Raw genomic sequence first — 227,942 nt, forward strand, 5'->3', positions numbered from 1 at the left:
GATAGATGATTTTGTTGACAATGGGTAGCTCACTGATTCAGCTAGTCTGTAAATTCTTTGAGTGTAGAGACCATATCAGTATTGCCAATCATGGAAGAGAAGTTTGGGGCATGTAGGAGAAGCTCACACAAGAATAAATGATCACCGCTACTTGTAGGATTTCAGGGAGGAGATGGACTGCTAGTAGATCATCCAAATAGGGTATGGAATGAAATTGGAAAAGCAACTTAAGTGAATTTGTGAAGGCATAGAATGGGGGAAAAAAGTAGAAGAAATGACAAAGAAATGTCAGTATGTGTGTAGTTAAGAGTAACAAGGAAAGGAATCAATGGAGAAACTAGCAGGAATCATGCCACTCCTGGCTAGTGTAGCAAAATACTGTGTCTGCCGAATCCCAGACTCCATCGTGTTCTCTTTCGAGGTATTATAGACTTACACCTAGGAATAAGAATGCCTCTTTAGTGAGATTGCACCTTTTCCCTTCCTATTTTAACCCTTAGTGTTTAAAATGCATAAAATGTGCCCAGGAAGTATGTATTTGGCTTGGCCAGAAGTTAGTGCTACAGGAGGCTTTTTGCCCCTGACCACACAGAATGGTAAACCACACTAGTTCCAGCCCCAGCTGTCAGGCCAGGATTTCTCCCTAGCCCTTCTCCAATCAATACCTAGAGCTGCCTGGTGCCATCGGGAGGGAGCTGTATTTTTAAAAAAATGAATGAAGTAGAACAGCCAAAATCTTTCCGTTCTTTCTGGTCTTCTCTGCAGCTTTCTGCCCACGGAGAGGGACCACTATGAGAGCTGCAGAGGAGCAGCATGAGGGTGCCGCCCTCCCCTGCCTGGAGAAAGGGCCAGGGTTGCAGAAGTAGCCAGCCCTACATTACGGGCTTCTGAAATGCACTGTCGGAGTTAGTGACAGGGGAGCTGCTCTACCTCTGGGGCTACAGCAGTGCAGTGAGCTTTAGTGGATCAATACTTTAGTCTTGTCATGCTAATTGCTCATTGGTTGACATTCATGATCCTTCCTTGCTCCCTCCCTATGTAAACTCTTTACAGCTGGAACAGCGAGATGCAAAAATCCTGAACCTTCAAAGCCAGCTCCTGCAGAAGAGAGAGGGCCTGGCAGCTGAGGTATGGTGCTCCCTCATTTTTTTGCCCCCCTTTAAAAAGCTTCGTGTGTGTCTGCATGTGATCGTATGATAGGGAGACGCACGAAGAAATGCCTGGGGTAACTCTTTGCAACACATAAATGATACTACCTTTTCAGAACAAAACAATATCTCCTCCCCTTTCACTCTTCCCCCTCCCCCCAAAAAACCCCAGAAAACAGAAAAATACACGCCCCTTCTATGAGTCTGGTTGCAACCGTTCTTCTGCTTTGGTGAATGTGACACCCTCCACCAGCTCACAATGAACGTGTACCTGCACAGCCCTCTTTGCTCCCAGACTAGGGCATGTCAGACTGAGCTGCCATGTGTGTGTGCTTGTGCATGTGTGTGTGTTTGTATGTGTGATCACGCCTACCATATTGGCTTCCTGTCCCTGGGACATCAGCTTTTCCAGCTAGCTGAGCCTGTCCCCACAACCAGTTGCCACTGAGACCACCCCAATTCCTACCCGGTGAGCTTCAGGCCTGTGCTATGCAGGATTTTGTTAAGCCGTTTAGTATTAATTGATTTTTTTCCCCATTTTTTTCTTTCTTTCCCTGGGCGGGTCAATAGCTGGATGCTTCAGGAGCAGAGGATCTATCAACGGCAGACCAAGCCTAGGGAGACGCGGGCAGACCTGGAACGAAACCCAGCCAGCTCCAGCCGCTCCGACAGTACTTGGTGGCCAGAGAGTCGGCAGCAGGAAGCATGAGGCAGGAAATTACCCAATCCTTGAGGTCTGGTAAGTTTCCTCACTTTTGGGAAGTGAGGCAAATGATAACCAAGTCTTTCTTTCCTTACTCAAAAGAGTCAGCAGCATTTTTGCTGATTTCGGTTAATGAGCTAAACATAAAATTGGGACTTCCCCAGCAGAACTGGGAGGCTGGAGGGGTTGTGAGGGAGTTTGCAGGGTAGATGAGGGCTCACCAAACTCCGGTCCTAAGGTGAGCCACTGTGGCCAAGCAGACGTCCTGGGTATTGATCCCTGCCTCCTGATATTGATTTCCTCTTGGGGCCAAGAATGGGGTGGACCTACAGAGGACGAGAGGAGAACTGACACCCTCCCAGAGGCCCAGGCAGCCCTAATCGGTGATAACAGTGTTAAGTGGTCAGCCTGGAGATGAGGTTTGCTCAGATCTATTGATCTGCACTCCCCTGGGACATAAATCCTTCTGAATTTGCTTCCATGATATAAATATTTATAATTAAAATAGCTTAGGAGCCTCTTCCAGGCCCAGGGAGAGTGGCCTATCCCAGGGTGGGTGTGATATCAGTCTCTGCCATCTCTGTACTTCGTACGCTCTTCCCACTCTCATATCTGTTTACTTATCTCTGCTTTCTCTTCTGAACCCTATTTCGCTCATACTCTGAGTGACAGGCACAATGTCTCAGACTATCAGAAGCCAGGAAAAATCTATTCTTTCTGAATGCTGCCTCCAGCTGAGGGAGTGCTGCTCCCCCCAGCCAACGCTACACAGTTTCATGTGCATTCAGGAGCCTGGACTCGGAAAGGAATGGGCTGTTTTGGGGGGAGAAAGAGGAAGACTTCTTTAGTTGTCGCTTTGTTCTTGCTTTCCTTGGGGCAACAGATCGGATCCAGTAACAAACAGCTTTTAACCAATGCCAAGACCCTGTGTTGGCTCACTTGCAGTTAAATCTAGAAGAAAAATTTGAAGGGCCTCATGCTCCTATTTCTCAGCACCTCATAAATCTAAGCTCACATGAAGTGACCAGAGCATCCCTTACCCATGATAATGGGGGAAAAAAGGATACTGAGGACTTATTTGGAGGCAGAGCCAGCTGGAGAGACCAAGACCATTGACCAAAGCTTTGTCCACTGCAAGGACAACCTTATGTAGGGTGGAAACCATTTGACTTTAATTTTTTTTAAATTTGAGTAGTACAGAAAATGGTTTTCAACGTCATTTGCTGTGCTTCCTAAACCTATTATCACTTCAGTGTCCAGGATACAAATCTGTTCACCCTGAATCCATCATTTGTTTGATATCCAGGGTATAATCTTTTCAGTTCTGGAACTTCTGACTTTCTATGAGATGTCTGTCTTGCTTCAGTGCTTATATTTTGAACTGTGTATCTTTGCGTGTCTGCCCTCAGCAGGTTTCATTAATTTGTAATTGATGCCTATAAAACTGTTTAAGGACTTCTGGATCTTATTCGTGTTGAGGAGGTGTGTTGGTGGGTGTGTACGCACTGTGTAGGATGTGGGGAGAATGTATTGGGTTTTATTTCTCTTCATTTCTGAATGTTTAGTCACTCCAGTCCATTTGTGTTGAGTTAATAAGTATATGTCTGTGTATCTCTGCTCAGGTGTCTGTACTTGGAGGGCAATGAGTATAAGCAGGTTAGAGTGGTGTCCCACGCTTCTCTTGCATTTGCATTAACTATATCTTTCCCAAATGCATATTAACCTTTACTCTTTTTTTTTCCTTTTTATTCAGAGATGGTAGTTTCAGAACTCAGATATAGCTCATTTGTCTCTTTTAGCAAATGATTGAGGGTTAGGGACTATTCCAATTGGCAGGCAGGGTCTGTATTTTGGACTCCATTTGGCTTAGATAATTTATACAAAATAAAAGTCTAACAGGTATAATCACAACAGGCTTGACTTGAGAATGTTTCCAAGCATACTTGAGGTTGAAAAATACTTCAAGCTAAAAATGGAAGAATGTTCTGGTTTGTAACTTGTATGCCTCTGTGGTAATGGAGAGAATTGGAATGCAGTTCTCTTTGTTTGATTTATATGGCGACACTCAGAATGTGAAAGGTGTATTTTACTGTAGAAATAAACTTTCAACCTTGACCTAAAGAATAGAAGACTCAGGCCAGTACTTAAATCCTTCCCTGCTAGGTTATAATGAAAAGCATAATTAATAAGAGTAGATTTATTTTTAGGCAGAAAAATGCTGAGATTCATGTCTTTCTCCCATTGTTTGCAATATTTGTCAACATGTGCTTGCTTGATTCCTCTGAAGCACAAGCTTATTTGGAGAAAGTGATCTAAATTTTAGAACTGAATGCACTCCACTAATTAAATGTGTTTCCATGTGATCTTAGTGCCACTAAATCTAAATAGCACATACATAAATTCATTGCTGTCTTGTGCTACTGTTCCTACAGGTCATATTTGAAAGCTTGTTACCAGCCATAGGGAAATAATTATTATTATGGAATAATCCAATGGCTTAGGATAGCAAGCTTCAGTGTCTTCAGTCTTATAAGAATCCAACTCGTATGTTACAGATATATGTCATATGGTACATCTGCCTTTTATATTTCATATATATAGATATGTTTTTCAATCCCATTTGTCTTGAAGGTTGTATATTCAAATATTTTTAATGCAAGGATAGAAACATTTCACTGTTATTTCTACATTCATAACATAAAATATCATGATATTAATATTTCACCTTTTTTTCTTTTCAAAAATGTATGTATTATGTTTCAAGCCTTTCTGAGCATCTTGATGTACTCATTTGACCCTTAGAGCAAACTTATGAAATAAGTTAGAGCAGAGCCATTACCACCATTTTACCAATAATAAAATGCACAAGATGACACAGATATGAGTATCAGACTGGGGTCAATTACCTGAGGATATGGACCACTGGTCAAGTGCTCTTTCCTAAGTTACCAGCTGCCTCCACTAATATTCGATAAAATTTTAGCTTATTCTGTATTCCCAGAACTTACCACAAGCATTGAAATGTATATAAGGCAAACATTGGTTGATATTAAATGATTGCTAACATTCTGCTTAGGCAAGAAAAAGTAATAAATAAGTATTTCAGGCATCTTTCTTTGGCCTTTATCAATCCACAGCTGGCTACAGAGTCTGACGCCATGACAGACCTTTCTTGTTAGACTCAGAATTTCTGCGAGTTATTAATATGTCTAATCAATAGTTTTGCTCCCCAGGAACATGTCCCTATGAAAACACAGTGAGTATTTATTACTCAGTTCACAGAACTGACATGCACATATTTAGTCTTCATACTACCAGTACTTGCTTTTAAAGAAACATAATGTAAAATTTGAAATATCAAGATTAAGTACTTAAAATCAACCATAAACTTTTGATCTTACCGAAATAACCACTGTCCCTTTCCCCAACCTTCTTACTTATTCAGGGGTTCTTAATCTTTTCTGTGTCATGGACCCTATTTCCAGACTGCCATAGCCTTTGAAGACTATGGACCTCTCCTCAGAATAATACTTTTGAATGTATGAAATAAAATGTATAGAATTACAAGGAAACCAATTTATACTGAGATTAAGTTATCAAAAGATTAAAATCATTTAATTGATTTCCAATATCACCATATGTGTACTTTTTATTAAAATGTTGATATGGTCTAGTTGTAGATCTATTACTGTAATTTTGGGGTGAATAAGATCCAGTGGTGGAACTACTGCTGTAATTTTAAGGTAGCAATGAATATTAGGGATATTTTGAAATTACCTAAAATATGTAATATGGATATGATATGAAAATAGCTGTGATTTCTGTTGGTGACATTGTCACTGGTATTTTTAATACTACTTTAGTGTTTCCTACAGTTATAACTGAAGGAAATGCTAAATATGGTTCAATATTAGTGAAAATAAAGATGTGATTTTTTTTTTTTTTTGGTCTTATCTAAGTTTATAGACCTACTGAACTCTATCCACGGATTTATTAGGAATCAGAGGATGTCAGGTCAAGAACCCCTACTTTAGGGGCGCCTGGGTGGCTCAGTGGGTTAAGCCTCTGCCTTCAGCTCAGGTAATGATCTCAGGGTCCTGGAATTAAGCCCTGCATCGGCTCTCTGCTCAGCAGAAAGCCCAATTCCTCCTCTCTCTCTGCTGCCTCTCTGCCTACTTGTGATCTCTCTCTCTCTGTCAAATGAATAAAAAAAAAAAAAAAAAAGAAAAGAAAAGAACCCCTACTTTAGCTACTTTCTACTTGTTTTTCAAAACTCAACTGAAGCATCATCTCTTCTAAACAATTTCACCAGCCTTCCCCCAGGAAGAATAAACTGCCACTTTTCTATGCCTTAAGAGCACCCACAACCTCTCTAACTAACACTTAGCACACCACAGGATTCACATCAATTTACTTCTCTGTCCCTCCTAAAGAGGCCACATTCCTGAGGGCATGGCCCCTGGCTTATTACCACCACCTACCACGAAGTATAGAACATAGCAGGGGTGCACTAGATAGTAAAAAGGAGGAGGAAGGAAAATTCAAAGACAAGGGAGCCATATATCACAGAAAATTAAAATTAATAGAAAATTAAAGTCAGTAGGTTGAATGTTTGCTTGAGCCAGATTTTCCATCAGTGACACCTTTATATCCCAAGCAGTAAAGATGGCCATAGGGACCCTGTTCTACTTCCCTTTTAGTGCAACTCTCGATTTATAGCTTCCTAAAAAATAGTAATCCTATATTAAGAATATAATAATGATAACATCCTAGTTTCAGACCCATTTTTTAGCATTTTGTTAGTACAGACAAGGGAAAGTCAGGATGGGCATGAAGATAGAGGGCTTTCTTCACATCCTGAGATTTTAGGGCTTTCTCAGTCAAATGTAAAAAGCCAGGGAAAATGTTTTTTATTTTAAGGCACAGATACAAATGTATAAATTCCCCTAAAACTCTATGTATTTGAAAATGATTATGAAAATTTCCTTGAAACCTAGAGCATTAGTAATAAAAGCCTCTTAAGTCCTCAACACAAATGCTTTGTGTAGAATAAGCATAGATGTTTATACATAGAAAGGTACACTTTCAGACATGCACTCAACTTCTTAATATTAATGTCACATAAAAATCAGAATTTATTCATGCATATTGACACAATTTTGTATGCACCTCTTGCTTTCCCATAATAAATACTTGCTATTTCTACCCAAATGAATGGGTATTCACATATCACTGTGAGGCTGCATATTTCTTGGGTCCAAGTTGATTTTTATCGACAATGGACTTGTTTATTACAGGAGGAAGAAGATAGAGATCAAAATGAAGATAAAATTGGAAGACAATTTATAGCCATTTTTATTATCTAGTCCTCCATTCAATATTCTTGTGCATGAGCACGTGTTGTACCTGAGTCATTGGTTAACAGTTCAATGGCTTTCAATACCCCTCTACAGAATATCTTGTTGAAATATACTAGCCAACCACAAATTTAGATTACAAAATTTAATCTGATTTAATATAAAGTACTAAGATCTTATCTTGGGTAAAGCTTATTTCACCCCATCATTTAATAAGACACTGATCCATGTGCATTCCACGTATCCTACAAGTGGTATCTTATCAGGGTCAGCAGTGAGTGTCTATGGAACAGACACCTAAATATCCTGTGGACCTGACCCTTGTTTCAGTATTCACTTACCTTCACCCACTGAAGCAGAAAGTTGAAAAAGCAGTATTGAGTCCTCCATTCTTAAAGAGAGTGTTGGTAGAGCAAAGAAGAAAGACTGGCCAATGACTATGATGATAGATAGGGAGAAGTAGCTTGCATTGGAACTGTGGGTCAAAGAACTGATCTCAAAGCATCAATCCCTATTTGAGCCTCCTCACCTTTTGAAAGGAATTCCCCACAAAGCCATTGATATTCTTGTCACTAACTTTCCAAAGGTCCATTGCTTATAGCATGCTTTTTTACCTGTTACATACTAGCTTCTCCCTGATTTTATCATTCTTCTCTTTTGTTATTATTATTGTGCTCTCCTGCTTTCCTTACTTTTTTGAAACATCTTATATTTTTAGTTCACTGTTGCTCCAAATTTATTGATTTGGCATATAACCCTTAAGTTCTTCAGAAGGGAAGTCTACATAAATCTAAAAGGTGAGGAATATTTTTAGCAGACAGACAAATGAATCCAGATACACATAAAAAAAACTTAGGCCAGGGGCACCTGGGTGGCTCAGTGGGTTAAAGCCTCTGCCTTCGGCTCAGGTCATGATTCCAGGGTCTGGGATCGAGCCCCCGCATTGGGCTCTCTGCTCGGCAGGGAGCCTGCTTCCCCCCCCCACCTGCCTGCCTCTCTGCCTACTTGTAATCTCTGTCTGTCAAATAAATAAATAAAGATCTTAAAAAAAAAATAGGCTAGACTTACTTTGCAAATAAATATAGGCATTCATAGTTGATATGATTACGTTAGAATTACAGCAAGAATTTAATATTTATAATCACCCTTAGTTTATGCAGCACAGTAGATATCTTTCCTAGGCAGAAATGAAAGTATGGTTCTGGAAACACAATTCAAACAAGCAGAACAGGAAAGACAGCTTAAATGCTATACCATATAACAAAAAAAACTTCCATTAAAAAAAAAAAAAGGACCTAGGCCAAGAGATTGTTAACAGAATCGTATCTTGAGATAAAGAGATTGCATAAAGCAATTTGCTTAGGAATTTGACAATCAATAGAGATTATTTTCAGTAATCCTCACTTTAAAGATTTGAATATTTCAAGTATTTTCAAAACAGAGAAAAACGTGTTCTTAGTAATTATCAACTATTAAAATGTAACCTCTGTGCCTAATAATATAATGACTCAAATGCAAAGAGAGAAGAACTGACAGGATGTAGGGGATGATGGAGCCAAGAGCAGGAGGCAGCTTTAGGGATGGATAAAGGACAAATCATTCCAGACAAATGTGATCACTCTTTTAAATCGCATTACGAGATTAATGGATGAAAGGAATGCACTAGAGGTAATATATATGGATTTTACTAAAGCATTTGATACACTGCTCCATGAATTTCCACTTGCAAAATTAATTCAAATTGGGTAGAATATGTGCATGGTCACATAGATTGAAAATTGGCTGAAGGACCATAAACAAGGAGTAATGACAAATGGTGGGCCCTCACATTTAGGTGGGAGACAGTGTCCAGTGCATCTCTGAGGACTGATGCCCACTTTGGCATAATATAACCACCTCACTAATGGTCCTGAGAAGGGGAAGGAAATGACAGAATTCACAGATTTTGACATAGGAAGTATCATAAACCAAGACACAATTAGAGCACGAAAATAAATAAATAAATAAAAATAAAGAGTAAAGTCAAATAGGGGTGATACTTAACCTCTTTTCCTGACTTAATAAAGGATTGCTAAGAAAATAGTTATATACAATTTTCATTTTCATTGTTAAAATGCTGATTGGGGAAAGTGTATTTCCTGTCATTAAATAGGATAGTCCTTTATTCAGTGAGAATCTGAAATCCATTCTCCTGTGTTCTCCAAATTTTAATTCATCTAAAGAATTCTTAGAAATGTTGAAGGAGCAGGGAGCCTCAGTGGTGCTGGTAAATTCCAACATTGCAGTAAGCAAGGCTTAGGTCATTATCTCAGGGTTGTGGGATCAACGGGGGAGCTCTGTGCTCAGTGCCTGGTCTGCTTGAAATTTTCTGCCTCTGCCCCTCCCCCCACTCACGCACACAAAGGCACATGCACTCTCTCCTACTCACAAATAAATAAATAAAATCTTTTAAAAAAAAAAGAAAGAAAGAAATGATGAAGGGATAAAAGAGGTAGATTTCTAAAGAAAGAACTTAGTTATGTTGACTTATGTGCCTAAACATTGGAACATTAGTAATTTTCCCAAATATGTGATAAGTACAGGGAAAATAATCACCTTGAAAAAAACTTCAACTTATTATAAGATTCTTTCTGACACAAATGTTCCCAAGTACCTCCTTGATAACCGTCAGGACAATCTTTTTTTTTTTTTTTAATATTTTATTTATTTATTTGACAGACAAGAGATCACAAGTAGGCAGAGAGGCAGGCCGAGAGAGAGGAGGAAGCAGGCTCCCTGCTGAGCAGAGAGCCCGATGCGGGCCTCGATCCCAGGACCCTGAGATCATGACCTGAGCCGAAGGCAGAGGCTTAACCCACTGAGCCACCCAGGTGCCCCAACCGTCAGGACAATCTTATTGTTGTTTCTGATGTTGTTGTTGGAATTAAAACCATATAAAATGTCATCGTTTAGTAGCAGAATAAAATCGTACAAAGTGAACTGAATAAAATTTGATTTTCCTTTTATGGAGAGCAGGGTCTTAATTATAATTAAAACCCTTTTATGTTTACCATTTCATCAAATCCTCTTGGCCACCCCAGAAGGGAGGTATTATAATCTTCAATTTACTGATGTGGAAACTGAGGCCCAGAGAGGATAAATGACTTGTCTAAGGCTATGCCATTAACAAATAACAGAGTCACTACCAAAGCCTCAGTTTTATGGACAGCTAATCTTGCAGTCTTTCTACCAAAAAGCAGTTTCCCATGTTTATGCCATGGAAGAGACTATCTCAGAAATCATATACCAGGGTATATGGTGACTTTAACTATTCATCCTGTGAAAAATCACATCATATGATGAAAATGACCAAGCATGGAATCTGGGACATGAAAGTCACTTAATAATGTGTAGCTCCTTTTCTTTGCTTTTTACCCTACTTACAGTGTCTTCATCCAGCAAGCAGTTATCAAACACCTAGTGAGGGTGGGCACTGTCGGGCTGTGCATATCTTAATTCTTCTTCTTAGCCAACTTAATTCTTCCTCTGAAGCTCAGGTCTCCCAAGTGAGACCAAAAGTTCCATGAGAGAAGACGTCTGTCTGTCCATTCACTGCAGTGTCCCCAATATCTGGCCCATAATGAGGGAGACTTCCTGAGCTAGAGAGAAAACATCCTGCCTCACCTTTCTGAAGCTCCCTTGAACTTTGGTCAGGCTCACATGTCTGCATAGCTTCATCATGTACCATGAAGTAAAATGGCCCATGACCCCCAGCCCACACTGAAAGACAAGTCTTGGGTAGGAGATTGAGGAAGCTGGACTACGAATGTACCTGTGAAGTTGTTTTTATTTCTCTTCTGCCATATCATCTCTGTGGCCTTTATCGCCAAGTCTGACAAGTTAATCACCAGCAGTTGGCTACTGGAACACCCTTTGCTGAAGGGTGGAGACAGACATTCCGCTTCTGTACCCATTGTTCAGCCTCTCCACAGAAACCTCTGTTGAGGAGTAACAACAGTCCACTTTGCAGCTTCTGGACAGTCTGCTTTCCTGCAAATTTGGAAGGAGAATAGAGTATTATAGAAAGCTTGGCGTTCATTTGATGAATAGGCCAGTTGTAAGGACGGGTCAAGGGGTATGTAGCTTAGGTAGTAATGCACAACATGGATGTCCCCATGCTTAAAAGACTGTGGCCAGGATAAGGGCCTAACCAGGGCCACTCTGTCTAGCTGTGTACATGACTGTCACATCCCCACATCCACTCAGTTACTGCCCTTAACCCAACCCTGCCTGAAAATGTATTACATCACAGATATTTCCACATACAATTGAATTAGTTATATTATATTCAAAAAGAATACCTTTGTCATTCCCAACTCTCTTCTTTCACATTAGGCTTATTGCAGTTGGGGGAGTGCACCTGAAGTCTTCATTGAGGTGTCAGGCATAATTTAGCACTAGGAAATGAATTATGGGATTGCCCTTTAGGAAAAGGCTGGAAGCTCAGCCCTGCCTGTCAAATAGGTCCCTGCCTTATAGCGAACTCTGCAGGTGAATGAATCAGTATTTGGCATATCAGCATTTCATAGAGCCTCCATGCTAATGTCTTTTTGAAATGAAACCGAGAAAGCTGTTAACCTCAGTTAGCCGAGTGTCCCCTCTGTGACCGGGATAAATCATCAATGTAGAGGCTGAGAACTCTGTTCTCACTGCTTTGGGGAATGAGAGCCAGGGCTGTGGAGAAGCTGATGAAAGGAGCCTCTGGATCTCAGAAAACTAAGTAAAAAGTCTTTCTCCCTTAAAATGAGAAAGAAATATTACTTCTCCTTACCTCCTGATTTAGTTATTCTAAAAGGATTTTTTAATACTTTGATTCAATTAGATAGCATATCCTTACTTATCTTTTTTCCAAACCTTTGATCTCTTCTTCAGTGAAGTCCCCCCAAAATATTGATATTTCATTATAGTATATATGCATATCTATATAGATAAATATATATAAAAAATATAACACAAAATAATATATAATTTTATAATAGCATAATAATATATTGATATATTATATATATTTAATTATATTATATTATATTTATATATATATTTAATTATATATATATATAATATATATTAAGTATGTATATTAACTCCTGGACTCTCTCACAACTGAAAATCTAGTCTTAACTGCCAGAGTTGCTATGGTCAGCTGCCTATTCCCTCCTATTTTGACTATTCTATACTACTTCTTGAATATTTTCCCAGAGTTCAGATTCAAACATCCATACACAATCCTCCCATCAATCCTGTGAAGCCATTAGTTCTGCTTTTACATTTGAAAAAACTGGGGTGCAGAGAAGTTAACAGATCAAACCCAGAACTTCTGTTATTAACTGCTTTGCAACCAACAGTGGCCAGATGAATTGCCAGAATTCTCTTTAACAAGCCAGTGCAAACAAAAGGTTCATGACATAGGCTTTCAGGCCCCTTTTTGCCCTGAGGCCTCCTGACTGCTTTCTCCTCCAGATGTCCCAAAGGGAAGGCTGTTTGATTACTACATGCATCTTCAACCCTTAATATTTACAGTCAACTGTACAATTGCTTTTATTAGTTGCAGGGTGCATGTTATTCTCATTTTCACTTTTCCTCCCTGACTTGTATCTGAATTAGAAGAAGGAAAGATGCCTAAAATTAAGTAAGGTCTGTGACGTTGAGTGTGCAAGAGGAGCATGGGGTAAGATGCTAGAAGGATTCTCAATCAGCAAGAAAACAACATCGGTTAAGTGGACTGCAAGATTTTCAGAACACTGATGATTCATGATAAATTACACTCTAAAATTTCTTACATCCTAGGAAAAAAAGTTAAAAACATAAATTGTAACCATGGCAATAGAATGCCCGCAGTATTTAATGTTAGGGTTGGAAAGGAAGCTTGCTTCTTTGCTCCTACCAGTCTTTGGCAGGAGGGGGAAAGGATCAGAGTGGGAAGGAAACTGGCTTGTATTGACAAGTTCAATAATTGATGGGATATGAGATACAAAAGTTTGAGGGGCACCGTAAGATACAACTTTGCCATTTTACTTCCAGAAGTTCATTAAAAAAAAAAAGAAGAAGAAGAAGAAGTAAAACCAATGAATCACTTAAGAAGCAGTTAGTAAAAGTTTATTGTGCACACATCAAAAAGACTGTTTGTAAACCAGGAGCACTCAAACTAAAACATGGAATGAGGCTCAGAGGTATATTGTTATAGAGCAACTTGTATAGTAGAAAGGCAGGGAGTGTTTATTCTTTACGTGATTGGTTACAATATTAGAATTTTCTTAAATGAAAGGGAATTGGTCAATGATTACCTCATATCAATTTGGGGGAACTTTTTAAGTTTCACTTATGTTTTTTAGAGGCATAAGTAAGAAGTGATGCTGGTTAAGTTAACCTCACTTTTCTTTGCCAAATAAACTAAATTGAGCTTTTCTTGTAAAGCTCACTGGTTTTGTCTGCTCAGGGTATTTTCAAATTTGGTTGGTCTTTGTGTTTGATTTTGACAGTTCCCCTTTTCTGGTCATGGTCTCTGAGGGCAGTAGCATTACTTCCGGTTGCCACTGTTGATGTAGTCAGCTCAGGTCTAGGAATCACTTACTTATCCATCAGAATAGTTGCCAGGCTGGAGGGACTTGCAGTCTTAATTGTTTAAGCAATTATTGTTGATTTCATGCAGTTGCCTGATCCTTATGCATACCACTTAGTATGCAAGTGGCTGCCAAAAGATACTTAAAACCCTAGAAAGTATACAACTCACTAGCAAGAATAATATGATGGCAATAACCAAGGACTGGAAAGTTCCTCAGAGAAGAGATTCCCGAGAGCCAAGTTTTAACCAACAAAACAGGTCCATGAAGGTGTCACTTACTTGGAAAAAAAATTTTTTTTCTAAGAGATTTTATTTATTTATTTGACAGAGAGAGATCACAAGTAGGCATACAGACCGGCAGAGGCGGTGGGGGGAAGCAGGCTCCCTGCTGAGCGGAGAGCATGATGTGGGGCTTGATCCCAGGACCCTGAGATCATGACCTGAGCTGAAGGCAGAGGCTTAACACTCGTAGCCACCCAGGCGCCCTGATGAAAAATTTTTATCTGGTCTTTCAGATCCTTTAGATTTGGGGTAATAATGCATAATATGTCAACATAAAAATAACATTTTTTTCTCCAATTATAGAACATGTACCTCCTTGTTGAGCAATCAGGGCATCTGGGACCCTCCTATTTTTTTTTAATTTTTTATTTTTTATTAACATATAATGTATTATTAGCCCCAGGGGTACAGGTGTGAATTGCCAGGTTTACACACTTCACAGCACTCACCATAGCACATACCTTCCCCAATGTCCATAACCCAACCACCCTCTCCCTACCCTCCTCCCCGCCACCCCCGGCAACCCTAAGTTTGTTTTGTGAGGTTAAGAGTCTCTTCTGGTTTGTGGGGACTCTCCTATTTTAGCGTGCCACTGAAAATAAACTACTTATTTCAATTTGTACTGTTTGAAGAACATTCAGGGCATCATTAAAGCTTTTCTCAATGGTTGCAGAAATATTAACAGGTGATCTTTCTAACTCATTAACTCCCAATTGAGGAAAAAACATTCCAACAAACATAAGAAAACCAGAGCTTTTTTGAACAGTAGGATTTGGAAACTCACAGGAAGCTTGTTACTTCATATATATATCATTTTAAATTTAAAATCTGGCTAGCATTCAAGGAGTCATATTTAGTCCTTTGGGTACGAGATTATCCTAAACCACAGTATCCATAACATTTCAGTGGGAAAGCTTTGTATATCTTATTACCACAGAGGATGAATAACCCAATAATATTAAGAGAGTTATGGTGGATCCCTTGACCCACCAATTAGGTGGGCATCATGATTATTCCTTGCCATGCATGAAGCAGGAGCACATTCCCATCTTGAATGGCTGTGGTTTACATTTAGATAGGAACAAAAAACTTTCCTATGAATTTCATTTAGCAGTCCATGTATCATATCATGGATGATAAATGATTGATTTCTTTTTCCATTGGTGCCCTGAATATTGGTCTATCCAATAAGTGAAACCGTTATTTGCTTTACATTATGAGATTATGGAGGCATTGCATTTCCCTACTTATTTTTCACTGAACCAACGTACAAGTTCAGTCATTTCCTTGATGATATAATTAAGGGTATTGTTATCATTATCTAATTTTAATTCTGTATTAATATATGTAGAAGTCCACTCTTCCTCATCTAAATCAAATACAGAGTGAGTCTGAACAATCCCGCAGATGAGGTCTAGTACAATTTTCTATGCATAGTGACAGGTTGCCAGCAATTAAGTTTACAGTGGTCATGAGCCAGGGCTTGGCTCTCAGGCTTCTTCCCAATGCCATATTAATTGGCCATAAGTATTAGTTGAGTGGCCAAGGGAAGAATACCAGACCTTTGCATAAAGCCATTTTCCTTAATCAATCTAGGAATGTATAGCAGCTGGATCTAATATTAACTGGGTGTCTTCCTGAGCATTTAAATGGCTAAGTAACTTGGATGCCTGGGTGGCTGTGTTGGTTAAGTGTCCAACTCTTGACTTTGGCTCAGGTAGTGATCTCAGAGTGTGAGATCCAGCCCCAACTCAGCTCCACATTGGGCATGGAACCTGCTTGGGACTCTCTCTCTCTCTCTCCCTCTCCCTCTACCTCACCCAGCTCCCCCCCCACCACCACTCATGTGCACTCTCTCTTAAAAAATGGCTAGACAACCAAAAATAATTTTGGTTAGTAAAAGAAGTTATTTGTTGGATGTTGGACTTTAGTGAGTGTTCAGTCTAGGTGAGGAAAATTCCCAGCATAAAGAGAACCATAAGTTTAAACATTTTTTAAATTGACATATAATGTATTATTTACCCCAGAGGTACAGGTCTGTGAATCATCAGGCCTACACATTTCACAGCACTCACCATAGCACATACCCTCCCCAATGTCCATAAGCCCACCACCCTCTCCCTACTGCCCCACCCCCCAGCAACCCTCAGTTTGCTTCATGAGATTAAGAGTCTCTTATGGTTTGTCCCTCTCCCAATCCCATTTTGTTTCATTTTTTCCCTACCTAGCTCCCATGACCTCCTGCCCTGCCTCTCAAATCCCTCATATCAGAGAGATCATATGATAATTGTCCTTCTCTGATTGGACAGATTGACTGATTGACTTATTTCACTTAGCATAATACCCTCCAGTTCCATCCACATCTTTGCAAAGGGCAATATTTCTTTTCTTTTGATGGCTGCATAATATTCCATTGTGTATATATACCACATCTTCTTTATCCATTCATCTGTTGATGGACATCTAAGTTCTTTCCATAGTTTGGCTATTATGGACATTGCTGCTATAAACATTCAGGTGCACATGTCCCTTTGGATCACTACATTTATATCTTCAGGGTAAATACCCAGTACTGTGATTGCTGGGTCATAGGGTAGCTTTATTTTCAACTTTTTGAGGAACCTCCATGCTGTTTTCCAGAGTGGCTGCACCAGCTTGCATTCCCACCAACAGTATAGGAAGGTTCCCCTTAAGTTTAAACATTTTGAGTTAGTTTGCAAGACACTAATCACAAAACAATTGTTCTAAAATTAAGTCTTGAAAATACATAGTAATTCTGCATATGTTGTTTCATGATGTTGGACAGAAGTTGTCTATATCATGCTATCATCTACTTCAGGGAAAGACTTCTCCCTGGAAATCTTTAATTTTAAGTCAGCTACAGGTTGGCAAGCCAAAAAGTTTGGGGAGCTCCCTTTTTTTTTTTAAATTTAATTTCTTTTCAGTGTAACAGAATTCATTGTTTATGCACCACACCCAGTGCTCCATGTAATATGTGCCCTCCATAATACCCACCACCAGGCTTGGGGAGCTCTCTTTAAATGAGAAACATGGATCCAAGTTTCAATACCCTATAATTTAGTTGCTGTGTAAAAAATGAAAAGAACTTATGATAGCCCTTTCCATCAAGTTTCAAGTGCCATTTTTCTCTGATGTTCCTTCCAGAATACCCAGTCTCCATGTTCCAATATATGGGATACATCAAGCTATTGCAAATAAGTTTTTGAATATTGTGTTAGTGTTTTAGAGCATTTAGTCAGGTCAGAATTTATAAAGGCAAAATATGCATGGGGTTCTATCTTAAATGCCATAGGCTACCCAGTGATGATTTCATAAGGTGTCAATTTATGTTTCCCAAAAGGTGTTGATCTTAAAATCCTAAGAGGATAGTGAAGGATAACACTGTAAGCCTCGCTAATCGTGTGATTTCGGTCAGTTTTGCCATTTTCAACTTCTGAGTACCATTGGTATGTTCAACCTTCCCTGAAGACTGAGGATGATAGGAACAATGATAGTGCCACAATATTTGAATAACCTTGTTTAATTGCTTTATAACCTGTTCAGTAAGTTGATCCTTTAATCACTTGAAACTTCATCTGGAACTCCTCATACTAGGAAAATGTGTTCTAATAATTTCTTTGCCACAGTAGCTACAACAGCTTTCCAACAGGGGCAAGCTTCTACCCATCTAGAAAACAAATATACCGTTACAAATACATATTGATAACTCATAGAAAGAGGCAATTGAATGAAGTCCAATTGTAAATGTGCCAATGGCCTGATGGTAGGGGAGCAACGCCTCAAGCTACTTTAATAATTTTAGCTGGGTTATATGATTGACAGGTTAAACATTGACTATAAATCTGTTGTGACAATTTAGGACAATCACTCCACCAAAATTTTTTCATAATTTGTGCCATTTTATCAATTCCATCATGGGTAGTTGTGTGAAGTACTCATAAGAGTGGCAATTTGAGAGATTCAGGAAGTGTCAGAAGACCATTTGGACTTTCTCACAATCTGTTGTTGTTGTTAAATTTACATCCTTCTTGGTGCCGTTTTTGTTTTTCAGTGTTTGACACAATTTTTATATGTTACACAAGTTGTCTTAAGTAACCATATTTGGATCTATCTCACAAAACTCATTTAAAGTACAGAATTTGGTTAGATTAGGAATTTCTTGAATAACAGCCTTAGCGTGAACATCAGCCATGGCATTTCCTTGATACTCAGAGTCTGATCAGCAGGTATGAACTTCGATTTTGCTTATAGCTATTTGTGAAAATAATAACAGCAGAGAGATCAGCAATCTGAGGTCTATTTCTTATGGGCATACCATTTGATATTAAAAATCTCATTTCTAGAGCATGCCAAATGCAGAGACCACTCCAAAAAACATGCCTGCTCTCTGTGTAAATATTTGCAGTTTTTCCTTTTGCTAGTTCGCATGCTTGAATGAGGAGAAATAATTCTGCTGGTTAGGCTGAGTTAAACTGAGAAAAGACTCTTCTTTATAATAATACATATTGCGTAGTTACAGCATACCCACCTTGATATTTCCCTTCAGAATTTTTACTTAAGAACCATTAACATACCATACTAAGTCCAGATTTGGAGTTTCTTGTACATCTAATCTAGGAGTCAGATCTTGAAAGACCAATTCAGTATAGTTGTGAGCTTCTCCTTTGTTTGGTAAGGGTAAAGGGTAGTAGGGTTTAAGAATTTGCAGCAAAGAATATGCAGATCTGAAGGAGACAGGAGTAGAATGTCATGCTACTCGAGTAACAGAATTGCTGAGTATATTCGCTGTTTAGCAAACTCTATAGCATGAAGAACTTTCAGATAGAATACACTTCCTTGAATAAGTTCTAAATAGGATTCTACAATTTTAGCAGCTATAATAACTACCCTTAAACCATTTGGTTATGCCCTGCCTACCATGTCCAATTATAAACCATAATAAGTTATAGGACGTTTTCCCCCCCATGTTCTTGTGTAAGGATTCCCAGTGCCTGCCTATTACATTCATAAACAAAGAGTGTCAAAAGTATAATCAAGAAGCCTCAAAGCAGGAGGATTTTGTAAGGCTTGTTTGGTTTCAGTAAAGGCTTCCTCATATTTTGTTTCCCAAGGAACAGTTTCCTAAATGTTACTTTTAGTCAGTTCATAGAGTGGAGAAACCATAAGGAAAAATTAGGGACCCTAAATTGGCAATGTCCTGCAAACCCAAAGAATCTTCTAAGTTATCTCTTAGTCCTAGGTCTAGGGTAACTTTGGATGGTACTTATTCTTTCTGGAAGCAGAATGATTCCTTTTGCTGTTAAATCGTGATAAAGGTAATGTACTTTTTCTTGTGAAAACTGAAGTTTATCTCAAGGGGCCTTATGATGTTTATAAGGTAGCTGTTGCAATACATATTTTGAGTCAATTTCTGAGTTCTCTCTGGATGAGGAACAAAGAAGTAGGTCATCTATGTATTGAATCAAGGTAGAATTTCTGGAAAGTTGTGGTGTACTTAAACTCCAATGTTGAACTTGCGATAAATATGAAGGGGCTTCAGTAAATCCTTCAGTGAATATACTATCCAAGTATACTGTTGATTTTTCCAGTGAAAGCTAACAAACACTAACTTTCCTTATCTACTGGGATGCTAAAGAAGGCAAAACAGAGCTACAACTGTAAACCATTTACATTCAGTTGGAATATTTGACAACAGAGTGTTTGGGTTGGGTGCCACAGGAAACTTTGGAATACAGTTTTATTTATAGCCCTAGCATCTTGTACAAATCCCCACTCTCAACCATGGGGCTATTTTTATGGGTAGATAGGAGTGTTGCAAGGACTACTGCAGGGAATAATTATTTCCTGACTTATTAAATCTTCTGTTATAGGGATGAACTCTTGTATGGCTGCAGGTTTTAAAGGGTCTTGGGGCAATTTTGGAAGCAGTTTAGAAGGATGAATTTTGTTTAAGTTTGTACCAAAATATATTCAAATAATCTCTCATTTGTTTTTGGTTTATCATCATTTCTTTTTCTTTTCTTTCTTTTTTTTTCCTTAATAAATTGAAGAGCAGTTGAGACACAGTGTTACATTGGTTTCATGTATCCAGTGAGGTGATCTGAAACTCTATATGTTATGCTATGCTTACCACAAGCGTAGCTACCATCTGTCACCATACAACACTGTTACAATACCATTGACTATATTCTCTATGCTGTATCTTTAATCCCTGGGACATATTCATTCCAAAACTAAAAATCTGTATCTCTCAGTCCCCTTCACCCATTTTGCCCGTCCCTCTAGCTACCTCACATCTGGCAATCATCAATTAATTTGTTCTCTATATTTATGAGTCAGTTTCTACTTTTTGTTTATTTGTTTGTTCATTAGCTTTTTTCTTTCGACTCTATATGCAAGTTGAATGAATCATATGGTATTTGGCTTTCTCTATTTCATTTAACATAAAACTCTCTAGGTCTATCTATATTGTCACAAATGGCAAAACCTCTTTATTTTTTATGCCTGAGTAATATTCCAGTGTGTGCGTGTGTGTGTGTGTGTGTGTGTGTGTGTGTGTGTACACACCCCATCTTTTCTAACCCATTCATCTATTGATGGACACTTGCTTCCATATCTTGGCTATTGTAAATAGTGGACTAACATAGGATGCATGTATGCTACAATAAACATAGGGGTGCTTGTATCTTTTTAAGTTAGTGTTTTCAATTTATTTTGGGAAAATACCCAGTTGTAGAATTAAAAGATTTCTCTTTTTAGTTTTTTTTATTTTTTTAAAGGTTTTATTTATTTATTTGACAGAGAGAGATCACAAGTAGGCAGAGAGGCAGGCAGAGAGAGGGGGGGAAGCAGGCTTCCTGCTGAGCAGAAAGCCCAATGCAGAGCTCAATCCCACGACTCTGAGATCATGACCTGAGCTGAAGTCAGAGGCTTAACCCACTGAGCCACCCAGGCGCCCTCTTTTTAGTTTTTTGAGGTATCTCCACACTGTCTTCCTGATCTGAATTTTAATAGTTCAGCGCTCTTAATTTTTCCCATATCTGTGAAAGAAGAGGCCCATGAGAATGTTAGGGAATTTGGAGAGGGATACAATATTTATGTTATTAAGGGGTTTGTTATCCTCTTCAGAATAATCAGTTTGGACTTGTAGAGCACATAATGTTTCAGGATCTATTGAGTCTGGAAATTCCAAGGTTATTTCTCCTGGGGCAAAAATTTATTTGGCCTCCGAATTTGGAAAATAAGTTCTTCTTAGGAGATTTATAGGAGCTGTGTCACATAACAGAAAGACAAGGCTTGCAGAGGAGAAGCCAAGAGTAACAGTTGGGCTCTGCTAAAAGAACCCTTTGATTTTGATTGGACACACCCATCACTGAAACATTTTTATTAATCCAGGGAAGTTCTTGATGTATCATGCTAGGGTTTAAAGTCACTCTGGTATCTACTAGCACAGTACCGATTTCTCCATTTATTTTACGTTCTATTTCACCCTGATGATTTGTAGGCATTACTAGGATAGCTTACTGAGAAATTCCTCCAAGTCCTGTCAGTACTGATAACCATCTTGGAGATCTGATGGTATGTTCCCGCTAGTTGGATAATTATGTTGTTTGAAGGTACAATCCCTTTTCTATTGTCCCTTCTGTCTGCAGTATCTACAGGTAGCTTTGTCAACAAGGGCAAAATTAGTTATAAAATTTTATTGAGGCTCCTATAGTTGCTATAATTGTAGGATCATGAGTTTATTTGCTTGATGACCTCCACTGTCTAAAAATTCTTTCAAAATACTCAGCAAGATGTTGGAGCTTAGAAAGGGGAGTGATCTCCTGTTCTAATTTATGCTTCTTTAATAAATCATTAAGCTCAGGGTGAAGCCCATTAACAAAATGAGCAGACGAGACAATATTAGCTTTAGAGTCCCTGAGACCAGAATGCTGTCTAAATATTTTTTCTAAGCAAATTTGAAAGTCTGCAACTGATTCATCCCTTTTGTGTTTATAGGATTGTATTATAGCCCAATCAATTCTCTCACAGGAAAAACTCTCATATAACTTCATGCAGCAATTAATCTAACTTTCTTTCTCTTTTTATTCCATCATTCGAGGCATACCTTGTGGGGTCCTCAAGGCATGTCTCTAGAGGAGTCTCTAGAGGAGTCCTAATCTGCTGCATGAAGCCATCTTTGGGCATCTCTTGGACTTACCACCATGTGAACAAATTGGTACAAATCAGGAAGCCCAGGGTCATAAGCTCCAAAAAGAATCCTAAATTCTTCTATAAATTTAGTTTGAGCCTTCTTTGGGTCTTGAAAATCCTTTATAATGGATTGGAGCTCAACTCAATATCATAGCTTAAGTTCTGCTATAGCTGGGACTCCCAGTTCATGGGAAACTCTTACATTCAGGGCCATCAAATAGTTAAATTGATTATTTCCTTTCCTCCATATCAAAGACCTTATGTCCAGACAAGAACTTCAAAGCCTTATCTAAAGAAATTCCCAAGAATCCCTCAACATGGCATAGTTGAGAAAAGAGTTGGGGACAGGGCAGGTTGATGCTACGGGTGAATGGCTGAACAAGAATGCCTCAAACACAAATGACATCTATCCTATTTGATCACCACATGGTTCTAATTAGATTGGTACAGAGTGAATTTATGACTCATCTTAGAGGCAAGTTTTACCTTGGACATTTGTGTTGAGTTTAAAAGTGTTTGTTCCATTTCTTTCTACATTACATAGCAATGTAAAAACACCTACAGGCTAATAAGCATTAAATATTAAACAAATCCCCTTAAATATACCAATAAAAAATATGATATAGTTGTAACATTCAGGTTGAGCTAATTTCATTTACCTGTGAAATCATAAATAAATCTTTAATTTTTCTTACTTTACTACGTATAAAGCTATGTATTTGTGATGTATGTTCAAGATTTACTTGTAATGGAGAACATCAAGAATGGAAGAGTTGTAATTTTAAAACACATTGCATCAGTACTATCTTAGAGACTTAATGCTATTGTTACAACCACACCACTTTCATCTTGTCCTCCATTAACTTACTAGATGTAGCCAGTTATCACCTCCTAAACAACCAGAAGATAGCTCTACAAGGATTTAAGATTACCAGAAGAGGGATGCCTGGGTGGCTCAGTTGGTTAAGCTCTGGCTTTGGCTCAGGTCATGATCCCAGGGTCCTGGGATCCAGCCCCACATCTAGCTCCCTGCTCAGCGGGGAGCCTGCTTCTCCCTCTCTCTCTACCCCTCTCCCCACTCCCTCCCTCTCTGCCCCTCCCATTAGTGTTCTCTCTCACTTGCTCTGCTCTCTCTCTCTCTCAAAAAAAAAAAAAAAAAAAAAATAGAGATTACCAGGAAAATTTTTCCGTGATTCTATTAGGATTTTAAAAAAAAAAAAAAAAAAAAAAAAAAAAAGAGGTTGCTTCCTTTTTCAATGTCTAACCAGGAAAACGAAGTACTTCAAGTATTTACAAGAGGGAATTTAATGCAAGGATTTACATGGGGGAGCTGAGACACCAGTGGCAGTAGGGCAGTTAACAACAGCAGGAAGCCACTACCCTACTACAGAGATAAGAGTAGGAGGTGGTACTATCAGTGTTCAGGGACTGGAATTGTGTCAGGCCTATGGAGTAGAGCTGGAGCTACAGAGGAGACACAGTTGCTGCTGGAGATCCATCCCAAAGCAGATAGGAAAGGGAAATGTGCTTGGTTCCTCCCTCCCACACTACGTTCTCCTTCCGGCTCCTCTCATTGGCCAAACCTAGCTGGTAACCAATTGACTTTAGAACCTAGAAATACATTCTGCAGGGGGTTCACCTCCCAGCTACACAGAGCAGAACAAGGGAAGAATGAGAAATGGAAGTGAACACAGATAGGAAACAGCCTAGAAGGAAAAGAGAAGACTCTCTATAGATGAAGACCTGCACTTCGGTCTTTAGTAATTCTTAAGTTGTGTCTCTCAGCTATCAGGCTTGAGTTCCTTCCAGTGTTGGTTAGGATGGTTAGGTCTATACATTAGCCATCTTTACTGCATATCAATGCATGATAAACATTACTAGACTCTGCAGGACAAATAAAGAAAGAGAACACAGCATCCCTGATCAGATGTAATTTACTCTTATATCTTCCTCCCTGAAAGAGGTAAATCCTCAAAGAGGAGGTAAAATGTTTCCCAGAGAGGAGATAAAAAAGAGTGTTTTAGGTAGAAGGAATAGCCTAAAGAAGTGGTAAAAATATTTTGCATGGCACGCAAATCTCCTTAGGTGGAATCAATTCTGAATGGGCTTAGGTGACAGAGAAGTGAGTAGAAAACTTTGGAGGACTTTAAATTTGATCAATAGAGAACACACTAAACTTTCCATATGAAAAATGTATTGAGTTTTGCTGATATCAGAAAGAATACTAGGAAGCTCTTGGCGTATCTAGTCACAAGGCAGAGAACCAAATGGTTGACTGTGAAGAGGCACCCTACTGTGGTATTTAAGAGCATAGGTGCTGAAGCAAGAATTCCTGGGTTCAAATCTCAGTTTTAGCACTTACTAACTCCTTCTCTGAGAGACAAAGATATAATCGTACTTACCTTGCAGGGTTCCAAGCATCAATTTTGTACTTGACATATGATAAATGTTAGCTATTATTGAAATCATATTAGAGGATGAGCTTACCAAGGAAGGAAGGGAGAAAGAGTAAAATGCCCTTCAGGCAGCTCCAATGTATATTTGAAACCTTTTGTAATCTAAATTGTGGTTGAAATCACTATGAATGCATAAACTTACTGCACGAGTGAGTCCAGAGAAAGGAAAAACAGAGGGCCCAGGACAGACAGAGAAAACAATAGAAAACTCAGTCAGAGAAATAATAAGAGAATTCTGTGGACCAGCATTTTAAAACCTCAGAGAATAATAAAGCCTCACAAAACAATGGACGCTCAGCAGGATATTGAAAACCCTGGATGGATGTCTTCTCTTGAGTTTGCTGAATTGCTTCTCTGCTTGCTCTGTCCTAGGCATTACCATCATTTTTGCACATTGCAGCATTTTAAACAGGATTACTGGACTAAGAGCCAATCACAATATTGTATAAGTGTCTATCATCAGTGAGCATTAGAAAACTGAAACATTTTTTTGTCCACAGAGAGTTGAGTGGTACGTCTCTAAATCTTCCAAGGGGATTAATTTGGCAATGACAAGAGGACACTTTTCATGGGGTACGAGATTCACCTTGACTGGTACCAGTTTTCCTGCTTCCCACTGGAGGCTGAAGACAGTAAGGAGAGATAGCTCACAATGTGAAACCATTTCCAAGAGCTACAAGGCAGCCAACATTATTGCACATGGCCTGGCATCAGCCTGATAGCAGCTCTAGCTGAGGCTGCATATCCATACGGCACATGGTCATTATGCCTGATTTGGAAGAAATAATGGAGTGCTCACTTGGGGGTGGAGGTAAGGAAAGGAGATAAGAAAGAGAGAGATGGGAGGGCAAATTCACTGTAGAGTTTTGTGGTTCAGTGTCCATTACTGCTTAAAGAACGGGTGTGTATAAATCCAATTGGTAGGAACTTGGAGAATGCAAGAAACACAAGACCTCATTGTTTCTTTTTGTGTTTTTCTTTTAATTCCTTCAGCAGTAGTGTTAAAGTGCTTAGAGGAACAGAGGCCACTAGGAACAGGAGAGGGGCTATGATCTTACCAAGGGGATCAAAGAAGCTGAGTTTTGCAGGCTATGAGGCTGGCATCATAGCAAGAGATAGCCATTTCATTTATTTTCCTTAAATGACTTTCAGTCATTTGTCTATATTCATCACATAAGCCAATAATTAATTGTTTGAAGAAAAGCCCAGCAATTGTTTAATTTCTCTTATAATTGGGGGAACTATGTACTTTATCCTTCAAACCTCTATTGAAAGGGGTTACAATGGATACTTTCACTGGGACAGTAACCATCAAGTGGGTCTTCCCAAACTGATTGGAATATGTGATCCTTCTACTTAAAACCCATTTCAAAATCTTTTTAGTTCGCATAGCATAGTCATTAAGGGCACAGACTGGAGCCAGACTCACTAAGTTCAAATCCTGGCTCTGCTGGCAGCTAACTAACCGTGTGACCTTGACAAGTCACTTAACTCCTTTACAGTTCACTACCCTCAACAATGAAATTAGACAAATAATTGGGTCTAAGTACCAACTGGTTAATATGTGGATAGACCCTTAAGGTAATGACTCCTGATGGACAATGTGAGTTGAGTGTTTATTCCTCTTGTTGATTTTGGTTTTGGGGTTTTTTGGTTGGGGTTTGTTGTTGTTGTTATTTTAGACTCTTAAGGATAAGGAACCTAATTTACAGACCTGATACCTGCCTTCTTTCTCCATGGCTTGACGTGGACAGACATTCGGCAAGTATGTTGAATGAATAAAGGAGAGAAAAGAAGGAATGTGTAACGGAAGAAAGGAACATAATTTTTATCCTTTACTTTCCTTTTGTCTTGATTCTTTGTCAGTATTTTTAGGTTACTTTGAAGCACAAGGACACTGATACCCACTCAAAAATTCTTTCAAATACCTATTCTAGCCTTTACTATATCCTTGGGTTTGAGCTTACCTGTCATTATCTCCCTCATAACCAGCACTGGTCTCACCCTACCATCCGCTTTTCCACCTGCCTATCTCTCCCATGCTGTTAAAACTTAAAGGAAGAAGTTATATCTGATATTAATTAATTAAAATTAATTTTTTCAATTAATACTATTGCTACCACCTCAAGTAGGCTTATTAGCAGTCCTTTTATTCACTCTCTATCATATTCCCCAAAGATATCATCTTTCCTATCCCTCAAACTTGCAACCCTCTCAGCCACAACTCTCTCTCAGGAGCTGACCTGCTTTCCGCTTTATGGAGATGAGACTCATGAACTCCTTCAAATTCCCTCATTCCACATCCAAATGATTTATAATCCTTCCCATTATCATTTTGCCTACCTCAGAGGGGAAATTATCCCAACTCCTTTCCAAGGCTAATTCTTCTCTCTCTCTATCTGGATCCCAATCCATCTCTCTTCCTTGCAAGGCTCTGATCTATCAGTTACCCTGCTCTGTTTTATTTTTTACAATTCTCCCAAATTCTCAATTCCTTCCCCTTTGGATATTAACATGCTCATTTATTTTTCTACCTTAAAACAGAAAGGACAACACAAATCCTCTTATCTTTCTCCTTCTATTCATTACCAAACCTGTCAAATTTATCTGTCAAAAGAATTTTAGCTTCTTTCACCCATTCATCATTCCTAAACCCTTCCAAAAGGACCTATCATACCACTAGCTTGAAATTGCCCTCTCTTGAGTTGCCCTTGACTTTTTAATCCCTATAACCAATTACTCTTTCTGGGTCCTTGTCCTACTCAGTCACCCTATGGCATCTTATATTGCTGATCACCCTCCCCTTCATGCATTACATTCTCTGGATTCTCTGACTTGGGTTGATCTTGGTTACACTCTGTCTCTCTAACTTCTTTGCCTCTTCCATTTCCTACCCCTCAATACAGATGCTCCCCCAATACTCAGCTCTTCCCTTTATGCTCATCCATCTTCTTTGGTCTTGTCAACCATTTCCAGGCCTTTGACTATCTCCTCAGTGCAGATGGCCCCAGACCTTATTTCCAGCCCAACACACCTCTCAGGCTGCAAGTCCACAATTCCAGCATTCTGCTGGACTTCTCTGTTTGCTAAAACCCAGAATCTTCTTCTCAACATAGTCTCCCAAACCAATTTTACCTCCTGGGTTTCTTGCCTCTGATATTAGCATCTCTATCCCCCCATCTCATCCTCTAGACTTCAAAGTTCAAATTATTTTCATGCCTCCTGCGCTTAAATAGTCTCCAGATTCCATCAATTCTACCTCAGCCTCTCAAATCCATAGCTTTCTTTTCATAACCACTGCCACCATCCAGATGTCACTTCTCATCTCAAATACCGCAACAGCCTGTTAGCTGTTCACTTCTTCCCTGGTCTATTCTTCCAGCTCATCCTGAATCTTCTATCACTCCCTTTCCCAATAATGCATTATAGACTACAGATAGTGGCCTAAACTCCACAATCTGGGCCTTCTTATTTTCCAAAGTGTAACTCCTACTGTTGATCTTTATACACACTGCTCTCCAGCCAATCCAAACTTCACCTTTCAGAATAAGTCCCACACTTCCCACTGCTAAGCCACATCTTCTTTCTTCTTGTATTAGTTTCCTTAGGTTGCCATAACAAAGCACCATACAATAGATGGTTTAAAATAATAGAAATGTATTCTCTTACAGTTTTGGAGGCTCAAAGTCTGAAATCAAGTTGGCAGCAGGGCTATGTTCTCTCTGAAGGCTTTAGGGGAAGAATCCTTCCTTGCCTCTCCTAACCTCTGGCAGTTGCTGGCAATCCTTGGTGTTCCTTCAGCTTATAAATGCATCACTCCAGTCTCTTTCTGCCTCCATCTTTATGTGGCCTTCTTCCTTACCCAGGAGAGGGTCCAAATATTCCTCTTCTTATATCGACACTGATCATTGAATTAGGACCAACCCTCATCCAATTAGACTTCATCTTAACTCGGTTATATTAACAAACTCTATTTCCAAATAAGATCATTTTCACAACTTCTGGTGAATAGAACTTCAACAATATCTTTTTGGGGGACACAGTTCAACTCATAACACTTCTCTGCAGAGATGGATTTCTCCCTTCATCCAATTCCGTCTGTCAAATCCTATTGCTTCAGAGTCTGGTTGATTTTCATCTCTGCCATGTGGTTGCTCATAATTCCCCATCACCCCCTCCCTATAAGTAACATAGTATTTTCTCCCCCTTTAATAGCATAGCTATTTATGCACATTTTCTCTCTGCTGCTTAATTCTAAAGCTCTCAAGACATAGGACACATACGTCATTCATCTCTGTAGCCCTCAAAATGCCTAGCAGAGTGCCTTTTGTTTATGAACTCACCCAGTTAAATAAAATAAATTTCCTTATACAAATGAAGTTGTGACCGTTCTGTATTTTTTGCCACTTAAAGTAGTTTTTCACTTTCATCGTTAAATCTAAATGTTGGCCAGGCCCAAAGAATTTCAATTTAGACTTACTTTTGCATTGAAATATTTCAACATTAGTAACATATCTCTCTCTTATTTAACTTGATGCATCTTTATTTTTTCTATGCATCAATCTATTCCTTGGACTGTTTTGAAGTTAATATTGCAGGTGCCATGAATTCTGTTGGAATCTAATCATCTAGCATTCAGAAGATATATTGGGGAGCGGTCTGGGGAGCCTAGCTTGTACATTCAACTTCAGCCTTATAGGCAATATGTTGAGAATTGAATCAGCATGGTGAAACACAGGTTCCTTCTGGCCCAATTTATATGTTTAAATATATAAATAACTCTTTACTGTAAGTTTGTTATAACCAGTATGCTATTCCTAATCCCATAATACTTTATTTTTGCTTCCTTCAGATTTAACTTGGAGAGTTAACTCATGAATGCTCTTATATCTTAATCAGAGCATATATATATCCTAGTTTTTCTTCTGGAGTTGCTGCATAATATATATGGCTTCCTCTCTGTGTGTGGATATGTGTGTGTGTGTATCTGTGTTTCTGTGTACTTATGTGTCTGTGTATATTTGTATATATATTCACAGAATGGCTGGAATCTGATTAATCTTCTAAATTAGCTGAGCACAAATGCAGTGAGAGCATTCAGATTCAGCTTCATTCGAGGAGGACATGGTTCTCTTTTTAATGCATATTTGGGACTGACAGACAGAATTACTAAGTATCAGCAGTCATGGGGAGAAAGGGAGAAACTAGTGAAATGGTAGATTGAAATGGTGTTTAAGGGCCAGTTTCTCTGCATGTGCTCACTCTACAGAAAGGGTCCTAGGGGCTGTGGGGAAATAGGCGGCCTCTGGGCTGCGAGCTAATGTGGCACTGTTGCTGTTTGCATAGCTGCGGAGCCCTAGGAAGACCTGGGAAAGCTAGCTCAAATTCCAATGAATATTTACAATTACACTGCTCCAGAGCCGAATGCAATCACAGCGCTCCAGTCTACAGGTTTTATGCATCAAAAGAAAATGAGAGGAGAGCTGCAAAAATGGAGTTGCCTTTGGAGAGACTTACAAACACAGATCTCACTGCTTGTGGCAGAACTAAAATGCTTTATTTCTGATAGGAGCAATTTATTCTTCGGGCACCTTCCTTGATAGTAGAAAGCGCCTGACTGGGTTTTGAAGTGAGAAAGTCTTCAGTAGATGATTTTTAATTCCAAGCAAGAGAAAGGGATGGAAGGAATCATATTACATAATTTTGATTTTGTTTTCTAACAGAAGACCCTAGAGAGGAGTGAGAAAATCCCTACGCTGGTCACAAATTCCATCTTCTTTCAGTTTGTGTTTTTATTCTATTCTCATAGCTTGTCCTTTCTTCATAGAGCAGCCCTGGGAAAAGCTGCCACCATTTTGTGTCCCCAGTATAAAGCCTTGAGTAATTGATTGCCAGTAATGCATGCAGCCCCTTGCTCATTTTTTCTCATAAGCTTTTGATCCACACCAAAGATCTGGAGAGAACTGAGTGGGAAAAATTAGTCAGAACCATTTGGATCCAGTGAGGCAATTTTTAACTTTCAGAGGCACTGGGGTAGATGAAATTGAATGTTTTAAAAGGACTCCATCAGAACCTGGTTTTGTGGTTCAGCTGACTAATCTTTTAGACTATTAAGATTTATATTGGTTTACTATTTGCTAGCAGCCAGGGTTGTTGCACTAAACAGAAGTCTTCTCTACTACCCATCCATACTTTTACCCACTTATCAGTACATTTTCTCCCATCAAGATGCTACTGTCTCTCATCCATTTACTGGCTTGCTTACTCCTCCTCCTACTAATCCACATAGCCTTTCACATATCTATCCATCAGTTTACTTGTATATATATCCATGCTTGGAGCAAAGGGAGGGAAGAGTGGTATGCCTATACTAGTGTGATTACCATTGGTAAATCTGAGAAAGCATGTTTCCTTCTCCAATTATAGTTCCTTAGATTCTCAGTTGGTTATAGACACTGGAGGAAAGGAGAAGCTTTAGATTCCCATGACCCTCACTAGCCTTCCCTATTCTTTGTTGTAAATTAATAATATTTTGATAGTCATATGTAACTGTTAAGCAAATACAGCCTCAGGATACTCCATCTTCCAGGTAGACTGCTGCCTCTAAACCTTTCCTTCAAGGAAATTCTGTAGCCATTAGAGTTATTTAGTAAGTCCCTACTATATGCAAAGCAGTATACGGTCTACAAACGTGCAACAGGTGTAAAAATATTTGTTGTAAAAACCCATGGATGTTGAACTACTGAGTGTAGGATGAAGAATCACCTTAAAGTGATGTAATTGATTGGGTCATTACTCCTATGATCAAAGTTGTATTACAAGTTTGTTTAGTGACCCCAAGATTTGTTCCAACAGTGCTACTATTGCCCAAAATATTTGGGTCTTCTCTTCTGGAAGAGTCCATTACAAATTTTAAAGTAGGCAATAAAACTGAATAGGCTTTTTTTTCCAAAGAAAGCCCACAAATAGCCAAGAAGCACATGAAAGAAATGCTCAACATTATTAGCCTTTAGAGAAAGACCTATTAAAACCACAATGAAACAGTCTCAGAGTGGAGAAGGGAGTTGGGGGAAATTGGAAGGGGAGGTGAACCATGAGAGACTATGGACTCTGAAAAACAATCTGAGGGTTTTGAAGGGACGGGGGGTGGGAGGTTGGGGTACCAGGTGGTGGGTATTATAGAGGGCACGGATTGCATGGAGCACGGGGTGTGGTGCAAAAATAATGAATACTGTTATGCTGGAAATAAAAAAAAAAATTAAAATAAAATAAAAATAAAAAAATAAAAAAAAAAAAACCACAATGAGATGCTACTTCAGACCCACAAGGATGGTCATAGTTTTTCAAAAAAGGGGAAAATAATAAGTTTTGGCAAAGTTATCAGGAAATTGGAACCCTCAGACACCACTAGAGGGAATGTAAACTTGTGTAGATTTTATGGAAAAAGTTGATGGTTCTTCAAAAAGTTAAAGATAGAATTGCCATATGGCCCAGCAATTCTACTTCTAGGTGTATGCACAAAAGAATGTGAAACAGGTATTCAGGTGCACCTGGGTGGCTCAGTCAGTTAAGCATCTGTCTTCAGCTGGTGTCTGATCCCAGGGTCCTGGGATCAAGCCCGCATTGGGCTCCCCAATCAGCGAGGAGTCTCCTTCTCCCTCTGCCCCTCCCCCAGCTCGTCTTCACTCTCTCAAATAAGTAAAATCTTTAAATAAATAAATAAATAAATAAGACAAATATTTGAACAAAAAGTTGTATATAAATAGTGATACCATCTCCATTCACAATAGCCAAAAGCTGGAAACAACCCAAATGCCCATCAAGAGATGAAAGAATGGGTAGGAGAAGAATCAATGAAACAAGATGGGATTGGGAGGGAGACAAACCATAAGTGACTCTTAATCTCACAAAACAAACTGAGGGTTGCTCGGGGGAGGGGGGTTGGGAGAAGGGGGGGTGGCGTTATGGACATTGGGGGAGGGTATGTGCTTTGGTGAGTGCTGTGAAGTGTGTAAACCTGGCGATTCACAGACCTGTACCCCTGGGGATAAAAATACATGTTTATAAAAAAAAATTTTTTTAATTAATTAATTAATTTTAAAAAAAGAGATGAAAGAATGACAAAATGTGGTATATCCATATACTGAAATATTATCCATTCATAACAAGGAATGCTGCAATATTAATGAAACTTAACATATTATGTTAAGAAGACAGTCACCAAGACAACACATTATTCCATTTATATTAAGTTTCCAGAGTAGACAAATCTATAGAAATAGAAATGACAGCATTTTTTCTAACCTTGAAATAGACACTCAATGGAAATAGGAAATAATGAGATTTGCCTGTACATATCTGCTAATATACCAGTACTCACTAGTGGCATACAGAATAGAAATCTATAGAAATGGTTGCTTAGGGCTAGGGAGAATGGAAAAGGAGGGATAGGAAAATAGAGAGGTGATGGCTAAAACGTAGAGGATTTTTCTTTGCAGACATGAAAATATTTCAAAATTATATGTGATGTTTGCAAATATTTGTGCATACACTAAAAAATAATTGAATTTTACACTTTAAATGAGTGAATTATATGGTATGTGAATTATTTCCCAATAAAGCCAGTTTGTTTGTCTTTTTAAGGAATCTCGATCCTCAACATGCCTCTCAAACTCACAACCCCAAAATCAAGAGTTGCATGTTCTACCAACTAAACCAGCCAGGTGCCCCAAATATGCTTTAATTTTAAAAAGCAATTTATAAGCCATATGAAAAAAAGTATTAAACCATTACTTTATGGTAATATTGGTCCTGCCCAATATTTTTGGATAAAGAATAGTATTATCCGTCTTGTTCACTTACGTATTTCAGATGTTTGTTTCAAACTGACTTTTAGCTATTTTTAGACATCCAAACTACTATCAAGTGGTGCACATTTGCTAACAATGATAATATCCAAATTAATGAGCAGAGGTCAGGAAAGAACTGCCCAGAGGGAAGTTCCTAAAGTTTCCACTTTCATCTGAGAAATAAATGGATTATCTCTTTAAATGACTTCAGAAAGAGCAACTGTCATTCGGAGCTATAAATTCTGGTGTGTGTGCTTTTTAAAAAAGTTCAGACTTCACATATGTATGTGTATGTTAGTATACCCATATTCTTTGCAATAGGTAAAATATATAGTATGTGTGTTCAAGCTTCGGTTTGTATCAGAGCAAGGAAAAGGAAAAAGTAGGGTTTTTTTTTTCTGACTTATTCATTCAATAGACATTTATTGGACTCCATTTATTTGGTACAAAAATCGTAAGACAAATTTTTCAGGAAAAGCCCTTAGCTGATTAGGTGGGGATAGTCCAGACTTTTTTATAAACTCCAGAATTCAGACCAAAGGATAGAGACCAAATAATACATTAGTGCTTAAGAGCAAACTTTGTAGGATAGTCAACAGAGGCTAATGTTCCCCTGGAGAAGTTCTTTGGCAAATATTTTTTAAAGCTCCCAGAAATGCCTTTGACTAGCAGAATATCCAAAGGTGGTATAACTAATTGTCTCAGCAATAACTTCTGCATAGTTGCTGTTGACCTACAAAGAAGATTCCATCTTTAGCTCTTCCCCTAGTTTTAGGCCCTCCAACACTAGTACCCTGTAACTTTTATGAAAATGGTTCCTGTTGACCCTATTAACTGATGACAACTGCATAATAATACAACAGGAGAGATGTTATAGGTGTTGGTAGACTCTTTGAAATCCTCTCCACTGTGCTAATGATCTATGGGTAAAAAAGTCACTTGTATATTTCTATAGAATTATTTTAGGTTTTTGTCATTTTTCTTTCTGCTAAAAATATACTAAGGAAGTCATAATAACTAGCTAACTAATTGCCTCCCCTACTGATGTTAAAACTTCTATAGCAACTGGGTTTGAGTGGAAACTTAGCCAGAAAATGATTTCTGTGAACTCAGGTGAAACTCTAATGATACCACCACATGAGAGAAAAACTGCCACCATCATACAAAAAAAGTTAGCGCAGAGCAAATTGATATCTAAGAGAGGCCCTTTCAACCTTGCAGGGAACGGTGTTTTCAAAAGTTTGGAAGCGACTATTTTATCTGGTATTGTTTGAATGTTCAGATGCCCCCCAGAAGGACTGACAGCATTTTTTCTAACCTTGAAATAGACACTCAATGAAAATAGGAAATAATGAGATTTGCCTGTACATTTCTGCTAATGTACCAGTACTCACTAGTGGCTAATACATCCAAGATTTAGTTCCTTGGTTGACTTGAATCCTCAACCCACCTATTAGTTTGTATTGGTGATACAGATTATATTAGGGGATAGTGTGAATTTTATTGTTTTGGGGAAAAATTGTTATTTATTTATAAATTTAAAACCTACTTGGATTCCCACCTCTTGAAAACTATTGGTCAGCTACCTCACCCTGTTATGTTTATGTGTACATTTATAAAATAGATATAAAAGACATAAAATGATACCCAGAGGAATAAAGGAAGCAACATTTGTCACAAACATACCACATGCCAGACACTATGCTTGTTATTTCATTTTAATCCTCAAACTAATGGTATAGTCAATAAGATTCCCATTTTTACCGACAAGCAAATGGAAGTTCAGAGTCATTCAATCTGTGACCTTTGAGAAATGTGGTACAAAGATTCATACCAGAGTGGAAAGCCAAAATCCTTTTGAGTTTCAAGATCCTACATGCCTACCCCCTTCCCACTCCTTACGTTTTGGATCTCATTAGCTCTACTCTTTCACCCTCCTCCAGCCCTGCAAGCCTGCTCCTATGTCAGGGCCTTTGCAATAACTGTTCCTCTAGAAGGCCCTGCCCCATGTCTAAATGGCTTATCCCCTCACCTTCTCATGTCTTGACCCAAATGCCACCTTCTCAGTAAGGTTTCTCCTGATCATCCCACTCACTCTCTACTCCCTATTCCCAATCTTTCTTACCCTGCTGTTTTCTTTTCCTGTAATCTTTTCCTATAATGCTATCTTCATTGTCCGTTCCCTTCGCTACAATGGGTCCACTCAGACATAGATTTTTTTTTTTATAACAGTTGACACACAGTGTTGTATTAGCTTCAGGTGTACAACAGAGTTATTCAACAAGTTTATACAGTGTGCTATGTTCACCACATCTATATCATTGCCATCTGTACTGATACATTGCTGTTGGAATATCATTGACTATATCCCCTATGTGTCTTTTATTCTCGTGACTTATTTATTCTACAACTCAAAGCCTGTATCTCCCAGTTCCCTTCACCCATTTTGCCCTTCACCTCCATCCCCTCTGGCAACCATTTGTTTGTTCTCTGTATTTATAGGTCTGATATGCTTTTTGTTTGTTTATTCGTTCACCATTTTGTTTTGTTTTTTAGATTCCACTTAATGAAATCACATGGTATCTATCTTTCTCAATCTAACTTATTTCACTTAGCAAAACCCTTCTAAGTCCTCCGTCCATATTGTCTCAAATGACATGACTTCATCCCTTTTTTATGACTGTGTTATATTCCTGTGGGGTATGTGTGTGTGTGTGTGTGTGTGTGTGTGTATGAGAGAGAGAGAGAGAGAGAAGGGAAATGATAACCCTTTTTGCTAGTCACCCACAGGCTTGGTGAGTGATCTGTGGTACTGGGCAAGCATGGAAACAGAAGGCCCAGGGGGAAGGAGAAGAGCTCTTACCTCCTCTGTGCACTTGCGACTTTGTAGGCCCAAAGAAGAGGCTCATGCTCTATTTGGAATTTACAGTCTTGAGGGATGAAAAATAAATCTAAGCTTCGCTTACATTTCTAGATGGTTAAAATTCAGAATTTCATAATGAATAGTCACAAGGCTTAATGGATTTTGTGCTATGCTCCTACTGTTGGATATTTGTTGAAATTCAGTGTGGAACTAATTCATCTCTGAAACCCATCTTAAACTTTCTAATAACCCATAAGCCTGTTGGAAGAAGGCAATGACAGAAAACAGGTTCTTATCATTTCATTGGTATAGTTCTTCATAGGCCTGAAATGAACTCACTTTTTTCACTTTATTAAAAATCTTTTTTTGGCTGACTCAGTATATAGTAAAGAAAAGTAGCTAGATACAAAACCTTGCAAATAGTTAAACAAACAAATGTTTTAGTGCACAAGCTATCTAACTGCTTCTAGACTTTTTTCAATGTGTGTATGTGTGTGTGCATGTTTGTATGATTATATACTAGAAGGAAAATCAGTTAAGCTGTTATTTCTAAATTGTAAAATCCAGGGTGATTTTTATTTTTTTAAGGTCTGGATATTTTTCAAATTCTCTACTGCAAATGTGTATTGTTTTTATAACCACAAGGACAATTAATTTTATCAGTAATTTTTAGAAATTTTACATCATTTTCTTTGAAGATCCATACAAAGTATTCCCTATATTCATTATATTTCTTTGAATCTATTTCCTTTTTCTTAAACCCTGCCATGATTCTAGCAGCTGAAGTGTTTTACTAATTGTAAAGATTTTTCCACATCAAAAAAAAAAAAAATTTAAACCACAAAACCATTTATTCAGTGATTTTTTTTTCCTCCAAGAACTAATGAAAATGCATATCCACACACCCAGTATATTTTGTTAAGCTTTGGAGAATTGATCCATAACAAATACTCCCTCCCTCTATCTCCCTCCTCCCCATATATTTATCTACTCTACGACTTTTTAAAATTTCTTCAAGTATTTACCAAAGGTTTCGAAGTAACATCTAAACTACTTGTCTTCTTAACTTACAGTAGAAACAAAGAAAACAAAGACCAGCTGGGAGAGAATGAAATGGATGCACCTACTTTCAAGCCCAGGTCTTCAGAGAGGTAAAACACATACTCAGTCCTTCCAGTAGATTCCAGAAAGAATGTGGATAACACTTCTCTTGATCTTTTTTTTTTTTCTTACACAAATTTAATACTTTGATCGCTTATAACCAAAAAGCAGTATTTAAAGAAATAGCACAGGTCACCTTTATTATAGATAGCACAGTTAGCAAGATACTACCTTGAGTAGCTGTTTAAAGAGATCACACTTCAAAAGATAATTGACCTAAATTCTCCTTCCTGATCTGCACTCTGGTGAGTTTTGCCCATGTGCAGCCCTCCCAAGCATCTCACACAAGGAAGAGATACAGTAGGTTCCTAGGAGGCATGAGAATATAGGCCACTGTGATTAAAACTAATTCAAACATTATTTTAATCCCTGTGTTTAGTTTTCTAAAAATTCTCAACCTCAGTGGGTGTGTAAGGGCTGACAGCTCCACTATGGAAGGTATCAGAAGTTGGTTTATAGAGAAGAACGCTTTAAAGTGATTACACCTGTTCGGGTCCCATTTGGTTGGGGTGTGATGAAACGGAATTCTCGGTCTCTACTTTCAGAGTATTTGTTATGATGTGAATTATGGGCAACATTATAAAATACACATATCTAAAAGAAGAAATTTTGCCAAGAGAAGCCTAATGTTACCTAATTTCTTTTGTGAATCTCATAAAGATCACCAGCCTAAAAACTTTCTTTTGGCAGATGTTCACTAATTCAGTCATGTTATCTAGCAATGTTGGCATTCCAAGCGAATTTTGTTGCTTTGCCCCCTTGGTGTATTTTAACTTCTAAATTTAAAGGATATCTGCTAGGAATATTCTTAGGATAGTTATGCAGTTGGTTCTTTACAATCTATAAGAACACCAATTTAAAGTTTCATTAAACATTCAGCATATTTACTGGTTGTAGAAATCCTATCAGCATCAACTACCCAATGTTCCAAACATCTCTGGAACAAATTGGAATCAACAAACATCAAGGGTACATGATCTTCCTGGAGTGTTTTTGTGGCTTTCTCCCATTATTTTGGGAAATAATCTTGTTGTTATCATTTAATACTTCCAGAAACAGACTTGGCATTGAAGTTTTGATTCATTTATAAAGTTCTGACCATATGTCATGAATCATAACTTTCTGCGTCATACATGGAGGACCAACACAGATGTTAATTTAGAAGATGTTTGTATTCCCTAAGGCTGTGTGTTATCAAAGAAAGGCATGAGAACCAGATTCCTAACACGTATTCATATTTCTGACAGGTGTCCTTGTATTTGCAAGTGTTCCCATTGTGTCTTTCTCAAACAAAACCTTAGCCATTCTCCTTAAATTTATAAAAATTAAACAGAATAAAAAATAGAAAGAGATAGATACTAAACCCCTGATACCAAAAGAGTGGAGAAGCCAAAAATAAGGTGAAATGGGGAAAAGGCTGGGGAGAGAAAACAAAATCAAGCTCCTGGAGCCTAATATTATATGAATATGAGCAAAAACCTATATGAAGTCTTAATAATGAGGTCAAGAATGCTGAATAATTTAACATACCCTTGGATCTTGATTTGTGATTGTCCAAAACGAATATTTCACAGGCCACATTGCACCTTGTCACAGACTCCTATTTCTCCTTCAAGATAATGCCCAACTATTAATAGACCCAATCTGGTAGAAATTACCTAATTGGCCACGGTCACTTCAACGTGAACGTGACACTTCGGACATTCTGTAGTCACAAGGATAAGTTAGGAGCGTGGGCAGCAGACTTGCTCTTTGTGGTAATTGTAGCTGAATCTTGTGCTATCACCGAAGCTTATTATTTTGCAAGTTGTACACTCAGCTCTTTGTAAAAATTGTACTGTAAGGAAAAATCCCTGAGGAGGCTTCTTTTCTCTGCTGGTTCTTCTAACATCGCAGATGAGGATGACCAAACAAAATGCTATGTGATTGTGTTTAAGTGCACAGAACCACATGCCACCTGATCTAATATCTTAGTACTATGGATTAAACAGTTCCTTAAGTCTCTGTATTCTTTCAGTTTTGTGCTTATTCAGCTAACCAAATTATTGCTAGTGAATGACATTATTTAAGAGAATTCATCCTGTGTCTTGGGAAAAATTTGTGTACCTTCTCCTTCATCAAGCAGGTAAATGAGGAATGAGAGGTCTGCTTCTTTTTTTTTTTTTTTTTTTTTTAAATTTACTTGACAGACAGAGATCACAAGTAAGCAGAGAGGCAGGCAGAGAGAGAGGAGGAAGCAGGCTCCCCACTGAGCAGAGAGCCTGATGCAGGGCTCGATGCAGGGCTCGATTCGGGGCTCGATGCAGGGCTCAATCCCAGGACCTTGAGATCATGACCTAAGCTGAAGGCAGAGGCTTTTACCCACTGAGCCACCTAGGCGTCCCAAGAGGTCTGCTTCTAACTAGCATTATCATTGGCCTCCATTCTTTGCCTAAGCATTGTGCCTATGAAGACAATAAGCTCATTCCTACACAGTATGAGTGCATCAAACAGTAGACATCTTTCTCTGGTTAGTAATTCTTTGTATTTTCATAACGTTTTACAATTTCAGAAGGCTACATCTTCCCTCTCTCCTTCTCTTCCTTGCCCCCTTCCTTCCGTGTTCATTGAGTGAATAAGATGGTCTAAGTCCTATGCTGGGCACTGAAGATACACAAATAAATGAAATATAGTCTCTGTCTTCAAGGAACTCCCTCCTTAGGAAGAGGAAAAGTAAGAATAACCAATTAATTATAATCTTATGCAATGAGTGCTCTAACCATGTGTACTACAGAAAATGCCAAGAAGTCAGGAAGCTGCACAGAAAAAGTAACTTTGGGACAAGATCTTGAAGGATGAACAGATGTTTACAACTGAAGAAGGGGCGATGTTGAAAGGGAATTGGGGAGGTTTTGCCTGAAGCAGAAGGGACACTAGCTGTGAGGACATCAAGGTGTGAAATACATGGCTAAAATGGCAAGTGAGGCCAGATCAGAGTGAATTTTATGAGGCTTTTTGAAATAACAGAAAAAATACGTACACCAGTCTCTGCTCCTGGTTCCTGGAACAGAGTTCCTAAATCCCTTGAGATTTCCTAGATAGGAGGCATGTCTTTTGTTCTAATGAGGTGACTCTTGGTGGGCTCATGGATAACTTCAGATTGGGAGCTGTTCACTAGAGAGACCAAGCCTTGATTAGGAGTTTGGGACTCTCAGCCCCACTTCCAATCCTCCAGGAAATGGAGTTAATGATTGATAAAGCATATGTGATGAAACCACCATTAAAAGTCCCAAAAGTATGGGGTTCACAGAGGTTCCAGATTGGAGACCACATATCAATTTCATGGGAACAGAAGCTCCTGTACTCAAGACATTTCCAGACCTCACCCTGTATATTTCTTCATCTGCCTGTCCATCTGTATTCTTCATCATGTTCCCTATAATATAATAAAAGAGTAGAGGTAAGTAAGTGTTTATCAAAGTTCTGTGAGGTGTTCTAGCAAATTATTGGACCTGCGGAAGGGGTATAGGAACCTTCAACTTGAAGCCATGTTGGACAGAAATTGTAAGTAACCTAGGGACTCACTACTTGCAGTTGGTGTCAGAAAGGGGAACAGTCTTATGGGAATGAGCCCTTAACCTGTGGAGCCTGTGCTAACTTTGGCTAGTGTCAGAATTGAATTGAATTATAGGGCAGTCATCTAGTGTTGGGGAATTGTTTGGTGTGAAAACCCCACATATCTAGTGTCAGAAGTGTTTGAGAAGTGTTGTAAGTGTGAAAAAAGGAAAACACAGAAGAGTTCTCCTAGACACACTTATCCAGGTGTTCGAACAAGTCAACAAGCTCCTTTGGGTACAGAGGATGCGTAGTCTATTTAACAGTTCTATATGCAGCAATAATTTTATATTAATGCTATTCTCCTTTTAGCAAGAATAGTCCATTACCACATACTGTTAATATATTTTTCCCAGTCACTGGGTGCTATTAGCCAATGAAAGCTAATATGACAAACTGTAGTCTCCTCTCTCAACCAATGAGCAGCAGTGTAACACTCTGCAGCTGGTCTTACCCAATGTATGCTCTACCATACTATCCTCAGGTGAGTGTTTTTCCCACAGGTGGTTTTTTGTCTGCCATGATTTCTCTTTCTGTGATTTATTTCTGCTCTGAGAAGCAATTTTGATCTATGTGGCTAATAGGAGATGTGCAAGTGCTAGTGCTAGAGCTAAGAAACAGAGTATCATGCTAGGTGTTCAAATACAAGTGCAATAACAGCTCAAGTGAATTTCAAGGAAATGGAGAGAGAGTAAGAATCAGCAGACAGTTGCAGACTGGTGACCAATTTTGAGATGGGCAGCATGGAGGGCAGGGCATCTTGGGAGGACTACAGGACACCTGCACAAAACCTGGCTGGCAGGACCATGTGACCTCAAGGAATTTGAAGGGAACAAAGTGGCTCTTATCAGCCTTTGCCTTGATACTGGGAACACCTCTTTAGGGTCTATGTTTTCAGGACCATGTGCAGCACTAATTCAGGTAGTGCACCCCCACCCCCAACCCAGTGCAAATGAAAATCAATGAGGAGTTCATAGCTTACTAGGGTATTCCTCTGGAGCCAGGCTATCTGGTTTTGAAACAGCTCTACCATTTTTATCAGCTATATCACCTTGGATATTTAACCTTGCTGACTTCAGTTTCCCTCTCTGTAAAATGGGAGTAAAAATACTACCTACTAAATGAGGCTCTTCTGAAAGTGGAATAATATTTATAAAGCACTAAGAATAGTGCCTGGCACATAGTAAATGCTTGAAAATATTTGTTATTATTATTATTACCACTGTTTATTTTCTGTCTATAAAATGAGGAAAAATGACTAAATGATCCCTGAAGTCCCTCCCAATTCTAACATTGCCTGAATTTGCCAATCTCTTTTATCCTAGGAGAAAATTGTAACTCAGAGAGTTTGACCACCCACCCCTGTGCCCACCAAGGTTACATTGGGAATAAGGAGTAAGATTCAAAACCAGAATTTGAACCCAAGTCTTACAGCCCCTAATGCTATGCCTTGTGTGCCCTTCCCTGTACCAAAAACTGAATAAAGCATCACCCAGCTGGGTGTCTCACTCCTTAATCCCTCCCTCTCTTGGAGTTGCACCACCTCAAGCTACTCTGTTTTGTTGTAGTGTTCTTGTGTTTTTTTTTTCCCCCAACCCCTTCCATCCCTCTGCAGATAGGAAGAGAAGTGACAAGCTTGGGAAACAAAAAGGGATTTGTTGCATTAGAGGAAATAAAACTTAGCACGATGTTTGAATGTTCCTCTCAGCATTTACAGCTCAAGCACCTGCTGTTGGTCTCCACCATTAGGAGACTTATCATGCTTGCAAGGCAAGTGGTCCATTTTCCATTCACCACTGCACTCAGTTTTTAGAAAAGCCAAGTCCCTGGATGTGGCCCTTTGTCTTACTACCTATTGTTCTTGTTCTATATGGATGGAATTCTAGCCATATTTTTTTCCATTTCTGGTACAATTTTGGCAATGCTGCAAGGACTGAGTCGAGAAGGGAGAGAGAGGGAAGAAGGGGGAGGTGGAAAGAGAGACGATGACAGGACATGTTCCCAGCAAACTGACCTATCTAGTGCTAATCTTGTTAATTTGTGCTTCTGTATTTTGTCCTACAGTTTTGAAACCCATTTACAATGTACCCAGGACTCTGGTCTCTCATTCCTAGGAATGAAGTGTTCTTTTGTTTATCATCTTTTTTTTCCCCTTGTCTCTGTCCACTCAAATATTAGAGTAGTCGTTATTTCTTTTAACAGCTAAAATATCTGTGCAGGTTTTTAAAAAATAAGTATTTTTCATTTGACTGAACTGATTTAATCAGAAAAGATTAATGTGATCATTTTGATTTGCAAAATTTCCCCCTCTTTTTATTTCTTCCACAATTGATTTTGAGCACCCATTTAATAATTTCTGGTAGCTTGTGTAGGTTCAGCTAGATATGCAGAGTAGGTTCTCAGCAGTCACAGAATTTTATTATGACCAAGGAACCCCTATTCTATAAACACGGAAAATTGGAAATTATCTCTAGAGCTGTTTGTTAACGAAGTCGAAGGCTAACCTTTAGGGCTCATTAAAATTCCACTGATGAAAACTCTCTCTCTTTCATGAATCCATCCCTCTGTTACGAGTGCTGGTGTGTGGAAATTGGTCTGGGCCCTCCCCTTTTGCCCTCCCCTTTAATCTCTTGGTCAGGTTTAGGCAGAGATTTTTAAAGCTTATAGATTTCTCTTTCTCCTTCTCAGAGTATGTGTTGTGAATCCAAACAAACACGAATGAGTCTCTGAATGTATAACTGTTACCGAGTCCTACTGACCAGGCAGGCAGTCTTGCTGAATCTGCCATCCTCCATCAATAAAGGAATGAAGTCATTTAGGCATAATTAACAGGGGCAAAAGGAGGGATATGTTCTCTGTACCTGACGGTAGAAATAAATATGAAAACAAACCTCTAAATATAATACCCAATTGATGAAATGTATTGAGTTTTTTTTTAATGAGTCTATTTTTTAAATGAAAGTCAGTTAAAATGCAGTCTTATCAAGAGATCCCTGCATGGTAACAGCAGCCGCTCTCCTGTCCTACTGGCGGATAAGACCCTCCAAATCCTCCCAAAGTGCTGCAGCATCCATGTGCAGAAGAGCATTTGAATTCACTTGGTACCTCTGTAAACGGAGGATTCTATCGATGCCACATAGCATCACTACTACTGTTGATAAACAGATGGAAAATAATAGTTTATGGAATTTTTGTTTTAATCACATTAACGTGTTTGGCAGGGAGATCCACCTAAGTACACAATGTAAAGCCTGTCTTTGATCTAGTCCCCTTTGGGGCATTTTCCACGACTGATAAACTGGTTCTCTGAGTTCACAGGCAAATGATTAAAATGATAAAAAGAAAGAAAAGAGGAAAAAGAAGAAGAAAGCCAGGCACCAACCTCCCATTTGAGTATTTGTCTCCTTGGAGCTAGCCAGGCTTGCAGTCATGCTGACGACTCAGCACACATCTCACCCAGTTATACACCCACACAGGGCGCAACATGAATGCCCTCAGCTCTCACCCCCCCCCCCCCCACCACGCTTCTCCAGTTCCCTCCTATCCTTTGCACACAAACACACACATGCTCAATGCAAGAATTCATATGCTCTATCTTTTCAGACATTCCTGCTGCCTTTAAATGTGGCCTCATTTAGATCCTTACATTTATCACTAACAGCCCTTACACATATTTTCCTTTTACCCTCACGCATTTCTTAGTTAGCATTAATTATATTGTGGTCTGATAGAAATCAGAAGCTTTCTTGTAATGAAAATGAGTGTCCTAATTGTGAAATATTTTGTCTACTAAATATTCTGCTGTAAATTAGCCTGAGTACAAGCCAAAGGCAGAACGAACTAGATTCTATACAGAATCTAGTATAGAAAATTTGATAGTCACTGAAAGAAAGGCTTCTATAGATTCCCATTTCCGAAGCACAATCCCCACTTTGCCTCCTCTTGAGATGGTTGATCAGACACTTCCCTCCCTTCTTAGGAGAAAGAGATCTGAGGAGGTTTTAAATTCTTGGATGGATTTTTTTTGTTTGTTTGTTTGGTGGATTTTTTTTCTTCTCATTCTTTCTCCTCTGCAGAACACAACTAGTAAATGATTGGATCTTTGACAGAACAAAGGTATTTTTGATGGGCTCTGTAATCTAGTGCGTTAATGCGCCCGGTCCCCTCATTGTCTTGCTGTCTGATCCCATCCGTTCTGCCAGACAGTCACTGCGGGATGAGTCACTTTTAATGTCTGATAATCAAGGTGAATTTTCAAAAAGCTGCCATTTTGGAATTATGCACTATATCACAGTGTCAGGGACGAGAGGAGGAGGAAGGATGAAGGAAAGGCTAAGATAGACACCTACTGTACATTGAAAGAACTGCAGTACAGAGCCAGCACCGTGCCAGACAAGATGTGTCTGGAGGGGCTAAGTCGATCAAGGCGTCCATAATGAGAAGGAAACTATGTTAATTATAAATTAAAAATAACTTCTATGATAATGAAGATTATATGCACAGGAGAAAACGTCTTAGTTAAAACAGACTGCAGGGATGGAATTAAGCACCAGCCATTTGGGGGCATGGATTCTGTACCTACTGAATCTATTGTGGTCCATTAAATAATCTAATACAAACTTACATTGGAAAAAGAATAGAAGTGAATTGTGGCTGTCTCCGTGGATGCTGTATTGTCTGCCATCCTTATTTAAAGCAACATCAGCTAAGGGAGGTACCTAGCAAATGAACACAGCCTCCCTGCATCTTGGGAGACTGGATATTTCTGGAATCATTTAAAGGACTGAAACATTTTTCCCCATGAAATAGCAAGGGAGATATTGGAAGCCCCTGGTAAACAAAGGCCAATCATACATTCTTGCAAGACTTCGGCTATTATATACGTTGGTCACTCTCTTCTCTAAGGTAATTAACTAAACCCACTGTTACGTATTATGGTTCTCAAATATTTTTAAATTGTTGTCATTGTATTAAATTGTAGGATACTTGAAGGAAAAGGATATCAGAATAGCCTGCTATTTCTGTTTATTATTCAGATAAGCGAATGCCTATAAATAGAACCAGGATGTTTTGACTAGGGAAATGCTGTCCTCGTTATAGCTGGGAGATGCTGGGGCGATTTAAAGCTGAAGCTTCAAAGCCTTGTCCTGCTTTATAAAAGCATGAGGGTTTTCATGGCTGTTTCAGTGACCAGTCAAAGTCTGCAGGTGCTTTATCTGTCCTGGGGGAGGGAGAGAATGACATTTCTGAGAATGCTATTTTATAACCATGATGAACGCTTACCTATTTCCTCTAACAGAGCTATTTAAATACCTGCATATCTTCTTCAACACATCTGTATGTTTACAGATTATTACACCTTGTTATTGTCTACCAAGGTTAACCAGTCCATTCTCTCCCCATTCTCCACTTCTACCATCATACACACACATACACACACACAATACCTTAACAGATGATTGCAAAAAAAAAAAAAAGGCAGAAAAAATATTTAGCTACCATGCTATTTCCATATATACAAAAGATTAGATATACAGAAAATATAGGAGATAAAAGTGACCCCTTAGACATATTTGGGTACAACCTTAATTGTACCAAACTACAGAGAAGTGACTTGTCCTAGGACACTCAACCAGAGAATGGCAGATGCCAGGCTAGCATCCAGGTGGGTAACTTGAAAGCTGGCATGCTTTCCACGGCAGCATGCTCTCTTTCCATTAAAAAGAATCAGGTCTCTGCAGCTTGGCTAAACAGTGATTAATGCACAGATGTCACAATGAAAAAAAGAAAAACCTGAGGAAGAGATAAGAATCATATACATTTTCAACCATGATACAAAGGAATAAAATGGAAAATGGTATGAAATGAAGAAAAGCAAAATGTTAATAGAACATCTATCTAACAAAACGATCTGCCTAGTCAGGAATTCTATTAGAAGGCAGAATTGTCCTTTAAGGAAAGTGGTAGAGACATTTGAAACTAGCCAAGAAAGCAAACGTCGCTTGCAAAAGTCACACTGCTCTATTTCTCTCTACATATTTTCATCTGAAATATTAGAACAATTCAGTCATATTCAAGCATGGATTCTCACTGTAGTCACTGAGATCCTGCCTAGGCTCTGTCAATTAGTGACAGCTAAACCAGCATATTCTTTTCTTCTCTAAAATCTAGATCCTTAGAATGTACAGCCTACCTTGCTCTCTGAGGAAAGATGAACCTGAAATGACCTAATAGGGATTTTTGCATTTATAATTTCCCTTTTGCCATGTTCTGTCTCCTGTTAAACTAATCTCTGTCTGAAACATTCTGCACATTTTTATTAAAATACCTCACTGGTGCTTGGGGGCTCTAAGGTCCTGAGCATGAAACCCCTGCCCCTTCAAGCATGATGTCCCCTATCTTAGTGTGAAACCTGACAGATTTCCTTCACAGTGTATAACAATAGGAACATTATCAGAGATGCTAGATAATAATAATGATAAACCAGACATAACTATAAACGAGAACAGGACCTCCCAGTAGCTCTGGTTATCCTTCTACAAGGAGCTGAAGAAGGCTTTGCTAAGAATTAAAAAAGAAGAAATGAAATACATCTCAATGAAGAATGTGTTTTAACACAATGAACAATCTTTGGTAGCTAAAGGAAGGGATCAAAAGATTATCTGTTGTGTAAAAAAATCTTAACAAATAAGATGGAGGATGGAGATGTGATGGTCAATAGACAATGGAAGTTTAGAAAACAAATTGTGATTCCTTCAAGTATCAAAACAAGTAGGCTTTCATAGTCTCTCTGATCCTACTTTTTGCTTCTGGAGAAGAAAAAATTGAAGAACATAGATCTGGCTGGTGGGGTAAACACAGAAATATCTTATCTGTTTTTGCTCTGAAGAGGTATCAGGAGTATTAATGGGACTTCTGTTTCAATGGCACTGTTAGGAATAAGGTTTCTCAACTTCAGCCCTATTAACATTGTGGGCTGAATAATTCTTTACTGGGGAGACAGAAGAGGCAAGAAAGGGGACGTCCTGGGCATTTTAGAATCTTTGACGCCCTCGCTCCCTTCTACCCACTAGACACCAGTGACATCGCCCGGTTATGACAACTAAAATGTCTCTAGACTTTGCCAAATGTCCCCTCAGGAGCAAAATCACCCCTGCTTGAAACCACTGAACTAAAGGGAATGGGTCTTATTTTTACAAATAGACTCGGCTATCCCATGTTTTGGAGACCATCTTTATTTGTACAACAAACTCATTTTTCTGATGTGTTCAAAACATGGCAGGCACTTCATGGTCTCTGATACTGCCCATGGATTGACTAATTATTGGTTCTCCCACATAACTCAGAGCTCAAGATACCTGTAATCAAGTCTAGAGGGAGGCAGGTCTCAAAAAGAATTGAACATTTGATTCTTGACATATAGAGTCACCTATGATCAAATAGATACAAAGCCAACTACATTTTGAAAGAGATTACAAACAAAATATTTTGAAAGAAGTTAAAGACCTAAATAAATGGGAAGCCATCCCATGGTCATGGATTGGAAGATTTAATATTGTTAAGATTGCAACACTTTCCAAAGAGCCACGACCCTAGAGTTTTTCATTTATTTGTTTGTTGATTGTTTTGTTTTTGACATGACAATTATGACAAAAATGACTTTGAAGTTCCCAGACATCTATAGAAAACAGGCCAAGCCACAGTAGAAACCATATTTTGGGGGGATAATGGGAGGAAGGGACCTCCCAGAACCATGGAGAACAAAGAACTAGGAAGCTCCTCCAGGAAGAAGAACAAGAGCCCAAGTAAAGAACTGTCCCTACCCCTAAGGGTACTTCACCATGTCCCCTCACAAAAATCTCAAAATTGTTGAGAATCAGTGACAGCTCTATGATTTCTGTTCCTTCCCTTTTTAAATGGGAATATTTATTTTAGTTACCCTGTCTCTCCCTCCTCCACCACTATGTACTGGGCATGTGAAAGCAAGTAATTTGGCTTATTAGTTCGCAAGTGTCTGGACCAAGAGGATCCATATGAGATCCAGTGCTTTGAGTTTTGAAATGTGATTGGCTGAGACTTTGAGTGTTTTCTTTAAAGAAAATAGGAAAGTATTTTGCATGTAAAAGAGGGAACAAGTGTTTGTCACCAAAAGAAAAGGCAGATTTTACTACTCTTCTCAATTATTGTCTGCCCTTCCCTATGAAATGATTATAAATACTCATTTGCATTTCATTTTCGCTTTCATTTTCAGAGTTTTAGCACTTCTACATATGGGTGACCATGTCTTTGACATTAGGGTCGGACATAAGACTTTCTTTTGCCAAGGAAATGTGGGTAGCAGTGATGCATACAACTTCCCAGGAGAAGCTTAGCCATTTTATGGCTCAATTATCACTTCTTTTCCTTTGTCACTTTGTCCAACATGAAAGAATTGAATGGGCATCACCAACTCAGGTCAGAAATTTCAACGGAGGGAGTGATGGCCATGATCTGAATAATAAGGACTTGCAGGTGGGGCTTTTTAAAAATCCATCTTGTTGCTCAAAGAATTTCCTGATTTCATTTTTGCTAGTTGGAAATGAAAAACAGTTGTATTTTTCAATCCTATTTACGAGCCACCAAGTTCTTTCTTGGGCCCCCTCTTTCTTGTTAAATGTAGAAAATAGAAACTAAGTCATACTAGTAAATTTCTGTTTCTTATCCTCTTCCCCTGAATCCACAAACCAGGTAGGTAGATGTTCTGCCTTCCTAGAAAAGTCAGACTTAAGCAATGCAGTTTTTTAAATTAAAAAACAGAGAACTGGCAGAAAATGCATTTGATGAAACCCTAAGACTAATATCATTCTAAGTGGCTAAACACTAAATGCTTTCCCCTTAAGATCGGGAACAAGACAAGGGTGTCTGCTCTCACCACTTTTATTCAACATTGTATTGGAGGTTCTGAAATCCAGGGCAAGTAGGCAAGAAAAAGAGATAAGAAGTACCAAGTTTGGAAAGGAAAAAGTAAAACGATCATCATTTTCAGATGATATGATCTTGTACATAGAAAATCCTAAGCAATTCACAAAAAAGGCAACTATTACAACAGTAAACAAGTTCAACAGTGTTGCAGGATGCAAGATCAATATACAAAAATCAATTGTATTGATATACACTAGCAATGAAAAATCCAAAAATGAAATTACCAAAAATAAAATTCCGTTTATAATAACCCCTGAAGGTTTAAGTCAAATAGAGCTCATTCTTTTCATCCATTATTGTTTGCCTTTTTGTGGATTCCTCCAGTGCTCATTTAAAATGGTTTTACTTAAGTAAGAGTTTTGCTGGGTAGTTTGGATTTGGGGATAGGGATGTTGGCATGTATATGTATGGTTTTGGTGGAGAGTGATTATCTTAATGTAGAGTTTTTAACCTATATCTTTATAAGTAGAAGGGTTATATGAATACTTGATTTGTAAATTAGACCTCATATTTCCCTTTTGCAAGTTCTAGAAATGGTTTACCCTAACATTTTGTTTACCAATATAAATTACTTTGTAATCTTTTATATTTTTTTACAAGCCCACCTGGTAGGGTTAATCACTGTCTTCTGTACAATGTCTGTACCTTGTACAAACTCCTATTTCTGCATATCCCCACCATTTTGTAATTATTTGTATATGTGTCTGTTTCTGACACCAGACCTCTGAAAACAAAGACAGCATTTTAACTTTGCATCCCCAACGCCTAGAACAAATTCAGTGCATGCTTGCTATCCTGACTTCCCACTTCCATAGGATTTCTATGTTTCAGCTGCTTGAAGGCTGTCTTCCTGAAGTCTTCTGTCCTCCAAACTCTGTATGTCAGTCCCCTCATATTATGGGTTGATATATAAATTAATACACATTCTCTCCATGTACTATATCCATTTCCTTATTTCTGAACCTATCACTAACCATCATTTCACCATTGATCATTATGAGAACAGCCCATGAGAGTCATGCTAGATGTGTCTAGTAATGGGATTTAAAGCCACAGTATGAGAATAGCTTATCTGTGAACAAGATTTTCAAGGTAAGAAGTAAAAATCTCTGTCCATCCTTTCACTATCCCAGCCTCATCAATATTTCTTAGCCCCTTTAACCTAAAACAATAGTGGAACAGAGAAGCTGAGATCTTCCATCTGCTGTTAAGTACAGACTATACAGTCTTTTCAGAGAGTGACAGCTGCCCTTGTATTTAGAATAAGGACAGAAAGAAGCCAGCATATAGCTCATGCTTGATGGATATTTATTGTTCAATATAGTCTAAAGGAACCTGCCCTACCACTAGTGTTTCTATCAACTGTGACTATCAGCCTATCAAATCAGACATCATGATAATTGATTGAGATCTGGGTGGGATAGGAAGACATTCTTAATGGTTGATTGACTGAAAAATCCATCACTAAACAATGTACAGTCAATGTTATAGTCACAGCTTATATATTCTCTGACGAGAGTTTTTAATCCACATAGCCATTGTTTTTCTAGAGGTTGACTTGAGGCTCACTGGTTTGATAGGTATTTTCTCATAGAAATGGTCTCAACTTGACCTGATGAGAGATGGAAGTTTTTAAAGACCCACACAGCCGAATGTTTCAGTCTTTGAAAGAAAGATACATGAATATTAATTAACAGATTAGTGTCTTCCCATCAGTATATCTTTGTGAGAGAAGTCTTTGCCATTTATCTTGAGTAAATCCTTTGAAACAGTGCTACTCAACGTGTGGTCCATAGACCAGTGCCAGTCTAACAACTGTTTGTTACTGACTCATGATAAGATAAATACAAAAATTAAGAATGAGCATTTAGAAAATGTTCTAACAGCTTGACAGCATAATTTTATGTCTGGGTAAAAAGCAAGCCGGGTATTTTGTATTTCTTTTACATTTAAATTTTTCAGTATTAATTTTATCATGGCTTACGAAAATATTAGTCCATGTTGTTTTGTATATTTTTTTAAAAACTGATCTTTACCACAGATAGTTTGGGAGACACTAATTAAAATACCATGTCTCATCTCTGCTTGTTTGCTAGCCTTATTTGCTTTATTCTAATCTCCAGACTTTATACGATTTTATACTCACTGCCATTTTTTCTGAACATACTAAACTTAGACCATCTTCTCCTCTTTAACCTGCAGAAAATAGGCATATTAAAGAAGTATCGGTAACACCTTTGTTTGAAGCCCTTAGTATCTGGGGGTTCATTTGTAGTCATGAAGTTTTCTAACCATTTTAACAATTTATTTATAATTTAAGGAGTAGAAAATTTTGTCCCTGTTGATTATAACTTTGGCTCCTGGAATTATCAAGCTAGAATGGACTTTAGTAAGTTAATCTTTCTCTGACAGGTTCACAGAGACCAGGTGGCCCTTGGAATGCTAGAGAAGTTCTTCATAATCCACCATGCCCTTCTAGCATTACTAACCTCCGCATCATCTCTGCACAATCCAAAAAATATCGGTTCTCCATGAGTATTATTTCAAGTGAACTGATATATTGTTCATTGTTATATTTCATTTGGTTCTTGTGCTGAGCAGTCAACCTGTCTCCAGGAGAACTATGTTTAACTGATTATGTCTTAACCTATGACATCATATTTTTTAAAGAGCATAATTTGAAGACATTGATATCTATTGCCATTTACAGCTTCTTTTCATCCAGATTGATTATATGCTTATGACAGGGAGGTAAGAAATGGAATGGAGAGAGCAAGACCAGAATCAGGAAGACCAGTCAGGAGGTTACTGCATCCAGACAAGAAATAATGAGGGGCTGGTCCAGAATAATGGCAGCGCTGATGGAGAAGAAAGGATGAGTGTAAGAAATATTCAGGCATTAAAACAACAGGGTTGGGTGACTAATTAGATGTGGAGAGTAAGAACGAAAAGTTGATGATGACTCCCAAATTTTTGGCTTGGTATAAGTAGGTAGTGATGAGATGGGAAGATATGAGGAAGAACAAGTCTGGGAAAGTATGCAGAGAGAGGAGGTGATGGATTCAGCTTTGAGTACACTGAGTTCACCAACACACCAGTCAGGCAGTTGGATACATGAGTCTGAAACTCAGGAGAACAGCCTGGCTACAGATCCAGATTTTTGAACTCACGGATGTTTAACTAATTAAAACCATAGAATTGAATGAGAACACAGAGATATGTAATATGTTCAAGTGTCTTAGAACTATTTAAATTTATTCAACTCCCTCTTAAAGTTTATGAATTTTACAGTTATGGTTTCTCTGTCTTCTCTGTGATAAAATAGAATAATCTAGCTATATCCTAATAGTTTGCACATGGGAATTTTAGGGTTCTATGAAAAGTGAAGCCCATCAGAGAGATCAGTTGAAATGTTTCCTAAACTTGGAACTCTATCTTCTGGTGTAGCACAGATTACCCCACTCTCCTCCTTGATCAGCTCTCATTAACAGATAGTAAAAACACTCAAATGTATATATTAGAATTTTAGGTGTTTGCCTGTTTGATTCAATGTAATCACCACATGACCCCCTAAGAGATATCGTGAAACTCATTTACAGATGAGAAAAATCAACTCAAAGAAACTACAGGGATGACAAGTGATGAAAGTTACCATACTTCAGCATTGTATCTCCAGCCATCTAGTAACATGTGCCTTTGGACTACATCATACTTAGGGCCCCACTCTATACTGGTCACTCCAACTGCTGATACCTCTGTCTGCCTCAACCAAATCAGGGACCCCCAAAACCAATCTTTATGGTTCAAAAATTGGCTTTTGTGCTGTACCCTAAAAACACAAATAGCAAACACTAATGGACACAGGAGAGAGAGTCATATTTTAAATGAAATTTCTTTGTATGTTTGTTTGGTTTTGCCATAAATCTTACTAAGAGAGCATTAAGGAGGCTGGAAATGTTTATCCTTTTTCACCCAGTAGTAATCCTGCTTCTACAAAATTCTCCTAGTCAGAGAGGTATCACAAAATTCATTCATAAATGTTTTTTTTAATTTAACAACTATTTTTAGTGAGCATCTACTAGTGGCAGACACTATGCTATCCATAAGACAGTCTCTGCCCTCTAAGTGTTCCCAGTCCAAAGCATCATGGGAAAGCAGTGACAGAGAATTTGACTGGGTGTCATGGAAACAGGAAAGAGGAGGATCTCACCAACCTGGGGCAGAGAAGGCTTTCTAGAGGAAGTGGTGCATAAGTCTGAGTTGGTTGTATGACTTAGCCTTGGGAAGATGGGAAATAAAGATATTCTAGACAGAAACAACAACATAAGCAAAGTGGTAGGAAAAGATAGTACTTCAGGGTCTTTCAGAAGGACAGTCTGAAGATGTCATGTACCATACTCTGGGGCCTCATTTTTACTCTGTAACCTAAAAGTACTACCAGTGTGTTCAGAGTATCCCTCACGTTTCTCAGAGAAGTTTTAAGGGCCTTTGTCAAGAGGGAGGGGGGTGGGGCTGGGAATTGATCCAACCTCTGAACCCCACCCTGTCACAACATAAGATCCCCAGGAAGTTTTACTTAAGATATTTTAAAGAAGGTTTCCACTGTTGAAATTTTAAAAACCTTTGATGGGGAATTAAGAGATATCTTTAACCAAAGAAATGACCAGAACAGATGTGCATTTCAGGTAGATTACATGGCTAAACACTGGAGGATACTTCTCCCAGTATTATAACAGGAAACAACCTAAATGTCCAATAATAAGAGTGTGATAAAATAATAACAATAGTAAGTAGCTGCCATTTATTGAATGTTTATTGTGTGCAGGCACACTGCTGAGCACATATATACTTTACACCATTTAACCTTGATAGAAATCCCATGAGGTGAGTATTAACAATATTTTGTGCATGTGAGAATTGAGGCTTAATGAGGTTGAGTGGCCAGTTTTACATTACCCAGCTGTTAAAGGGTGGGGCTGGAATTCCATCCCAAATTTGTCTTTTAAGGGCATGCCATTCCGTCTCCTGAGCCATGATAAATCCATGTGGAGGAATGTTCTTCAAACCTTTGGAGTCATTTTTTTTCAAAGACCACTTTAAATTATCTATAGAACAATATAAAATGAAAGCAAAACTCAAATACAAAAAATACATAGAATCATTCCAATTTTATTAAACAATTAAAATGTTAAAAGTATCACTGAATGATATGACTACATGTAATTATAATTTTTATTGTTGCAGCTTTCATCTAAATTTTCTAGAATGAATAGATTTCTTTAATCAGTGAACACATAACAAAAATTTATATATACATAAATATATAAGTATATATATTTATACATATACATATATATAACTACATATGTGTGTGTGTATATATATATATATATTTAACTTATTCAAGCTGGATTGCTGTTGTCAGTCATCCTCACCCTAGACTCAAGAGGAGGGAGGGGTGAAAAATACATTTTTCAAAACAACAATGCAAACTATCATGTGTGCAAGGTATAAGAAAAATCAGTCTGTGCTAATTACTAATCATATAACTTTGAAGTTAAATTCTCTGGATCTCAGCTTCTTTGCCTAGGAAATGAGAAAGTTAAGCTAAAGAGTCTTTACAATTCTGAAAAACACTAAATTTTTAAAGATATTTTTTCTTTTTAGTACAAATGAAATCAGGTAGGGGGCATAAAAGAAATAAATTTTTCTTGTCTTAGATTTTTATGGGCATTTAAGGTGGATTTTTTATTAGCGTGGCTATTGGTAATATGATAATATGCTCAGGTGCATTCAACATCTCAGCACTGCTTGATGCTTTCACAAAAATTTTTCTCATTTCATCTTCACTAAAACCTTTAGGGGTGAGCATTATTATCCCTATTTTTGCTGATGTAGATCAAAGAATTCAGGAACTCATCAAAGGTCTTTCATGATATGTGTGGCCAGATTCAAACCTGAAGGCTCCTTTATGAATTTGTAGAATATTGTTAGTTCAGATACGGAATTATTTGTTTGCTTGTTTGTTTGTTTTGTCATTTCAACTACCTACTGTACTGGTTATTTAAAAAAAAAAAACATAGTTTCTGTCTTCAAATATTTTGTATTCTGAAAGATAAGCTTCTTTTAAAGAAACAATTGTGAAATTAAAATTAAGAACAACATGTAATAGGGACACATGGAGGCTTTCGGCAATGTCCCTGTATCCTTTAGTGAGAAGCAAACAAAAGGACATTATTATAAAATTGCAAATGGGGGCAGAAGCAGTCACTTGTCATTAGTGTCAGGGTCATTTTAATGAAAATTAACCCCAGAAATGCTTGACTAAGCAGTGGAAACCTGGGCATCATTTGGACCTTGACAGAACCAGGGCAGTTAAATCTTTCTTACCTGCATATGAGCTTAAGAGAATAAATCAGTCCAAAGCCACTGGTCATGGTAATTGCTCTAATTATTATTGCAGGAACACTAGAAAATACCTATGAGGTATCAAAAGATAGCCATAGCCCAGAATAATCTTGTAACCGAAGAATTCCCAGAGGAATGTTCAGACAGTGCTCGCAAATCCTGCCTCTGCCCAGCTGGATAACAAAGCATAAAAATATGTAGTTTGCCAGAGAGGATGGATTCCATAGCATAGGGTGTGGTCTCCTGCTGGGGATGACCCTGCTCAGCAGAAATACAGCACAGACAGGAAGAAATTAGGCAGGGCATCTCAGAGAGTCATTATTGCTAACTTAGAGACATTTTGGCTCCCGAATATTTCTACTCCTGGTGTGTGTGTATGTGCACATGCACATATGCGCACGTGGCCTTCAGGTGAAAGAACAGTGTGGAGATTTGTTCATCCGTAACCCAGCCTTATTTCTTGAAATGTGACTATCCACCTAGCATTATGGGCTATGCAAAGAAGATTATGTCTAAATAAGAGTTCCTAGGATTTTTTGAGAGGCTATCAACTTCTAAAATCTCCCACTGTCTTGAGATGAAAGGTGACCCAAGGTGGTAAGCTTGATCTCAGATGGTAAGAGGAAACCAGGTGTTTTGTGCATTGTCAGCACTGATCTATCATCTGTGCATCGTCTGAGGCGTGGTGAAGGGTACATGGTTTATCCCGCTCAAACATTTCTTCTCCAGCAGACTATCTTCTTCTAGGTAGTTAAGGACGTAACTACCTTGGAGTGCTCTAGTTTCTGAGGAGTGATGATACGGGGATAAAGTATGGTAGATGAAGAACCCTGGGCCAGAAATTAGGAAAATGGCTGCAAGCTCTGCCCCTGTGCCTCATGAGAAAACTAATCTACAGGTGCCATTAATTCTCCATTATCAAAAGCAGAATTGTATGTTTATTTACACAAGTAACGAGAACAAGTGAAATAATGTGTCCAAGCACTTAAATTTCATTCTAAGTAAAATATAACAAAACTTAAGGAGCCTTTGCTGTGTGCAAGGTATAGGTTCTATGGGAGATAAAAACAAGGCATGATTCTTATCTTTAGGGAGTTTGGAATCTAGTGAGGTGACAGACCAATGCACCTATTACAACCAACTGAGGTGTAACCGACATTGTGATAATTACTGTGAGAAAGTTTATTCAGTCATTCAATAAGTATTGGCAGGCACTGTGAAAACTCTAAAAGCAAATTACTTCTCTCTGAGTTGGAGGAGGCATCATGAAGCTTCATGGAAATGAGCATTTGGGGTGCGTTTTGAAGAAGAGGTAAAAATTTGCTAGGCTGGGATGAATTGAGACAGGTATGTTGAAAGTAATGGAGGCGAAAAAGGCCTGGGGACATACTGGGTGTGCTTAGGCAGCAGTGAGCCATCTGGCTGGGCAAGAGTCAAAAACGTGGAATTAGAAGAGAAGGAATTAGTAAGGGTCACGTCGGAAAAGATCACTTTCAGCCAGAGTCAAGGTTGCTTAGTTGAGAACTTGGACTTCATCATGTAGATATCAAAGGCTTGGGGCAGAGGAGTGATGTGATTACATCTATCCTGTAGGACAGGTCTGTCAGTGGAGTAAAGAGAAGAGAATGGAGGAAAGGAAACTCGGTAAGGGATCTATAAGAGCCCAGACAAGACAGAGTCAAGCTCTTTCAGAAGGGGATGGAAAAAGAAATGAACACACAAGATTTGAAGGATGTAGAATCCACAGAAGGTGGCAACTCTTTGGTTATGAAGCCAAGTGTAAGAGAGAGTTGAAGATGATCCTTTCCACGTGTTGCCATCAGCAGCCCCGCCCGCCCTGGGCAAAATATTGGCTTTATTTTCGCAGCTTCGGAGAGTTCAGCACAGTACCCCCCTCTTCTGCTGTCAGGCCCATGAGCTCTTATTTCCTTTCCACAGTCAAAGTCTGTCATCTGGAAGGGTGTGAAATTCATCCTGTCTTGTTAAGAGCTTGCAATGTAACCCTTCCCAAGGATTTGCCCTTTAACGGATTTCTAAGCTTTAAGGTAGAGATAGAAACTTTTTAAAAGGAAATTTTGAATACTAGCTAAAAATTTTCCAATGTGTTTTTCTTCGTATATTGTATGCCTTTTACAATAAGCTTTGAAGCTTTAGGAGGTAATTCCTGTAACCCCATCCTCTGATAGTTTTCCTATTGCCTCTATCCACCTGGCAGCCCTCCCTTGGCATGTCTTTTGTAGGCCCACTCTTTCCTTTTCTGTCCAGCGTACTCACCAGGTCCTGCTTCTTGGCTCCCACTTATGATTTGGGCAACTGACCTACAAATGAGGAATTATTTTTTTCTCAAATTTCAAATATTTCAAACTTTGTTTTGGTCCAGCCTTGTTTAATGGCAGGAGTGATATTCAAAATACTGAATAAGTCCTTAAAGCACAATCACTCACCAGTCATAAGAAGCACCAATAGCAAACAACTATTAGGGTCATATGGGAACATCCAGCTGAGTTTCAGCTTGGAATTGGGCATCTTCTGGGTTATTACACCCTTACAAATAAGGATGGGCCAACAGACCTGTAGTTAAGACTTCCACCCAGTCTTCTGAAAATTGGATTAAGACAAAATGAGAAACAAACTATCATCTATTTCACTACCACTGAATTTCCAAAGGCTACTGTTGCCAGTCTGCAACTGATCCCTGACTATTTCCTAGGCAAGGTAGGAAGGAATTGTGAACACTCTGTGATGTCATATACCTCCTCAACCTGAACGTTTCTCCTTTGTGCCTGGAGTTTTCCCACGTGCCTCTGAGATGCTCTGGAGGAAAGGGAGGCAAAGCTGCTACCCGTTCCTTGCCTTGCTGCATCCCACTCCCATTCATAGTCTAGGAAGCCAGACCTTTGCCCCACTGAGGCTGAGTATCATTGCAGGCTGGCCCGTGTCTCATTATCCACTCAAGATTATTCACTCCCTCTTCTATCTGAAAGATCCAAATAATTTTAAATACCACCCCTCAGGCTGCAGCTGTCCCCAGAAATGAAGTTCTGATTAAATTCCTACTGCTCCTTTAAGAGCCAACTTAAATGTCACCTCTAAATAATAACAGCTGACATTTACTCAGTGCTTACTCTGAACCAGGCACTTTGCTAAGGGCTTCTAATGGATTTTCTCCTTTCATCCTCAAAACAGACCTCTGAGGTAAGTACTAGTATTATTCCCATACTACAGATATGGAAACTGAGAGGTTATTTACCCAAGGTCTTACTAACTAGTAAGCAGGAGAGCCAGTTGTCCAATGTCTGGGTCTTCACTGTTTGTATATAGCAGGCATTCAGTGTATGACCCGAAAGATGGGCACAGTCTCTGCCTCCCTTTTGCAGAATGTTCTGATCATGTCCTTTACAGCAGCCTGCACATTTTCAGGGATTTACCCAGTGCTATCCTTCTAAACTCAACAAGGTCATCATTGTGCACACCAACCCCCCCAGACATGGTACTGTGCCTGGCATATTGTGGGTATGCAATAAATATTTGCAGAAGGAAAATACCAAAGGACAAAGGAAGAGAAGGGGATTGAACAGTACAGTGACCCAATATATACTTTTGAATGAATAGAAGCTATGTCACTGAGATTTAAAACACCAGGGTTGCAATCCCAACTCTGCCATTTACTGGCCCAGCAGCTCCCATGCATATCCCTTTCCTTTGAGCCTCACTGTTGGTTGTGTTGTTGAGTAAGAGATACACAGAAGGGATTGACATATTTCACATCATATAGAGGAACAGGTAGTCATCAAGGATACATAACATATTGCAGGGGACCAATAACTGCTTTTGAGTGATTAGGCCAAATGGCTGTATGTCTAAACATTAAAATATGATACATGCAAGTATCATCAGAAACATCTATTTTATGTCTCGATGCTGTCTTTACGGAGATGTGCATCTGTTTATATTTCAAATGCAAATGCATTTTGCTATTCCCGGTCAGAACAGTTCAAATGTCTCTTCTTTTGTCGCCCCCACCCTTCCTGCCTCCCCAGCGGATGTATTCCTTCCCCACACTCTCCCTCCAACACTCTTCATCTGCCTGTCACTTTTCAAAGACAAGCTCCTCAAGAATGAAATCTCTGCTTTCTTTGTTTTCCTGGTTTCCATTTTGTATCCTAAAATATTCACTTGAAGTTCCGCTTGACAGACGTCCCTAATCTAATCTCCACGTCTGCTTTCTAATTTTCACAGTCAGGATAAAACAAATAGGTTGGAGTTAATTGCCGGAGCAGCGGGCCGGAGCTCTGAGCTGTGATTTATGAGCTGAGTGCAGGCGCTCTGCAACACATTTTTCTTAATTTATTTTTAATGAGTCTCTCAATTAATTTTCTTGGAAACATCTTAATGATGTTGGAGGCGGGTGTTAATGAGGTCTGCACCATCTCCTAATTTTGCATATTTTAAAGTGCCTAATGTCATCTTGCACCCTTTCTTTCCATTTTAAAAAGAGTTGAGAGACGAGGGAGATTATTGTTGAATGGAGAATTTTCACTCTTCATGCTTCAGTCTTTGCGTAACCTTTCAGACTTTATGGGCTTATGGTGTGTCTCAGAGCAATCGCGTGCTTCTTGCCACCCTCCCCCACCTGCTCTAGGCTCTTAGAGTCTCAGAAGCTGCTGCTGGAAGGGGAGGAAAGGTACAATTCCCAGAAACTTCGAGTTCTGGGGAGCAGTTAGTAGCCCTGAGTGAAGATGCCTAGAAAGTACTTTTACAAGGTGGCCTGACCTTCCCTAAAGCAGTCAGTGAAGAGTGGAAAAAACAACTCAAGGGGTGCCTTAGCATCTGGCCATTTGTTCAGAGACCCTACTCCCCTCAATGTCTCTGCAGAGTTCAGGACAAAGCGCTGGAGCATGGTTGGCCTCTGAGCCTTCTCTGAGCCCTTTCAATTCCAAAGACAGCCTCCACTAAGTCATCATTAGTCTTCATTCTGTATTTGATAGAGTTTATTTTCCTGATTAAATAGTCATTAAATGCTTATGATAGAAAATTTGAGAAATGCAAAAGAATGGATCAAATGAGGGAAAAACAGTTTCTAGAAAACAGCTGCTATTAAAACTGTGGTGTTTCCTTCTAGACATTGTTCACTTTCTACTCATGGCTTTTGGTTTTATTTTTATAATTGTGATATGCCAAAGATCATTTTTTCTCATTTAATATTATAAGTAGCAGACTTCTTTCAAGCACTTTTAAAGGCTGTTTAATATTCCATCTAACATATCTGTCATCATTTACTGTACCATTCCACTGTAAGCATGTAACCTAATTCTCAAACTATTAACACAAATACTATTGTGATGAACATCTTCGCACAGAAAGCTTTTTTAAATTAGGGAAAAATAATTAATGAATTAATTTAAAAATTTGAGACTGTTTCCTTTGGAAGAGCCTGAGGAATTACAGATTTAAAGAGTATAATCCTTTGTAAGGCTTTTGATATAGTTACTTTCCAAAGAGTTATGCCAGTTTACTTCGAACAGCAATACATGAGTATGTCTATTTATTCAAACTTACATTAGCATGAAGCGGTACAATTATAAAAAAAATCTTAAGTAATCTGGCCTATTTGATTGCATTTCTCTTAATTTTTCTACTAAGTCCCCTCTTTGGGTAAGGTTCCAGTGAAACCAAAGGCTGATTTTGCTAGGGAAACCTCCTGAACCATGAACTTGATGTGGCCAAGACCCAGATTCCTCTCTTGGCATGTAGTAGAGACTCAACAAATATGTATTAAATTGACTTAAACACAAAAAGGAAAGCTGAGGATATATCTCTGAGTGTCCTATTTCCATCTGAATCTGCCCAATGACCCCCTCCATCTCAGTGTCCCCAAAACTGAGTGCATGTCTCCACACCTCACCTTTCCCATCTTACGTGAAGTTGACCCCATTGAACAGCTCCCAGAGGCTCCAGACGTGGGAGTCATCTGCAAAGCAGCCCTGTCCTCACAGCTCCCAACACAGGTACTTTACGTCAGTCAGCAAGTCTTGTGGGTATATTTCCCCCCATCTTCATGGCTACCTCTTCTGTTCCATTCCTACAGTCCCATTTCAGACCCCTGTCTCTCACCTAGACTAGTGCAAAAGCCTCCCAGTTCTCTTCTGCCTACAGGATTTGCCACTGCCCTTTAGCTCTTTAAATTGCCAGGGAGCTGTCTTTCTAACACAAGCAAAAACCCTATAGTGATTCCCTTCTTGTATGTAAAACTTAGACCAAAACCCTCAGTATGTCATTCATACAATTTGACCCCTGATACATTACTCTTTTCTCAAATATGCGATGTACTCTGTTCAAGCCATTTGCTAAGCTCAGAATGCCCTTTTTCCAGCTCCCATAGAGCAATTCCATGCCACCTACTCCATGAAGCTTATTTACCACTATGGTTCTGCTTGGTGCATATCTCACACATGGTTGATGCTTAGTGAGCATCTGGTGTAGGGACAAGACAACTATAGAAATGTGTTTCTTTCAAAGCCTTTACCGACTGCACTTTCTGGATTGTTTTACACTCTAAGTTAGATGTTTATATTTGAAATTTTAAAGAAGCCTTTAAACCTGGGGGTTAGATATTTATATTAAAATTTTTTAAGAACATTTCAGCATGGGAGAAAATAGTTTTTCAAGGCACTTCTGTTTTCTGGTAGACTCTTGATTTATTGCTGGACATTTCTTAATTTCTGTTAAAGTGTCTTTTGAGTGTGTTTCCCACTGATTCCTTGTGCTTAGTTTAAGTGTTATCAGAATATTCCCTCAGAAAAGACCACGGATTCTAGCTTTAGGGGATAATTGGTTCAGATAAGATACTGTACCCAGATGCAGACCTTAAAATCTAGTGGCCTTAACAGTTAAAACAGGATCTTTCAAGCATTATGTTAAAGCTGAGGGATTTTTTTTAAAGCTTTCTGACAAATAGCAATAATTTACCTACAACCGTGAGACTTTGGTCTTTGACCCCAAATATTTATCAAATAAATTAATAAACTATAAGTGAAGCTCTGACATCAGAAGCATTGCTTTTGAGATACTTTTAAAGCCTCAGATTTATACAGGGAGAGAATAGAGCTCACCAGTGGATGAAAGCCACGATGAGCAGGCAATATCAATAGCTTTAGATATGATGTTGAAGATGGCTTGACATTGAATATGTTATCATAACATTGTTATTATTTCTAATATTGGCCTCTATATTTGAGTTAATAATATAATTATATAAATCCTTCATTTTATTTTATTTTTTAAGATTTTATTTATTTATTTGACAGAGAGAGAGATCACAAGTAGGCAGAGAGGCAGGCGGGGGGGGGGGGGGAAGCAAGCTCCCTGCCGAGCAGAGAGCCCGACGTGGGGCTTGATCCCAGAACCCCGGGATCATGACCTGAGCAGAAGGCAGAGGCCTAATCCACTGAACCACCCAGGCACCCCCTTCATTTTATTTTTAATGTTTAAGATTTTCTAGCAATGTATATTAGTCATGATAGGTTTTGTTATAACAAACAACCTCCAATTTCAGACACATGATGCAACAAACATTTTTATTTTGCTCACATAATGTTTATGGTAGTAGACATTTTTAGTAGGATAGTACTTCCAGGTTATCACCTTAGTGACTTGGAGATCCAGGTTCTGCTGTCCCCTCGGACATTCCTGGAGTCCTTCTCCGGGTCCTCTGCACTGAGCTGGCCAGTGAGTAAGGACAGGGTGTATGAAGGGTTATGTTGCACATTTCAGAAGTCAGGTACATTAGTGGCCTACCTCATCCCTGTGGTGTGCCAGAGCCAGCCCATGACAGCTCTCAAAAGAGCCCCCTATTAAATTTTCAGTCATTTTGCGAGCTGGTTGTTAAACACAGACATTATTTAAAATGAAATTATATAAACAAAATTTTAAAACAAATTAAATAAAAATTAAAGGTAATAATTATTCAAACTTCCTATTTTTCTACATTTTACTATTATTTATGCTTGAGATTATTTACGTCTCTGGTATCTAAAAATGGGAAATGCTGTGGAATACTACCGAATGGTTCATCCCTTCCTGACTCCATGTTCAATGCCATCATGTTGGGTGTTTGAAATAGACAATGGTAGGGATACTTACACCACAAAAATTGGCAAACCCTAGAAATTAGGGTTTGGTTACTATTTTGTTGATTATCTAGAGACTTTTAGAAGTCATAGAGAAAAAATTAAAATCCAGATTAATTAAAATCATTTTGTATCTCTAGTCATTACATTATGAACAACACAAAATATTGAAGAAATATTCTTCTAGTATTTGATAAGTGTTAACTGATTCATCAAAGAAGTTGCCCACATTACTGATGAACAAGTAAATTCTGACATATGTCTTCATTATTTCACTTACTCAATAATGGGAAAGAAGATAACCGATATTCATGTTGGAACTACATTCATCAATTGTAACCATAGGTTGGCTACAATAAAAGAGTCCAGTAGAAGTCAACGAAAGCATTCAAGAGAATCAATTGGCTGTATGGAAATTACAGTAGAGTACTGTATAATTTTTAAATGTAATTGTTATATTATTAATAGTAAGCAATGTGCTACACATTCTTTATATCAACAATTTATAATAAACTCAAGTACCTATGCACGTCCTGTATTATGGAGAGCCCATTGTTAAACATTTAACACTGCCTCTGCCTAAACTCTATTGACCAGAACTCAACGGCATAGTTTCACCTAGATGCAGGGATTGCAGAGTAACTAGCATAGCTACATGTCCAGGAAGAAGAGAACTGGATATTCAGGAGCACTAGCAGTCTCTTTCACAGTCTATTCTTCTGGTCACAATGTATCAATTCCTTTCTTCTTCCAGCATGGAGAACACACTCATCCAAGGGGGACAACCCAAAGTCCCATCCAATAACTACATTCCAGCTCAAAGTCCAGCATCTCTCAATGATGCAAATTCCTCTATCAGGTCAGATGTAACTCTTCTTGGCCTGGCAACCAATGAACTAAAAGCAGTTATCTTCTCTCTCTACCTCTCAACCCCACCCCACATACTGTAGTGAAGCAGGGCAAGAACTGTAATGAAAAATTCCTGTCAGAAAATGAACACAAAGGGGGTATGCTACAATCACTCATTGTTAACAAATACTAGAAACTTATGGGGCTGGCATTGTGAAGGCCTCTTATCCTGACAAGGACCCAGTTCTGCTTTATGGGAGGAAATCTCTTGGTCTGTAGGGTTCTGCTTTCTGCTTATGCTGGGGAAACTAAAGATGTTTTGTGTCTCGAGCTTCTTTAATCTAGACTCCTGTTTTATTTAACAGTAAAATTCTTTCAAAAACTAGTATAGGCTTCTGATCTCTTTTGCTTCCCAGTCACTTGAATGAGACAATAATCACAACCAACATTATTTCCTAGAGATGATTTTCAAAACTGCCTCATTTATTTTTGCTTCTTTGTCCTCATGCCAGTCTCTCTCAATTTAATGGCAACTGGCTTGAAGCCATCTGGAACCACCTATGGGAAGATCAGACCTTCAGTCTGGTCTTTGCCACAAGCTGTGTTGCACTGAGAGTTGTCACCAGGCCTTTGTCATACATCCTCTACTGTTTGGGATAGAGGAGCAGTGAGCTTTTTCAACTCTTTGACTTTGCAAATGCCTGGGCTCTTTTTAATCCCATTTATTTTTGCTTTACAGACCTGCTAATTCTCTCTTGGGTTCATCTCCTTCTTATAACAATAGCTTAGCAAAGGCAACCAATAAAAGTCAAAACCATTACAAATAGTCTGTTTTCTAGACTCTTCTTCTAGAGTTTCCAGCTTTGGAGAACTTATGACTACTAGGTTGCCACAAGTGACAGTTTTATCATGTTTTGCCACCATATACCATGGGTTTCATCTTTCTGGTCATTTGTAACAGCATCCTTGTCACTCACTGCCTGACCACTAAGCCAGTGCCACATGCTTTAGTTTTTTATCAGGGCAGCAGCTCACTTCAAGGTACCAACTTCTATATTAGTCAAAAAAGGACAGGCTAAACTATGGTACAATATCTTAGCCCCTTAACACAATAAAATTTGTTCTGCCTAATGGAAAGTTCATGCAGGTTTTTGTAATAGGGCAGCTCTCTTGCAGGTACTAATTCTGGGATACCAATTCTTCAATCTGGTGGCTCGATGTCCCCTGAGATTCCCTGGGAATCCTCAGCACCGTATACTCTGTACTCTGCTCACCAAGAAGGAAAGAAAGAGTGTGGAGGACACTGTGGGTGATTTTAGGGATCAGGCTTTCAAGAGAGAGATATATATTAATCACTTCCACACCTCCTCCAAGCCACTCAATCACATGCTTCTACCTAGATGCAAACCGATACTATAAACAATATCATCTATATTATTATTATCTTTATCCTTCTTCTGACCAAAACAAAGATCTTTTTTATTTTTTAAAGATTTTATTTATTTATTTGACAGAGAGAGATCACAAGTAGGCAGAGAGGCAGGCAGAGAGAGAGGAGGAAGCAGGCTCCCTGCTGAGCAGAGAGCCCGATGTGGGACTCGATCCCAGGACCCCGAGATCATGACCTGAGCCGAAGGCAGCGGCTTAACCCACTGAGCCACCCAGGCGCCCCCAAAACAAAGATCTTAAGATGACTTAAATACCTTCCTACCTTCTTCCACCCTTCTTCCCTGTTAGGGGGTTTTGTTGGTTGGTTGGTTGGTTGGGTTTTGTTTGTTTATGTAGTTAGTATTTATTTAGTTAACCAGCATGTTTCACTATTTTTTGCTCACTGTTGCTTTCTGCATCCTCTTCTCTTCTGGTTTAATCGATCTTCTTGAAACAATTTTCTTTATTTGTTCATCCAGCAGGGTCTAAGGCAAATAAATTCTTACGCTTTATATGTCTGGAAATGTCTTTATATCACCTTGCTTTTTGAATGATAATAAGTCAGGTAGAACATTCAAAGTTGTCAATTATTTTTCCCTAAAAATATGATGGTGGTCCTATAATCTTCATTTTTTTTTTGCTGTTTCTTCTGATAGTTACCTCCATATTTATAAAGAGTGTGTTTAATGACACTTTGTACTTGCAATGTTAGAAATTAACCAGGGGCGTCTGGGTGACTCGGTCAGTTAAGCGTTCAAATCTTGGTTTCAGCTCAGGTCATGATCTCAGGGTCATGGGATCAAGCCCCATGTCGGGCTCTGTGCTGGGTGTGCAGACTGCTTATGATTCCCTCTCTCCCTCTCCCTGTGCCTCTCCTCCCTTCTCTAAAAAAAAAGAAAGAAAGAAAAAGAAAAAGAAAAAGAAAAGGAAATTAACCAGATACTTCATATTATGATAAGAATTTACTTCCCTTATTCTACCTTATATCACTCCTATTTTTAATTATGTATTTAATATTTACAACAGTGTGCTTATGTTAATACTGTTCACTGTTAAGCCAAATAGTAAACTATGATCACATTTAAATTGAACTATGATTCAAGTTCTAGTACTGGGGTGTCTGGGTGGCTCAGTCAGTCCTGGGACCAAGCCCTACTTTGGGCTCCCGGCTCAGCAGGGAGCCTGCTTCTCCCTCTCCTCCTTGTTCCTGCTATCTCTGTCTGTCTGTCTCTCTCTCTCAAATAAATAAATAAATAAAAGCTTTTTTTTTAAGATTCTATTTATTTATTTGATAGACATGGATTACAAGTAGTCAGAGAGGCAGGCAGGGAGAGAGGAGGAAGCAGGCTCCCTGCTGAGCAGAGAGCCCAGTGCAGGGCTTGATCCCAGGCCCCTGAGACCAGGACCTGAGCCGAAGGCAGAGGCTTTAACCCACTGAGCCACCCAGGTGCCCCAGATAAATAAAATCTTTTAAAAAAAAAAAAAAAAAGTTCCCGTGCAACTTTGGGATTTTCTGATAATTTCTGTTTTGCTCTTTATTTATATGCAAAGTTGGCCACCTACTTATCATTGACCTTTCCCCTCAAATGCTTTATATTAGGTTTGCACTCAATTCCCTTGCATTAGTATCTATGGCTGTGTGGCAAATTGCCCCAAAACTTTGTGACTTAACACAAGCAATTTATTATCTCAAATTTCTGTGGGAAAGGAATCAGACTTGATTCCTTTGGCTCAGGATTACTCACAAGGTTGTAACTAAGGTGTCAGCCAGGACTGATGACTATTTCAAGGTTCAACCAGGAGATGATCTGTTTCCAAACTCATTCAAGTGGTTGTTAGCAGGATTCAGTTCCTCATGGGTTTTGGCAAAGACCATTCCCCAGTTTCTTGCCATTCTCCATTGTGCAACTCACAACACGGCACCTTGCTTTCATCAGAGCAAGAGATGGAAAATAAGATGGAAACCAGTATCTTTTTATACCCTCATCATGAAAGTAACATTCCCTCACTTTTATTATAATATATTTATTAGACGCACATCACTAGGTCTAGCCCATCCTAAGAGGAGAGTTTTACAAGGGCATGACTATCAGAAATCTGAGATCATTAAAAATCATTTTGGAAGCTATCCATCATACCCTTTTATTTTTTTTCATGAAGTTCTCTTTCTCTTTCTTCCTCTAATCTAGACCAGCCAATCTCTAGTCTTGCTCTCAGCCAACATCCTGAGAGTTCCCTTTACCATTTTTCTGTAATGGAGTCTTTGTTTCCTAGATCCCACCATCTCCTTTCTTGGTTGACTTTTTCTTATTTTAGGAGAGCATATCTACAACTACAGATCCCTAACAAAGGCACTGAGAAGGTAAATTTTCTAAGTTTGTTCGTATGTGAAATGTATTTGTTTTAATTATATCTACTATTTAGTCAGATATAGAATTCAAATTTAAAAATCAGGATTTATAAGACCTTACTTATTTTTCTCCTAGCATCAGTATTGCTGTTAAGCAATATTATCTCTCATTTCTCTGTAAGTGACCAGTTCTTTTATCTTCTCTGAAAATTTTCCAGATCTTCTCTTTATCCCCAGTGTTCTGAAATTTTATAGTGATATTCTCTAGTAAAGCCCTAGTCTTCATTTATTGTTCTGAATACTCTGTACACCTTTTCAACCTGAGACTCATGTAAATTTGGGGAATTTTCCTTGTATAATTTCTCTGATGAGTTCCTATTTCCATATTCTCTCTTCTTTTTCTAGAATTCCTATTCTATTCTAGTTCTCCTTCTAGATCAGGGGTCAGCAAATGTTTTTTGTAGATGTCAGGTAGTAAACATTTTAGGCTTTGGATGCCATATATGGCGTCTATCACATATTCTTCTTTTTCTTATATATATAATCCTTTACAAATTTAAAAAGCATTCTTATATTAAGGGACCTACAACAACAGGCTATCACTATATTTGGTCCATGGGCCATTAATTGCCAACCTCTTCTAGATAGACATAACCTATGTTTCTTATCTATTCTCTCATATTTTCTATTACTTCTTCCTATAATTTCTGGGTGATCTTCTTGTTGTTACATTCCAACTCTCTACCACATTTTTTAATTTCAGAAATTCTATTTTTAAACTCAAAGAACTCTTTCTTATTGTGCAATGCTCCCTTTTATAATAACATCTTTGCTATGGATATAAATTAGAGGTTGTTTCTTTCTTTTTAATTTTTTTTCTGTTCCCTACATTATTTCCTTCATGTTCATGTTTCTGTTTGACTATTTTTGTCTCTTTCTTTCCATTTAGGGGTTTTCTTAAAAAAAAAAAAAAATAAGTCCTTGCCTGTTCTATTGAAATGTGAGATTCTAAACAGAGGGAGGACTCTATTTAGAAATGGGAACAAGGCAACCAAGGGATTTTACTTTTGGGTTACCAGATACAGAATGCTAGTGTGGGAAAGTCTAGTCCCTAGGGCCATTTAGTTTATATAGAGAAAAGATTTCTGATCTCTTGCTTAAAGGATGTGTTGCTGCTGGTGAGACTAGGGGGTGGGAGGAAGGTTAACTCTTCTACTCCTTGATTTTATTCAATACCTGTGCTAAATCCCTTTATCCAAATCACCCTTGAAATTAAGTTTAGACTATGGCTTCTTTTATTCAATAAATGAGTCATCTCATTTAGTCATCTGCCTCCTAACTTCCAAAAATCATTTAACTTTCTTATCTGTTGGGTCACATCTTTCATTGTCTTTCTATAGTGGATTTATATCTTTTTAAAAATCCCTCTATGATCATTTTAATAAGGTCTTAGATGTAAGCAAAGATAAACACACATAGTTAATCCACCTTATTTAATCAGGAGTCCAATATATCTTATTTTAGGATTTTAAGACTACCTTGGTTGAGTGAAATGTCATTTCCTGAGATGTGGAAGCCTGAGAATTCTTTAGAATAAGAGATCTGAGTATCGATATCCACTAGGTGAGAGTGGTTCCTCATTGTCGGGCAAAACATCTACCGTATTGTGTGACACAATACAGAACATTTTTCACTTACCACTTAGACTGTCATGAGTAGAAAATACTGATTATGACCTAACTATTCTACTTTATTCTTGAATTTTCTGTAGTCCACTTCTGTCACATAGGTTGATTTCACATGTACTTTAGATCCCACCTTTAATATTAGAGCAAGTGAGTATTTTTTCATTGAGTTTGTTTTGCAGGGAGATTTATGTTCAATATTACCACCACTTTCATAAAGCACATTTTTAGAAGATTGGATGGAATATTTAGATATTTCATGGTACCCTCATTCAAAAACATTAGTGAGAATCAAAATATTGAACCCTTCAGCCTTTTAGAGAAAGGAAATTCTGACACATGCTATAACATGATTGAAACTTGAGGACATATGCTATGTGAAATAAGCCAGTCACAAAAAAGAAAAATATGTGTGGTTCCACTTATATGAGTATTTACCATAGCCAAAATAATAGAAACAGAAAGTAGGATACGTCACGGCTAGAGGTAGAAGGAACAGATAATTATTGTTTAATGGGTATAGAGGTTCATTTTCACAAGATTAAAAGACTTTTGGAGATGGATGGTGGTATAGGTGGCATAAAATAATGAATTTATTTAATACACTTGACTTGTACACTTAAAAATAATTAAGATGGCAAATTTTATGTTCTACGTATTTTACCACAAAAATAACTGAAAAAATAACACTGAGTTTTATATCATATCATTATTAAATTCATTCAATAAATACTAATTGAGTACCTTCTATGTACTAGGCAATGTTACACGTATTGAAGAGTCAACAATTAACAAACTAGACACAATCTCTTCCCTCCTAGAGCCAATACTCTAGTTGGGAAAGGTAGATAATAAATTACCAAGTATATAACATAAAGTAGGGTAAAGGAAGATGAATGACAAGCATGCGATTTCTTAGTATGATCAGGGAAGCCCTCTCTGATTAAGCAGCACTTTAGCAGAGAGAACTGATTGGTTTTCATATCTTATCCCATTTCCAAAGAAAATTTATAATTGTGAGTTAACCAAATACCCACCCATCCCCCACACACACACATATACACACAAAAAGAGCTACATTTGGTAAAAGCTCTTAAATTTCAGTTACTCATTGTTCTTATGGTTGGTATTGTCACTACTTTGAGTATTCATCTATGCCTTCTCTTCTGCTTTTAGCCCACGTTATTTCTATTCACATTAGCAAGTATTTCCTGACATAGACTGAACTTTCCATCCAAAGAAATTCATCTGCTTAAGTTGATTATCATTCACCTATAAGGATTAGGCATTGTTTTCATTTTCTAATTGAGGAACTGAGGCACAGAGACCTGAAAGCACATGAGATTTTTGTGGCGAAACCACATGCAAACTTAGCCACCTAGCTCAAAGTCTTCTCTGTTCCATAGAACCTAAGTCACCACATTGCTGTGGGGACTGATTAAGACAACTTCTCTGAAAGCACGTAACATATCCTTAAGCACATTGTAGAAGTTCTTTTCTCGTCAACTCCTTTTACTAATAACGGACCCCTAGGGTGATAAAACCACCCCTTGCCTCCCTTCCTATTTTTTAGAATGATTAACCTAGCAAAGGATCCTTGGCAGACATTTCTCTTTCTTCTTTGATTTCTAGACCCCCAGCACATGGTACTAGGTATCTCAGGATTTGGGGCACTGAAAGCAGTTGGCTACTGAATCATTTTATTGAGAACGGCCATGAGGCCAACCTAATATATCCTTTGTCCTGTGAACTCCTGGATAACATTGCTCTTGCTCTAGTCAGAAACACTTCACCTTTTCAACACTCTGTTTTGTTCTGTGTCACCATTGGGAGACTCAGTAGCCATGGAAGTTGAAATTGACCCTGGTTTCGTGATCCTTAATCAGAATCCAAAAATGGATTCTTTTTTTATCCCTAGTCAAACAGGACGCTCTTTCATTTCATTAGCAAAGCTTGAAAAAGAATATTAAGCCAGGAGTAATTAAAGCAGAAGGGATCCCTTGCTTACCTCCAGTCCTCCTCCTAATTGAGGATCTGCAGTGTCCCCGCAGCAGGGCTGTGAAGTTTGGGTTCTTGGAATTCTGATGCCTGGTGCTTGATGTAGCTCTCTTTTAACAAGTGACAGTTCCGGAAGCATAAGCTTCCAGAAGGATTTATTTAACTTTTTAGAGTCTAAAAATTAGCTGCACAAATCACAAACACCCAACTTGTTCACATCAAACCCTTGCTTTTTTCTCTCTGTAAGTGGCTTTCAAAGCTCCTCCTCCCCTCCAGTACTGGCAAGGCCACCCCCCCTTCTCCTCTATGAAACAAGTATTTGTTCTGGTTGACATGCTAGAATCTCTACCAAGAAGAAAAGCAACCCCTACCTGCAACTTCTTAAGTTTCATTGCCATCGGTCAGGGTCCTGGCAGGAAACAGATTCCACTCCCAATGGTACAGATAGTAAGGATTTAAGGTAGGGGCTACTGAGAGAGGAAGGGACAGGATTAAGAGAACAGAAAAGAAAGGTGAGATGCCCCGGGACTGGCAAATAGCAGGAATATTACCACCTCTGGAACAGAAGGAACAAGAGACAGACATATTGTTACCAGAGCCAGCGAAAAAGTGGCAGAGTGCCAACAGAAACTGTCATCATGGTAGAGAGTCTGAAGCAGGGAAGAAATGGCCCCCTGTCTCCCAGGCTCCTGCATGTGCTTCCCTGGCCCACCCAGACAGGGCAGTTAATTGTCACTGCTTGTGTGTGGGTCTAGTTTCCCCACTTTGTGTGTAGTCTACCTGAAAGCCAGTAGTATGTCTTCTATTTGTTTTGTATCTCATGGGTTCTTACCTAATAACCTAATAGGTCTTAACCTAGTAAATGCTCTTGTTAGATTTTTTAATATAATTAAATTGTTATAGTATAAAAATATAATTTAGAAAAGATTTCACCTAGGTATTATTATCATATCATATGTGTAATATATAGGGAAATCTCTTCTTTGGGGGGATTTTGTATTTTTTTATTATTGAGATTTATTTGATATATAACATTGTGCAAGTTTAATATGTAATGTATCAATTTGATTCATTTATGGATTGCACTATGATTACTGCTTTAGCATTAGTTAACACCTCCATTGTGTCCCATATTTTTGTATGTGGTAAGAACATTTAAGATCTAGTTTCTTAGTGACTTTGAGTATGTAATAGAGTAGTTAACTATAATTTTTTCTTCAATTATATTTTTATACTATAAGAATTAATTATACTCAAATAATCTAACAAGAGCATTATATTGAGCACTTTTATTGCACTTTACTTTATTGAACTTCACAGATAGTGCATTTTTTACAAATTGAAGATTTGTGGCAAGCATTGAGCACATCTTTCAGTGTCATTTTTTCAACAACATTTGCTCACTTCATGTCCCTCTGTCACATTGTGGTAATTCTCACAATATTTCAAACCTTTTCATTATTACTATATTATTTTTGTCTGTGGGTTTTTATCTGTTTTGCTTTGTTTTGTTTTTAGAGAGGGAAAGATGGGGGGACAGGAAGGGGCAAAGGGAGAGGGAGAGAGAGAGAATCTGAAGCAGGATCCACACCCAGCAAGGAGCCTGACTTTGGGCTCCATCTCACAGCCCTGAGATCATGACTTGAGCTAAAATCAGAAGGTGGGTGCATAACCCACTAAGCCACCAGGTCACTGCTTGTGTGTACTAATAAGTATAGAGTGATAACCCTGAGAATATGTGTGGGGCATCATTGTAAGTCAGTGAGTAGATCTCAGCCAGAAATAGAGCAGACCCTTTGTTGAAGAAAAGTAAAGAAACAGCACAGCCACTGAGAAATGAGTTAATGGGCATGTTTGGCCAGGTACAATATGCACATGACTTTCTGGACACAAGCACTGTTTAGAGAGGTATTTGCATGGCCTGTTTTAAAAGGTTAAGTGAGGAGGGGTGCCTGGGTGGTACAGCGAGTGAAGCTAAGCACCTGATTCTTGGTTTCGGCTCAGGTCATGATCTCAGGGTCATGAGATCAAGCCCCGTGTCTGGCTCTGCACACAGCGCACAGTCCGATTAAGACTCTCTCTCTCTCCCTGTGCCCCTCTCCCTGTGCCCCTCTCTGTCTAAAATAAATAAATAAATCTTTAAAAAAAAAAAAAAAAGTTTAAGTGAGGAGAGGAGAAAAATGTCACTTCCCGGAAGAAGGCTGACCAGAACTGAGTGCCCAGGCCCAGCTGGCTCTGTGGAAGCTATTTAAGAACAGAGGTGTGTGAGAGAAAGAGACAGCACTGGTGAAACATGGAACTCGGACTCTAGCAAATGGTCTGTGACTCAAAAATGATTTTGTTTCTATTTACCTTTAAGGTTTTGCAGAGTCTGGATTCCTGGGTTATAAGCATTGCTCTCTCACTCTGGGGCAGGGACATGTCACTGTGCCGTGGCTGGCTGTGCCACCTAGTCCCGCCGACCAAAGTGTAGGACCCTTCAGTGCTTCTGTCCCATCTGGCACGAAGGTTTGGAAGGTGTATTCCCTTGTATTTAAGTAAATGCTAAGGCATGTCAACACGTGCTGGCAAAAAACACTAGATCCCTTCTGCATCAATGACAAAAAGCCACAAGTAACATAGAACAATTAACTTTGATTATCTTTATAAGCAGTGTGCGCTTTTATCCCCAACGCATTTTGGATCATAGGCTTGATTTTTTTCCTTTGCCCCAGATCCTTTTGCAGCCATCTTTCTCTGCCAATAGTTGGCATGCCTACCGGAAATGCAAACTAACTTAAACTTACCTTTGGGCAAACACAGTTAGATTGGAAATTGTATATTCAATTCAATAACCTTTTGGGGGAAAAAAGATTAAATGAACGTCCGTATGGATTAGCAAAGGAGAGTCAAGTCTAAAGGTCTCCTCTATCATTTAAAGAAATCTTGGTTGACCCTGCTGCCCCTTCAGTTTCGCATATGATTTTTCTCCTTCTTTTGGCTGCCAACATTCTCAAGTAGGTGGCTACATCTTCCTGCCTCCTCTTCCTCACCACGCTTTCCTTATTTAGTCCCCAAAAAGCTGACTTTGTGGCACTTGTGATGGTTAAATTTATGTGTCACTTTGACTGGGTCATGGGCTGCTCGGACATTTGGTCAGACATTCCGGGCATGTCTATAAGGGTGTTTCTGGATGAGGTTAAGATTTGAATTGGTAGACTGAGCCAAGCAGATCACCCTCCCCAGTGTAGGTGGGCCTCAACCAATCAAATGAAGATCTAAAGAGCACAAAAATACTAAGCAAGAGGGAACTTCTCTTGCCTGAGCTGGGACATTGGTCCTTTCCAGACTTCAGACTCAGACTGAAATGTCTGCCCTGCTCGGGGTTTAAGCGGGTTGGCTTTTGAATTGGAATGTATGCCATTAACTCTCCTGATTCTCAGGTCTTTGGACTTAAACTTACATATCAGCTCTTCTGTGTCTCCAGCTTGCCACTTGCAGGTATTGGGACTTCCTGTCTCCATAATTGTGTGAGTCAATTCCTTATAATAGATCATATGTATATAATATATACATTATATATAATAAACCATATCTATGAATATGTATTTATATACGTGTGTGTGTGTGTGTGTGTGTGTGTGTGTGTGTGTGTGTGTGTGTTGGTTGTTTCCCTGAAGAACCCTGACTAATACAGCACCACTGAAGCTGTACTCTCAAATGTCACCAGTGACCTTCTAGTCAGTTCTATGGGCTGATCTCTACCTTTCTCTTTGTTGATATTGACATTCACTGCTCTGCCCACCTCTCAGAAGCTCCTTCTTCCTCTCCCCATTTCTTGGTTCTCAGTCCTGCTCTCACAACCTTTTCCAATTCTCACCACTGCAGCTCCCATTTCTCTACTAAATCCTAACTCTGAGTTTCCTCTACCTTCCAGCCCAGTATCTCTTGCCACCTATTAGCCACTGCTCTTTAATATTTCCATCTCACCTAAAATTCAGTGTGTCTATCTTCTTTCTCCCAAAATCATCTCTTCCTGTGCCTGAAAACCTGTGTCTGCTTCCCCTACCCCAGGATCCAATTAATAATCGCCAAGTCTGGTTGGTTTTTCCTTTCATTTCCAGACACCCCCTTCTTTTCATTTCTTCTGTTTCAATCCTAGATGTGCTGTCATTCCCTCAATAGGCTTTCATTGGCCCCATGCCTTCAGCCTCTCTTCTCCTTCCCCACTGCCAGATTAACAGTGGCAGACATTATTTCATTATGTCTGTCCCCTCCTCAATCACCTCTAGTGACTCAAGGCAAATCCCAGACTTCTTTGCTGAGCCCCTAAGCCTCTCTGCCATCTGACCTACCATTCCAGATGGACCATCATGACAGAATCATACTCCAGGTAATTGGAGACATACTGCATAGGTTTGCCTTCCTGATATGCCTTATATTCCTTCCAACCCTGAAAATTATAGAGGTGCAAAGAACTTGTATTTCCCCACTTAAAACCCCCTTCCTACATATATTTTTTTTTAATTTTGATGTCACATGTGTTCTGAGTGAAAACTGATTGACATGAAGTTTATAATAAAATTTTAAGGAGCCATTTAAAGGAGCTAAGCATTTCTTAGCCAGCTTTGTGCTTGTTCCTATTATCTACAGTGACCATTGCCATAGCGAGTTAGCGAAGAGCAGTACTTTGGGAGATGGTGCTTAATAGTGTGGGCTCTCAAACTCCCTAGGTTTGAATCCTAGTTCTACCACATACAGGCTGTGTGGACTTGGGCAAATCCCTTAACCTCTTGGGGCCTCAGTTTCATCATCTGCAAGATGGAAATGACAATAGTCACATCCAAAGGATTATCATAAGGCTTTACAGAAAGTGGTTAGACCAGTGTAAGTGCTCATCATACACATTCTCTGAGTTTCAGTCATTATTGCATTGTTACTAATGGTGAGCTGCCAACGCAGTATTGGAATTACCCTATGGAGCTGCCCTTCCAGAATATTACTATCACAGCTACGAGTACATGGACATCCTGGTGCTCCCCTGGCCTTGGCTCACCTCCAACAGAAGTTGTAAATAGATGTAGGTCATGGAGACCCCTTACCTGGAAGCACTTCTGGTTCTGCCTATTTGCCAGCCACTCTATAAGAACTTTTATCTTATATTAACTATTACCTATTATCTATTAACTATAATAGATCTACTATCTATTAACTATTATCATATAAGAACCTTATCTCATTTCAGCCTCTCAACTACCCATAAAATAAAACTGAGGCTCTGAGAGACTAAGGAATTTTCCTAAGGCTACATATACAGAATTTGAGCTCAGATCTAGCTGTGTTTTTTCTCTTGTGCCTCCAGATATTTTCCATCTCTGCCATACCCTCCACTCACTCTTCACTTACTTCCTCAAAACTCCACTCCATCTTCCAATAGCGAGCAGTTATCTAGTGAGGACATTCATTCATTTTTAGTTGATTGGAACTGAGGCAACATGAAGCAGTGAAATTTCTTTTCTGACTCACTTATTGTTGTCACTACACCTTCCGCCTTCACAAGCAGTCACCTTAGAGCAGTGGGAAAGGAAGAGATTCAGGCCCTCAGAGTACCTGATGCTTCTAAAGTTCACCTGCCATGGGACATCAAGGATGATAGACAGGGCTAAGCTGTGAAGATTCCTGCCTATTTTGAGCAAAAGAGGCTCAGAGAAGATAGACCACAAGGACATCATGGGACTTAAGTGTTAAGTTACAAGTCTGAGGACAGTCTTCCTGGTTGTACAAATGTTCTCAGTGAAGTCACCACCATGGCCAAATGGTGGATATGACTTCTGCACATATGATTTGTACTTGTGTTTCTTGCAGCTCAAATGTAAGATTAACCCAACATTAGCTAGTGGGAAAGGTTTATAATTACTCTACACAATGTCACTAGGATATGCAATGCAGTTTGTGAAGCCCGTTTCTTTTGTGACTTCAGTGACTCTATTGTCATTACTGAGTCAGTCAGGACAAGATCAACAAAGCTGAGGTAATAAACCCTGAAATCTACTACCTTAACACAACAAAAGCTTTCTTCTTGTTCATGCAGTCTGAACATTGGGGGTCCTCCATGCAAAGACCTCAGAGACCCTGTCCCACTTTGTGGAGACATTGCCATCTCAACAGGAGGTCCCTAGAGTGAATATGGCAGTGAATAAGAGAGCACAGAGGAGGCACATTGACTCTTAAAGGCCTCAGCCTGGAAGTGACATACATGATTTCCACACATACTTCAGCGGCTAGAACTAGTTACATAGCCCTACCTAATTGCAGGGGGCAGAGGAATGTCATCTTCCTCAGTGAGGAAGAAGAAGAGGAGAACCAGATGTACAAGCATACTAGTAATCTCTGCCATCATATTTACATAAGAAACCACCAGAAACATAAAATCAGAGCTCCTCAAACTTGTGACGAGAACTCTTTTTTATTAACTATTTTTACCTATAATAAATTAAAGATAAGAAATTAAAAATAGAACTTTAATTTACCCCAACCCCCTTCTCTCTAACTCCCCATGTCCTTCATGCTTTTTGTTATGCTCCACAAAGAAGTGAAACCATATGATAATTGACTCTCTCTGCTTGACTTATTTCACTCAGCATAATCTCTTCCAGTCCTGTCCATGTTGCTACAAAAGTTGGGTATTCATCCTTTCTGATGGAGGCATCATACTCCATAGTGTATATGGACCACATCTTCCTTATCCATTCATCCGTTGAAGGGCATCTTGGTTCTTTCCACAGTTTGGCGACCGTGGCCATTGCTGCTATAAACATTGGGGTACAGATGGCCCTTCTTTTCACTACATCTGTATCTTTGGGGTAAATACCCAGGAGTGCAATGGCAGGGTCATAGGGAAGTTCTATTTTTAATTTCTTGAGGAATCTCCATACTGTTCTCCAAAGAGGCTACACCAACTTGCATTCCCACCAACAGTGTAAGAGGGTTCCCCTTTCTCCACATCCTCTCCAACACATGTTGTTTCCTGTCTTGCTAATTTTGGCCATTCTAACTGGTGTAAGGTGATATCTCAATGTAGTTTTAATTTGAATCTCCCTGATGGCTAGTGATGATGAACATTTTTTCATGTGTCTGATAGCCATTCGTATGTCTTGATTGGAGAAGTGTCTGTTCATATCTTCTGCCCATTTTTTGATATGATTGTCTGTTTTGTGTGTGTTGAGTTTGTGGAACAGAGTAGAGAGCCCAGATATGGACCCTCAACTTTATGGTCAAATAATCTTCGACAAAACAGGAAAAAATATACAGTGGAAAAAAGACAGTCTCTTCAATAAATGGTGCTGGGAAAACTGGACAGCTATATGTAGAAGAATGAAACTCGACCATTCTCTTACACCGTACACAAAGATAAACTCAAAATGGATAAAAGACCTCAATGTGAGACAGGAATCCATCAGAATCCTAGAGGAGAACATAGGCAGTAATCTCTTCAATATCAGCCACAGCAACTTCTTTCAAGATATGTCTCCAAAGGCAAAGGAAACAAAAGCGAAGATGAACTTTTGGGACTTCATCAAGATCAAAAGCTTCTGCACAGCAAAGGAAACAGTCAAGAAAACTAAGAGGCAACCCACGGAATGGGAGAAGATATTTGCAAATGACAGTACAGACAAAAGGTTGATATCCAGGATCTATAATGAACTCCTGTCTTATTCTTACCTCCTCCCTTCCGGTCCTTCCCAAAAGTTTCCTGTATATTCTTCCTGCTCTCGTTTTTTACTCAATAATGACTTAGGTAGCTTTTCATATCAAAGCACATAGACCTACCAGCTTTTTTTTTTTTTTTTAAGATTTTATTACTTATTGGCAGACAGAGATCACAAGTAGGCAGAGAGGTAGGCAGAGAGGGCGGGGGTGGAGGGGGGTGGCCGCCCCTAGCAAGCTCCCTGCTGAGCAAAGAGCCTGATGAGATGTGGGGCTCAATCCCAGAACCCTGAGATCATGATCTGAGCCGAAGGCAGAGGCTTAACCCACTGAGCCACCCAGGCCCCACTTCCAGCTTCTTTTAATTGCTTCGTATAATCAACCCTGGTTAATGAACATTTAGGTTGCTTTCCATTTTGAACTATCAGAAATCATATCTCTGCATAGTTCAGTGGATGTAATATAGGCTGAGGCAAATTTCTACATGGTAGAACACAGAGTCAAAGGGTGTAGGCATTTTATATCTTGAAATCTACTGCCTAACTGCACTCTCAAAAGGCAATAAGTATCAATTTTTACTTCACAAAAAATGATGAGCCCGCATTTAAATATTGATGACAGCAAGGAATTTTTGTGAATTTTTCTGGGCATGACAATGATATTTTTTAAGTTTTTATCTGTTAGGGATAACTACTGAAATGTTTCTAGGAGAAATAATACAATGACTTAGATTTGCTTTAAAAAAAATTGAGCAAAGTAGATGTGGGATGGATGAAGCAAAAATGGCAAACTATTGATCATTGTTGAAGTGGATGATTCATTATACTCTTCTCTCAACCTTTGTATGTATTTGATATTTTCCATAATAAAAAGTTAATTCCTGGGTCACCCGAGTGGCTTAGTTGGTAAATGTCTATCTACCTTCAGCTCAGGTCATGATCCTGGGGTTCTACGTGGGGCTCCCTGCTCGGCAGAAAGCCTACTTCTCCCTCTTCCTCTGCCGTTCCCCCTGTCTGTGCTCATTCTCTCTCTCTCAAATAAATTTTAAAATGTTTTTAAGTTAATTCTTTTTTTTTTAAGATTATTTATTTATTTATTTATTTATTTGACAGACAGAGATCACAAGTAGGCAGAGAGGCAGGCAGAGAGAGAGGAGGAAGGAAGCAGGCTCCCCACGGAGCAGAGAGCCCGCCCGATGTGGGGCTTGATCCCAGGACCCCAGGACCGCAGAGATCATGACCTGAGCTGAAGGCAGAGGCTTTAACCCACTGAGCCAAGTTAATTCTTTAAGTTAATTCTTACGTTTATTCTAAGAGGAGATGTCTGAGAGACTTGTTACAGTCCAATATCAACTTCCTGGTTAAAGTCAGAGGAGCCCTGTGTGAGAGCAAGTCTCTCCTGGTTAGCCAGGAGGAGCTGGAGAGAGATGGGTATTTAGAATGAGGAAAAAAATAAGAGTTCTAGAAGAAAGAGAAGGAGGACCTTGCAGAAGGAGAAGAAGGAGAGAGATTGCCAGTCCTATCCATCACCCCCTCCCTCCAAGTGAACCACACAGAAACTCTTGCTTTGAAGGGTGGAATTGCCCCCCTGGACATGTAAGACTATGCACACTGGGGGCTGGTAGCTGACAGGGAGTAAGGAGGGGGAAGCAGAGGGGTAGGAGAAAGAGAAAGGGAAGTTTTCCTACTGAGCACGCAGACCTCCCTCGGTGAAGCCATTTAGCGTGCCAGGGAGGCACCTGAACTTTATATTCAGAATTCCAGGTTCAGATCCTTCCCAGGTCAAGTAGGTGTGCTTATCTTCCCAACAGTCCACCCAAGACTGTTCAGAAATCAACCGGAATCAAGCTAATATGTCAATGATTCTCCTAGTGTTATTAAATTCTACATTCACAAGTTGTGACCATGGTTGTATGATTTTTGTCTGTGTGTAAATCTATATGCCCAGAAGGAAAAAAAAAATAATTTCTACACGTGAGAGAATTCTCTGTTTTGAAGTAAGAATATGAGCACTTACCATAGTGAACCCAAGTATGGTTGGTGATTATATCCTCCTATGGCAGATTTATTACAGAAATGACTAAATCCAAGGACTATCTTCTCTTAGCATCTGAAATGCTGATCTCTAAGACTTCTGTGAAAGAGATACTATAAATAAAAGAGTCCTGCACATACATTTTCAGAACGTCATGAAAAGAGACCACTTTGCAGCCAGGTGATCACAGACGCGTGCTCATCATCTGTGCTCTACTCTTGCATTTCAACATTGATCCCAGCCCTGGGGTTGCATCATACCTTTTTGTATGTGTAATAAGAGCCAACAAAGTGGTCAAGGCAAGAATGTGTTGGTTTCAATCTACACAGCCATCCAGGATGCCCACAGGGGTGTGTTTTCCTCCTCGACAAGGAGTCATCCGTTCAATACTGATCCATGGTGGGGGATCCACTCAATATGTGGCCAAACAATTCTTCCAGTGACATTCGGCCTCTGTGCTACCACAGTGCTGTACTTCAGTGGTACAAGAAGTAGGAAATGTCATTCATTTCTAAAGAGTCAGGATTCACTTTTTAAAATTAGAGAAAAGAGTATTTGAAAGCTAATCTCCTGTTTGTCATCTCCCCATGAAACTTTCCACTTCTCTTTCTCCTCAGCTTTAAGCCCTGGTCCTGGGCCATAAAGGCAAATTCTCAGCCCATAAACACTGGCAATGACATCTAGACAGTCCTGGCCCATGTGCCTGTCAAAGTAGTATGTACTCTAATTTGCTCTCCAATATGGTGGCCACTAGCCACTATGGCTCCTTAAATTCAAATTAATTAAAATTAAGCAGAATTTTAAAATTCAGTTCTTCAGTTACACCAGCCTCATTTCAAGTGTCTAATAATCACCTATGCCTCGGGCTACCCTGCTGTACAGAGTAGATCTAGAACATTTTCACTATCACAGAAAGTTCTCCTGGGCAGTTCTGCTGCTCTGATATCATTTGTCTTTGATGTCTTTGAAAGGATCCCAAAATCCATTTGAAGGGAAATGATGGAAAATGGTAGATCAGGCTGTAGTCTGGGAGCATTGCTATGTATACACCCTCTCCTCTTTTATTCCTGTCAAATTTTATCAGGCTTATACATACATCATCTCATAAGAGACGTGTCCTAAGAGTTCATAGAGTTCAGAGAAGCAAAAACTACTTCCACTTTGGGAAAGGGAGTGGATCTCAAAGGAGGAGGAGGAGGCAAGCCATCTCAAGCAGGAGGAAGGGCCTGGGCAGAGGCACAGAGATAAACAGTTTCTTCCTTGTAAGACAGTGCTCCTCCTCTCTCCCAGCCGCCTCCCTAGGCTCTCGCCCCTGCCAGCTGGCTGATTACCTCAGTGCACTGTGCCAAGTAGTGGGGAATGAATGTCTACACCAATTGTCCTCAGTGGTGACTAAGGGTCAGTCATAGAGAAGAGAATTCACTATAACAAGTTAAAGTGAGCTATCAAATGACTTACAAAATTACCAAAACCCTGAAGAGACAGATGCTAGGTGGAGCTGTCAAGAGTGACTCCAAGCAAAAGACCACCAAGGAGACTGCAGCTTGGTTTGTGACCAGGAAGCTGCCATGATCAGAAATTAGTACAGTCAGTAAGCGACCACCATTGAAAATCCCAACACAGCTGTAAAGGTGCTGTCCGAGAAAAAACAGCCCCAGAAAACATGGGCACTGCCCCATGTCACCTTCCACAATTTATGCTGGTATATCTAAAGAGCAGAACTTAAATCACATCCAGAACCCTAGGTGCCTTTGCACCTAGTGAATAAAAGGGAGTACAGACAGTGGCAATTGCTAGCATAACATAGCAAAACAGGAAGGAATGTTAGAAGTGGGAATCTGTTCCTCCACCAACCTGCCATACCCTCATACCCCCATAATTATCACAGATTAAACTCCAGGATAGTTACAGCAAATTTCAAAGGTCAAAACCTGAGACCTATGGGAAGACTGCTAAAAGTAGAAAGCAGGAAATAATACTCCTGTAACCACATTAACAAGAAAGAAAAATCTGGAAAATATTTTAAGGGTCCTGGGTATTCTTTAGAAATCAAGAGTTCCAGAACTATGTAGCCTCTTTGCTGGGATGCAGCCATGGATATTCCCAGCTTTCTGCAAAGCACTGCAATAATCAGTGGGATTGTACAGCACCCCCCCCCCCAGCCACACACTGATGAGGACTGAGGCAGGCTATTTTTAGGGTGAATTTCCAAGTCTGAAAAACACTAGTAGGAAGTTGGCACCCAGTCCCGGGTTTTGTTTGTCATATCAGTCCCCGCGGAGGAAAGCAAACAGCAGGTAACTGTAGAACACACCTGTCTATAGCAGCTGTTTGATGTTAGCAGGCTTTGATTGTCAACCAAGCAATTTGCGTAGGATTTGGAGACAAAGGAAGGAGATTGCCGAGAGCCAGAGGAGCAGGTGACATGCAGCATGCCTATGTGCTCCCAGCAGTCAGGAGGAGAACGCGTGAGTGAGAGATTGGCACTAGAGGTAGTGCACTTTGGAGAAGTGACAGCCTCCTACGGGGAAGTAATGGGGGTCTCCCCAGTGAAGTGCCAACTCCCTATCCCAACGAAGCCTTGGTGTCACCAAAGTCCATGCTACCTGTAAACAATTCTAACGAGTGTCAGGGTGGGGCCTAGAGGAGAAAAAAATGCATGGTTCTTAGCATGGCTAGTGAAAAACTTCAGTAAGGATTCCAGCTGGATGCTAGCCAGATGGTTTCTAATCTATAATGACCAATTTATTATTTATTTATTACTGCCCGTCCTTTAAGATCCAGCTCAAATCCCATATCAACTCGTTCATTTACTAATTTGTTCCTTCGTTGATTTGTTGATTCAAGCATATCTACTCCGCCTACTCTATCTCCTAAGTACGAGGGCCTAGTCAGGGCTTCCACAGCAAGATGAGTGAAAGAGATGATCTTCTCTCCAAAAGGAAGATAAAACATGAATAAATTGTATTGGGTATTGGGTATCTAGTACTAGAAACAAAGTGGTGTGAAAATTCCAGGATAGGAGAATTAACTTTAGTTTGGTGGAAGAAAATGAAGAAAAGGCTTTAGGAGACCTTCCTGGAGGAAGCCACCTCTGTGAAAACCTTCATTAGCACCTCAGTCTTGGGATTCCTTCTCTCTGAACTACCAGGGTATTCTGCCACTCAGCCATGACCTACTTTGTAGAGTTAGTGGCCTTTCAATATATCTGGTCATCTAATTTACATCTGACCAAAAATAATGACCTTTGGAAAGTATTTTGGGGGGCTCTACACTAGACATAGAAGCTGTTTAGGATCCTTTCTCCTCCTCTCCCTCTGCCCCTCGTTGTTCATGCTCATGCTCTCTCTCCCATTCTAAAAAATTTTTTAATAAGTATTTTTTAATGAATTGGGATAATGTATATAAACATATAGTGGGTAATTGATAATATTAGCCCTTTCCTGGGATAGAAATAACCCCAGAAGTAAAAGTAAATAAAATTCAATACAATCCGTTGACCAAATTCATTGTTAAAGGACTGGTTTTGGCAACTTTGCTTGTATCCTTTATTATTATTTATTTTAGAGCCAGGCCCTTGTGTATTCCAGAAAAGTGTTTGCTATCATGTTGGAGATTATTTTTCTGACAATCGCTATTTGTTCTTAACTATCATATTCAGAGGAAGCACACACTATTCTAACAGAATTAGAAACCAGATGTTAAGTGGGAAGCGTTGAAGATCTCTTGAACAACTGTTGGGAATGAGGAGTATCTATAATGAAAATGTGGACATAGTTCCTCTAACTTTCACACCTCTCAAACTCCAATTTAAATTTAAATTCAAAATGCATTGTTCTAAGGGTAACTGTTCAGCATAAAATTATGATCTCAAATTAGTATCTCATCACCCTCTCAAGGTAAAGTCTGCGAGCTGAAAAGACAGAGCCAAATGTCAGCTTTACACCAGACATTTCCAGGCCAGTACAGAAGCCACGCTGGGTAAAGAGCTGGAAAAGCAGCGAGGGACTTACAGATGAGGATTCTCTGGTAATCTGGGGAGCTCTGCACATCCGTCCCATGGGTGAGATGGGAACAAGGAGTTACTCAGACTGTGGAACAATAAAAAAGCAATAACTATATAGTGAGAAGACAGAGAACCATAACCCAGCTAAAGCACCCAGGGACCCCACAAAGGACAGTCTCTGTGTATATCACCAGCAGCATACAGAACTGGGACCCACAGGCTACTCCTCTTTTCCTCAGACAGTATGCCATGACCCAAGGCCTGAAAGAGAATGCCCAACTGAGACATGTGCTGATTCCTTCCAGCAGAGCCCATCACTAGTGGACAGTTGTCTTGCCTTCCCAAAGACGGGGAATAGAATACCAGATACGGTAAATTCTAGATGTACATTAACTCTTCATAGGTATTCCATGGAAGACAAACTGCTATGCTGCCACACAACCAAGAATTATCTGGCCCAAAATTGCAGGTGTGCCAAGGTTGAGAAAACCTGGTCTAGATGTACCATGCATAAACTTCACTTTGAAGTCTTGCCCCTTATGTAGACATATTGTCAGGTCTCAGGGAGCAAGTCTCTTCTTCAGTCAGAACTCACAGACGTTTCTCTACTTCTCCCCTTCCTCTTCTCTCTGCTCCCCTTTCACTCCTCCCAGCTATGAGGAAATCTCTCTTAGGTGCTGGGAATCTTGCCTTTATGTTTCTTCAAGACGCTAGGCTTGTGCTCCCAAATCCCCTCTCCAAAACTGACAACAGGCCACCATGGGCATTTGGTGTAGGACAGCTCCCGTCCATTCATTCTTGACACTTAGCATCTCTAGCTCCTAGAGAACAAAATAAGGACAGTACCTTCCATTCATTTAAGCTACCAATAAAACTCATGACATGCATTTCCAAAGCCCTTTTTAGGGAAGCTAACACCCCCATTGGAACATTTTTCCTAAGAACTTAAGCTTTCGTAATATGCAAGCCAGAAAGACTTTCACCTGCCTTGTGATATGTCTCCCCCACGGCAACGACCAATCAAATTACTTGTTTGTAGGAAAAGAGGAAGAGAAAGACAAAATAGATTAATATATTTAAATAGTATCCAGCCACATTCTGGTTACTTTCTGCATTAGAGGTTCATAGGATCCACAGAAACTTACAACAGTACATGGTATTTTTTTTCCCCACCAGCCATCTCAAAAACCAGTGTTAAAACCCTGGGGGCCTTTTTTTTTTTTCACAAAGTAATGTATCCGTCAGACTCTGAACCCATTTTTGGCCCCATCCCGTACCACCAAGGACAAGATAGGGAAGAGGTTCTGGATGTGGGAGGCACAGCAGAGGGTAGGGATGTCTGGTACTTCCATTACTCCAGAGAGCTGAAGATGCAATGCTTTATAATTTGGAAGAGTCAACTTGACTACATCAAAACCTCAAATGGCACCTTCACTCTGAGGCCCACTGCTTCTTAGGAAGATTTGTATAGCAGGCTTCCTGCAAAGGGGAACTAGACCTACCTTCTCATTTGCTACCAGGATCCACGATTCCCAAGAGAGAAGATGAATTGGGTTGGGTTGCCTCTGTCTGATCTGAAAAATTCTAGTGAATAGAATCCACACTTGTGAATAGAATCAGAGGCACTTGTACTCCTCATGCTCAACCTAGGGATGGTTGTCCTCTGCTCAAACACCAACCTCCATCCATTCATCTATGGACCGGTTCTTTCCTAAGATACAACCATAGCAAATTGTATAGAAAGGTGGCATTTGGGGCCATTTTCCTCAGAAAAAGCAGCGCTCTTGCCCTGAGCCTGTCCATGGTGTGGAAAGAGCACTGCACCAAATATTCTGAGATCTAGATCTTATCCTTACTCTGTATGATTTTTGTCCTAATCCCAACTTTTCTACATCCTAATTTCTTATCCGTAAAATATGCCCCACCTGTATCATAGGGTTGCTGTGCAGTTCAAATGAGCTAATAGTTATGGAAGTACTTTGAAAAGCTGTAAGAACTATAATAATGTTATTCCTTGACTATAGATTAACGAACATAATAAAATTGCTATTGAAGGTATTAGCATAATAGCACAGATTGCCCTTCCCTTTAATGAAATTCATCAAGGATAAAATTCTTGGACGTTTTCCTGATGTTCTCACACCATCTTTCTTCAGTAGGAGGCCATGAAGCTCACTGGTCCCAGGATACCTGTGTATGGGTAGAGGGTCCAGAAGGTCACTCTGCCTAAAGAGACATTGCTCAGATACAGATTAGACATCCTCCTGGAACCTTTCAAGGTTCTAACTGCTTGAACAGCTCCAGCAAGAGAGTCAGCAAATATTTTAAACTGATAAGTGGGGAAGTGATGCTCCAGAATAAATAAAACCCATTTTGATTAGAAAACATGTTCAGTTTTGTGAATACCAGCAAAGTTTGCTAGTTACAAGGACAGGGCTTCCCCTCCTAGCCAGGGAGAGTTCAGGCTAGTGTAAAGTCCCTGATTAAAGCTAAAGGGTTGGCTCTCTCTGACGACATCCCACCCCCTTGCCCTATGGACAGGCAGGTGTGGGGGGAAGGTGTTTGGCAAAGACTTTCTAGAGGCTCCGGCACAGCAAGACAGGCATAGAGCCATGTGTGCGACCAACAACTTGGCATGTGGTTTTCTCTTTCCAGATCTAAATGTCACCTTGCTGATATAAAATCCTTTGCAATAGCTCTCTTCATTTCCTCTCTGGCTATTTTTCTCTTGCAGGCTCCATGAAGATTCCCCACAGCCACCAAGCCCTCTGCATAGAGTCAACAATGACCACCAGCAGTCTGTCCTAATTCCATGCTACCATTCCCTCTCTGCTCAACTTCCCAGCAAGTTTCCTGTGGCAGCACAGCATTAGAACAGAGTTACTAGCTAAGTAAGTGATTTCCAATTACATTTTCACCCCTTGTTAGAGTAAACCACCCCCTTAAAGGAAGCCCCTGCAGAAACTATCTCCCCCTCCTTTTGTTTTTTTGGTTTTTTTTTTTTTTTTTCATATGATCCCTATGTTTTTAAGTTTCCTTTTGCTTGACCTTCAGCATTGGGCTTTCTAAGGGCTGGACTCTGCTTTGTCTTCATTTGGCTATTAAAGCAGGTTTTATGTCTATTTTAAAGTGACATTCGTAAAAGGGAGCGGTCATTGGAGAGTAGGACCATGCAAAATCTCAGCCAGGGAGGACACTGCCTTATGTCTCACAACACAGGCAGACCGCTGACAACACCTGAACAGACAGGGAGAGGTGACCTTGGGTTGGAAACAAAGAACTGGGCCCCGGAAGCATGCTTCTTAGCTCCCCACAACAACACAGCAACTCACCCTGGGAAGAGCAAGAGCACAGAAAACAAAGGCTCATTTGGCATCTCTGATATCATCTTTGGAAGCGAATAAGACAAATAACTTAAAAGGGGCAGGGGAGATGGATGACGCTGCTAACTTGAGACTGTCCATATGAGAGACTCTGATTTATCAACCTTCATAAGAGCGGATAAGCTCTGAAATGAGTGTTCTGTGATCGGCCGTTGTACCTCCTGCTAATCTGTGCTGCTCTCCTGGTTGTGGGGGTGGGTAAGGTGTGTGTGTGGAGGGGGAGGGGACTGTGACAGGGACAGAAAATACACACTTTGATTCTATTATTCACTGATCCACCAGTTTGCCCTCTTTCGATGGGGCTGTTAATGGTGCCATTCCAAGGTGCAGCCCAGAGCTGGTGGGAATTCTATTTCAGAACGGGTTTGGGGCTGGGGGGGAAGCTATTCCTGAGAGTGGAGCCCGGTCATTTTTTTTCACCAGTATTATTATGAACCTGTGCTCCTTGTATTAGCAGAATGGAGTCCGAGACACCGTGCAGCCATTCGGAAAGGAGGAGGGCAGATCTCCCCAGGGCGGGGGACCGCTCGGGATCCAGCAGGGAGAGGGAAGCTATCATTAAAAATAAGAATAAGAAAATAGAGCTGTAAAGTGGGCGAGTAGCCGGGCTGAATATTGGTGTGGAACCGTGTCTGAGCACTGGCTGGGGCTGCCTGAGTAAGATTAAAATCTGCAGGGAAATTTTGTTCCTTAGCACTGGCAGAAATTAGGAATAAATTCAATTGCATTCTGCACAATAGCTGGAAGCGATTGAGGTTAAGTGGCCTCGCTCTCTGATGTGTTAGTATTACTGAGCACTCTCTGCCCATGTGACTCCGTGCAATCTGCTCTTGGAACACGTCGCCATGGCAACTGATGATTTCTATTACAGTACATTCAAGTTCACATTCTAGGCCTGTCATATGCTTGGAAATTTCCAGTTAAAATATTTATTTATGAAAAAGGCAAAAAAAAAAAAAAAAGCCACCCCCCAGACTCTTTTCAAGGATAGAAAACAAAAAGGTAGACCCCAATGCAGAATGATTTATCTGCAGACGAAAAGAGATTATTACATTTTCACTTAGCTGTTGCCACCAAACAAAAAACTCCCTATGGGGTGGGCCAACTTAGTTGCAGAGGGGGCAAGTTGGAACCTTACCTACTGTGGTTTGTGTGCAGGTGTGATATCTGAGTGCAAAGCGAAAGAGTCTAAGAATCAAAGTTTCCACTTCTCTGAGGCTCATCGTTCCAGCTGCAGCTTCCCACTAAGGTCTGCACTGCTTTATCTTAGTCAACCCTCAGCTGGGAAAAAGCTGCACTCACCCCTCAGCCGTGAGGAAGGGGTTAGGACCCCTCTCATTGGGTGGGTCATGTTCTGGGGGGCCCAGATATTCTCAAGCTGACCCCAGGAGAGGAGAGGGCAGCCTGGGACATACCATAGCGGACCGCTCTCTCATAGAAGCCATAACTGTGTTCCCTGACGGAGATCTGTGAAGATTTCTGTGTATACCTCCCAGACACTGCCCACGGGGCCACAGGGACCCCAGCCCTTTCATGAAGACTGTTTAGACTGTACACGCCCCCTGGCTTCTCCCCAGAGAAAGACAGTCAAGGGTTAAACTAAACCCTTCCTTAGAAAGCACGCATTGTTCCTCTGCCATGCCACTATGTGGGGAGAGGTTGCTAACAAGCCCTCCTGGCTTCCTCTACTTTCTCCCCTTAGTCAAGCACATTAAATATGCTAATAAAAGATGCCCTAGTGCTTTTACTATCAGAAGTTTCCAGGTGGCTGTGATGACCCTAGGTGCCCAATTACCTGGTGAGGGCATCCCATGACTCACAGATGGTTCTCTCTCGAGCTATTAAAATCTCTAGATTTTTTTTCTTACATTGTGGCTTCTGCTGTGTCTGATTGGAATTGAATCATGATTCATAGCTAGAACCCACTTTGTTCAGTGGGGCATGGTTTTCTGAATTTTCCTGATCATAAGAATCACTGGGTTACTTGTTTAAAATACATATTCTCAAGGGTATTCCCCAGACCTACTCAGTCAGAATCTCCAGGAGATGGGCCTGGAAATCTGTATTCTTACAATCAAGCAAACTTGAGTGGCACTGTACTTGGACTGTGAACCTATTAACAATATTAGGGCTATTTTTCAAAAATTATCCCACTGACATACTCGTAATGTCTCTATATAAGGCACGGAGCCAGAAGTCTTCTGGGAAATTCTTAACCATTACTGATGTCAAATGTGACCAAAAAAAAAAAAAAAAAAAGATTGGGCAATATTAGAGAAACATAAAGAATGGATTGATGGCTGTTGTTCTGGAGACTCCCCAATGGAAACATGAATGAATTCAGTCCTCTAAATATAAAAGTGTTTTCTATGCGATGAAATAGTCATCCCACGTATAAGAAAATAACTTCTTAAAACTCAGCTTCACTAATGCACCAACCCAGCAGCTCTAAGAAGGTAGGATTGTGCCTGAGAAACAGATGAAACTGTTCAGGGCTGGGGTGGAGGCAAATCAAAGGGTTAAATATTTGTCCCACTCAGCAGCTTTGTCTATGAGGATTTACACGGCAGGTGGATGTTTACAGATTGCTGACTGTGCACATAAACAGGTAGGGGAGGCAGCATAAAAGATGGCAGCACCAAAGCCAGAACGCTAACCATCCAGGCATGTGTGCTACATTCAGCAGAGAAGGCACCAAGCATAGATTTGGCCCCTGAGCCCCCTACTCCTAGCAGAAGTGAGCCGTGCCTGGATGTGCAACTCTGTTGAGGAACTCTAGGTAAAGACGTTGGTGTCAAGACCACTCAGATTGAGGGTTCTCCCAGATCTGGAGGCAGGGATTGAAGAACTTTCAGTTGATCTGTTGATCCAAAGGGTGAGCGAGCAGTCAAAGCTGAAGGTGGACACTTGGAGAAATTAGAGCAGCCATGGTCAGTTGCTGAATCAAGTCAAGAGTTCCAGAGAACTCCTTCACACACATACACCAGATTCTGTACGCTCTGAGAGAAAGAGCCAGAGGGAGATTTAACATGCTCTTCTGGAGCCTGGTTTCTTGGATCCAGAAATCACTTTTTCAGATTCCATAGTGAATTACAGACCTGTAGGCCCCTATCCAGCCAAGTAAACGGCAGGACCCAGAGCCCAGAATGGTTCTGGCCAAGCCTAGCTCAGGCTGTGGCCTTTGTGTAGGGCAGCAGCGTCACCTAGTGATCCTGTGGCTTAAGTACAAGCTCTTTCCCTGGGAATTGTCCAACTTGATCCAACTATAAAGGGATCAATTACCCGTATTAATGAGTGAGAATCATAGTATATATAATCCCTGACTGGTGATGACCGCCCCCCATTCTGTATTTGTTTAGCCTGACATGCATTCTGTGGTTGTGTAGCACTTGGGTTTTCCATCAAGTAACATAAAAAAGAGGATGACTAAGCTCACGCCAGGCCAGCTGGGTAGAGAAGGAGGAGGGGTTAGCAAGGTTAAAGCGGGCTGGGTCATTGTGTCAGTTCAGGTCCTCCAAGAAGCAGATGCTGAGATAAAGTTAGAAACAAGACACTTATTGCGGTTAACACCCTTGAAAGATAAAGGGGAAAGGGAGTGGGAGTAGGCAGGGAGAGACTTCCGGCCACAGTGCAGGTCGGACCTCCATGAAAAGAAGGGGAAGGAAAGAAGATGGGATAGGAAGAGCTTCCGAGTGCTGTGCTGCTGGAGAAGGGCTTGGTCAGCCCAACAGGGCAATCTGGTGCAAAAGTTATCTGCAAAGGAGTCCTGTACTGGCCAGAAAAGGTGGGCCCTGGTACCAGCACTGTGCCTGGTCCCTGGCCAGGAGCTTCCCTGGAGATGCTCACAGATAGAGGCTGTCAGCTCGCTGCATTCCTTATGCCAGGCTCTCTCTTGAAAGGAGACCTGAGCAGCATGACTCTATGGCTGCCACAAACTCAAAGGGAAGCTGTCTCAAAATCAGATATTTGCCAGCAGATCCCCATGTCCACACATGGACACTATCGAAAACGGAAGAAGGAACACTGTGGAGTGATGCATCTAAATTGATGAGTGTAAAAATCAACAATTGTTCTCATCGCATTAACAAATGTGAACTAGAAAGAGAAACTCTTAGCAGCATTTATTAATTTTGTCTTTCTAAACAGCAAGCTGCCTGCCATCCATGGTGTGTTCTCTGCCCAGGAAACCAAGATCAATGTCAACAACATGGAATACAAACAGCACTTTAGCTTCTTTGTTGAGGATGGATTTGGGTCTGAAAATGTCTATATCCTGCCCAAGGCATGAACAATGACCTCACATCTGTGCTGACTCTCTCCCTCCTGTCAATGGTCTTTGATGCTGTTGACCGTGAGACACCACTGCCCTGGCGATATGACCTGATCTCTGTATTTAAAAACATTAAGGAACTTGTTCAAGTTCAAGGATTTTCAGAAATCCAATTTGGGTGAATTAGGAAATCCAGATAGCACTACAGGCAAGGGCACAAAGTTTTCAAATCACAGTTAAACCACAAAGGGCCAGGATGCCTTGAATAAAAAATGCAAGGAGCCCCTTGACAAAGAACCTTGAAAAGATCTAAGGTCGGAAGAATGCCCACTGTGGAAATAGAGAAAGGATGAAGAAGAGCCCAGAAAAAAAAAAAAAAAAATGTGAATGCACAAACTCTTTCTAAGGCCTGTCAAGAAAAGAAAGGTAAGAGCAGCAGAGAAGGCAGAATGAGTTAATACCACCAAAGAGGTTAAAGGCAAGGCAAATGGGCTAGGAAGGGAAAAGCGTGGGCAATGAAGTGGCTGGACTAATGAATGAGAAGGCGAATGAAATTAATGATGACTCTGAGTGGCAGTGATACCAAGCTGCTCTATTAAATTGGTCTTTAACACGAAAAATAAAGGAAGGGAGCATAGATAATTAGGAAGTAATGAAGACTTTAAATATGGATGTTGAAATAAACCAGGTAAGGGAATACTTGGAATCATGGTACAATATGTAAATCAGCAGGTCCAGATAACACGCATTCCCCAGGCTTAAGGGAATTAGTTAATGAACTTGCTGAACTACTGGCCATTATTTTCAAAGATTCCAAGAGACCAGGGATTTTAAAATGAAAATATCTGACCAGTCTTATATCAAATTAAAAAAAAAATAGGCAGTTTTGATCATTTTTTTCAAATTTTTATTTAAATTCTAGTTAGTATATACTATAATGTTGTTTTCAAGAGTAGAGGCCTTGATAATTATTATACCTGCTGCTGTATACTCTCCCCACCTCATGAGGATGTTGTAATGACAAATGGGATTAGAAATATTAAACTACCCGGAGGAGAACCTGGGGGGTGTGGGGGTAGCCGGTATTAGTTTTATGATCCAGGCTAATGGACATGAGCCAGGACATATGATCAAGTACAATACAGATATTTGACCTTTTGTCCATAGAATGCATATGGGGGTTGTATGGTTATATTTTTGTTTTTTAAAGCTGATATAAAATCAGTTTACATCTCCAGAGAAAAAGAGAAAGAAAGCCTTCATGCTAGTGGCCCACCTATGATGCAAAAATCTCTAAGGAGGGGCGCCTGGGTGGCTCAGTCTGTTGAGCATCAGTCTTCTGCTCAGGTCATGATCTGGGGGTCCTGGAATCAAGCCCCGCCTCAGGCTCCCTGCTCAGTAGGGAGCCTGCTTCTCCCTCTCCCACTCCCCCTGCTTGTGCTCATTCTCTCTCTCCCTCTCTCTTTCAAATAAGTAAATAAATTCTTTAAAAAAATTTCCACAGATAATCCACAGATGGATAATGGAGTACAGGCAGTATCAAAAGTCTCCACACTTTCTCTTTAATAAATAGACCGCAACACATTATTCTTTAATTTAATCAAAATAATTAATACATTATTCTTGTAGAAGAAAACAAACAATAGATAAGCAATAATAATAATAATCACCCCAAATCCTGCCCATTGCTCTAAGTTGGATGTATTTGCCTCCATAATTTTTCCCATAGAAATAAATATAAAAGTTATATTTTTTTACTTTGTTTTTTAGAGAGAGAGAGTGAGAGCATGTGAGGAAGGGAGGGGGGGGGGGGTTCCGAGGGGATAAAGAGAGAATCCCAAGCAGGCTCCATACTCAGTGTAGAGCCCAACACAGAGCTCTGAGATCATGACTCTGAGATCATGGCATGAGCCAAAGTCAAGAGTCAAACACTCAACCAGTTGAACCACCCAGGCATCCCAATATAGAAGTTATTTTTATAAAAACTGAATGGGTCATGTATGTAGGATGGCCTATATAAATATAATATAATTGGGTTTTTTCCCACACGCTATAATACACACATGCTTCCATTATCTCAAATTGCTGCATAGTTGTTTAACCAACAACTTCAGGACATTTAGATTATTTCTCCTTTCTCTTTGCTATCAGTAACTCTGCAGTTAACATCCTTAAGCAAACATCTTCGTATATGTACTCTTTTCTTCCATTAGAATAAAATCCCACAAGGGGAATTGCCAAGTCCATTGTCCTTTTTTTAGGACTTTTGTTCCATATTGCTAAATTACCTTCCAGAAAGAAGGCAGTTAACACTCCACAAACAATAAGTGAAAATGCCAGTTTCCTCAATGTGCACACCAACTGGATTTAACAAATATTTTAATCTTTCAATTCAATAACATTTTAAACATCTTATAATAGTTTAATTTGGATCATTAGATAGAAAAAAACACCTGAGGAAATGTGTATATTTTCTATCCTGGCCTTAAACAGGGTTTAAGTTTGGAGGAATTCTCTTTTCTCTCCCCTTCTCTTCTTTCCTCCTGCCTGCCTGCCCACCTGTGACTCCCTTTCTTTTTGAACCATACCTGCATTGACACATTTTTCATAAAGTTGGGTAGGAAATTCAAACTATTGAGAGTAACAGCACAGCACTATCTTATCAAGTTAAACTTTCACAAGCCTATGAACCAGGCATTTACATTGGAGAAACACTTGCATAAGCACCCGAGAATGCCCAAGAATGCATACAGCAGCCCAGCTCTGCGGTAATTAAGGACCCAACAACAACTAACGGTACATCTCCAGCAACCAGGATAAATAAACTGTGCCACAGCCCCACAATAGACTGTCACAAGGTGGTGAAGTGTATGAACCACAGCTCAATACAACCACATGAATGAATCTGGCAAGCAACTTTGAGTGAAAAGAGCCAGTTGCAAAAGGTTCAACACAGTAAGATAAAATTTTCATAAAGCTCAAAAGCCAATAAATTTAAATAACATATTGCTGGGGGGCACCTACATATATGATAAAAGCATTTTTTTTACCAGATAAATAATAATTATGAAGTTTAGGGGAGTCGTTATCTCTGAGGCGGAAGGCGGGGTCAGAAGAACAAAACAGAGGCAACTCTTGGATGCCACACCGGAAATGTTTCAGATCCCGATGGGATCACGTATAGCACCTGATTGTTCTGTTTCATAACTTGCATAGGTGTACTAAGCATCAAATGTGTCAACCACAGACAGGTGATTATGCATTGCACACTTACTTGTTAGCAAATTTCATTAGCTAATATGTCAAATAGTCCTCTGATGTCCCCAAAGAGCACAAGCAATTTCTCACTGCTAAAACCGGGCCCCATACTTTACTGGCTGGGTGCCTGCCACTGAAAATATAGAACAGAGCCTCTCCCGAGGATTCCACCATCCTCCGTGGAATCCTCCCACCTCAGAAGGAGAATTCCCTCTACTCTGGAGAATCAGGAAGGGAGAGAAATGAACCAGAATGTACAACGGACACAACTTCTAGAGGAATTCCCTAAGGCTTAGGGCTATGACCTTACCCATCTTTTCTAAAAATAGATCCCGAATTCTGGTAAATGGTGAGAGGAAAATTGTCTATTTTTAAAGGAGATGTCCTAAATAGCAATATCATTTTGCTTAAGCAATGAGCCAAGTCGCTTCTAATGAGGTTGTGGCATTACTGGAAATAAGAGATATATTTAAATAAATAGTCCATACATTACCCCAATAAATCACTTGAAAAATATTCTCAAATGTACTAAATGTATTTTTAGTGGCACATGCCTGACCTTTCGGGAAAAAGAAAGACAATGCTGGAACATTTTGAGAATAAACATTTATCCAAATTAGTAGTCAAGACACCAGTAAAATTGTTTTACATTTTCTTAACACCTTTAACTATACCCTATGCTTCAAGAACAATTTATTTTTCCTACCTTTATTAAAATACAGATTCTGTCTGTAAAGTAGCAGGAATATGAGATCAGAAACTTTTTTGATGACCCAATGAGAAATCCTATAATGGTCCTATCACTGCAAGGCCTCAGGCAGGATAGATATATGTATTTGCAACATCTCCATAAAATGACTTGCCGTCCATAAAATGTTAGTTTTTATGACTGTATTTCCGAGTGTTTTAAAATCAGTGCCATATTCTTTTTCTATAATATTCACAATAAAAATGTAAATAAAACCCATTTATTCATTCAACAAACACATTCTGAGAACCCGCTCTCTGCCTGACACTCTGCTGGGGACACAAAAGTCTTCTCTCAAAGTCCTTGTAGCTTAGGATGTTTTATAAAGCCCCCTGTGTTAAATCGCATCTGACCCTCTATATGTTATGTTCCACTGCCTGAAAAATCATAATAATTAATAATAATAAAGTAGCAATTAATAATAATAATTAATTAAAATAATAATAGAATAAGTTGTTTTCCAGCGACAATTTCAGGTTTAGGTTTGGGGGGAGAAATTCCAAACCTCACACTTACTCATTGCCCAGGCTGCTCCTACCCCACCTGCCTCTCACCCCTCACTCTCTGCTTTTCCATTCTCTGATCCTTAGCTAAGCTCGCTGGCTTCCCTTCTGTTCCCTTTCTTCTCTCCCTCCCCTCTTTCCTTTACTATAAAACTTGTAGAAAAACATTCACACCACTCTCTCCTCCTAGAAACCTCTGGTCAGCTGTGGACAATTTCAGTCCTTAATTCTAGCCACAAGGTCACAAAGGTCAGCAATGGCCTCCTCATCTCCAAAATAATGGCCTGATCTTCTCATCTTACTTCAACTTCTGTAGCAGCTGCACCATGGACCCCACTGTCATTTCTCTGCCTTCTCCCATTTAGAGAGATCTTTTTACTGGCTTTCTTTCTGCAAGACCCTTCTCAACCCTCCTAGCCAGTTCCCTTCTCTTCCCATCCCTCGAGTGTTGGCACTTCCACCCCAAACAGCACCCCCACTTACCCTGCTGTCCTAACCCCTGGAAGTTCTTCTCATGTGCCACATGGAATCAGACAGAGAGGATCTTGGACAAGCTTTTCCCTTTGTCTGGAATGCTGACCCTAGAATACTTACATCACACATTCCCCCCTCTCCTCTTCCTAAATCCCACTCATCTTCCAGGGTCTAGGCTTAAAAGGAAGCAACATGTAGTGATGGAGGGCATGGAATCTGGAACCAGACGATGGGGGTTCAAATCTTGACTCTGCACTGATGAGCCATGCAACCTTGGGCAAGTTACTCCTTAACTTCCTCAACTATAGCGTAAGATAATAGTAGCTGCATCCAAAAATTATTATGAGAATTAATGAATTAATTTTTTAAAGATTTATTCATTTATTTGAGAGAGAGAGCGAGCACAGGTAGAGGGAGAGAGAATGAGAGAAACTAAACAGGCTCCCCCGCTAGGCGCAGAGCCCAATGCTGTGCTTCATCCTGCCACCCTGAGATCATAACCTGAGCTCAAATCAAGAGTCAGACGCTTAATCAACTGAGCCACCCAAGTGCACCAATGAGTTAATATTTTTAAAGTCTTTAGAGTAGTGCGTGAAACACAGGACCATGTGTGTTTGGAGGAGAAAAGTCAACTCCAAAAGTATTTTCCAAATGCTGAAGCCTTTAATCACCCCTCACCAGTCTACTTATCACTATACATTGTTGTTAGATAAGTGTCTCCTTCTACTCTGAGCTCCCGGTCAGGGACCCTGTCCCAGTCACTTTTGGATTCCAGCCTCGCACAAGGCAGCTCTCAGCAAATATTTTTTGAGTAAGCGGAAGATCAGAGACGATGAGTTTTCCACAGCTACCGATCTTTATAGCAACTCAGAGATCATGAGCCTAGAATTTCCTTGGGAGGAATTTTGGCAGGGGTGAGGGTGGGGTATTATTAGGCACGAGCACTTTCCATTCCCCTCCTTTCTTCAGCCCTGTAAACTGATCAGGTGACAAAAGGCATAGTAGTGCCAAGCCCGATTAATCCAAACCAGAATGGCACACACAGTACCTTTCTGTATCACATCAGTTGAGTTTTATTTTCCATCCTTCATACCTGTTTCCTCCTTTGTGTGTAGTTAATGAGCTTTACATTTTAAACAAGAAAATCCAATAAAACACAAAAATCACAAATCAACAGTGCTTTGTTCAAGAATATCCTATTTAATCAAGAAAATTCCCCCAAGTAATACACTCAGTTCAGCCCCCAGGGGCCCGGTGGTGCTGGGTGCTATAGGGGGAGGGTCAGGGAGAATGTAGGAGAGAAAAGCTGTGCTCCATTCCCTTGAGGCTCACAATGCCATGTAAGATAGAATACACCCTCCCCCTCTAGGCAAGCATCTTTAGAAATCAAAGATGTTCCCATAACCTACTAATGCATCTGTGCCTTTAATTAGCCCAATCGAGCATATAACTCGGTAAAAATCTCTCACCTTTTCTGTTCCTTTCAACTAATTTCTGAACATTTCATTTTCTAGTAAGCTTTCACTGCATAACAAGCAGTAATGAAATGACCGATATTAACCCATTGTTAGATTAAACAAAGTACATCATTGGCTGGTAGCATTCTATATTATTGGGGTTTGAAATGGGTCCCATCCTATGTTGCAAACATTTGGTATTTGCCTAATGAGACCATTCTTGTACCAAAGGAAAAAAAGACATTGTATTAAAACATTTCATATTAATGACAGCATGTTCAGCACTTTCCGCTCACAGCCACATCTGTGGGTGAGGCAGGTTTCTTGATATTAAATGCTGCAGTTGGGCCCATATTCTTAGCAAGATGTCTGATTGGCTACTCCCCAAATATACCTTAAATTGGCTTAAAATAGAACAATCACATGCTAACCTGGTAGCATTAGCAACTCTATTAACAGCCAATTTCACATCCACACCAGAGGGAGTAAAAGGTAATTTGCTCATTATCAACACCCTCTGGCAGTGGAAGGAAATGACTGTTCATCAAAAAGTATTTTCCAACATAACAATAGCAGCGCCCATATGTAACCACCTCACTCTCCCTTCCCTCCACAACTGGATCACGGGAGAATGGCTACAGGAAAAAGACCAAAATACAAATGGGTTTGATGTAAGTAGTCTACCTGCCCACTCCCTACTCCCCGCCCCCATCCAAAATCAACCCTACCTTCACCTCACCTCAACCCTTTAGGGTTATAAGTGAAATGTTGGGCAAATAATCCTACAGGGTACAGGACGGATCCCACTACAACAGAAGTTGTGTAGATCGAAAAGTTATCCAACTCTCCATTACTTAACTAGTATCTCAAACTACTTTAACCTAACCCAGTAGAGTGTGGACAGTTCTTGGAGCCCACTATAAGCAGATCTAATCTGTAGACTCACCCAGTGACTGAAAAAAATAAACCACTCAAGAAATACAGTATTGTCCCAATGGTGCAATTTTAAATCTCACCCTTGGCCAGGCTTCATTTAGTAAATATTTCTTTAGAAATGAAGTTCTTTTATTTGTTTGCTTTTATTGGTGTTTAATAAACTCCAGTATGATGTGTTTATATATTTGGGTATAATATTATACTATTGTAGTGACAAATTACAGAAACAGATTTCGTATCTATCTCCTCTGTTCAGCTGGCTGTTTTTATTTGAGAATAGTCATCTCCTAGTTCTTGTCTAGCTCTCTGGGCCTTCTCTTCTTCATACCTTTGTCCACCCTGTCTCCTATACACAGAGACCAGGCTAATCTCCCTGAAGCAATTCTTGAGATGTTACTCCCCTACTCAAAGTTGCCTCCCTGTTGCTCCCTGTTGCCTCCTCATTGTTTCTAAATAAATTCCAGACTGCATTCTAGCATCTGAAGCTTTTCACAACACTGCCCTCCCGCTTTTCTAGCTCTAGTTAGAAGTTCTCATTTCTCCCTGGTATCCCAGAATACAGCCCATCTGCCCTTATCAGAGTTAAAGGTAAGACCAAACATACCACCTCCAGAAAGTCTTTTTTGATTGTTCCAAAGGAAAGTGATCAAGTACACCTCTGAATTACAGTAACCCTTTAGGATAGTCTGCCAATTCATAGTGGATTACAAGGGGGCTTCCCCTGGAACTTGTAAATGAGAGAAAGATTGTTCTAAAAGAGCTTGAACCATACCCAGAGTCGCCTTAGAGAGACAGATTAGCTCTGATGACCTGACTGTACCAGAGTATCCTACTTAAGGAAAGAGTTATCAATCTCATGATGCAGAATGGGGAGAAAAACATAGTCCCAGAAGGAATGATGTCTGGACCCCTCCAGATGTCTAGGAGGGATGTCTAGGACATAGGGAACTTAGGCCAACAGATTGACAGTACCGGTCCCATTGGTACTGGAGACAGTTACTATCTGTCTTTGCTATCTGAGACGTTTACATGATGTTATCCTGGCCAGTTGCCATTCAACACTATACTCTTGAAGTGTCCTTAGTTCTGATTCTGTCATCCCAAACCTATTTGGTTTCTGATGTTTCTGATGTTAGTCAGAGAGGGTATGCATGTATGTCCATACATGTATGGACTGCACGTGTTCCAGCTCCCATGATAGTGAGTTCTCACTATAAAGTAGTTAGTTGACTCTTTATTCTTTCAGTAAATATTACTGAGCATCTACTCTGTGCCAGGTATTTGTCTACTCGCTTGAGTTAAGATGGTAAACAAGAAAAATACAGTCTCTTGACCCTTGGAGTTTATAGTATAGAAGGAAATACAGACAAGTACACTTCCAATTCTAATATTGTGTAATGGCTGCCTTGTTAGGGATGTTCAGGGGCTAAGAGTGGGACCACATGCTTGGAGAAAACACCCAGGCTTTGGGAACCAGAGAAGACTTTGTAGACAAAGTTATATTTACCTTGAGTCTTGAGGCACCAGCTGAAGTTAGCCCAAAGATGATGGGAGGAGAGAAATATAATGATACATATAACTCAAGCAGATGGGCAAAAGATTCAGGGTATGTCTGAGAAACTAAGCATAGGTCAACAAAGCTACAGTGGGGAATACAAAGAAGGGCAGGGAGGGTCAGGAAAGCAGGACACAGGTCAAGGAGGGCCTTATAAACCATTTTAAGAATCTTCCTATCATGAGAACAGTAGAGAATTATTGAAAGGTTTTAAGCAAGTAAATGACAAGATCATATCTCTACTTGCTGGGGAATAGGCAGGGTCATTGGGGATGAAGAGAAGAGGGCCAATTAAAAGATTTATTTAAAAGATACAACAGGTAGGACTTGGTGAGTGGTGGGATAAGAGAGCTGGGAGTTGGTAAGAGAGAGAGGGGGAAAGAGGGAGGGAAGGAGAGAGAGAAGATTCAAGATGGTGCTTGCATTTCTGGGCTTGAACAGATGGAATAAGTTGTGGTACCTTTCACTGAGGCAACTTGTAACAGTGGTTCAGAGCACAGACTCCAGGTACTGCAGAGTTGGACTACCTGGGTTTGAATCCCTGCTTTACCCCTTACTGCTGTGTAGCCTTGGGTAAGTTACTTAATCTCTCTGTGCCTCATTTTCTTACCTATAATGAAGATACCCAGAATACCTATCCATAGAGTCATCATGCAGATTACATGAGTTAATGGTGATGTGCTCAGAATAGTGCTGGCACATAATAAACGCCTCATATGTTTGTTAAGTAAATAAAATAGGTGACACGGAAGGAGTAACAGGTTTGGAGCAGAGGATTATAAGCTTAGTTTTGGAGATGCTGAACTACGGAAATCTGTGGAATAATCAAGAATAGCTCTCTAGACAGCAGTTGCACATATAGGTCTGGAGCTCCAAATCGAGATCTGTGCTAGAGATTTTGTTCTGGGAGCAATCTCAGATAAACAGTAACTGATATCAGGACAAGGGAGAGAACAGATCAGAGAGGATATGAGAACGAGGACAAGACAAGGGAGAGTCTTGAGGACAATTTCAGGGCATAAGAAGTACTTTACTTGCGAAAAAAAAAATTGAGGAGCAGTCAGAAAAGCAGTTCTCAGAAAACTAAGCGGTTCTCAGAATCCAAGGACAGAAAGTGTTTCTAGAAGCTGGAAGTAGCCACTGGTGTCAAGTTTGTCAAATACAATTAAGACCCAAAAAAAGCCCATTGGATCTGACAAAAGTTTGACCTCGGCCAGTCGGAGTTGCTGCCACTAGGTGGGGATGGAGGTAGGAGAAGGGGGTGGAGGAAAAATAAAGAGACAGCAAATGCAAACAATTTATTCATCGTGGGGAGTAATGGGGGGAGGAGAGAGCAGACAATAGGTGGAGGTCAGGAGAGGGTTGTTGGTTTTTGTTTTTTTTTTTTTTTTAAGCATAATAGAAGACACTTGAGCATATTTAAATGCTGTCATGGGTTGAATTGTGTCCCCCAAAATTCATATGTTGAAGTCCTAAGCCTTAGGAAAATGTGACCTTATTTGGAAATAGAGTCATTGCAGATGTAATTAGTTAAGATGAGGTCGTGCTGGAGTAGGATGGTTCCCTAATCCAATATGACTGGTGTTCTTATAAAAGGGGAATTTGGAGACGGACAGGCACACAGAGAGAGCACCATGTGAAAATGAAGTCTGAGATGGGAGGGGTGTAGGCAAACCTCCAGAAGCTAGGTGAGAGACACAGAACAGACTCTCCCTCCCAGTCTTTCTCAGAAGGAACCAACTGTGCCCACACCTTGATCTCAGACTCCCAGCCTTCAGAACTATGAGACAAATAATTTCTACTATTAACCACCTATTTTCTAATACTTTGTTACACCAACCCTAGGAAACTAATACAACTAAGTCTCCAGCTAATGGGACATTCCACTGTTTACCTAATTAATCAGGGTCCCAGCAGGAAGCAGATGGCATGCTCAAGTTGAGTAATTAGTGGAATGTTTTCTCAGGAAACCGTATATAAAGGCATGGACAGGGTATAAGGAAGCTACATGTTATCATGCAATGCCCAGGCAGAGTAAGAGCAGGCCTTGACCATTCCCAGACCTCAAGGGCCAAGGATGGAGCAAACCTAAACTGAAATGGGTAACGGAGCAGCTGTTTAGAAGGACCCTGACAGAGGTGTGACCCCAGACTCAGTCACTGCTGGGGAGCTACCAGGGTCAGATCTGAGGTCATATGTGCAAATAGGGCACAGCCCTCCCTCCCTCTGCTCCCCCTGCTGGTGCTGCATATCCACCAAGCCAACCAGAGGCCAGAGGGCAAGTGAGCAGCTTGATAGGCCCACAGGTGCACCTCACTGGGCCAAAGCAGAAGAGGTAGAGTCTAGAAGGGGCAGGGGTGCCTGGGTGGCTCAGTAGGTTAAGCATCTGATTCTTGACTTCACTCCAGGCCAGGATCTCAGGGTTGTGAGATCAGGCTCTGCACTGGGCATGGAAGCCTGCTGAAGACTCTCTCTGTGTCCCTCTCCACTGTCCCTCCCACCTCCCTTCGAATAAGAAGAAGGAGAAGGAGAAGGAGGGAGAAAGAAGGGAAAAGGAGAAAGAGGAAGAAGAAGAAGTAAGTAGTAGTAGCAGTAGTAGCAGTAGTAGCAGTAGTAAGGGGCAAATGGAAACCCAGACCAATCCCTTTTCACACTTTGGAACCGCTTGACTACATTATATATTCAAATGCTTAAACTTTTAAAATGCTAATAAGAAGAATCATTAGGAAGGGAGAGGTTGCAGTCACTGGGCCCCTCACTGCGTGAAGCCCCTACGGGAGGGAAGGAGCTATTTTATGGTTCCAGTACTCTTGTAGTTACATTTGTCATTGCTCATCTCTGCTTCACCTAATGCATACTGGCTTCTTTGCACTTTTTAATTACTGAATAAATTAATATTTATAGTCTCTATTTCTCTTAGAAATATCCATTGAGAGGGACTTTTTCTACTATCACCTGAACTCTTGCCTATGTGAAGTGACTGAGGTGTATCTCTCTCTCCTAGGATACCTTTGAGATATGCCAGTGAATGTACCTGTAACCAGAACAGGTCTGGTTTAAAATATGGGCTCATAAAAGACAGCAAGTGACTCCAGAGAAGCTTCTGTTTATAACATAATCGGTAAGAATCATTTCTTTTATCTATGATTATAGACATTTATTTAACTAAACCTACTACAAAAGGCTATATTATCTCAACTAGTACAGGTTGACTTGCTATGGCTTTTATATGCCTCTATACTAGCTTTAACCAATGCTTTGTTTCAAGGGGAATCTTAATTCATTGCAGAAATTAATGCAATAATCATAAGAATAGTAAATCTTTTGTAACAAAGGCTGATATACACATGTTCATAAGAGTTCATCTTTGGGTTTTACAACATGAATAATTTTTAGTTCCACAAAGTAGCACCAGATATGTGGCAGGCTTTTGAGTCCTTCACTTGGCTTTTCCAAGTAAAATTAAGAAACTGCTTTGTGACAACCCACTTCAGCAGTCTTCAGCTTCTCATACCATAATTACAGCAGCAATCCGCTGGTTACCTGCTTCTTGAAGCAGAAGGACCAGATTTGGAAGTCACTCTTACAACTAAACTATCCACGTGAATATCTTCACACTGTATTGTCTCTGATGGGGGAGAAAGGGATGTAATAAAATACAGAAACTGTCATAGTGGGAGGAGAAGTTGCTCGTGGGTAAATCATTTGAGGAAAATCAAAACTGAGCTTTGACCCAGTTTCTCTCTCTCATGAATAATGGGATTAAGAGGATGAGCTAGAATAGGCCTCAGAGATCACTGAGGACAAAGGAGGCAACCAGGTGAGTGGAAGAAATTACCTCTGGCAGAAATTCAGCCTTCAGGATCTTTCCAGGTGGACATATCTGAGAGCTGGACAGCTTTTGGGGGGGAAATAAAAAACCACCTCATGAAGTAACAAGAAAAGCCATACATAGCTGAGCATTTTGATTTAAAAAATAAATAAACATTTAAAAAGCAAAAGATGGGGGGCCTGGATGGCTCAGTTGGTTAAGCATCAGACTCTTGATTTCCACTCAGGTCATGATCTCAGGGTTGTGGGTTCAACCCCTGCATCCAGGCTGGTTCTGGGCATGGAGACTGCTTAGGATTCTCTCTCTACCTCTCCTTCTGCCCCTTCCCCCCTGTAAAAAATAATTAAGTAAGATATTAAAAAGTAAAACAAAAAGCAAAAGATAAAGTGGAGAAGCGGGGAGTACCCCATGGCCCAAAATGTCTTCCCACAAAATGCACTTCCATAAATGGTCCCAACTGGGTATTTCCAATGTTTTGAAAAGTCACGCGCACGTGCTACAACACACCCATCAAAGTTTCATTCCTTCCCTTTGTTTTGGAGACAGAAATTCCCTTTACATCCTCCTTGTTCCCGGAACCAGGGGAGCGCTGGGGCTCACCAAGCCTCACGGCTTTCCTCCCCTCCATGCCCCTTGTGCGGCTGATGCACTCTCAGTTACAAAGCGCTGGAGTGCTCCTGCCTTCAGTCAATCCGTTTAGCCAAAGGCCTCTGATTTGTTCACATTTACTACAACACAGACAGAGGGCTGGAGGATTTTTTTTTTCTTTTTTTTTCTTCTTCCTTTTTTTTTTTTTTCCACTATTGATCTGGTGCTTTAAGAGGGGAAAAAATCTCCTTGGCTGTCTAAACACTATTGATCCCTGCTTGGGAGTCGCAGCAGAAGTGTAGAAAGGGCGTGGATGAATTGAAATTTCATTTCCGACAACTTGTTCCTGTTATTTTTACCCTTTCGGACGGGGAGAAACACGTTGCTGCCGCTTCAGTCAATGTGGTCGATAGCTCCACAGAGAAACTCAACACGGCTTCTGCCAGAGGTTTGGCAATGAGACATGATGTTGGATTTGGAGTGTATGAAACTGAAGGATGCTGGCGAAAAGCATGAGGTCTTAGCCAATGGTCTGGGACTTGCTCAGACCTCAAGGGAGCTGTGGCTTCGGAGAAAAGGTTTATAGAGACAACAACATTCCTGTTTGGGAAAGGCGCTGAGTGGCCTCACAAGAAGCTTCACGGTTAACGGGTGCCTGCTTCAGACCCTTGGCTGGCTTTCTGTAACAAGAAAAGGAGAGATCCTCTCCAGCCAAAGCTAAATTTCAGGCCTCAAAGAGGAGCATTGTGTCGTGCTCGTACAGGAGGTTGCTCGTTAGGGTCTGGAAAAGGACTGATGTAGAAACCGGAGCTGCAGGCCTGCAGGGATCGGGTGGACGACGCTGGGTGTTCAAGGGCACACATCTGCAGCCCGGAGCCTCAGGAAGCACTCCTGCCCCGTCAGCACGCCGAGTTGATGTGGTTTGGTGCCAACAGCACCAGCTTTGTTCTTACTTTTATGAGATGTTCAAAGAACACAGGAGAGAACCAGGCTCCTTCGTCCTAATGGCAACATCTGGCATTTATGTAGTCACGCACCTTTGATCCTTAAGGATCCCAAAGCACTTTATAAACTGCTGCAGTGCTAATGGTCATTGCAAGCACCTTACTTACAGTAAATGTGGTCAGAGATTCCCCATATTGGTTCCCTCTTCTCAGTTTTGCAGTGTACAGAACAGTCCTCCATTCTGGAAGAAACAATTCCAGTTTGGATCTCAAGCACCAACTTTTGTGTGTTCTTTTTCTTTTTTTTTTTTTTCCCCTTTCATTTTGTTCCATACTGTTTGCCCCCCAAACACATACCCTGCTTCTTTTTAACTAAAAGTACTTCCTAACCGTTCTTAATAAACAGTACTTCATTTACAGTTCCAATTATTTTATAGGCCTGTTTCTGCTTCCATCCCCATCCCGCCCATTCCAGAGAAAGATGAAAATGCTCTTTTCTCCTGGGAGCCAAGAATCTGCATTGCGGATGAGGTTGCAAATTCAGACACAATAAACAGAATTAAGAAAAACTGAGCTGGCATTTGACAGAAATTGTAAAATGACACTTAGAAATGTTGCTCTTGTGGAAATTACTGATATTAAAATATAAATCAGTGTCTTGTGTTTCCCGTAGCACCAGGGGCTCTATTAGGTTATGCAGTTTGATTGCTGAGCTGAACCTAAGAGACTTGGCAGTTCCGTGCTGAAGTTATCCCAAACTATTTAACCCCTCTCCTGCTGGAAAGAAGGCATCCAAGCAAATGCCAGCTAAAAACATTGCTTCCAAAAGGCCTTGGTTTTTTCATTGAACACTTAGAAATCTGGGAGAAGGTAGACGGGGCTAACATGGGGTGGAGAAGGTAAGGAATTCAGAAAATCCTTTCTCAAGGCAAGAATCTGGTTGCATAGTGCCAGGAATAAGACAGACTAGGACAACTCAAAAAGCAGATTCGATACTAGAAAGGGCAAAGGAGAACAGAGCATTACTTTTTTTAAAAAATATTACCCCTGTTATATATGTATAATTTTTTAAATCCCCACAACAACCCTATAGGGTAAGTACTGTTACTCCAGTTTTTTCCAAGGGAGAAAACTGAGACTCAGAAAAGGTAACTTGCCCAGGCTCACATAACTGGAATCAAAATGTGAACCGTGACTCCATAAATAGGCTGGGGCAAGGAAGCAAAAAGATGAGTCTGGAGCATCTTGGCCAAAAAAGTAAGGAAGTACTCCAGAAAGTTTGGGGGCTTGTTGAAATGACCCAGGGGGCACCTGGGTGGCTCAGTCTGTTAAGCAGCCAATTGTTAATTTTGGCTGAGATCATGTTTTCAGGGTCCTGAAATGGAAACCTAAGTCTGGTTCCATCTCAGCAGGGAGTCCGCCTAAGATCCCTCTCTCCTTCTCCCTCTGCCCCTCCTTCCCCCCCACCCCATGTGCGTTCTCTGTCTCTCTCTCTCAAATAAATAAGTAAGTCCTTAAAAAGGAAAAAATATATATATGGGAACCAAACTGAAAGAGCTCCCAGTGGCCAAAGTTGGAACATTTGAGCAACAAAATAAACGATGATATTAAATTATAACCCATGGAATAAAATAGATAGCCATGAGTTCATACTGCTGCAAATAAATAAATAATTAAATGGGAGAGAAGGGGCAGCTCTTCCTAATGAAGAATTCCAGTGAATAAATGTAGAAGGAGTAAAGGAAATTAAAAAATCCCCATTAGGACATTGCAGCAATAATTGTTGCAAGCAGGATGCACCTTGCTAAAAATAGTAGGTGAGAGTTTCAGGAAAAAAAAACCCAGGATATTTATATGTCCTCAAAGTATCTCCCCCCCCCATCTTAAGACGTTATTAATTATAATGGAGAAAATAGTATAACTGCATAGTGGATAAACTCAATAAACAGTAGCATAACCAAATGACCAGTGTTAACATCATCAATAACAAGACATACTAACATTATGTCATACTGATGCTAACATTGGAAAGTTGGAGAAAGGGTATATAGGAACTCTAGACTATTTTTGCAGCTTTTCTGGAAATCTAAAATTATTTCAGATAGGTCTGTACGTTCCCAGTTTTTCACAAGAGTAGACCGCTGTTAGCTCTGTGGGAAGACAAAGCAAATCACAAATAACCATAATAAAGGAAGGTGGCGGTGTGTTAAAAGAATTGTAGATAAAGTGCTGTAAGCATATGAGGCGCTACCTACCTGGCAAGGCTGGTGTGAGGATTAATTCTGTTATTTTATGTTTATAACTGTGCCTGACATAGAGTAGTTGCCGTACAAATGTTCCTAGTGCATGTGGCTGGAGGGAAGATGACAGAAATGGCAGCTGAGCTGAGTCTTGAAGGTGTGATTTTTGGACAGGCAGAAAGATTTCTCATTTAAAAGGAAAGATGCTGAACAATCCAGTGGGGGAGTGCTTGCCATGTCAGTCAGTCGAGTGGCAACCAAGATGAGAGGAGTGTGTGCTTCAACAGAGAAAACTTTACTAAATGGCATGGGAATATTGCTGGTGTCAGTAGGCAGATCTCCACTCTGGGTCTCCCTACTCCATACAGAAAGTGGAGAAAGAGAAAGAGTGAAAGCAAAGAGTTGATGTATCAAGAGAAACCCAAGTCAAGTGTCAAGGAAAGGAAGAGGCATTTGAGAAAAATATCTGTTCACAATGGAACAGGGGTTCTAAAATGTATGGTAGAAGCAGCTTGTTGAGATGCTAAAAATGGGGAGTTGTCAAAAGGTGTCTCTGAGAAGAACATAAGGATACTTTGTCTATTTATTTGCATTAGATTCAGCTGCATGAAACAAAAAAATAACAGAGACTTAAGATAGAAATTTGTCTCTGAATGGTGGTTCCACAGCATTCAGGGGCTTAGGCTCTTTCTGTTTTGTCTCTATGAGCATCTTCTCCGGTTCCAAATGGTTGTTGGGTTAAATCAGCATTCTAAATCATCGGGAAGGAGGAAAGAATGAAGAGCTGTACACTACTACTAACTAAGAAGATTTTCTGGAAGGTTCCCACAGTATTTCCTTGTACATCTCAGTGACCAAAACTTAGATGTGCAGCCATAACAAGCTAGCTACAGGAGAGGCTGAGGTAGTTAGTCTTCTATTTATTTATTTTTATTTTATTTTAATTCCAGTGTAGTAAACATACAGTGTTATATTAGTTTCAAGCGTATAATATAGTGATTCAACAACTCCATATATTACTCAGTGCTCATTAAGGTAAGTGTACTCTTTTTTTTTTTTTTTTAAGATTTATTTATTTATTTGAGAGGGAGAGCATGTGCATGAGAGTGAGGGGAGGGGTAGAGAGAGACAGTCTTTCAAGCCAATACCCTAGTGAGCAGGGAGCCCCATGGGGCCTGATGCAGGGTGGAGGCAGCAGCCCCAAGCAGGGCCCTATTCCAGGACCCATGCGATCACGACCTGAGCCAAAACCAAAAGTCAGTTGCTCAACCAACTAAGCCACCCAGGTGCCCCTTCACCAATTTCACCCATCCCTCCATCCACCTCTCGTCTAGTAACCGTCTGTTTGTTCTCTATGGATACGAGTCTGTGTTTTGGTTTGTCTCTTTTTTTTCCCCCTTTCTTCATTTCATAGCCTTTGAGATGAGCACATGGACACCCCAATAAAAGTAAGGCTCTGTTACAAAGGAAGACAAGGAGTATGGATGCTGGAACAGGTGATTGATAGCCTCTGTGAAAAGTATCAAAGAAGATAGTCATGGGGAGAGAATTTCACCTGTGACAATGAGGCTGATAAATCCTGGAAACCCTGCTCGTGTTCCTCCTGGACCCTCATTTCTTCCACCATTACAAAGTCTCCTTCTGGGAAGACCCAACTAGCCATGCTTCCTCTCCAGAAAAGCCTCGGTCCTAGGGTTGGACAATAACCCGATCAGAGACCTTGGTGTCAAGTTCCTATTCATTAAGTTATGGTCCAGAACCCCAAACCCTGGCAAAATCATCTCTAGTGTCATCTCCCCCTTCCACCTTCCCCTATCAGATATGCCCTACATGATTAAGGAATTTCTCTTTTAGAACTGAGTTTGGAGGGCGCCTGGGTGGCTCAGTGGGTTAAGCCGCTGCCTTCGGTTCAGGTCATGATCTCAGGATCCTGGGATCGAGCCCTGCATCAGGCTCTCTGCTCAACAGGAAGCCTGCTTCCCCCTCTCTCTCTGCCTGCCTCTCTGCCTACTTGTGATCTTTCTCTCTGTCAAATATACAAGTAAAATCTTTAAAAAAAAAAAAAAGAACTGATTTTGGACCCAAAGAATAGACCCTGTTCATGCTAAACTTCTGCACAATATAGCTCCATCCATGCATTCTGGGTAGGAATAATTTATTATACAAGGAGCATCCCTATAAATTCATGGTGCGCACATATTTTTTTTAATTTTATTTATTTATTTATTTATTTATTTGACAGAGATCACAAGTGGGCAGAAGGGCAGGTGAGGGGGAGGGGGAAAGCAGGCTCCCCACTGAGCAGAGAGCCCAATGCGGCCTGATCCCAGGACCCTGGGATCATATGACCTGAGCCGAAGGCAGAGGCTTAACACTGAGCCACCCAGGTGCCCTTCATATATTTTTAAAATAGAGGAAGCATTGAACATCCTCTCATTATTTTAAGAATTAAGAGCCCTGGAATTGATCACACCTTTTTCATTGGTAGGGGGTAGAACATTGGAGAAAATTCTAAAACCCAATAATAACTTATGAAGGAACAACTTATGGCTGAGTGTAGGTAAACCTACTGGTTTTGATTAACCCTCAGGGAAAATTTTAACTTTATCTCCTAAATTTGTTTCCAGTGTTACTGAGATATAATTGACAAACAGCACTGTATAAGCTTAATGTGTACAGCATAATGACTTGATTTACATATATTGTGAAATGATTATCATAATAAGCATAGTTAAGATTTCATATAGATACCAAAAAAAAAATGCTTTTTTTCCTTGTGATGAAAACTCTTAGGATTTACTCTCAACTTTCAAATAGACTACAACAGTGATAACTATAGTCATCATGTTGTACATTCCATCCCCAGTTCTTATTTCTCTTATAAACATTAGCTCATTTTTTCTAAGGCTAGTAGTCCATCCCTACACCCAGGCAGTTGGTTACCAGTTCCTTGGGAAGAGAGCCAGTATGAGCAGTCTGTGGTTATGGCATTAGTGTAACCTCATGTAGGTAAATGGTGTATGAAACCCTAACACGTGTTTCCCATCCTGCTCACTCAACCTAGACTTCATCAAATTCATTCACTTATACTCTTTTTCTTTCCTCTCCCAAAAACTAAACAAAGCCTTTCTGAGTTAGGAAAAGGGAAGGAGAGGGGAATTTGGGCATAAGCAAGAGAATTAGACCCTGATGAGATTGATTAGGAGGGCAAGAGTCAGGGAAACAATAGAATCCCAGATAGGCTTAGCAAACCAGGGGCAAAAGATACTTTTGATCAATACCAGAAATGGGGGGCAGAAAAGTGAGCAAGATCTTAATTAGGATCCTATACCCTTTCTCTCAATGCCTTTCTAGGCAAAATGCAGAAATGTTAAGGCGGGCCTAAGAAGAGACGGCCTGAGACCAATCTGCCATGTGTGTGTGTCTCTTTCTGCATTGGGAGCATCCTTGGAGAATGAAAGAGGGTCATCAGCCCAAAGCCCACAGTACGAGGAAGATGCAGTACATGCAGCCTGTTGACCAAGACACAGACATCTCAGCATACTCCACCTGGGAGAGCTGGAATATGACCATGGACTAGAGCCACCTCCAATGCCGGACTCCAACCTAGGACCCCGGAATTTAGGTGTGCTCTGAAGAGACTTTAAAAAGGTGGAAGGAATCATGGACTGATTATTTTCAACCTGAAAACAATGGCACTTTCTCAGAAATAACTAAGATTCTGCTTTCTGACATTCGATGAAAATGGAGTTCAGTAACCGGGTTGAACAATAGAAAAATGGTTGCTTTTTCTTTGCACACTTGAGTTCATACCTGCTAAACTAGTCATTCATGTAAGGTACAGTGCTCGGTGTTTCTTGAAAATCTGTAAGGTGCTCTGAGTGTGGGCTGAAGCCTACCCGGAGGCACAAACATCTCTGAGATGCTCTGACCAAGTTTCTGTTTTCACTACAACCGGTTTTGTTGTTGTTGTTGTTTTTCTGGTCACAGCTGTCACCAAGGGAAGGCCTGCCGGAAGGATAAAAGGAGCAGAACTTTTGAATACAAGAAAGCAGTTCCCTGGGCAGATGCGGCAGAATTGGATATGCCAGTAGAAGAGAAGAGGCATGAGGAAGGGAAGGTCTCAAAAGAGAGGCAGAGATAGTACCACAGAAGACACAGAATAAGCGTTTGAGAAGAGAGAAGACATTCAAGTCCTAGACCCAGAGATCAGAATCCACGGATCAGGTAGGGAGCGTCTCCTTCTGTAACGAGTTCTCTCCTCCACAAAATATCGGCCCCGCCACACCCCTCAGAGAATGTTGTGAAGGCTCACATGACCATTTTATAAAACATCTGAAGCTTCCTCAGAGCACTCTTCCTTGTCCATCTGGCAAACCATACTGTCAAATGCATTGAAAATTTATCATATAACCCTTCCATTTTATTCATCATAAGCACTTTCAAATTGCCCACTGCTGTTGTTAATGACTCACAGGATTCCCACGTCTCCTTCATGGAACACAACTTAGTTCCCTCTTTTTTTTTCTTCCCACTTACTTTACTTAGTAAAGCCCAATGTCTTTTCATGCAAATAAGAGAGCCTCTGCTTCCATTTTTCCTTCCAGATACTTTAGGCCTTTGCAACCATAGCTGTATAACTCCGTAGCTGATGTTATCATCACAATCTACACAGTCATTTTTCTGCCTTGGGATAAGATTTCACTTGGTTTAAGAGTCATCTCTTGACCATCCTGTAGGTCTGCCTGTAGAGGAATATTATTCTCAAGGATATATTTGTTCCATTCCAACTTTTGTATGATGCTTGGGCTGAATTCATGGTTCCGACTAAAGAAAGATGTGCATCAAGGTAGAACAATGAATCAGTGAGCCTTAGTACTAGGAAAGTCAATGGTCATTTAATACAACACTTGCACCCACCACCCAGTTTATAGAGCCAGAAACAAAGCCTTGGAGAGATGAGAGCTTTTCTTTCCAAAGGCTCCTCCTTAACTTAGGTGCTGAACAAGGTTTAAAAGTTTGGTGGGCTAGTGCCCTGTTTACTGTTTTTAAACCACAACATTTTTAGTCTTCTCATTTGTGTAGTGCAGTAGATTAAATGTTTGTGCCCCCCCCAATTCACGTGTTGAAATTCTAATCCCCAAAATGATGGTATTAAGAAATGGGGACTTGGAGTGGTGATTAGGTCAAGAGATGGGAACCCTTATCAATGGGATTAGTTCCCTTATAGACTACAGATCACTCCCTTGCCTTTCAGCCATATAAAGTCACAGCAAAAACAAAACAGAACAAATAAAAACAAACAAACAAACAAAAAACAGATGTCTCTGAAGTGGGTCTTCACCAAATACTTAATCTTCTAGCAAACCGGTCAAGAATTTCTCATTTCCAGAACTGTGAGAAATTTCCATTGTTTAGAAGCTACCCAGGGGCGCCTGGGTGGCTCAGTGGGTTAAGCCGCTGCCTTCGGCTCGGGTCATGATCTCAGGGTCCTGGGATCGAGTCCTGCATCGGGTTCTCTGCTCCGCGGGGAGCCTGCTTCCTCCTCTCTCTCTCTCTGCCTGCCTCTCTGCCTACTTGTGATCTCTCTGTGTCAAATGAATAAATAAAATCTTTAAAAAAAAAAAAAAAGAAGCTACCCAGTTTGTGGTATTTTGTTACAGCAGTACGACCAGCTAAGACACCCAATGTCGACATCATCTGTGACATTCACCATTATTTCCTTTAAGGCATAAAGGAAGAAGTCAGGCATAGCCATGTGACTTGTTTTGGCCAATGAACTATGAGCAGAAGTGAAGTGTGTCAGCTTCCGCTTTAAGAACCAGTGTGTTCTCCCTCTGCTGCCGTGGCAACAGGCAACATACTAGAGGAGGTTCTACCAGCTGAGGAGAATGAAGAGCAGCCCCAGCTGAGTCATAAAGGACATGTAGCACAGTGAGAAGGAAACCTGCATGGTTTTAAGTCACTGAGATTTGGGGGATGTTTGTTCCTGCAACATCACCCGGCCTCTCCCAACTGAGTAGGCTTGAGCTAAATCCCCACTCCCATGATGCATCTCTGTGCACAAAGACTAAAGAGAGTAAACAATGCAACATACCAGAACACAACCCCACAAAACATTCCGAATTCCATGTCTCACCAGCATTCTTTCTTCCTCTTGGCTTATATTAGGGGTGGAGGATGTGGTTCATTACAAAGAATGAGTATTTTGATAGCTTCTCATTCTTGGAACTATTCTGCAGGTAAGTGCCTAGTGGAAATTTGTAGAGTGAAAAATATAATAAATTAGATTACTTTAATGAGTAAGAGCATTATGACCTGAAAAACATCATCCTGTACCTAAGTACACACATACATATGCAAAAAAACTTTGGTTTTCCTTGAGACTTTTTATATGGATAATTCTCACCCTCTACAAGTTTCATAACTTTACAAGCACCACATTCCAGTAAACTGATGCTTTGAAAAACACCACATCATCAGGTATCTCCAAAGTAACAGTTACAAATTAATGACAGCTTCTCAAGGAATAGTAAGACAGCTCATGTGACCTTGGGTAAGTCACTTAGCCTCTCTGGACTAGTTTCCTCCTTAAACAAATATCGTAATAATAACTACTTCCCAGGGTTATATTGAGAAAGAAGGTGGGCTGTGCACGTTCTGTCTTCATAATTAGTACATAATGTTAACTATATTTGAGCCATTGAATACTTAAATCAGAAAGTAAGATCATCTCAGGACTCTTACTTTCCAAGAAACTGTGAATTCAGAAATTATTTAGTCCACCAAGTGTTAGTTTTGGGAAAAGATGTAAACCCTTAATTCTGTCTGTCTGGTGAAGGTGTTAACACACTTTTGAAAACACAGATGGACAGACAAGTAGGTATTGCTAACAGTTCAGGAAATTTTTCCAAGCTCCCTGCTGACAGCGTGGATCCAGATGAGAAAATCTTTAAAAGTCCAGACTCATTTCTACTTTTACCATCTTAAATTCTTGGACTTTTGCAGGTTTATAACAAAGCTCAGAAAATGCTAAAGCTTAAAGGAGAATTGAGAGGTGCCAAGGAAATGAAAGATGAGGTAAGGCTCCTAACTCTCCTACACACAGGGAGGTGAACCTATGTTACAGTGAACTTCTTTCTCAAGTTTCATGATTAAAAATTCTAGGAATAACAATCCCAGAATATCACAAACAGAGGTGGGCAGCAGATAATAGTGTTTAAAAGCCCAGACGTGAGCTAGGATGGGTTGGGGTCCATATCTAATAGTAGTATAATATCAGGCATGTTACTTACCCTTTGGGACCTTCCTTTCCCTTATGTAGAAAATATGAATAATTAACACCCCTCTCAAAGGTTTGCTGTGAGGATTAAGTAAGATACCACATGTAAAACACTAGTTCTTGGGACGTAGGAAGCATTTAAAAAGTAGTGGCTATTGTTGCAAGCATTGTCTCTCTAACTGGAATGATATGGAAATGGAGTGTTCTAATTAGTCTAATATTTTGGTCAAGCTGTGTTTACCTGTTCCCTGACTTGTTCCAAAAAGCATTTAAGGGGGGATGTTTAGGGTAGTATAGGATTGTCCCACATGACATATGCTTTCAACAGACCCCCTATCAAGAGATGAATACTTTCTAAAAGAGATGTTTCACCTCTTTCCCTGGATTTGCTGCATGTTCTGCAGGGAACAAAGATTAGGTATGGATTTTCTAGAAGGGCATTTCTTCACTCAGTTGATATCTTTGGACCACCTTCAATGTGCCAGGCATTGTTCTAGAGGCTGAGGATAAAGCAGTGAACAAAAGAGAGAAAGATCCATGTTCTCGTGGAGCTTACTTTCTGGTAAAATAATTTCTCCCAAGGATATGATAGAGAAAAGTATATAGCAACTGCCCAAATGCCAATAAAAATCAGCCCGTATTCCAGAGGTGGCGGACCACTGCCGTATGCCATGTGTATCCTAACCCATATATTTATGCAGTATGCCAATTTTTAAAAGAGTTTAGAACACAATAAAATATACTCATTCTTCACTAGATGAACAAAATTGGTTCCAAAATTTTTGCTCACAGGCAAAACCTTGTATAAGTGCCCATTAACTCCCATTATAAGTAATCAAAAACTGCTATGTTTCTATTGATGGTAAAGTAAACTCAGAAATCAAGTTAGTAATATTGATAACAGTGCTTGAAATTACTATAGATAACTGTAAACTCTTATTACATAAGTAAAATGTAAAGATTCCTGAAGCAATGATGATTTTTAAGGTTTTATGCTTTTTAAAACATACCTCTCATGAGAAATTGATACATTCTGAATGAATGGTAGTAGCGGTTAAAAGTAGTTTTCCATTGTTTGTTAAAGATTTGCCTTTATCCTCAGATTTAAAAAAAAAAAAAAAAAGATAATTTCCCACAGATGATGACTTTTATGGTGTCGTTGGTTGACTCCTGGAAACTGCCACCCAAGCTTTCTTGTTCAGGTACCAAATCCTGAGGGACTGCTGCCATCTTAAAAATTTGTAACGCTCTTGACTTCTGAGAGTGCTTGTGAGTCACAAGCCTCAATTTAACATCAGCTTCCTCCAAGAGGAAGGACAAGACTATGTGTCAATACTTTGAAGTCTAGAGCAAAATTTCTTCCTATCCTTGGAAATATATGTTCGAGAAGACATGCTCTTTGAAAAAGACCCGTTGAATCAATACAGAAAATTTGCTTCAGTAAACAATCTATTTTCCAATAACTATCATGATGAAACCACAGTACGAGCACTCACCACTTTGCCAGCACTTGGTAGCTGTTGCTGATGTCACATGCCTTTAAGCAGTAACCAGGTCCCAACCTCATCTAAGCAAAACTAGGGTATCTAAGAGCGTCACTTGCATAAGTGAAAACTCACCTAGGAGCAGAGGCTTGTGATTTCAGCCATCATTAATGACTTCAGATCTAGGACAGGATCAGATGGTGCCTGAGGGTCAGTATTATGACTCTCAGCTCCTCTCATGCCCCAGTACTGGTAACAGAGCTTTGACTGATGAAATGTCGGATTAAATCAATTCCTGCCACATATTGATACTCAAAAGGCATCTGCCTGGAATTTAGCCTTCATAAAATAGATAGGATTAGAAATAGTGTACAGTGACCTCTGTGCAAGATATTAGCAAGAAATTAGGTTTACTGGAACCTCAGAAACACTTGCCTCCAGAACACTCTGGAGTTCTGAGGTGAGCGCATCCTCTTCTTACCAGCAGTAAAAAATACTTTGTTTTGCATGAAAGTCACCTCATTGTTCTCCTAACATTTTCACACCTGTTCTGATAAATTTTTTTAAAAACTCTTTATGATCTGGACTTTTAAAATGAATGGTTAGGCTTTGATTTCAAAAGCAAATTTCATTTGACATCCAACAAAACACATTTGTTATTCAATTGGTTTACAGAATCCTCAAAGAAAGAATTATTTATTCCAAGCCTCTTATTTTCTGAATGAAGAAATTGCCTCAGAGACTCTGAGTCAATGCTACTGTCCAAATTAGATGAGATCATCTACATTAAAATCCAATTCTGAAGTCCTGTTGCTGCATTAGAATGGGGCCAAGCAGGCTTCTGCTCAGAAGACATCTAAAACTGAAGGGAGAAGGGTTTTTTATTGGCCTGACAGAGGGAGGGCATTGAGCTTTTAAGTTGGAGAGGCTCAAGTTGTATATCATTGCTACTTTGTTAATGAGTCCACAGTGTGTCAGGCTCCATATGGAACAATCTGGTGACATGGTCCTCACTTTAAAATGCATATATTCAGCAGTAAGGCAAGAGTATAGAACATTTGACACTTCCATAGAACAGGCATTGTATTGTCACCTAATCTGCTCTTAGATGCCGAAGAGTCCTGGGGCAAGAAGGGAAGAGATCCCTAGGGTCCCAACCTCCAGAGAGCCTCTATTCCCTATTCCCAGCGTGGCAGCAATGAGAAAAGAAATTTAAAGCGCTAGTATCAAGCTGCTGCTCCTTTTCAGGTCAAGGATTTTGTTTTCTAGTTAGAAAACAGTGCCCATACACCATTTTTTAAAGCTACTCTACACACATTCTCTTAAGAGAGTCCCTGGTAAATTGTAGTAATGGTAATTACATGCTTGGGGCAGTTGACATCCACTGTTATTTTTCTGAAAGTGAGGAACAAGGTACGGGAGGAAGAGAGAGAGTTTTGAGATAATGAAATCCTTTTAATGACAGAGCCATGCCGTTAACCTAATTAAACTGTAAAGTGGTTAAAAAAAAAAAAATCCAGGTACTAAATGGAAATGAAGAAATAAATCAGCTGAGACAGCAGCACTTCTGGGAAACCTTCTGAATTCCGAATACTCTGACATTGTGGTGTCCGATTCTCGTGGTTATCCTCTGGCCCCCTCGGCCTTGTGCAGAGGTCTCTTAAACTGACCTGTCCGGTAAGGCTTGATTTACGATGTCCATATCAGGTCTCCAGCTCCCCTAGGAATGAGAGTTATGTAGCTCGTATATTTAAGAAGCCAAAGCAATCAGTGGAATATGGTGGCAGATCATTGGCTATAGGGTCAGAAGAGCAGAACTCTCCTCATTCTGCTGCTAACCAGCTAGGGGACCTTGGGTACTGTCGTTTGGATCACTTTACCATTTCTGTGCACCCATGGCTTCTGTGTACTTTTGCACCTGAAACTCTCTTAGAAGAATTGCCTTTGGGCTAGTGGGGTCACTTTCCTCATAAGAGCAGAGAGCTGGAAATCCTTGGGAGCTTACATCCCACAAGGCAGCCCTTAGCCACTGACTGACTGATAATGAGTCTGACAGCCCAGCTTTTGCAACTAATCAAGACGAGCTCTGAGGTGTAACTTTCACTCCAGAGTTCCCTCTGGGATCAGGCTGAAGCTACTGCCTGCAGGACTTTGTCTGAAATCATGCCCTCACTGGTTTCTCCCTCTTTCCTAGTCCTGCTTTCCTCCACTTCCTTGTTGATTTCTCTTGGAGTGTTTCTTTAATACATGCCAGGAATCTTCACCAAAGAGCCTGCTTTGGCTAATCTAATAATAAGGCAAGGATCTACCATAAAAGCAGCTGCCTCGGCTCCAGCATCTAAAACTCAGAGGTGGTAGGACCTGCCCTCTTGAGTGTTATGAAGCGTCTGCACAGTGATAGGACTAAGGCAGTGGACAGGTTCACAAAGGGCTTCTTCATAATTTCTTTTCATACCGTTACCACCCAGAACACTGGGAGTGGAAGGTGGCATCCTTCTGTGATGGCGAATCCACTTTCTTACCACAGCTCACCCAAATTGCTGTGCCACACTCTCTATTTTGTTCTTGATCATTAATTTCCATTCTGACCTACCTGTAATTAGCTAATCTTTTCACTTGTAATCAAAGGCAAATTATCTTATGCAATCAGTGATTTTGCTTTTATTTTCCTTCGTGTACATCTCCACAGAAAAGCAAGCACTAGGTTTACAGGGAAGGGAGGTCTTTTGGTTTAGTGGGTAAGAAGAGAAAGTTAAGACACTTCAGAATCGACATCAACTCCATCACTGATTCACTGTAGTCCTGACAGGTTCATTTGACATCTCACTATGTTCATTTCATCGGTGGCAGAGCCATTAATATTTATAGACAGTCTGCTAGGTGCCTGGAATTATTCTAGGCACTGACTTCCTCTTGAAAAACAGGGGAAGTGTCTGCGATGTCCCCACAGCAGTGGGTGAAGATTAATTAATGTAAATAAGTAATTGTCTGAATAATGCAGAGCGCTCAGACACCTCGCAAATGGATACTGTGTAAATGTTACACTGGGTGAGTAATAACAGCTAAGAGTTGACGGACAAATTTCCAGCAAATTTAAAGTCTCTGTCAACCAGTTAAGTGAACGAAAGTAAGCATTTTCTTGATAGTTTATAATTGATGCTTTTGTTTTTCTGACTGCCCAGGCTGGGGAGAGAGACAGAGAAGTGAGCAGCCTGAACAACAAGCTCTTGAGCCTGCAAGTTGACATCAAAAATCTGCACGATGTTTGCAAGAGACAGGGGAAGACCTTGCAGGAGAATCAGCTCTGCGTGGAGGAGGCGATGATGAGCGACAACCACGTAAGGGATTCAGCGGCTGCTACCCACTTCTGTTCCCTCAACTTTCACCTCTGCTCCCTTAGGAGCAATAACAGAAAATTCTTCCACTAGTCATTCAAGAGCATTGATTGACCAGGCAATGAGAGAGAATTAAACACACTTACACTGCAGCACACACACATACACACACAAAAACCCCATCCCTGCCCTCAAGATTTTTCCATTTAGCTATCTCCAAGGTCATCTACATCTGAGGCCCTGTCTTTTCCTTATCTGGCCTTTCACACCTGGATTTGCAGCTCCTGAGGTCCATGGCCCTGAAAAGACCAAATCATAGTTATGTAAGGAGAGTAACTTCTCCTAATGGATTTTAGACAAACTTCTAGTCAACCATGGAAATCACAACTGTCCCACTTGCTCAGAGGTGTCACTGCTCATCAGTGCAGCAGTGATCTGGTTGCCCCATCGGCAGCTCTTGGCCTACAAGTTCCTTTTGATGCAGGAACCTGGTCACCAGTCAAGCTCAAATGCAGAATGACTGATGCCCGCAAAAGCAGTCCTCTACCAATGACTGACGGGGAGGTGGTTAAATAACCTATCACTCTTGCCCCTCAGTCATGGAACACCCCACACATGCTCTTTCCTGGTGTTCCTCAATAGGATCCTACGTCAGCTGCCCAACGTGGGCACTAGCTTGATAACGCGCCCTTCTGAGGCTCCGTTCCTTTCCTTGTCTCATTTCTCCACCGTTTCCCAAGATCACTTCCCATGCAAACTCCTACTGGACACTCCTTCCCTTGTCAGAGGTGTGGGAGCCCAGATACTCAGTAACACTTGCCCTGCACGTGTGTAAACAGGAGCACGATCATCTTTTTTGATTAATACTTAACTGTAGGCTAGGGAGTTCATCAGCTGGGGCAACTTCATGTCAGCCGGAGGTTTTCTCTCTTTGGAAATTCTAGTGCTAGGGTCTTTAAACCGGTCACTAAGTTTATCCCCATAAATCTTTGAGTTTGGAAGAATGCCTTACTTGCAGCCTTCATTTCCTTTTAGGGACTTGAGTCTTTGGCAAACATGAAGCAGGAACCAGTTGCACAGACCTGTCAACCAGACCCCCAAGTTAGCCTTGGCTGCTGTGTAAGATTCCACTGTCTTCCACATTTGTGGTCAAGGATCTGGTCTCTCTTAACTGTGTCTGTTAGAGTTCTTCCAGGACTTACCACCTCCCTATAGAAACCACAGATTGGTCTTCTGCAATGCCCTAAAAATGCTACCAACAAAGCAATTCCACCTTATCCTACTGAGTGTTACTGTCCTTTTCCCAGGAGGTCACAAACACAGGAAAATCCATCGGTTTTCCTAAATGGATCTCAGGGAAAATATTACCATGATTTACTTCTTTCTAAATATTAACATTTTAAGATATTTTCACCATTGCTGTCCAAGTTTATTTATTCCCCCAGTCAGGGAAAGCCATGTGGCTTATAAACGTACCTAGCAACTTGGAAGGAGAAAGGCATTAAATCGCATTTTATTATTCTAATTGCCCAGAAGAAGGTCTAACAGCTTGAAATAAGCTTTAAAACAGGCTCTTTTTTTCCTAGCACTTAGTGCAGAATTTAAATTGCAGACTATGCATACAAATACACAATTAGATGTAGACTTATACTCATCCACTCAGAAAATCCCTGCAAGATCTGCCCTCTACAAGGAAATGTAATGTGGGAACAGAGGGGAAACCCAAGACTTTCTGAAATTTTTGACTAATATCTAACAAGGATATGGAGAAATGAGGCAGAGGTCATAGTTCAGAACTACGGTTAGGAGAGAAAATTAAAAGACTACATCAGATGTTATGATCAGATGTTATGTGTAAATACAGGGATGGCAGGCAGGGGGTGGGTAACCTTGTAAACCAAGAATATGTTGTGCTCCAAAACCCAGGAACAGAGATAAGATGAGGGTGAAGCAAATGAAGTACTAGGGTTCAGCATTGACAGGGTTCTCCCCCATCATGGGCCAGCCCTGAGCTTGCCCCACCCTGAGGCGGAATGCCTCCTGAAAAATTGCACATCACATGCCCCACGGTAGTTCTGGCCCTGTCCAGGAACCAAAGAGTGCCTCGATTAGAGTGAAAGGAGAAAAGAACAACAGAGATATCATAATATAAGAATGAGCAAATTAGAAAAAGAAGGGTCTGTCTGAGCAATTGCCCAGACAGCTTTGGCCCTGGTGGTGGCCTGGGGAGAATACCCTGAGATTTAGGACAGCCCAGATTGTCAACCTCATCTTTGAAGTAGATGAAGGACACTATTCTTAGCATTAAACTATGTAAAGAAGCTTGATTTCTGAAGATAAAAGTCACTGGTCAAATATGGGTTAATATATCCTTGATGGAAATTAGGACACAGAAATATCACTTTGAGTTATTAGAAATGAAAAAAAATTTTTTAATGGAACTGCTAAGTGCAATGGAAGATCTGGGATTGGATCCTAGAACAGAAACAAATAAACAAACAAACATTAGTGGAAAAACTGATAAACTCCAAATGAAGGTGTACTTTAGGTAATAATAACCTGCCAATGTTAATTTCCTAGTAGGACAAATGTACCACAATTACATAAAATACTAACCTTAGGGAAAGATAGGTGAAGAGTATATGGAAACTCTATCTACTACTTTTGCAATTTTTCTGCAAATCTAAAATTATTCCAAAATGAAGAGCTTTCCCCCACCCCTTAAAGGGACTCTCTGGTAAGAAGAGATCACAGATGAGAAAAATGTCTAAGGGATGAAGATGTATCCAAAAGAAATGCACATCACTTAAACACCTAGTTCTACACTCTACCAATATAAAAAAAGTACTTGGTAGAGAATGTAAAAAGTAACTGATAAACCTATCTAGTGGTAAAAGGCTAAACCAGGGTTACAGGGAAAATATCTCACCTAACACCTCAAAGATAGGGAAAGAAGTTCATGACAATGACTGGGGAATGATGAGACTTTCAGTTCTTAAATGAAGGGGGAAAATCAGCAGGGATCCAGTTACCAGAGCAATGCCAATCTGAGACAGAAGAGAATTAGCACAAACTAGAATAGGGAATAAAATGGTTAAAAAGTATTTTGAAAAGCCGGCTTTAGGCAAATCAGCAGGACCTGATGACATACTTTGAAGAGTACTTAAGGAATTGGCAGGTGTTATTACATAGCTGCTAGCGATTATTTTTGAGAACTCAAGAGGATAAAGAAAGTCCCTGTAGACTGAAAAAGGGTAAATGAAGTGCTCATCTTTTTAAAAAGGGAAAAAGGACAATCCTGGTAATTATAGACCTGTCAGCTTAACTTCAATATCGGGGAAAATATAGAACTTAACATCAATCAATTAGCATCAACTTGAAAAGCGCAAAGTATTGGGTAGAAACCAAAGTGACTTCTCAAAAGGCAAATCATGCCAGGCCAATTAATTTCCTTCTGTGATCAAGTAGCCACATAGGCAAGGAAAGAGCAATAGCTATAATCTCTTTGACCATAAGTATGGCCAAAAAATTGACTAAATATGAGAACAAGTTCCTACTTGTGGCCAGTGCTCTCCATCCTTTAAGACAATTCAGGCCTGGAGAGAAATTTATCTGAGAAACAAGATGGGCCAGCCTCCAGAATCAAGTCCATCTCTGGATGGTAACTTCAAGAACTAACCTCACTTCTGGAAGATTACTTCCAACTTGCTCATTTTCTCCAAATCTCAGTTTAAAGGTCAAAGTAGAATCTAATAAAATGTCTGTCTTCCTTGGAAAGAAAACTTTTAAAAAGGGAGACAAAGAAATAATAGGAAATGTACTGATGCCTTTATCACAGTGCTCTCTGGCACATATATATGAATGAAATGTAGGTTTAATCCATAGCATGTCATTTTCTATTCATTTACAATTAAGAAAAAGAATCTTTTGAGTACTTAGCAAGAAACAAGTAGAAATTAATAGGTCTCAAATAAGTCTAAGAATTTCTCCAAGACTTTGAAACTTGGTTTCTCTAAACTCACAGGTATCTATAGTGTACAAATGTTTAAAATTCTCATCCAAGGAAACTCTAGTTTCTCTGCATATGTGAGCACTTCTTGAATCTTTATAACCAGACAGATTTGGTTAGGTGCTGTGTTTGCCCTGTACTGGAAGATTTGGATGAACTCTCATCATCTGGCTGGTCTATCATGTTACCTCAAACCAAAATTAAACCCAAAATATTCATCATAACTTCTGGGGAAGAGAAGTTATAAGCAGTTCACAGTATCACTGACAGGTCACTAAGCTTTATACACATAGGAAAAGACATGTGTCTTTTAAGCAAAGAACAATTACAAACACACCTAAGAACAGATGATGTACCTACCACATACTAGAGGGGAAGCCCTAAAGAAAGGGGTTTTCAAAAAAAAAAAGCTCTTCTTTCATTCTTTTGTATAATGAAGAGAAAACAGGGATATGAAAATAAGGTGAAGCTAAGAAAGAATGAACAATGAAGAGACCACATTTAGTTTTCAACTGATGACTGTCCATCAGTGGAGAGGCGGGTCCAAATCATCAGTCACACACAAGTCCTTGAGGGACCAAGAATCCAGTTTCTTAATTGTCAGAGATCAAGTCAACTTCCACAAACCCAAGAAAAACAGAATTTAAGCATAATTTGGTAAGGATTTTATTGGATATCTGCTTCATTAAAATAAAGTCCTCTGAATTAGCCCTACCCCATGACATTCACTCCTTTGCTTTAGTCCTAGCCTTATTAGGACCACCTAATACTTATTAGGTATTTATTCTTAACCATGTTTTTTTCCTAATAGTTTTTTCCCACCTCTCATCTTACCTGTATAGTCAGAAGACTTGGGCTGTTAAGAACATCCCCTATACACAACTGTGTGCATGAACACCCACACAAACGCCCCTCCCAAGTCCCTTCACGGATGAGTTGTGAGAATAACAACACTCTTATGTTGAAAAGAACGAGAACATTTAACTAAAAACATGTAATATAAATGTTGGCAATTACAGCTACACAAATACAAAAATCAGCATTGTTTAAGAAAGAAATATCATTAGCTTCCATCAATCAGAGAAAGACAATTATTGTATGATCTTACTGATATGAGGAATTTGAGAAACAAGACAGAGGACCACAGGGGAAGGGAGGGAGAAATGAAACAAGATGAAACCAGAGAGGGAGACAAACCGTAAGAGACTCTTAATCTCAGGAAACAAACTGAGCGCTGCTGGAGTGGAGGGGGGGTGGGAGGGATGGGGGGGTGGGGTGATGGATATTGGGGAGGGTGTGTGCTATCGTGAGTGCCGTGAATTGTGTAAGACTGATGCATCATAGACCTGTACGCCTGAAACAAATAATACATTATATGTTTAAAAAAAAAAAAAAACTTCCCTCCAGCCACATACACCAGATATTCAGGCCAAGAGTTCAGCTTCTCTTTGCCTAGGATTTCTTGTTGGTGACCACCGTGGTCCATTTTCAGTCTTCTCATTCAGAATGAACTGACACAATCAGCTGTTGTCTTTCTGGTCCTGAGCTCTGCTGAGCCTCGCTTATCTTAAGTGAGCCACTCCCACTCTCTCTCCCCAGAGATTTTCCCCTCTTTTCAGTCCAAGCTCTAACAGAATTACTCTCCTAAAGACTCTATCTTCATTTACTCAGACCAAAATTTTGGAGTCATCCTGCCTTGGATAACCATCATTCCCTACCATCCCACATCTAACACAGCAGCCAATCCCATGAGACCTGCTTTCAAAATATATCCATGATCCGGCCATTTCTCCCAACTTCCAACTTGGTCCATGCCACCATCACTTCTTGCCTGGACTCTTGCAGCAGCCTCCTTGCTGGTCTCTCTGCTTTCACCTTTGCCCCCCTACAGCTGCCTTTCAGTAGCATAGCCGGTGTGTACTTTGTAACACCTAAAGGACATCATTTCACTTGTCTGTTCACTCCCCTCCAATGTCCTTTTACCTCACTGAAAGGAGAAGTTCAGTTCTTTAGAATGGCCTACATGGCCCTAAAGGAGTTGAGCTCCCTTTCTGTGCTCCCCTCATCTGGCACCACTCTCCCCTTTCCTCTCTCCGCTCCAGCCAGAATAACGTGGCTCCTCAGACAAGACCAGGCCCCTCACACCCCCCACGCCCTAGCACTTGCTGTTATCTCTCCCAGGAAGGTTCCTGCTATGGATCCCCACCAGGCTCCTTCCCTGCCTCCTTCAAGTCTTTGCCCGAATGTCATCTTCTCAATGTGGTCCCATGAAAATACTTAATTCAGTATTACAGCTGCCTCCATGCAAGCATTCTTCATCTCTTTCCCCTGCTTTACGCTCCTCCATAGCACTTTTTCCTTTTAATTTGCTACATAATTATTTAACTTGCTGCCTCCCCCCTCCGCATAGATACAAACTCATGAAGGCAAGGATTCTGTCTGTTTTATATACTTCTATATCCCCATTACCTACTACAGTGCTTGACACATACTAGGGGCACCATAATATTTGCTAAACAAATTAATTAAAGGAAAATATCCCAGGGGCCCCTGGGTGGCTCAGTGGGTTAAAGCCTCTGCCTTCGGCTCAGGTCATGATTCCAGGGTCTTGGGATCGAGCCCCGCATTGGGCTGTCTGCTCATCAGGGAGCCTGCTTCCTCCTCTCTCTCTGCCTGCCTCTCTGCCTACTGTGATCTCTCTCTGTCAAATAAATAAATTAAAAAATAAAGGAAAATATCCCATCCATACATGGCTACTATGTTAATCCTCATAGCCGCAATATTCATGATAGCCAAAAACTGAAACAATCCAAGTGTTCATCAGCTGGTGAACAGATAAACAAAATATGGTATATTCGTACTATTCAGTAATAAAAAAGAAGAAAATACTGATTCTTGCTATAGCTTGGATGAACCTTAAAACATTATGCTAAGTGAAAGAAGCCAGACACAAAAGATGACATATTATACAATTCAATTTATATGATATGTCTGGAAAGGGCAAATCCATAGAGGCAGAAAGACTCTAAGAGATTAGTGGTTGCCTGGAGCTGGGGTAGGAACAAGAGTGACAAATGGGCAAGATGGAATTTTTTGAGGTTATGGAAAAGTTCTAAAACCAGTTTCTAACAATGGTTGCACAACTCCATAAATTTTCTATAAATCATTGAACAATATACTTAGAGTGGTTCAATTTTGTGATATACAAATTTACTTCACTAAAACTGTTAAAAAAAAAAAGTTAATTTTTAGAAAGTTTGAAAGTACTCTGTTAATGAGGCCAAGGCCACAAGTTCCAATTTTGGGGAACCAGTGAGATTGCCTAGTCTCTATTTAATTTCCTACTTTCCTTCAATACCTAACTATATATAAACCTTTAGTCTAGGTCCTATAGAAGCAGACATGGCCCCTGCCCTCCCAGGGCTTATAATCTAATAGAAGATAAGATACACAGAGGTCACTATAATGCAAAGCAGAATGTGAAATGCCATAGTAAAGACATGCCAATAAAGTCTATGGTATTGGTGCAAAGATGGCTTTGCAGGGAAAAGAGGAAGGAGAGCAAAAATTGGACAGGATTTTACATAATAGGTAGGAGGATTATAAACAGAGAAGGGAGTTAAGGAATGCCCATGGGCCACCCTCTTCATCCACCTCTCTTTCACATGTCATCAGAGATTATTGGGCAAGAAAATATAGGAACTTCAGTGCAAAGACCTCGCCTGTACTGAAATAAACAACTCAGGGATGTATCCTACCCACAGCGTACCTGATACAAAGTAGGTGCTCAACATATGTTTATTGAGTGAATGAATGAAAATATAAGATGGGTCTAGCAGCATTTCAACCTGATTGTGGATTGGCAGGAAGAGATCTCCCTGTTTCTCTCTCTCTTTCTCTCTCTCTCTCTCTCTCTCTCTCACACACACACACACACACAGCATCTATAAGGTCACATCTTCCTTCAGGAGGAGACAACAGAGTCAATGTGCCTGAATAATCTCTGCCTCCCATTGGCCAGCACTCCAGAAAGCTGTTTCCCCAAGAGCCCACCCAAGAGTTTGCCCTTTTATCTGAGTGTAAATCAATTTTAGCCCAAAAACTGAACAGAATTCCATTGTGTTCTAGATCAATTGGGTTATCTTTAAATGTGAAGACAAAAAAAAAAATCACATTATTGTGTGTATTTTTATGTTACTTTCTAGGTCCTTTAGGTGTATGTTTTTTCTTCTGGCCTGAGTAATATGAGTGTATAAACTTTTAACCTCTAACTCGTAGGAAAGAAGTAGGATTTTTTTTCTTCTTTCAAGTCCTCCTTATAGGATAGAAATACAAAATGATGTTTCAGCGTAGATAGAGTGAAAGGTTTACCAAATGCGTGTGGATGAAAGGACGGAGAGATGGATGTCAATGGTGGAACAAATGAAAAAAAATCAAAGAATGAATGTATTCTTTGACAAAATGACAACCTAAAGGTATTTCTCCCGATATATTCTATCTCAATTGCAGAATAAGAAACAAGCATTAGCATTCCAGGAGTCGCGGATGGAGTTTGAGCCCAGTAAACAGTGCCATCTGAGACAACTCCAACAACTCAAGAAAAAATTGCTAGCCCTTCAGCAAGAACTGGAGTTCCGCACAGAGGAGCTGCAGACTTCTTACTGTTCCCTCCTGCAGTATCAGTCTGTCCTAGAGAAGCAGACTTCTGACCTGGTTCTTCTCCACCATCACTGCAAACTGAAAGAAGATGAGGTATAGATAGAATAACTATGGAAATGTCTCCTGAGCCCAGGTACCCACTGAAATCAGGCCATACCTACTAGAAAGCAGACACTGGCCTTACAGGAGAGAGCTTCTCAACATCTTGAGCAGGTTTTATCAACTTCCCCTCTTTAACTCTTAATCTTATTGAAGCTGAACAGAGAAAACTAAAGAAAATGGCATAATTGGGTGAGAGCTCCGGTATCAGTGTACCTGGGACATGTGATGTGATGTGTGTGTGTTGGGGGGGGGTATTGCTTATAGGTCCATCATTTCCATCCTATTATCATTGCAATTTAAATGCAAAAGACTCTAGGTCTCTGAGGGTTATAAAAAACGTATAAAGTCTATTAAATGAACCATTTTTAGAAAAACCAGATTTTGATAATATAAAAATTCCTAGCATTTGGATAGCTGATAAGATAACCAGACATTGAGTCTGAGTCAATCACTGAGAGTACCAGATTGGTCATTTTTTTTCAGGCTGGAGTTTTAGATCATATAGACTCAAGTATATTCTGAACATTCATTTCCATTCATGTCCCAAGATAGTATTTTTTTTAAACCAGAAAGAGAATCCTTGTGGAATTCCGAGTAAATTCCAAAGACCAAAACTATAGAATTTAAACCAGTTGAGCAATGGTAGCACTAGCAGCAGTGAAACTATGGGCTCTAAGGAGTGAGACAGACAGCTTCCCTGAGCATTTTCTTCTTTGCCTTTAGAGATAAAATTCCAAGGACTGTCCAAGATGGTGCTGTTGCTTAAGGAGTAATTCCAGGGGCTTTTTGAGGACTTACAGAATGTAGAATTTTTTAAAAAGGGAATGTTATGAGAATTTGCTGAAAAGGATTGGAAGGGAAAGAAACAGAGAAAAGCTATCCTACAAAGTATAATTGAGGGCAAAGTCTATGAACATAAACCATAGTTAAATAAAACTAAAGCAGGGTTGGGCTAAAACTGACCAGTTCTTAAAACAAGAGTCCAGCTTGGATAGAGCAACCCTGAATTAGCTTGTATTCCATTTGGCTGCATGTAACAGAAAACCCCAAGGTAATAGTGGCTTTAGATAGTTTATTTCTCTGACATATAGAAGAAGGATGGAGATAGGTGGTCTAGGAATGTTACAGGAACTGCATGTGTCATCAAGTACCTAGGGTCCTCCCTTTTCGGTCTACCATCATCAGTTCAAAACTTCCATTTTCTAGATCTCCTAAGGTGGCTGCTAGAGCTCCAGCCATCACTTATTGTTCCAAATAGGATAGGGCAGGGAAGGAGGTGGGGGGAAAAAAAGACACGCTCTTCTCTTTTAAGGACACTTTTCAGAAGTCCCACACAATACTTTCATTTATGTATCGTTGGCCAGAGTTAGTCACGTGGCTTACAGCTAGTTCTTAGGAAGCCAAGGAAATGTATTTCAGTGACATGCACTGCTGTCCCAAATGAAGTCAAGTCTCAACTACTAAGGAGGAGGGGGATAATTGATGTGGGATCTGGTAAATAGCAGTCACTGAAAATGATCTCAAGCTGGGAAAACATTGGAAAAAATTACTCTAGGCATTCTGCCAATTTTCCCCAAATACTTGGTTGCACAGCAGCATCAGGCTTCTGTGTAAGGCTGAATTTCCCAACAGCAGAGCCTAAGACAAGTCGATGAATGTAAAGTAGTCAATTCAAGAGGTGATCCCAGAGAGAGAGTGGAGAAGTGAGTCAAAGAAAGACAGGAACCCTATAAAGAAAATCAGTATTAAGATCACTACCATGGGCACCTCGGATTCAGCCCCTCTGGAGAACTGGGGGAGGTAGTGTAGAGCATGCCTCACAGTGATCCCAACTCACCACCCAGTCATTGCTTGAAGGCTGCTCCTGGGGGTATTAACTCCCCCATACTGGTAACCTGCCTTGTCTTGCTCCTCTGCGGGAGTGGGCTCCTGAGGCCAGAGCATCCCTCAGGCAAAGAGTTGAAGATGCTTGTGGTTGGAATGGGTTTAGCATTCAAAGGAACGGTGAATGCCTTCAGAATGTGAGAGAGTCACTGATAGCTTCTGTTATAAACATTTGAATATAAAATATTCTTTCTGTCTTCCCCTTTTCTGATCAACACCTCGAACTAAATGACCTCTTCCTACGAGGAACTTCAGATGGCAGGCAGCAAGCATAATTAGCTTAGAACCGATGGAACGAGTTCTATCCAATTCAACAGTGAACTATTTGAACCAAAATGAAACGTTCCTGATGACTCTCCTGCTCTTAACTCCTTCAGTACATGTAAATCTGGCCATTCGGTTGACCATAGTGAGCTATATATAGTTATTTGCCGATTATAAATCATACCTCCCCCAAATTAAAGAGTTTGTAAACTCTTTGAGGGAGGAGCCTGTGTCTAATAGGTATATATCCTCCAGCACACCAAGACATTGTTTAAGAGCGCTCAATAAATAACTGTCTGTTGTCAACTAATCAATCGATTAGCTGAAGATTGGGAAGAGAACACAGGCTAAATAAGAACCATCCAAGTCCCAGAGGAACTTGGGGTTGTTCCCCCTCAATCTCTTAGGAACTTGCTGTGTGCACGAGGGGCTCCACATTTTCTAAATTAGATCTCTAGAGAATACCTAGGAAGGAAAGAACGTGGGCATTTCAAGCCTTTAAAAAAAAAAAATGGAGCTATACAGACTCATTCCCGCTAAGCAACTAACAAGTCCTTATTGACTTTTTCACTGCATGCCAGACAGATGCGAAATAGACAGTGGTCCCCGCCTTCAGGAAGCTTACCGTCCGAATCGGACGATCTTTATGTTTTAATTTCTAATCATTAACATTCTGATATTATATATTGTAGCTTTTACATCTGTGCTGGGCCTATTCCGTACTTCTAGGTTTCTAATGAAGACCTAAGACTCCTCTGCGTGGGGTCCTTGTAGCCATACCCTTTCCTCATTCGATGTTTCCATGAGTTCAATGCGGTTTCATTCCTTTACCAACAGGTGATTCTCTATGAGGAGGAAATGGGGAATCATACTGAGAACACGGGCGAGAAGCTTCATTTGGCCCAGGAACAACTTGCTTTGGCCGGGGACAAGATCATCTCCCTAGAAAGGAGTTTAAGCCTCTACAGGGATAAATACCAGACTTCCCTGAGCAACATCGAGTTACTGGAGTGCCAAGTGAAGATGTTGGAGGGGGAGCTCAGCGGGATCGTCGGTCAGGTAAGGCCTAACACCAGGCCACTCTGCCTAGGAGCTCCAGCAAGTGGACCTGCTCCCAGGTGGTCACCGGGTAACAGTCCCTGCTTTCTCTGAGGGAAACCCAAACCTCCAACCAGATGTCGTTCCTTCCCTTGAACTTTGTAGCCCCCAGCTTTCAACTTCCAACCTTCACATCTCCTTTAAGATTCCTCCCTAAGAATTTTGAGGCTCCTTAATATAAAGTGCTACCACTTCAAATAAGGCAAAAATCAAAATACCAAATGGACTCTCCAATCTTCCATGTTCTCATGAGGTTCTGGCTGGGGGGCTCTTCTCGGTCACAGGACTCATGCAAACCATGACTTCAGGATCAAACAGGAGGTGAAGTCCATGAAAGGTAACAAAAGCAGAGAAAAAATGCCTGAATCTTTTTTTTTCTTTTAATTGCTTTTTTTAATTACAGAAGTAATATAACAATGTAGGTTCCCTAGACAGAATCACAGAAATTAAATGTAAAAGTCTGCTTTCAGCCTCCTCTACCCTACTTTCTTCCCTTTAGATAATCATTTGAATAATCTGTTGGGAATCTTCCTCAGTCTTTTATTATACAGTTACATATATAAATGGTTAGGGTTTTCTTATTACATAAATGGGTCATTTTATAAATATGGTTCTATACCTTGCTTTTTAAATATATATCTTGACAATTTTAGTAACTACCTTGTATTCTATGGTATGACTATACCATCTGCTGACCTATTTTGTCTATTACAAACAAGATGTAATGGACATCTTTATTCCTACGGGAGAATTTCCTGAAGCGGGATTGCTGGGTCAAGGAATACATTTATTTTAATGTCAAAAGATACTTCTAAATTGAATGAAAGATACTTCTACCGGTTTACACTTTTACCAATAATAATTAAGGGAACTTGCTTCCCCACACTCACATGGTATGTTTTTAGTCATTTTAAGTTGTGCTAAACTGATGCATGGGGAAAAAAAAAAAAAACAAAAAACACACACAAAAAACAAGTTTCCTCATTACAGTTTTCATTTCCTTTCATTCTAACAGTTGTGGGTTGGGTTCCCCCAGGAAGCAGACTCTGACACAGATTGACATGCAGTACATTTTTTAGAGAGAGAGCCCTTGGTATCAATACCTGTGAAAAGAAGGAGAAGGAAGCAGGGAGCAGAGGGAGAAATTGAGCTGTAATGCAGTCCCAACAAAGGCCTCAGCCAGTCCTTGTGGAAGCTCTGGGGGCTGGATGGACATACAAAGGGGTCCCAAATTAGGGAGAAGGGAGCTGGCCTTCTTCCTCCGTGTTGATCAGTTATGGATGTGATCTGCCCTTAGGGAGAGGCATGACTTGGAGCAGAGCAGTTTTCTTCAGCCCAGGCAATCCCCAGAAAGGGCTGAGAGCTGAGGGTTGTCTTGGGAAGCCCTCCCAGCAGCTGGGGGAGTAAGTCCTTCATTGCTGAAGGGGACACATCACAGTGCCCCCCACACTAACAAAGTATTGAGCACTGTTCATGAGTGTATCAGTCAGGTGGATTTCGGCTTGAATGAATTACTTGTTTAAATCCTTAACCAGTTTTTATATTGGGTATTTAGTGTTTTTTGTATTGACTTATAGGAGTGTCTTAATTAATATTACAGGTAATAATGCTTTACTACGTATGTTACAGGTATCTTCTCCCAGTTTGTAACTTTTCATTTTACTTTATTAATGGTATTTGTCACCATCCAGAAGTTTTTTAACTTTTTTTTTTAAAGATTTTATTTATTTGACAGAGAGATCACAAGTAGGCAGAGAGGCAGGCAGAGAGAGAGAGAGGAGGAAGCAGGCTCCCCGCTGAGCAGAGAGCCCGATGCGGGACTCGATCCCAGGACCCTGAGATCATGACCTGAGCCAAAGGCAGGCGGCTTAACCCACTGAGCCACCCAGGTGCCCCAGAAATTTTTTAATTTTTATGGAGTTAAGTCTTTCAGTCCTCCTTTATAGATTTTGAGGGCTTTTTCCTTTTTTTTTTTAAGATTGATTTATGTATTTGAGAGAGAAAGAGAGCAGGAGAGGGCCAAAGGCAAAGGCAGAGGGAGAGAATCCCAATCAGACTCCCCACTGAGCACAGAGCCTGACAGCTGGATCTCATGACCTCAAGATCATGACCCAAACCAATATCAAGAGTCAGACAGCCAACCGACTGAACTACCCAGGGGCCCTTAGGTTTTATTTCTTGCTTAGGAAGGCCTTCTCTACCCCCCAAGATTACAAAAGTTTACCTCATTTTTTTAGCACTTTTATATTTTGGTATTTCTACATTTTTATCTTTAGTCCATTTGGAATTGATATGGATGGATGAATAGATAGATTAGATAGTCAGATGATAGATGATAGCTAGATAGATAGATAGCCTATATATATATGTAGATATATAGCTATAGATACACATAATTTATGTTTACCAAAAGGTGTCTCCAGCAGTCCCACTTCTATTTGTTGAACACTTTCCCCGCTGATTTGAATTGCCAACTCAGTATATATGCTGATCCCCATGTACATGTGGTTCTTTCTGAACTCTCTTCTTTTGATCTATTTGCCAGTTTTTGCACCAAGATCACAGTTTTTAGTGACTTTAACTGATAGGTTTTGATAGCTCCTTCAAAGTAGGTCCTCCTTCCCTGTTCTTGACTTCCAAATATTTCTTGGCGAAATTTAGATTTATGTTCATTTACTTTCAAATTATATATTAATTTGGGGGAATTAGCATATTCTATGGGACATGACATGCTTCTACTTTTATTTAAGTTTTCTTAGGCACCCTTTAATAGGATTTTATACTTTTCTTTATAGATTTCACATATTTCTTGCTAAGTTTACTCCTAGATATGTTATAGTTGTTACTGATTTTGTGAATGAGATTGTATACATTTAATTTTATTAACTATTTCTGAGGTATAGGAAAACTCTTGTTCAATCACCTTATTAAGCTCTCTGACCAGATTTTCAGTGGACTGCTTGGTATTTCTAAATTGCTTTCCTTCTCAATAATCATACAACTTATTTTGCATCTTATTGCATTGACCAGGACACCCCAGAACAATGCTGAATTATAACATCCTTGCCTTGTTTCTCATTTTAAAGCAAATGGTTCTATTATTTCACTAATAAGTATGTTTGTTCTTGGATGCTTGTTATTACTCTCTTTCAAGTGGAAGCGTGACTGTCTATATGTAGTTCATTGAGAATTTTTGTCAGGAATGAATGTTCAACTTCATCAGATGTTTTTGTTAGCAGCTATCAAGGTTGTCATAGAGGTTTTCCCTTTAATGAAGTGAATTACATTAATAGATTTTCATTTATAGGACAATCTCTATGTTCCTGAAATTAACTTTACTTGATTGTGATATATTATTTTATTTTATTTATTATTTTACTTTATTTTAATAATAACAATATATCATTATATTACAATAAACTGTTATACTAAATTGCTTAAAGTTTTATTTTTTGTATCTTTTTTTCAGAAATGAGATTAGTTTGCTTACTCAAATCCTTGTGCTCTCATCTCGTATTGGTTTCTGGATTATGCTTCCCTAAGATAAATGAGTTAGAAGGTTTTTATTTCTCTTTTAATCTCTGAAACTGTTTATATAACATATAAAGTATGCATTTCTTTAAGATTACAAATAAAACCAATTTTTAATCATTACTTAAGCAATATACTCCAACACTTCTAAATTCTTGGACTTTTGTTTATTCATTCTTCCAGAAACAATTGTGAGTGGCTAGGTTTCTCAGTATTTACATGTCTGAAAAAGATCATGTCTTCATTCCTAATTGCTAGTTTGGCTGGGTATATAAACTTTCAGGAACACCTTCCTTTAACTCTTTGAAATTATTGCTACATTGTCTTGTACCATCCAGTATTAAAGAGGAATTGTTAGATTTTGATGTTTCTCATTTTTGTAAGTTGCCAGTTTTATTTCTTGGAATTCTGGAGGGTTTTAGACTCAAGGTTTCTTAGTTTATTTTTTATTAAGCCTCTCAACATTTAACCGACACTTTTAATCTGAAGATCGATAATTTCTTCAACCCAGGGAATTTTTCTTCTATTACTTTAAAATTAATTTCTATTTTTCATCCTGTGGTATTAAAACATTGGACCTGTAAGGGCACCTGGGTGGCTCAGTTGGATAAGCATCTGCCTTCAGCTCAGGTCATGATCCCTGGGGTTGTGGGATTGAGCCCAGCGTTGGGCTCTCTGCTCAGCAGGGAGCCCTCTTCTCCCTCTTCCTCTGCTTACTTGTGCTCTCTCTTCCCTATCTTTATATCAAATAAATAAATAAAATCTTTTAAAAGAAGACATTGGACCTCTAGATATCATCTTCTTGTTCCTTAACTTTTCTGTCATTTTCCATTCTTTTGCCCACTTACACACTAACTTACTTATAAGAATATTATTTATGGTCAGTTTTAGATTTCTCTCTGACCCTTCTACAGCTTGCTCTGGGTAGCTTTCATGCTAAGTGAACATAAACTATTTCTAACTTTGCCTGGAAAAGCCCAATTAAGGACACAAGTTTAATGGGAAAGATCTACTCTCCAAACTGTAACTCTTTCCTCTTTTCTGGCTATCTAAATCAGTTCACTTCATTGTTGGTGCAGACCCATGTGCATGTAGTAACCCTCATACATGATTTCAGATGACCTAGAGAAAGACATTTTTAAAATTTTTTTATTAACATATAATGTGTTATTAGCCCCAGGTATACAGGTCTGTAAATTGCCAGTTTTACACACTTCACAGCACTCACCATAGCACATACCTTCCCCAGTGTCCATAACCCAACCACCCTCTCCCTACCTCCCTTCTCCCAGCAACCCTCAGTTTCTTTTGTGAGATTAAGAGTCTCTCATGGTTTTTCTCCCAAGAAAGACATTTTTTTTTTTTGAGAAAGAAATTTTTTAAACGGTTCTAGGAAAATGGGCATACTCATGCTAATGGGAATGTCAATTGGTATAATTTCTTGAAGGATAATGGTGTGCTATCTACCAAAATTTTAAATATGTCTTAGCAGTCCTACTTCATGAATTTTTTTAAAAGATTTTATTTATTTATTTGACAGAGAGAGATCACAAGTAGGCAGAGAGGCAGACAAAGAGAGAGGGGGAAGCAGGCTCCCTGCTGAGCAGAAAGCCTGATGCGGGGCTCAATCCCAGGACCCTGGGACTACAATCTGAGACAAAGGCAGCATCTTTAACCCACTGAGCCACCCAGGCACCCCCCCCACTTTAAGAATTTAATCCAAACATATACCAGAATAAGTACTCAAAGACTTACGTGCAAAAATATTCATTTCAACTTCATTTTAGAAAACAAACTTGGAAACAATTGATATTCCCATCAATAAGAAATTAGATAAACCCATTGAAAAGCAATTTAAAATAGCTAGAAGTACATATACTAACCTGGATATATTTCTAATACATCTTTTTGAGTGAAAAAGATCTATTTTTATATTTTAAAAGGCCAACATAATACCATCTGTATTCTACAAATTCCTTATTATGTATGTAAGTGTATAGATAAAGTTCTAGAAGTATGCGCACAAATTCTCATCTCTGGAAAATACAGCAAGTATGGGATTAAAGGTAGTTCAGTCAAAGAGAAATTTAGACTTGCCCACAATGTTATACTGTTTTAGATAGATCATATATATATTACTTGTGAAATTTGATATTAATTTTAAAAGAAAAATCAGATAAATATAAAAGTGACAATATGGAAAATATCCTAAATAAATTGTCAAGTGCAAACATAATGTTAGAATAGCGTTTTAGAAGAGTTTAATTTGTGCAGGGGAAAAAATAGAGGGTTATATACATATGTATATATATACATACATATATGTATATATATACATATATGCATATACAAAGATGCATAAAATATCTTTGGAAGGATACCCCCCAAAATGGTAACATAGACTGTCACAGAGGAGAGGACTTGAGTCATGGAGGGTCAAGAGGGAGGAAGACTAACTTTACAGTATATTCTCTTGTGAACTCTTTGAACTTTCAACCATGCATATGGACTTGTTAATTTTTTCTTTTAGTAAGAAAGCTGTGATTCACATATGTGAACGTGAACTTTCAGAATGTAGATCTAAGAGATTTTCCATGCACATGGCATTCTGAAGTTAACTCAAATAGTATGAACAAAACCAACTCATTATTTCCGAATATCCCAGGAGACTGAGAATAAGGGTGACCATTCAAAAGTGCGTATATACACATCTTCCTGCATGATTCAAGAGCATCAGGAGACCCTGAAACGACTGTCTGAAGTCTGGCAAAAGGTCTCTGAACAGGATGATCTAATCCAGGAACTTCGAAATAAATTAGCCTGCAGCAATGCTTTGGTAAGTGACTTCTAGAATATTTTTCTGAGAGACCAAAAATAAACCCATGAAGAAACAAAGGAGGGAAAAAGAGTCACCTAAAGTTATTTCTGTCAGCAAGATTGCTCAAATGTCTTATATAGACTTGCCCCTACCTTTTGTTCGTCATCTCTGTGGTTACATGCCCCCAAACCACACTAAGTTTGAGATTCTAAAGAGACTTCAAATCTATCACAACAACTTAAGTGCTCATCAATAGAGAAATGGTTGAATAGATTTTAAAAAAAAATGGTTAAAGAAACAGAAACATTCTACATATTGTAGAATGATATGCGGCCAAGAAAAAGGATTCAGCAGACTATAAGAATTAAATGGGGTTGTGAGCTATTGTTGAGAAAAGGTTGCAAAATCCCATGTAGAGTTCAATTCCACTTTCATTTTTTAAAGTCTTTGTTTATAATATAGAAGTACATACCGTAAATTGCCTATAGTGCTCACCACCCCTTACTAGAAATGAGAGTGGAGAGTAAGTGGAGAGATTTCACTTATTTTTTTGATGCTTGTGTTTTGTTTGAATTATTTTAAACCAAGAACAAAAATTTCATAATTTTTAATTTTCTTAAGTACATACACATCCATGCATTCCATAAAAACTTCCTTCTTTAATACTTGAATTTTGAATCCCATCCTCTGATAGATTAGATGTCTTTCCATCACAGCTTTTAGAGAACATTCTGCCTCATAAGCTGGAACACACAGAGGTTCAGGAAGGAGTCCAAAATGTGGCCACTGGCAGACTCAGACAAACCACTGTCTATGCCTTACTGAGACTTGATGTAAGATTGAGAACCTAATTCCTCCTCTGTTGCAACCCCACAGGAAGTTTGTGATGAATTACTTAGTATTATAACAAACTTGGGCTGAAAAAAAGAACACCCTGCCAAAAATCATACTAGTAATAATCACATTACATTGATCATTCAGCATAACTAACCCACACTCATTTGCAGGTTCTAGAGCGTGAAGAGGCTTTGATAAAATTACAAGCAGACTTTGCTTCCTATACAGCCACACACAGACATCCTCCTAGTTCCTCAGAAGATTGTGAAGACATTAAAAAGGTGGGAGAGCTTTTGCTTATTTGTGCCTGGGGGGTGTCAAGTTGCGTTGGGTTTGATTCTGGGTTTTCTTGCTTATTTTTTATTTTTATATCATATGTTTATATTTGTGTGAACTTGATTGGCCCTGCTACAAGCATCCTGTATGTAATATATGCCAAGTCCCAGTGAATGTGTCTGGCAGTATTCAGTTTTACAGCCAAAGTTTGGAACTGCACCTGTTTCTTCTATAGCACATATCAACTGTTAACATTTTCTACAGGTGACCACTTATGCTCTTTATCTGTCTCACCCCACTATGAAGTCAGTTCCATGGGGTCAAATATTTGTTTCTGTGTTTCTTATTCTATGGCCCTCAGCACCTAAGACAGTGCCTGGCGCATGATAGGTGTTCCATCAATGTCAGTTGTTGTAGGGCAGAAGGAATGGTGGCTTTTGTACACATTCTGCATGAAGGTGATAAGTCTGATGTATCCTTTTTAAATTTAATTTAATTTGTTTAATTGAGATACAATGGACATAGCCTAAAATTCACTATGTAAAGTATACAATTCATTGGTTTTAAAGCAGTCACAAGGTTGGGCAACCATCCCCACTGATTCCAGAATATTTTTACTACTCTGAAAAGAAACCCTGTATGCATGAGCAGTCATTCCCCCACTCCCTCCCTCAGTCCCTGGCACCTACTTCTCCCCTCTCTGTCTCTCTGGATTTGCCAAATCTGGACAGGTGGCATTTTAGAAAGCATTCTTGCCCCATGTGCTCATCCTGCCCTGGTCCTATCTTACCTGCCCAGATACTGAAGCACTTGCAGGAGCAGAAAGACAGCCAGTGCCTACATGTGGAGGAGTATCAGAACCTAGTGAAGGACTTGCGCATGGAGCTAGAGGCCGTGTCAGAGCAGAAGAAAAACATCATGAAGGGTAAACCCAGAGAGGGTGGGGTGTGGGGGGCAGCAGGGAGAGGCAGAAGGAAGCTGGAGCCCTCCTCTGAGTAAGGAGCACTCTGTCCCTTCCCGCCATAGACATGATGAAGCTGGAGCTGGACTTGCACGGGCTGCGGGAAGAGACATCTGCCCATATGGAGAGGAAGGATAAGGAGGTTTCCATCCTGCAAAGGCGGCTGCAGGAGCTACAGATGCAGTTCACAGAGACCCAGAAGCTGGGCTTGAAGAAAGACAAGGTAAGGCAAGAGGAGCTCTCTGGTTAGAACTGCCAACAGGACAGGTGTGAGGCCAGACCTGGTCCAGGGCAGGTTCTGGATCTCTGCACCCCATGGGATTACCTGGGGGAACAACACATGAGCATGAGACTGCAGGTGCTTTAGGCCCAGAGGCAGTTCTGAGCACTTCTTTGGGACCTCTCATAGCACATAATAAATAAATAAAATACCATTATCCAGGGACCTTCATAGATATGTTGACTCTACAAGAGGTACTTTCCCAGCCTGCAAGGTAGAGAGTTCGGGACACACTTGCATTGTTCTGTTATGCTTTTGTTTATGCTTGATCGTGGAAAGAAATGCTTTAAATATTGTGTAGTTCTTATTAAGAACTTTAAGTGAATTTCAGTGTATAAAATTACAAATACCTTATGAATATGCATACAGGCGTTTGAAAATATTAATGGAACTATGCCCTAGAAGATCTGTAGTTCTCAATATAAGTCAACGTCCTGGAAAAACCTAGGAATAGAAGTAAGGACAGAAATGTTGTAAAACCAATGCAAGCTTATACAGTCAGTGCACTTCCAACTCTACACTTCTATCAGAGATAGCAGAAATCATCCAACTGCTTGACTGGCTGGTCATTCAGGCTCCCAATTTGAAAGTGCAGGGGGGCATCCATTAGTCAAAATGGAAGTGTCTGGAAAGATGACCACACGCAGCCAGGAGTCTGGGTAAACAATTGAGTCATTCATATATTCATTCAACCTGTATTTTTGAGCTCCTGTGATATGCCAAGTACCACTCGAGGCATTAAGAATATAATAACACATGCAACATGCTTATTCCTCTGGAGCTCACATTCTAGTACAGAAAGACAGACAATAAAGAAATCACAAAACTAATATATAATGTAATGCCAGGTACTGATAAGTTCCTGTTTCACACAGGGTGGTCAGGGAAGGCCTCTGTGATAGGGTGACATTTTGGCAGAGATTTGAATGAAGTGAGGGAGCTACCCAGGCAGAGGTCTTCAGGAAAAATATTCCAAGCAGAGGGAGTAGCAAGGGCGAGAGTCCTCAGGTGGGAATCTGCTTAGAATATTCTAGGAGACAAGCTCAAACCAAGAGAGTTAGGGGTGGCTGGAGGTGAGGTCAAACCAGACCATCAAGAGCATCCCAGGAGGTTGCTGGAAGGATAGTGGCCTTTTTCCAAATACATGGAGCCAGCAGAGGGCTTTGAGGAGAGGCAGAACAAGATTGGACTTAGGCTTCCAGAGGGCCCCTTCTGACTGCTGCGTTGGGAATGGACTGACTTAAGGCAGGAAGTGGAGGTTGGAGATTGTGTGATATCCAGGCCAGAGAAGATGGTGGCTGGAGAGGGCTCAAGATAATCTGTACCCATCTTCCTTGGGGAGCTGCTCAGGCCTCTATCAGTGGTCACCCTTTGCTTTCCTCAGCTCCTCCAAGAGAAAGATGAAATGTTGCATGAGCTCGAGAAAGAACTGTCACAGGTTCAGAACAGCCTCATGAAAAAGGAGATGGAGTTGGAGAAGCAGCAACGAATGACAACAGAACTTGAAAGCACCATCCAGGAAGCAAAGCAGGATAAGTCCAGGGCAGAGTGTGGGGCCCTGCGAGCTGAGATCCAGAAGCTGAAGGACAATCTCGAAGATGCCCAACAGCAACAGAAGCTGGCAGGTGAGGCCCTCAGCAGACGGTGTCCCCACCACACTTCAAACCCTCGCTCGGGGCTAGAGCAGTCCCCCCTCTTTCTCTGAAGGCCACTTCCTGCTCCTTTCCCCGCTCCTCACTGCAGACCTTGTCAGGATCTCATGGTACATCTCACAGGGATCACAGCACCCGCCCGAGCTCCTTCACTCGCCCTTAACTGGGAAGGTGAACTGCTGAACACTCACGCCTGCTGTTTCCCCAGCAGCGTCCTCTAAAGTTCACCTTTCGCCATCACAGGGAGGACAGGGCTCAGAACTTTGCTTCTGGGCTCTGCATTCCTCCCCAACTTCTCCAGGACCTCCGTCACACAATTTATTCTTCCCTTCCTTTAGACACCTTCTCTCCCCTTTATTGCCTCCCAACACATTCTCTCCTGCCTAGCCTGCTCTACGGATCATGTCCTTGCTGCTCTGCTGAAACTACTTTGCCAGAGGTCATTAATAACTTCTTTCCCTGGGCATGGACTTGCCCTCAGGGGGATGAAAACAATCAGAAATTAGGTACTGGTGATGGTTGCACATCTTTGTGAGTATTGCAGAAACCACTGACCTGTATGCTTTAAAGTGTTTAATGTTATGTTATGTGAGTGACATATCAATGGGGCGGGGAGATGTCCATAGCGTGGTCTCCTTCCCCACCCTCCTGTAACCGTGTGTGTCTGAGTGTGGTCTTGGCCTCCCTCCCTCAACATCATTTTCCCATCTTTGGAGATCAAACAAGTCCCTTCTTCTTTCACAAATCTCATTCCCTCTTCTGACAGTAGTCATCCATCCCTTAAACTCTGCCTTCCCCCTTCTAGTTTCATTCTTGGAACAACTCCAAAACCTAGAGCCCCAACCCTTACTTGCCCCCTGTGGTCACTCTTGTCCCTAGAGAGTAGCTCCACCTGGGCAATCCACCTTCCCCTCTAACCCAGCATTCCCCAAACTGAACTTCCTCTTCTCTGCTTAGAAAAGAAATTCCTCCTCCTTCTTCCAAGGTATATCATTATTCCTGTATTGACACCATCTTTCGTCCAGCATCCCAGGCGGAAAGATGGAGACAAAGGTGATGTTTCAACAGAAACAATAATAGAAACTTTAGGAAGTCCTTCTCCTTTTAATACATTTCAATTTTCCTATAATAATCTTTTTGCCAAGTCTCTGCTCAAGAACCCACTAACTTAACTCTAAACATTTCTCTCTTGTCGCCCTCGACCCGCAAGGATGACAAGACGCCCCAGTTCGGATGCATCTTCTCTCTCTTTATTTCCGCAAGTCTACACACTTACATACGCTTACATGACCAATCAGCGAGCAGGGTACAGAAAGGAGCAAATCAGGCTGTGCACGTAAACGAACGACTTCGCTAGCAACCAATGCTGTTTACTTCCTCTCTGGGCGTTCCGCTTAGTCTCACGAGGCAATCCTAACCTGGCAACTAGCCAGGCACCATCTTTTAATGGCGGAGGCCGCCCTGGCCAGTGGCCTGCCTCCGACACTCTCTGGCTTTCAGAATCTTCCAAAGCCCACTCCTGTCCATGCACTCACTCAGCAGTCTTCCAGCACTCCTTCCCACTGTCCTTCCCAGTCAAACCAATCTCTTCCCATCCTCTTCCCACTTGCCTCCCACATTCCATTCCTATGCATTTGCTCGAATGCTTCCCCCCTCTGGAATTCCCTTCCTCCTCCTTATTCCCAGGCCCAGCAGCATCTCTGTCCTTCCGTAAGTCCATCCCCAACTGTTCTCACCCACACTGATCTTGTTTCACAGGAGTTCACGGTGAGTGCACAGTTCACATGACTGGGTTTTCTAGGTCACGTGGGCTGGTTATGTCTCCCTCACGAGACTCTAAACTCCATTAGGGTCAGGATTTGTCCCTAACGACAGGATGAGTCACATAAGAGATACTGAGCAATTTATATTGATTTGTTTAACTTTAGTCCAGAAGCAGTCTATAGCTGGGGGATAGCTGAAGACAGATGACTTAACAGAGCTCCTTAGGAGTGATAATGAGATGGAGAGAAACAAGAACAGATTGTAAATTGAAATAGGTCACAAATTGAAGGAACAGTCTTTTTAACTGGTCTTATCTGAGAGTCAGATCTTCACGCATGCATATCCCTTCTCCCACACACATGTGCCTGGCTTGTCTGCTGGGTTCTGTAGCTCAGCAAGCCTCCCAGTACAAAGAAGAGACCCTTCTGGCAAAGAATAACCTGGAGGATGCGCAGAGGAAACTGCAAAGCTACCTTTTCCTGGAGAAGCAGAAGACAGAGACCATCCAGGAGCTGCAGAGAGAACTTCAGAAGCTGCAGAAGGATTCCTTGATGGCTGGAGAGGAACTCGCTCCCAACAGGTACCACTGTCTCACTTCCAGGGAGAGGCTCTGTCTCTGGCGAGCGGGTCTGGACTCGGCAGCAGCTGCCTGGGACTGAGGTAGCAAGCCCCGTGCAGCTGGCTCACAATCTGCTAACGCAGACCCTGGAGTCTGTCTTCCTCTTGTCGCCATTTTGCTTTAGGAAGCGGATAGAGGAGCTGACATTGGAACTCTCTGAGACCCGGAAGAAGCTTGAAAATTCAGAAAAGGAAAAGAGGCAGTTCCAGAAGACCACGACTGAGCAGGAAATGAAGCTGAATGAACTGCTAGACCATCTAAAACTCCTTCAACACCAGGTATAATGGGCAAGTAGGCTGCCAGCCCAAGCATCTGCTCTGCCTGAGATTAAATATATTGGTCTTTATTGGGGAAGATGCTACCACCAATCCATTCAAACTAATTTTCCAGCATTTGTGTGAGAAGGCTAAGCCAGCCTATTAGCTCTAGTTCCCACGACCCATAATAAGCATTCTCAAGGGCTAAGCTTAAAAACAGAGGACAATGTTCGGTTTTTTTTAATAGGATTCAGAACTATCCTTGTCAGTCATTTTAAAGTCCTCAATCTCTGAATTATTCTTTTTGTGCTTTTCTAAGATTTTTTTTAACTTTATTTAAAGAGGGTGTTTTTTAAATCATGTTATGTTAGTCACCATACAGTACATCTTTAGTTTTTGATACACTGTTCCAAGAGTCATTGTTTGCATACAACACCCAGTGCTCCACGCAATACATGTCCTCCTTACTCCCCATCACCGGAATCACCCATCCCCCCACCCCCAGCCCCTCTAAAACTCTCAGTTTGATTCTTGGAGTCCACAGTCTCTCATGGTTCATCTCCCCCTCCATTCCCCCCCCCATTCAGTTTTCCTTTCCTTCTCCTAATGTCCTCCATGTTATTCCTTTTTATGTGGAAAGATTTGGTAAGTGGGAGAGAAGGTTGATGCTGTGGGAACTAGATCTATAAATAAAGTAAGTTGGTATATCTAATTGAACCAAAAAAATATTGCTGGACATCTGAGGAAACTTTTTTATTATCCATGCTAAATAACCAACGGGTTCGCCTCATATTTATCTCAGCCATTCTCTTTGTCTGGGGAGGGGTGGTTGTTTTGTTTTTTCAAAAATATACAGCCTAAGACTGTCTTTCAGGCCATTCTTTTTAAACAAAACCAAAAAAAGGCAGGATTTTTTTATTTATTTGAAAGAGCAAGCAGGGAGCCTGATGCAGGACTCAGTCCCAAGACTCCAGGATCATGACCTCAGCCAAAGGCAGATGCTTAACCAACTGAGCCACCCAGGCATCCTCTTTCAGGCTAGTCTTTATTTCTCAGCACAGGGAGCAAGGCTCTGCCAAAACCAGTCTAACCGAGGAGCTTCAGGAGGTGACAAGATTACTGGAGGAGAAACGGGAGCAGTTGAAAAAGAGCAAAGAACAGGAGAAGTTGCTGGAGCAAGAGCTTGAGACATTCCGACAGGAGGAAAAAAGGAAAGAAAAAATGGTGAGAAGGAGAGTCCAGGAAGGGCTGGGTTCACGAATCCAGGGCAAGACTTGAGCCCCACTGAGCCTGGCAGGATACAGAGGCCATGGGTGCTCAAACCTCAGAAGAGAAGGGAGGGAAGGTAAGAAAGGCAAGGTAGAAGGAGAGAGAAGGCCCAAGCACCACAGGCTGCAGAATGGAGCTGGGGGCGTGGGAAGGAGGAGCAGGCTGCTCTGGGAGTCTGAGGTAACACCTCTTTTCTGGGTTTTGTTCTCTAATGGGGGAGCAGACAAAGGAAAATTTGCGGATGTTGGAGGAGGAAAATGAGAATGTCAAAGCACAGTTAATGCAATGTTCCGCACAACTGGAATCCTCTCTGAGCAAACAAAACGCCTCCCAGCAAGTCATCCAAGAGCTAAACAATGAGGTGAGTTGATAGAAACCCTGAGGGAGTGCAAACGTGAGCCCTGTGACCCTTGACCTGAAATCAGCACTGACCTCTCCTCCACCACAGAAATGCAGCTAAATGCTCAGCCCACGTGTATCTTGTGGTGCCTTTAGCTCCACTTTTCTCCTCGAAGTGGGGGTAACCCTTCCACAACCATTTGCTCAGTCAAAGAAATATATGTGGAAGGTCTTATTTGATATCTGCTGGATCTCCCAAACTATCTGGGCTTTGGCAGCGATATTCCACAGCAACATTTCAGACCAGAGTTGAGTGAGTCCATTGTTGGGGGCAATTTGCTAGGGAACACTGCCAAAAATAGTGCCAAAGCACAGAAAGGGCGTAGAAAGGGAGACAGCCATTTGTCATCACACAAATAAAAATGACAGAAAAGTGTAAATGGCATCTGACATATACAAGGCACCATGCTTGAAGTCAGTCATCATTTATTGACCATCTACTTATGCCCTTCACATGCCTTCCATCTAGTTGACTCCCAAAAAGATAGACATTACCCTGATCCTCATTTTGCAGAGGAAAGAAAGGCTGGGGCTCAAGGTAACCAATGAATAAGCAATGAGAGGGACCACCACTTGAACCTGGATCATCTAGCTCAAACACCTAACCTCTTTCCCCTTCATCATGAATGGCAATACTTTCCCTAACTGCATAGATTTCATCTTTCTGCAGGAAACCAATATAGCATCTTGATAGGTGGTCTCTGTGTTACAAATGAAAGCAGCTCTGATTCCTTTATAATTTAAGAAGAAAATATGTTAATCTTAAAATAGTATGGACTATGCAAAGTATAAGAACAGCGCTGCCAATGGGACTTTCTACTAATATATGGTATCTACTAGCCATATGCGGCTGTTGACTGCTTGGAATATGGCTTTGTATGATGAAGGAACTGAGTTTTTAATTTTAATATTAACTAATTTTAGTTTTATTTAAAGGTAAATAACCTCATGTGGCTAGTATCTACCATATTAGATAGCACAGAAACTGACATTTCTGGAGTTTTGTCCTCTAGAGATATAAATCTCTCCTTTGCTGTGGTCCAGTGCTGAGGTCTGAGTCACTGAGACCCGTCCCAAGGAACCTCCCTGAATATAAGAGATATTACCTCAGTATTTAATATAGCCATATTATCATGTTTGCCAAAAGAAAGATAGCCATGTAAAGGTGGAAGGAAAAGCACTCATTTCAGAATTCCTTTGATAGAAATCAGGAGACTGCAGGGGTTTTTTGGTGTGTATAAGCATGTTCAACTTTTTAAAAGCATACCTCAAATATAGTAGATGTATTATCAGTTGAAACAGGTTATTGGAAAGAGGCTTAGTTTTGCATTCTAAAATGCATTTTCTTTCATCAATATTCCATATCTCAATTTTTAAAGTTACCAACTGAAGGCAATAGATCTTGAGATTTTTTTTCATCTCTTTGATTCTAGGACATTTTTCCACTACATTTTATAATTAATTACTGTTAATAAGAAAGCTAATTTATTTTACATATTTATTCTGTATTTGGACTTCTTATTGAATTCACTTCTAAGCAGTAATAGTTTTTCAGTTACTTCTTATGGATTTTCTGAGTAGATGATTGTATCTCATTTGCAAGCAACAACAGTTCTCTAAGTCTTTGTAATTTTTTTTTTTTTGTCTTATTGCATTGCACAGTACCTACAGTTTGGTGTTCAACATAACATCCTTTTCTTGCTTTAATATTAATGGAATCCATCTGTTTTGGTATGGTGTTCTTTGTAATATGATGAATAAAATTAATTAATTGATCCTAATTTTGGCCCACCCTTATATTAGTATGAGTCCCGACAGTGTGTCATGTATTACTCTTTTAAAACAATACTTGGAACGTTCTAGGAAGTAAAATAAGGTCAGTATGACTGGAGTGCAGTAATCAAGGAGGATATGGGCGTAGGATGAGAATAGAAAGATAGGTAGGGGTAGACATTGTGGCCTCTGTTAAGCAATTTGGGGTTTTATTCTAAGAGCAATGAAAAGACATTGATGATATTTCCTTAAAGGCACTGGAGAGGTGATTTGAGCTAAGTTTTCAAAGCATAATTCTCACTAATGTGTGGAAATACATTGCAGAGAAGGGTAGGTATAGAAGTGAGGGATCCGGTTAGGATGTTATTGCCATTCAAGCTAGCATAGCATCAGTGAAGACAGAAGTTAGCAAATTCATGATGTGTTTTGGCAATGGAATTGACCAGACTAATGATGGACTGAATGTGAGGGGAAGCAAGGAATCAAAGATGACTTAGAGAAACTCACCCATAAAACCATCTAGGCCTAATGCTTTTGGCAAGGGGGAGAGTACATCTTTATAAGAACTTTTATTAAAACTCCTTGATTGTATAATTTATAAATATCTATATATTACAGATTTTTAATATCTTTCTCCAAGCTAAACCACTTATGTTAGAGAAGTTTAAAATAAAGTCTCCAAACTCCAAGGACTTTTGGTTCATAACAGCCTTCCCAACTTACCTCTTTTCTCCTTAAAAAAAATACTGCTCCTTTCTTCCCCAGATTTCCCTATGATTTTGCCACCGCTTCTTTGTCCCAGATTATAATCCACTTTCACTCCCAAATAAACCCATATTTTGCAGGAAATTTTTTTAAATAAAAACAATAAATAAATAATACAAATAATAAATGATATATACTTATTACATATAAATAAATAACAAAATCAAATAATTAAGCTTCTGTTTTAGCTTTTAACATCCCTGTGATTTATGTCACCACCTTTCTTTATGTTATCCCACCTCTGTGATGACATTTCCTGATCTGGCTACCAATTATCAAGAGCTTACAGTGAATTGCAATTTCTTCAGTGATTCCTCTGGTTTATTGGGCAGACCCAGGTGACTCCATGTTTTCAGAAGTTCTCAAAAAAGATGCATTTCTTTTTCCAGAAGACCAAATTATTTTATCTTTCAGAATGGTTTCCTTCCCGGCACATGTAAATATAGAGTCAAAAGTATAATCTGACACTTCTTATCTCACCATTTCCTAGACTTGAAGATATTCAAAATTCCATGTAAAAAAATAAATAAATTTCAAGCCTGGAGCAGTTACTGAAGGAAACCCAAATTTGTGTGTTTCTGTGTAGATGGCCACATAGAGGATGTGGGTGTATTAAAATACCAAAGAACAGATAAAATACCAAAGAACAGAAGCTGGAAGTAGATCCCTGCCTTGTACTTAAAAGTATTTAAAAACATGTCCTGTTACTTAGCATGTTCAGGACCAAACTCACAGCTGTATAGTAATTTTTACCTTACTAAGCCCTTTTTATCTATATAACTTCATTTGATCATCACTAAAATTCTATGAAACAGTTGAAAGTAACTGGTTTGCAGAAGAGGAAACTGAGGCTCAGAGCGATTAAATAAATGAAAGAACCACAGCCTCTAACTGCAGATCTCAATTCTTTTTAACTATAGCGTGAATACTCATTACTAAGTTTAAGACACCAACTTCAGTTTTTAAACATGTTTTATCAGAACTACATGTTCAGTGCATCCCTAATTCCAAACATTGCCCTAAAAAATAATTCATTCAGTCAAAAACAATTATTTAATATTTACTGAGCACATATTATATAACATGCCGTGAGCTATAGGCAGTGGAGATACAGCAGTGAAGAAAGCACATACAGTCCTGTTCTCATGGTGCATCGAGTATAGTGGACTAGGTCAGGAACTAAGGAAGGTATAAAATGTACAAATGAAATATTGTATCATGGTTCCTGACCTAGAACTGAATTCCAAATCCTTATTAAAGGCTACAGATTCTGTGAAAGGGATTATTCATGTACTTAATACATCAAAGCCCAGTACTGCCAATACTCCTTGTATGGGGGGGGGGGCTGCTAACTTAGAAGGGGAAATGTGGGGAGAGGCATATTGAAGAGCCTGGGAAGGCAGCTGTTCCTTTTATAACAGTGAGGGAAGGGTGGAGGCCTTATCACAGACTGCTCTGCATGTTAGTGCAGAGAGAAGAGAGCCTCGCTCTTGTCCATTTCCTGTAGACACAGAGAATTCCTCTGTAGCCATGAACCTTGATAGTGATGTTCTCCCTCCTAAAGCTAGTCCTTCAGAAGGATGCCTTAGAGAGTCTGCAGGTCCAGCTGGAGAAGGCTGTGCACAAGGAGAAGCAATATCTGCAGACCATGGTCTCTAAAGAAGCCTATGAGGAACTGTCCCGAAAGTCAGTCGCATGCCAAGATGACCTGACACAAACTCTCGAGAAGGTAAGCCACACCCTCTCTTCTCCAGGGCTGTTTGAGGCAAAGAAATGTCCGAGTAGCATGGAAAGTGCAAGAGTCAATTCCCCGCAGAACTGGCTGTCACCAGGACCTCTGCAAACTCTTGCCTGAGCTAGGATGTCCTTCCAGGGAAGGCCTGCCTCCTTGTAGTGAGGACTCGTTTGGGGGGAGAAAGGGAACACAAAGAACAAGGCCAAATCTAACAACTCTTTCTGCCCACAGATGACCCGGGGTGGGGGAGGGGGTGGGGGTGAAGCAATTTGTGCTTCACCCAGTGCCGATCGTGCCTAGCTGATCAGTTCAGAGAAATGGAAAAAGAGGACATGGTGTAGGGGAATGAGGGTGTAGCAAATCAACCACTGTCACTTCCCACCCCTCTCTGGGACACTAGGCAAGTGAGCAGGTGTCTGTGCTACCCTGAACAAGGGATGAGCATGGACGGGAACCCTTCTCCATTCGGCACTCAATAGAATAGGCCAAAGAACTGTGACAGCCATTCTTAACCCCTTTGTCTTTATGGAAGCTCAATCATACGACCTCAGAGACCAAGAGCCTGCACCGAAGCTTGGCACAGGCCCAAGAGAGGAAAGCTCAGCTGGAAGATGAAATCCTTGCTTACGAGGAGAGGATGAAAAAGCTCAACATGGAACTAAAAAAACTGCAGGGCTTCCAACAGCAGAGTGAGCTAGAGGTGAGGAGCAGCCAGGAGCTTAGGCTGTCTTCCTGTTCCAGGTCCCCAGGGTTTCTCTCCTCTCGCCCGGAAAGTCCTTAGTGCAGAGCCATTCCCTTTGACGGAAGGGTTCCCTCCTCTTGCGGGCTCAGGGAGCTTAAGGCAAAGGTGGTAACAGTCAGAGCAGGGGCGCCCTCTGCTGGTACTGGGAGTAAAGTGCCCCCCCCCCCCCCCCCCCCCGCCCAAGGAGTCGCCCCAAGTCAAGAAAGCCGCTCTCCTGCCTTGTCACAGAGGCTCTGGGCTCAGGGCGGGCAGCCGGCCAGCCAGGGTCTCCCTCCTCACTTTGTGCCCCTGAGCAGGTTCAAGCCTTCGACAAGAAGCTGGAGGAGATGAGCAACCAAGTGTTGCAGTGGCAGAAGCAGCACCAGAGTGACCTCAAGATGCTGGCAGCTAAAGAAGAGCAGCTCCGGGCTTTCCAGGAGGAAATGGCCACCCTGAAAGAGAACCTCCTGGCAGATGAGAAGGAGGTGGGCACTCCTCAACTTCTGGTCACTTCCTCCCAGACCTCCCAGCCCATCCACAACCACCTGGATACTAGACCAACGTTGGTGGGGGTGGGAGCGCCTAAGAGCAAGGAAATGATACCTCCAGCCCACTCTATTCAGTACAAGGTAGGGTCTGGGTGCTCTAAGGCCCACAGCAGTTTTCTCAACCCAACTATCTTCCTGTGCCTTCACTGATAGAGATAGTGAGCAGAACAAAGGCCCATTCCAGAGAAGACTGCCATCTCCTGGTCAGGTATACCAGCTGTCCCTGACTTAGATAACGCCCAGGGCAGTCCTCCTCCAGAACCCATCCTGACATTTTCACTTACTCTGCAGTAGAATCTGCTAAGAGATCTTCGAGCATGCCTTATGCCCCTGTCCTGGAGCAGTGAAGTTCACGGCGGGTGGCCACAGATATCTTGGTTTAGCCACAAGGCCTTTGCTTGCATTAGGAAAAAAAAAAAAGGCATCCATTCCTCAAGATATTTTTTTTTCCATCTGTTAAAAAATTGGCTTAATATATTGCTTTTTTAAAACAAAGATGTTTTAATGCCTTTGCCCAAAAATCATTATTGTAAGTATGCACATCTACTTTGTCTCTACTATAAACAGTGCCCTGCTCAGTAATGTCATCTTTGTGTGCATGCATTATTAGAGGTGAGATGCTGCTGTGTCAGGTCCAACTCTGGCCTAGGGGTTAGACAGCAGAACCAATGTTTCTTCTTCCAGGAAGAGAGAAGAGACCTGATTTGGGAGTAGGGAGGTGACAGGCCTGTGCTTCGCTCCCCTCCCCCAACCATCTCATTTTCTTCTCGTACCAAAGCCCTCTAGTGTGCCCCAGCGGTCTGTGACTAAAGACACCTGTAGGCTACGCCGAGAGAATGATCAGATTATGTCCAACATGGAGCAATGGGCAAAAGAGCAGAAGTAAGTAAGGAATTAAACGGAAAGGCAGGGTCCCAAGGCTTGGGCTGAGCTGAGAAACTGCACATATGCCAAAGAATAGTGTCACATTCTCACACACACACACACACACACACACACGCTGCCTTCTAGGGAAATGAATTCAGTGATAGCTCACATTCAGGAGCTGGGAATAAGATGGAGGGGCCTCAACTTTTCAGGCAGAATCGGGAAGACCTGCTGACTTAGAAACAGAGCAGCCCCATGATAAAGAAGATGCTTTGCTGCAGGTCAAAATTCCTCTTCCAAACCTGGAATCTGGCTTCCCTGCCTAGATCCCTTGAACTCACCTGAGATCACGGTGATTTTGCCTAGAAATTGAGAATGGAAGGTTCCCTCAACTGCCAGGTGCTAGGGAGGCTCTAGCTCGGGGAGTGGGTGATGAGCTGGGGTCTAGGGCTCAGCGGACGCCTTGCTGAGAACGCCAGCCTCCCAGCCAGCCAGCTGTGCTCTTCTCATGATGGGGGGGATTTCTTTTATGGATTTTATTACAGGATCGCCAATGAGAAACTAGGAAACAAGCTCCGTGAGCAAGTCAAATATATTGCCAAGCTGACTGGTGAAAAGGAGTAAGTCATCCCACACCACCCAGGCTGCTGCTTGGGCCCTAAGGAGAAGGGCCAGCCACAGGCCAGGTCTGGGTTTATCCTTAGATACATGCATCTGACCTCAGGAAAGTGCTAGTACTATGGAAAGATTCTGGGTCATGAATCTGCATTTATGTGACCATGGGCACATCACTTCACCTCTTTGGGTCTTCCCTCGTCAACAATATGGAAAGGGGTTACTAATCTCTATGCCATGCCCCTTCCCACTGTCACCTGCTGTGATTCTCAGAGGACCAAAATGCTAAGAAGGAAACAGGAACTGAAAGACAGGGTAGAGGCTAAGGTGCTATAACAAAGAGACCTCCAAATGAAGGAACATAGAACATGGAAGAACCATCCCTAGGAAGTGAACAGTCCGGGTTGGTGGGGTTCCTCTGTCCCATGTGGTCATTTGGGGACCGAAGTTTCTTCTACTTGTTGCTTCACCTTCTCCTGTGGCCATGCTTCATCCTTACGGTCAAAGGTGGCGAATCAGACGGTAGTGTAGGAGGAGTGCTGGAAGTTTGGGGACAGAGAGGAAAGTATGGATGTCTAAAATCAAGATTTCAGAGATGGGATAGTCACAGATAATGACAAGCTTTAGGGCAGTGGCTCCCAACCCTCTGTCAGGGAACACTTAGAAAATAACCACATTTGTTTGGCACAGTGGAAGAATTTGGGATGCGTTGTTTGAGACAAGTTGACCAACCAGTGGCTGCCCCAAGAGCTGAGGGTGTCCACATCTCAGCACACATGGAACCCACTCATCAGCCTCAGGTGGAAAGCTCTGTTCTGAGCTGTGACCATAGGATGGTGGCAGACTTTAAGGAGAGGACAGATCATTGGAATACAGAAGTCGAGGAACTGAAAGGCTTGGATAGAATGTACAGGATGTTGAAGGCATTGGAAATGCTGACGAGTGGACCAGAGAGAGTGGCAGAGAGCCAGGGAATGAGAGCATGGTGAGGACCCCACCTCCAGGCCCAGTGGCTTATGGAGTGTGGCAGTGACATGAGGGACTCCAGGGGTGTCTCCAACACTGGCCAGGTTTATAGAGAGCAAGAGGGCAAAGCCCAGGCCCGTGGAAGTTCAGAAAGAATTCTTTGATTTCCCTCTAGAATAGACCACGAAGTTTTTCACTTGGATGAAAGCATTTTCTGAAAGGGATTAGCTAAAAAAGAAATTGTAAAAAACCTGAAGGTAACAGAGCATTTTAGAAAAACAGAACTTTTTCTTATAGTATGCCAAGTTCGAGGAATTTCTGTTTCACAAAGAACTCATTCCTGAGTTTGAACCTATTTGAAGAAAAGCCATCTTTTAATAATAATAATGACACAAGTAATATTTATCTGTTACATGTGCAAGGCACTGTTCTAAGTGCTTTATATGTATTAATTTATTTAATCTTTATGAGAACTCATGAGTTCAGTACCATTAAAATTCCCATTTATGGATGAAGAAAGAGAGGAACCCAGAGGCTAAATAACTTGTCCTTGGCCTCATGAATAGTAAATGGCAGAGCCAGAATTCCAACTTGGGGTGTCTGGTTCCAGAGCCCCTGGTCCCCCACTGCCCTCGACATTGGTTTGGAGAAATATGACCAGTAATGGAGCCCTAAGAGATATGCTAAGTTCTTTCACCTCACCTACATCACAGCCACCATTTCTTCATCCATAAGATGGGGACAAGTTACTTACCCAAGCTCTCAACAGAGCTGGGATTCCCTGGGCTCTTAACCTTCTAGCAAAGGGAAGGGAAAGAACTTGGCTTTGGCATCAGAACTAGATGAGAGTGTTTCCCAGGCACATGGGATTTTTCATGACAGCCTTCCAGCTCTTCAAATCAAATTTCCATCATTTGTCAAACTGGAGCTTTATATGAAGCATAAAAGGCAGATCAGACTCAACTGTCCCCATCTGACAGATATGAAAACCAACCCTGAGCTGACATGACGCAGTGGCTCAGAAGTACTGGTTTTGGGCCCACCCTGACCCTGTGCCTGGGCTTCTTCCAATGGATACACATAGGCCTCCATCTCTATGGAACATGAGAGCGCCAGTTCTGAAAGGACTTGAATGTCACTGGCCCTCCTTCCTGTGGCGCCTTTATCTACCCTTGATAAAGTGGGGAACAAAGATGCTGAAGCAGGTCGCCTGGGTGGCTCAGTGGGTTAAGCCGCTGCCTTCGGCTCAGGTCATGATCTCAGGGTCCTGGGATCGAGCCCCGCAACGGGCTCTCTGCTCAGCGGGGAGCCTGCTTCCCTCTCTCTCTCTCTGCCTGCCTCTCTGTCTACTTGTGATCTCTCTCTGTCAAATAAATAAAATCTTTAAAAAAAAAAAAAAAAGATGCTGAAGCAGACCAAACAACTCCTGTTCTTCCCTCCTTCCCCAGCCACCTCCACAATGTAATGGTCCATCTGCAGCAAGAAAACAAGAAACTGAAGACTGAGATAGAGGAGAAGAAGCTGAAAACTGGGCACCCAAGGCTATACACCAAAGCCCTGGGCCCGAGCAAGACGGAGCCCATACAGAAGGGAAAAGTGTGTGCCACCTTGGGCTGGAGGGGGACGACCCAGGACATGACCCAAAGAATGGACATCACCAAGTTTGTTGGGATACCCCACTGCTCCGGTATGTCTACCATTTGTCTTTTGCTACTTACATGATATTGTCTTTCTTAGTCCCATGGTTCAAAAAAATAGCAACAGCCTGGTATTATTTCTTAAGAAGAGATCATTAGATTGGGAATTCAAAGTAGGAACTGGGGGACAGAATTTCTAGCTACTCTGGACCAGAGATCACTCTTTCCTCACTTGCTGAGGGAAGAGGTGAGTGAATTAAGCCTTGTTCTGATCTAAGACTCTTTGATGATAGCCAAGTGCCTCATATCTCAGACCTATCCCTTCCCCTGACCCAGTCCCTCTTGGGAAGTGTGGGGACAAGAGGGAAACAGCCAGAATAAACATCTTCCTTCTATAATGTGTTCTGAAAACCCAACAAGAACACCCTGATCCCTGTATAGCCTGGATCCATAACTACCTTTTCAGACCCCATATTACCCCAAAGGGAAGAAGTTACCCCACAACTGAGCTGACCAGCCATGAGGCCAGTCCTTGAGGAATCATCTCATTAATTTCTCCTCAAATCAAGATTGTCATTTCCTCCCTGTTCCCTCAGGTTCCTCATATTGCTAGAATCATCACCTTGCCCTGGGCATCATTTCCACGTACGTTTTTCAGAGGACAGTGATTTTCCACCCCTCTCTCTTGACCTGGATCAGCTCTTACAGGAATGCATCAAGGCCCCTGCCTATTTTGCAAGATGCTAACATTTTATTGAGTTTTGTCCACTTTCTGCAATGGAGTGAGCATTGGAACCATACTACCATCTCCAGACCCAAATTCTAAAATAAAGACATGAGCATAGCTGTCTCCGTGAGCTCTTGGCGTCTTGCAGACATCTCTGTCCCCTCCAGCCCACAGCAACATGTTCATCCCTGTTTTCTCTGGATTCTAAAAGACTTTCATATATACGAGAAAGCCATAATTCTCGAAGCAAGTTTATTTGGATTATTTGGATTAGTTTTTAAACCAACAATAGATAATTAGCTCCCCCTTTATTTTTTCTATGTGCCTGGAATGCAAGAAAAAAAAAAAACTTAAAAACCTCAAAAAGGAAAGTAATCCCAAGACCCAAAAGAAAGGCAGAGACATGAGTGGTGCATTTTCTGAACGGAGAAGGGACATAGCCAACCGCTTTCTTTCCGCCATATTGCCTTTCTCCTTTAACAATTTTATTTTTCTCCCCAGCCAGCTCAATACAATTCCATTACAACAAACTCCAAGGACAGCTAAACTATTTTATTGTGGTAGGATTTTGTTAAACTGAATACATGTCTGGAATTTATATTCTTGGTCTGTAGGAAATTAGTTACTAAGGTAAAGTAAGAGAAAGAAATGGAAGCGTTTGTGTCTAGGTGGTGGGGGGCGCAGGAGAAGTGAAGAAACCCACTAGCTGGTAAAGATTCTTAAATATTCTTGCCTCCCTCCCCAGACAGACAAAAGCCAAGACATGTTACATAGCATGTCCCTGCCAGTACTTGGCAAGGGCAAATAAGGAAAATGCAGCGTTGGGGCAGGAATGATGGGCATCTCTGGTAGTCTCCGCTGCGACAGTTGTTGTCTGATTGCTTGTGCTTATTTTTGACTGTGTATCCCCACCAGGTTTAGAGTAAGGATATATTTTCCAGAGGAAACAAAAAGTGAAGAACCTGGTAGTAATGAAATGATTTCCTGCTTCTGGCCTGTGGCCCATTTATTCAAACAAAATTTCAACGTCATTAAAATCCCCAATACAGTCTACTGGAAAAAAAAAAAGCATTTTGTCCCTCTATTTATGAAAATGTGTCATATTTACTGGTTTGGACAGTAGTAGCTGGATACTTTGAATGTGGCACATTTTTTGAAAGTTATCTTTCCCTTCTTGCGGGGTCATTCCACCAGAGCAGGGCAGGTAGTGAGCTATGGGGAGCAAAGGAGCAGCAGAGTTAGAAAAACATGGACATGTCACCTAGCCATCTGGCCTTGCAAGCCCAACCAGGGAGATCTGATGGGGTAGAGGGGTTGAACTTAGGGAAATGTAGTTTCTCTAAAGATAAGGCAAAGGCCAGAAAAGCTAACTGTAATTCTTTAAAAAAATAAATAACCAAAGGGGTTTCTAAAAAGTAATTTGAATAGCTAATAATAGAAATGGTCTCTATGATACAGTAATGCTGGTTTCATGTCATTATACATTTCCCAAACCCATGGAGTATGTAACATCAGGAGTGAACCCTCACGTAAAGTCTGGGGTCTGTAGGATAATGTGTCAGTGTAGCTTCATCGAGTGTGACACATGAACCAGTCAGGTAGAGGATGTTGTTAGTGGGGAGGCTGTGCTTGTGGCGGGTGGGCATCTCAGTACTTCCTGCTCAATTCTGCTGTGCACCTACAACTGCTCTAAGAAGTAACCAAAGGAAGGAAAGAAAGAGTTACAAAGCTAGGACTAACTTTAGCCAAGGGGATTTTCAGTAAAGTGTGTGCTTTGGCCACCCAGTGGGAAGATGTCACTCAGATTCCGATACCTGGGACGCACAGAATCCTTTGTAGCAGATCCTCTTCTGCCCACCGGAGTATAACTTCCTCCCCCAAGCTGAAGAAACCCAGAGCAGACATCAGACACTGCAACCTGCCTAAAGGGAAGGAGGAGCTCTCTGCAACCACCATGGTGCCCCTTAAGCACTTGGCTTCTGAGGCTTCTCTACACAGCCCAGCTGAGGAGGAGGCTTCCTGCCATAGATAGGACCTGGCAGGCAAGCTCTGGGGTCCCTAGAATGAGCCCCCATCTCAGCCTGAGACCCTCAAATGCTGACATTTTTAATGTGTCTAAAGTGCCATTACCATCACCTAGGCATTTACGGAGAGATGCACGTGACTGAGAGCGAGAGGAGGCGCCCATAAAGGTGTCCAGTTCAGCGGCCTCACTGTTCCCTCACACCACGAAGCCTGAAGGCCACTTTTCAGAACCCACTTCAGGGCTGTTGTCACAGATATGCTTTTTTATCTCTGGGGGCAAAAATTGGTTAGTATCTGAGGAAGAGTGGTAAGAATCAGAGTATAAAGCTGGAAGGAATTTTAAGGTGGATCTGAATGGAAAGGTCCATAAACTAAAGAAAACATTAGAGACAGAAGTCCAGAGAGACTCTTGTGCAGAAGTCCCAACGCCAAAGAAGATTCAGGAAGTGCTGGGCAGGGACCCTCCCCAAACAGCCTGTGGCACCTGTATGTATTCCTTGTTTTTAAATGAGAAGGCTGGGTTGACCCATGGTTTCCATAACCTCTGGCTTCATTTTTGTGACCTAGGGAACGTGAAGGTAAGCTCGTGGCCAAGGTCACAGCCTTTTACTAACAAAGCCATATTCACCGGAACGGCAGTTTTTGCCCTGTTCTGATGCATCCCTAGCCCAAGTCTGTAATGAGATCACATACTCAGCTTGCTTCTTTCTACAGAGCAGGTAGACACGTTCTGCTAGCCCTCCCGATGCCAAGATTAGAAGCCTTCCCAGAGGAGCAGCCAGAAGCCCTCTCTTCAGTCCAGAGCCACGAAAAGTCAGTTTCTACCTGAATTCCCAATAAAAGCAGTTAGAGGTATAAAGAATGGAATTAGAGGTAGTGGCTGGTGCTGGCTGGTGAAGCCAGGCTTCCAAACTCATCCATAAAACTGACTTAAATTTTAAATCTACGTCCCAGGGACAATGTGAGAAAAGGAATAGAAGTAAGTGAGCAGCACCACCCAAGAGGCTGGAGCTGAGTGCGGCCTGCATTCAAGGTGCTTCTGAGCCCCAGGCCAAGCCCATCAGTTGGCAGCTCTTCAGCCCCAGCACAGAACCTTGTAACCAGCATGCCTGGCAGAAGCCCCATCCCAGGTGATCAGAAAATAAGGGCCGTGGGTCATACGAAAGGCCAAATACCCAAAAAGCCACCTCAGCAGATCAAGGCTGCTTCATAAGAGAAAGGACTAGATGATCCAGCAAGGATCATCTTTTATGTGAAATCAATAAGCAATGTCTATTTTTGCCAATACATCACCCTTCCACATGCAGAGCAGGAACTTCTGCCATTCTGAGCAGTAGCGCCTCAAACCCACCCCTGGGGAAGGGCAGGGGGCACATGGCTGCTCATCAACTTCCCGCCTGGCCCCTGGCCAGCCTTGCCTTGCCCACCAGCCTTGGGAAGAGCAAGGCACCCCCAGAGTTCAACCAGTCCAGGGCCCCAGGCCATTACGCTTCCCTATAGCCACGTCCCATCTGCCAACCGCCTCAAAGAGGCACTACCCAGAGAACAGAAATAAGGCGAGCTGAGGTTTTAGAAGGATCCACCCAAGGAAAATCAAGTCAGAGTCCTGCCCATCTTCTTACCTATTATGTGATTTAGGGCAGTGAGGGAAAAAGGAACAGTCTGAAATGCAATAACATTTTACAAACAATAAATTTATTTCCAAATCCTGAATTATAACCAAATTACAATTCCCTCTAGCTCCATTTTGCTGCTTTACACAGAATTTAAAAAACCATAGTCACGGCCACGTCATTTATACACCAAGCATCCCGGGAATGGTTTATTTGGATACGATGGGTCCGGCCCCCTCTCACGGCCCTGGCCGCTCTCTGCTGCTCCGCACTGAGAACTCCTGCACTGAGGAACTCCTCCTCCCCATGGCAGAGCTGGCCCCTGCTGCAGCCTCCCCCAGGGGCCGTGACGTACAGATGAAAGCGCGCAGATGAAGGGGTTCGCTGGCGGGCCGCAGGTGCTCTAGCCGTGGGGCTCAGGACTCCATACACGGCTGCATCCTCTGCAGACAAAGCCTCAGCTCAGAGCCCAAAGCGGGCTGGTGTGCGGCGAGGGGTCATGGGTTCGCCTTGTTCCTTCCGGCCTGGAGTGTAGATCTTTGTAGACCTGGAGATACAGAAGGAGGGACGAGGAATCACGCTGCTGCTCACTCCAACCAGGATGCCCAGGCGGACGAAGAGCCCAAGGCCTTGCTGTTTCTAAGTGGTGTGTAAGCAGGCTTTGGGACTGAAAGGTCTTCTCCTCCAGCACATTTCCACCCCCGCTGCCTTTCTCACGTGTAATGGGGAACAGAATAAAATAATCACCTCATTCTGATATCCACCAAGGACTGTTGGGAGGTAGCTCTTTAAATAATCCCTTTCATACCTCCTGGGTGAGCTGTGGAAGCAGCCTTCCAGTCACCTCACCAGGCTGCCACTCCATCGGTCTAATGAAGAATCTAACTGGCCTTTGTCCCCAGGTGCTGGCAAGCGAGAATTCTACCAATGAACCACCCATGCATCTGTCCCCGGGTCCTGGGAGGTCATCTCTAAACCCGTGGGATTGAATGTCTCTGTTACTCCCGGTGGGCCCTCAGACCACATCTAATAATTTCTCCTAACGAGATGATTCAGGATGATTCAGGGATGTAATGTGACCTTATGGTATCAGCCCAGCCTCCGTGGAAAGGAGGCGGCTGGGGAGTGAGTCAACCACATGGATGTTTACTCAACCATTCACGCCCATGAATGAAACCCCAATAAAACGCTGGACACTGAAGCTCTGGACATGGCAGCTTCCCTGGCCAGCAGTGCTTCTGTGCATACTATCACACCGCAGCATGCCAGGAGGGTTGTGGGGCCCTGAGGACAATGGAAGCTTCACATGCGGGACCGTCACAGACCTCATTCTCTGCATCCCTCCATTGGGCTGCTTCTGATTTGTATCCTTTGGCTATAATAAAACTGTAATCATAAACACAGTACCTTCCTGAATTCTATGAGTTATTTTAGAAAATTATCGAACGTGGGGGAGTCCTCGGGGACCCCCAAATTTGTAGCAAATTGGTCAGAAGTAAGAGTGACCTTTGGCAACCCCCCAACTTGCAGCTGGGGTCTGAAGTGAAGGCAGTCTTGCAGAAAACTGTGCCCTTCACCAGTGAAGTCTGAGCCAACTCCGGGCCAGCAGAGACACAGAAACCAAGGCTCCAAGGCTCCCAGGCTCCCCTCCCGGAGCCCACCATGATTTCCAAGTCCTCACTTGTCAGTGAAGCTGGAACTTCTCCAGCCAACCACAGGCCAGAGAACAACACGACAGGGACCAGGAGTTGCAGACATATCACCACCGGAGACAGTGTGTCTGGAACTCCTCCCATGCCTCCATGCGGGACCGGTCAACTTCTGTCACCATTCAGCCCTACACTCAACTTGTCTTAGATCGCAACCCTGCGTCGGGACCTGCTCCGTCTCTCAGGCTGGTCCCCAGAGCCTCCCACAGACGGGCTCCATCCCAGCCCGGGTTCCGAGGCCGAAGCTCACCGGACACTGCCCAGGGGGCTGCGCTTCTCCTGCTCTTGCCGCCGGGCTCGCAGCTGCTCCTCAGCCAGGGCCATCTCCTCCTCCATGGCAGAAGCCTCCTCTTTGGCCCGTCGGCGGTTCTCCTAGAAAAGTGAGAGATGGACCGGGGACCGGCAGGTGAAGAGGCCTCATCCACACTCTGCCACAAGCCAGGTGCTGTGTCCTCTGGGTCAGCTTCCAGAGCTGGGGCCATATGGCTCTGTGCCCCAACACTAAGGCCCCCTTGTCTTTTGAGGCTGAAGCCTATTCTCCTCACTGAGTCAAGCCAGACGCTGCACAATTCAGTCCGAACCCTGTCATGCCTCAGCACTCCACTCAATTCAGTAAGTACTTTCACACTCTTACCAAGTGCACAGTGATGCTAGGAGGTACAGAAACTAGGGAGACATGACCCCCTGACTGGGAAAAATACGCACAAGGAAGATGTGCGCCAGCCCAATGCAGACAGTACTGACAAGAGGAGAAGCAGGAGCCCTGCCACCTTCTGTAGCCCTGAATCCTAGCTCTAGGCAGTCGTAGTCCATGGACAGTAAGACGACGGGGAGATGGAGCAGCAGGTAGGGAACTTCTGCTGCCGGGATCGGGGAGAACCACTGATCAAGCTGAGCATCCTCAAAAGTGGGACCACCAGACCTGACGTGCTTCCTGACAAGATCTAGAAGGACGTTCATAACACCACATGTATTTATGCAACTTTGCCCAAATCAGCTAAATCTGAATTCTATCATGCCTTGAGATTAATTTCTGGTTTATAAAATTAACATGGAATAGAGGCACAAGTTAAACACCATCATGAAAAAGCAACTAACCAAATACAGAACATGGGACACTCTATAAGTGACCTGGTTTCTCCAATACATCAATGCCATTATAAAGAATGGGGGCAGAGCATGCTCTAGAATAAAAGACTTAACACATGTAACAACTAATTGTCATGTTCAGAGCCTAATCCACGCAGATCAATCATAAAAAGTTATCTTTGGGATGAAAGGAGAAATATGAATAGAAACTGGAAACTTAAATAACATTAAGGATTAATTCTGTTAAACAATAATGGCACAAAAGTTACATTTTAAAAACAAATAAAGTGACATTTTAAAAACAAGTAAGTTTTAAACAAGATGTTTACTCAAGTTTATGTTGGTGACATAATGTGTCTGAAATGCACTTTAAAATTTTTCCAGGAAAAACAATGAGTGTGTGGAGGATGGTAGGAGTAAGCCCAACAAGACTGACCAATGTCGATCATTACGGCAAGCAGGTGATGAATTCATGATGGCTCCCTATACTGTTTTTTACGCTTTTATGAATATTTGGACATTCTAATAAGTTTTTTGGTTTTTTTAAAGGCCTGGGTGGCCCAGTTGGTTAAGTATCAAACTCTCGATTTCCGCTCAGGTCATGGTCTCATTGTCATGGAATTGAGTCCAGCATGGGGCTCCGAGCTCAAGGAGGAGTCCGCCTGAGATTCTCTCCCTGTCCCTACTCCCTCAGAATAAGTAAATAAAATCATAAAAAGGAAAAAAAAAGAAAAAGAAAAAAAAAGCTCAGCCAAGCAAGCAACTGGAGCAGATGGGGCAAATCTAACAGACCAATCTGGCTTGATCCCAGCTTATGTGTTTGAGAGAGACGGAAGGAAGGCAGGAGTCAGATGATGACATGTCTTCAATACCAGCCTAAGCAAAAAATGGGTCCCACCCATGGAGGCAAACAAAACCTCCATGGAACCTGCAGGGCCCTTACCTGCCGAGACTTTCCCGCCTGTTTCACGCTGTAGAACATGGGGCCCAGCTCCGCCAGCCACTCTCCATCCACGGCAGTCACACACTGCATGTACTCCTGGAGGCGGAAGGATCACAGAGTGGTCATCACAGAAGGGCCAATGCTTTGGGCTGTGCTTTCCACAGAAGTTCCACAATGAGGGCCTATGTGGGAAGGGACTATCCCCAGCTCTCTGAGGCTGAAAAAGGCGGACATAAGCCCTCGACACCAGAATTTTAATCCTCTCTCCCATGGAAATGTCTCCATGCTTAAAAACATGCCGCCCAGTATCCAAGAGAAAAGGCCTCGACCCTCAGAAAGCCCTTCCCATGACACCAAGAGGGGTTGCTTAACCCAGGCGGGAAGCAGGAAACACGCCACTGGCGCAGCTGAGGCCACTGTCATCTAAAGATTAATTCTACATAAGCCTCCCCGAAACCCAACTGAAAACCAGTCTCTCAACTCCCCTCAAAGCAGCACATGTGGCCTCAAGTCTCCCAAGCTCAAAGCACATACCGGAAGGCAAGGAAGGGTTACAGAGGCCTGGCCCAGCCAGATGAGCCTACGTCACGCAAGCTGTGTCAGAAAAGACTCACCTTGGTGGTCATGACCAGCTCGTGATACACTATATAGTCTGGGGTATAGCCCATTCCAAAGAGAGAGCTGGTGGGGTGCAGGTGGCAGGGCATCCCCGTCCGGATATTCACATACTCCCCAATTCCCTAGGGAAGAGACGTAACAGGTGACCAACCACAGCAAGAAATCACACCTCATGTGGGCAGCCACTGCATCCCTTGTCTTGACACAGGCCTTCGTGGGGAAAGCCCAGATCTGTAGGACTGGACAATGAGAAAAAACTTTGCTCTGGAACAATTACCAGGCCAGAAAGGGGCCACAACAAGGCTTCCCCGGCTCACCTTGAGCTTAGCCGCCTGGTGGAAATAGGCTGCACAGATACACTTCCTGACGATGTCCCAGTCGGTGCCACACGAGGCCAGGCTCATCCGCTGCTGCACCATGATGTCCTTGAGCTGAGCCCGTACCTCCCGGACCTAGGGCAGGACACGGAGCAGAGAAGGAGCGAGCCCTCCCCTCTTGCTCCCTACCACCCCTCACCCCAACATCCCGCTCATCTGGGCTACTGCCCCTACCTTCCGCATGGCCTTGGCATGGATAAAATGATCGTTACACCAGATGGTGGAGTAATTATTATTCTTCCACTGCAGGTAGACATTCAGGTAGGTCAAATGGTCACTCTCGGGGACAGCAAACTTCTCCCGGATCTGATCGCTCTCCTCCTCTCGGCCCTAGAAAGGAAAAAGGACTGTTCCTCTGAGCACAGGCAGTCCAGGCCCTCTAAGAAGACCCTGCAGCTGCCAGCACACACAACTTCAAACACGTCGATATGTGACCCTGACAACACGGAAAATAACGTAGCTCATAACAAAATATTTACTCTAAAACACGAGGGCTGAGACACAACTACACTGGAAGATAAAAAACACTCTTGCCAATTCCCAAATCACTGAGAACCCCTCGTGTAGCCCAGGCTTTCCCTCACCCCAAAGTGCTTACCAGAAAACAGCAAGATTATTCTTTGAAAGTTCTGACTCCTGTCCCGCTATCCCATGTTAATAATAACAGAGGAAACCAGTTCCCTCTAATCCTTCCTCAAGCCCCATGACTTGTGCTGCGGCCGCTGGGGTAGAAGCACGGGACACCACGTCCCCACCTTGGGCCTGTAGAAGATGGCCGGCACGGAGAGCATGGACACGATGAGCAGGATCTCCGAGCTGCAGCCCATGTCACAGGACACAATCAGCATCTTGGACAGCGCCGGGTCCAGGGGAAACTCCACCATCAGCCGACCCGTCGAGGTCAGACCACCTGGGAGAGGGGCAAATCCGGACATTGAGGAGACGCAGTGAGGTCAAGAGAGAACCCCATCTCTCCCCCAGCCGCTGGGGCCCACGCACCAGTGTTGTCCAGGGCCCCGAGGATCCAGAGCTGATACATGGAGTTGAGCATGTTGTCCTCAGGCGGCGGGTCCATGAAGTGGAACTGCAGCAGGTCCTGCACGCCGAGGGACTTGAGCAGCAGCACCACGTTGGCCAGGTTGGTCCTCTGGATCTCAGGCACCGTGGTGGTCAGGAGCTCGTTCTTGTAGGCGCTCTGGGTGTAGAGCCTGCCGGGGAGAACACCAGGCCCTGCTGAGTCTCCAACAGGCCCAACGCCTACACGGGCATCCCCCTGGGGGGTGAGCTGTGCTGCTCAACTCTCCCCAGTGCCCACGCCCCAGAAAGGCTGGAAGAGCTGAAAGCCACGGGGTTGGAGGCCAACCTCCCCTTTCATCCCGCATTTCCACCCGTTCTAAATTCAGTCCCGCCAGTTCACGCTTCTGCTGGAGTCTCCTACACGTGTGTTATATTTCTGGAACCAATGAGCCTACGCATGTGCTTTATGTCTGGAACCAATGAGCCTGGGACTAGAATCATGGCTTGCTTTTGTTTTCTTTACAGTTTTCCGTACTTTCTGGATTTCTATAGTGAGTATTTCTAAAAATTAGAAGCAATGAAAACGAAAACTGCAGAACCCCATAAATCTGTTCAATCTACCCTTGAAGGGAAGTGCCCTGGGCTCCAATGCCACTCCAGGCTGCCTAAAACCCAAAGCCGCTCACACCTCACAGGTGCCTGGGAAGGCAGGGGATGATGAGAAGACCAACAGGTGGCAGTCCTGCCACCAGTGCCCAGCCTCAGGGATCCTGGGGTCGGCATCCCTGTGCGGGATCACAGTCCAGCACCCACTGCCCCAGCTCCACACTCCGCAATCCCGGTACTGCCCCAGAAAGCAGGCTAGCACAGGGCTCCTACCTGAAACACTGACCTGGGCCCGTCCGGCCAGCGCGCCCCGACCTCTGGTTGGCATTGGCCTGGCTGATGGGGTAGATCTGTAGAGCATCCATGCCAATCCTGGGGTTGAAGACCTTGGGAGGGGAGACAGTAAAGGGCTGATAAAGGAGAGAGCAAGGGCAAAGGAGAGGCAGCTCTCAAACAAAGACAGCCCAGGCTGCTACATATCACAGAGCACGGTGTTCTAGCAAGCCAGCGGCCATCCTTTTGAAGCCAGGAAACTTAAGAAATCTCCCCCACAAATATCAGCTCTGTAATCTCTACTGAGTTACTAAATCATCTACTTCGTGGTGTTATCACTAGGATTAAATCGGTCAAGTGCATGGCAAAATCAGCAATCCAATGTTAGACTCTGAAATAGTACCAGCACTTCTGAGTCCATCCTGCCTCTATGGGCTGAGGACCCAGGGCCTGCCCTCCCCCAACTGAGTTACTGTGACGTTCCAGGGCCCCAGGGCCCGTGTCTTTCCTTACCTTTAATTTGCAATAACCAGAGTCAATAACAAACATGATGCCATCGACAGTCAGAGACGTCTCAGCAATGTTGGTGGCAACGATACACTTCCGAACTCCATCTGGAGCCTAGAGCCAGGCAGGATGTACAGGAGGGCAGGCTGTAGGCCCACAGGTAGGAAAGACTCTACAGGGGAAAGAACACCCCCACCCCTGCCAGAAAAGAAACACCCTCTCTCTCTCTGCCTCCCTGGGGGAGAATCCAGGGAGACCCAAAGGTGAGGACCCAGGACAGACTTTCTTGCTACTGCACCTTCTGGAAGATTTTAGCCTGGAGGTCAGACGGTAGCTGAGAGTAGATGGGCAGCACAGCCAAGGCAGGTGCATTTTCCAGTTCCTCCAGATGTTCCACAATCTGGTCTGAGGTTACCTGATGGCAGAGAGAGGAGCCATGAGACCCCAGAGCGCCTCACAGGCAGGACACTACCCGTTCATCAGAGTCATGACCAAGGCACACACCTCAATGTCCTCTTGGCCAGGCATGAAGATAAGGATGTCCCCAGGAGCCCCTGACAGGTGCACCTGTAAGGACTGCTTCACTGCGGCCTCCACATAGTCCTCCTGCGGGGTCTGCAACACCAGCCAGGGACACAGTCAGAGGGCAGTTATCAAGGGAAATGCAGGCTGGCACCCCTCTGGGAACCGGTGGCCAGTCACTGGTGTGGGGGCTAGAGAGTGGGGTATGTTCAGGGCTACAGACGGGGCTGGGTTCTCATCAGAGATCAGGACTGGTTCAAAAAGGAAACCTCAGTACCTTGCTGAAGAGAATGTCAACAGGGAAAGTCCGGCCAGGGATGTGGAAGATGGGAACATTCCCAAAAAAGGCAGCAAATTTCTCTGCATCCATAGTGGCTGACGTGACGATGAGCTTCAGGTCTGAGCGCCGAGCCACCACCTAAGAGAAAAGGTCAGTGTGAGGCTTCCCCAGCGATTTGAAACCCTCAGCTAACGGACCGAAGCTAACGGACTGGCACATTAGACTCTTAAGAATCCTGAAGCCTGAAGCCAGGAAGCCAGAGCCAAGAGAACCATGAGTACTCAGCTGAGCAAGAGCAGAGTGAACTACAACACCACGTCTGAGCCGGGCAACCTGGAGGCCTCGGGGGACACTCTGGCCTGTCAGAGACCCCCCTCAGCCTCCTAGGCGAGAGCCCAGGCCCACCTCCAGCACCAACAGCGCGCTGCTCAAAGCTTCAAGGGCACAGACGGAGTGTACCCCAAAGCCCTCACCTCCCGGAGCAGCCCAAAGAGCACGTCAGTGTTGAGGGAGCGCTCGTGGGCCTCGTCCATGATGATGGCACTGTAGTGATCCAGGTCCGCTTCCCGGAGCGACTCCCGCAGCAGGATCCCGTCCGTCATGTATTTGATCAAGGTGTTTTCTGACGTGCAGTCTTCGAAGCGGATCGCGTAACCCACCTGAAGGTCAGAGAGAAAGGGCTCAGAAGCCCTGGGCCCCAGGTCACGGCTGGCACACCCTGTGCTGGGTCCAGGCCTTAGCAGATCAGCTCAGCCTAATGGGAGCCACATGGCTCAGCCCTCACGCCCACTCACCTCCTCACCAAGGTTGCCCCCCATTTCTTCACTGACTCTCTTGGCCACAGACATGGCAGCCACACGGCGAGGCTGGGTGCACCCGATCATCCCGTAGTCCGTGTAACCGTCTTCATGCAAGTACTGCGTCAGCTGAGTGGTCTTACCGCTCCCTGTCTCTCCAACCACGATCACGATGCTGTTATCTCTACAAGGGAGAGAAGATGAAGGCAAGGCGTGCTGAGTGGAAGGCCACCAGGGAGCCTCTGAGAAGATGGGGCCACCTCCTATGTCCACATCACTATCCAAGGAGCACACCCGCTTGGAAAGGTGGATTTCCCTGGGATAACAGCTCAGAACCGAGACACCTCCTAAAACGTCTAGAAGACTGTGGGGGTTAAACAAGTGAACTGTAACAAAGCAACGCTGTCTTTCCTGCTTTGGCCAAAAAAGCCAAGAGCACCCGTACCAGGTAAGAAAAAATTCTTCGTGTTCTCCGTCAGATGCAACGCCCCAAAGCAGAAGAGCTACTGAGTAAATTCAAGGGACAAAGGGGAACCCGACTCAACAGTGGCTGTCCCGGGCCCGGGAAGGAATCACCTGATGATAGTCAGAAGTTCCTGCTGCACAGCGAAGATGGGCAGATACTGTCGCTGCTCCAGAATGGACTTCTTCTTGGCAAACTCGCTGCTGGCTTCGCTCTTTTTCTTCATGTGGTCTGCAAACTTCTGCTCTGTCCTGAGAACACAAAGCAGCCCCATCACCCTGCACGATCTCTCACGCTATTCTTCCTGAGCGGGCTCCTGCCCTTCTTCCGGCACCCAGAGCGAGAACTACCTCACCGAGACACAAGAAGGCTCTGAGAGCCCCGCGCAGCCAGGCAACCTGAAGCGCTGCTCCTGTCCTCTGCCTCGGGGACTGGCACTGCTGCCGGAGAAGCCACAACACACACGACACCCTCAGGTACAGGGCTCAGTAGGACCTGCAGGAGCTCGGATGAGCAAACGGGCCAAATCTCAGCCCTAAAGAGCTTGCCCCCCAGCTCGGGATCTCACACGAACACTAGGGGCGGTTTTGGCACAACGTGCAAAGGGCTGAAAGGAGGCGGCGAGGCCACAGTGCCCGGACCCGGCTCAGACCCCGTCTCTCTCCTCTGGGCAGGACAGCACAGTCTGAGCAGCTTCATTTTCAAAGAATTGTGAGAACGAACACACCCACTGCGTCCTGGCCAACAGCTTTCATTGAAAGCACGCAAGTATCTGACACATGCACACAGGCCTAGACTCAAAAGTACTACGTGAGTCTCCCCAGATTGCAAGGCAAAGAGAGAGCAGTTCAGTGTTGCCAAAGTCCGTGCCTCTGCCACTCGCCCTCCCCCAAGAGATTGGACCCCTGGCAGGCCCACCCATGGGTATTCCTAACTTGACCATCACTCCTGGTCAGCTAACAGTCAACGCCTATGGGACTACCATCAACTACAGGCTAACAAGGGCTGATCGGTTGTACCGACTTCTCACTTGGGTCATTTCTCACAGGGGTACAGAGGACTATTCACTCGGATGCCGCTTCGGCAAGACCTTAGGATGTTCAGAGAATGAGACTCACCAGGGACATCTGAGTCCAGTCACCTACCCAAGGTGGGAACCCCAATAAGGAGCTCTTTACCATCTGTTTAAAAACCTCTATGAACGGGGATGTCTCTCTCTGACAAGACAATCCTTTCAGGGCTCAAACCACTATTAAAAGTAATTCCTCCTTCCATTAAACTGAAATCTAAGGGGGCAAACCCCACCATCCCATACTGAACATCTGAAACACACTGAAGCAGAGTAACTAAGATACTGGGCTCCAAGTCCCGCTGTCCAGGGATCATCATCAAACCACCATTTATCAGCCGGGTGACCTCAAACCAGTTAACCTCCCTGGACGTCATCTGGTGCACACAGGACACGGGAAGAACAGCACCTACCCCATGGGACTGGCATGAGACCCATGTGAGGTGTCCAAGGCCGGCAGGCGGGGGTGGCACCTACAGCAGTGGCAGTAGAGGCCAGAGGAAAACTATCTAGGAAAACCCGCAGATGGTAGAAGAGAAAGACCAGGAGGAAGGGACCAGAAGGGACCAGAAGACCCGAAGTGACATGATTTTCCTATTCACAAAACACAATTCTATCCATTCCCCAGCAAGTGTCCTCGTTAGAGACAGCCCGCTGCTGACCAGGATGCCTACCTATAGTCCACTTTACCGTCTTCCGTCAGAGCTTTATCTGGCTCTTCCTCTTTTTTGACACCCATGATGTCTCCTAGCTTGGTTCCAGCCAGCTCCCAGTGTTTGTGTTGAGCCTAAAAACAATACCAAACATCATGTAACACGATTTCGATCAACGGAAAATTAATCCCACTTGACAAGACGCTGCACCCAGCAGGTGGTGAGTCCCCGCAAGGCGGCAGTGGTACTGAGCCTGCTTCCCCATTTCAACCTCAAGCTCCCCGAGCATCAGGCCCGGCGGTTGTCTTCACTAAGGCCGTGGCAGAAGAACACAGTGCCCTCCTCCAACAGCTTGCTCTTGCTCTGGGAGGGTCATCGAACTTCCAACAAGAACCCTACCTGGGAGATCTAATACGATTTTTCTAAAAAGAAAAAAGACCAAAAGAAAACAAAAAAACCCACTCTCACAAGAGACAGCCCAACCCCCAATGACAAGAAACCAACCTTTTTCCGTTCCTTCTGTTCCCTGTGCTTCCGCACTGTTTGACTGCCTTTTCGAGCAATAATGGCCAAGTCAGAAGTGGCATCCTTGACTGGAATCACGGGCTCTGGCTGCAAAAGGTTGAGGAAAAAGAGAAATTCCCCACTAATGGTTAACTCAACAGGAAGGTCCACTGCACAGCAGCCCCAGGAAACGGAACAGACTGCTACCCCATCAGGCAAGGGGCCTTTTTCCTCCTCTCTCCTTTTTCCACTTCAGTTCTACCTGAGCTGGCTTCTCTCGGGCCCCGGGAGCCTCACCTGCTTGGTGAAGACGATGCGCCCATCAAGAAAGGGAGGAACCAGGTTGTGCACCATCAAGTGCACTTTGGCTGCACTGTCCTCCTCGAAGTCCTCGTCCACCTCCAGCCGATGGACCACCCCGCTGGTGAGCATGCGGTTGGTCTCCCAGCGCTCGTTATCCTGTGACGACACAACAGGAGGCCAGGCTCAGACTGCAACCAAAAGGCATCCTGAAAGGTCACCGGCAAGTCCACTCGTCAAGTCCTGACAGAAGGGCCAGGGGATGCCACGGAGCTGTCCCGGGCCTCTGTACCCTGCAGCTCCTTAGAAAGCAGAGTTGCTGATCCCAAATCACCAGCAGTATTTTTTCTAAGCAGCAGCCCTTTATATCTAAGTCAGAACCTCTATTCAGACAGACGCATGGCGAGTGTCCCCAGCCCCAGTCGGAGACACCAAGAACACAGAGCCAGAAGCCACCCTATCAGTTCCCATCCACGGCAGCCCTCGAGGAAGGACTGCAGAAGAAGGAAGTTAGCAGCTGGAAGTTATCTGAAGCCCACCCCTCCTCTGCCTCCAGAGGTACAGCGGCACCGGGTACATCAGTGACTGGGAGGCGAGCCGTGCCACCACGGCGTGGCCCCCGCTCCAGCTGAGTCGGCTCCGACTACCGCGGGCTGCCCACCTCGTTGATCTGCCTTCGCTGAGCCGAAATGCGCTTCTGCTTCTGTTTATGCAGGTGCTGCTCCCGCCTTCTCACGTAATCCTCGGAGGAGTAGGCCAGGGGGTTGTGGAACTCGTCGTACCCCTCATCCATCATGTACCAATCCCGGTCCGCTTGCTGCAACACAGGGGACAAGGCAACGAGAACAAGGGACAGACGGAGTATACGTGAATGACAAGGCCAGAGAAGAGATGTCTGGGAAAAAGTCACTGGGGGGGTGACGGGGCCAGGCAAGGGCCGCCCTACTAGGAGATGAGCCACCTGGAGGAGAACTCCGGGCGCGGACTCCTGACGGCACTTCCTACATTCACCACACGGTGGCACCAGCACTCAACTAAAAACTCCGGTAGGCCCTGCGTCTGGTGAAGGAGCTGGTGCAGGAGCCTGTGCCTCCGTGAACCGATTCCAGGGCCTCAGGACTGAGTAGGGCTCAGCTCCCGAGCCTGCCCCGTGTTAAGCTCCCTCACCAAAGTCCAGTTCCACGGGACTTCACTCACGGCCCACTCCCCACGGAGGGCCACTAGCCCTCGTTCAGTCCGTCAAAGATGTCGTTTTTTTCTTTTTTTTTTTTTTTTTAAGATTTTATTTGACAGAGAGAGATCACAAGCAGGCAGAAAGGCAGGCAGAGAGAGAGAAAGGAGGAAGCAGGCTCCCTGCCGAGCAAAGAGCACGATGAAGGACTCGATCCCAGGACCCTGAGACCATGACCTGAGCTGAAGGCAGAGGCTTAACCCACTGAGCCACCCAGGAGCCCCAAAGATGTCAAGTTGTTACCCTCTGGTCATCCTCCCACTGCTGCCGTTCCTCTTCTGTGTCGAACGAAATTCCCTCTTCACCATCCTCGCGTCTTCCTGAAGGAGAACACGTAGCAGGTCAGTCCCAGTAACCCCAGTTTATCCCCAGGGGATGCCAGCAGCCCTGCAGAGCCACACTGCTCCCGAGTGCAGCTGTGCTCGACCTCCCTGGGACGAGTCATCCTGCTTTCCTGCCTCCTCCTCCCTCCCTGCCTTACCTCGGCCCCTGGACAGACGGGGCGTGGAGCCCAGGTGTCTTCTGTCATCGGCCCACTCGTTGTATTTGTAGGAGGGGGTTGGCAGAGGTGTGTCGTCTGAATACCTGCTCCGCACAGACCTGGGCAGCAGTAGAAGCAGCAGCACTGAGCAGTCACTAGGCTGCGACGTGTTCCCCAGTGGCCATCTGCTTTCCCAGCCCAGACCCCTTTGCCCTCCTCACGTCCACCCTCTGCCACCCACCCAGAGAAACCGGGCTGCTCTGCCCAGAACATCACCTATCCCGATCACGACTGGACTGTCGATGGCTCCGCTCAGAATCCCGGTAAGAAGGCGTTGGAGACGGGGATTCCCACTGCGAGCGCCGGGAGAAGCCGTAGCCGCTGTCCTCTTCCTCCCAGGCAGACCTTGAAGGAGTAGCTGCGTCTGAGGCCGCAAAGAACACAACCACAGGAGACATCTAACTCAGGCTCTAGCGCTGTCAGCCAAAAGTCAATTCCCCAAATTTCTCTCTTCCGCTACGCATAAACTTTATATCTATTTGTGACGGTAAGATGGTTTGGACAGTTTTTAAAGATACCTGGATTTTGGGGTGCCTGGGTGGCTTAGTGGGTTAGAGCCTCTGCCTTCAGCTCGGGTCATGGTCCCAGAGTCCTGGGATCGAGCCCCATATCGGGCTCTCTGCTCAGCGGAGAGCCTGCTTCCCCCACCTCCTCGCTCTGCCTGCCTCTCTGCCTACTTGTGATCTCTGTCTGTCAAATAAATAAATAAATCTTTAAAAAAAATTAAAAAAAAAAAAAAAGATACCTGGATTTTAATGATCCAGTTTTCATGGGTTTATAATATTTTTCTTTTTTTTAAAGTATGTTTATTTGAAAGAACAGCCAATTTCTCTCAGCAAACATACTCCTTGTGGATATAAATAATTATTTTTAATAAATCCTCTTCTCCAGCTCCCTATTCTTTCCTGCCATTTGGCGAACTGGCCATTCAGCCAACTGGCCTATCAGCTTAAAGGACCAGATCCAACTCGCCAGGTCCAAGGCGTCCCCGCCTGATTCAGAACCAAGTATTCCTGGAGGTTCATAGTGAAATCAGCAATTCTGACTCTGCCCACAGAAAATCAACTGAGGACAGGAGTCACTCGCCCTGCCTTTTATACACTCGACCCCTCACAAGTCACAAGCGATAGTTCAGTCTACCTTTAGGTCGGTGTCTCGGGCTCTCCGGTTCATTTCTTCTGCTGCGCTCTGACCCTCCATCTCGCTCGGATCTGCTGCTGTGTCTGCTTCTATCCCGCTCATCTGCCAAGAGTCACACACAGAGCTTAGGACATACGTGTCCCATCCTAATTTCCACCCGTCTTCACCCTAGAGAAAGGACAGGCCTTCCCACTCACTCACAGGTGCAACCTGCACTGTTCTAATGCGATCCATGGGCTCCTGAAACTCACATATCCCCATTCTCTCAAGGGGAAAAAATAGTTACTGGCTAGAAAGTTTCAAACTCACAGTAACAGTTATTTTCCTGCAAGAATTCAAAAAACAATAGTTACAAGTCTACAGTGAATAGCTGTTTAATAGTTACAAGTGTATAAGCTATAAAACTTAAAACAACACTAAGCAAAGCCAGCACTGGATTTTATGTCTAGCTTTGCTCCACAGCACTGTCCTTTCTCTGTCACCAGCACTGTAGTAAATTCTGGCTTTCTGTACATATTGCCTGTTATCACCTATATCACCAAGTATAATAAAACGAGGAGCACACACTCAAGCAAAGCAGCTTTGTTGCAAGTATCAGTTCTTAAGCTGCCTGCTATTCCTAACCCTGACACAATCAAAACTAATAGGGCTCCCTAATTATTGGGCATTAGAAAAACTCCTGCAACAGGAAAGAGGCTGACATGTTAATTCAAATGTTTAACCGGGCTGCTCTGGCCAGAGTATCACCTATCCCAATCACGACCGGACTACCGATGGCTCTGCTCAGAACTATGTGAATGATGCCGACCGTTACCTCTGTCTCTCTTGCGGTCACAGTCTCGATCCCGTGATCTGTCTTTCTTCCGATCCTTTTCTTCTCTGGATGAGGCGTAGACACCATGCTCCCGCCGCTCCCGCTCTCTCTGCCGACTGCGTTCCCAAAACTCTTCGCTCACACCACCAGGGTGGGATGGAGTCTCCACCCGAGCAGACCGATAATGTCTGAAACAGGGAGGAAACATGTTTCCCGAGGAAACATGAGAGAAAAACCTTGCCCCCAGACCTCTGGCTGGCTGACCTGTCCTTTTCCACTTTATCTCCCTGCAGGCTTACTATGGCAACCACCCAGAGCACTTCTAACCTCCATCCTCTCTTTAGACGCCTTTGAATGTTCTCCACAAATCTGAAGAAAACACCAATTCCTATGTACCTTCAATATTACAGAATCATAATAAAATCATGAAGATCTACACATCCAATTAGAAAACAGACATAAACATGAGATGCTATTTCCTGGCCTGCATTCTCGTTCCCTTTGGGTCAACCCAACCCACAGCTTTTACCTGTCTTTCCGGCTGTGTCGGCCAGCTTGGTCACTGCCCTCCTCCTCAGCATCCCGCTGGTCATCCTTGCTCTCCTCCCAGTCCTTGTAGGAAGAGATTCTGGACTTCTTCTTGTCCTCCCCATCATCCTTCTCCTCGCGCTCCCTTCGTTTCAGGGAAGCTAACAAGTCCAGCCCCAGCAATGAAGGGCGGGGGGCGGGGGCCTTGAAAACATGCTGCTCACTGGCGGCACTTTTGGTCTTGCAAATAAGACCGCCAACCTGAGAGTCCATATCAGTGCCTTCCAATCGATGAATCGAGGCATCCTCGCTGGCATCCTCCATGACAGGCCCTGGGATGTCTGTGGAAGGAAGACAACCCATTTTGTACTGGATGTAAGAGAAGGTTCAACTCTGCTAGAAGCCAGGATAACTGAAGTTAGAAGTATATTCGGGGGATTAACCTCCCCATCATGACCAGGCTTTGTTTAGCTACCTCTTGCCAAGACCTTTCCATTAAGTCACCGACAATCTCAAAAGATCCTCTGACTCCCACCCCAACACGCATCAGAAACACACACACACACACACACACACTCACACACCCACCAAACACTAGAATCCAAGGAGATATCATCCAGGCAAGAACAGACCTTACTAAGGGACACTTGCCAGAACATAATAGCATCTAGAAAGAGACTAGAGGGGAAACACCACTAGATTTTAAGTCAGAATCCTCAGTTAGAATGCAAGATTTTTACATTTTCTACTTGTATGATTGTAAGCAGATAACTTAATATTTGATTAGGCATAATTTCTATATCTGTAAAACAGAAATACTTTTTGCTTTATCTAATCCATGGCGTTACTGTGAGAATTAAATACTAGAGTGTATATGAAAGCTCTCTGTAAACATACAGCGTTACATAAATGTATTATATTATTTTACTTACTGTGCTCCTATATACCAGCTGGGGCTCAAAATTTTCTACCCAAGTTGTTCTACCTCTCCCTCCTTTTAAACTACAGATACAGTAAAGTAGGCACATCGGTGTATAAGGCTGCCATCCATGTGATCCATACACTAATGGCTTTTTTGGCACCAGTTGTGTTGTGTAAAAAAACAATTACCTCACAGCAGTTGAAATCTGTTTAATAACAATCTACCTTCTCCAAAAATATTGATGAGAAACACTAGGTTATGAAATGGTGTTCATGAAAAGTATTAAGGTGACTGTAAGATTTTCTGGCACTCAACTTGTAACCAATTCCTCTTTACCCTCCATGACACGCCATCCATTTATAAAACATACGCTGATTCCTGCGTGCTTGGGTAGCTCCCCTTTCAACAAGTCAGTGAAGCAAAGTAACTGTCAAGGTGTAGGGTACCACCAGAATCCAGAATGTTTTGCCCACAATAACTAACACGCACGGCTCTATAGAGAAATAAAGCCAAACAGACTGAACACATAACATGAACATACACAGAAGAGTTGCATTTTGAAAAATGCCATCAGGCACAAGAGAAAAGGGAGAGCTGCATATTGGTGACATCTGTATGCATGAGAGCATATCTAAATAGGAAGGTAAACACATACATGTTTTGCTCAGCAGTAGTTTGAACTAGAAAATATACTCATAATGGGAAAAAAGGGAACCTCATCTGTCTTGCTGTTGCTGTCCCAGTGCCTAGCAAAATAAACGTTTGCTGAAAAAATGGATGAATGAATTTAAACAGAGTAATGGAGAACGAGAAACCAAACATTTCTAGAGACAGCAAAGGTACATACCAACAGCCTGGGACAAGGCATCTGACAAGACTTAATTAGCTGCTGAGAACAAATAAAGAGTTAAGGGGCTGGATTCTGGTGAATTATTAATGACAGAGAAGCCACACAGGATACAAAAAAATTTCGAAAAACTAGATTTACTCATTCAACAATTTTTCATTGACTTCCTTCTGTGAGCCAGTTGCTGTTCTGGGCAACAGGAATAGAAGAGAGAGCGAACAGACAAAAATCCTCGCCCTCCAGTCCAGGAGATCACCTAATAAAGATACCACTATGACAAAGAAAAGAAAGACACAGGATCCCTACTCGTGCTCGGACTCGGCCTGGGAGGGGGCTAATGCAGAAGCCCGAGGAAGGGTGCAGGGTGACCCCTGGACAGCATCCCTGCACCTCCATGAGGCCGCGCCAGGCAGCAGGATCTGACCAGATCAAGGAGAAAGGACGGGGCCAGGGCTGACCCGCGCAGCATCCCTAAGGTGAGAAAGGCAAGTTGGGTGACAGGGACGAGACTTTGCAAACCCGGGCAGGAACCTGAGCGAAGGACCGATATCTGCCGCCGGAGCTGCCATGATTAGGGAAGGGCAGGTCAGGAAGGAAGAAGGGAAACTCACCTCACCAAGCTCGACTCTCGGGACCTTCTGTCCCAGATTCTGGGGCGCCGGCACCACCACCCCGCACTCAGAAGGCCTTACAGATCCAGACACCAATCTTGAACGCGGCCATTATTGTCCCATAATACCTTGCGCGATCCCTTCTATCCGTCCAAAGATACCATCGAGTGCAGCCCGGAAAACGCCTGTTCTTTCCTCCAAGTGTGAGACAGAAAGCGACCGAGCTCTCAAGGCTAGAGTATCCTCCTCTGGGACTTTGATCAGAGACACCGCCGAGTCTCGTTGCGACCAATCACAATTAGTCTGAGAGGCGAGAAGAGAAGGAGGGCGAGGGAAGGAGGTCGGTCATGTTTAGTAAGGGCGGAAGTGACTCTACAGCTTCCGGCCGAAGCCGGGCAAAGTGGGCGAGACTAGAATAACCACTTCCGCTTGTTGGGCTTTTGGGAGGGACAGCAAGTTTACTTACTGCGCCTGTGCGTCTTCTTTTTCCGTTTCCGTTTTCTCGAGCGGTACGCGGGGAGTTGCTAAGCAGTGGCGGCTGGGTTGCTGTGGGTTAAACGCTGGCAGAGAAGGTGTCGCCGGCGTCCCAGTTTGTTTGGAGACGGTTGTGGACGGTCCTGAAGTGGAAGAGAGGGAGGTGACTTGTGCAAATAAAGTAAGTATCGTTTTCCGTAGCAGTTAGGGGCCAGGAGTAGCCTAGCCACAGGTTTCGTTAAATATATGTATAATTATGTCGAATATTTTGGAAAAGGAAAGACGCTCTCTCCGATGTAAATAAAATCCACCTGTCTGTTCACTCGCAGGCATAACCACTGATGGTGTTTGGGGAAATTTATTTCCAGTTGGTTTTCTAGGCAAATGTATGTATTTGTATTACAATTAGGTTTTGTACAGCCGTAGAATCACACTTCATATACTGTTTTATAACTTCTTTACCGTGAGAGCTTTTCGGTATCTGACATTTTCATTTGTATCACAGTATTCAGTGGTCGTGTAATAGTATGTTTTAGGACTGTACTATCGTTTATTTTTCCAGTCCCTTTATTTTAGGCCATCTAGGGTGTTTCCAGTTTTTCATCACTAAGATTTTGAGAATATTTTTTTTCTGCATAAATATTTGTGAGCGTGTCGAATTAAGTCTCAGAGATGGAAGTGTTCCTCGGATTGTTTTCTTCCTAGAAAAGTTTTGCTCCTCTGTATTACAGCGGGCACCATGCAGTGTATGTCCGTTCATGCTCTTGCATTATTATTTTGCTTTACCAACTTAATGGGTTTGTCAAATAATCTTCTAATTTGCTTTTGTTTACTATTAAAGCTTAACTTTTCAAATATTTTGGTCCATTTGTGCTTCTTCTTTTTTTTTTTTTAAGATTTTATTTATTTATTTGTCAGAGAGAGAGAGAGCGCGCGAGCACAGGCAGACAGAATGGCAGGCAGAGGCAGAGGGAGAAGCAGGCTCCCCGTCGAGCAAGGAGCCCGATATGGGACTCCATCCCAGGACGCTGGGATCATGACCTGAGCCAAAGGCAGCCGCTTAACCAACTGAGCCACCCAGGCGTCCATGTGCTGCTTCTTCTAATGAAGTTTCTGTTGGTATTCTTGCTATGAACATATTCTTAGGTGTGGCATCAGTTTTCTTCTCTTCCTTCCAACATTTATACGGTCCCCTCACCCCGCTGAACAGCTTTGTCTTCTCCTCACTTCCTTCTCTTTGTCAGTATCATAATGTCAGTATCATTGAATTTTTGTGGAATAGGTCCATCCTTTCTTTGACTTTCCCCTTTGTAAGTAATTTGTTCTGCTACTGACATTTGACGAGGTCCCTTCTGGCAATCAACTTGCCTGTTTAAAGAATGACTTATGGGAATAATTTCATTTCCTATATGAATTTTATTAGTTAATATTTTAAAATGTGACTTGTCTCTCTCTCTCTCTCTCTCTCACACACACACACACACACAGACACATGCACACACATGCACACACACATAAAGAAATCCTCCCTTTTCATAGCATTAACCTACTTTGGGACCAGATTGAAAATGTCAGGTTCTCAATGGAGTTTCTTGTGGATGGACTCAAAAATAAAGTTCCTTTCTTAACCATAAAAATAGGTACTGATTATACCAGAGGGAACACTGCACTAGAAATTTGGTGACTTGGATTCTAGTCCTTGTTTTAGCTAGAATCAAAACTGTAAGCAAACAGGTCTATAAAATGAGGGAATTGGATTGGGTCCCTTCTATCTTGGTGTTTTATGACTTGTTTCTTTTTTTGTGTGGGGTGGGCCCACACACCCTTCTTAATTGATTTGTTTGACGTGTGGTGAGGTACGTCTAGTAAGGCATGCACCAAGAATCTTGAAGCCAGGACTTAAGATTCCCATCAATAAAAGACTTAAAAAGTATGGTGCATGCGTAGTGGGGTGCCTGGGTGGCTCATTCAGTTAAGCGTCTGCCTTCGGCTCAGGTCATCTTCCCAGGATCCTGGGATTGAGCCTCTTGTCAGGCTCCCTGCTTAGCAGGGGCGTCTACTTCTACCTCTCCCTCTGCCCCTCCCCTGTGCTCATGCTCTCACTCTCAACTAACTAAATAAAATGTTTAAAAATTTTTTCTAAATGTGTGGTCCATACACAAAATAGTATGTTGTTGTCACAACATGTATAGAGATATAGAAAGGTCTTCCCATGTTAGGTGAAACACTCCAAAGTGCAGAAGGGTGGGTAAAGTATGTGTGCTGGACATGTGTGCCGGACGTCTGTCATTTGTCACTCCACCTGCACTCTTCCTCTTTCTCTAAACTGGGATCAGGAGACTGGGCTGCCTTCTGCTTCTCCGCTGCCATCTGGTTCCAGTTTGAGTCAGCCAGTGGGCACATCAGCAGGAGATCAGAGGGAGGGAGCAGAGTGGCTGCACCCTTCACTGCAGGCTGACCTCCTCTACACGGACCTTCTGCACCCCGTGGTCCCCACCACACACTTCTCCCTCCCGTGGCCCCTTCAGGCCTGGGGGTAGGAACAGCACCCTGCTCTACTAGCTGAAGTACAGCACTGTACTCTGTTGTTTTCCTATACACTGCCTTCGTGAAAATCTCATTAAATGACCAAATTTGAGAATGCCATCTTTTTCCTGCTGGCACACTGGCAGATAGAATAGGCTACTCTTGGGGTAAAAGAGGGAAAAAACAGAGGAATGCATGTTTGTATTTTCCTGTAAATGCATAACAAAACTGGAAGATACATGAGAACCTAATGAAAGTAGCTATGTGGTGTGTGGGGAAAGATAGGCTAGTAGGAATGGGGCCAGTGGAGGGCAGACTGGGGGAGGGAGATTTTTCACAGCGTACATTTCTTTTTTTTTTTTTTTTTTTTTTTTTAGATTTTTATTTATTTATTTGACAGAGAGAGAAATCACAAGTAGGCGAAGAGTCAGGCAGAGAGAGAGAGAGAAGCAGGCTCCCGCTGAGCAAAGAGCCCGATGCGGGGCTCGATCCCAGGACACTGAGATCATGACCTGAGCCGAAGGCAGCGGCTTAATCCACTGAGCCACCCAGGCGCCCCTCACAGCGTACATTTCTACATCGTTTCTTTTTAAGCTGACGGACTTGCCACCATTTGTGCGTTTAGTGTTTTCCTTTTACTTTTTTGATACTGTATTGTATGAAACCGTTTTTTCCTCTGGGAATAAAATATACATATAACCTACTCCACAAATAAAGTTGTTGTTGTTGTTGTTGTTGTTGTTGTTTTAATTAGGACATGTGCACTTAATCTGTCTTTAAATATTGCACCTGTATTTCAGGACTGACAGTGAGGATTACTATTAGGATTTCTCAACATGAGCTTCCTATTGCCCAAGCTAACTAGCAAAAAAGAAGTAGACCAAGCAATACAAAGTACCGCAGAGAAGGTGTTGGTCCTCAGGTTTGGGAGAGACGAGGATCCTGTCTGTCTGCAGCTAGATGATATAGTAAGTGAATTTTTTAAATAAATGGTTTTTATTAAAAATCTATGTATTCTCACTTCAATATCTATAAAGTACATGGAAAGGAGCAGCCGGGCCCAGGGACACAACTTTTCATTTGTTGGCACACTTTTCACTGGCCTGAGCTGAGCCCCCAAAGCTCTAACTGTGCTGAGTCTGTCCTAGATGTCCTTCTGCAACACCAGCCATCCAAGTTCAGTTTCACCAACAAGGCAGTGGAGAACCAGAAACACTATTAACAAGCATCTGTGAACATTATTTTACTCGGTCCCCACAACAGTGGGAAAATGACTGCTCCCATGGTGGGGGGTAAGTGCCCCACCTAAGAGCTAGGGTTTGAACTTCTTTCTCTCTACCTGCAGATAAGCTTTCCTAGTGTGTTGCCTCCAGTGTGTGCCCAATGATAATCTCTTGTTTCATAACACATCTACATACTCTGATGAGCAGAGAGGGGAGTATGAGACAGAACAGGTTTATTCCTGTCTGTGTTTATTATGGAGAGAGACTTACCCCAGAACTGAGATCTCTTCCCAGCATCTCTATTGCTGCCACCTACAGTGTGAATCCCGTATAAGAATATTTAGTACTGTGATTAAAAATGAGTGTGTTAACATGAGTGTGTTAACAAAAATGATGTGTTAACATGAGGGGGAAGGGGCCAGAGGTTTATACCCTCAGCTGTAGAGGGGACGGAATATCACTGAGCCAGGCTGCCCGAGTTCAAGTCCCAGCTGTACTGCTTACTAGCTGTGTGACTAGAGGCAGGTTACCTCAATTTCTACATCTAAGAAATGGAGACCATAGGAATGTTGCAGGGATTAAATGAGTTAACAGGTGTAAAGCACTTTGGACACTTAGCACATAATAACGGCCATGCAAGTCTTCACTATTTTTATTACAATTATTGTTTATGGGGGGATTGGAAGGGAAGAAATTTGAGGGAATTTCAATGTACAGTACATAGTCCTGAGTTGTTTTTGTTTAAGTGAACGTGGATTTTATAAATTCATAAAAAGTTTGTAAAAACTTTTTACAACCAAGAACAGATTTTTTCTTAAAAAAAAAAAAAAAGGGTTGGGGGGTAATGAGTTCATTTTACCCAGGGCCCTCTCACAAGTCTACCAAAGGAAACTCAGACTGAATGATAAGGTTATACTGTATCTAATGTGGAACTCAGATTCTCGCCCCAGGAATTTCTTTCAAACAGAATATTCGAGTAAAAAGTTTTCACAGAAGAAACCTTAACTGCCTCTCGTATTATGACGTACATGTCTCTGTCTCTTTGCAGCTTTCTAAGACCTCTTCTGACCTGAGTAAAATGGCTGCTATTTATCTGGTAGATGTGGACCGAACTCCCGTTTACACGCACTATTTTGACATCAGTTATATTCCATCTACTGTGTTTTTCTTCAATGGGCAACATATGAAAGTGGATTATGGGTAAGTCTGATTGACTTGCAGTTACTATAGCGGTGGGAGTTGCTTTTACCCAGGTAGTTGCCATAACTCACCGCCTGCCTGTGCTGCTGCGGTTTCCTCAGCTGCGCCACTCATTTGTTACGTGAAACGTGGGTGCAAAAAAGAGTGTTTCCAGTGTGACTGGCAGATTTTAACCTCTTGCTGAAGCATGAAAGAATTGTACGATTTGGGAAGCGCTAACCATCCTTCAGTGTAGAAAATGCAGAACAGCTTTATTAAAAATTTCCCAGGAATTTCATTTAAAACAAAATAGGTCGTTGTATTTAAACATCTGGGACTGGTAGGCTACATTTGGAAAGAAGTGTTCCAGCAAACTAAGACGTGCTTCTCTCTGCCCAACTGACCCATCTTCTGCCACTCAAAAGGTTTCGAAAACATTCTTCAACCAATTCTGTCAAGAATAAGCACTATGAAATCTTTAACACCTTCCACTGCATCCAGTCAGCGTCCTAATACTTAGCATGTATTTTCAGCCCGTCTGTGGTTGTTATCATTTCCTGCTGTGAGCGGGGTATTTGCTTGTCAGATCTGTGTTCCTGTTTTGCCATTCTCTCTAAGCGTACATTAAATATTACTTGTTTTAAGTATTTTAAAGCTATATATTCTTCTAGGATACAGTTAAGTATTATTTTGGTGCAGTCTTTTTCAAGGGTGATTTATGACACTATTTCCCATCTTAAAAGTCTATAAAATTTGGGGGCACCAGGATGGCTAAGTCAGTTGAGCATCTGGCTCTTGATTTCAGCCCAGTTGATGGTCTCAGCATCATGGGATCGAGCCCTGTGTCGGGCAGGGAGCCCAGAGTCTGCCTAAGACCCTTTCCCTCCCTACCCCCAACTCATGGACTTTCTCCCCCACAAAAAAAAGAGAATAAAAAACCCAGCATTTGTATTTCCAGGAATTTCTCTGAAGGAAAAATAATCATGAAAGTGGCCAAAATTGGCTGTGTGGCTATTCATCCCACTATTATTTAGAAAGCAGAATACATAGAATGTAGATGTCGGGGCGCCTGGATGGCTCAGTGGATTAAAGCCTCTGCCTTCAGCTCAGGTTGTAATCCCAGGGTGCTGGGATCGAGCCCCACATCGGGCTCTCTGCTCGCCAGGGAGCCTGCTTCCCTTCTCTCTCTCTCTGCCTGCCTCTCTGCCTACTTGTGATCTGTGTCTGTCAAATAAATAAAAATCTTTATAAAAATAAAAAAAGAACATAGATGTCCACAGAGGGACACTGGATATCAGTTTCATATAATGTTGTGGATGTAAGTTTAATGACTTTGAAAGAAATAGGTTATATGTTAGTTGGGAAAGCACACTACAAGATAGTTTGCATGATATAATTGCCATTATTTTGAAAAAGAAATGCATCTGTGCACGTGCGTGCACACACACACATTGGAAGGATGTACTGAAATGCAGCCTTCTGGCCTCACTAGTAATTTTTTTTTCTAAAAAATTTCTACAATTAACATACTTGAAGTTTGAACTAGTAAAAAAAAAAAAAAATAAAGATTTCATACTCACCATTCAAAAGTATCCATGAGGGGAACTCCGAGACGATGACCAGTTAATGGGCTTTCCATGGTGAAGCCGACAGCAGCAGCCACAAACTATGCCCAGGCCAGTGTCCAGGGAGTTCTACTGGAGAAGGAGCTAAGAAGTGATTAAAAGAGATTTTGAAGTGGAGGCTCTTCACGTGATAGGGCTCACATGCCGCCCCAGTGGCTGATGGCACTGGTTTTAGTCCTTTATCAAGTGGGCCCCTTAACTGCAACCAGAAATCGTGTCAGGCTTCATGTCTTAAGTGTCACTGATGAGAAGAAAGTAACAGAGCAGCGATTCATTTTGTTTATCCTGAAGGTCTGCCATGAGTAATCGCCAGAAGTTCTGAGCGAGCTTGTTTTTCTCCCATGCTCTCTAGGTCTCCAGATCACACTAAGTTTGTGGGAAGTTTCAAAACCAAGCAGGACTTCATAGATTTGATTGAAGTAATTTATCGAGGAGCAATGAGGGGGAAACTTATTGTCCAAAGTCCTATTGATCCCAAGAATATTCCCAAATACGACCTTCTCTATCAAGACATTTAGCACATTCACTACTCAAAGTTGAAGACAAAGGCACATGTTGAAGCAGTACCCGAATCCGACTATGCTGTCTTCCTGGAGTCCTTCAGAAAGGTGCTCAGCATCCCAGCGGAGAAGAGGTCTGACTTGGACAGAAAATCCCCCGCCCCCGAGTAGAAGGCCATGCCGGTGCCGTGATGAGCAGCGATGCTGAAATGTCTACTTGCTGCAAACCTCCGAGCAGTCAAGACAACCGTGGTCCGTTTTCCCAGCGTGATTTTCTGAGTTTATATTGTACTTCTCTTTATCCCTTAAGATAATACAGAGTCCTTTTCAACATTACCTACTACTGTTGAATTACGTTTATGTGATACACAAGGAAAATAGAAAATCTGTTTGCACAGGAAGAGAAATACTTCTTTTGTACCCTAAGTGTACACACACAGGCTCCCCCTCGCCCATTACTGCACTCCGGTGTTTACTGCGTGACTGCGAGCGCTCCCGTCGCCAGTCCCCGCTATCCCTGTTTCTCTTGGATAAGTGATTCTCTGCAGATAGTGGGCAAACTTGCTTTATTTTGGAAACCTTCTAGCTTAGACTTTTAAAAGAGTATCCTGGTTTGCTCATTTTACTAGTTTTTATGTTACAAAATTTCCCAAGAAATGAGACCTTGAACCTTTACCATCCAGCACCTAGTTTGAGCTAAGCCAAAAAAATGAGCTACCTGTAGTTAGTAGGAGCACGTTTCTCCCAGAAGCCAGAGTTCTGCTTCTCTCTGGGGCTTTCACTCCAAGGACTCAAGACTGGAAAGAGATGCCAGAGTTGTTAGAAGAAATAACATCTTTATGGTATTTGCCCCTTTTAATAACTTGATGAAGAATTCTTGCTCTTCTGGCGTCCCCAACATGACCTGCCCTAACCACTTGGGCAAGTCACTGCTTCTCTCAAAACCTCATAGAGCCTCTGGATCCTGACTTTCTAGAACAAGTGAAGAGGTGCAGAGTCGGAGGGCCAGGGGCCAGGCAGGATCAGCCAGTTGCAGGCCTCCTGGCCAGCAGAAGCCGGGTTCTGTGCAGGCCAGCACTGTCGCGGCAAGTACGTTCCCCCTTCACCAGCTGCTTCCCTTCCGAGCCTCATCCGCAGGAAGAGGTGGCCACTGACGGGCACAGAAGGAAGGCTGCTGGGGGCTTTGGTGTCCTTCGCTGATGAAAGGAGGGAGCCGCTGTGTTCTCCCCCCTCCCTGCGCTGGTTTTCCTGATCCATGGGACTGCAGCAGCCATCCCAGGACCATGAGGACCAGCATGGAAAGTGAATGTGCAGAGAACAGTAAAACCCTGGGTCCCTAGAGGTTTTGAGCCTGTGAGTAAATACTAGGCCTACCTCCCTCCGGACCCCTGTGAAAGAATAAAACGTCTTCATTGCCTCTCACTGTTGTTGGACTTTCTTTCAGAGCCTAAATCACACAGTATTTGACATGGAGTAAGTGCACAGATACCAGCAAAAACACACAATTTGTGCGGCGCCTGGGTGGCTCGGTGGGTTAAAGCCTCTGCCTTCAGCTCAGGTCATGATCTCAGGGTCCTGGGATGGAGCCCCGCATCGGGCTCTCTGCTCCGCGGGGAGCCTGTTTCATCCTCTCTCTCTGCCTGTCTCTCTGCCTACTTGTGATCTCTGTCTGTCAAATAAATAAATCTTTAAAAAAAAAAAAAAAAAAACCCTCACAATTTGCCCTGTAAAATTACCCTGTCTCCTCTCCGCCCGAGGTGTGCAGGGAATGTTTCTCTGAAGTCCCGATTTGTGTGCTTGTTCCTACCTTAGTTGCTTTCCGTTCTGCAAGTACCGATTGGGTTCATACTGAGTGCCCTGCCCTGTGCCCGATGCTCCCTAAATACAAGGAGACAAGGCTTGCCCCTCCCGGAGGGAAGGAGGTGCTTGCGTGGAAGAGGGGGAGCATTTCCGGAGAAGGCGCCAGAAGCAAGAAGGTCCGACGCCGGAGACCGTGAGCGTGTTCAGAGAGCTGCACGGAATTCAGGGGCCCTGAAGCTCAGGGACTAGCCCAGGAAGGCAGATGGTGCTGCTGGGGAGGAAGCCAGAGAAGACAAGTGAATGGAGAAAATGCCAAAGGCTTCCTGCTGAACAGTCCAAAAGCCACTTAGTGCAACCAAATAATTGTTTTTTAAAAAAAAGAATTTTTTTTTTTTTTTCAAGAAAACTTAGTGCTAACGATAGTACCAGAAGGAAAAGGCAAAACTGTATTCTGAGAGGCATTCTGTGCATGTGTGTGTAGTATGTTTCCGCTTCTGGCTCTTCTCTCTTTCACAGGTTTTAGACTAGAGGTGTAAGATCTCCACTGGTCCTCTAGCTCTAAGGGGTTGAAAAGTACTGGCGGCTGTGTGGATGTGCGTGTGAGGACAGCTTCGCAGGGCAGGGTGGGCCCTGGTGTGCGAACAAGGACCCCGGGGCATTTTACACCAGTGAGAAAGAGAGGCCCTATTTTCATGTGACAAGAGGTTATCTTGAGGAAAGGTCAGTGTTCTAAGGGCTTAAATAGCCAGGAAGAGTGGAAGAAGTTAGAAGAGGTTCTGCTTACAAGGGTTCTGAAACCATTCTCCTGGGAGACCCTTAATAGCAAGAGCCTGTCTTCATGAAAGGGAAGACTCAGGTGGCTTGCATTTGGCTCCTGGTAAAGGCTGGGTTTCTTCCAGCCTGGGAGAGCCTACCCTACTGAGGAAGAGACCTGTACCTCTTTACCAAGTTCCAGAATGTGGGTAGGGACATGAGAGATGATCTGGTTCGAGCCGATCAGAAAGGAAAGCGGGGACTGAAGGCCCTTGGCAGACGTCCGGCCGCACTGCGATCTGGACCCAGCAAGTCCAGAACCGCTCCTGCCTTTACCGCATCTTACTTTGTTTTCTGAAGTGCCGCAGTGCGGGGAGCACATATAGCAAGATTCCGCCTGGGTCAGAACCCTTGTCTTTGTCCCTCGTCTTTGTCCCACGGTGAGTTAGCGTCTTGCTCTTCAGCTCGCACGCTCCCCTCGCTCACTGCCCAGAAGCAAGAGAGTGCGGGGCAGAGAGCTGAGGTTCGGAGTCAGGCCTGGGTTCAAGGTGGATGACCTCAGCTGCCCTGCTTACCGGCCGTGTAGCCGTAAGCAGATCACTTGCCTTCTCCAAGTCTGTTTCCTTGTCTCCGAAGCAAGGGTAACCGTGACCTTTCTGAGGCCTGCTGACTGGTCGGCATGTGGTCACTGAGGGTGACCCCAGCACAGGACAGTTCTCTGCCACCTTAGGGGTTTGTGGTTGGCTTGGGGTGGTTTCTGCCATGCCCCAATATAGAGCACCGCTTAGCTGTTGCTGCACAGTAACTAAGGGAACGGCCTGGGCTAAAAACCCACAGAAATGACTCAAAAGAAAGCTCTTTATTGATTGACTCCACACCGCTTCACACCGTGTTTTCTCCCCTCCACTCCCATCCACTTTCCCCTCTTCCAGAGTGAGTTCTTGCCCTGGGGCAGGGGCTGCCAACAGTCAGCGTTAGTTGCCAGCAATGGTTTCCTGAATCCAGGCCAGAATGGAGGGCACCTTCACGTACACGCCGTACTCGGCCACAGTACAGCTCTTATCAAAGCTCAGGATTCCAGCCGCATACCAGGTGTCGTCCTCCTGGTCGTGCACAGCAAAGGCGCTGCCCGCGTCCCCGTAGCAGGTGTCTTCCTGAAACTTGGACATGCCCGCGCAGAAGGTATGCTCATTCAGTATGGGCTGCACCCCCACGGGGCTCTTGGATGACTTCTTTTCGGGCACTGTGCTGCCTTCGTAGTGCTGGACACAGTTGTCTTGATCGGCCACAGGCAGCATGACGTACTTGAGTAGCTCGGTATACCTAAAGTTGGAATTTCGCCCCCAGCCAGACACATAGCCCACACGCCCGACTTGTGCATAATCTTTGGAAGGCAGACAGATGGGCATTACCCTGTCATTAATGGGCACCTTCTGCTTGAGTTTGATGAGCCCGATATCTACCTTGGAGTAGTCAGGGTGGAGAACCACCTTCTCAACCTCCACAAGCTGGTTTTTCCCCACATAGAGTGTTAAAGTAGGGGCGATGTCTTTTTCTTTCGCATCATCCGTATGGCCCAGGAAGAGATTTTTAGCTGTGGTCAGCAGCCATCGCTCATTGATCAGCGTGGCCCCAGAGGTTAGATTATGGTGCGAGACCATCTTGGCCTGCCAGGGAAAGCTGCCTTTGGCATCCACGGATCCACCTATGATGCGCTGCACCTGGTCCACCGGGTTCTTGGGCTTCCCGCATACTGTCAGGGAGAGCGAGCAAGTCAGGAGCGGGAGTGTGAGTCTCCCGGTGTGGGAGAGAGGGGGGCGGCGGGGCCAGGTGCTGCTGTCGAGACTGTCGGGTTGATTTCTACACAGAAATATCGACACGCCTTGCCTTTACCACCTGCTGCTCTCATTTCCACAGTTAACAGTTTAAAGCGGTTCTTGTGTACATCACTGAGACACTAAGTGCTCTTCTAACTCACCAAAAAAAAAAAAAAAAGGAATGCTGAGATTTTCAAATGCTGGCTGATGAACTATATGAATATTTAAATCATTTATCACAAAAAGACACGTCCACAACTCCCTGAAATTTGTTGTAAGGATGAGAAGCTATAATGATTCATCCTCTGCATAAAGCACTGGCTGGAGCTCAGATTTTAGATCTTGCAGTTAATACAAGACAGGTTAGTAGTTCTGCACGAGAACTTAGTGTAGTTAGTAGTAGCAGAAGAGGGCAGGCGGGATCCTCTGGTCCCAGGAGGGACACGGAAAGAGCAACATCTCTTCCTAATAACTAGAAACACAGGTCCTAACCCCTCGCCAGCCTGCATCACCCGTCTGTGGATTTGGCTGGTTTCGGCCCTCCCACAACTCGTTCTGCCTGCTTTACACTTGACTCTAGGCTCCCTGAACAGCCTATGTGAACATACAGGGCCTCCTGACCCTAGAGGCCAGGGTAGACAGTGGATTCAGCCAATATCCTGAAGGTCCAAATGATCAAGATCCTTAGTGAACTTTGCTGGGGAGTGTCCTCACCTAAAAGTTCGCTTATTAGCCTGACCCCTTGTGGTTCTCCCCGGTCCCGCATCTTGGCTCTCATGTGCTTGAAGGAAAGCAGTCGGGAAGGATGCACCTTTGGGACCTTTCCATCGAGATGCCTGCCGGTGCAGGAGACTCTCAACACCCACCCTCGGTCAGCTTCCCAGGGTTCCTGGCTTCCTACCTGCTTCACACTCAGGCAGCTTCTCTCCAGTGACCTTGTTTGTCCAATGCTTCTCACTGTTCAGGGCGTACACTCCTGAAACAAAAGGAAAGAAATGAATCAAAAGAGAAATTGAGTCTACCCTGAGCATGAGGAGGGAAGGTGTTTAAAGAGAACTAGAAAAAGAGGAGAAGGAAGGGCAGGAACGAGGAGGCAGGGAGGAGCGCCGTGCTGGAAGCCAGGTGCTGGGGTCCGGTGGCGCTCCGCGAGACAGATGTGTGGCAGCAGCGATGCCATCCAGACTCGCGGTGGCTACAGATCCTGACCTCTCCCTCCTCCAGGCCACCTGATCTTAAGCAAGTTACTCAACCACGCTGTGCCTCATCAGCACTATGAGAATAGTAACTGGCTTCCTGGGTGGGGGCGGATGTCATGAAAACTCCATGAGCAGATACATGTGAAGCACTTTGCGCGCGGAGCACAGTGCTAGGTCAGGGCCACCTGCCGTCTTCACTAGTGCCACCCTTGCTTCTTTGACCACGTCTCCTTTGGGAGATGCAGATGTCCCTCTGGGGTGGGCAGGCTACACGGCATCGCCTCCCCTTCACAAAGGGGCAAACTCGAGGCTGAGTTCATTTTCCCAAGAGGCCACAGTTACTGGTGACAAAACCCTTACTAGAATCTACCTCTTCTGGTTCCAAGGAGAATGTGTCAGCGCTCTGGCCCATCGCCCCTGGCTCCACTCATCACAGAAAGGCCAGGGCAGAGGAGGGTGCGGGGACACTTGTCCAAGTCTTACCGTCTCCTTTAGTGCGCAGTCTGTAGAGGGGCTTACACTGGTAGCGAATCAAGTGCTCCACGTAGCCATTTTCAATCTCGGGGGGCTTTGGGACACTGACCTCTGCAAAGAGAAAGTCATTCATTGGAGGAGGAGGGCGAGACTCAGAAACTGATCCCAGGAACTGAGAAATCCGTTGAGAAGAGGCTGCTGTGCACATCAGCCACCCTCCAGCTCCAATGGAAACCAAAGGGAAGGCCATCCCCGCTCTATCCCGGCTCCCCAGAGTTCTCCACTGGAATGAAACACCAGACATCAGGACGAGATGCAGGACCTGGCTCTTCCCGAAGAGAGGGCGCCAATCCGGCAGGCTCGCAAGGAGGCACAGCAGTGCTGAGACGTGAGGCTGCCCCCCGAACCCCAACACCTACCTGCGTGGTCTATGGCCTCACTGCCAGTGTCCGCTGCGCAAAGCTGCCCGCAGAGCAGGAGGGCAATGACCACTCCCAGGGCTCTGCCGAGAGACAACAAGAAGGAGTGAGCACCTGGTCTCCCGGCCTTACACCCACACCCCCGGGCACCCACAACCCTCCCGCTGGGCCGCCAGAAAAGAAGCTGTACGGAAGTGCTGGCACCAAGAAGCGGCCGCCACCCCCATCCACACACACACTCGGGCAGGTCCTCAGTATGCCCGGGTTCCAGTGTGCTCTGCCCCGCCCGGAATCCTGCATGGGCTTCCGAGAGGGACCGCCAAGGTAGAAAGGCGTATAGATCTGTGAGCCTCAGTTTCTGGCGGCATTTAGGAAACGTTGAATTGCCAGTAACACGTGAACCCCCCCCCCCCCCGCCCCGCGAAAAGAAGCCTCCCTCACTTACCCCCTAAGGTCCTGGGCCACAAGGTGCTGCTAATAAAATGTGGATCACCAGAAGATGGAAAACAGGTTTCATATGCTATTCTCTTTACTTTTAAAAATGTTCCATTTCCAAGATGTTTTAAATATACAAAATTTAAAACACTTGCATGGTTTTCCTACTAATGATAATTTGCCTTCAAGAAACCTCAAAATGCCCAGAAGGGTTCCAGGCAGATAACTGGCTTCCTGAGAGCCGGACTGTGGGCACCAGTGCCCCGGGCCGCACTCACCAGTTCCCCATCTCGCTGACCGAAGCCAGCTCTATGGAGAACGCTTGGCTATGTGAAGTTTGTAGTCGTGCGACTTCAACATTTCAAAAAAAAAAAAATTCTTCTGTTATTTTGATAAAATCTCAGTGCCTTCATTGGGTCATTTAAATGTGTTACCTTTGGCCCTATACATTTTTTAAAAATGAGAAAATATGCTAATAAATATATTTAAATTGCCAGAAAGCCTACCATGGGAGCTGCTGGCAGGCATCCCCTGCAAAGGTGAAAACTTTGTAACCTCGAGGAAAGAGCTATCCATTAGAGTAAGTCGCATTCTCACGGATGCAGAAAAGCAGAAGATTGAACACACGAAACCTCTTAAGTTGCTCTAATTTAAAGCATCTGCCCTATTTCTTTGGGTTTGTTTTGCATCTCCCCTTTGGTTTCGCCTATACCTGGACTGTCGTGGAGGTAAAGGCTGTACACAGAGAAGGAAGCAGTCATCTAGAGAAAGGGCAGGAGGGGCAGAGCTGCGTACTCACCTCATCCTCGGTTTGTCCTGCCTCTGGCAGAGCAGTGCTGTGGGGTCCCCTGCCGATGCTTTTATGCCCCCAATATCTCACTCCACCCCTTCTCGATGTTGTAATTCCTGTGTCTACACAACTTTGACCTTGTTAATAAGGTCATTGCATTTTCCGGTAACAGGGCCACAAACAACATCCCTGTTCAGAGTGGAGCTCTTGCTTCACACTTGAGTTTCCCTGGTTTCTTTACAAACCCCAAAGAAGCCTGGCCACACTCTGACCCCATGTGGCTGCCAAAGGGTTTCCCAAAATCAGCCGCTGTGTGCAGGACTTGGGGGAGGAAGCGTCAATCTGTGTCTCTTTGTTTTGGAGCATTTTCAGCGCTGAGAAACAAAGCCCTTCTGTGAGTTATTTTAAACCCATTATAGACGCTCCTGCAACCGGGCTGAGACAGGGCTCTAAAGAAAACATTTCCTTTTCACAATCATTTCCCCCACCAGTGTTGACATTTTCCTATTGCATAAAATTTCTCCAATGCTGAAATCAGTAAAATTTATTTATTGTGCCTTCTCTGATAGCTCTCTGCAAGAAATCACATAAAATGATTAAAGCTCTAGTGTAGGCTGGCGCAAACCATGCTACATGGTAGTGGTTCTCCTGGTATTATAATCCTCTAATTATTTTTTATAAGATTTATTTACTTATCTGATGGGGGAGGGCAAAATGGCTGAAGAGGAGAAGGAAGATACAATTTCTGGTATAGAGACAATAAGTCCTGGGAATAAAAGGCACAGCATAAGGAATGAAGTCAGTGATATTGTACGAGCGTCGTATGGGGACAGATGGTAGCTACACGCGCCATGAGCACAGCGTGGCATGTAGAGATGTTGAATCGCTGTGTTGTGCACCTGAAACTAATGTAACATTGTGTGTCAACTACACTCAAAAAAAATTTTCTTTGGCCATTCTAACTGGGTGTAAGATGATATCTCAATGTGGTTTTAATTTGAGTCTCCCTGAGGGCTAGTGATGATGAACATTTTTTCATGTGTCTGATAGCCATTTGTATGTCTTCATTGGAGAAGTGTCTGTTCGTATCTTCTGCCCATTTTTTTATATGATTGCCTGTTTTGTGTATGTTGAGTTTGAGGAGTTCATTATAGATCCTGGATATCAACCTTTTGTCTGTACTGTCATTTGCAAATATCTTCTCCCATTCCGTGGGTTGCCTCTTTGTTTTTTTGACTGTTTCCTTTGCTGTGCAGAAGCTTTTGATTTTGATGAAGTCCCAAAAGTTTATTTTCTCTTTTGTTTCCTTTGCCTTTGGAGACATATCTTGAAAGAAGTTGCTGTGGCTGATATTGAAGAGGTTACTGCCTATGTTCTCCTCTAGGATTCTGATGGATTCCTGTCTCACATTGAGGTCTTTTATCCATTTCGAGTTTATCTTTGTGTACGGTGTAAGAGAATGGTCGAATTTCATTCTTCTACATATAGCTGTCCAGTTTTCCCAGCACCATTTCTTGAAGAGACTGTCTTTTTTCCACTGTATATTTTTTCCTGTTTTGTCAAAGATTATTTGACCATAGAGTTGAGGGTCCATATCTGGGCTCTCTACTCTGTTCCACTGGTCTATGTGTCTGTTTTTATGCCAGTACCATGCTGTCTTGGTGACCACAGCTTTGTAATAAAGCTTGAAATCAGGTAATGTGATGCCCCCAGTTTTATTTTTGTTTTTCAACATTTCCTTAGTGATTTGGGGTCTCTTCTGATTCCATACAAATTTCTGGATCATTTGCTCCAGCTCTTTGAAGAATACTGGTGGAATTTTGATCAGAATGGCATTAAATTAACAAGACAGGAAACAACATGTGTTGGAGGGGATGTGGAGAAAGGAGAACCCTCTTACACTGTTGGTGGGAATGCAGGTTGGTGCAGCCTCTTTGGAGAACAGTGTGGAGATTCATCAAGAAATTAAAAATAGAACTTCCCTATGAACCTGCAATTGCACTCCTGGGTATTTACCCCAAAGATACAGATGTAGTGAAAAGAAGGGCCATCTGTACCCCAATGTTTATAGCAGCAATGGCCACAGTCGCCAAACTGTGGAAAGAACCAAGATGCCCTTCAACGGACGAATGGACAAGGAAAATGTGGTCCATATACACTATGGAGTATTATGCCTCCATCAGAAAGGACGAATACCCAACTTTTGTAGCAACATGGACGGGACTGGAAGAGATTATGCTGAGTGAAATAAGTCAAGCAGAGAGAGTCAATTATCATATGGTTTCACTTATTTGTGGAGCATAACAAATAGCATGGAGGACATGGGGAGTTAGAGAGGAGAAGGGAGTTGGGGCAAATTGGAAGGGGAGGTGAATCATGAGAGACTATGGACTCTGAAAAACAATCTGAGGGGTTTGAAGGGGCGTGGGGTTGGGAGGTTGGGGTACCAGGTGGTGGGTATTATAGAGGGCACGGATCGCATGGAGCACTGGATGTGGTGAAAAAATAATGAATACTGTTATGCTGAAAATAAATAAATTTAATTAAAAAAAAGAAAAGAAAACAAGTCACATAGACAATAGACACTCCAACTCAACGACCACAGACCCTATTTGACTTGTGAATGCCTAATTTTCATTAAATACTGCTAAGCCAAAAAAAAAAATTTTTTTTAATAGGGGAATGGCTAAATAACATGGTTTATTTGTATAATAGAACACAGATCTTCCTCAGCTTATAATGCAACTGCGTCCTGATAAACCTGCTTAAGATGAAAGTATCGTAAGTCAAAAATTCATTTAATATGCCTCCCCTACCAAACGTCATTGCTTATCCTGGCCTGCCTTAAATGTGCCCAGAACAATTACATTAGCCTACAGTTGGGCAAAATCATCTCATACGGAGTCTATTTTATAATAAGTGCTGAGTGTCTCATGTAATTCATTGAATACTGTACTCAAAATTAAAAATAAAATGGTTATGTGGGTAAAGAATGGTGGTTAAGTGTATTGATTGTTTGCCATCATGATCATGTCACTGACTGGGAGCTGTGGCCACTTGTAGTTGCCATCATCACAAGAGAATGTCATCCCGCATGTCACTAGCCTGGAAAAAGATCAAAATTCAAGTCACAGTTTCCACTGAATGTGTATTGCTTTCACACCATCATAAAATCAAAAAATCAGAAGTCAGGGGTGAGGAGATGGGTGAAATAGGTGACGGGATTAAGAGGTACAGACTTCCAGTTATAAAATTAATAAGTCGTAAGGATGTATGTACAGCGGAGGGAATATATGCAATAATACTGGAGTAGCTTTGTGTTGGACAGACGGTACCTAAGCTTATCATGATGAGCATTTTGTAATGTACATAAATGTTGAATCATTATGTTATATACCTAAACTAATAATAATGTATGTCAACTATACTTTAATTTAAAAATTAAATATAAAGTAAATATAAAGTAAAAAATAATTTTTTTTTAAAGGAGGAAAAAACCTCACGAGTTAAACTCTTCTCAGTCAGGGACGATCTGTATTATACATCTAAGAGAATGAATGAACTGGGAAAGAACGTGGATAATCATAATTTGGAAAGAAAATGGCAAGTTTCAGGAGGTTGTAAGAATGATATCACTTTGGGGCACCTGGGTGGCTCAGTCAGTTAAGCATCTGCCTTCGGCTCAAGTCGTGATCCCGGGGTCCTGGGATCAAGCTCCCTGCTCAGCAGGGAACCTCCTTCTCCTTCTCCTTCTGGTCCTCCCCATGGCTTGTGCTCTCTGGCATGCTCTGTCTCTCCGATGAATAAATAAAATATTTTTTAAAAATACCAGGGTGCCTAGCTGGCTCAGTTGGTTAAGTGGCTGCCTTCAGCTCACGTCATAATTCCAGGGCCCTGGGATAAAGCCCAGCATCAGGCTCCCTGCTCAGCAGAGAGTCTGCTTCTCTCTCTCCCTCTGCCGGCTGCTCTGCTTACTTATGCTCTCTCTCTATCTCTCTGTCAAATAAATAAATAAAATCTTTTTAAAAAAGGATACCACTTTTCTAGAGCTCAAACCCAAACATACTTGGAAATGGATTCTTCTGTATAACACCAAAATCACAAGTAACAGCAACAACAACAAAATCGATAAATTGGGCTCCACCAAAATTTAAAACTTCTGTGCATCAAAAGACAATATCAGGAAAGTGAAAAGACAATCTGTGAATGGGAGAAAATATCTATAAATCATAACTCTGATAACAACTTAATATCCAGAATATATAAAGAATTCCTACAATAAGAAGAAACAATCTAATTAAAACACAGGCACATGATCTGAATAGACATTTTCTCAAAGAAGATATACAGATGGCCAGGAAGCACATGAAAAGGTGTTCAATGTCACTGGAAAAGTCAGGAGGGAAATGCAAGCCAAAAACCACCAGACGCCACCTCACACCTGCTAGGAGGCTACAACTAAATACACACACACACACACACACACACATATAAGGGGCCCTGGCTGGCTCATTCTGTGGAGCGTGTGGCTCTTGATTTCAATTGTTGTGGATTTGAGCCCCATGTTGGGTATAGAGTTTGCTTAAAAGATTTAAAATTAAAATTACATAAAATGTATATAAAACCGGTGTTGGCAAGAGTTTGGAGAATTACTGGAGGGAATGTAGAATGGTGTAGTTTCTCTAGAAGACAGTATCATGCTCCCTCAGAAAGCTAAACATTGACCCGGCGATTCCACTTCCAGGTATATACCCAAACTAATTGAAAATAGGGATTCTAACAGATACTTGTACACCAACGCTCATTGCAGCATTACTCACAATAGCCCAAAGGTAGAAGCAATCCAAGTGTCCTTCAATAGATGAACAAATAAAGTGTAATTTTTTTAAAGATTTTATGTATTTATTTATTTGTCAGAGAGAGAGAGAGAGAGAAAGCACAAGCAGGCAGAGGCAGAGAGAGAAACAGGCTCCCCGCTGAGCAAGGACCCCCCCCCCATACGGGACTCGATCCCAGGAACCTGGGATCATGACCTGAGCCAAAGGCAGAGGCTTTAACCCACTGAGCCACCCAGGTGTCCCAATAAAGTGTAATTTTTGACACATGCTACAACATGAACAAACTTGGAAAATATGCTCACTGAAAGAAACCAGACACAAAAAGACAAAAATTGTATGATTCCACTTATGTGAAATATCTAGGATGGCAAATTTACAGACAAAGCAGATGAGAGGTTACCAAGGATTGGGGGAGGGGAGAATAGGGTATTATTGCTTAATGGGTACAGAGTTTCTGTTTGGGGTGATGAAAAAGTTTTGGAAATAGTGGTGTTGGTTACACAACATTATAAATGTAATCAATGCCATTGAATTGTATACTTTCGAATTGGTAAAAAGAAAAATTGTATATACTTTATTGCAATAAAAAAATCATGAAAAAAAATAGAGTTCTTTCTCTTGAGGCCAAAGCCTAAAAAAAAAAAAAAAAAAAGGCAAGCATAGATGCCAAGGAGACAAAAACTGTATTTTTTAAAATATTTTAGTAGAATGGAAAACACAAAATGTAGTGTTACTTCTCATAGGGAGACTTGATTTCAGCTTAGGTTATGATCTCAGGGTTGTGAGATCAAGCCCCGCATAGGGCTCTGTGCTGGGCATGCAGCCAGCTTAAGATTCTCTCCTTCCCTCTCCCTCTGCCCCCTGTCCCCACGCTCTCCCTCTCTCTTAAAAAAAAAAAAAGAAATAAAGTATATATGACATATTCTTTTTTTAAAAAAGATTTTATTTATTTATTTGACAGAGAGAAATCACAAGTAGATGGAGAGGCAGGCAGAGAGAGAGAGAGGGAAGCAGGCTCCCTGCTGAGCAGAGAGCCCGATGCGGGACTCGATTCCAGGACCCTGAGATCATGACCTGAGCCGAAGGCAGCGGCTTAACCCACTGAGCCACCCAGGCACCCCTATATGACATATTCTTAAGTTAGGAATATGATATGACATTAAAAGTGTTTGCTACAACGTGGAAAACACCTACTACACTGGGTAAAAAAGGCAGACCACAAAAATTCTGTATAAAGAATTATCAAAACTATGTAGCAATATGTACAGTCTGGAAGGAAGCAACACCGAAGTGTTGGTAGTGGTTATTTGTCTTGGGGTGACAAAATAATGGGAAGACTTTTTTCTTATTTGCACTTTTCTGTAGCAAGCAAAATTTCAAGACTTCAATAATGGCAAAATAAACTTTTAACAACTATCTTTTTCCTTCCAAAATAAAAAGTCTGCTCCTCGCGTTTCTCTGTCAACTGCTGTCCTGCTTTATTAGTCCTTCAAGCTTTTCTGCTTTCTGCTGTCATCACAAAACGTGTTCACTACTTCCTGCACCCGGCTACACTGCGTCTTCTCAGCTGCCACCTCCTCATCTTGTCCCAGCCAAACTCCCGATTAAGACAGAAGGCCTTTGGGCTGGATACTCGTGGTTGTCCAGTTATTAAAGGATGCCCAAGGAAGAGAGGCTGTGAACCCTCCCAGATTGCCCAACAAAAGGGACAGCTGTAACAGAGTTTAGGTTTTGTTCACGGGCAAATGCAAATTTTCATGCACCTCGTGGGTAAGCATTTGTTCTCCAGTGGTGATGAGAAATGTTTTCTTTCTAGAAAGGGCCCTTGCAACCCCAAGGGAAAATCCTTCCCTCCACTTCATAGGACCACAGAGCTGCAGTCGTGTCACAGCAGATATGCAGGGATGGGAGAAGTTATGGCCACTTACAATGAAGATTCTCAGACTGCTCAGACTCATTGGAGCTCATCTCTGGAAGGAGGGGCCTGGGCTTTGCCTCTTTATGTCTGTCAGGTGATTCCCCCACCCCCTTCATTTTTTAAAACATAATTTGATACATAGATACATATTTTAATAAAGTACAATTATAAAATGTACATATATGAACCTATCACCCAGCCCAAAGCTGGATCATTAACATAATTTATCTATATGATTCTCTCTTATGCCTTCCTCTTGGCTCCCTATGAGAAGTAACACTACAATTTGTGTTTTCCATTCTACTAAAATATTTTTAAAAATACAGTTTTTGTCTCCTTGGCATCTATGCTTGAAGTTCTTATTTTTAATAAGTCCTAGCTTATTTAGTTTTTAAATTTTATGGTTAGTAATTTTTTGTGTCCTGATTAAGAATTCTTTGCCTGGGGACGCCTGGGTGGCTCAGTTGGTTAAGCAGCTGCCTTCAGCTCAGGTCATGATCCCAGCGTCCTGGGATCGAGTCCCACATGGGGCTCCTTGCTCAGCAGGGAGCCTGCTTCTCCCTCTGCCTCTGCCTGCCATTCTGTCTGCCTGTGCTTGCTCTCTCTCCCTCTGATAAATAAATAAAAAATCTTTAAAAAAAAAAAAAAAAGAATTCTTTGCCTGAAAATTCTCCCAAATTTTATTCTAGAAGTTTGTTTTGCCTTTCTGATTTAGCTCTATAATCCATGTGGAAGTAATGTTTGTATATGATGTGAGATGAAAGTTCAAGTTCATCTTTTTCCATGTAAAGCATCATCCTTTGCCCCTAAATTACAGTGGCACCTTTGTTAGAAATTAGGCGACCATATGTGTTGGTCTCTTTCTGTATTCTGTATTCTTTATTCTCTTCCATTAGCCAATTTATCTTGTCCTGAGTCAATGCAACTCTGTCTTCATAAGGAACTTTATTGTAAATCTTTCTCTCCAGTATTATGAGTGTTGCAACTTTATTCTTTTTCCTCAAGATTGTCTTTATGGACTATTCTATATTCTAAGTCCTTTGCATCTCATATAAGTTCTGAAATCAGCTTTCAATTTTCACAGAAAGTCCTGCTGGGATTTTGATTGAGAGTACATGAAATCTCTAGATCAACTTGGGGAGAATTGACATCTTAGCAATATTGAATATTCCAATCCATTAACGAGGTATATGCCCTCATTTATTTAAGTTGTCACTAATTTCGGTGCCTTGTACATTTTAGGGTAGATGTCTTGCACCTCTTTCATTAGCTTTACTCCTAAGTGTTCAATTCATATGGCTATTATAAATGATATTTTCATCTAATTTCCTAATTGTTTATAATGAACATAGAAAAGTACACTTGATTTTTGTATATTGAAATTATATCTAGCAACTTGGTAGATGCACTAATTAAATCTAATAATTTCATTAATCTAAATTTTTTAGGTACACAGTCATGTCATCTGCAAATAATGGCTCTTATACCTCATCTTTTCTAATGTTTATACCTTTTATTTCTTTTTCTTGCCTTATTGCACTAACTAGGATTTTTGTTACAGTGTTAAATAGAAATGGGGAACAGGCATTCTTGTTGACTCCAAAACTCAGGGAGGGAAAAGACATTCAAAATTTCACTCTTAAGTGCTTTTTTGTTTCGTTTGTTGTTTTTTTGTTTGTTTTTGTAGATATTCTTTATCAGATTAAGGAAGTTCCATTTTGAAAAAAAAAAAAAAGATTTTATTTATTTGAGAGAGAGGGACCATGAGGAGGGAGAGGATGGGAGAGGGAGAAGCAGGCTCCCTGCTCAGGTGGTCCCAGGACCACCCTGAAATCATGACCAGACCCCAAAGGTAGACCTAACTGTGCCCCGCAGGTGCCCATAAGGAAGTTCCTTTCTATTCCTAGTTCATGGAGTCTTTTTAAAACATAAAGAGGTGTCAGATGTTTTTCTTTATTCATTAAGATTATCTATTTTGTTAATGTAATGCTCCATTTTTGAATGCTAAACAAACCTTGCACTTCTGGAATAAACTTCAATTTCTCATGATGTAGTATAATCTTCAAATATTGCTTGGTTTGATTTGTTGATTATTTTTTAGGATTTTTCCATCTGACTTCATAAGAAATATTGGTCTATAATTTTCCTTTCTTGTAATATCCTTATCAGGATTTATTATTAAGTTGATGTTGATCTCTTAATGCAAGATGGGGAGTATTCCCTATGTTTCTATTACATGAAAGTGTTTGTGTAAGATTGATATTATCTTTTTTAAGATTTATTTATTTATTTATTTGACAGACAGAGATCACAAGTAGGCAGAGAGGCAGGCAGAGAGAGAGAGAGGAGGAAGCAGGCTCCCCGCTTGAGCAGAGAGCCCGATATGGGGCTCGATCCCAGGACCCTGAGATCATGACCTGAGTAGAAACTAGAGGCTTTAACCCACTGAACCACCCAGGCGCCCCAATATTGATATTATTTTTCTTAATTGTTGGGAGGAATTTTCCAATGATGCCATATAGGCCTCTGGTTCTCTTATTGAAGGGCTTTAAATTGGAGGTGGCAGAATGGGGAGGATCCAAGGTGGTGGCACAGGAAGATCCTGAACTCACATTCTCCCACAGACATACCAAATCTACAGCTACATATGGATAATTTCCCTTTGAAAACTAAGTGAACTGCTCTCCAAAACAAAAGATTAAAGGACCACATCAAGATGGGTAAGAGAGACAGAGACACAGTCTCACCAAAAAAGCCCACCCCCAGCCCACAAACACAATAGGTAGGGACTGCACCAGGCAGATAATTCTCTCAGAGGAGCAAGGGGTTGATGCTCTATATCATACACTCCAGTCTCTGATATCTGCTCTAGAAATACAAGACCTAGAATGTAGGACTGGGAAAACCCATGGGGCTGACATCTGGAGGTCCCAAAGTGCTTTAGAAAATTGAGATTCCCCTCTTGGAGATCTCTCTCACACAGAAAAGAGCAGCAAAGACCCAGCAAAGAACAGCTGTTTGAAAAGCACCTACACCATACGTGAGGGAAATTTATTTGCTGATCTGGGGACATTGCCTGCAGGGGCAGGGGACAGGTGAAATGCTCTCTGGAGATGGAGGTAGTGGAGGACACCATTGTTTGCACTCTCTCCACATGGTCTACTAGCATAGGCAGATGAGCTCAGAGGCAGCACCTCCCACTCCATCTAAGCTAAAGTCTTCAAACAGGTGGTTGTGATACTCTGCTGCCCATGGCTTAAGCTGGCAAGTGCAAGAGGTCATGGCATTCTTCTGCTTTCAGTCTAAAGCCAGGATCTGTGCAAAGACAAGGCACTATCCCACTGCATTGCTAAAGCCCATGGGTGAGCAAAGTCAAGATATTTTAGTGCTGCCTCTCTGAAGCTACTAGTGTGCCCCAGCCCCAACACTCTCCAGCAGCCTTGCCAAAGCCAACAGGCACATTCAGCCCACACAGGGACACCCCTGATTGCCTGGCTCTGGTGGACAAGAGGACTTGTGTTCCAGAGCTCAATGGGACTGTAACAATCAGAAAAACAGTTCTTGGCAGGCCACAACCCCCAGAGCACTGCTCAGATGGCAGACTGGAACATAATCCCAGTCTTCCTGTAAAGAAGTCTATTTCCTCAACCTAGAACTTCAGCTTGAGGGACCTGCATCAAGTTTCCCGTGAATCTAGAGGCTAAAGAAGCACTCCCAGGGAATGTAAGCAGGGAGACACCATCCTTCTGTACCCCCTTGGCCTTGCTACAGTTCAGCAAGATTTCCAGAAAGCTAATACACTCATCTGGAGCCCTTATTTTTGCAATTGTCACCCAGAGGACACCTCCAGATCTCCTGGTCTAGAAGGCAGCAGAGATTACAATTGCAACCCCACTGGACTGTGTATATATGAATGATTTAAAAACTGCTTCCTTAGGATCTGGCTACCAATCAACCTGAAACTAGGTACTAAGTGAAATTCCTCTTCTTGGGTCTCTGACAAATCTTGGCACACCTTCTACAGTGGGGTCATATGAATACTAAATCAGGCAGTTTAGACAAAGATTTATGAGAAAACCAAGATTTAGGGCAAGGTTGAATGAGAAGGATAATCACCTAAACAAGGTCACTCCTTCAAGACAAAGGTAGATGTTTTGCCTAATACATACACACAAACACAAAGAATCAAGCAAAATGAGGAAGAAGAGAAATGTGTTCCAAACAATAGAATAAGATGAAACCTCAGAAAAAGACCTTAATGGTAGACAGATAAGTAATCTACCTGATGAGGAATTCAAAGTAATGATCATAAAGAAACTCACCAAGCTCAGATAGAAAATGAAAACTTTGGAAGTACCAAAGAAGAAGAGAAAGAAGAAGAGAAAGATGAAGAAAAGGAAGAAGAAGGAGAGAAAAAAAGAAAATAAATAAAGAAAAGAAAAAGAAAACATAAGAGTACCATGTAGAAGTCACAGAGCTGAAGAATACAAAACTGAATGAAAAATACATTAGAGGGGTTCAACAGCAGGCTGGATAAAGCAAAAGAATGAATCAGCAACCTGGAAGATAAAGCATGAAACTCACCCAGACAGAGTAGCAAAAAGAAAATATAATTTAAAAAACAAATGTAAGTTAAGTGACCAATGGGGCAACATCAAGCAAAATACCATTTGCATTACAGGGGTCCCAGAAGGAGAGGAATGAGAGAAAGTGTCAGAAAACTTCTTTGAAGATGTAATAGCTAAAAATTTCCCTAATTTAGAGAGGGAAAGAGTCTGGGTCCAGGAGTCCACAGAGTTCCAAAAATGATGACCCCAAGGAGAACTACACAAAGACACGTTATAATTAAAATGTTAAAAGTTAAAATTAGGGGTGCCTGGGTGGCTCAGTGGGTTGGTCCTCTGCCTTCGGCTTTGGTCATGATCTCAGAGTCCTGGGATCGAGCCCCGCATTGGGTTTTCTGCTCGGCGGGGAGCCTGCTTTCCCATCTCTCTCGGCCTGCCTCTCTGCCTACTTGTGACCTCTCCCTCTGTGTCAAATAAACAAATAAAATCTTAAAAAAAAAAAAAAAGATTAAAGAGAAACTCTTAAAAGCAGCAAGAGAAAAACAAATTGTTATATACAAGGGAAAACCCATAAAGCTATCAGCAGATTCCTCAGCAGAAATTTTTCAAGCCAAAAGGGAGTGGCATGACATATTCAAAGTGCTGAAAGGAAAAAGCTTCCAACGAATACTCTATCCAGCAAGATTATCATTCATATTTGAATGAGAGAGAAGTTTTCCAGACAAACAAGAGCTGAAAGAGTTTGTTACCACTAAACCAGCCTTTCACAAAATATTAACGGGATTTATTTAAGCTGAAAAGAAATGGCACTAACTAGTAAGGAAAAAAACACATGAAAGTAAAAATCTCACTGGAAAAAGTAACTATATAGTAAGGGTTGGATTAATCACCTGTAAAGCTATTAAGAAAGTTGAAAGACAAAAATAGTAAAATTAACTGAAACAATAATTAGTTAAGGGATACATAAAATTAAAAGATAAAAAGTGACATTAAAAACATAAAACATCAGGGAGAGTAAAAATGTAGAGCTTTGGGATGTGTTCAAATTTAAGTAGCTATTAACTTAAAATAGACTGTTATAAACATAGGATAAGATATGTGAACCTCACAGTATCCACAAAGTAAATACACAAAAGAAAATGAGAAAGGAATCTAAACACAACACTAAAAGAAGATCATCAAACTGTAAGAGAAGAGAGGAACTACAAAAACAGCTGGAAAACAATTACCAAAATGGCAATAAATACATATCTATCCATAATTACTTTAAATGTAAATGAACTAAATGCTCCAATCAAAAGATATGAAGTGTATGAAAGGATTAAAAAAAGACATATCTATATACTACATAGAAGAGACTCACTTCAGAAGTAAAGACATGCAAAAATTGAAAGTGGGGGGATGGAAAAAATACCCCATGCAATGACAACAAAAGGAAAGCTGATGCAGCTATACTTGTTATCAGACAAAATAGAATTTAAAACAAAGACTAATGGAAAACAAAGAGGGGCACTACATAATGATGAAGGGGACAATCCTATAAGAAAATATAACACATATAAACTCATATGCACCCAATATAGGAGCACCAAAATATGTAAAGCCAACATTAACAGACCTAAAGGGAGAAATTGACAGCAGTCATAACAGAAGGGATTTTAACACCCCACTTATGTCAATGGATTGATCACCCAGACAGAAAATCAATAAGGAAACATCAGCCTTAAATGATGTAAAGATGTATACAGAATATTCCATTCCAAAAGCAGCAGAATAGAGGTTCCCGGGGTCCTCAGTCAGTAGAGCATGTGAGTCTTGTTCTTGGGGCCATGAATTTTATCCCCACACTGGACATAGAGATCACTTTAAAAGAAAAAAAAGAACAGCAGAATACACATTCTTCTCAAGTGCACACAGAACATTCTCCTTGATAGATCATCTTTTTGGCCAATCTATGAGGAGCTGCAAAGCAGTTCTAAGAGGGAAGTTCACACCAATACAGGTCTACCTCAAGAAATAAAAGAAATCTCAAATAAACAATTTAATGTTACACCCAAAGTGACTAAAAAAAATTAATGAAGCCCAAAGTTAGTAGAAGGAAGGAAATAATAAACCAGCACAGAAATAAATGAAATAGAGACCAAAAAGTCTAAAGAGAAAAGATCAATGAAACTGAGAGATGGTTCTTCAAAAAGAAAATCAACAAACCTTTAACTAGAAGACCAAGACCAAGAAAAAAAAAATGGCTGAAATAAATAAAATAAGAAATGAAAGAAGACATGTTATACCTGTCAGAATAGCTAAAATCAAAATTATAAGAAATAACAAGTGTTGATGAAGATGTGGGGAAAAAGGAGCACTTATACAGTATTCATGGGAATGTAAACTGATATAGCCTCTATGGAAAAGGGCATAGAGGTATTAAAAATAGAAATAACATTTGATCTAATAATTCTACTATTGGGTACTTACCCCTAAAACAGAAAAACATGAATTTGAAAATATATATGCACCCCATACAGCATTGTTTACAATAGCCAAGATATGAAAGCAACCTAAGTGTCCACTGATAGACAAATGGATAAGGAAGTTGTGGTGTATTTATATGCAAGGGAATATTATGCAACCATAAAAGGATGAGATCATGCTATTTGAGACAACATGGAAATATCTAGAGGGTATTATGCTAAGTGAAATAAGTCAGAGGGAGAAAGACAAATATCATATGATTTCAGTCATGTGGCTCTAAGAAAAAAGGAATAAACAAACAAAAAGCAGAATCAGACCTACAAACACAGAGAAAAAACTAATGGTTGCCAGAGGAGAGGTATGGGGGAATGGGAAAATGGGTGAAGGGGAGGGGAGATATAGGCTTCCAGTTATAGAATGAATAAGTCACAGATATAAAAAGCACAGCATAAAGGAGTATAGTCAATGATATTACAATTGTGATGTGTGATGACAGATGGTAGCTATAATTGTGATGAACATAGCATAATGTATAAACCTGTCAAATCTCTATATTGTACACCTGAAACTAATGTAACGTTGTGCATCACCTATAGTCAAAAAAGAAAGGGAAGGAAGGGAAAGTCTTTTTATAAAAAGACTTTGATGGGGGTGCCTGGGTGACTCAGTTGGTTAGGCATCTGTCTTCTCCTCAGGTCATGATTGCAGCATCCTGGGATCAAGCCCCACATCAGTCTCCCTGCTCAGCAGGGGTCTGCTTCTCCCTCTCCCTTTGTGCTTATGCTCTCTCTCTCTCTCTTTCATCTGTTCTCTTTTAACATCTTTTTTTAAAAGACATTGTTGAAAGAAATTGAAGAAGACACAAGTAAATGGAAAGATATTCCATATTCATGGACTGGAAGAATTAATATTGTTAAAATGTCCACAGTACCCAAATGATCTACAGATTGAATGCAATACATATCAAAATTCCAATGGCAATTTTCACAGAACTACAACAAATAATTCTAAAATTTGTATGGAACCTCAAAAGACCCCTAAAAGACAAAATAATCTTAAGACGAACAAAGCTGGAAGTATCATGGTCCCTAATTTCAAACTGTACTACAAAGCTGTAGTAATCAAAACAGTATGGTACTGTCATAAAAACAGATACATAGATCAGTGAAACAAATTAGATAGCCCAGAAATAAACCCATGCATATACAGTTAGAAAATATACAACAAAGGAGGCAGGAATATACTGTCTTGTCTGAAGACAGTCTCTTCAATAAATAGCATTGGGGAAACTGCAAGCTAAATGCAAAAGAATGAAATTGGACCATTTTCTTATACCATATACACCAATTAACTCAAAATGGATTAAACACTTGAATGTGTAAGACCTGAAACAGTAAAACTCCTAGAAGAAAACATAGACAGCAGGCTCCTTGACTTAGGAGTGTTCCTTTCCATACTGATATTTTTTTTTATCAATTCTGATGAGCTTTGCCTTTTAATTGGAATGTTTATTAGTTTATTTATATTTAACATAATTCCTAATAGAACTGGTTTCAAGTCTACCATTATACTATTTGTTTTATATTTAACCCATAATCTTTTGTTTCTTGTTTCCTGCCTTTTTTGTATTACTCAGTTTTTACATTTTTTCCTCCCTATTATTTTGTTATATATTCCTGTATTATTTTTCTCATGGTTATCCCAAAGATTTCAAGATTTGCATCCTTTAATTATAACCTACTTTAAGGTAGTGCCTTTGCCACTTCCCAAACAATATAAGAACTTTACAACAATTTAATTCTCTTTATCTTCTCCCATCCTTTATGTTATTTTTGTCATATATTTTACATCTGTATATTATAATCCTCATAAGCATTTAATTAAAACAGTTGCTGGCAGGTAGATGTGAGGCCATTTGAAAAGTGAATAAATAGAAACTAAGAAGACAAATTCAGTGTTGTGGAAATTTAAACAAAGGGAAAAATTCAAGAGAATTTTCAGAGAAGCAAATTGCAAAACTCAGTAATTAAATATGGGGAAGACAAGGCTTGAAAATGACTCAGGGGGTGCCTGCATGGCTCAGTGGGTTAACCTCTGCCTCCAGCTCAGGTCATGATCTCAGGGTCCTGGGATCAAGCCCTTCATCAGGCTCTCTGCTCAGCGGGGAGCCTGCTTCCCCCTACCCACCCCACCCCTTACCTGCCTCTCTGCCTACTTGTGATCTCTGCCTGTCAAAGAAAGAAATAAAATATTTTTTTAAAAAAAAAGAAGAAGAAGAAAAGAAAACGACTCAAGATGTTAAACTTGAGACTCAGGGAAGAAACTGATGGATACATATGGACTGGCTAGGACTGGGATGCTAGGGCTTGGGTGGGAAGAAAAAGCACTGAGCTCAAGTTTTAAAATGAATTTTATGTGAAATTGAGGCCTAAAAGATGACCACTGGAAACATGACCAGATTGGGAAGTCATCTAAATATAATACCACATTTATTGGAAATTGTGTGAGAAATGAGTTTATCAGGGCACTGAATATAAAAGAAGCACTGTTCATTCATTCATTAAATCTTGATCAAACATCTACAATGTGTCTAGGTGTTTTAGGTGCTGAGGATGTAAGAGAGAAAATCAAACAAAATTCCTGCCCTTCTGGAGCTGACATTCTAGTAAGAAAATAATGATTAGTGGATGGAGTTAGAAGGACATCATGAATTGAGACAGAGGAGTGCACCACATACTATAAGTAGAATATGTGAGGATGCTGTCCGTGAAACCTAGGAGTTGGGAAAAGGCTTGAATAAGGCAGATATACTGTACTTTAACAGTTCTCAAACCTTGCTGTACTTTAAAATCTCTTGGGAGTTTCTGAAAAATCCTGATGCCCAGGTCAAACCCCATCCCTATTATGTAAAAATGCATGCTGGTGTGCGCCAGTCATTAGGATTTTTTTTTTTTTTCCCAAAGATAGCCAAAGTGGAGAAACTAGTGAGGAGAACAAAGACAAGAGAAGTGTAGGTAAAATTCAATCTCCTTACAACTTGCAAGCCGCTGATAAACACATGAGATGTGCGGGGCCTGACATTGTTCAAGGAACTCATGCTGCCTTCATCACTACAGACTAAAAGCGACATTATCTGGACAAAAGCCAGACTTCCAAAGCTCTGTGGACACGCCCTCACCCCGTACAGAAATTCCTTAGAAACTTACGGTATCTCTACCCACCCTTCCTCCACAAACTTGAAATACATCATCAGTCACTCCTCACAGTCGCTAAGTGCAGCTCTTTCTGCCCACTGGTCCTGTCCCTGTTCTATCATAAAAGCAGCTTTTGTGCCATAAAACATCTCAAGAATTCTTGACCATTGCCCTCGACCGCCCCACACCGGGAACCACAGCCACATTTCATCACATTTAATATGCTATGAATTATAAGCCGGAGGAAACCCTGCCAATTAAACTTGGACAAAATGCTTAAGATGCCATCAATTGAAGATGCATGTCAATTTCAGAGATGTTAAAAGCGGCAAAATAATCAACATTTCAGAATTGATGGAATCCTGTGGACACAAGTGCCATGAGCCGCCACGGAATGAGAACCACCACGTTCTCCCGGGAGTGTACATGACCTTAGTGAGTGCTGAATTCGGAACAGCACATGTTCAAAATTTCAGTTTGTCTTGATAAGAAAATTAAACAAACATGTTCCCACCATCCCTCCTCTTTCTCGCTTATCTCCGTTATCTCGCTTCCCCTCAGCCAGCAGGGCCCAGGAATGATGAGATCCCACTGAGATCGCCTGGAACACGGACATTGCTTCCTTCGTGCCACCAATTCTCCTCTGAAAATTGCGTCACTGACAGGCGTACATACTGATGTTCTGAGCTTTTTAAAAAGGTTCTCAAAAGTAGCATCAACCCCCTCCGCCCCCCGCCAAAAAGCATCGATCCTGACACTTTATAAATGAGGAACTGCTAAGTTTCAAGATTTTACATCGAACATCATCCTCAAACCAGCTTCCTATCAGTAAGACAGCCAAGCAGAGCTGGTAAACCCACGGAGTCTGTCAAAACTTCAAATACAATCTGCCAGTATGAAATTGGTCAGAGGTCAAAGGTGTGAGGATATTGTCCAAGAGCACAGTTCATCCAAGTAAATTTGAGGATCAAATTAGCTTTATTATGTGATTCATGAATCAGGCAGCATCCCATCTAGCAAGCGGAAAACCATGCTCTGAGGAGTTGTACAAAACAAGGCTTTTATAGGAGAAGGGGGAGCAAGGAAGTTATTTGCACAAAGAAACAAGGAAAGGCTAAGAAGGAAGGGGGGAGGGAGGGGTTGTTTCTGGCCAGGACGTCTTCTTTAAGGGGGGAAGGAACAAGCAGGGTTTTTATCATGCAGGTGATCTCGCCAGTGCTGACCAGGAAATTCCAGACTGACTTTTAAAAGGTCACATTCCCGGAAAATGTTGAAACTGTAGTTAAGTCTTGGTTTGCTGTTGCGGGGGATGGGGATGTGACTCCATTTGGGGCTTGTTGTTTCTTTTTTTTTAACATTATTATAATCGTAATAATCCCCTTGTATGCACCTCCAGAAATTCCCAGCACGGGCTAAGTCGGCACACCCATTTATGGAGACAGCAGACTGGAACTGGGGCAAGGACCCCACCAGCAAGCCCCAGTAAGTGCGGGCTGTGGACAGGATTTCAATGCAGAACCGCAGGCTGAACTGAGAGCTGAGGACGGCACTGCGTTTGCGCCTCCAGTAAGTCTAGAATGAGGGCCTCTTGGAAAGCCAAGGAGATCAGAAGCCTGAGGCAAAGAGAGTGGAGCCTGGACAGAGACGAACCCGCGGGCCGCGCAAACAGGGCGAAGGAGACTCAACTCCGAAGGGGGTTTGCAGGCTCCACATCTGTTTTTTGTTGTTGTTGTTTTGGGGGGGTTTTGTTGTTTGTTGTTTTTGTTTTTGTTTTTGTTTTTAAAGACTTACTCCATCTATTTGATAGACAGAGATCACAAGTAGGCAGAGAGGCAGGTGAGGGGAAGGGGGGGTGGTGGGAAGCAGGCTCCCTGCTGAGCAGAGAGCCCGTGGGGCTCAATCCCAGGACCCTGGGATCATGACCTGGGCAGAGACCTTAACCCACTGAGCCACCCAGGCGCCCCTCCACATCTGTTTTTTAGGGAAGACCCTAAAGTATTGACAGTCAAAGCAGAAGAAGCCTGTAGCAGCAAAGTGGGGGCTTCTTCTGAGCAGAGCAGTCCCCAGCCCCATTCCCTTCCCCTCCCAAACCCCTACCCCACCCTGCCAGGCCCTGGGGGCATCACCTCCAGGAAGCAGCCAAAGACCACGTGGGCCATGGCTGCAAAAAGCATTAGCAAACACACCAAGGAAAACTGCCTAGCGAAGCATTTGGGAACTATGTCCCCAGAGTGCCAGCCAGGTTCCGGGAAGAGTTGAGCCATCCCTTCCAGTCCCATGACAGATCTCTCTAGAAGGAGTGGTGTTAAAACTCTGCAAGAAATTAGGGATTGGCATAATTATGGCCCCAGGAAACTGTCTGACATTAGTCCTAGCCACACAGAGAAATTACGGCAGCTGCCCGAGGCTCTGCCCCCAGGTGCCTCCTTTCCTGTAGGGAGGCACTGGGCTCCTTCCACTGTTGCAGAGTGTGTCCCACTGGATTCCTGTCAGTTGTGTTCGGATTTGTCTCTTCTGAGACCCGAAGAGATGGTAAGAAAGCTCAGTGGTCTTCATCCCCAGCACGCAGCCCAGCCCCGGGCAGGAAGCAGAATCTCAGGAAATTATTGTTGGGAGAATGAGAAAGTGAAAGAGCAAATGAATGTGGGTCAGCCTTCTTCTCTCTCTGTCTCTCCGTCTCTGTCTTTCTCTGTCTGTCTCTCTCTCTCTCTCTCATGCACACGTTGTTTCATTGGTTATGCCAGAGTCTCAAATATGGTTGAAATTCTGCTGTAACCAAAATGATTGCTTTTGGGTCCCCAGACTTGGGATCCACACTTTTTGCTTTAAGGTAGGAAGATGTGACTGCATCCATTAGAGGACTGTAAATCCAACATCCAGCAGAGTGGTCGAAGCTCAAAAGGCTGGCCGATTTCTCAAATAACCAAGACCGAAATGGCAACACCAAGGCTAAGAGTCTTCCCCAAGCCTGGGAAGGGGGTGGGGGAGTTCTTCCCACTGCCCCCGGGAACCATGCGGACCTGCGAGGCACAGCTTTGTTCCTGGACCCACCCAGTCAGCCCTAGCGATGAACGGGAATCAGGTGGCGCGACCAGACGACCAGACGGCCTCCACATGCTGTGACTCCTTGTGTTTCCCGTGGGACACTTCCCAGATAGAGTGTTTGAGCCCCAGGAAGCCTCTCCTGGGCTGGCAGGAGCGCGGAGTCGGCATGGCATGCCTACCACATCTCTTCTCCTAAAGGCCCTGCCCTTTGGAGCCTTGCGCCTGAGTCACTGCTCGGGTTTGTGTTTCACAAGCCTGGCTGTGCGCCTCTTCCAGGTCTTCCCTGCTCTGCTCCCGCACACGCACGTGTCCCCTGCCATTCTCCTACACGGAAGCCACGCTCACTTCACTTCTCACAGTTAGAACCACAAGGCTCTTAAAGAACATTTTGCTGCCAAGATTCAGTCAACACTAGAGGTTAGGTAACATGATGGTCTGGCACTAGCAACCGACATCTGGAGGAAAGAGAAACCCTTTTTTTTTTTTTTTTAAGATTTTATTTGTTGGGGCGCCTGGGTGGCTCAGTGGGTTAAGCCGCTGCCTTCGGCTCAGGTCATGATCTCAGAGTCCTGGGATCAAGTCCCGCATCGGGCTCTCTGCTCAGCGGAGAGCCTGCTTCCCTTTCTCTCTCTCTCTGCCTGCCTCTCCATCTACTTGTGATTTCTCTCTGTCAAATAAATAAATAAAATCTTTAAAAAAAAAAAAAGATTTTATTTGTTTATTTGACAGAGACACAGGGAGAGAGGGAACACAAGTAGGGAGAGCGGGAGAGGGAGACGCCGGCTTCCCGCTGAGCAAGGAGCCCCATGCGGGGCTTGATCCCAGGACCCAGGTGCCCCAGGAAAGAGAAATCTTGAAATATGTCTTACCCAAGTAGAAAGCAGATTAGCATATCTCACAGGCAAATAAAACATTACAGTAGGCTTTCATCTGGCCTTAGCTGGGATTAAATTTGGCGACCTATGGAAGAAAACCCCAATAACAGAGGCTTAAGCACACAATGCTTTATTTTCTCAAAAGAAGTGGGAAAGTAAACTTACAAAGCTGGTGTTGGAAATTCAAAGAAGCTCTTTGCCTCTGTAGTGACCCTGATTCTCAGTTGTAAGGTGCCAGAGCTCCGGTTATCATACCCATGTTCCAGGCAACAGAAACCTCCCAGAAGCTATACGCAATGCTTCCATTTATATCTCTTTCAGTAGGATGTGATCACATATCCACACCCAGATGCAATGCAGCTCAAAAGCTAAAATACAACCTTTATTTTGGGAATAAATGTAGAATTTAGACCTGTTTACGAGCCAACTGACCTGATATCTTCAGAGGTTTATTTTTCTAGATTTTTTAAAATAATTTTTATCTTTTATTAGCATATATATTATTAGCCCCAGGGGTACAGGTCTGTGAATCGCCAGGTTTACATACTTCACAGCACTCACCATAGCACATACCCTCCCCAATGTCCATAACCCCACCACCCTCTCTCTACTACCCTCCCACCAGCAACCCTCAGTTTGTTTTGTGAGATTAAGAGTCTCTTATGGTTTGTCTCCCTCCCGATCCCATCTTGTTTCATTTTTTCCTTCCCTACCCCCCAAAACCCTCCACGTTGCCTCTCAAATTCCTCTTATCAGGGAGATCATATGATAATTATCTTTCTCTGATTGACTTATTTCACTCAGCATAATACCCTCTAGTTCCATCCATGTCATTGCAAATGGCAAGATTTCATTTCTTTTTATGGCTGTATAGTATTCCATTCCATACTATTGCATAGTATTCCATAGTATTCCATTCCATTGTGTATATATACCATATCTTCTTTATCCATTCATCTGTTGATGGACATCTAGGTTCTTCCCATAGTTTGGCTATTGTGGACGTTGCTGCTATAAACATTCCGGTGCACGTGCCCCTTTGGATCACCACGTTTTTATCTTTAGGGTAAATACCCAGTAGTGCAATTGCTGGGTCATAGGGTAGCTGTATTTTCAACTTTCTGAGGAACCTCCATTCTGTTTTCCAGAGTGGTTGCACCATCTTGCATTCCTACCAACAGTGTAGGAGGGTTCCCCTTTCTCCGCATCCTTGCCAGCATTAATTATAGCCATTCTGACTGGTGTGAGGTGATATCTCATTATGGTTTTGATTTTTATTTCCCTGATACTGAGTGATGTGGAGCACTTTTTCATGTGTCTGTTGGCCATCTGGGTGTCTTCTTTGCAGAAATGTCTGTTCATGTCCTCTGCCCATTTCTTGATTGGATTATTTGTTCTTTGGGTTTTGAGTTTGAGAAGTTCTTTATAGATTTTGGATACTAGCCCTTTATCTGGTACGTCGTTTGCAAATATCTTCTCCCGTTCTGTCAGTTTTCTTTTGGTCTTGTTGACTATTTCCTTTGCTGTGCAAAAGCTTTTGATCTTGATGAAGTCCCAATAGTTCATTTTTGCCCTTGCTTCCCTTGCCTTTGGCAATGTTCCTAGGAAGCAGTTGCTGTGGCTGAGGTCAAAGAGGTTGCTGCCTGTGTTCTCCTCAAGGATTTGGATGGATTCCTGTCTCACATTGAGGTCCTTCATCCATTTTGAGTCTATTTTCATGTGTGGTGTAAGGATATGGTCTAGTTTCATTTTTCTGCATGTGGCTGTCCAATTTTCCCAACACTATTTTTTGAAGAGACTGTATTTTTTCCATTGGACATTCTTTTCCTGCTTTGTCTAAGATTGGTTGACCATAGAGTTGAGAGTCTATTTCTGGGCTCTCTATTCTGTTCCACTGATCTATGTGTCTGTTTTTGTGCCAGTGCCATACTCTCTTGATGATGACTTTTTTTTTAGTAGCTTTGTAATAGAGCTTGAAGTCTAGAATTGTGATGCCACCAACTTTGGCTTTCTTTTTCAATATTCCTCTGGCTATTCTAGGTCTTTTCTGGTTCCATATAAATTTTAGGATTATTTGTTCCATTTCTTTGGAAAAAATGGATGGTAGTTTGCATTAAACATGTAGATTACTTTAGGTAGCATAGACATTTCCAAAATATTTGTTCTTCCAATCCATGAGCATGGAACATTTTTCCATTTTTTTGTGTCTTCCTCGGTTTCTTTCATGAGTACTTTATAGTTTTCTGAGTATAGATTCTTTGCCTCTTTGGTTAGGTTTACTGTTCTAATTTTTAAAAAGACTAAAGAGACACATAGGTGAGCCTTGATTGACTGTGGAAGGTATTTTGAAGACAAAAGGGAAAACTGGCGTATGGACTGAATGTCAGAAAATATTTGAGAATCATAGCTAATTTCCTTAGTTGTGATGATAGAATTACAGTTTCATAGGAACATGTCCTTATTTTTAGAAGCTGCAGGCTATGAAGTACTTAGGAATGAAAAGTTCTCACATGCACCACTTCCCTCAAAATGGTACATCAAAATACAATATATCAATAGGTAAAAATATCAATAGAGAAAACATGGAAAAGATAGTAAGAATTACTGAGTCTAAGTGTAGGGGGTATGAATATTTATTACACTATTCTTTCAATGTTTAAATTATGTCTAAATTCCTTGTGATAAAAATTAGGTGAGAGCAACTCCCCATTTGGTTTGGCACAGCCTCGCATGAGACTGGCTGCCTCCTGGCAAAAGGGAATGATGTTCTTTTGGACACTCTTGAGTCACTCTGTTCAGAGGGTCTGCTAGTGGGTTGGCCCCCCACAGTCAGCCAGGGTGGATTCCAGAGCCTGTGAGTGTGGAGAGAGAGGACTACATCTTGGCCCTTAGCTTCTCCCCCCATTACCCAGGATACAGCACAGCAACAAAGATCCACAAATGCCATCACCCACTTGAAATAACAACATGACAGGAGGTAGAAAATGAATCCACTACACAAAATCATCATCATATAATGTGAAGGCATCAGTGGTGTACGAAGACACTGCTGGGTAGAGCACAACACACACTAGACTTGAAACCAGAAGAATCTGTCCTCCCTCCACCATTTGTACCCATAACATCTGTGGAGCATTTCTGCCTCCTCATCTGTAAAATGAAGATCATGACCACTGCTTCCCCTGCCTCACAGGGCTGTCCGAGGACCAAGGGAGATATTGTCTGTAGTTTTCTGTAAAGTTACAAATGTACAAGATTATTATCCAGAACTTCTTCATCCCATGAGACTCCCATGCAAACATCCACAAACACCATAACCAAATGAAACTTTTCAAAATTCTGCCTGTAGTGGTTTAGAAGTATCTCCACAAATTCTTTGGTTTTCCTCCTTCAAAAATGTAGCCATTTTTCCCCTTCCTTTGAGTGTAGGCTGGACTAAGTGACCTGCTTCTGACATAGGGTTGCCAGATAAAATAAATGATACCCAATTAAATTTGAATTTCCGATAAATGCCAAAAAATTTTTAGCATAAGTATGTACCAAACATTGCATGGGATATACTTATACTAAAAGTTTATTCATCGATTATCTGGAATTCAAATTAAACTGGGCATCCTGTTGCTTGTGTTTGTTAGTTTTACTAGAACCAGCAGCCCTGTTCTAATGACCAGAATGAAGCGGCCTAAGTAACAGTTTATGACTCCAGCACTACTGTATCATGAAAGGCATTGCAGCTTCCACCTTGCATTCCTCTCTTGCATGACTCACTCTCAGGGAGCCAGATGCCATGGTTTGAGGATCCTTGGGCAGTCGTGTGGAGAGATCTACTGACTCACCCAGCCAACAGCCAGCGCCTCCTCCCAAGCCACAGGAGCAAACCATCTGGAAGGGGATCCTGCAGCCCCAGCTAAGCCTCCGCTGACTGAAGCCCCCGCCAGCATCCTGGCTGCAGTCTCATGAGAGAGGCTGAGCCAGATCCACCCTACTGAGCTGCTCCTGAATTCCTGACCCAGAGACGCTGTGTGGGATGAGAAGTCATTGATGTTTCAAGCTGCTCCGTCTTGGAGTTTCAGGCTCAGCCCTGGCTGGCATGGAGGTGTCTACAGAAGGTTCCCCACCTTTCCTAGGTTCTGAGCTTTGATCACCAAACTCCATTCTACCACCGTATTTCAGTATCTCTGAAGGCTTTTAAAAAATTAATTCTAGGGGCGCCTGGGTGGCTCAGAGGGTTAAACCTCTGCCTTTGGCTCAGGTCAGGATCTCAGGGTCCTGGGATCGAGTCCCGCATCGGGCTCTCTGCTCAGCAGGGAACCTGCTTCCCCTTCTCTCTCTGCCTGCTTCTCTGCCTACTTGTGATCTCTCTCTGTCAAGTAAATAAAAAAAAATTAATTCCACACAGGGGGAAGTCTATCCGTTAAAAGAAGATGAACTTTTTTTTTAAGTATCCTTCATGCCCAACATGAGGCTTGAACTCACAACCCTGAGATCAAGAGTCATATGCTCCACCAACCGAGCCAACCAAGAGCCCCAAAAGAAGATGAACTTTTTTGAAGGCAAAACAAAGGGAAAGAGGACTAGTAATGCTTTTCTGATGTCCTATGAGGTCCTTTACCTGCATCAGAAGGAGAAACTTGGGCCCCGAGGCCCAGTTCTGCTGATCGCAGGCTGCCTGGTTTGGGGAAGTTACTTAATCTCTCAATCCCTGTGTTTGTTTGTTAAATACAAGCATAATACTACCCATTTGCAGGACTTTCGTGATGATGAGAAATATTTAAAATAATTCTCATGAGGCAGGTAGGAAGTGATAAGTACTATTTCACTTTGTCCAGCCCTTTGAGATGGACAATGTCCTTCTTTTCCTTTTACATTTGGGAAACTGAGGCACACAACATTAGCATGACTGCTCACAGCAAATAAGTACCTAATGTGCCGGAGACACAGTACACATCTTTGTAAAAGCTGCGTAAGGATATCATTTAATCCTCCAAACCATTGTTTTTCCAGGTGAAAAGATGGGGCATCAGCAGGAATAGTGAGTCTCCTGAGGTCGAGCTCTGAAGTCTGTGCTCTTCCCCCAACCACAGTAAGTCAGGGAGTGAACAGCACTCCCTGGGGTGGGCCTTCCCCTGGTATTATTCCCAGCCCTGCAACCATCCCCCAGGGGGTGCTCCTGGCTCCTGGGAGCTCCTAATTACTGCCGCAGGATGGAATGGGCCAGACACCTGAATCAGAGACCTTCCTTCGCATCTGGTCCACAACCCAGTTTTCATGGACTGGTACAGCATCAGCTCAGATCTTAAACAGGCAGATTTCTGCCTTCTCTGAGCCAATGAGATGCTGGCTGGCCCTCCTGGTGGCCAGCCAGCTGGAACAGAAGAACAGAAGAACAGCCATCTCCTTCCAGATGGGGCCTGTGCCCTCCAGCCTACACCTGAGAGCAGAGCTGAAGGGCCCCCAATGTCCTGCACACTCGCTTTTCCTGCCAAGGGGCACTGATTGAATGCCACCAGCAACCTCCTGAGCTATCCGAGTCACACCGCTGGCCCTGAGATGAAGACAAGCAAATCATCTCAACTATGGGTCTCAGTCTCCTGCTTGACCTCGAGAACACCTTTCTGATGGGATGTTTTCCTGCTCCCGTCCTCATGGATAACTGGACGAAAGGTACTGGCTAAGGCACCTGAGCCAGAGCAGCCCGTTGGAAGGTCAGCAGAGAAGGGCTATTTTTAAAAACACTGGATGTGTGTGACTTGATGGACCTCCCCCACCTTTTTAAAGATTTTATTTATTTATTTGACAGACAGAGATCACAAGTAGGCAGAGAGGCAGGCAGAGAGAGAGGTGGAGGCAGGCTCCCTGCTGAGCAGAGAGCCCAATGCTGGGCTCGATCCCAGGACCCTGGGATCATGACTTGAGCTGAAGGCAGAGGCTTAACCCACTGAGCCACCCAGGCGCCCCTGGACCTTCCCCTTTGAGGGAAACCACTGCCGGAAGGAGCCCCAGCCCCTTCTGATACAGCACTGTGCCGTCTTGTAGGCCCCACCAGCCGGAGGCTGACCCAAACAGGTAAGAATGAGAGAACCAGAGAAAACTATTCCCCTTCTGTTTTCCTTCCCTGTGGTCTGACTTGGTGGAAGCCTCTCTCTCTCACACACACACACATAGAAACGGATGTGGCAGTCACTCTGGCTGCAGCCCAAGGTGGCTTGCTAAACCCACAGTTCCTGTTTTCTTTGTCCACAAGGAAGAGACATAATGTAAGCTATTCCCAGGGAGAAAGTAGAGAAGGAAGAACAGCTTATTCCCGACCCACAGTTGGAAAGTCACATGTGGGGCAACATAAGAGGAAACAGTCCCTCCCTTACAAAGCCGGAGAGAAAGTAAAACTTGGCAAACTTCTCTCTAATGGCAATTTAGCAGTTAACTATCAACAATGTAAGTGCCTCTAACCTTCGCCCAAGTGGTAACACTTCTGGGAGTCTATTTTACAGAAATTCTACTAGAAGAACAAAAGATACATAAACCAAGACACTCACTACAGCACCGTCTGTGATGGGAACCGTGAAGACAGCCTACACATGCCATCAGTAATCATTGGTGCGTCTACCCTGTCGAAAACCAGAGTTCTGTCAGAAAATACATGGTAGATCTTAAAGAACACTGAAAAATTCCATGATGGTACGTGAAAAAAGCTAGTTGCAGAATAAGCTTTAACTTACTAACTGCTTATATTTAACTAATGTGAAATTGGCCAGGCCAATTATGCACAGAACATAAAATATAGGAGTGAACAATGTATTAGCAAATGGTATTAGAAACTCGGAGCACCATTCCACTCAATGATCCTGGGCCCCAAACGGCTACGTGGGCATCGTCAGTCTATGTCTCCTAGCACTGTGGGCTTCTCTGGGCTCTGAGCAACATTCTGAGAATCAAGAAGAATTCGTACCCCTTCTCTCACATGGCCCCTGAACGCAAGCCAACTCCTTACTCTGGTCCTCAAGGGAGAAACAGCCACCTGTGCAACTGTGCTAAGAGACAGAATGTCTGTCTCCAACTGAGAACCTTCCAAAGGGTAACTCTTCCTGATGCCTTCCCTTTCCCAAGCAGCTAGTCATGAAGCCATCAGGTGGCGCAGAACAAGGCCCACCTGATGGCGGGGCCAATTATGCACAGAACATATGCACAGAACCATTGGCCCCGCAATGGGGCAAAAGACAAGCAGGTGGCACAGACCATGGAAGCCCACGCAGAAGGAGGGGGCATGTCCGCAAAGGCAGTGGAGGGGGCACGCGGTGAGGAGCCTCAGAGTCCCCGCCAACCAGGAAAGTGAACACAGAGTCGACAGGCCAACACAGGGATCAGAGCTTCAGTAGTGTACGGAGGGTGTCTGCTGCGGGAGCAGCCTGGAGCAGGTGTCAGAGCCGCAGGGCGTTGGGAGGGCCAGGGCGGGGCGGGGGGGGGGGGTGGGAGGGCAGAGGGTGCCTGGCCCCAAGCAGGGAAAAGGATGCCCACACTCTGCAGAGAGTGGAAACCGGGAATAAGATATACATGAGAGGATGGGCCAAATAAGAAAACAGAGTGTTAAGAGAGCCAGCGTTTCCATTGTCAGACGGGAGTCACAAGTACAGGGAGGGAAGAAGCTAGAATGAACGTTGTGATTTGGGATTGGACTTTTTTTTTTAAGATTTTATTTATTTATGTGACAGAGAGATCACAAGTAGGCAGAGAGGCAGGCAGAGAGAAAGGAAGGGAAGCAGGCTCCCCACTGAGCGGAGAGCCCGATGTGGGGCTCGATCCCAGGACCCTGGAACCATGACCTGAGCTGAAGGCAGAGGCTTAACCCACTGAGCCACCCAGGTGCCCCTTGGGATTGGATTTGAAGGCATCAGTCTAAACTCATGGTTTTCAATATATAGAAGTGTGTGTGTGTGTGTGTGTGTGCGCTGACACAGGTGTGTATTCCCTACTTGTCCACTGAGAGGGCCTGGGAGCAGCAAAACCCCCGCCCCCAGTGGCAACAAGCCCTGCCCCCATGTAGATCTTGATTTTTTAAAAGATTTTATTTACTTGAGAGAGAAAGAGACAGAGCACAAGCAGGGGGAGGAGCAGAGGGAGAGGGAGAAGCAGGCTCCCTACTGTGCAGGGAGCCCAACAAGGGGCTTGATCCCAGGACCCTGAAATCACGACCTGAGCGGAAACCAAGAGTCGGAGGCTCAACCGACTGAGTCACCCAGGCACCCCAGTTCACAGTTCTGTATCAGTAGTTGAGGCTCACTTGGATTCTTTTTTTCTTTTTTCAAAGATTTATTTAGAGAGAGAGAGAGAGCCCACAAGCAGAGGGAGGGGCAGAGAGGAGGAAATCTTCAAGCAGACGCTACACTGAGCAGGGAGCCCATTGCAGGGGTCAATCCCAGGACCCGATATCATGACCTGAGCTAAGATCAGGAGTCCAGCGCTTAACTGACGGAGACTCCCAGACGCCCCATCTGCTGGGTTCTATGCTCAGGGTATCACAAGGCCGGGACCAAGGCGTTGGACAGGCTGGGTTCTTACTCAGTTTGGAAAGAATCTGCTTCTAAGCTCACTGAAGTGTTTGGCAAAATCCAGCTCTTTGTGGCTGCAGGTCTGAGATCCATTTCCTTGCTGGCTACCAGCCAGGGGCCAACACCTTCCTTCTCATGCCCCCCACCCGTCTTCAAAACAGCAACACTTTGATGCTTTCTGATACTTCTGATCTCTCTGATGTCTTCTTCCGCCAGAGAAAACGCTTGCTTTTCATGGGGCTCATGTGATTAGATGGAGCCCACCTGGATAATCTGTCTTCAAGGTGGCTCCAACATTAAACCACGTAACTTAACAGTCATGGGAGGGATAGCTCATCACGTTGCTAGGCTCCAGAGATGAGGACAGAGCATTGGGAAAGGGGGGAAGCATTTTAGAAATGCTGCCTACCACACAGCCTGTAGATGAAGTGACATGTCTGTGCTCCTCTTCTGATTTTTGATGGTTGTGTTGCAGTTGTGCAGCGAAATGTACTTGTTTGCAAGAAAGCCACAGTACAGTATTCAGGATGATGGGGCATTAGACCAGCAATTTACTCTCATAGGACTTGGTATTAAAAAACAATTCTTTGTCTTATTTTCCTAAAATTATTCTATACATGTGTGCACAGAGAGATAAAAAGATAGCTATGAACATATGTGTTTGTATATTAAAAAATTTTTCTGGAAAAATCTATAAAGATTCAAAAGTTACCTGTGATTACCTCTGGGAAAGAGTTACTTACAGGGGAAAAGAGGTCCATGACTTTTATTTGGGGCTATTTTTTTAAAAAAGAGAAATGTCTTTGAAAAGGACAGCATGAGACAAGCTGTTGGTTTCGTGGCAAGAAAGTGAGCCGACACAGGAGGGCCCAGCTGAGGCCAAGATTCAACGACGAGGCAACGGGACCCATAAGCGCCATTACCATCCTGGGCCTCTTGCAGAGCTTCTGAGAAATCGACTTTAGAATAAAATCCATACTGAGATGATGGGAACAAAGGTAATTTCCTGCCAGCTGTGAAGGTGCACCAGACCCTAACAGCACTGCCCAGACACGGTTTCCAGCTTCTCTCCGCCTTTTGCTTTTCGGTATTGGAAAGACTGGTGTTGCTCAGTCTCTCTAGTTAATGACGCACCTCTTTAGCATCTTGTCTAAAGTCTTCAAGCACCTTGAGAACCTGTCTGCCCGATGGCACC

The 227,942-nt window shown here is 42.1% G+C and overlaps 4 protein-coding genes and 1 long non-coding RNA gene across 10 annotated transcripts; 2 read left to right on the forward strand and 3 right to left on the reverse strand.

Annotated features, from left to right (window-relative positions):
• Window positions 1-901: 901 nt before the first annotated feature.
• On the forward strand, window positions 902-165,279 carry PMFBP1 (polyamine modulated factor 1 binding protein 1). Of its 2 annotated transcripts, XM_032323522.1 has the most exons (26): window positions 902-1,128; window positions 1,719-1,887; window positions 89,500-89,656; window positions 91,307-91,397; window positions 106,354-106,470; window positions 114,944-115,180; window positions 117,962-118,033; window positions 122,902-123,057; window positions 131,573-131,815; window positions 134,810-135,031; window positions 141,267-141,437; window positions 142,427-142,537; window positions 143,331-143,457; window positions 143,559-143,716; window positions 145,158-145,398; window positions 147,580-147,769; window positions 147,933-148,086; window positions 149,122-149,289; window positions 149,558-149,695; window positions 153,836-154,000; window positions 154,539-154,706; window positions 155,045-155,212; window positions 156,054-156,157; window positions 156,688-156,762; window positions 159,172-159,410; window positions 164,628-165,279. In XM_032323522.1, exons 7-26 carry the CDS (start codon window positions 117,983-117,985, stop codon window positions 164,654-164,656), a joined length of 3,078 nt encoding a protein of 1,025 aa, XP_032179413.1. In that variant the 5' UTR covers window positions 902-1,128; window positions 1,719-1,887; window positions 89,500-89,656; window positions 91,307-91,397; window positions 106,354-106,470; window positions 114,944-115,180; window positions 117,962-117,982; the 3' UTR covers window positions 164,657-165,279. The 2 variants fall into 2 exon arrangements, with proteins under 2 accessions (XP_032179413.1, XP_032179414.1); XM_032323523.1 differs by lacking the exons at window positions 902-1,128; window positions 1,719-1,887; window positions 89,500-89,656; ... (2 more) ...; window positions 114,944-115,180; window positions 164,628-165,279 and adding exons at window positions 116,871-117,195; window positions 159,957-163,702.
• LOC116578911 lies at window positions 11,024-44,740 on the reverse strand. Its single transcript, XR_004281087.1, has 3 exons — window positions 44,614-44,740; window positions 11,549-11,644; window positions 11,024-11,237 (listed from the first exon to the last, which is right to left on the reverse strand). It is a non-coding gene; the product is annotated as an uncharacterized LOC116578911 (long non-coding RNA).
• DHX38 (DEAH-box helicase 38) lies at window positions 163,786-182,639 on the reverse strand. Of its 3 annotated transcripts, XM_032323520.1 has the most exons (28): window positions 182,549-182,639; window positions 182,087-182,389; window positions 179,708-180,047; window positions 179,179-179,366; window positions 178,365-178,466; window positions 177,441-177,588; window positions 177,165-177,283; window positions 176,927-177,003; window positions 176,114-176,269; window positions 175,450-175,611; window positions 175,153-175,260; window positions 174,670-174,782; window positions 173,040-173,177; window positions 172,461-172,647; window positions 172,140-172,325; window positions 171,664-171,804; window positions 171,369-171,479; window positions 171,163-171,279; window positions 170,871-170,978; window positions 170,358-170,470; window positions 169,461-169,669; window positions 169,217-169,371; window positions 168,636-168,791; window positions 168,402-168,536; window positions 168,081-168,206; window positions 167,467-167,562; window positions 165,685-165,806; window positions 163,786-164,272 (listed from the first exon to the last, which is right to left on the reverse strand). In XM_032323520.1, the coding sequence occupies exons 3-28, from the start codon at window positions 180,028-180,030 to the stop codon at window positions 164,188-164,190; spliced, it is 3,681 nt and encodes a 1,226-aa protein (XP_032179411.1). In that variant the 5' UTR covers window positions 180,031-180,047; window positions 182,087-182,389; window positions 182,549-182,639; the 3' UTR covers window positions 163,786-164,187. The 3 variants fall into 3 exon arrangements, with proteins under 3 accessions (XP_032179411.1, XP_032179410.1, XP_032179412.1); XM_032323519.1 differs by lacking the exon at window positions 182,549-182,639 and having other exon boundaries at window positions 182,087-182,451; XM_032323521.1 differs by lacking the exons at window positions 182,087-182,389; window positions 182,549-182,639 and adding an exon at window positions 181,782-182,011.
• On the forward strand, window positions 182,628-191,789 carry TXNL4B (thioredoxin like 4B). 3 transcript variants are annotated; one of them, XM_032323526.1, is made up of 4 exons: window positions 182,628-182,741; window positions 185,887-186,054; window positions 187,358-187,509; window positions 191,504-191,789. In XM_032323526.1, the coding sequence occupies exons 2-4, from the start codon at window positions 185,923-185,925 to the stop codon at window positions 191,646-191,648; spliced, it is 429 nt and encodes a 142-aa protein (XP_032179417.1). In that variant the 5' UTR covers window positions 182,628-182,741; window positions 185,887-185,922; the 3' UTR covers window positions 191,649-191,789. The 3 variants fall into 3 exon arrangements, with proteins under 3 accessions (XP_032179417.1, XP_032179418.1, XP_032179415.1); XM_032323527.1 differs by lacking the exon at window positions 191,504-191,789 and adding an exon at window positions 190,723-191,035; XM_032323524.1 differs by lacking the exon at window positions 191,504-191,789 and adding an exon at window positions 189,466-189,949.
• A 1,217-nt stretch (window positions 191,790-193,006) lies between these two features.
• Window positions 193,007-197,414, reverse strand: LOC116579735 (haptoglobin). The gene is made up of 5 exons (XM_032325418.1): window positions 197,307-197,414; window positions 196,073-196,155; window positions 195,663-195,764; window positions 194,885-194,959; window positions 193,007-193,919 (listed from the first exon to the last, which is right to left on the reverse strand). The coding sequence occupies exons 1-5, from the start codon at window positions 197,309-197,311 to the stop codon at window positions 193,141-193,143; spliced, it is 1,044 nt and encodes a 347-aa protein (XP_032181309.1). The 5' UTR covers window positions 197,312-197,414; the 3' UTR covers window positions 193,007-193,140.
• Between the last annotated feature and the right edge of the window lie 30,528 nt (window positions 197,415-227,942).

Source organism: Mustela erminea, chromosome 19, assembly GCF_009829155.1.
Source record: "Mustela erminea isolate mMusErm1 chromosome 19, mMusErm1.Pri, whole genome shotgun sequence".
NCBI classification, from domain to species: Eukaryota; Metazoa; Chordata; class Mammalia; order Carnivora; family Mustelidae; genus Mustela; species Mustela erminea.

Excerpts from the sequence above, each read along its gene's own strand:
- PMFBP1 (XM_032323522.1), top strand. The coding sequence starts at position 117,983 with ATGCTAAAGCTTAAAGGAGAATTGAGAGGTGCCAAGGAAATGAAAGAT. Across the intron at positions 141,438-142,426 it reads TAGCCTGCAGCAATGCTTTG|GTTCTAGAGCGTGAAGAGGC; the intron begins GTAAGTGACTTC and ends ACTCATTTGCAG. Across the intron at positions 149,290-149,557 it reads AAAAAAGGAAAGAAAAAATG|ACAAAGGAAAATTTGCGGAT; the intron begins GTGAGAAGGAGA and ends ATGGGGGAGCAG.
- TXNL4B (XM_032323524.1), top strand. The coding sequence starts at position 185,923 with ATGAGCTTCCTATTGCCCAAGCTAACTAGCAAAAAAGAAGTAGACCAA. Across the intron at positions 186,055-187,357 it reads GTCTGCAGCTAGATGATATA|CTTTCTAAGACCTCTTCTGA; the intron begins GTAAGTGAATTT and ends GTCTCTTTGCAG. Across the intron at positions 187,510-189,465 it reads CATATGAAAGTGGATTATGG|GTCTCCAGATCACACTAAGT; the intron begins GTAAGTCTGATT and ends CATGCTCTCTAG.
- DHX38 (XM_032323520.1), bottom strand. The coding sequence starts at position 180,030 with ATGGAGGATGCCAGCGAGGATGCCTCGATTCATCGATTGGAAGGCACT. Across the intron at positions 173,178-174,669 it reads GACGGTAAAGTGGACTATAG|GACAGAGCAGAAGTTTGCAG; the intron begins GTAGGCATCCTG and ends TTGTGTTCTCAG. Across the intron at positions 172,648-173,039 it reads GAACTTCTGACTATCATCAG|AGATAACAGCATCGTGATCG; the intron begins GTGATTCCTTCC and ends TCTCCCTTGTAG.
- LOC116579735 (XM_032325418.1), bottom strand. Across the intron at positions 195,765-196,072 it reads TGAGGCCATAGACCACGCAG|AGGTCAGTGTCCCAAAGCCC; the intron begins GTAGGTGTTGGG and ends TTCTCTTTGCAG. Across the intron at positions 193,920-194,884 it reads GCTGCCTGAGTGTGAAGCAG|TATGCGGGAAGCCCAAGAAC; the intron begins GTAGGAAGCCAG and ends TCTCCCTGACAG.